The sequence below is a fragment of the Phyllobates terribilis genome, unplaced genomic scaffold (genome assembly GCF_046119375.1).
Source record: "Phyllobates terribilis strain yellow unplaced genomic scaffold, ASM4611937v1 Scaffold_1__5_contigs__length_1240528914, whole genome shotgun sequence".
In the NCBI taxonomy this organism is placed as follows: domain Eukaryota; kingdom Metazoa; phylum Chordata; class Amphibia; order Anura; family Dendrobatidae; genus Phyllobates; species Phyllobates terribilis.
In genome coordinates, this window is record NW_027362761.1 from 186,709,436 (window position 1) to 186,997,793 (window position 288,358).

Here is a 288,358-nt window from a genome sequence, read left to right on the forward strand (position 1 = left end):
TCCTGAATGGTAGGCTGCATCTATCTGTGTCAAGCACATGGCTGAATAGGAACACGTGGGTTAGGCATTTATCCAAGAGGAACACATCTCAACTGTTGCACGTAGAATGAAATGAGTGAAGAGTGAAGCTACCGCCCCCCCTGTGTGTCACATGGGTTATATACGTCCCACATAGTGTATGTTTTCTATATATGGCCTTACTTCTACCCCAAGTTAAATGTACAAGAATAGCCTGGATGTCATGTCAGCTAAAAACCCACAATGCAGCAGATGCAATCAATGCAATACAAAATTGAGATTAGAAATTAATATTTGATTATTTAACACAGTATCAAACGTGAGAAAAGGTTGAATTCTGGAGATGTTTTTAAGGTGCAGGTGACATGAGCGAGTGTGATTGTATAAGGGGAATAAAGTAAAGTTGTGCTTGGGAGTTATGGTGGCACCACCTAAGGAAATTGCAAAGTCAGGTATGGGTAGGTTAGTAGAGGGAGGAAACACAAGGAGTTTAGTTTTGGAGAGATTCAGCTTCAGATAGAGGGAGGACATGATGTTAGAGACAGCAGAAAGACAAGCACTGGTATTTTGTATTAGAGTGTGGGTGATGTCAGGTGAAGAGGAGTATAGTTGGGTGTCATTAGCATAGAGATGATGCTGGAAAACAAATATGCTGATGATTTGTCCAATAGGGGTGACGCGCCCCTGGGCCTGCTGTGTCGCGCAGCGTCTCGCGCACGGGGGCTTACCCGGAACCGGATCAGATGAGGGTTGTAGTCTCCGAGTGGCGGGGACCCGGTCCGTGCCCAGGGAGTCAAACTCAGTGTGTGGCAGTCTTGATAGATGTTATTTGAGTGTCGACTACGCCACCCGTTGATTTGCAGCTATGGAGCTGCCGCTGCAGGGCAGACCGCTGAGGCCGGTGTAGAATTGTGCAGCGTGATAGTATAACCCCCAACGGGAGGGGTATGGCCTCAGGGCAGCCGACGTGGAAGATGGGGGTAGCAGGAACCACTCAGAGACGGTGCGGTGTAATTCAGGGTCTTTACTGGTAACAACGATAGACCCTCCCGGAGAACTTGCTAGCGAACGGGGCCTGGTCAGTCCTTGAGCAGATGGGATCTCCCCTGGCCAGGCGGAGTTGTAGGCCTCCCAAACTGACTGTACTCTTCTGGCTACCTTGCTAGAAGCGGATATAAGTAGCCCACGTCCCTGAGTGTACCGTGTGGTGCTCACCCGTATGGCCGGTGACTCGGGGCCTTCTATTGGCTTCCGCTCCACGATGGTGGTGCTGGTCCCACACGTGTGACCGTGCCTTCGGGTTTCTGGGCCTGAGGACCTGAAATCCCCTGCCGGTCGGCTTCTGCTGCTGGGTAAGAGTTAGTCCCCACAGCCTCGGACGCCGGGTCCGGTAAGAAAGCTTCTCAGTCAGGGCGAGCTCTGCAGCTGCCAGCCCCTGACTCCTTGTAACACTGCTCCCACAGAGCTCCTGTTGTTTCTTCCTATGACTGTTTCTTGTCTCTACTCTCCTGGACCCTAACCCTGCTTCAGCCCCGGGTTTATATAGGGGAAGTTCTTCCCATCCCAAGACTGGGCAGGAGGTGTGGCATGCACAGGATCCCTGACCAAAGGACCTCCCACCTGCTCTCAGACATAACATTACATTACTGTGGGAAACCAGACCCCTGGGGTGCCACATTCCCCCCTAGTAGACCCCTGGGGTGCCACAGGGGCAGTATCAAAGAGAAGAGGAGGGGGCCTAGGACTGAGCCTTGATGAACCCGAATAGTAAGGGGAAGGTTAGAAGAAGAAGAGCCGGCAAAAGATACCATGGAGGAGCGGTCAGAGATAGGAGGAGATCCAGGAGAGAACGATGTCCTTGAGGCCTATAGAGCGAAGCATAGTGAGAAGGAGCTGGTGATCCACAATGTCAAATGTGGCACAGAGATCCAGGAGAAACAGCAGGGAGTAGTGATCATTGGATTTAGCTATTATTAGATCATTAGAGACTTTAGTGAATGCAGTTTCAGTAGAGTGAAGAACGGAAACCAGATTGTAAAGGGTCTAGATTATTGTTATCTGAGAGATGGCGGATGAGACGGGAGTGGACCAAGCTTTCCAGGAGTTTAGAGATGAAAGGAAGATTAGAGACCGGTCTGTAGTTAGCAGTAGTGTTGAGCCACCCCCGTAGTGTTCGAGTTCGGTTCGGTTCGTCGAACACTCGTATGTTCGCCGAACTGTTCGTCGAACACCTTCGAACACCATTAAAACCAATGGCAGGCAAACAAAAACACATAGAAGCACATAGAAAACACCTTCAAAGGTGTCCAAAAGCTGACAAACTGCTCAGAAGACACAACACACACATGGAAAAGTGACAAGTACATATAGTCATGCGAAAAGAAAAGAGGTGGAGGAGTAAAAGGAGGGGGAGACACAGATATAGGCATGTCATGCCCTTCTAAAACCAAAAAAGTGCGAAGCCGACACGGCCAGTCCGTTCCTGCCTGTGCGACCTCCGTGTCGCCGGGTTTGTGCCAGAACCGCGGTGGACCCTGACGGCCAGCCCCCTCTCCCAATACTGGTGCCTGTCCGCTGGTGGGTCGAGCGAGTCCCCCTGCGGTGGAGGCAGGTCTAATCTTTTTAATTTAAATTGTCTCTCTAATTTGAATGAGTACACTTTAAATCTTTTTACAAGGATCTATTGGAGGGCAAGTCTCATGCCAGCAGCCGCGGTAATTCAAGCTCCAGTAGCGTCCACTAAAGCTGCTGCAGTTAAAAAGCTTTTATAAGGATCGAGCTTGGCGGTCCACCGCAAGGCATCCTACCGCCAGTCCCAGCCCCTGTGCCTTGGGGTGCCTCCCCGATGCTCTTCACTGAGTGTCCTGGGGGCCCGAACCATTTCCTTTGAAAAAATTAAGTGTCCAAACTACAGGTGGTGTAGCTTGCTTAACAGCTGGGATAATCCGCTGACTAGCAGACACTGCTACTAGGCACAAAGTATTTCCTGGGCTAGATGCAGTTAGAAATTTGTGATTAGATACTCTCGTTGGATGCTGAGAAAGCATTCCATAGAGTCTCCTGGCAAGCCATATATTATTCTCTTAAAAAGCTTGGGGTAGGGGTCTAGGGGACCCTTTTATAGCCAAAATCATGGCCCTGTATCGCAATACGTCACCTAGGCTGAAGATAAATGGAACATTTTCATCACCTTTCATAATCACCAATGGGACAAGGCAGGGATGTCCTCTGTCCCCTCTCTTATACATCCTAGTGATGGAGCACCTGCTCTCATCAATTCGCCATAACCCCAATATTAGGTGGATTGAGGTGGGAGGCACCGAGTACAAGTGCTCTGCATTTGCTGATGATGTCCTAGTATATATCACTCAATCACATATATCCATCCCTGTTGTTATGGCTGAAATAGATCACTTTGTTACATGGTCAAATTTTAAAATCAATGCAGCGAAGTCTGAGGCCCTCGATGTCTCCCTCCCCAAATCCATACTGGATTCCATCCAGTCCAACTTTCCCTTTGCCTGGCCCTCACAGGGTATCAAATACTTAGGAATTCGTATTCATAGAGACTAGTGTTGAGCGAACATGCTCGACACTGCTCGGTACTCGCCCGAGCATCACGCTACTCGGGATGTTCGGCGAGCACCGAGCATTTCCGGGTTACTCTGGTGGGAACTCGGGTCTCTGCCCTGCATGTTTGGCGCTCTTTACAGAGCCAATGAACATGCAGGGATTGCCAGCCAGTCACTGTAATGCCGCAGCCATGCTGGTTGTGGGCATTACAGTGATTGGCTGGCCGCACAGCGTCACCTCGAGTATTTAAAACCGGGCGCCGCCATCTTGGACACAGTCGCTCCGGATCAGACAGTGTAGGGACAGCGCTGCTGATTTAGGGAGAGATATAAACTGCGAAATAGTTAGTGTAGGATCTGTAAAGGCTGCCAGATCAAACAAACAGTCCTTCTCAGGACTAATATCCATCCCAGATATCAGGCAGGCAGGCTGTATAGGAGATGCAGTGGTTATACCAGCAAATGCTGCATTACAGTCCTGTGTGCTGCTCCTGTTGCTGAAATTGCTGGACTTAGCTCCAGGTCTCAGGGGACAGGAAAAATCCTTTTTTTTTCATCTAAATCCTCTTTTTTTTTTCCTCCTTCACACTGTACAAATACCCGTCTTATTAACCTTTTGGTGTCCCCCCCCCCCAAAAAAAAAGCGTGTCTCTGATTTTTCAGACACAAATATATCTGTTGAAAATAGTCAGGTGTAGGCTAGAGAAACAGAAGTGTTGTTTTGCACTTCCACGGTTCAAACCTCTGTATTATCCAGTTTTGGGCCATTTGTATCTAAAAAAAAAACTGCTTGAGCGTGTCGCTCACTGTTTAGCCGCAAATATATCTATTTAAAAAAGTCTGGTATACCCCAGTAAACAATAACTGTGGTTTTGCCATCCCACAGTAAAAAATCTCTATTCTTCAGGTTTTGGTATATTTTCCGTAAAGAAAAACAGTAGTGTCTCCTGACTGTTGTGACACAAAAATATATCTGTTGAAAATAGTCTGGTGTAGGCCCGACAAATCCCAGTGTGGTTTTGCAGCTCCATGGGTCAAATCTCTGTACTATCCAGTTTGGGGCCTTTGGTATCTAAAAAAAAAACAGTTTGAGTGTGTCGCTCACTGTTCAGCCGCAAATCTATATATTTCAAAAAGTCTAGTATACCCCAGTAAACAATAACTGTGGTTTTGCCATCCCACGGTAAAAAATCTCTATTATTCAGGTTTTGGTATATTTTCCGTAAAGAAAAACAGTAGTGTCTCCTGACTGTTGTGACACAAAAATATATCTGTTGAAAATAGTCTGATGTAGGCCCGACAAATCCCAGTGTGGTTTTGCAGTTCTACGGGTCAAATCTCTGTAATATCCTGTTTTGGGCCTTTGGTATCTAAAAAAACACAGTTTGAGTGTGTCGCTCACTGTTCAGCCGCAAATCTATATATTTAAAAAAGTCTGGTATACCCCAGTAAACAATAACTGTGGTTTTGCCATCCCACAGTAAAAAATCTCTATTATTCAGGTTTTGGTATATTTTCCGTAAAGAAAAACAGTAATAGTTTCTCCCTGATTGTTCAGATTGTTTAAAAGAGTCGAGTGTAGGCCAGAGAAATAGAACTGTGGTTTTCCTCTTCCACGGTTCTAATCTACTTTTTATTACCCTTTTTCCATTGATAGTGCAAGTGTAAGCTATTTTACTTCCTTTACAATGGGCAAGGCGCGTGGCAAGGGACGTGGAAGTGGACATTCTGGTGATGGTTCGTGCAGAGGACGGGGCCGTGGCCAAGGTGAAAATGTGCCACAACCAACAGCCACATCTTCTCGCTCCCACTTCTTGACCGAATTACTAGGGAAGCACAGAACAACACCAGTATTGCGAAATGATCAGTCTGAACAGGTTATTAATTGGATAGCAGATAATACTTCCAGTTACCTGGGCACCACCACCTCCGGTCTGTCTTCCAAACGGTCAACTCTTAGTAGCCGTGAGTCTCGACTGCATACTCCTCCTCACCCTGATGCTCCTTCCTCCCACCATGCCGAGTGTCGTCAGACAGCAATTGATCCCACACTTGGACACTCTGAAGAGCTGTTCACTGGTCCATTTCCATATTTGTGCCCCTCGCCTGATACTCTTGAAGTGGTGGAAGAGGAGATCCCATGTAGCGATGCCCAAATATTTGAACAGCCATGGCCACAGGAAGTCGACGCTGGCAATTTGTCACAAGAGGTGGACGATGACGAGACACAATTGCCAGGAAGTGAGGAGGAGCATCGTGGTGCACAAGTGGAAGAGGAGGAGGTGGTGGATGATCTAGTAACTGACCCAACGTGGCAGGAGGACATGGAGAGTGAGGCCAGCAGCACACAGGGGGAGGGAGGCAGAGTACCCCAACAGGCAGGAAGAAGCAGTGTGGTGGCCGCAGACAGAAGGCGGGCAACCGTTCCCCGTAACACCAACACGAGGGACGTTGCCAGTACAAGCGGTAGGTCTTCCAGAGTCTGGAATTTTTTTAAAGACTCTGCTGATAACCCCAAAAAGGCCATATGTTCCACCTGCCATGCCAGCATCAGCAGGGGTGACAAAACTACCAGCCTGACCACCACCAGCATGATCAGGCACATGGCAGCAAAGCACCTGACTTTGTGGGGCGAAACCCAGGGTCCACGACCAGTGTCAGCGGGTGTCACCACTGTTCTTCCACTGTTGTGCGTGCAATAGAACCCCCTGTTGTGTGTGCAAGGCAAGCCCCTGTCCATACTGCATGTAAAGATGCCCCCTCCTCTCAGTCTTCACTTGTTATGACAGTTTCTCAAGAAACAGCATCAACGTCCACGTCCACGTCCCACCGCAGCGTTCAATTGTCCATATCCCAGACCTTTGAATGAAAGCGGAAATTCGCAGCTAACATCCCACAGGCCACAGTCCTAAATTCGCACATTTCACGACTGCTTGCGTTGGAAATGCTGCCTTTTAGGCTGGTGGAGACGGAATCCTTCCGCAATCTTATGGCGGTGGCCGTCCCTCAGTACTCGGTTCCCAGCCGACACTATTTTGCCCGGTGTGCCATCCCCGCACTACACAAGCACGTGTCCCAAAGCATCTGCCGTGCCCTCAACAACGCAGTTACTGGGAGAGTCCACCTGACAACGGACACGTGGACAAGTGCTTGTGGCCAGGGACGGTACATCTCTCTGATGGCACACTGGGTAAACATAGTGGAAGCCGGGACCCAGTCGGACCTTGGGGCGGAACACGTCCTCCCCACACCGAGGATTGCGGGCCCTATGTCATTCATAGTTGCCCCCACAGTGTATAGCTCCTGCACATCATCCTCCTCCTCATGTTCAGCCTCCATCTCAGATATCACCACATCAGTTACAAGCTGGAAGCACTGCAGTACTGCCTCCGCCAAGCGGCAACAGGCTGTGCTGAAACTCATAAGCTTAGGTGATAAACCTCACACTGCTTGTGAGTTGTGGACAGCTGTGAAAGAGCAGGCAGATCTGTGGCTGAGACCGCTGAACCTACATCCCGGCATGGTCGTGTGTGACAATGGCCGTAACCTGGTGGCGGCTCTGAGGCGAGGTGAGATCACACACGTACCATGCCTGGCTCATGTGCTTAACCTCGTGGTTCAGCGGTTTCTTAAATCGTACCCCGAGTTGCCAGATCTGCTCGTGAAAGTACGCCACCTGTCAGCTCATTTTCGCAAGTCTGCTACAGCTTCCGCCGCCCTTGCTGTGTTGCAGCAGCGTTTGCAGCTTCCGGCACACCGACTGGTGTGTGATGTCCCCACACGTTGGAACTCTACCCTCCACATGTTGTAAAGGATTTGTGAGCAGAAGAGAGCAGTTGTGGAGTACCAGATGCAACAAGGCCGTCGATATTCAGGTCAGACTCCACACATAAGACCTCAGGAGTGGACCTGGATGTCTGACATATGTACCATCCTGACAAACTTTGAGGAGGCCACCAAGATGGTGAGTGGTGATGACGCCATCATTAGTGTCAGCATCCCACTTGTCTGTCTTTTGCAACGCTCTCTGCAGAGAATTAAAGAGGAGGCATTGCAGCCAGAGTATGATGAGATGGATCAAGAAGCCGTAGTGGGCGATTACACACAGCCCAGCCTCATCTCATCCCAACGTGCATTGGGGGACAATGAGAGAGAGGAGGAGGAGGAGGAGGAAGAACAGGAGCTGCTATCATGCGCTGTAGACGGTAGTACCTGTACAAGTGTCATACCATCGGTTCAGCGTGGGTGGCCTGAGGACAGGGGGGAGGAGGAGGAAGAGGAGGAGGAGGAGAGCATGGTCAGTCGTCATCTTGGTGAGGACACGGAAATCTTGCCCGTTACCAGTCTGGCACGCATGGCTGACTTTATGTTACGCTGCCTTAACCGTGACCCTCGCGTTGTCAAAATGTTGGGTGACAGTCATTACTGGTTGGTGACACTTTTAGACCCCCGCTGCAAGGAGAACTTTCACTCTCTTATTCCTGAGGTGGAGAGGTCTACAAAAATGGGGCAGTCCCAGAAGGCCCTTGCTGCAGAACTCTTAAAAAAATTCCCATCTAAACACGCTAGCGGCAGAAGTCACAGTTCGTGGCCCAACCAAGGCGTACAGGCGAGAGAGATGCAACTCCAATCCAACAGAGGCAGGGGAACACTGTCAACGTTCTGGGACAGATTTCTGACACCCGCCCAGCTTACAGGCCCTGAGGCGCGGGGTACTCTCACAAGGAGTGGAAAGTTTCAAAAGATGGTGAAGGAGTACCTTGCCGACCGTACCAGCATCCTCTGTGATTCCTCTGTGCCTTTTAATTATTGGGTATCCAAGCTGGACACTTGGAATGAACTCGCTCTGTCCGTCTTGGAGGTCCTGGCCTGCCCTGCCGCTAGCGTGTTATCGGAGCGTGTTTTTTGTGCCGCTGGGGGAATTATAACTGATAAGCGCACTCGCCTGTCAACTGACAATGCTGACAAGCTGACCCTTATCAAAATGAACAAGGGCTGGATTGGGCCAGACTTCTCATCACCACCAAATGACAGCAGAGTAACATAAAGTCAAATCCACTGTGTTATTTCGGGAGGTGTATTCACATGCACCGCTTCACACCCACACATGGGTATACGCTTCCTCATTTCGGCTGTTTTATGTTCTTCTCCTTATCCTCAGCCTCCGCCACCACTATACCACCACGGTGCCAGCATTGCAAGTTCCTCAGTCCTTATTTTTGGCAGGTTTTGCTTGGAAGGCATAAGCAAAGACTGTGGGAGACCCACTCCCCAATAATGGGACTTATGTTTGTAATATGCTGTACTGCATGGCTCTTGTAAGGGGTATTGCAAGTTGCTCCGTCCTAATTTTTGGAAGCTTTTGCTTGGAAGGCATAAGCAAATCCTATGGGAGACCCACTCCCCAATAATGGGACTTATGTTTGTAATATGCTGTACTGCATGGCTCTTGTAAGGGGCATTGCAAGTTGCTCCATCCTAATTTTTGGAAGCTTTTGCTTGGAAAGCATAAGCAAATCCTATGGGAGACCCACTCCCCAATAATGGGACTTATGTTTGTAATATGCTGTACTGCATGGCTCTTGTAAGGGGCATTGCAAGTTGCTCCGTCCTAATTTTTGGAAGCTTTTGCTTGGAAGGCATAAGCAAATCCTATGGGAGACCCACTCCCCAATAGTTGGACTTATGTTTGTAATATGCTGTACTGGATGGCTCTTGTAAGGGGCATTGCAAGTTGCTCCGTCCTAATTTTCGGAAGCTTTTGCTTGCAAGGCATAAGCAAATCCTATGGGAGACCCACTCCCCAATAATGGGACTTATGTTTGTAATATGCTGTACTGCATGGTTCTTGTAAGGGGCATTGCAAGTTGCTCCGTCCTAATTTTTGGAAGTTTTTGCTTGGAAGGCATAAGCAAATCCTATGGGAGACCCACTCCCCAATAATGGGACTTATGTTTGTAATATGCTGTACTGGATGGCTCTTGTAAGGGGCATTGCAAGTTGCTCCGTCCTAATTTTTGGAAGCTTTTGTTTGGAAGGCATAAGCAAATCCTATGGGAGACCCACTCCCCAATATTGGGACTTATGTTTGTAATATGCTGTACTGCATGGCTCTTGTAAGGGGCATTGCAAGTTGCTCCGTCCTAATTTTTGGAAGCTTTTGCTTGGAAGGCATAAGCAAATCCTATGGAAGACCAACTCTCCAATAATGGGACTTATGTTTGTAATATGCTGTACTGCATGGCTCTTGTAAGGGGCATTGCAAGTTGCTCCGTCCTAATTTTCGGAAGCTTTTGCTTGGAAGGCATAAGCAAATCCTATGGGAGACCCACTCCCCAATAATGGGACTTATGTTTGTAATATGCTGTACTGCATGGTTCTTGTAAGGGGCATTGCAAGTTGCTCTGTCCTAATTTTTGGAAGCTTTTGCTTGGAAGGCATAAGCAAATCCTATGGGAGACCCACTCCCCAATAATGGGACTTATGTTTGTAATATGCTGAACTGCATGGCTCTTGTAAGGGGCATTGCAAGTTGCTCCGTCCTAATTTTCGGAAGCTTTTGCTTGGAAGGCATAAGCAAATCCTATGAGAGACCCACTCCCCAATCATGGGACTTATGTTTGTAATATGCTGTACTGCATGGCTCTTGTAAGGGGCATTGCAAGTTGCTCCGTCCTAATTTTCGGAAGCTTTTCCTTGGAAGGCATAAGCAAATCCTATGGGAGACCCACTCCCCAATCATGGGACTTATGTTTGTAATATGCTGTACTACATGGCTCTTGTAAGGGGCATTGCAAGTTGCTCCGTCCTAATTTTTGGAAGCTTTTGCTTGGAAAGCATAAGCAAATCCTATGGGAGACCCGCTCCCCAATAATGGGACTTATGTTTGTAATATGCTGTACAGCATGGCTCTTGTAAGGGGCATTGCAGTTCCTCATAATTTTTGGAAAGCCTTCCATTCACTGCTTAGGCCAACATTGCACAGGAGACCCAGTTGCTATAAATGGGAAAAAAAGGTTTAGTTAAGGCCCTCTGACCTCCATGTCATTTCCAAGGGGCATTGGAGTGCCTCGAAATTTTTGGTAGGCATTGCACTCACTGTACGCCCTATAATTGTGTAGCCGAACCGCTCCTTTTGTTACAGAAACATATCCTACAAGACATATCTGGTTGACTGGCCTGATATTGATCTGAATGGTCCCTGTTCCTCCTGCTCTTTCTCCTTTGCCACTACCTCATCCATCATTTATCACCTGAAGCTTTGTTTTAACGGGAGTCATAGAACTTGGATAGTAGCAGGAAAACATCCAGCAATCCTCGGAGGAGGTAGGATATGCGCCAAAACGCTGACCACCTCAGGCCTAGCCGCTACTACATACATGCGCTTGCATTCCAACAAAACAAAGCAGATGCTAACTTCTATCATCCTCATCATGCTCCTCACCTTGGCACTCTAAACTCCCCTGATGGAGAAGCCAGGGCCCACCGGAGGAGTCTGGTTGTCTGGTGGGCTCGGCCAATGCTGCCCTAAAGCAGGCCAGGCAAAGAAAAGTGTGGGAAAGGTTACCGGGACAAATAGGGGTGGCTGGGGACCAAGTATGGCCACCCGGCCACCCCCTGGAGGCTGGGGAGCAAGCGGGGACATCCGCCCACCGGGCGGCTGGGGACTGAGTATGGATACCAGGCTGCCGACGCAGCCATGGCGTGGTGGCCAGATTCCGCCTCCACATGCCTAAAAGGCCCAATTTAAAGTGCAAGCAAGCAGTATGGTATTGCAGCCTGGATGTGGGTGGGTGGCAGACTGCATACTTGCGCTTGCATTGCAAGGAATGGGAGAGGTACAATTGAACACTGCCCTGGGACAAGGACTTGAACGGGGATAGTTGCAAGTCTGCAACGACAGGTGCAGGGTGGGACACATCTTCGCATGTACCATGAACAGGGGTTTGGCATGCACACACTACAGCGGAATAGGCTCTCCTTCCCACTAAATGCACTGGGGAGGGCACATGTAATGTTTTGGTATACGCGCTTAATCTTATGTAAAAGGCACACCAGGACAAATACGGGCGGCTGGGGACTGAGTATGGATACCTCGCTGCCGAAGCAGCCATAAGGTAGTGACCAGCTTCTGCCTCCTCCAAACTAAAAGGCCCCATTTCAAGTGCAAGCTAGCAGTATGGCATTGCAGTCTGGGGGTGGGTGGGTGGGTGGCAGGCTGCACACTTACACTTGCATTAAAAGAAAACAAAGCAGATGCTAACTTCTGTCATCATCATCATGCTCCTCACCTTGGCACTCTAAACTCCCCTGATGTAGAAGCCAGGGCCCACCGGAGGAGTCTGGTTCTCTGGTGGGCTCGTCCAATGCTGCCCTAAAGCAGGCCGGGCTAAGAAAAGTGTGTGGGGGGATGTTCCAAGGAGAAATAGGGGCGGCTGGGGACCGTTTATGGACACCCGGCTGCCCCTAGGCGGCTGGGAACCGTGTGTGGACACCCGGCCGCGAGGCGGCTGGGGACCGAGCATGGACACCCGGCCGCCGGGCGGCTGGGGACTGAGTATGGATTCCAGGCCGCCAACGCAGCCATGACGTGGTGGCCAGATTCCGCCTCCACATGCCTAAAAGGCCCAATTTCAATTGCAGCCTGGGGGTGGGTGGGTGACAGGCTGCATACTTGCACTTGTATTGCAAGGAATGGGGGAGGTACAATTGAACACTGCCCTGGGACTAGAACTTGCACGGGGATAGTTGCAAGTCTGCATCTTCTGATGCGGCAAGGATCACTTATGATGGGCACACTTTTAGACAGTGACCTGGGTGTCAGAGATGCTTCCAGGGGTCTTTCCCATGCTGTTCCCATGTCTTTTCAGCACTTTATGCATGTGTCACACAGCGCATGGCCAGATTAGGTTGTAAAATGTTAAAATTACATTTCCCGGTGAATGCATTTGTCACGGTTGAAAGCAATACAAAAGTGCAAAAGCGCATAAAAAATGCTACTTGTGAACATAGCCCAAGGTGTGGAGGAGTATTTTTGTTTTTGGTTATTTATTTTACCTTATACACAAGTCTTTACCCTGAAAAAGAAATTCCTTAACATATTTCACAGGAAAAAAGTTTCAGTTTTGTTTTTGAACGTTTTATTGTGAGTCCGTAAAAGTGGCTTAATACCTCTGACCACGTTGTTGACAGCAGTGACCTGGGGGTCAGAAATGCTTCCTGGGGCGATCCCCATGCTGTCCCCATGTCATTTGAGCACTGTCACTATCGTTTTGGGGACTTGTTAGGGTTTTAAAAGACTGCCGGGGGTGCCACCACAAAAATGCTCGGGTCTCCCATAGACTAACATTGGGCTCGTTGCTCGGGTCGAGCACCCGAGCATCACGGCGAGCTCGGCCCGAGCTTCGAGCACCCGAGCATTTTAGTGCTCAATCAACACTAATAGAGACCTCTCCCGTCTATGTTATCTTAATTTTGGGCCCTTTATTGAACAACTCCATACAGATCACGGTTGGCAAGTTAGAACTGTAAGATTCACTACGTGAACCACTGGTGTTTTGTGGAAAAGCACATGTACACTGTGCTCCAAATTATTATGCAAAAAGTGTTTAGGAGTGATAAGGTAAGAATTTTTTTTTTTTGTCAGTTAAACTCATTGATGGTGATGTGTGTCAGGGCTCTTTATATCACTGTAAGCAATTGCAGACACCTGTGCTAATTAGTTTGGCAGGTGTGTCCAATGAAAGTCAAGACTGCTTAAGAAGGCAGTCCCACATTATTAAGCAGCCTACATTCTCTGCCCAAATGGGAAAGAAAAAGGATGTGTCGGCTGCTGAGAAGCAACAAATTGTGGAGTGTTTAGGTCAAGGCATGACTACAATCAACATTGCCAAGACACTTCATCCTGATCATCGCACAATCAAGAAGTATGTAGCTGATTCACAGTACACACGTGTGCGTGCTGATAAGGGAAAATTGAGGACTCTTTCCTACAAGCAATTGCGTCAGGTTAAAAGAGCAGCGGCAAAAAAGCCTTGTCATAGCAGCAGACAAGTTTTTGAAGCTGCTGGTGCCTCCAACGTCCCCCAAACAACAAGATGCAGGGTCCTTCAGAGGTTTGCAGCTGTGTGTAAGCCATCCTGTCAACCTCCTCTATCCACTGTACACAAGCAGAAACGGCTCCAGTGGGCCAAACAATACATGAAGACTGACTTCAAAACTGTTTTGTTCACCGATGAGTGCCGTGTAACGCTCGATGGTCCAGATGGATGGAGTGGAGGATGGCTGGTTTATGGACACCCCATGCAAACACGGCTACGGCGCCAACAAGGAGGAGGTGGAGTGATGTTTTGGGCTGGAATCATGGGGAGAGAGATTGTCGGCCCCTTTAGGATCACTGAAGGGGTAAAGATGAACTCCATAATGTATGTGGAGTTTCTCAAACAGAACTTCCTGCCATGGTTCAAGAAGAAGAACTTAACTTATGGTGTGACCCCCATGCTCCCCTGACCTCAACCCCATTGAGAACCTCTGGAGCATCATCAAAAGGAGTGTCTATGATGGCGGGAGGCAGTTCACATCTAAGCAACAGCTCTGGGAGGGTATTCTGTCCTCATGCAAAACAATTGAAGGAGAAACCATCCAAAACCTGACAAATTCAATGGACGAGACAGTTCAGAAGCTCCTTTCGAACAAGGGGTCCTATGTGCAAATGTAACATCACCTAGAATAAAGTTTTGAGTTGAAAACTGTTTGATTTCAGTTTCTAATAACCTGCTAATGCTTATAATTTCAAAAATGACCATTTTTTTGTTCTTTATTAAAATGAAAAGGTTGATCGAAGAGTGTGGGGGATCTAAGAGTGTGGCAACCCAGTAGTCAGGATTATTTTGAATTCTGACAATCTGAGGGTCTTGTTGCAGGTAGTGCAGCAAGAAGGCACTCATGTGACTTGCGCATCTAGGAGCCCCAAAATTATTTTCCGGGCTAGATGCAGCTAAAAATTATTATTAATTTGAAAGCTGGTGGAGCTTAGTATAGATGGCCTAATAGAATCAGTACTGCAAACTGCTACAAGGCCCAAATTATTTTCCAGCCAAGATACAGATAAACATGATTAGTAATTTTAAATCTGGTGGAGTTTAGTATAGATGGCCTAATAGAATCAGTACTGCACACTGCTACAAGGCCCAAATTATTTTCCAGCCAAGATACAGATAAACATGATTAGTAATTTTAAATCTGGTGGAGTTTAGTATAGATGGCCTAATAGAATCAGTACTGCACACTGCTGCAAGGCCCAAATTATTTTCCAGCCAAGATACAGATAAACATGATTAGTAATTTTAAATCTGCTGTAGTTTAGTATAGATGGCCTAATAGAATCAGCACTGCACACTGCTACAAGGCCCAAATTATTTTCCAGCCAAGATACAGATAAACATGATTAGTAATTTTAAATCTGGTGGAGTTTAGTATAGATGGCCTAATAGAATCAGTACTGCACACTGCTACAAGGCCCAAATTATTTTCCAGCCAAGATACAGATAAACATGATTAGTAATTTTAAATCTGGTGGAGTTTAGTATAGATGGCCTAATAGAATCAGCACTGCACACTGCTACAAGGCCCAAATTATTTTCCAGCCAAGATACAGATAAACATGATTAGTAATATTAAATCTGGTGGAGTTTAGTATAGATGGCCTAATAGAATCAGTACTGCACACTGCTACAAGGCCCAAATTATTTTCCAGCCAAGATACAGATAAACATGATTAGTAATTTTAAATCTGGTGGAGTTTAGTATAGATGGCCTAATAGAATCAGTACTGCAAACAGCTACAAGGCCCAAATTATTTTCCAGCCAAGATACAGATAAACATGATTAGTAATTTGAAAGCTTAAAACGGTTGGTGAGGTGATTTTAACAAATCATCAAGCTTTTACTCTCCCCAGGATGACACAGGGGTAGAAAAGTCGTTTCGGATCCATGATTTGTTCATCTTTATGAACGTGAGTCTGTTTACATTATCAGTGGAGAGCCGCGTGCGCTTATCTGTCAGCACACCACCAGCAGCGCTGAACACAAGTTCAGACAGAACGCTGGCTGCGGGGCATGACAAGATCTCCAAGGCGTAAGTGGCTAGCTCCGGCCATTTATCCAGATTGGAAGCCCAAAAAGAGCAAGGGTCCAGTGACACAGTCATGGCTTCAATGTTTACTTGGAGATACTCCTGTACCATCGTCTCTAGGCGTTGACTATGTGTCAGACTTCTTGTCTCCTGTGGCCTTGCAAAGGATGGGCTAAAAAAGTGGTGAAATGATTCCGCAAAATTGATGTTACCAGCAGATACTGTGTTTCTGTTACGTTTTGAGTGCTGAACACTCGACGGTCCCACGGTTGGCAAGTTGGAACTGTGAGATTCACTACGTGCACCACTAGTGTTTTGGGGAAAAGCACATGTAAGATTCTGCAACAGTCTCTGCTGATACTCCTGCATGCGTGCATCTCTTTCTATGGCAGGAATAATTTCTGCAAATTTACTTTTGCACCGGGGATCTAACAGTGTGGCAACCCAGTAGTCAGGATTATTTCTAATTCTCACAATTCGAGGGTCATGTTGCAGGTAGTGCAGCAAGAAGGCACTCATGTGTCTTGCGCATCCAGGAGCACCAAGTCCCTGTTGTGTTGGTGGTGAGGTAACAATCATGCTTCCTTCCTCTGTCCTCTCCCCCCAACCTCGCACAACAGAAATGTGATCAAGGTCTCCCTCATCTGATGAGTCTTCCATCAGTTCGTCCTCCACTTCTTCCTGGGCTCCTGCACCTTCCTCACTAGTTTGGCTGCTACCATGCGCCCTGGTAAAACCATCTCCCCCACCCTCACATGCCTGCCGCCTTGGTGCTGCCGACCGTCTGGACCTTGCAGATGTTAGCCCTTCCGCATACAACTCCTCCTCCTCTACTTCCTCCACCTCCTCTTGTGCCACCACCTGACTCCGAATTCTGTTTAACATGTGCTCCAGCATGTAAATCACCGGAATAGTCATGCTGATAATGGCATCGTCAGCACTAAACATCTTCGTCTCCATTTCAAAACTGTGCAGAAGGGTGCATAGGTCCCTGATCTGAGACCACAACTCCAGCGTGATTTGCCCCACCTCGGGATCTCGTTGGCCCAGGCTATACGTCAGAACGTATAAACCTATAAAAAGAGCTGACAACCAGAGGTATATATATCCAATAAAAGGAAAGAGAAGTGGAGAAGTAAGGCCAGTATCCACTAAATGGTGTGTGGAAGGCACCGCTCACACTAATAAAGAACAGAAATACCACTTAAAGTGCAAATAGTATTTATTTTTATTGTACACGATATTCCAGCAATTTAAAATAAGTGCAAATATCAAAAAGCATAATAAAGAATGGCTATGGTGAGATATACGGTGAGGGGTACGATGGAAAAAGAACCCCAACAAAGAGAAAAAAAGGAGGCTCATACCCTGCTACAGAAAGCACTCCATAGAAAATGCCTACAAGTGAATCCTAGAGCCCCAGCCTATATCCAATGATGTAGGAGGCAATGGGGGTCTAAGAAAATAAATATAAATAGAGGGTAGGTGGGCCAGCTGATAAGTACAACAATATATATAATAAAATAGCATATGAGCAGATATTCAGCATAGCCACACATTACCTTGAGTCATGGCAGATGAAGGAGATGCAAAGTCTGCAGTATGGGTAAAGAGCAGCGCGCCTCGACGAGCGTTTCACCTGAATGGCTTCTTCAGGAGGCGTGGCCAGACAGGGCAGGTGAATGTATTTATGTTGAATGGCAATAAATGCCGTCCAATGGGTGTGCCTTCAGCTGCAGCGGTCCGCCCCCTGAGACGTCCGGGCGAGCCCACCGCCGCCCGGCAAGACAGGAAGAGGAACAACGTCACCCCCTGATCACCCGGGCGACGTCAGAACGTATTGCACCAGGGCTTGTCGGTGCTGCCACAGTCGCTGCAACATGTGCAGAGTTGAATTCCACCGGGTAGGCACATCGCATTTTAGCCGGTGAAGTGGCAGGCCCAACGACTTCTGTAGAGATGTAAGTCGCTGAGCTGCGGGATGCGAACGGCGGAAGTGAGCACACAGCGACCGTGCCCTCTGCAGAAGGCCATCTAGTCTGGGATAGTGGGCTAAAAATTGCTGGACAACCAGCACGTGTGTGACATTGCCCCGGCGAAGGGCCGCACCCAGGTTTGCAACATTGTTGTACACGGCCTTCCCTGGTTTCAGGTCCAGTGGAGACAACCATTCATGAAACTGGTTCCCCAGAGCTGACCACAACTCCTCAGCTGTGTGACTCACATTTCCCAGACATTTCAAAGTAAAAACCGCTTGATGACGTTGAGCCCTGCTGCCAGCATAGTAAGGATGTGTGCAGGATCCCTTCTGCGCAGTTAGAAAGCTTGTGGCATGACCAGACAGGCTTTGGGTGCAGGTGGAGGACCGAGAGGAGGTTGAGGAGGCAGAAGCAGTGGAGGAACTTCGAGATAAAGAGGATTGACGCACAACTCGTGGGGACGGCAAGACTTGGACAGCAGCCCCTTGTCCTGCTGTCACCATAGTTACCCAGTGCCCAGTCAGCGACATGTAACGCCCCTGTCCATGCCTACTCGTCCAAGTGTCTGTGGTGAAATGCACCCTGTCACACACATAGTTTCTCAAAGAAGCGGTGATGTTGTGTGTGACATGCTGGTGGAGCGCAGGCACACCTTTCTTTGAGAAGTAGTGCCGACTGGGCATCTGGTACTGGGGCACTGCGACAGACATAAGGTCTCGAAAATCCTCTGTGTCCACCAGGCGGAAAGGCAGCATTTCTGTAGCCAAGAGCTTGCAGATGGTGAAATTCAACCTCTTAGCTTTCTCATGGCTAGGAGGAAATGGTCTTTTACTTGTCCAATCTGAGGGACCGAGGGCTGGCTGTTGTGCTTAGAAGGGGTTGAGAAGGGTGTCCCCGGCAAACTGCCAGTCTGTGAGGAAGATGCAGGCGGACATGTTAGGTTGCCTTGATCCAAAGGTGGTGCTATCGATGTCGGACAGCGCTCAACACCAGCTGGTGTTTCCACCTCCAAAGAAAATGATGACCTGCCAATCACGCTGGCTGTTGCGGGTAAAGAGGTGGCAGGTCTGCGTCCCAAAACAGGTGTGACTGCTGTCCCCCCAGTCACAGAGGATGAAGAGGCCGCGGATGCACAAGATGTGGCAGACGGTCGTTGGCCCGGCCGGCTAGGCCGCATTGTAGCACAGTGAGCTTCCCACTGCAACTTATGCTTCATATCCATGTGCCGGTTCATGCATGAAGTACTCAAGCTATGTATTTTTTGGCCTCTACTTAGCTTTTGCTGACAAATGTTACAGATAACACGAGTTGGGTCATCCTTATTGATCTGAAAAAATGCCCAGGCTATGCAAGGCTTAGCACCCATGCGACCTGAAGAGCCATCACAACTTGTGGTCAGAGGCAGAGTTGTCTTTGAGGATGCAGTTGTTGACGTGCTTCCAGTACTACGTCTCTGTCCAGGAAGGCGCAACCTGACCTCATCGTCACTAGCATCCTCCTCCACCTCCTCTGCTGACCTCATCGACTGGCTGACTGTGGGTTGACAGTAAGTGGGATCTCCAACCTCGTCATCATCACCCTGTGTGTTATCACACCTGTCGTCCTCAGAGCCAACCTCTTCCTGCCCTGACAAAAAACTCAAGTTGTCGCTCCAATCAGGTATTTGAGTCTCATCGTCGTCTTCCTCATTGTCTCCACCAACAGGAGTTACAGTTTGGGAACGAGGGTCTACATTATGGTCAGAACCTTCTGCGTCTGGTCCTGGATCCGACTCCTAAAGATTCTGGGCATCAGTGCAGATCATTTCCTCGTCTGGATTCACAGAAGCTCTGGAGCCGACCTCTGATTCCCAGGCTATAGTATGAGTAAACAGCTCTGCAGACTCAACCATCTGTTCTACCCCATACTCAGACGGGCAGCTGAAGACTTGGGAGCTGTGAGGAAGCAAGTGCGATTGGGGTGACACCTCTGAGGACTGGAGAATTTGTGATGTTGAAGTTGAGGTGGAGGAGAGCCCACTTAAAGGAGCACTTGATATCCGTTGAAGCACCTGCTGTTTTTGTGCCTCATCTGGAATTTGTAGCGATTGGCGTGGCCGTAAGAAAGGGATCTTATCGCATTGTCCGCTAAAAGAAGTAGACATCTTAGTTTGGCTGGAAGATGGTCTTTCTTCTGCAGATGCTACTGTTGCTTTAACACCTACCCCACGGACACAACCTTTTTTTCCCTTCCCAACACGCCTATTCCCCTTTCCACCAGCAGCAGGCCTTTTTCCACTCATTTTGGTGGTTAACTAATTGACAACTCTGGAGTTGTTTGCACAAAAAACAATCGATGGGAACCGAGCAGAGCTGAGTGGCCAAACTGTGGTATTAGCCCAAAAGTATTGGCTGGGTTAGATGCAGTAAAACAATTTTATTACATACACAGGTGGTGGAGGTTAGTATAGACGGACTAATAGAACAAGTCCCACACACTGCTACAAGCCCAAATATTTTTTCAGAGCTAGATGCAGATAACAATTATTTTGAATTTGCAACCTGGTGGAGGTTAGTATAGATGGACTAATAGAACAAGTCCCACACACTGCTACAAGCCGATGCCCAAATATTTTTCAGAGCTAGATGCAGATAAAAATTATATTGAATTTGCAACCTGGTGGAGGTTAGTATAGATGGACTAATAGAACAAGTCCCACACACTGCTACAATCCCAAACCCAAATATTTTTTCAGAGCTAGATTCAGATAAAAATTATTTTGATTTTGCAACCTGGTGGAGGTTAGTATAGATGGACTAATAGAACAAGTCCCATACATTGCTATAAGCCCAAGCCCAAATATTTTTTCAGAGCTACGTAGATACAGATAAAAATTATTTTGAATTTGCAACCTGGTAGAGGTTAGTATAGATGGACTAATAGAACAAGTCCCACACACTGCTACAAGCCCAAGCCCAAATATTTTTCAGAGCTAGATGCAGATAAAAATTATTTTGAATTTGCAACCTGGTGGAGGTTAGTATAGATGGACTAATAGAACAAATCCCACACACTGCTACAAGCCCAAACCCAAATATTTTTTCAGAGCTAGATGCAAATAAAAATTATTTTGAATTTGCAACCTGGTGGAGGTTAGTATAGATGGACTAATAGAACAAGTCCCACACACTGCTACAAGCCCAAGCCCAAATATTTTTTCAGAGCTAGATGCAGATAAAAATTATTTTGAATTTGCAACCTGGTGGAGGTTATTATAGATGGACTAATAGAACAAGTCCCACACACTGCTACAAGCCCAAGCCCAAATATATTTTCAGAGCTAGATGCAGATAAAAATTATTTTGAATTTGCAACCTGGTGGAGGTTATTATAGATGGACTAATAGAACAAGTCCCACACACTGCTACAAGCCCAAGCCCAAATATTTTTTCAGAGCTAGATGCAGATAAAAATTATTTTGAATTCGCAACCTAGTGGAGGTTTTTATAGATGGACTAATAGAACAAGTCCCACACACTGCTACAAGCCCAAGCCCAAATATTTTTTCAGAGCTAGATGCAGATAAAAATTATTTTGAATTTGCAACCTGGTGGAGGTTAGTATAGATGGACTAATAGAACAAGTCCCACACACTACTTCAACCCCAAGCCCAAATATTTTTTTAGAGCTAGATGCAGATAAAAATTATTTTGAATTTGTAACCTGGTAGAGGTTATTATAGATGGACTAATAGAACAAGTCCCACACACTGCTACAAGCCCAAATATTTTTTCAGAGCTAGATGCAGATAAAAATTATTTTGAATTTGCAACCTGGTGGAGGTTAGTATAGATGGACTAATAGAATGATGCTATGCCCAAAAGGTTTTGCTTCACTAGGTGCAGTAAAAAAATTGTATTCTATATACAGGTGGTGTAGCTTGCAACACAGATAGGCTACTCCACTGACTAACACACACTGCAAGAGGCCAAAAAGGATTTGCTTTGCTAGATTTAGCCAAATGCTGTTAAAAAAACTTGCACAGCACTGGCACAGACCTGCCTGGCAAAAAGTGATAGGAACTGATGTAACCTAGCCATCAAAAGGACTGCAATTACAATTAGTCTTTACTCCCAACCTATCTATTTAAGAGCACAGACCTGCCTGATAAAAGTGATAGGAACTGATGTAACCTAGCCCTCAAAAGGACTGTAATTACAATTAGTCTTTACTTCCAACCTATCTATTTAAGAGCACAGACCTGCCTGATAAAAGTGATAGGAACTGATGTAACCTAGCCCTCAAAAGGACTGCGATTACAATTAGTCTTTACTCCCAACCTATCTATTTAAGAGCACAGACCTGCCTGATAAAAGTCGTAGGAAATGATGTAACCTAGTCCTCAAAAGGACTGCAATCACAACTATTCCCTACTCCCAAGCTATCTGTAGATTTGTGCAAAAATTGGCTTGAAATTAACACTGAAAGTATAGTGCACAGAGCAACAGCGGTGCCGTCTAACACGCAGCTGCAGCAGTGAGAAAATGGTGGCGACGGGGAAAATGGCTGGGTTTAATAGGGCAAGGACATGTGACATACACTGCCATTGACACATGCCCTTGCTTGTGTGAGAAAAAGCTGTTCGCTCCGTGTGTGCGCTGCTGATAGGCTGACAAATTGCACCTCCCCACTGTAAATGCGGGAAAGAGAAAAAAAAATGGAGATCTTCATTATTTATGCAGAGATCCATCCCCTGCCCCTCCCTCCACCCCGCTGTACACTCAAACTGCGTATTAACATTAATTTTCAGCATTACTGAGAAAAAATCCAGTTATGATTTTGGTGCACGAACAGTTATCGAACATAACCTCGAACAGCCAAATTTTTTTCAAATTGTTCGTGTTCGCCGAACGGCTCGAACACCGCCCAAAACAGCTCGAATTTGAGATTGGCGAACAGTTCGAGTCGAACACCACTCATCTCTAGTTAGCAGTGCAGTTCTGGTCAAGGGATGACTTTTTAAGTAAAGGGGTTATGATTGCATGTTTTAATGAAGAGGGAAAGATACCCAAAGAAAGAGAGAGGTTAAATATTTTATTTAGGTGGATAGTGACAGCTGGGGTAAGGGACTGAAGGAGATGTGTGGGAATAGGGTCACTGTTGTAGGGTGAGAAGCGAGGAGTCTGGTTACTTCTTTTTCTGTGACAGGCTCGAAGATGGAAAGTGAACTTGAGGTGAGGGAGGGAAGGGGATCCAGACTCTGAGGGGATTGTGCAAAAATGTCTTGACAGATATGATTGATTTTTTGTAGGAAATAAGTGGCCAGATCATCAGCGCTTAGGTTGGTGATGGGGGTCTGTACTTTAGGGCTGAGGAGGGAGTGGAAGGTTTCAAAGAGACATTTAGGATTGTTGGCTAGAGATGTGATTAGGGTAGTAAATTAGACTTGTTTAGCCAGATAGAGAGTAAAGTTATAAGTTTTGAACATGAACTTATAGTGGATGAAGTCTTCTGCTGAAAGTGATTTTCTCGACAGATGCTCAGCGCACCTTGAGCAGCGCTGGAGAAAACGTGTTTGCATCGTGTGCCAGGGCTGCCATCTATGCTGGGTCATTCTGCGTGTAGCAGGTGCTGCTTCATCCAGGGCACTCTGCAATGTGTTGTTATAGTGTGACATTGCTAAGTGTGGACAGGAGAGGTAGAGGATGGGAGTAGTGATGAGCGAGCACTAAAATGCTCGGGTACTCATTGCTCGGGTTGAGCAAATTGGAATACTCGGGTGCTCGACCCGAGCAATGAGCCCAATGTAAGTCTATGGGAAACTCGAGCATTTTTCAGGCGGCTTCCCCCGGCGGTCTGCAGAGGGCCTAAATTGATGGGAACAGTGCTCAAATGACATGGGGACAGCATGGGGAAGACCCCTGGAAGCATCTCTGACTACCAGATCACTGCTGTCAACAACGTTGTCAGAGTATTACACCACTTTTACGGACTTCCAATAAAACATACAAAAACGAAACCAAAATGGATTTTCCTGGGAAATATGTTAAGGAACATCCTTTCCAGGGTTATGACTTGTATATAAAGCAAAATAAATAGCCAAAAACAAAAATACTCCTCCACACCTTGGGCTGTGTTCACACGTAGCGTTTTTGATGCATTTTTGCACTTTTGCATTGCTTTCAACAAAGACAAATGCATTCACTGTGAAAGGTCATTTTAACATTTTACAACCTTATCTGGCCATGTGGTGTGTGACACATCATCAGACACATGGATACAGTGCTGAAAAGACATGGGAACAGCATGGGGAAGACCTCTGGAAGCATTTCTGACTCCCAGGTCACTGCCTAAAAGTGTGCCCATCATAAGTGATCCTTGGCGCATGCGAAGATGCCTCCCGCCATGCACCTGTCATTGCAGACTTGCAACAATAACTGTCCATGTCCTTGTCCCAGTGCAGCGTTCAGTTGACCCTACCCCATTCCTTGGAATGCAAGCGCAAGTATGCAGCCAGCCACCCACCCACCCACCCACTGGCTGCAATACTATACTGCCAAATTTTTGACAGCAGCTTGTACTTCAAATGTGGCCTTTTAGGCTCGTGGAGGTGGAAGCTTTTCATAACGTCATGCCGGCGGCTGCCGGGTGTCCATACTCGGTCCCCAGCCGCCACTGTTTCTCCCGGTGTCGCCTCCGCCTTCCACAAGCACGGGTCCCACAACATTACCCGTGCCCTCCCCAGTGCACTTACTGGGAAAGACCACCTAACCACAAACACGTGGACAGGTGAATGTGGCCAGGGACGGTACGGAGCCAGTCCACAACTTTTTTTGCTGACAGTTGTATTTAGCTCGGTGAAAGGACTGGCATAGAGGGAAACCCTATCTACCCTGCATGTCATTTCTCACAGGAAGTCCTGTAATGCAGCTTGTTGCAGAAGCAATGGCAGCCCGTCCAACATCAACTCGCCCTTGTCGGTGGTGCTTTGACACACACACATCTTTCTTTGTGCATTTAATTTCTTGAATACAGAGTTGGACAATGGCCTGATCTGTAATGCGGTTTGAGAAATAATATGCATAAGCATGGCTGATCCACATTAAAAAAGCAGCCATAGAGTGTCCGCGAACCTTCCCCAACACTTTTCTTAGCCAGGGCTGCTTTTCGGCAGGGTTGGACGGGCCCACCAGAGAACCAGAGACTCCTCCGGCGGGCCCTGGATTCTCCTTCAGGAGAGTTCATAATGCCGAGGTGAGACCATGATGATGATAGAGGCCACCATCTGCTTAGTTTTCTGTTACTTGGAATGCAAGTGCAAGTATGCAGCCAGCCACCCGCCCACCTACAGGCCGCAACAGTAAACTGCCAGATTTCTGGGCAGCTTTTTGCACTTGCAATATGGCCTTTTAAGCTCGTGAAGGCAGAAGCTTTTCACAACCTCATGCCGGCGGCGGCCGGGTGTCCATACTCTGCCCCCAGCCGTGACTCTATTTCCCGGTATCGCCTCCGCCTTCCACAAGCACGGGTCCCACAACATTACCCGTGACCTCCCCAGTGCACTTACAGGGAAGGACCGCCTAACCACAAACACGTGGACAGGTGAATGTGGCCAGGGACTGTACGAAGCCAGTCCAATACTTTTTTTGCTGACAGTTGTATTTAGCCCGGTGAAAGGACTGGCATAGAGGGAAACCCTATCTAGCCTGCATGTCATTTCTCACAGGAAGTCCTGTAAAGCTGCTTTCACTTGAAAAGTGGCCTTTTAGGCTCGTGGAGGTGGAAGCTTTTCACAACCACATGCCTCATGCCTCGTGTCCATACTCGGTCCCCAGCCATCACTATTGTCTCTGTCTTCTACAAGCGCGGGGTCCCTGAACGTTACTGCTGGTACTTTTCTGTGGGAATTTGCTTGCCTCCTACCAGCCTGGAATATTTCCAGCAAACTATGGTGCGACGCCATGGTATTAGCACTGCCCCCAGTACCAGTAGCGAAGCAATCCCCAATTTCCTTCTCAGGAATTTTATTTGGAAGACTGAGTGGCTGCCCAAATACATTAGTTTCTCACAAAGGAGCTGAAGATAGAGTGGCAGTAGGTGCAAGTTTCTCCAGCCTGTTAGATATTAGAGGGTGAACGGCAGCACATTGACTCAGTGGTTATCACTGAAGACTTGCCAAGGCAGTGCTGCAGTGCTGTCAGCTTGTGACTGATGTGGTCATTTCGGAGATGGAGGAGGAGGTGCATGAGCTGAACAATGTGATTACATTGTTGTTAAATTGGTGACGCTGTTTTTTACGTTTTTTTTTAAGACAAATGCATTCACCGGGAAATGTAATTTTAACATTTTACAACCTTATCTGGCAATGTGGTGTGTGACACATCATCAGACACATCCTGTTTTATTTATGATGGAGGGACTCTGAAAGTCATAAAGCCTATTTTTATAGGGATATCAGACTGCCCTTACTATTCTTAAAAGGCCAGCAGTCGGCCCTAGCTATTGTTAGAGAGCCATCAGCCAACTATGCTTTGTTGTTCCCATTATTAACAAGTGGGTCTCCTATACTGTTATTGCGTATCCAGTGACTGCAAGGGCTGCCAAAAATTTGGACGCAACCCAATACCCCTTTGAAGAGACATACAGGAAGGTCTCAGTAAAAAAAATATTCCCATTATAAAGGAGCGGGTCTCCTATAGTGGTAATGCCCATGCTGTGACTGCAAGGGCTGCCAAAATTTGGGTAAAACCCCACTAAGAATTTAAAGACACATAGAGCAGGGCCACAGTAACAAGGTACGACATGTTCCCATTAGAAAGTAGAGGGTCTGCTAGACAGTTATAGGGTATGCAGTGAGTCCAACGGCTGAAAATTTTAGGAAAAACACCACTAAGAATTTAAAGACACATGGAGCAGGGCCACAATAACAAGGTACGACATGTTCCCATTAGAAAGGAGAGGGTCTGCTATACAGTTATAGGGTATGCAGTGAGTCCAACGGCTGACAATTTTAGGAAAAACCCCACTAATAATTTAAAGACACACAGAGCAGGGTCACAGTAACGACAAATTCCCATTAGAAAGGAGAGAGTCTCCCATAGTGTTGGCCTATGCAGTGAATGCAAGGGCTGCCAAAAATTTGGAGGCACTTCAATGCCCCTTGGAAGAGACGTGGAGGAGGGCCTCATAAAAAAATGTTCCCATTAGAAAGGAGCGGGCCCCCTATACTTGTAATGCCCATGCACTAAGTGTATGGGCTGAAAAACATTTACCCCTGGGGGGTATACATGAACATACTGTATAAAATTTTTTTTTACGGGCATCATAAACACCCTTTAAAAATATTAGGTGGGTGTTGCATCACAGATATGGTGGTGGAGGATGAGGAGAAGGAGGAGGACAAGAGCAAATAGCCAAAATAAGGAAGCGTATACCCATGTGTGGGTGTGAAAAGGTGCATGGGAATACACCTCCCAAGAAAAGACACTGGATTGGAGTTTATGTTACGCTGCTATCATTCGGTGGTGTTGAGAAGTCTGGCCCAATCCAGCCCTTGTTCATTTTTATAAGAGTCAGCCTGTCAGCATTTTCAGTTGACAGGTGGATGCGCTTATCAGTTAAAATTCCACCAGCGGCACTAAAACCCGCTCTGATAAAACACTGGCGGCAGGGCAGGCCAGGAACTCCAAGGCATAGAGAGCCAGTTCATTCCACGTATCCAGCTTGGATACCCAATGATTATAAGGCACAGCGGAATCACGGAGGACGTTGGTACGGTCGGCAAGGTACTCCCTCAGCATCTTCCCAAACTTTGCACTCCTTGTGAGAGTACCCCGCGCCTCAGCGCCTGTCCGATGGGAGGGTCTGAGAAAACTCTCCCAGAACTTTGACAGTGTTTCCCTGCCTCTGCTGGATTGAAGTTGTGTTTCTCTCGCCTATACTCCTTGGTTGTCCAACCAAGTGTGCCCTCTGCCGCCAGCATTTTCAGATGGGAATTTTTTTAATAGTTCCGCAACAAGGGCCTTCTGGTACAGCCCCATTTTTGTAGACCTGTCCGCCTCAGGAATAAGAGATACAAAGTTCTCCTTGTAGCGTGGGTCTAGAAGTGTAACCAGCAAGTAATGACTATCACCCAAAATTTTGAGAACGCGAGGGTCATGGGAAAGGCAGCGTAACATAAACTCAGCCATGTGTGCCAGACTACTAACAGGTAAGACTTCCGTGTCCTCACCAAGAGGATGACTGACCATGCTCTCCTCCTCCTCCTCTCTGTCTTCTGGCCATCCACGCTGAAGAGACGGTATGACAGCTGTGCAGGTAGTACCGTCTATATTGCATGAAACTAGCTCCTGTCCTTCCTCCTCCTCCTCCTCTTCCTCATTGTCACCCAATCCACATTGGGATGAGATGAGGCTTGGCTGTGTGTAATCACCCTGTATGGTTCCTTGCTCCATCTCATCGTGCTACATCTGCAATGCATCCTCTTTGATTGTGAGCAGAGAGCGTTTCAGAAGACAGAGAAGCGGGATGGTGATGCTAATTATGGCGTCATCGCTGCTCACCATCTTGGTGGAGTCCTCAAAGTTTAGGAGGATGGTACATATGTCTGACATCCATGTCCACTCCTGAGGTCTTATGTGTGGAGTCTGAAATGAATACCGACGGCCTTGTTGATGCTGGTACTCAACAACTGCACTCTTCTGCTCACAAATTCTTCCCAACATCTGCAGTGTAGAGTTCCAACGCGTGGGGACATCACACACCAGTCTGTGAGCCGGAAACTGCAAACGCTGCTGAAACACTGCAAGGGCAGCGGAAGCGGTAGCTGACTTTCTAAAATGGGCACACAGCTGGCGTACTTTAACAAGCAGATCCGGCAGCTCCGGGTAGGATTTGAGAAACCGCTGAACCACGAGGTTAAGCACATGGGCCAGGCATGGTACGTGTGTGAACTCGCCTCGCCTCAGAGCCGCCACCAGGTTCGGCCATTGTCACACTCGACCATGCCTAGCTGTAGGTTCAGCTGTGTGAGCCACAGATCTGCCTGCTCTTTCAGAGCTGTCCACAACTCTTCAGCATTGTGTGGTTTTTCACCTAAGCATATTAGCTTCAGCACAGCCTGTTTCCGCTTGGCCGAGGCAGTGCTGCAGTGCTTCCAGCTTGTGACTGATGTGGTCATTTCAGAGATGGAGGCTGAAGAGGAGGAGGAGGCTGAGGAGGATGAGGTGCAGTAGCTGTAGACCGTGGGGGAAACCCTGATTGACTTAGGGCCCGCAATCCTTGGCGTCGGGAGCACGTGTTCCGTCCCAAGGTCCGACTGGGTCCCGGCTTCCCCTATGTTAACCCAGTGTGCTGTCAGCGAGATGTACCTTCCCTGCCCACAAGCACTTGTCCACGTGTGCGTGCTTAGGTGGACTTTACCGGTAACTGTGTTGTTGAGAGCACGGCTAATGTTTTGGGACACAAGCTTGTGTAATGCGGGGACGGCACACCGGGAGAAATAGTGGCGGGTGGGGACCGAGTACCGAGGGACGTCCGCCCCCATCAGGTTGCGGAGTGCTTCCGTCTCCATGAGCCTAAAAGGCAACATTTCGAGCGCAAGCAGTCGTGAAATGTGAGAATTTAGTAGTGTGGCCTGTGGGGCGTTGGCTGCATATTTGCATTTGCGTTCCAAGGACTGGGGTATTGACAACTGAATGCTGCGCTGGGACAAGGACATGGACGTGCTTCCTGATGCTGCTACTTGAGAGTGTGGAATGACAGGTGCAGGGCAGGAGGCATCTTCGCATGCACAACAGCAGAAGAAGCAATGGTGCCACCCGCAGACACTGTTCCTGGACCCTGGGGTTCGGCCCACAAAGTCGGGTGCTTTGATGCCATATGCCTGATCATGCTGGTGGTAGTCAGGCTGGTCGTTTTGCCACCCCTGCTGATGCTGGCCTGGCAGGTGTTGCAAATGGCCATTTTGGGGTTATCGGCAGAGTCTTTAAAAAACAACCAGACTCGGGAAGACCTAATAGTTGTACTGACAACTTCATTTGTGTTGGTATTACGGGGAACGGTTGCCTGCCTTCTGTCTGCTGCCACCACACTGCTTCTTCCTGCCTGTTGGGGTGCTCTGCCTCCCTCCCCCTGTGTGCTGCTGTCCTCGCTCTGCATGTCCTCCTGCCAGGTTGGGTCAGTTACTATATCATCCACCACCTCGTCTTCCACTTCCGCACCCTGGTCCTCCTCCTGACTTTCTGGCAATTGTGTCTCATGATCGTCCACCTCTTGTGACACTTTCCCACCATCGCCTTCGTGTGACCGTGGCTGCTCAAATATTTGTGCATCGCTACACGCGATCTCCTCTTGCCCCGCTTCAAGTGGACCGGGCGAGAGGCCCGAATGTCACACTGTCACAGAATACTGGAGGTAGGGGGCCTAAGCTGACCCTAAGCTGGGGCCCTGACTAATCCCTCATCCTGGAGGTACTGTTAAAGGTACAGAGGTCCAGGCCGCCAGCGTAACCCCTACCTCCTGAGGATCCCTGCACCACAGTAATCTAGTCCTGAGAAGGACCCCGATCACAACAATAGGGAACCAGCAATAATATGCCCACACACAGTATTTAGACGAACGAGACAGTACAAGGGAAAAACCAAAACCACCTTGCATACAACTTCAACAAAACTACAACAGAGGGAACACCAACGGGAAAGGAGATAAATGATAAAGCGAGGAAAGGGAAATAACACTTTCAAATACACTTATCTCAGCAACTCCAAACACCACGATCCGCTCTGTAAGTCAGAATGAAAAGCTTTCACCGACACCTCACAAACAGACCTGCAGGAATATAAAGGAGTCTCACTAACGAAGCATTGATTGCAGCTGGGCGAGGCTGGACCTCAGCTAGCCCAGAGAGAGAGAGAATTAACTCCTTCACTGCCGAGAAAACACAAAGCACCAACAAGTCAGCTGCGAGAAGTCAGGCTGTGTACTCGTGACGATCTTCGTGGCAACACACCCGTGACAGTACCCCCCCTTCTACGAGGGGCCTCCGGACCCTCAGGGCCAGGTTTATCCGGGTGAGTCGTGTGGAAGGCCCGAACTAATCGGTCTGCGTTAATATCCGACGCAGGAACCCACATCCTCTCCTCAGGACCATACCCCTTCCAATGAACCAAGTACTGAAGGGACCGGCGATTAAAGCGTGAATCAATGACCCTCGATACCTGGAACTCCAAGTTACCATTGACAACCACAGGAGGGGGAGGTAAAGGTGACGGTACCACCGGCGCCACATACCTCTTAAGCAATGATCTGTGAAACACGTTGTGAATTTTAAACGTAGGGGGGAGGTCAAGACGGAATGCCACCGGATTAATAACAGAACTGATTCTGTACGGCCCGATGAACCTGGGACCCAGTTTCCAGGAGGGAACCTTAAGTTTAATATTCCTGGTAGACAACCATACCTGATCGTTCACACTTAGGTCCGGACCAGACACTCTCCTCCTATCAGCCATACGTTTGTATCGGTTCCCCATAGTATTCAGATTCTTCAGCACCCCTCTCCATACTGAAGCGAGAGATGAGGAAAATCATTCCTCCTCCGGAACCCCCGAAGAGCCCCCCCTACTGAAAGTACAAAACTGGGGGTGAAAACCATATGCCCCAAAAAACGGGGACTTACCCGTGGACTCGCTTCGCCTATTATTGAGAGCAAACTCTGCCAGAGGTAGGAAAGAAGCCCAGTCCTCCTGGTTCTCTGACACAAAACACCGAAGATATGTCTCCAAGCTCTGGTTCATACGTTCCGTCTGACCATTGGTCTGAGGATGAAAAGCCGACGAGAATGACAAATGCATCCCCCGCCGTGCACAAAACGCCTTCCAGAACTTGGACACAAACTGAGACCCCCGATCAGACACCACCTCGGAGGGTACCCCGTGAAGCCTCACAATCTCCCCAATGAACACCTGCGCAAGAGTTTTAGCATTAGGGAGAGCCGGAAGAGCGATAAAATGTGCCATCTTGCTGAACCTGTCCACTACAACGAGTATGACCGTTTTACCCGAAGACGGAGGGAGGTCCGTAATAAAGTCCATAGACAGATGAGTCCAAGGACGCTCCGGGATCTTCAAAGGTAAGAGGGCCCCAGACGGACGGGTATGTGAGGTCTTAGAGCGCGCACAAACCCCACAGGACGCGACAAAAGTTACCACCTCTTTATGTAAGTTAGGCCACCAAAACCGACGCGAGAGGAGATCCACAGTTGCTTTACTCCCCGGGTGTCCTGCAAAAACTGAGTTATGGTGTGCCTCGATCACCTTTTGTCGCAACTGATCTGGAACGAACAGTCTCCCCGGAGGTCCAACAGGGGCGTCCCCCTGAGCCTCCAATATCTCCTCCTCCAGCTCAGAGCATACTGCCGAAACCACCACCCCCTCCTGAAGAACAGGAATCGGGTCGTCCGTATTCCCGGCCCCAGGGAAACTACGAGATAAGGCATCCGCCTTTACATTTTTAGACCCAGGACGATATGTAACGACGAAATTAAACCTGGTAAAAAACAATGACCACCTAGCTTGTCTGGGATTCAGACGTTTAGCGGACTCCAGATATAGCAGGTTCTTGTGATCGGTGATGACGGTGACCGGATGAACTGCCCCCTCCAAAAAATGGCGCCACTCCTCAAAAGCTAACTTAATGGCCAGGAGTTCCCTATTGCCGACATCGTAATTCCTCTCAGCGGACGACAATTTTTTAGAGAAAAAGGCGCACGGATGCCACTTACCAGGGGACGAACCCTGTGACAATACTGCTCCCACCCCTACCTCGGAAGCGTCTACCTCAACAAAGAATGGCTGAGACGCATCAGGTTGAATGAGTATGGGTGCCGAGGCAAAACATTTTTTCAAGGAGGAGAATGCTTGACAAGCCTTGTCAGACCACCTAGAAAAATCCGTCCCCTTTTTAGTCATGTCTGTGAGAGGCTTAACCACGGACGAGAAATTACGAATGAACTTCCGGTAATAGTTAGCAAACCCCAGGAAACGTTGTAGTGCCTTAAGATTCTCCGGCCGATCCCACTCAAGAACTGCCCGCACTTTCCCAGGGTCCATACGAAAACCGGACGCAGAAACCAGGAAGCCTAAAAACTGGAGTTCCTGTACGGCGAACACACACTTTTCCCACTTGGCATACAGTTTATTATCCCGCAAGATCTGTAACACCTGTCTAACGTGCTCCTGATGAGACACCAGATCCGGCGAGTAAATTAAGATATCATCCAGATATATGACAACAAACTGTCCCACCAGGTGGCGAAAAATATCATTAACAAAGTGTTGAAACACCGCCGGGGCATTAGTCAGACCGAATGGCATGACAAGGTTCTCATAATGCCCCTCCGGAGTGTTAAAAGCCGTCTTCCACTCATCCCCCTCCTTCATCCTAATCAAATTGTACGCCCCCCTGAGATCCAACTTAGAGAACCATTTGGCGCCCACGATCTGATTAAAGAGATCGGGAATAAGTGGGAGCGGATACGGATCTCGGACCGTAATCCGATTAAGTTCACGGAAATCCAGGCAAGGGCGTAGGCCTCCATCTTTCTTCTTAACAAAGAAGAACCCCGCGGCCACCGGTGAAGATGAAGGTCTAATATGCCCCTTAGCCAGACTTTCAGAAATATAATCCTTCATGGCCTGCCTCTCAGGACCAGAAAGGTTATACAACCTAGCTTTAGGTAACTTGGCCTCAGGGAGCAGTTTTACAGAACAGTCATACTCGCGATGAGGAGGTAGTTCCTGACACCCATTCTCCGAGAATACATCCTCAAAGTCTGCCAGAAATGGAGGTAAGACCCAAGGAGTAACCGCACCGATGACCGTGTTCATGCAGTTTTTATTACAGAATTTACTCCATTGGCTTATCTCTCTGGTTTGCCAATTAATAACAGGGTTATGCTTAGCTAACCAAGGAAGGCCCAACACTATAGGAGTGGGAAGACCCTCCAACACATAGCAAGACAACAGTTCTTTATGTATTGCCCCCACTTGAAGTTTTACGCCATGCACAGCTTGCAAAAAACTTCCCTGACCGAGAGGCCTGGCATCGATCGAGAATATGGGGATGGGTTTAGCCAACTCACTCAATCGCATACCTTGAACCCGGGCAAACCGAGCATCAACCAGATTAGCCCCGGCCCCACTATCCAGAAGAACAGATATCCTCTCAGTTCTCGTACCCACCACCACCTCCGCCGGTACGAGAAACTGAGACGAACCTAGGGACGAAATACCTACTCCCAGATTGCCGTCCACCACACAACCTGGGATCAACAGTTTTTTCGACGACTCTTTACTCAGCAAGGGACGGGATGGACACCCCCCAATAAAATGTCCCTTTTTCCCGCAGAGGAAACACCTTCCTGTCTTATGGCGCACCACCGGTTCCCTTCCCCGAAATGATGTCCCTCCTAATTGCATAGGCTCCTCCGGACTGACCAGGGGAACCACCATATGAGGGGACCTTGTAAGAGGTGGAGACATTACAGGGGGTAGAGTTATCCCGCACCTCTCCCGAAGCCGTCTGTCAACGCGAATAGCAAGGGCCATAGCGGCTTCCAGTGACGCGGGAGAGTCATACTGTGCCAACACATCCTGTAATTTGTCGGATAAACCATGACAAAACTGGCTCCTAAGAGCCGGGTCATTCCACTGGGTGTCCGTGGCCCACCTACGGAACTCCGAACAGAATTCCTCCGCCGGACGATCTCCCTGCTGAATCCTACGTAACTTAGACTCAGCAAGGGAGATCCGATCTGGGTCATCATACACGAGTCCCAAAGCAGCGAAAAACCTATCCACTGACTGGAGAACTGGGGAGCTAGGGGGAAGAGAGAACGCCCAAGATTGTGGGTCCCCTTGTAGGAGCGAGATGACAATTCCCACCCTTTGTTCTTCACTGCCCGATGACCGAGGCCGCAGCCGAAAGTACAATTTGCATGCCTCCCGGAAAACAAAAAACTTGTCCCGCCCCCCAGTGAACCTGTCAGGGAGAGCTACTTTAGGTTCTGGTCCGGCTTGCTCCAGAGGATGCAAAACCTTGGACCTAACGTCCGCCAGCCCCATGGACAAACTCTGCAACTGCTGAGCTAGACCGGCTACTGGATCCATGGTAGCTGGAGAAAAACTAAGATGGTCGGTGAAAATGTCACACTGTCACAGAATACTGGAGGTAGGGGGCCTAAGCTGACCCTAAGCTGGGGCCCTGACTAATCCCTCATCCTGGAGGTACTGTTAAAGGTACAGAGGTCCAGGCCGCCAGCGTAACCCCTACCTCCTGAGGATCCCTGCACCACAGTAATCTAGTCCTGAGAAGGACCCCGATCACAACAATAGGGAACCAGCAATAATATGCCCACACACAGTATTTAGACGAACGAGACAGTACAAGGGAAAAACCAAAACCACCTTGCATACAACTTCAACAAAACTACAACAGAGGGAACACCAACGGGAAAGGAGATAAATGATAAAGCGAGGAAAGGGAAATAACACTTTCAAATACACTTATCTCAGCAACTCCAAACACCACGATCCGCTCTGTAAGTCAGAATGAAAAGCTTTCACCGACACCTCACAAACAGACCTGCAGGAATATAAAGGAGTCTCACTAACGAAGCATTGATTGCAGCTGGGCGAGGCTGGACCTCAGCTAGCCCAGAGAGAGAGAGAATTAACTCCTTCACTGCCGAGAAAACACAAAGCACCAACAAGTCAGCTGCGAGAAGTCAGGCTGTGTACTCGTGACGATCTTCGTGGCAACACACCCGTGACACCGAATCTATAAATGGAAAAGTCAACAGCTCTTCAGAGTGTCCAAGTGTGGGATCAGTTGTCTCTGGGTACTTGGCATGGTGGGAGGAAGGAGATTCCGGGTGAGGAATATGCGGTCCAGACTCACCGCTACTGAGACTTGACCGTGTGGAAGACAGGGTGGTGGTGGTGGCTAAGTGACTGGAAGCATTATCCACTATCCAACCAACAACCTTTTGACACTGCTCTGGGTTCAATAGTGGTGTGCTGCGGTCCCCTAGAAATTGGGACAGGAAGGTCAGGCGAGAAGATGTAGGTGTTTGTTGTGGCACAATTTCGGCTTGCCCACGGCCTTGTCGTGACCTTTGAATGCACCATTACCATCACGTCGAGTTCCCCGTCTTTTGCCACGTGCCTTGCCCATTTTAAATGGAGGACAGTATCTTCCACACTCACTACAAATGACTGAGTTTGGAGCGAATTTATATGTGATCCGTGTGACGGAGAAAACACAGTTTTAAATAGATGGATTTTTAGCGCTGTAATAAGGAAAGGACCTGGCTGTATTCTGCAGTGCCAACAAGCAAATGGTACAGAAAAAACATGTTCTCTTGGTTGCTTTTTAAGCAAATAATGAGGATTAAGATGCAGAAAAAATTATTCGTGGCCCCTGAGACCTGGGCCTATTTCCAGAAATATCTAGCAACAGCAGCTGACAGAAGTGGAATGGAGCCTCTTGTGCTATGTGCACTGCAGTCTGCTATATACACTGCCTGCTTGCCTATATACACTGCCTGCCTGATATCTCTGCAGATGGATTAATTAGTCCTCAAAAGGACTGTTTGATAAGATGGATATGTGTAATGTATGGTTTTTCTCCCTACACTACCTAATACACAAACAAATCTCTCCCTGACACAGCAGCAGCTCTCCCTACACTGTCTGATCCGGAGTGACTGTGACGAGCATGGCAGCGCCAGGTCTGATATACACCTGATGGCGCTGTGCAGCCAGCCAATCACTGTAATGCCCACAACCAACATAGCTACGGCATTACAGTGCATGGCAGGCAATCCCTGCATGTTCATTGGCTCTCTAAAGAGCGCCAAACATGCAGGGAGGGGACCCGAGTTCCCGCCCGAGCAACCCGGAAATACTCGCCGAGCACTGAGCTTGTCGAGCACCATGATGCTCGGGCGAGTACCGAGTAGTGGCGAGCACGTTCGCTCATCACTAGATGGGAGCTAAAGATGACTGTAGATTGTTCATAAGCTGCTGGGTATTGATGGCACGTAGATTTCTGTGTGTATGGTTCTAGACTCCATGCTACAAGGAGAACTTGCTATCTCTCCTTCCCGTGGCAGAGAGGTGTAATAAAATGTTGCAGCACCAGAAGGCCCTTGTTGAAAAATTATTAAAAAAATTCCCATCTGACAACTCTGGTGGCAGAGGTCACATTTCGTTGAACAACCAAGGAGTATAGGTGAGGGAGACACAAACCTGATGCGGCAGAGGCAGGATAACACTGTCAAGGATTGGGACAGTTTTCCCAGACCCTTCCAGTGCCCAGGCCCTGTTATAAGGTGTACTCTGACAAGGAGGGAAAAGATTTGGAAGATGCTGAAGGACTACCTTGGCGACCGTACCAGCATCCTCCGTGATTCCTCTGTGCCTTACAACTATTGAGTATCCAAGCTGGACATGTGGCATGAACTGTCTCTCTACACCTTGGAGGTCCTGGCCTGCCCTGCCGCTAGCGTTTTGTCAGTGGGTTTTTAGTGCTGCCGGGGGCATTATAACTGATAGGGGCATGCGCCTGTCAACTGAAAATGCTGTCAAGCTGACTCTTATCAAAATGAACAAGGGCTGGATTGGGCCAGACTTCTCAACACCACTGGATGATAGCAGAGGAACATAAAGTCAAATTCAATGTTTATTGGGGGTCTATTCCCATGCACCTCTTCACACCCAGACATGAGTATATGCTTCAGGAATTCTTCTATTATATGTCACCCTCCTCCATATCCTCCACCACCATATCACCAGGGTGACCATAATGTTTTTAAGGGTGTTTATGATGCCCATAGGAACTATTTTTAGAGGCCTACCTCTAATTTTATACTACAATATCACCTCTCTTATCTGAAATTCAATTATGGGTGAGCTGTCGCAGTATGGATAGCGTATTACACCGATCCAGCCAGGCATTATTACCTAGGTATTATTTTTTCTGCGTGCTGCAGAAAAAAGTAAAAATCTATTCTATTCCCTATTGATACCACTGTTACCTGCATTTACAATAGGGACAGGTACTAGGTGGTATCATCAGCTGTAGATGAGTGTTCATTCTGGTCGCATACATCTCTTCATCAGTTCATAACTTGATTGATTTTTTTTTTCCCATGCACTCATTGACCGATTCATAATTTTTACGGTGATCTGTAATCAGAAATTGATCAAGGTTGACAGAAATTTATCATAGTTGACAAAAATTATTTGAAGTTGGCAGACATTTTTCATATTTGCCAAACCAGAACTCACACTTTGCACTGACAAGATGCAGTACCCTGAAATACAGTTTCTGCAAATTGAGTTTTGGCTTATATCCTAAGTAGTGTTGAGCCACCCCCGTAGTGTTCGGGTTCGGTTCGTCGAACACCGGCATGTTCGAAGAACGGTTCGTCGAACACCATCGAACACCGTTAAAACCAATGGCAGGCAAACAAAAACACATAGAAAACACATAGAAAACACCTTCAAAGGTGTCCAAAAGCTGACAAACTGCTCAGAAGACACAACTAACACATGGAAAAGTGACAAGTCATGCGAAAAGAAAAGAGGTGGAGGAGTAAAAGGAGGAGGAGACACAGATATAGTCATGTCATGCCCTTCTAAAATCAAGAAAGGCTGGAGTAAAAATCTAAAATCAGCCTACCAACACCCAGACGTCGTGACAAGAAAATTAAAAAAAGAAATATCTTTAGGTCGAATGGCGGTTCCATTCAGAACCCTTTCCTTACAAGACGTAGTGGTATCCCCGTTGGGAGTCGTGCCAAAAACGGAACCCAATACATTCGGACTAATCCACCATTTGTCATATCCAAGGGGCAGGTCAGTAAACGGCAACATCGACGCGGAACCAAGTACAGTAGTATATACTGTACATGATTTGACAAGGCAATCAGGCGGGTCAAGAAGTTGGGAAGGGGTACCGTAATGGCCAAAACAGAAATTGAGGGGGCATTCCGGTTACTTACTACCCATGCCTCCGAATAGTGTCCGCTTATTGGGCTGCTTCTGGGAAGTAGCATACTATATAGATCTCTGTTTGCCCATGGGGTGCTCCATATCCTGCTCACTATTTGAGGCGTTTAGTTGCTTCCTCGAATGGGTCATCATGGACGTTTCTAAGGGGGCACATATTATCCATTACCTTGACGACTTCTTATGCCTGGGCCCAAAAGATTCACCACAGTGTGAATACACGCGGTAGTCCACCTGTGAGAAGGAGAGAGCTGGAGGGAGAGCAGACACCACAGAACCGAGGGGTTAGATGGAGAACGGAAGAAGGAAAGAGGGCGAGGGAGGTAAGGGAGTACGGTGGAAGGCGGGGAACAGCCCTGGGAAGAAAAGCCGCTTGCGCATCCCTTTGAGGTTACGGGCGCGAGCAGGCAGAGGGATTACGCTGGAGTGCGAAGCCGACACGGCCAGTCAGTTCCTGCCCGTGCGACCTCCGTGTCGCCGGGTTTGTGCCAGAGCGGCGGTGGACCCTGACGGCCAGCCCCCCTCTCACAATACTGGTGCCTGTCTGCTGGTGGGTCGAGACCCCCCGCGATGGAGGCAGGTCTAAGCTCTTTAATTTAAATTGGCTCTGTAATTTGAATGAGTACACTTTAAATCCTTTTACAAGGATCTATTGGAGGGCAAGTCTGGCGCCAGCAGCCGCGTTAATTCCAGCTCCAGTAGCGTCCACTAAAGCTGCTGCAGTTAAAAAGCTTTTATAAGGATCGAGCTTGGCGGTCCGCCTCAAGGCGTGCTACCGCCAGTCCCAGCCCCCTTGCCTTGGAGCACCTCCCCGATGCTCTTCACTGAGTGCCCCGGGGGCCCGAAGCGTTTCGTTTGAAAAAATTAAGTGTCCAAAGCACAGGTTGGGTAGCTTCCAAAGCACAGTTATGGCTTTGATGTTCACTTGGAGATACTCCTGTACCATCCTCTCTAGGCGTTGACTATGTGTCAGACTTCTGTGGCCTTGCAAAGGATGGTCTAAAAAATTGGTGAAACGATTCCACAAAATTGCTGTTACCAGCAGATACCGTGTTACTATTACGGATTGAGTGATGAAGACTCGACAGTCCCACGGTTGGCAAGTTAGAACTGTGAGATTCACTACGTGCACCACTGGTGTTTTGTTGAAAAGCAGATGTAAGATTCTGTAGCAGCCTCTGCTGATACTCCTGCATGCGTGAATCCCTTTCTGTGGCAGGAATTATTTCGGCAAATTTACTTTTGTACCAGGGATCTAAGAGTGTGGCAACCCAGTAGTCGGGATTACTTCGAATTCTGACAATCCAAGAGTCATGTTGCAGGTAGTGCAGCAAGAAGGCACTCATGTGTCTTGCACATCCAGGAGGACCAAGTCCTTGTTGTGTTGGTGGCGAGGTTAGAATCATGCTTCCTTTCTCTGCCCTCTCCCCCCAACCTCGCACAACAGATATTTGATCAAGGTCTCCCTCATCTGATGAGTCTTCCATGCCCATCGCCAGTTCATCCTCCACTTCTTCCTCGGCTCCTGCACCTTCATCAACAGCTTGGCTGCTACCATGCGCCCTCGTTAATCCCTCTCCCCCACCCTCACACGCCTGCCGCCTTGGTGCTGCCGTCTGGACCTTGGAGATGTTATCCCTTCCGCATGCGACTCTTCCTGTACTTCCTCCCCCTCCTCTTGTCCCACCACCTGACTCCGCATACTGTTTAAAGTGTGCTCCAGAATGTAAATGACCAGAATAGTCATGCTGATAATGGCATCGTCAGCACTAAACATCTTCGTCGCCATTTCAAAACTGTGCAGAAGGGTGCATAGGTCCTTGATCTGAGACCACTTCTGCAGTGTGATTTGCCCCACCTCTGGATCTCGTTGGCCCAGGCTATACGTCATAACGTATTGCACCAGGGCTCGTCGGTGCTGCCACAGTCGCTGCAACATGTGCAGAGTTGAATTCCATCGTGTCGGCACATCGCATTTCAGCCGGTGAACTGGCAGGCCCAACGACTTCTGTAGAGATGTAAGTCGTTGAGCTGTGGGATGCGAACGGCGGAAGTGAGCACACAGCGACCGTGCCCTCTGCAGAAGGCCATCTAGTCCGGGATAGTGGGCTAAAAATTGCTGGACAACCAGGTTCAACACGTGAGCCATAAAAGGCACGTGTGTGACATTGCCCCAGTGAAGGACCGCACCCAGGTTTGCAGCATTGTCACACACGGCCTTCCCTGGCTGCAGGTTCAGTGGAGACAACCATTCATGAAACTCGGTCTCCAGAGCTGACCACAACTCCTCAGCTATGTGACTCACATTTCCCAGACATTTCAAAGTAAACACCGCCTGATGTCGTTGAGCCCTGCTGCCAGCATAGTAAGGAGGATTGCAGGATTCCTTCTGTGCAGTTAGAACGCGGGTGGCATTACCAGACAGACTTTGGGACCGAGAGGAGGTTGAGGAGGCAGAAGCAGTGGAGGAACTTCTAGATAAAGACTCGTGGCGACAACAAGACTTGGACAGCAGCCCCTTGTCCTGCTGTCACCATAGTTACCCAGTGCCCAGTCAGCGACATGTAACACCCCTGTCCATGCCTACTCGTCCAAGTGTCTGTGGTGAAATGCATCCTGTTACACACAGAGTTTCTCAAGGAAGCGGTGATGTTGTGTGCGACATGCTGGTGTAGCGCAGGCACAGCTTTCTTTGAGAAGTAGTGGCGACTGGGCATCTGCTACTGGGGCACTGCAACGGACATAAGGTCTCGAAAATCCTCTGTGTCCACCAGGCGGAAAGGCAGCATTTCTGTAGCCAACAGCTTGCAGATGGTGAAATTCAACCTCTTAGCTTTGTCATGGCTAGGAGGAAATGGTCTTTTACTTGTCCACATCTGAGGGACCGAGGGCTGGCTGTTGTGCTTAGACGGGGTTGAGTAGGGTGTCCCCGGCAAACTGCCGGTCTGTGAGGAAGAAGCAGGCACACATGTTATGTTGCCTTGATCCAAAGGTGGCGCTCTCGATGTCGGAGAGCGCTCAACACCAGCAGGTGTTTCCACTTCCAAATGAACTGACGACCTGCCAATCACACTGGCTATTTCGGGTAAAGAGGTGGCAGGTCTGCATCCAAAAACATGTGTGACTGCTGTCCCCCCAATCACAGAGGATGAAGAGGCCGCGGATGCACAAGATGGGGCAGACTGTGGTTGGCCCGGCCCGCTAGGCCGCATTGTAGCACAGTGAGCTTCCCACTGCAACTTATGCTTCATATCCATGTAACGGTTCATGCATGAAGTACTCAAACTATGGATTTTTTGGCCTCTACTTAGCTTTTGGTGACAAATGTTACAGATAACATGAGTTGGGTCATCCTTTGAGATCTCAAAAAATGCCCAGGCTATGCAAGGCTTAGAGCCCATGCAACCTGAAGAGCTACCACGACTTGTGGTCAGAGGCAGAGTTGTGGTTGAGGATGCAGTTGTTGACGTGCTTCCAGTCTCTGTCCAGGAAGGCGCAACCTAACCTCGTCGTCACTAGCATCCTCCTCCACCTCCTCTGCTGACCTCATCGACTGGCTGACTGTGGTTTGACAGTAAGTGGGATCTCCAACCTCGTCATCATCACCCTGTGTGTTCCCACACCCATCGTCCTCAGAGCCAATCTCTTCCTGCCCTGACCGAAAAGTCAAGTTGTCACTCCAATCAGGTATCTGAGTCTCATCATCGTCTTCCTCATTGTCTCCACCAACAGGAGTTACAGTTTGGGAACGAGGGTCTACATTATGCTCAGAACCTTCTTCATCTGGGCCTGGATCCGACTCATAAACATTCTGGGCATCAGTGCAGATCATTTCCTCGTCTGGATTCACAGAAGCTCTGGCGTAGACCTCTGATTCCCAGGCTATAGTATGAGTAAACAGCTCTGCAGACTCAATCATCTGTGTTACCCCATACTCAGATGGGAAGCTGGAGACTTGGGAGCTGTGCGGAAGCAAGTGCGATTGGGGTGACACCTCTGAGGACTGGAGTATTTGTGATGTTGAAGTTGAGGTGGAGGAGAGCCCACTTGAAGGAGCACTTGACATCCATTGAAGTACCTGCTGTTTTTGTGCCTCATCTGGAATTTGTAGCGATGGGCGTGTCCGTAAGAAAGGGATCATATCACATTGTCCACGAAAAGAAGTAGACATTAGTGTTGAGCCACCCCCGTAGTGTTCGAGTTCGGTTCGGTTCGTCGAACACCCGTGTGTTCGCCGAACTGTTCGTCGAACTGTTCGTCGAACACCTTCGAACACCGTTAAAACCAATGGCAGGCAAACAAAAACACATAGAAACACATAGAAAACACCTTCAAAGGTGTCCAAAAGCTGACAAACTGCTCAGAAGACATAACTAACACATGGAAAAGTGACAAGTACATATAGTCATGCGAAAATAAAAGAGGTGGAGGAGTAAAAGGAGGGGGAGACACAGATATAGGCATGTCATGCCCTTCTAAAATCCAAAAAGTGAGAAGCCGACACGGCCAGTCCGCTCCTGCCCGTGCCACCTCCGTGTCGCCGGGTTTGTGCCAGAGCCGCGGTGAACCCTGATGGCCAGCCCCCCTCTCCCAATACTGGTGCCTGTCCGCTGGTGGGTCGAGCGAGCCCCCCTGTGGTGGAGGCAGCTCTAAGGTTTTTAATTTAAATTGTCTCTCTAATTTGAATGAATACACTTTAAATCCATTTACAAGGATCTATTGGAGGGCAAGTCTCATGCCAGCAGCCGCGTAAATCCAGCTCCAGTAGCGTCCACTAAAGCTGCTGCAGTTAAAAAGCTTTTATAAGGATCGAGCTCGGCTGTCCACCGCAAGGCATCCTACTGCCAGTCCCAGCCCCTATGCCTTGGGGTGCCTCCTGATGCTCTTCACTGAGTATCCCGTGGTCCCGAAGCATTTCCTTTGAAAAAATGAAGTGTCCAAACTACAGGTGGTGTAGCTTGCTTAACAGCCGGGATAATCCGCTGACTAGCAGACCCTGCTACTAGGCACAAAGTATTTCCTGGGCTAGATGCAGTTAAAAATTTGTAATTAGATACTCTCGTTGGATGCTGAGAAAGCATTCCATAGAGTCTCCTGGCACGCCATATATGATTCTCTTAAAAAGCTTGGGGTAGGGGTCTAGGGGACCCTTTTATAGCCAAAATCACGGCCCTGTATCGCAATACGTCACCTAGGCTGAAGATAAATGGAACTGTAGCACCCTGAGGGCTCGGTTGCTACAGAGGTATTGCACCTCACCCAGAGGTGTGATATCTCACTCTCAGGTAAGGATGTAGTGTGGATCAGGACCCGACACCTGCATGCATTACACCACATTGCCGTGGGGCAGGGCGACCAATATGCCCCTGAGATGGGCACGACAGTCCCTGTCCCTGGCTGGAGTGGGGGGAGGGAACACTGAGGAAGGGGAACCCTGTAGTGCAGGAGCAGGGAGGAAGCAGTTCCTGGGTGCATTGAGAAGGGAGTATAAAAGGTGGGCACCATCTTAGTTCAGTGCAGAGAAGTCTGAGCAGAAGTGGCAGGGAGCAGGGGCTCTGCATGAGCTCTGCTCCGGAGGCGGGCCTAGTAACAGAGGCCCAGGCCTGGAAGAGGGAGAAGGAAGGAAGAGGAGCGGAGAAGGCTCCAGGAACGAGGAACGAAGGGATCTCAGGGGTGCGGACGGGTAAGTCGCCACCGCACGCCAGAATCCACCTGCGTGGAGGGGTCAGGCCAAAGGGGGAGACCGGTCCCCGAAACTAGTGGAGGCAGGAAACGACCCTCAGCTAGAAACAGGAGGCTGTGACATTTTATGTGGCGCAGCCCCTCGCTACACCCGCTAGGAAGGCACCACATAGGGTCAGGGAAACTGGCGCCAAGTTTACCAAGAGGAGGCCCGAGGCAGCCGGACAGAAGGGTTGGTAAGAAAGGCCAGACAAAGGACACACAAAGGGGGTCCTGTGAAGCGCTCCAAAGTTATCTGGGAGTTGTCTGAGCCCCTCACCTGGTGAGCACAGTACGACGTGGGCAGCCGTTACCTGCAGACGTGGTCTGGATAATAAGAACTGTGAGTAAAGGCCCTGGACTGCATCACTGACTCCGTGTCATTACTGCTGCTGCCCTGCACCATCACCCCCATCCTCCGCATACACTGCCCTGAGGCTATACTCCTCCCGTGGGGAGTTATGCTACGCTCTGCTGCACCCACAACACCAGCCTCAGCGGTCTGCCCTGGAGCGGCGGTTCACTCTGACCGCAATCCACGGGTGGCGTAGTCGGACATTTAAACATCAAAACCACATAAATAGTTCCGCCACTGGTTTGACCGCCCTGAGCCACGGAACCGGGTTGCCGCCACGGAGACTACAACCACCAGAATCCACCAAAAATGGTCCGGCTCCGGGTGTCCCAAGGCCCAGGGGGCGCGTCAGAACATTTTCATCACCTTTCACAATCACCAATGGGACAAGGCAGGGATGTTCTCTGTCCCCTCTCTTATACATCCTAGTGACGGAGCACCTGCTCTCATCAATTTGCCATAACCCCAATATTAGGTGGATTGAGGTGGGAGGCACCGAGTACAAGTGCTCTCTATTTGCTGATGATGTCCTAGTATATATCACTCAATCACATATATCCATCCATGCTGTTATGGCTGAAATAGATCACTTTGTTACATGGTCAAATTTTAAAATCAATGCAGCGAAGTCTGAGGCCCTCGATGTCTCCCTCCCCAAATCTATATAGGATTCCATCCAGTCCAACTTTCCCTTTGCCTGGCCCTCACAGGGTATCAAATACTTAGGAATTCCTATTCATAGAGACCTCTCCCATCTATGTTATCTTAATTTTGGGCCCTTTATTGAACAACTCCATACAGACCACGGTTGGCAAGTTAGAACTGTAAGATTCACTACGTGAACCACTGGTGTTTTGTGGAAAAGCACATGTACACTGTGTTCCAAATTATTATGCAAAAAGTGTTTAGGAGTGATAAGGGAAGAATTTGTTTGTTTGTCAGTTAAACTCATTGATGGTGATGTGTGTCAGTGCTCTTTATATCACTGTAAGCAATTGCAGACACCAGTGCTAATTAGTTTGTCAGGTGTGTCCAATGAAAGGCAAGACTACTTAAGAAGGCTCTCTCACATTATTCAGCAGCCTACATTTTCTGCCAAAATGGGAAAGAAAAAGGATGTGTCGGCTGCTGAGAAGCAACAAATTGTGGAGTGTTTAGGTCAAGGCATGACTACAATCAACATTGTGCGATGATCAGGATGAAGTGTCTTGGCAATCAAGAAGTATGTAGCTGATTCACAGTACACACGTGTGCGTGCTGATAAGGGCAAATTAAGGACTCTTTCCTACAGGCAATTACGTCAGGTTGAAAGAGCAGCGGCAAAAAAGCCTTGTCATAGCAGCAGACAAGTTTTTGAAGCTGCTTGTGCCTCCAACGTCCCCCGAACAACAAGATGCAGGGTCCTTCAGAGGTTTGCAGCTGTGCATACGCCATCCTGTCGACCTCCTCTATCCACTTCACACAAGCAGAAACGGCTCCAGTGGGCCAAACATTACATGAAGACTGATTTCAAAACTGTTTTGTTCACGGATGAGTGCCGTGCAGCGCTCGATGGTCCAGATGGATGGAGTGGAGGATGGCTGGTTGATGGACACCCCATGCAAACACGGCTACAGCGCCAACAAGGAGGAGGTGGAGTAATGTTTTGGGCTGGAATCATGGGGAGAGAGATTGTCGGCCCCTTTAGGATCCCTGAAGGCGCTAAAGATGAACTCCATAATGTATGTGGATTTTCTCAAACAGCACTTCCTGCCATGGTTCAAGAAGAAGAACCGTGTATTTCACAGCAAGATCATTTTTCTGCATGATAATGCACCATCTCATGCTGCACATAAAACATCTGCATCTCTGGCTGATATGGGCATAAAAGGGGACAAACTTATGGTGTGACCCCCATGCTCCCCTGACCTCTACCCCATTCAGAACCTTTGGAGCATCATTAAAAGGAGTGTCTATGATGGCGGGAGGCAGTTCACATCTAAGCAACAGCTCTGGGAGGGTATTCTGTCCTCATGCAAAACAATTGAAGCAGAAACCATCCAAAACCTGACAAATTCAATGGACGAGAGAGTTCAGAAGCTCCTTTCGAACAAGGGGTCCTATGTGAAAATGTAACATCACCTAGAATAAAGTTTTGAGTTGAAAACTGTTTGATTTCAGTTTCTAACAACCTGCTAATGCTTATAATTTCAAAAATGACCATTTTTTTGGTCTTTATTAAAATGAAAAGGTTGATCGAAAAGTTTGGGGGATCTAAGAGTGTGGCAACCCAGTAGTCATGATTACTTCGAATTCTGACAATATGAGGGTCATGCTGCAGGTAGTGCAGCAAGAAGGCACTTATGTGTCTTGCGCATCTCGGAGCCCCAAAATTATTTTCCGGGCTAGATGCAGCTAAAAATTATTTTTAATTTTAAATCTGGTGGAGCTTATTATAGATGGCCTAATAGGATCAGTGCTGCACACTGCTACAAAGCCCAAATTATTTTCCAGTCAAGATACAGATAAACATGATTAGTAATTTGAAAGCTTAAAACGGTTGGTAGGGTGATTTTAAACAATCATCAAGCTTTTACTCTCCCCAGGATGACACAGGGGTAGAAAAGTCGTTTCGGATCCATGATTTGTTCATCTTTATGAACATGAGTCTGTCTACATTATCAGTGGAGAGCCGCGTGCGCTTATCTGTCAGCACACCACCAGCAGCGCTGAACACACGTTCAGACAGAACGCTGGCTGCGGGGCATGACAAGATCTCCAAGGCGTAAGTGGCTAGCTCCGGCCACTCATCCAGATTGGAAGCCCAAAAAGAGCAAGGGTCCAGTGACACAGTCGTGGCTTCAATGTTTACTTGGAGATACTCCTGTACCATCGTCTCTAGGCGTTGACTATGTGTCAGACTTCTTGTCTCCTGTGGCCTTGCAAAGGATTGGCTAAAAAAGTGGTGAAATGATTCCGCAAAATTGATGTTACCACCAGATACTGTGGTTCTGTTACGGTTTGAGTGCTGAACACTTGACGGTCCCACGGTTGGCAAGTTGGAACTGTGAGATTCACTACGTGCACCACTGGTATTTTGTGGAAAAGCACATGTAAGATTCTGCAACAGTCTCTGCTGATACTCCTGCATGCGTGCATCCCTTTCTATGGCAGGAATAATTTCTGCAAATTTACTTTTGTACCGGGGATCTAACAGTGTGGCAACCCAGTAGTCAGGATTATTTCTAATTCTCACAATTCGAGGGTCATGTTGCAGGTAGTGCAGCAAGAAGGCACTCATGTGTGTTGCGCATCCAGGAGCACCAAGTCCCTGTTGTGTTGGTGGCGAGGTAACAATCATGCTTCCTTCCTCTGTCCTCTCCCCCCAACCTCGCACAACAGAAATGTGATCAAGGTCTCCCTCATCTGATGAGTCTTCCATCAGTTCGTCCTCCACTTCTTCCTGGGCTCCTGCACCTTCCTCACTAGTTTGGCTGCTACCATGCGCCCTGGTAAAACCATCTCCCCCACCCTCACATGCCTGCCGCCTTGGTGCTGCCGACCGTCTGGACCTTGCAGATGTTAGCCCTTCCGCATACAACTCCTCCTCCTCTACTTCCTCCACCTCCTCTTGTGCCACCACCTGACTCCGAATTCTGTTTAACATGTGCTCCAGCATGTAAATCACCGGAATAGTCATGCTGATAATGGCATCGTCAGCACTAAACATCTTCGTCGCCATTTCAAAACTGTGCAGAAGGGTGCATAGGTCCCTGATCTGAGACCACTCCTCCAGCGTGATTTGCCCCACCTCTGAATCTCGTTGGCCCAGGCTATACGTCAGAACGTATTGCACCAGGGCTTGTCGGTGCTGCCACAGTCGCTGCAACATGTGCAGAGTTGAATTCCACCGGGTAGGCACATCGCATTTTAGCCGGTGAAGTGGCAGGCCCAACGACTTCTGTAGAGATGTAAGTCGCTGAGCTGCGGGATGCGAACGGCGGAAGTGAGCACACAGCGACCGTGCCCTCTGCAGAAGGCCATCTAGTCTGGGATAGTGGGCTAAAAATTGCTGGACAACCAGGTTCAACACGTGAGCCATACAAGGCACGTGTGTGACATTGCCCCGGCGAAGGGCCGCACCCAGGTTTGCAGCATTGTCGCACACGGCCTTCCCTGGTTTCAGGTCCAGTGGAGACAACCATTCATGAAATTGGTTCTCCAGAGCTGACCACAACTCCTCAGCTGTGTGACTCACATTTCCCAGACATTTCAATGTAAAAACCGCCTGATGATGTTGAGCCCTACTGCCAGCATAGTAAGGAGGTGTGCAGGATCCCTTCTGCGCAGTTAGAAAGCTTGTGGCATGACCAGACAGGCTTTGGGTGCAGGTGGAAGACCGAGAGGAGGTTGAGGAGGCAGAAGCAGTGGAGGAACTTTGACATAAAGAGGATTGACGCACAACTCGTGGGGACGGCAAGACTTGGACAGCAGCCCCTTGTCCTGCTGTCACCATAGTTACCCAGTGCCCAGTCAGCGACATGTAACGCCCCTGTCCATGCCTACTCGTCCAAGTGTCTGTGGTGAAATGCACCCTGTCACACACAGAGTTTCTCAAAGAAGCGGTGATGTTGTGTGCGACATGCTGGTGGAGCGCAGGCACACCTTTCTTTGAGAAGTAGTGCCGACTGGGCATCTGGTACTGGGGCACTGCGACGGACATAAGGTCTCGAAAATCCTCTGTGTCCACCAGGCGGAAAGGCAGCATTTCTGTAGCCAAGAGCTTGCAGATGGTGAAATTCAACCTCTTAGCTTTCTCATGGCTAGGAGGAAATGGTCTTTTACTTGTCCACATCTGAGGGACCGAGGGCTGGCTATTGTGCTTAGACGGGGTTGATAAGGGTGTCCCCGGCAAACTGCCGGTCTGTGAGGAAGATGCAGGCGGACATGTTAGGTTGCCTTGATCCAAAGGTGGTGCTATCGATGTCGGACAGCGCTCAACACCAGCTGCTGTTACCACCTCCAAAGAAAATGATGACCTGCCAATCACGCTGGCTGTTGCGGGTAAAGAGGTGGCAGGTCTGCGCCCCAAAACAGGTGTGATTGCTGTCCCCCCAGTCACAGAGGATGAAGAGGCCGCGGATGCACAAGATATGGCAGACGGTGGTTGGCCCGGCCGGCTAGACCGCATTGTAGCACACTGAGCTTCCCACTGCAACTTATGCTTCATGTCCATGTGCCGGTTCATGCATGAAGTACTCAAACTATGTATTTTTTGGCCTCTACTTAGCTTTTGCTGACAAATGTTACAGATAACACGAGTTGGGTCATCTTTATCGATCTGAAAAAATGCCCAGGCTATGCAAGGCTTAGCACCCATGCGACCTGAAGAGCCACCACGACTTGTGGTGAGAGGCAGAGTTGTGTTTGAGGATGCAGTTGTTGACGTGCTTCCAGTACTACGTCTCTGTCCAGGAAGGCGCAACCTGACCTCGTCGTCACTAGCATCTTCCTCCACCTCCTCTGCTGACCTCATCTCTTGGCTGACTGTGGGTTGACAGTAAGTGGGATCTCCAACCTCATCATCATCACCCTGTGTGTTATCACACCTGTCGTCCTCAGAGCCAACCTGTTCCTGCCCTGACAAAAAACTAAAGTTGTCGCTCCAATCAGGTATTTGAGTCTTATCATCGTCTTCCTCATTGTCTCCACCAACAGGAGTTACAGTTTGGGAATGAGGGTCTACATTATGGTCAGAACCTTCTGCGTCTGGTCCTGGATCCGACTCATAAAGATTCTGGGCATCAGTGCAGATCATTTCCTCGTCTGGATTCACAGAAGCGCTGGAGTCGACCTCTGATTCCCAGGCTATAGTATGAGTAAACAGCTCTGCAGACTCAACCATCTGTTCTACCTCATACTCAGATGGGCAGCTGGAGATTTGGGAGCTGTGAGGAAGCAAGTGCGATTTGGGTGACACCTTTGAGGACTGGAGTATTTGTGATGTTGAAGTTGATGTGGAGGAGAGCCCACTTAAAGGAGCACTTGATATCCGTTGAAGCACCTGCTGTTTTTGTGCCTCATCTGGAATTTGTAGCGATTGGCGTGGCCATAAGAAAGGGATCTTATCACATTGTCCGCTAAAAGAAGTAGACATTTTAGTTTGGCTGGAAGATGGTCTTTCTTCTGCAGATGTTACTGTTGCTTTAACACCTACCCCACGGACACAACCTTTTTTCCCCTTCCCAACACGCCTATTCCCCTTTCCACCAGCAGCAGGCCTTTTTCCACTCATTTTGGTGGTTAACTAATTCACAACTCTGGAGTTGTTTGCACAAAAAAACAATGGATGGTAACCGAGCAGAGCTGAGTGGCCAAACTGTGGTATTAGGCCAAAACTATTGGCTGGGTTAGATGCAGAAAAAAATATATTCAGTTTGCAACCTGATGGAGGTCAGTATAGATGGACTAATAGAGAAAGTCCGACACACTGCTACAAGGCCAAATATTTTTTCAGAGGTAGATGCAGAAAAAAATTATATTCAGTTTGCAACCTGATGGAGGTCTGTATAGATGGATTAATAGAACAAGACCCACACACAGCTAGAAGCCCAATATTTTTTCAGACGTAGATGCAGAAAAAAATATATTCAGTTTGCAACCTGATGGAGGTCAGTATAGATGGACTAATACAACAAGTCCCACACACAGCTAGAAGCCCAATATTTTTTCAGAGGTAGATGCAGAAAAAAATATATTCAGTTTGCAACCTGATGGAGGTCAGTATAGATGGACTAATACAACAAGTCCCACACACAGCTAGAAGCCCAAATATTTTTTCAGAGGTACTGTAGATGCAGATACAAATTATTTTTAATTTGCAACCTGATGGAGGTCAGTATAGATGGACTAATACAACAAGTCCCACACACAGCTAGAAGCCCAAATATTTTTTCAGAGGTACTGTAGATGCAGATAAAAATTATTTTTAATTTGCAACCTGATGGAGGTCAGTATAGATGGACTAATAGAGAAAGTCCCACACACTGCTAGAAGGCCAAATATTTTTTCAGAGCTAGATGAAGAAAAAAATTATATTCAGTTTGCAACCTGATGGAGGTCAGTATAGATGGATTAATAGAACAAGACCCACACACAGCTAGAAGCCCAATATTTTTTCAGAGGTAGATGCAGAAAAAAATATATTCAGTTTGCAACCTGATGGAGGTCAGTATAGATGGACTAATACAAGTCCCACACACAGCTAGAAGCCCAAATATTTTTTCAGAGGTACTGTAGATGCAGATAAAAATTATTTTTAATTTGCAACCTGATGGAGGTCAATATAGATGGACTAATACAACAAGTCCCACACACAGCTAGAAGCCCAAATATTTTTTCAGAGGTACTGTAGATGCAGATACAAATTATTTTTAATTTGCTACCTGATGGAGGTCAGTATAGATGGACTAATACAACAAGTCCCACACACAGCTAGAAGCCCAAATATTTTTTAAGAGGTAGATGCAGAAAAAAATATATTCAGTTTGCAACCTGATGGAGGTCAGTATAGATGGACTAATACAACAAGTCCCACACACAGCTAGAAGCCCTAATATTTTTTCAGAGGTACTGTAGATGCAGATACAAATTATTTTTAATTTGCAACCTGATGGAGGTCAGTATAGATGGACTAATACAACAAGTCCCACACACAGCTAGAAGCCCAAATATTTTTTCAGAGGTACTGTAGATGCAGATACAAATTATTTTTAATTTGCAACCTGATGGAGGTCAGTATAGATGGACTAATAGAGAAAGTCCGACACACTGCTAGAAGGCCAAATATTTTTTCAGAGCTAGATGTAGAAAAAAATTATATTCAGTTTGCAACCTGATGGAGGTCAGTATAGATGGATTAATAGAACAAGACCCACACACAGCTAGAAGCCCAAATATTTTTTCAGAGGTAGATGCAGAAAAAAATATATTCAGTTTGCAACCTGATGGAGGTCAGTATAGATGGACTAATACAACAAGTCCCACACACAGCTAGAAGCCCAAATATTTTTTCAGAGGTACTGTAGATGCAGATAAAAATTAGTTTTAATTTGCAACCTGATGGAGGTCAGTATAGATGGACTAATAGAATGATGCTATGCCCAAAAGATTTTACTTCACTAGGTGCAGTAAAAAAATTGGTATTCTATACACAGGTGGTATATCTTGCAACACAGATAGGCTACTCCACTGACTAACACACTCTGCAATAGGCCAAAAAGGATTAGCTTTGCTAGATTCAGCCAAATGCTGTGAAAAAAACTTGCACAGCACTGGCACAGACCTGCCTGGCAAAAACTGATAGGAACTGATGTAACCTAGTCCTGAAAAGGACTCCAATTACAATTAGTCTTTACTCCCATAACCTATCTATTTAAGAGCACAGACCTCCCTGATTAAAGTCGTAGGAAATGCTGTAACCTAGTCCTTAAAAGGACTGCAATCACAACTATTCCCTACTCCCAAGCTATCTGTATATTTGTGCGAAAATTGGCTTGAAATTAACAAGGTATAGCGCACACAGCAACAGCGGTGCCGTCTAACACGCAGCTGCAGCAGTGAGAAAATGGTGGCGACGGGGAAAATGGCTTGGTCTTATAGGGCAAGGACATGTGACATACACTGCCAATGACACATGCCCTTGCTTGTGTGAAAAAAAGCACTTCGCTCCGTGTGTGCGCTGCTGATAGGCTGACAGATTGCACCTCCCCACTGCAAATGCGGGAAAGAGAAAAAAAAATGGAGATCTTCATTGTTCCTGCAGAGATCCATCCCCTGCCCCTCCCCCCACCCCGCTGTACACTCAAACTGCGTATTAACATTAATTTTCATCATTACTGAGAAAAAATCCAGTTATGATTTTGGTGCACGAACAGTTATCGAACATAACCTCGAACAGCCGAATTTTTATCAAATTGTTCGTGTTCGCCGAACGGCTCGAACACCGCCCAAAACAGCTCGAATTTGAGATTGGCGAACAGTTCGAGTAGAACAACGCTCATCTCTAGTAGACATCTTAGTTTGGCTGGAACATGGTCTTTCTTCTGCAGATGTTACTGTTGCTTTACCACCTACCCCACGGACACAACCTTTTTTTCCCTTTCCAAAACGCCTATTCCCCTTTCCACCAGCAGCAGGCCTTTTGACACTCATTTTAGTGGTTAATTAATTGGCAACTCTGTAGTTTGCACAAAAAACGATGGATGGAAACCGAGCAGAGCCGAGTGGCCAAACTGTGGTACCAGCCCAAAAGGATTGGCTGGATTACATGCAGTAAAACAATTTTATTAGATACACAGGCGGTGTAGCTTGCTTCACAGGTGGGCTACTCCGCTGACTACGAGACACTTATATTAGGCCCAAAAGGATTTCCTGGGTTAGATGCAGTAAAAAATTAGAATTAGATACACAGGCGGTTTAGCTTCCTTCACAGGTGGGCTACTCCGCTGACTACAAAACACTGCTACTATGCCCAATAGGATTTACTGGGTTAGATGCAGTAAAAAATTGTTATTAGATAAACAGGTGGTGTAGCTTGCTTCAGATGGGCTACTCCACTGACTACCAGACACTGCTACTAGGCCCAAAAGGATTTCCTGGGTTAGATGCAGTAAAAAATTAGAATTAGATACACAGGCGATGTAGTTTCCTTCACAGGTGGGCCACTCCGCTGACTACCAGACACTGCTACTAGGCCCAAAAGGATTTACTGGGTTAAATGCAGTAAAAAATTGTTATTAGATACACAGGTGGTGCAGCTTGCTTCAGATGGGCTACTCCACTGACTACCAGACACTACTACTAGGCCCAAAAGGATTTACTGGGTTAAATGCAGTAAAAAATTGTTATTAGATACACAGGTGGTGCAGCTTGCTTCAGATGGGCTACTCCACTGACTACCAGACACTACTACTAGGCCCAAAAGGATTTACTGGGTTAGATGCAGTAAAAAAATGTTATTAGATACACAGGTGGTGTAGCTTGCTTCAGATGGGCTACTCCACTGACTACCAGCCACTGCTACTAGGCCCAAAAGGATTTACTGGGTTAGATGCAGTAAAAAATTGTTATTAGATTCACAGGTGGTGTAGCTTGCTTCAGATGGGCTACTCCACTGACTACGAGACACTTCTACTAGGCCCAAAAGGATTTACTGGGTTAGATGCAGTAAAAAATTAGAATTAGATACACAGGCCGTGTAGCTTCCTTCACAGGTGGGCTTCTCCCCTGACTGCCAAACACTACTACTAGGCCCAAAAAGATTTCCTGGATTAGATGCAATGTAAAATTAGAATTAGATACACAGGCAGTGTAGCTTCCTACACAGGTGGGCTACTCCGCTGACTACGAGACACTGCTACTATGCCCAAAAGGATTTACTGGGTTAGATGCAGTAAAAAGTTGTTATTAGATACACAGGTGGTGTAGCTTGCTTCAGATGGGCTACTCCACTGACTATCAGACACTGCCACTAGGCCCAAAAGGATTTACTGGGTTAGATGCAGTAAAAAATTAGAATTAGATACACAGGCGGTGTAGCTTCCTTCACAGGTGGACTACTCCGCTGACTACCAGACACTGCTACTAGGCCCAAAAAGATTTCCTGGGTTAGATGCAGTAAAAAATTTGAATTAGATACACTGGTGGTGTAGCTTTATTTACAGGTGGGCTACTCCGCTGACTACCAGACAATGCTACTAGGCCCAAAATGATTTCCTGGGTTAGATTCAGTAAAAAATTAGATTTAGATACACAGGCGGTGTGGCTTCCTTCACAGGTGGGCTACTCCACTGACTACCAGACACTGCTAATATGCCCAAAAGGATTTACTGGGATAGATGCAGTAAAAAATTGTTATTAGATACACAGGTGGTTAAGCTTGCTTCAGATGGGCTACTCCACTGACTACTAGACACTGCTACTAGGCCCAAAAGGATTTCCTGGGTTAGATGCAGTAAAAAATTAGAATTAGATACACAGGCGGTGTAGTTTCCTTCACAGGTGGGCCACTCCGCTGACTACCAGACACAGCTACTATGCCCAAAAGGATTTACTGGGTTAAATGCAGTAAAAAGTTTATATTAGATACACAGGTGGTGCAGCTTGCTTCAGATGGGCTACTCCACTGACTACCAGACACTGCTACTAGGCCCAAAAGGATTTCCTGGGTTAGATGCAGTAAAAAATTAGAATTAGATACACACGCGGTGTAGCTTGCTTCATAGGTGGGCTACTCCACTGACTACGAGACACTGCTACTAGGCCCAAAAAGATTTCCTGGGTTATATGCAGTAAAAAATTAGAATTAGATACACAGGCGGTGTAACTTCCTTCACAGATGGGCTACTCCGCTGACTACCAGACACTGTTACTAGGCCCAAAAAGATTTCCTGGGTTAGATGCAGTAAAAAATTGTTATTAGATACACAGGTGGTGTAGCTTGCTTCAGATGGGCTACTCCACTGACTATCAGACACTGCTACTAGGCCCAAAAGGATTTACTGGGTTAGATGCAGTAAAAAATTGTTATTAGATACACAGGTGGTGCAGCTTGCTTCAGATGGGCTACTCCACTGACTACGAGACACTGCTACTAGGACCAAAAGGATTTCCTGGGTTAGATGCAGTAAAAAATTAGAATTAGATACACAGGTGGTGTAGTTTCCTTCACAGGTGGGCCACTCCGCTGACTACCAGACACTGCTACTAGGCCCAAAAGGATTTACTGGGCTAAATGCAGTAAAAAATTGTTATTAGATACACAGATGGTGTAGCTTGCTTCAGATGGGCTACTCCACTGACTACCAGACACTGCTACTAGGCCCAAAATGATTTACTGGGTTAGATGCAGTAAAAAATTAGAATTAGATACACAGGCGGTGTAGCTTCCTTCACAGGTGCGCTACTCCGCTGACTATGAGACACTGCTACTAGGCCCAAAAGGATTTCCTGGGTTACATGCAGTAAAAAATTAGAATTAGATACACAGGCGGTGTAGCTTCCTTCACAGGTGGGCTACTCCGCCGACTACCAGACACTGCTAATATGCCCAAAAGGATTTACTGGGTTAAATGTAGTAAAAAATTGTTATTAGATACACAGGTGGTGTAGCTTGCTTCAGATGGGCTACTCCACTGACTACCAGACACTGCTACTAGGCCCAAAAGGATTGGCTGGCTTAGATGCAGTAAAAAATTGGTATTAGATATACAGTAAGTGTAGCTTGCAACACAGATAGGCTACTCCAATGACTAAAAGACACTGCTACAGGCCCAAAAGGATTGGCTAAGCTACATTTCGCCAAATGCTGTGAAAAACACTTGCACAGCACTGGTACAGACCTGCCTGGCAAAAAGTTCTAGACACTGCTGTAACCTAGCCCTCAAAAGGGCTGCAATTAGAACTAGTCCCTACTCCCTAAACCTATCTCTCTATGGAACTGGAAATTCGCTCGCAATTCACAGTTATACTGTATAGCGCCCACAGCAGCAGCGGTGCCGTCCAACACTCAGCTGCAGCAGTGAGAAAATGGTGGCGACGGGGAAAATGGCTGGGTCTTATAGGGCAAGGACATGCGACATACACAGCCAATGACACATGCCCTTGCTTGTGTGAAAAAAAAGCACTTCGCTGCGTGTGTGCGCTGCTGATAGGCTGACAGACTGCACCGCCCCACTGTAAATGCGGGAAAGAAAAAAAAATGGAGATCGGAATTATTTCTGCAGAGACCCATCCCCTGCCCCTCCCCCCGCCCACTCTACACTGAAACTGTCTATTAACATTGATTCACAGTATTACTGTGAAAAAATCCAGTTACGCTTTTGGTGCACGAACAGTTATCGAACATAACCTCGAACAGCCAAATTTTTTGCAAATCGTTCGAGTTCATCGAACGACTCGAACACCGCCCAAAACAACTTCAATTTGAGATTGGCGAACAGTTCGAGTCGAACATCGCTCATCTCTAATCCTAAGTCATATGATAAGGCTTGTTAAAGGGTCACTATTGACTTTTAAGATTGCTACTTTCTGTAGGTGGCACTAGAGTTCTGGTCCTCTTCCTCTCTGAAGAGACAATTTATATATTTCCCGGAGGAGCAATGCGGCTTTAAAAGTCTCCTCACCTTGACATGCTTAACTTGTCTCTCTCCGCAAGGAGAAATGTTACCTCTTATCACATATTTGACAGAAATTAGTCAAAGTTTAAAAAATTTACTGATTTAATGTGTCCATTCGCAGTTTCTCTGTAGCTTCTGAATGTAAGATTTAGTGGTGGGACTATTTCCATCCATTTCTGGGTGCTTCTTGTGGTATGTTTGGGGTCATTGTCCTGCTGGAAGACCCCTGACCTAGGAAGCAACCCCAACTTTATGACACTGAGCACTATATTGCAACCCAAAATCCTATGGGAATCTTAACATTTCATGATGCCTTGCACATAGTCAAGGCACCCTGTGCCAGAGGCAACAACACAACTCCTAAATATCTTTTAACCTCTACCATATTTGACTGTAAGTGCTGTGTTCTTTTATTTGTAAGCCTCATTCTAATTACAGTAAATAGTTGAATGATGTGCTTTACCATAAAGCTTTATCTTGGTCTCATCTGTTTCCAAGACGCCTGCTGGCCCTCTAAAAATAGTGGCGGCCGCCTGCTGGCATTCTATAAATTGTGAGGGCCGCCTGCTGGACATCCATAAATTGTGAGGGCTGCCTGATCGACATCCAAATTTCAAACTTTATAGAATGTATATGAAAAAGAAAATGTGACCACCTCAGATGGACACATTATATTGCAGTAGCAATATGCGGCAATGCAAAACGTAGCTGGTTGATGACCCACTAACAATAGTAAGGGCCGCATGATGGCCCTGTTAAAATAGGCTTTGTGACTTTCAGAGTCCCTCCTTCATAAATGAAACAGGATGTGTCTGATCATGTCTCACACACCACATGCCAAGATAAGGTAGTAAAATGTTAAAATTACATTTACTGGTGAATGTATTTTTCACCATTGAAAGCAATGCGATAGTGCAAAAATGCATCAAAAACCCTATGTGTGAACATAGCCCAAGGTGTGGAGGAGAATTTTTTTTTGGGGGGGTTATTTATTTGGCCTTATATACAAGTCATGACCCTGGAAAGAATGTTTCTTAACATTTCTTCCAGGAAAATCCATTTTACCTTCGTTTTTTTATGTTTTATTGTCAGTCTGTAAAAGTGGCGTAATACTCTGACAACATTGTTCACAGATATGCTATGGGTCAGCGACGAAGTGTGAATAAGTTTGAACACACAACTGGCAGACTTTAAATAGAGTATAATTGTCACGTTGCCAAAAATGTCAGGATTATTATCGCAGTAATAATTATCCACCTGACATGCTGGACAAGTTTCTCTGCTTCCACTATACAGCAATGCTATTCAAATCAACCAAATCTGGCTGTATGCCGCTAACAAGCAAATGAAGCAGTAAAAATGGCGTATTATATTGATTTTCACCAAAATTATCAGGGTTAAGCGCAAAGAGATTATTAGTAGTGATGGGGAAGCACTAAAATGCTTGTGTGCTCGTTGCTCGAGTCAAGCACATTGGAATACTCGGGTGCTCGACCCGAGCAACGAGCCCAATGTAAGTCTATGGAAATCTTGAGTATTTTTCAGGCGGCTCCCCTCGGCGGTTTGCAGAGGGCCTAAAAATTGCCCAAGTCGATGGGAACAATGCTCAAATAGCATGGGAACAGCATGGGGAAGACCCCTGGAAGCATTTCTGACTCCCAGGTCACTGCTGTCAACAATGTTGTCAGAGGTATTACGCCACTCACAATAAAACATACAAAAAAGTAACCAAAATGTATTTTCCTGGGAAATATGTTAAGGAACATTCTTTCCAGGGTAATGACTTGTATATAAGGCAAAATAAATAACCAAAACCAAAAATTCTCCTCAACGCCATAGGCTATGTTCACACGTAGCGTTTTTGATACGTTTTTGTATTGCTTTCAACCGTGACAAATGCATTCACTGGGAAATTTCATTTTAACATTTTACAACCTTATCTGGCCATGTGGTGTTTGAGACAAGATCAGACACATCCTGTTTCATTTATGAAGGAGGGACTCTGAAAGTCACAAAGCCTATTTTTATAGGGCCATCAGGTGGCCTTTACTATTCTTAAAGGGTCAGCAGTCGGCCCTCACTATTCTTAGAGAGCCATCAGCCGGCTATGCTTTGTTGTTCCCATTACTAAAGAGTGGGTCTCCTTTACAGTTATTGTGTATGCAGTGAGTGTCAGGGCTGCCCAAAATTTGGACGCACCCCAATACACCTTTGAAAATTTGGACGCACCCCAACACCTCTTTGAAGAGACTTAGAGGAGGGCCTCCTGAAAAAAAAGTTCCCATTATTAGGAAGTGGGTCTCCCATACTGTTTGCATATGCAGTGAATGCAAGGGCTGCCAAAAATTGGGAAGCACTAAAATACCGCTTGGAAGAGATGAAGAGGGCCTCATAAAAAAATGTTCCTATTACGAAGTGGGTCTCCCATATTGTTGGCCTATGGAGTGAATCCAAGGGCTGAAAAAAAAATTGGGAGGCACTCCAATGCCCCTTGGAAGAGATATGGAGGAGGGCCTCATAAAAAAATGTTCCCATTAGAAATGAGTGGGTCCCCTATACTTGTAATGCCCATGCACTAAGTGTATGGGCTGACAAACATTTACCCCTGGGGGGTATACATGAACATACTGTATAAAAAATTGTTTTTATGGCCATCATAAACACCCTTTTAAAAAATTATGTGGGTGTTGCATCACGGACCACGATCACCCTGGTGATATGGTGGTGAAGGATGAGGATGATGAGAAGGAGGAGGACAAAAGCAAATAGCCAAAATCAGGAAGCCTATACCCATGTGTGAGTGTGAAAAGGTGCATGGGAATACACTTCCCAAAAAAAGACACTGGATTTGAGTTTATGTTACGCTGGTATCATTCGGTGGTGTCGAGAATTCTGGCCCAATCCAGCTCTTGTTCATTTTTATAAGAGTCAGCCTGTCAGCATTTTCAGTTGACAGGCGGATGCGCTCAGTTATAATTCCACCAGCGGCACTAAAACCCGCTCTGATAAAACACTAGTGGCAGGTCAGGCCAGGACCTCTAAGGCATAGAGAGACAGTTCATTCCACATATCCAGCTTGGATACCCAATAATTATAAGGCATAGAGGAATCACGGAGGACGTTGGTACGGTCGGCAAGGTACTCCCTCAGCATCTTCCCAAACTTTGCACTCCTTGTGAGAGTACCCCGTGCCTCAGGGCCTGTGCATTGGGAGGGGCTGAGAAAATTCTCCCAGAACTTTGACAGTGTTCCCCTGCCTCTGCTGGATTGGAGTTGTGTCTCTCTCGCCTGTAGTCCTTGGTTGTCCAATGAACTGTGACCTCTGCCGCCAGCATTTTCAGATGGGAATTTTTTTAATAGTTCCGCAACAAGGGCCTTCTGGTACTGCCCCATTTTTGTAGACCTGTCCGCCTCAGGAATAAGAGATATAAGTTCTCCTTGTAGCGTGGGTCTATAAGTGTCACCAATCAGTAATGGCTGTCACCCAAAATTTTGAGAACACGAGGGTCATGGTAAAGGCAGCGTAAAATAAACTCAGCCATGTGTGCCAGACTGCTAACAAGCAGTCTGGCACCAAGAGGACGACTGACCATGCTCTCCTCCTCCTCCTCTCTGTCCTCAGGCCATCCACGCTGAACAAACGGTATGACAGCTGTGCAGGTAGTACTGTCTATAGACCATGAAACTAGCTTCTGTCCTTCCTCCTCCTCCTCTTCCTCATTGTCACCCAATCCACGTTGGGATGAGATGAGGCTGTGCTGTGTGGAATCACTCTGTATGGTTCCTTGCTCCATCTCATCGTGCTCCGCCTGCAATGCATCCTCTTTGATTGTGAACAGAGAGCGTTTCAGAAGACAGAGAAGCGGGATGGTGACGCTAATTATGACATCATCGCCGCTCACCATCTTGGTGGAGTCCTCAAAGTTTAGGAGGATGGTACATATGTCTGATATCCATGTCCACTCATGAGGTCTTATGTGTGGAGTCTGAACTGCATACTGATGGCCTTGTTGATGCTGGTAGTCAACAACTTCCCTCTTCTGCTCACAAATCCTTCCCAACATCTGAAGTGTAGAGTTTCAACGCATGGCGACATCACACACCAGTCTGTGAGCCGGAAGCTGCAAACGCTGCTGAAACACGGCAAGGGCGGCGGAAGCTGTAGGTGACTTTCTAAAATGGAAACACAGCTGGCGTACTTTAACAAGCAGATCCCGGCAGCTCCGGGTAGGATTTGAGAAACCGCTGAACCACGAGGTTAAGCACATGGGCCAGGCATGGTACGTGTGTGAACTTTCCTTGCCTCAGGGCCGCCACCAGGTTTCGGCCATTGTCACACACGATCATGCCTGGCTGTAGGTTCAGTGGTGTGAGCCACAGATCTGCCTGCTCTTTCAGAGCTGTCCATAACTCTTCAGCATTGTGCGGTTTGTCACCTAAGCATATTAGCTTCAGCACAGCCTGTTGCCGCTTGGCCGTGGCAGTGCTGCAGTGCTTCCAGCTTGTGACTGATGTGGTCATTTTGGAGATGCAGGCTGAAGAGGAGGAGGAGGCTGAGGAGGATGAGGTGCAGGAGCTGTAGACTGTGGTGGCTGACAAACAAAAAAATTCTTACCTTATCACTCCTAAACACTTTTTGCATAATAATTTGGAACACAGTGTACATGTGCTTTTCCACAAAACACCAGTGGTTCACGTAGTGAATCTTACAGTTCTAACTTGTCAACCATGGTCTGTATGGAGTTGTTCAATAAAGGGCCCAAAATTAAGATAACATAGACGGGAGAGGTCTCTATGAATAGGAATTCCTAAGTATTTGATACCCTGTGATGGCCAGGCAAAGGGAAAGTTGGACAGGATGGAATCCTGTATGGATTTGGGGAGGGAGACATCGAGGGCCTCAGACTTCGCTGCATTGATTTTAAAATTTGACCATGTAACAAAGTGATCTATTTCAGCCATAACAGCAGGGATGGATATATGTGATTGAGTGATATATACTAGGACATCATCAGCAAATGCAGAGCACTTGTACTTGGTGCCTCCCACCTCAATCCACCTAATATTGGGGTTATGGTGAATTGATGAGAGCAGGTGCTCCGTCACTAGGATTTATAAGAGAGGGGACAGAGGACATCCCTGCCTTGTCCCATTTGTGATTATGAAAGGTGATGAAAATGTTCTGACGTGCCCCCTGGGCCTTGGGACACCTGGAGCCGGACCCTTTTTGGTGGATGCTTGTGGCAGTAGTCTCCGTGGCGGCGACGCGGTTCCGTGGCTCAGGGTGGTCAAACCAGTGGCGGAACTATTTATGTGGTTTTGATGTTTAAATGTCCGACTACGCCACCCGTGGTTTACGGTCAAAGTGAACCGCCGCTGCAGGGCAGACCACTGAGGCTGGTGTTGTGGGTGCAGTAGAGCGTAGTATAACTCCCCACGGGAAGAGTATAGCCTCAGGGCAGTGTATGCAGAGGATGGGGGTGATGGTGCAGGGCAGCAGCAGTAATGACACGGAGTCAGTGATGCAGTCCAGGGCCTTTACTCACAGTTCTTATTATCCAGGCCACTTCTGCAGGTAACGGCTGCCCACGTCGTACTGTGCTCACCTGGTGAGGGGCTCAGACAACTCCCAGATAACTTTGGAGCGCTTCACAGGACCCCCTTTGTGTGTCCTTTGTATGGCCTTTCTTACCAACGCTTCTGTCCGGCTGCCTCGGGCCTCCTCTTGGTGAACTTGGCGCCAGTTTCCCTGACCCTATGTGGTGCCTTCCTAGCGGGTGTAGCGAGGGGCTGCGCCACATAAAATGTCACAGCCTCCGGTTTGTAGCAGAGGGTCTTTCCCGCCTCCCCTAGTTTCGGGGACTGGTCTACCCCCTTTGGCCTGACCCCTCCACGCAGGTGGATTCGGGCGTGCGGTGGCGACTCGCCCGTCCGCACCCCTGGGATCCCTTCATTCCTTGTTCCTGGAGCCTTCTCCGCTCCTCTTCCTTCCTTCTTCCTCTTCCAGGCCTGGGCCTCTGTTACTATGCCCGCCTCCGGAGCAGAGCTCATGCTGAGCCCCTGCTCCCTGTCACTTCTGCTCAGACTTCTCTGCACTGAACTAAGATGGTGCCCACCTTTTATACTCCCTTCTCAATGCACCCAGGAACTGCTTCCTCCCTGCTCCTGCACTACAGGGTTCCCCTTCCTCAGTGTTCCCTCCCCCCACTCCAGCCAGGGACAGGGACTGTCGTGCCCATCTCAGGGGCATATTGGTCGCCCTGCCCCACGGCAATGTGGTGTAATGCATGCAGGTGTCGGGGTCCTGATCCACACTCCATCCTTACCTGAGAGTGAGATATCACACCTCTGGGTGAGGTGCAATACCTCTGCAGCAAGCGAGCCCTCGGGGTGCTACAGTTCCATTTATCTTCAGCCTAGGTGACGCATTGCGATACAGGGCCGTGATTTTGGCTATAAAAGGGTCCCCTAGACCCCTACCCCAAACTTTTTAAGAGAATAATATATGTCGTGCCAGGAGACTCTATGGAATGCTTTCTCAGCATCCAACGAGAGTATCTAATTACAAATTTTTAACTGCATCTAGTCCAGGAAATACTTTGTGCCTAGTAGCAGTGTCTGCTAGTCAGCGGATTATCCCAGCTGTTAAGCAAGCTACACCACCTGTAGTTTGGACACTTAATTTTTTCAAAGGAAATGCTTCGGAATACTCAGTGAAGAGCATCAGGAGGCACCCCAAGGCATAGGGGCTGGGACTGGCGGTAGGACGCCTTGCGGTGGAACGCCGAGCTCGATCCTTATAAAAGCTTTTTAACTGCAGCAGCTTTAGTGGACGCTACTGGAGCTGGAATTACGCGGCTGCTGGCATGAGACTTGCCCTCCAATAGATCCTTGTAAAAGGATTTAAAGTGTATTCATTCAAATTAGAGAGACAATTTAAATTAAAAAGCTTAGATCTGCCTCCACCACAGGGGGGCTCGCTCGACCCACCAGCGGACAGGCACCAGTATTGGGAGAGGGGGGCTGGCCGTCACGGTCCACCGCGGCTCTGGCACAAACCCGGCGACACGGAGGTGGCACGGGCAGGAACGGACTGGCCATGTTGGCTTCTCACTTTCTGGGTTTTAGAAGGGCATGACATGCCTATATCTGTGTCTCCCCCTCCTTTTACTCCTCCACCTCTTTTCTTTTCGTATGACTATATGTACTTGTCACTTTTCCATGTGTTAGTTATGTCTTCTGAGCAGTTTGTCAGCTTTTGGACACCTTTGAAGGTGTTTTCTATGTGTTTCTATGTGTTTTTGTTTGCCTGCCATTGGTTTTAACGGTGTTCGACGAACAGTTCGACGAACAGTTCGGCGAACCGAACCGAACTCGAACACTACGGGGGTGGCTCAACACTAGTTAAAATCAAACAAAATTTGTCATAGTTCACAAATCTTAAATAAACACACAAAACAGTGGAAGAAAACATAGAGAGAACTCCAAGTATGAACACTCGCCTAAGGAAACCGTAAACTTACCTGATCTTTCGTCTCGTACCCTAACATCTGACCAAGTCAAACTTTTATCATATGGACTCCATTTTGTTCCTGCAAAGAATTTTGATTTATTTTCCACAAGTTTGGATATCAATCGCTTCATAGGTAACATCACTATCAAGAAGCATTTTGGGAATGAGGAAAATGAGAGTGACATTATCCAACAAACTAACACGCATAATTCTTTTCGGGGTTTTGATTTCCATGAAGAAATTACGGTGTTAGATTTGGAAAGATTGGACACTGAAACTAATCCTGGAAACATCAACTAAGTGACTAATTTCAAACCAAAAAGACCCTATTTCTATCCTGTTCCGAACGTTTGGACCGTTTTCAGGATCTTATTGAAAAAGACCTTAAAACTTTACGTGCCAATATTTCTACCAATCCAATCCAATTCTAACTTTACTCCTAAACTACGAAAAGCTTTGTCTGAATTAACACATATGACTGATATCATTGTCAAGATGTCGGACAAGGGTTGCATGGTGATTATTATGGATGTTGATGTATACAGAACACAAATTTTGGTCATGCTCTGCGATTCCACTACCTATTCCAAACTTCCATCCAATCCTACTGTGAACTTTTCTAAATTGGCTGCCGATTTAATTTATGAGGGTTTTTCATACAACATTTTTTCTAAAAAAAACAGGTTGACTATTTGATTGTAGAGAATCCAGTTACTCCTACATTACATGCACTTTCTAAGGTGCATAAAGGTACTTTTCCTCCACCGATGAGACCCGTTATTACTGGCATCGACTCAGCTAATAAACATCTCAGTGAATGGCTGGATTCTGTACTACAACTTTTAGTCCAATGTATTATACCTGTGGAGATAATTTGGAACAAATGTCTGAGAAAAAATGGCTGGATGGTTATACATGGATCAGCTGTGATGCTGTTTCCCTTTATACATCCATCCCTCAAAATATTGCCATAGAAGCACTTATCTTCCACTTAAAAAGAAGTTCTTACTCTGAAATTTTACAGCAATTTATTGTAAAGATAACAGTTTTTCTTATGACACACAATTTCTTTCTTTTTTTTATAGAAATTATTATTTGCAGCACAAGGGAGTTTCAATGGGAGCCAATTTCTCCCCATTAGCTATTTTGGTTATGTCTTATTAGGAATTGAGATATCTTTATTCTGAACTGAACCCTTTTTCTGTTTGTATTGTTTGGTATGGCAGATACATTGACAATATGCTTCTTATTTGGAGCGATGTATCTACCATACCTTCTTACATTGAATATATCAATTCTAATCCCTTTAACCCACAATTTACATATTTACATAATCAGATATTACTTTCCTATATCTGCAGCTGTCAGTTATTCCTAATAAATTAATATGTACGGTACTTCAATGTTTTGCAAACTCTTGTCAGGCAATAACATCCTACACACAGCAAGTTGCCATCCGAAACATGTCACCAGTGTCGTACTGGGGAGCCAAGGGCCCACCAGTAACATCAACTCCAGGGTGCCACTTTTCAGCTACATGCAAATGTGACTTTTTTCTCATTCACAAATTTCTATAGCAATAAAATGGGTTGAATGTTGAATACAAAAAGATGCTGCCTTTGTCTGTACATAGTGAATCAAGTATATTGTGCCAAGTACTGCTCATATAAGAGGGTGGTGACCACTCCTGCACACAAGCCCACCAGAAGATTCTCCTGTTCTCCTGTGGCTTAGTCCAAGCCTGCATGTCACCAAAGCAATTTTAGTAGATGAATTCATGAGAATTACTAGAAATTGTAGTGATCCTGCTGATGCAGCACATGAAATTGACAAATCATGTGGCAGGTTATGGGATTGTGGTTATCCCAAATGGATGATCAAAAGAGGTAGGGGTATTGTTAGAAAGAAAAAATAAATTGGATCTAATCAATTATAATGGGTCCCAAACTTAAAAAGATAATTCTAAATGTTCTAAACCGGTATTATCACTCCAGTATAGTTTCCAATTTTCTCTCACGAAAAATATTGTCAACAAATATTTACCCATATTACTTGAAAATTACATTTTACCCTCATTATTACAGGATGGTTGTTATATTGTAGCCAAAAAGGCTCATTCGTTGGGAAACATCATTTCACCAATTTTTTTCCAGGTGTTAATGTTCGGAATAAAACGTGGCTAGATTTCAAGGGTTTTTACAAGCGCAGGGCGCAAAAATGTAATTCATTAATTGCAATTCTGTAAATGTAATATACACAATCAGATGTTCCATATGTCAGAAAATATATATTGGTTGCATGACACAGTAATTAAAAATTGTATTAATGAACATTTCAATAATATAACCAACACGAATAATTTAAATCACAGCGATTCTTCAGCAGCTAGACATTTTATCTCTCACCACCTGCGACAGGTCACTTCTTTCCAAGCCTTCGGCATAGAGAAGGTTAATAGACTGGCACGGGGAGGTGATGTTAGAAGACTACTGAAGCATTCTGGATATTCAGTCTTTGTTCTAGGGTTCCTGATGGCTTGAACTTAATAGATAATAGATAATGTACCATTACTAAGGTATATATAACTATTCTCTACTTGGAGTTTTTTCTGTGTAGATTGTTCACAAACTTGCTGATTTTAACATTCACCTTTTCTGTTATTTTAATCAGTGTATTACCTACCACAAGTGTTTCCCTTTGTAACTTATAACCATTGGTTGTTTGAGAATATATAGGGCTGCTGGGAAATATTTCCCATTAAGCTTTGACAAAAAACGCAGGATAACGTTTGAAACATGTCACTTTTGCGCTCCATCTTCCATCCACGTCTTTCTAGCTTTTTAATAATACTTTAATAACGGAAGAAAAAAGTTTTTTAACCTGTATCTAGGAGCTGGACCAAGCCTGCCTTTCTCTCTCTTCATGTTCACATGTATAGCCCGAACGTGGTTCCATGCTCACTGGACTCCCATGATCTAGCACTGAGCTGGCTTCCTTTTTTTTGTTTTTCTCGTGATAATAATGCTTGGACTCGCTCTTGATGGTTTAATCCCTTTACACCCCAACTCTGTTTTCACGTTAATAACCAGGCTAGTTTTTACAATTCTGACCCACTGTCATTTTATGAGGTAACAGCCCTGGAACGCTTCAATGGATCCCACTGATTCTGACAGTGTTTTTTCATGACATATTGTTCTTCATGATAGTGATAACATTTCTTCGATGTGACTTGCATTTATTTGTGGAAAAAAAAAACAGAAATTTGGTGAAAATTTTCAATTTTCAAACTTTTAATTCTCATGCCCTTAAATGATAGATATATGTCACGCAAAATAGTTAATGAATAAAATTTCCCACATGTCTACTTTACATCAGCAAAGTTTTTTAAACTAAATTTTTTTTGTTAGGAAGTTATAATGGTTAAAAATTGACCATCGATTTACAACAAAATTAATAAAACCATTTTTTTAGGGACCACATCACATTTGAAGTGACTTTGAGACGTCTATATGACAGAAAATACCCAAAAGTGACACCATTTTAAAAACTGCACCCCTCAAAATGGTCAAAACCACATTCAAGCAGTTTATTAACCCTTCGGGTGCTTCACAAAAATGTTACTTTAGCCCCAATTTTTTTTATTTTTCCAAGGGTAACAGGAAAAAATGGACCACAAAAGTTGTTGTGCAATGTCTCCTGAGTATGCTGATACCCTATATGTGGGGGAAAACCATTGTTTGGACACACGACAAGGTTTGGAAATGAAGAAGCACCGTTTGACTTTTTGAACGCAAAATTGGCTGGAATTGAGAGCGGACGCCATGTTGCATTTGGAGAGCCCCTGATGGGCCTAAACAGAGGAAACAGGAAACCCTCCCCCACAAGTGACCCCATTTTGGAAACTAGACCCCTCAAAGAACTTATATAGATGTGTAGTGAGCACTTTGAACCCCCAAGTGCTTCACAGAAGTTTATAACAAAGAGCGTGAAAATAAAAAATCACATTTTTTCCACAAAAATTATCTTTTAGCCCCATATGTGGGGGAAAACCACTGTTTGGGCACACTACAAGGCTCGGAAGGGAAGGAGAAACGTTTGACTTTTTGAAAGCAAAATTGGCTGGAATTGAGAGTGGAGGCCATGTCGCGTTTGGAGAGCCCCTGATGTACCTAAACAGTGGAAACCCCCCACAAGTGAACACATTTTAGAAACTAGACCCCCAAAGAAATTTATATAGATGTTTAGTGAGCACCTTGAACCCCCAGGTGCTTCACAGAAAATTATAATGTTGACTTGTGAAAATAAAAAAAATAACATTTTTCCACAAAAATGTTATTTTAGCCCCAAAATTTTTATTTTCACAAGGGTAGCAGGAAAAAATGGACCTCAAAATCTGTTGTGCAATATCTCCTGAGTATGCTGATACCCCATATGTGGGAGAAAACTATTGTTTGGGCGCATGTCAGGGCTCGGAAGGGAAGCAGTGACATTTTGGAATGCAGACTTTGATGGAATGGTCTGCGGGCATCATGTCGCATTTACAGAGCCCCTGATGTTCCTAAAAAAGTGGAAATTTCCCACTAGTGACCCTATTTTAGAACTGATCTACTGTTTGCTGGTATGTGAATTTTTTATAGTGTAGCGGCACACGTGAGTTGTGTAGAGTGCATCAGGTTGGTATACGTGAGTTGTGTAATGTACGTCAAGTTGTCATATTTAGTTGTATAGTGTTTGTCAGGTTGGCATACGTGAGTTGTGCCAGTCAAAAATGAATTTTGTAGTCCATGGTTGTGTGGTACAGTCTGAAGCATTCTTTTATACACAGGCCCGGTTTATCAGGGCAAGTGTCGCATTGATAAGTGGTGTGCTTACTTATCCCCCTTCTGTAACACACTCGGCACCTCTTTTGTGACCTTCCTTTTTTGTGATTTGAGGGACCTTCCCCGGGAACTGTTGGCCTGGTACAATATGAGCACCTTCAGTTCCGGAAGTACTGGGACTCGCTCCTTCCTGACTGCCAAATATCAGAGTCTTGATCACTACCTCTTGGAACTGAAGGTACAACGTAGCGGTCTGGCCTGAAAATCGTGATAGCATGAAAGTGTTGTGCATTGCCATCTGTACGATGTGTATGGCCAGCTTCTTGTACCACACCTTGGCCTTTCTCAAGCCACTGTACAGCTAGAGGACTTGATCAGAGAGATCAACTCCCCCCATGTTCTTGTTGTACCCCAGTACACAGTGTAGTTTGTGGACCTGTGTAGGGGTACCTCATACAGTGCTGGGGTGCTGCCATTACCATGTATGGTGGTCAAGAAAAGGACATCCCTCTTCTCCTTGTACTTGACCACCAGCATGTTGTTGCGACATTGGGCTCTGCTCTCACCCCTTCTGAGCAGCTGCCCAATAGTACAGTAATGCAGGCTATGGTAGCTCGTGCAGAGAGGGACTTGAAGAGTGGGATGTTGGTAGAAAAGTTATCTATGTAGAGGTGATAACCTTGATCCAGCAGTGGGGGCACCAAATTCCACACAGTTTTCCCACTCACTCCCAGAATAGGGGGGTATTCAGGGGGTTTAATCCGGGATTCCTTCCTTTTATAAACCCTAAACTTGTGGGTGTACCCTGAAGTATTCTCACAGTTTGTACAGCTTAATTCTGTACCTGGCCCTCTTACTGGGCAGGTACTGCCGGAATTTGAGTCTCCCCTTAAAATGGATTAGGGACTCATCCACACAGATGTCCCTTTGAGGCACGTACACCTCAGCAAACTTGCTGAAGTGCTCAATGACCGGCCGAACTTTGAAAAGACTGTCAAAGTTGGGGTCATCTCGGGGAGGACATTGTGCATTATGATTGTAATGCAAACATTTTTGGATGGCCTCAAAACGTTTACAGGTCATACCATTCAGAACAGTGGAGTGTGGTATAAAACATGAATACTCCAGTATTGCCAAAGTTCTGGCTTCTTCTGTATCCTCAGGTGAAGGACCAGGCCCCAACATGTCATCATTTCTGCTCTGTCTGTAGGGGTCCAGTTAGAAAATCATGAAGAGTGGTTTTGTGCCAAAAATTGCTGAGCGTACAAATTTGTTTGGCGCACCATGAGGTTTACAAAATCCTCAGAGAAAAAGACTTTGAAAAAGTACATTTCTGTGAGGCCGGTGGTGTGAAATTTGATTCCTGATTGCGCCGCAAAATCAGGAATCAATGGCTCATAATCTTCAGGGGGTGAGGTCCATACGGGGTCTGTAACAATAGGCGCTGGTTATGTTTCTGTCCTGGGATGTCTGCGTGTCGGTTCAGTATTGCTTGAGGAAGAGGAGGAAAAATAAAGGAAGGTGGGATCCTCTCCCTCACTGTCAGTGTCAGAGGCAAGGAAAGCATATGCCTCCTCAGCTGAATACCGGGTTTTGGACGAGCGGGAAGACATTTTTTTTTTATGTACTGTATGTGGTGTTTGTGTGAGTACCAAATGTTATTCACTTGTGTGTGTGTGTGTGTGTGAAAGTGCTTGATGTAATTTTTTATTTTTATTTTGAAAAGAAAAAGCTAAAAGAAAAAAAGCAACAAGCGGAGTTTGATCACTGATGTGCATCAGTGATCAGCGCTCGACGGATGTAGGACGGCCTCACAGATTATTTTTTTCCGTGCTGACACTAACTCAATTCAGTAAAAATACCGTAGTAGACGACGATTACTATGGTATATTTTTACTCTTTACTAACTCGAACTCAATTCAGTAAAAAATACTGTATTAGATGACAATTACTAAGGTATATTTTAACTCTTTACTAACTAATCATTTAAGTACAAAATGCCGTAGTAGACGATTAATTACAGTATATTTTTACTGTCCCTAATCTAATCCAAATTATTTTTGGGGATTTTTTTTCCAGAAAAAACAACCGGAGACAGTGATGTTTGTCACCGAGCAGCGCTTGGCGGCTGTAGAATGCATGCACAGATGTTGTGCAAAAAGGGGATAAAAAAAAAAATAGGGGTCACTGATCAACGCTCGGCAGCTGATGGATGCATGCATGGAGGTGGTGCAAAGGGGGGGGGATGGATAGGGACAAAGAAAGTCTTGGAAAACAGCAAGCACAGACATTGATCAGTGATTTGTTTCAGTGATCAGCGCTTGACTGCTGCAGGATGCACGAAAAAAAAAAAAACTACTAAAAATCAAGCAATCAAGTAATGATCAGCGATCAAGTACTGATCAGCGCTTGGTGACAAAGGGGTGGGCAGGGGGGAGAGGGGTGAAAGGGGAGGACAGGGAGAGGGAAGGGGGATTGGGGTGGATGAGGAGAGATCTATGTCATCGTCGATCGCACCAATCAGAGATGGCTTAGGTGAGCCTGGTGTTGCCAGGCACCAGCCTGTGATTGGTGCTCTTACAACACCGATCTTAGGCTGGACATCAGTGTTTCAGGCAATCTGATTGCCTGACAATACTGAGAAATGCTGCGATTGGCTGTTCAGAAGCCAATCACAGAGATCGTAGTTGCGGGAGGGCGTCGCCACCCCCTTTGGATGCTGCCGCCATCTACCCTGAGATAAGATGGCGCCTATATGTTGGTTAGTCCCTGAAACCAATTATCCATGTTGATACTGATAAATATTTCTTGTGTAGCAGGATGTGCTGTGTTGAATTTAAGCTATTAGTATATCTCCAATTATAACACCACTCATATGAACTTTCGCTGTGAGATTAAGGATTTACTCTTGGCAATAAATTTAATGTTAGTTTAATACAAAGTTGGGTTGATACATGTAACTTTTTTTCTTGTTTTCATTCGTTATTGAATTCCAAAAGTTATAATTTTTTTTTTCAGTCATGAGCTGTAAAAGGACTTGTTTTATGTGGGATGCAAGCAGTGTCATAGCCTGAAACTTGTGTGCCCCAATGCAAAATATCCAACAGGACTCCCAATCACAAAAAGTCTTTAATCTTAATTATCTTTTCATATGGGCAAAAGGGACCTTTTGGGCTCCATTAATCTTTAGGGTCCGGATGTGATTATGTGACACCCCTGGGGTCTGGTTGCCACAGTAATAGAAATATTATGTCTGAGAGCAAGTGGGAGGTTTCTCTGGTCAGGAGCCCTAAGCATGCAACACGGCCCACCCAGACCTGGGAGGGGAGGAATCTGCCCTTATAAACTGGGTCTGGGGCGGGATTAAGAGTGAAGTCCCAGACAGAGACGCAGTCAGGTCTGGAGGACAGCAGACACAGGGAAAGGAAGACCTAGGAGCTCTGTAGGAACAGTAGCTGAATACCAGGGGCTGGAGCTGAGCAGAGTTCGCCCTGGTTGAAGACACTAAACCCGGACACGGAGTCCGAGGCTGTGGAGACATCCAGGTCCAGCAGCAGAATCCAACCGGCAGGGGATTCCATGTCCTCTGGCCTTAGAAACCCGAAGGCACGGTCACAAGCAAGGGACCAGCACCGCCATCGTGAAGCGGAGGCTAACGGAAGGCCCCAAGTCACCGGCCATACGGGTGAGCACCACACGGTATACTCAGGGACGTGGGCTACTTCTACCCGCATAGAGCAAGGTAGCCAGGAAAGAGTGCAGATAGTCGGGGAGGCCTACAACTCCACCTGGCCAGGGGAGATCCTGCTTGCTCACGGACTGACCAGGCCCCTACTGCTAACCAGTACTCCCGGGAGGGTCTGCTTTATACCATCAGTAAAGACCCTGAATTGCACCACACGTCTCTGTGTTTCATCGCCGCACCAGCACCATTACTTCTGGGACGCTCACACCATCACTTCCATCATTCACTCTAGCTGCCCTGAGGCAATACTTCTCCCGTGGGGAGTCATCCCATTCTTGGCTGCGCATGTAACATCAGCCTCAGCGGTCTGCAGCGCAGCGGTGGTCCCCACTGACCGCAATCCACGGGTGGCGTAGTCGGACAATTACAGTACCAATAGACTGCCACTGGTTTGACCGCCCTGGGCACGGACCGGGTCGCCGCCACACGGAGACTACAACCCCCAGCATCTTACAGAAGGCCCGGCTCCGGGTATCCCCCTGCACAGCACAGGCCCAGGGGGTGCGTCAATTACAACTCCTGCACCTTATATAGGTATGCCCCTGGATGCAAGTTTTTAATGGTAATTTTTTTCTATTCTATTTTCTTTATTCTAATTTAGTTGTATTATTTTTAAACAATTTACATACAATATTATTATATGTCATAGTGATTGTACAGATACAGGAAATGTGCACATATCATAATTAATAGGCGATGGGTGTAATATATAACTGACATCCTGTTCTAACACTTAGGATTTGAGTTAAAGGGGTATTCCCATCTCCAAGAGCCTATTTCAATATGAAGTAGGTGTAATAGTAATATTAGCACATACGTACAATTAGAAATGTAGTATAGTTCTTCTGATTCGCTATGTCGCTTACCCCACTTGCAGGGCATTGCAGTAGCTTAGGTATCCATGGTTACGACCACTAACTGCTAACTAACTGTCACTATATCAGTGGTCATAACCATGGATACCTAAGCTACTGCAATGCCCTGCACATGGGGTAAGCGAAATAGCAAATCAAGAGAAGTATACTACATGCCTGATTGGAGGCATTTGGTAATGTTTGCATTATTATTAGACCTACTACAGATTGGGATAACATCTAGGAGATGGAAATACCCTTTTAACTCCTATTATATCTGTGTAGTCCCTTGGATGCTACAGTCAATAGCAACCTGAGCACCTACCATATTTTAAAGAGGACCTTTCATGTCCTGACACACATCAGGAGGTAAAAGGAGTCCAAAAAATGCAGTATAATTCTTTTGCTTCGATATATCGCTTACCCAATGTGCAGGGCATTGCAGTAGCTTAGATATCCATGGTTACAATCACTAACAGCTAACTAACTGTCACTATATAAGTGTTGGCATCCTTAGTAAAGATTGAAAATAATTTGACCACAAGGATATGTTAACTTAAGTTCAGATAGGGGCAAGACCGGATACATGAATTCATTGGAATCCTGGTGGTACCGTTATTCCGGACGACCATAGGCTCCAGCTTCTCTCAGGCTCAGGACAGATTCAATTGCTGACCAGACACATTTGACAAGAGTCCTCATAAACGGTAGAACAGTAACATTTAATGAGGCACGGCCAGTGCAATGTAAATGTCTCTTTGAGCAACAGGCTCCAGTAATAACAGTACAATCTCCTTTGCAGCACAGCAGTACACAGTCTATTATCCTGTAGCACAGTACAGCACAGTTTTAATGCACACAACCACAGGCTTTTCCTTCACAAGAACTCAATTGTACACAGCATTCTTTATCCTGCATGGAGATGGAGAGGGGGAAGGTTTGATGAGGGAGATGATCCCTATGACAGGATTCATTACAGTCCTTATCTTCCTGGCCGACAATACTCCACACTGTTAGCTCAGGGAGTCTAACTGATCTTTGTTTAGCTTCCCTCCTGACCTGAATTCTGTTCCCTTGCCCTCTGTGATATACAGATCATAAGCCACCTTTCTCTTCGGCTCCAGCCAGACAGTAAACAGCTTCCCCACAATCCCCCTGGATCTCTGTTAAACCCTCCCTGTCTCCTGTGACTGTGTTAACCCCTCTAGTTGCTGGAGGCTTCTGAAGTACAACACTTCCTGTCTCTTCTGACTGTGTTAACTCTTGCAGTTGCTGGATGCTTTTGAAGCAACACAACTACTTTTGCCAGTTTCAAGTTACTTCAGTGACCAGTCTGAATTTTTCTTACTTTAACAGAAAGGTAATAAAAATTTTGTCCATGTGTGTAAACTAGAGATGAGTGGATTGATCATCGGAGGATCGAGTTTGCGTTGAATTTTCTGAAATTTGTGGTTTCTTGAGAATTCAAACATTTTGAGATTCGAATCGCGGTTTGCAAAAAATAAACAAATATATACTTGCCTGGCACCATTTCCTACACTGCTAAAGCTTCAGAGAATCGGTGTCATTTTGTGTGGCCCCACAAGCTTCCCCATAATACCTGCAGCTATAACTTCTAGCGAATTATCATACCTTGCACAGTGGTGCTACAACCTATACACAAAAATTGATGCAAACCAACACAGTAATTAAAAATATATATTTTTTATTGTTACATGATAAAATCATCACAATATATAAAAGTAGGGGAGGTCAGATACAGAGAAATTGGCCATAGTACAGAGGGTAAGTGGCAATGTGAGTATGCAGTTTAAACAATATTAATAATATATTGAAGGATGCAATAAAAAGCTGCATTAAAAGATAAATTATTGCATCTTATGCACTTTATATAAATCAGTTGAGTTTGCATAAGATATATTATCTATAGTAGATAGTTCCAATATACTAACCCACATACTAATGAATATAAAGTGTTGTGTGCAACAAAGATGTAGTACATTAAGTTAAAGCAGCATAATAAATTTCACAAATCCCAATAGTATTTTCAGAGAATATTGCAAATGTTAAACAGACAAAAAGTAAGCACATTATAAAATACACACATGGTCAAAATTGTTGGTACCCCTCGTTTAATGAAAGAAAAACCCACAATGGTCACAGAAATAACTTGAATCTGACAAAAGTAATAATAAATTAAAAATCTATGAAAATGAACAAATGAAAATCAGTCATTGCTTTTCAACCCTGCTTCCACAGAATTAAAAAAAAAATTCAACTCATGAAATAGGCCTGGACAGAAATGATGGTATCCCTGAAAATAATGTGACAAAAGGGACATGTTAAATCAAGTTGTGTCCACTAATTAGCATCACAGGTGTCTACAATCTTGTAATCAGTCAGTGGGCCTGTATATAAGGCTACATATACTCATTGTGCTGTTTGGTGACATAGTGTGTACCACACTCAACATGGACCAGAGGAAGCAAAGGAATGAGTTGTCTCAGGAGATTAGAAAGAAAATTATAGACAAGCATGTTAAAGGTAAAGGTTATAAGACCATCTCCAAGCAGCTTGATGTTCCTGTGACTACAGTTGCACATATTATTCAGAAATTTAAGATCCATGGGACTGTAGCCAACCTAAAAAAAAATCACTGACTGAGGTGGAATAGCAATAATTAAAAAATGATACTTTATTATAACTATTAAAATATGATGAGCAAAACCACCGTACTAAATGCAGTCTATCCTGTATGTCCCCTCTTTTATCACACGGGTCATACTCAGGATATTAATATTCCCTAAAACCAATCACCCAATGTGTAATAACACATGCAGAGGGCAAAGTGCAATAATAATTCTATGCTCCCCCTGTGGAAATAATTTAAACCTCTCCTTTTTCATATAACCCCGACTATATACAAGATAAGAAGGGGTCTATAGTCTGATATTCTGCAGAGGGCAAAGTGCAATAATAATCCAATGTTCCCCCTGTGGAAATAACTTATATTCATCTAAGGGTTGGCAATTTAGGATAGAGATATATTGAGAGTAGTCTAGACATCAGTTATTACACATTGGGTGATTGGTTTTAGGGAATATTAATATCCTGAGTATGACCCGTGTGATAAAAGAGGGGACATACAGGATAGGCTGCATTTAGTACGGTGGTTTTGTTCATCATATTTTAATATTTATAATAAAGTATCATTTTTTAATTATTTCTATTCCACCTCAGTCCGTGATTTTTTTGTGTATGTTGGTGGTTATAATATATTTTGAGTTATTGGTCCTCAGTCAGTGAACCCGACTGTAGCCAACCTCCCTGGACGTGGTCGCAGGAGGAAAATTGATGACAAATCAAAGAGACGGATAATACGAATGGTAACAAAAGAGCCCATGATAACTTCTAAAGAAATTAAAAATGAACTTCAAGCTCAAGGAACATTAGTGTCAGATCGCACCATCCGTCGTTGTTTGATCCAAAGTGGACTTCATGGAAGGAGACCAAGGAGAACTCCATTGTTGAAAAAAATCATAAAAAAGCCTGACTGGAATTTGTCAAACTACATGTTGACAAGCCACAAAGCTTCTGGGAGAATGTCCTATGGACAGATGAGACAACAATGGAAGTTTTTGGCAAGGCACATCAGCTCTATGTTCACAGACGGAAAAATGAAGCATATCAAGAAAAGAACACTGTCCCTAGTGTGAAAAAAGGAGGGGGCTCTGTTATGTTTTGGGGCTGCTTTGCTGCATCTGGCACAGGGTGTCTTGAATCTGTGCAGGGTACAATGAAATCTCAAGACTATCAAGGGATTCTAGAGAGAAATGTACTGCCCAGTGTCAGAAAGCTTGGTCTCAGTCGCAGGTCATGGGTCTTGCAACAGGATAATGACCCAAAACACACAGCTGGAAACACCCAAGAATGGCTAAGAGGAAAACATTGGACTATTCTGAAGTGGCCTTCTATGAGCCCTGACCTAAATCCTATTGAGCATCTTTGGAAAGAGCTGAAACATGCCGTCTGGAAAAGGCAACCTTCAAACACGAGACAACTGGAGCAGTTTGCTCATGAGGAGTGGGCCAAAATACCCGTCGAGAGGTGCAGAAGTCTCATTGACAGTTACAGGAATCGTTTGATTGCAGTGATTGCCTCAAAAGGTTGTTCAACAAAATATTAAGTTAAGAAGAACCATCATTTCTGTCCAGGCCTATTTCATGAGTTTAATTTTTTTAAAAATTCTGTGGAAGCAGGGTTGAAAGCAATGTCTGACTTTCATTTGTTCATTTTCATAGATTTTTAATTTATTACATTTGTCAGATTCAAGTTATTTCTGTGACCATTGTGGGTTTTTCTTTCATTAAACGAGGGGTACCAACAATTTTGACCATGTGTGTACATGTACTGTACATATACATACTTTGACCCAGAGAACCATCTATGTCCAACACGCATTTTGCTCTACACTATATCAAGGAAGTGATTATACTAAACAAAGGTCAGCTTTTTATTTCAGTGACCAATAGATAAAATTACACATTTGTGACTTGAATAAATGAATAATTAGAAACCTAGTTGCAGTCTGGTGCTTGTGTATGTGCTGTTCACCCCTGCCAGAAATCGGAAGTACATCAATGTAAGGTGCCCCAGCGAGGTAGTCGTGGGCTAGTTGTGGCCCCTGCTCGCTTTGGCACCTTACAGAAAATTTGTGTCCTCCCTCTGATGTGTGGCTGTGCATGTGACATTCTTCACTTACTTCACACCATCCGGTCGCGGCTGTCTCCAGACATTTCTCTTCTGGGACCAGGGCAGTAATAATTTCAGAGGACACAAAGTTATTAACCATAACTGGGGTTTTACTTGGGGGGGAAGGAGTAATTACAATATTTACAGTCTGGTAGATTGGATAATGCCCAACAGGTTCTTGTCTCCCATACAGGTGCTAAAATCATCTTCAGCCCTGGTGCCCTCTTTAGGTGAAGCATCTCTCTGTTTCTATTCCTTAGCCTAAGAAAGTTCCTCACCAGCGACAGTGTGCCCAGATCCTTTATCTCCCTCATGGCTTATCCTGGAGTCCTATTTTCCTCTGCTACCTGCAGACTAGAAGTGCCCCGGATCCTCAATACCTCCATTGAGTTTTTCTGGCCGACTAATGGGACTCCTAAGTGAGGAGATATTCACACTACGGATTCACTGTCTGAGGGTAGAGAATTCCCGTCTACCCTAGCAGCCAATTTCCCTGGATGTCCACACGTAAGTGTTCCTGTCACGTCCCTGAAAGGGCTTCAATTGACTCAAAAATAATGGCTGCAGCTATTTTTAGCACACCCAGAGGCTCCACCCACTAAGCCATCTGCTTAGCAACTGCCTTACCTCTCACTGACAACTGTGCTCAGCAGTGGCATCTTGTGGCTTGTAAAAAGTACTGCAGCCCCACAAGGAATTATATCTAACCTCTAGACATGCCCAATGTCTATCCCTGTCACTACGTTTCCCCCTTACTCCACTGACTGCGCCACTGAAATTAACCCCGTAATGTGACCTAATAGCAGTTCAGAGAGTGCCTAACTATGGGGATATGTAATTCTAACTACTTCAGTCCCAGGGGAAGGTTACACCCTTCCTCCCTATTACATCAATCTCAGCATCTCACAATGGGACGCATCGCAGGTTTATATACAGATGAAATTGATGTGTTCCACAGTGGAACACACAGCCCATGGGTAGAAGAGTTTAGAGCGCTCCAAAGTAGAGAATTGTGGGACGAGTTATAACAATAAGGATGACATATGATTTGAAATAGCAAGACAAACACATAAACAAAAGAACAAAACATAGACAACATTCCAGTGTGAAAAAGCACATATAACATATATTTGTGTACATGTAGAAGATTATATCAAATAATTATAATTATTTATACTGCACATTTAATATATTCACATTATTAAGTATAAATGTGAATGTATACAGTACATACACATATTGCATATAATTGTGTACATACATGTGATAACCTTAGCACCAACGTAAATGAACTTGCTGCAAATATGTTTTATTTAGATCTGGCAGCAAATGAGAGAAACAGATATTGCCCAATGTTTCGACTTATATTAGATCTTTCTCAAGGACATCTGTGTGAGTAGTGGCCGGATGTGGAAGGTAATGTTGAGCCCATGTTTATATTTTGCTAATTTGCAGCAATTTGGGATGCATCCGTGAAATAGTTTAGGTGAGGAAATCTGGAAAATGACAATTATGTTACTGTGACATTTTAAAGGTGTTGTCCACAACTTGGGCAACCCCTTTTTAAAGGGAATCTTTCAGCAGATTTTTGCTATGTAAATGAGAACAAAATGAGGTTGGGGCTGAGACACTTATTTCAGTGATGTGTCAATTATCGGGCTGTCTGCTGTAGTTTCAATACTATCAGAGTATTATTAGCAGGAGATTATCACTGCCAGACTTGCCTTCCTTTTGGTCCAACCACACCCCCAGCCATGATTAGCACCTGACTATCAATATACAATGTATATTGAAAACCTAGGATAAAAACAAAATGAGCAAATACTCCATGTGAGCTCTGCAGTCAATCAGCATACACTAATAGGCTGCAGTTCTTGCAGACTTTTTTTTAGAAGTCCAAGGTTCACTTGAAGGAAGTGTGAGCTAAAAAGCCCATCAGTGACCACTGATTGGCTATAGTGCTTACATGGCATAACAGTGCCATGCAAGCCCTGGGAGACCTGGTACCAACACTGCTGTAACAGCAATGATGCAGGTGGTGAGTATGTTATTATATTTTTACAATGAGGCTGTATAATTCCTTTAAGTGTGGTTCAGTCAGGTAAGCTCATACTCCATTATACTTCCCATCATTATTGAAGATGGACATGAATGTGCCTTTATACTTTTCTTGCACAAGGCACCCATTGTTGTCAGGTGACTTTTTGGTAATGATACTTAAAGGGAATCTGTCAACAGGTTTTTGTTTTGTAATCTGACAGCAGTATGAGGTAAGGACAGAGATCCGGATTCCAATGATGTGTCACTTAGTTTACTTAATGCAACAGTTGTGATAAAATTAGTTTTCTTTGTTGCAGATTTAGCAGAGCTGAGATGATGAACTCTGTATAATCCTGCCCACACCACTGATTGGCAGCTTTATGTGTACATTGTATAATCACAGATAGCTGCTAATCAGTGCTGAGGACGTTGTATGGACTACAAGGCACGAGGCAGCTTGTCCTGTAATGATAAACACTGATTGTATTGAAACACTAAACTTCCGCCAATAAGTGACACATCGCTAGAATCAGGGTCTCTTTCCCTACAGCATTCTACTCTCAGATTACAAAGCAAAAACCTGCTGACAGATTCCCTTGAAGAGGATCTGTAGAAAAAAACATTGTATTATTTATGGATTTCTGTGACATGATAGTTATTGTTATGAAAAATGTAGTTAAAAAAAACCTTCATAAGAGAAGTAAGCATTTTAAATGTTCCACCACCCTCTTAATTTATTCTTACTTTCATCATTGTTCTATTTTGCTTTCTTATGTTCCCATTGAACTTTTTGCCCCAGTGCATTTAATTGACATCTATCATACTTGCCCCCTAGTGAGAGCTAGATGATTCGTGTTACATGGATTGGTAAAATAGAAAATAGGCTCTACTTAACATAATCTATCCAAAGTTAAATGAACCAGAGATTGTATTCAAGCCGAATATGATAATACTGTTTCACAATTATTCCCTATTAATGAATATCAAATAAATATATTATTGCTGAGGTCAGTGACAGCCTAATGAAAAAATTAAACGTTACTTCATTGCAAATGCAAAACTTATCTCATCTCAGTGAGGCTGCATGAACCTGACATTAAAGGAATGTGATAGAGTCTTTTTACCCTGTTTTTGGCACCAATAATTACCATGTGTAACTATGTGTCGCCTTCCAATTATGGTATATTGCTAGTCATCAATATGTGATTCATATAACTCTAAGGCCATGTTCACACGTTCAGTATTTGGTCATTATTTTACATCAGTATTTGTAAACCAAAACCAGGAGTGGGTGATAAATACAGAAGTGGTGACGTGTTTCTATTATACTTTTCCTCTGATTGTTCCACTCCTGATTTTGTCTTACAAATACTGATGTAAAATACTGACCAAATACTGATTATATGAACGTGGCCTAATAGCTAGTGTTCCAATTTCAAGAAGTTAAGAAGGAACCAAAGCGCTTGGTCTTTTGGGGTTTTATAAGGTGCATTGTCATGTTCATCCATGATCTGTGTCTGGTAATGCCAATATACAATATTTCAATGAAGCTGATCTAAAATACCAAACATAGAGCATGGAGAAAAATAAAAGTTTGTATCACTAAAAAGCCAAAGGGGCAGCATTACTTGATCGATGATAGCAGACCATATAATCAGATTTTGTACAAATTGTTTCTCTTGATAGATCCTTTAAAAAAATCCATCATGTCGGACATATCAGTATATGTTCCTTTCGTGGTCTCAATGCCCCCTTGGTGCCCATTTTTTATTTACTGTCTATTTAGTAGCTTTCTATCACAGAAAAATAATAAAGTGGCACTGAATGACAACTGGGGCAAAAGGAAGCAGTCAAGAGGAGGGGCAAAATATAGATATTGGGCAGAATGGGGACATTAAACAGATGGACACTAAATGAGCATTTAATATAGGTACCACAACCTCAGTGCCCAGGTGTACTGCACCCATTTAGTTAGCCACTTACTTTCTGCTGGCACCTTCAATAAAAAAAATGCCATTGTGCTGCCAGTAAGAATCTCCTGAGTCCTTGCTCAACTACAGCAGAGGATTGCAGAGGAAGAAGGTAGAAAAAAGCCTCTCTCAATGCCACTGCCCCTTCCTGTATTCTGACTGGAGGGATGACATTGATACCTGTCAACTTAGGAAGAACTAATCAGTGGTGTCTCATTGTTTCTGCATGATACATTGCCTTTACTGGTGCTTCTGTATTGTGTCGTAGACTCAGGACATTGATGAAGTGCCGTATGTTTGTTTTTTGTTTTTTTTTAACTTTGCATTTCAAATATTTTTGTGGCTCCCAGTTATATTTTGGCACTTTTTTTTTTAGATATTTTTGAATGACATAGTGAAGTTGAAGTCTACACCTTACATATTACATGTACTGTATAATTCACGGAGCTGCTGTGTTCACATGTCCATTTTTTGGCAAACTGTGTGTCCACATACCATCACAGAGACTTGTCCATTTTTGATCTGAGTGAATTATCAAAATCACCCATGCAAATTTATAAGTCTGTAAAAATCATGGACAGCACACAGATGCCATCGGTGTACAATCCATGTGCATGTTTCTATTTTTTTGCATGCAAGGAGATCACCGATAAAACACTGATGATAAAACCTAACCCATTGACATTGACAGGTCTCCATTACATTTATGTAGATCACCAGACAGCAAAAAAAAACTGACATATAAATAACCCCATAGAATAAAATGTAAATTCACTGACCGCGCACTTACGTTTGAATGAGCCCCTATTTATTTCCTTCACACATAGTATCAGAAGGTTATGTGACAAATGTCACGGCATAATCCTTAAGAACTTTACTAGTCATTTAGTTATGGACTTTTCAGGATAGTTACAGGTTATTTGTAGATTAGCTCCAAGTACAACCGCTTAGGAATAAATACTTCAACTGCTAACAATGATGCTGTCAGTCGAAGTATAACTCCCAGTACTCCTCATTAACATCTAACGGGCCTCAATGCAAATGTATGCAGCTAAACACTCAGGGATTATCCTTAAACGCAAAGGAAACTGTGACACTGACTTTTTCACTCCAATTCTTATATCTGACAGAAATAGCTCTCAACTGAATCATCTGAAACCAAGAACTAAACAGTGAATGTAATTTCAGAGGTCAGTATGTTCCCAGATTTATATCAAGTAAAAAAACTTCTTTTTTGACTTTCAAACTTAAATAGCTCTATAGTATTTGTAATAACGGAGTTCACAGTCTCTTTTACTTTTAGAAAAAAAAAACAGAGTTTTCAGTATTGAAAGTTCATACTGTGTGGTTCTTCGAGAAATGGCAAAGCTTTTGTAACTAAAAAAACATTCAGTATCACCTTCACTACTTTATTACCTTTAGTACTTCCAGAAAAAAAGTGTCAATGTACTCGATTGAAGCCAGTCAGTCACTGCTAGTGAAGACTGTATGTCCTCTTGCATTAATAGCATTTTGCTATATATAATCTTTAAATTATGCAGAGCTGTGGTATAACAACCAAAGAAATTTATGGTCATTGCTGCACCTCCAGATGCCCTGAACGTAATTGTGGCATGCACCATCAGATGCTGTATTTGTCCATACTCTCATTTTACAAGATAATATCTGTAATACAGCCCCACATGGATCCACCAAACACTGACACATACTATTCCTGTTGCCTATTAATACAGAGGTAGAGATTAGAGTTGAGCGAATTTGTTCGGCATTTCAAATTCGTGTTCGTGTGCGATGTCATCTGTGTGGCAGCGTGGCAAATCAGGAACGTTCATGGGCGGAGCCAATTTTTTGGGCGCGAACAAGTCGGAACCCGGCACACGAACACAAACTTGAAATGCCGAACAAATTCGCTCAACACTAGTAGAGATGATTAAATCTTTTGAAATTCACCAACTTTGACAAATTTTTCCCCAAAATATTATTTGCAGCGAATCGACTTGCTGTGAATTTGCTATCCTACCAAGCCTCTAAATGTCCAAAAAAGACACGTGTAACACTCTGTGGTATCCTAGGACTGTATTGAACCCCTTTCAAGGTATTTAATGCATATACTTTATTGGAAATGTCTAAGTGATCGCCACGTAACTGGCTAGGGAAAACTGGATAACAACTAACAGGAACTAACACACTGCACTAACAGTCTTTTTAAGCTTCTTAAATTTTAAAAATGGTCAAAAAATTATCCCTTTTTGGGGGTAAATGCCTGCCTTTTTATTTCTATACTCAGGTAGTGCATACGGAAAAAACTGGTGCGCTGCTGTTTAAGTGAAGAAGCAATGGCTTCTCAACTAGGAGTGAAAAAAAATTACCCCTTTTGGGATTGACAACAGACTGAAAATGAATTAACAGCTTCAAAAGCCTTTCTATCACGCTATCATTTTATCCTTTTATTTGGGGAGCAGAAAAAAAGTTATTTGTTTTCAAAGGGAAGAAGCAATGGCTTGTCAAAAAACTTAAAAAAAATGTTCCCAATTTTGGGAATAGTTTCATATTTGAGTGCCCTGAAGATGGTACGCTTCCGAGCAGTAGCACAGTTTAGTTATACAAAACACTGGACAAACTTGTGTGCGTGTCTAGGCAGACAAGAATAGCACTATAGCACTATAAAACACATCAGGCAAAATGTGCCTCTCTTCAGCTGCCAATGGTGAATCTCAAAGTAACCCATGCTCCAGTTTGACTGCTGCAGTATATAGCCCATCATCACTTTATGCTGCATGTACGCATGATCTAACTTATGCAGCATCGAATTCCAACAGTTTGCAATGTTGCAAATCAGGAGGTAATTTAGCAGACCAGTCTATTATTGCTTTGACACAGAAGAATGGTTGAAATGAACAGCCAATTTCTTGGCTATGGCCAACACCATCCTCAAGCTTGAATATTCCTTTAAGAAATTTTTCATTATTGAGGGTCCGTGCCCACGATGCGTTTTTCAAGCGTTACGCTGCGAAATTTTTGCAGCATAAACGCTTGGGAAACGCTTGGTAATCCTTCCCCCATGGTTCCCAATGCAATCCCGCACTTTCAATGCCCATGCTGCGGAATTTTCCGCAGCGTTTTTGATATGCGGAAAAATCTGCAGCATGTCCATTATTTGTGCGCTTACGCATGCGGAATTGTCATCTACAATGCATTAGAAAACGCAAGGCAATTCCGCATGTGCAAAACGCTTGAAAAACGCGCAAAAAACGTGTGTCAAATTCCGCACGCGTTTTTCTGGGCAAGGAGATGCAGAAATGAAGCGGAAATTTTCTGCTTCATTTCTGCATCGTGGGCACATAGCCTGAATGTTGCATTTTTAAATTCAGCATATGTGCCATGCAGGGAGCATAACTTATGTTTCCCTATTGTAAGGCAACCAGAATGTTCAAGGCATTGTAGCTTATGACAGTGCCCAGCTGCAGTTGACAGGGAGCCATGCAACATGAGATTTGCTGCTGCTGTATGGCTTTTGTTTCGCATGGTTTTATGGTTTTGAGCTGTAAAACTGCTTGGCAGTGCTTTACCTTGCATAAACAAAAAGAATGTGGACAGTGTGTTTAATCAACGCTGTGTCCTGTGGCTGCTGAGGATGGAGTCTTGTCTGTTGAGAATGCAGAGGAGGTATAGGAGAAAATAGATAACCACCACTTGGCGGTGCAAAAAGTTGTAGCTAGTCTTCTATACTTGTTACGATTGAAATGGTACATTGCTACTGCTCAAACCATTCATCCATTGGTTGCTGCTCCAGAGGAATGGACAATTCAAAAGAGCAGGCCACATTCTCCTACGTGTGAGAGCACAGAGCGGGCACCCCTTTGTGTGTGAAATAATGGAAATTGGGTGCATGACATCATTTCTGATGACTAGGACCATACACCTGTTTTCTTGGCACACAATCGGGGATCGATATCTAGAGAAAGAAGGGGAGGCGTTCTCCGAGTACAACAAGCAGTAGTGGTGCATTATGTTGAAGGTGGTGATGATACAGACCAGGTAATACTTGATGATGTTACCTGAGTGACAGAAAGATGAGTGTTACGAGAAGGGGTAGGATGACAACTTGAGGCTTACTCTGATTGCTGGCTGGCATGCTTTTCCCAAATAGGACTAGCAGAAGTTCCTCTCTTGTCCCTCCCTAACTCACTCCTCACCATGTCCGTTCCCACCTGTCATGCCACTTCACAGTTGTGTCATGCGAGCTCAGGGACCCTTAATATTTGTTTTTTATTCCTAAGTTATGTATTTTAAATCATACTCTCTTGGTATCCGGTGTGGATGACCTCCCTGGTTTCTCTGTTTTTTCTGTTTTTCTCATTTTTATGGTCCCTAACATTGGATGTCTATCTACCGTGTCCAGGCACTGACCTCTTTCCTGTCGCATATGATCATTATAACAGGCCCATATGGGCGGATATGATCATCTATATACGCATTACTACTGCCCTATAAGGTTGTTTGTCCTTATGCGGTCTATGTATATGGTTGGAGCTGTTTCCATGGCTAACACTCGGAGATATAGTCGCTTCTATGGGATTCGTGCTCGCGCAAGCGCAGAACCATGCGTTCCACTGTGCGGTACAAGTGCGACACAGGTACTTTAGATGCAGTGACACAGAAACACAGAGCAGCCAGTACAGGGATAATAAACAGGGGGCATTTATTGTAACAGGGTCAATCTCCACGCAGGGAGTAACAGGCGAAATATGGGGACAACAAGGGAAGTAGCAGGTAACAGGCTATAACCGACAATCCACAGTTTGGCTAGATGTAGCAGAGTCGAAACAGTTGTAATCGGCAGTTTTACACTTAGCTGACTCTTGTTCCCCACAAGGCAGTTGGCGGCTGATGCCGGTGTTGTTGTCTTCTGGCTTCCCTGCCTAAACAGTGCTCTGTCTTCTGGTGGCAGCGGGCGGTCTCCGGTTTGACCCGCTGAGCCCATAGTTCATAACACTGCATCTCACTTGCTTGGCTCCACGGACCCTGCGTCTCTTCTTCCTCTAGTCGGGCTTGACTCCAACTGTCAACTGCCTGCTTTCCCACACAAACCTCCTTTTTCTCCCTCTTCCTAGACACACCCCCAGCTCCCCAGTCACCTGACTCCTGAGCTCTCGCTCTGGACATGCCCCCAGCTTCCCGGTCACCTGACTCTTGTGCTCGCAGTCTGTCTTCCCCCTACAACCAGAGGCACGGCCCCGGCAGTTCCGGATCCCTTGTTCTGAAAGTACTTACACCCCGGCCTATCCCCTTACACTCCCGCTCTCCTCCTTTAACTCGCCATTCCACAGACGAGAGATCCTTCACCAAACGATCACATGCTTGGACTTCATGGACGATATTTTGCCATAGAAATTGATCTTGTTCGTAACGGTGAGGAGACACTCCTGCTGTTGTCCGTTCTGACCGGCGTAACTCAGTTTGACCGATGGGGGGTGCAGGGTCACTCGGATTCCCAATCTCCGCCTGCCCGGTGGCTTCAACCGATGGTGTTCCCTCGCTGCCTGCACTGGGGACTGCAGGTAATCGAGTGCTGGGGCTCGGAGGTAGAATCAACAATTCTTCTTCATCCACATCGTGGCTTGGGGCATCTGTGACAGGACCCTCTCTAGAAGCAGGTGATCCTTCTTCATCCTCGTCATCTTTAGACAGGGCTTTAGCATACTACGATGAACCACTCTGGTAGGGGCTCCTTCAGCCCCCTCGGGTTGAACTTCATACACAGGTCCTTCAGCGCCAACCCTGTGCTTCACTCGGTGCGGGGTCCGTTCCCACTGCCTACTCAATTTGCCCCAGGGCCACCTGTCTCTAACCAACACCCGCTCCCTGGGCCTCAGAGCTGTCCCTTGAAGAGGCAATGTCTCATGATTAGTATTGAGCATTCCGATACTGAAATATCGGGTATCGATGGTTATTCGTGGTATCGGAGTTCCGATACTGAGTTCCGATACTTTTAGAATATCGAATACCGGAATCGGAAGTTCCCATAATGCCTGCGCTCTGCAGTGTCTCTGAAGGATGACAAGCTGGATGGCAGCGCTCAGCTTACTGTACTTGTCATTTAGTGTTAAAGGATTTATTAAAAAAAATAATAGTGTTTTCATGCACCGTCTCTTTAAAAAAGCCAGCCGGCAATTCATCAGCGGTATACATCGGTACCCGACAATTTAGAACAGAAAGAATAGAGCATCACACATAGATTAGATAGATAGAAACATGTCAGTCACATATATAAGAAGTACAATGATAGTGTTGATTACTGTACTTGTCATTTAGTGTTAAAATAAAGAATTTATTAAAAAAAAAAATTGGCGTGGGGTTCCCCGTAATTTTAGTCTCTAGAGGAGGTTAAGCAGATGGCTGGGGCAGATGTTTGAAGCCTGGGAAGGGGGTAATACCCACGGAGCTTTCCAGGCTACTAATATCAGCCCCCAGCTGAATACCTAGCTTTTAATAGCTATTAAAATGGGGGACCGCAAAAAAATGACGTGGGGTCCCCCTATTTTAATAGCTAGCAAAGGCTAGGCAGACAGCTGGGGCTGATATTAATAGCCCAGGAAGGGTGCCATGAATATTGGCCCTCTCCCAGGCTAGAAACACCAGGAGAATTCTCCCACGCTGTCAGTGACGTGCATGAGGTGAGCTGAGTTCATTGGACATGAACTCGGCTCATCTGGATGCCGTCACAGCCAGACACTGAGGAGCGCAAGTATGCCTGCGCTTCTCAGTGTCTGCGGCATGGCAAGCTGGATGGCAGCTTTCGGCTGCGATCCAGCCTGTCATGTGAATGTAGCAGAGCTGAAGCCGTCCTGGGAACCATGGAAAGGTAAGGATGAGGTTGCTTTATTATTTTACTTTTATTGCAGAAGACATTGGCTTCAGCTGGAATGGGCGTGATGGTGAGTATGGTTTAATTTAGAACATTAAAAAATTGTGTGTTTATTTCAATTAAAGGACTTTATTCTGGGTGTTTTGTTTTTTTAAATACTTTACTAGAAATTCATGGCGGTCATGTCTAATATTGGCATGACCCCATGAATTTCGGGCTTAGGGCCAGTTGATAATGCCAAGCTGGCCCTAACCCCTTTATTACCCAGTGAGCTACCGCACCAGGGCCCTGAATGAGTTGGGTACAGCGCCAGAAGATGGCACTTCTATGAACGCGCCATTTTCTGTTTTCTGGGGTCGCTGCGGACTACAATTTGCAGCGGGGGGGCAGAAAGCTTGGGCCTTCCTGCACTGTGGATTCCAGCCCCCAGCTGCCTAGTTGTACCTGGCTGGACACAAAAATAGGGCGAAGCCCCAGGTATTTTTTTTTAAAAATTATTTCATGAAATTCATGAAATAATTAATAAAAAAAGGGCTTCCCTATATTGTTGTGTCCGGCCAGGTACAAATAGGCAGCTGGTTGTTGGGGGTAGCCCGTTCCTGCCTGCTGTACCTGGCTGGACACAAAAATAGGGCGAAGCCCCACGACAATTTTTTTTAAATTATTTCATGAAATTCATGAAATAATTAAAAAAAGGGCTTCCCTGTATTTTTGTTTCCAGCCAGGTACAAATAGGCATCCGGGTGTTGGGGGCAGCCCGTTCCTGCCTGCTGTACCTGGCTGGACACAAAAATATGGTGAAGGCCACGTCAAATTTTTGGTGAAAAATTCAATAAATTAAAAAAAAAAAAAAAACACATTTAGGGACTGCATCTTTATTAACCCCTCCACGTGAGGGGTTAATAAAGATGCAGTCCATAAATTATTATTTTTTTTATTATTTTTTAATTAATTTTTCCCAAAAATTTTGATGTGGGCTTCGCCATATTTTTGTATGCCAGCCAGGTAAAGCATCCAGGAACGGGCTGCCCCCAACCACCAGATGCCTATTTGTACCTGGCCGGACACAACAATATAGGGAAGCCCTTTTTTTTTATTATTATTAGTTCATGAATTTCATGAAATAATAAAAAAAAAAATAAAATATGTGCGGCTTCGCCCTATTTTTGTGTCCTGCCAGGTACAGCAGGCAGGAACAGGCTGCCCCCAACCACCAGCTGCCTATTTGTACCTGGCCAGACACAACAATATAGGGAAGCCCTTTTTTTTTTTTTATTATTTCATGAATTTCATGAAATAATTGAAAAAAAAATACGTGGGGCTTCGCCCTATTTTTGTGTCTAGCCAGGTGCAGCTAGGCAGCTGGGGGCTGGAATCCGCAGCGCAGGGAGGCCCAAGCTTTCAGGCCCCCCCGCTACAAATTGCAGTCCGCAGCCACCCCAGAAAATGGCGCGTTCATAGAAGCGCCATCTTCTGGCGCTGTAACCAACTCATCCAGGGCCCTGGTGCGGTGGCTCACTGGGTAATAAAGGGGTTGGGGCCAGTTTGGTATTATAAGCTGGCCCTAAGCCCGAAATTCATGGGGTCATGCCAATATTAGACATGACCGCCACGAATTTCTAGTAAAGTATTTAAAAAAAACACAACACCCAGAATAAAGTCCTTTAATTGAAATAAACACACAATTTTTTAATGTTCTAAATTAAACCATACTTACCATCACGCCCATTCCAACTGAAGCCAATGTCTTCTGCAATAAAAGTAAAATAATAAACCAACATCATCCTTACCTTTCCATGGTTTCCAGGACAGCTTCAGCTCTGCAGCATTCACATGACAGGCTGGATCGCAGCCGAAAGCTGCTGTCCAGCTTGCCATGCCGCAGGCACTGAGAAGCGCAGGCATGCTTGCGCTCCTCAGTGTCTGGCTGTGACGGCATCCAGATGAGCCGAGGTCATGTCCAATGAACTCAGCTCACCTCATGCACGTCACTGACAGCGTGGGAGAATTCTCCTGCGCTCAGCGCTTCAGCAGGAGAATTCTCCCACGCTATGGATGCGCCATTTCTGGGGCGGCTGACGGCTGGTGTTTCTAGCCTGGGAGGGGCCAATATTCATGGCACCCTTCCTGGGCTATTAATATCAGCCCCCAGCTGTCTGCCTAGCCTTTGCTAGCTATTAAAATAAGGGGGACCCCACATCATTTTTTTGGGGGTCCCCCATTTTAATAGCTAGTAAAGGCTAGGTATTCAGCTGGGGGCTGATATTAGTAGCCTGGGAAGCTCCGTGGGTATTACCCCCTTCCCAGGCTTCAAACATCTGCCCCAGCAATCTGCTTAACCTCCGCTAGAGACTAAAATTACGGGGAACCCCACGCCAATTTTTTTTTTAATAAATCCTTTATTTTAACACTAAATGACAAGTACAGTAATCAACACTATCACTGTACTTCTTATATATGTGACTGACATGTTTCTATCTATCTAATCTATGTGTGATGCTCTATTCTTTCTATTCTAAATTGTCGGGTACTGATGCTGAATTGCCGGCCGGCTTTTTTAAAGAGACGGTGCATGAAAACACTATTATTTTTTTTAATAAATCCTTTAACACTAAATGACAAGTACAGTAAGCAACACTGTCACTGTACTTCTTATATATGTGACTGACATGTTTCTATCTATCTAATCTATGTGTGATGCTCTATTCTTTCTGTTCTAAATTGTCGGGTACCGTTGTATGCCGCTGCTGAATTGTCGGCTTTTCATGTAATACATTCTACATTATTCTTAGCTGTTTTCCTTCATGTAGAATTAACCTACAAGGAAAGAAAGGGTTTATTTTCATTCCGATATTTGTGTCCCATTGACGTGCATTGGTTTCCGGTATCGGAATCAGCGATATCCGATATTTTTTGGGTATCGGTCCGATCCAATCTGATCCGATATTTCCCGATATCGGAAGGTATCGCTCAACACTACTCATGATGTTTGAGCTCCCGAAACTTTTGTTGTACCAACCGTCGGAGGGTCTGCAGTCGATGCCGGTGTTCCCAGACCCAGGAAGACATCCCCGTCCGTGGGTAGTCCTCCTCGGGGTCCAGCTCTAACTCGGTAATCTCTCGCCCCTTTCGCCCGAACAGTAAGGTATAAGGAGTGAACCCCGTCGTACTATTCACTCGGTTGTTGTAGACCTACACCAGCTCGGCCACAAACTCAGGCCATTGTACCTTCCAATCTTCCTCCAACATGCGGAGCATTTGGATCAGTGTCTGATTAAAGTGTTCACAGGCCCCATTTCCTTGAGGGTGGTAAGGAGTAGTCCGTGACTTCTCAATCCTGTACAACTGGTGCCGCTCTTCCATCACCTGGCCTTGGAAGCAGGCGCCTTGATCGGAATGGATCCTCTTTAGGCAGCCGTACACCCGAATGAAGTCTCGGCAGATGGCCTGCGCAGCTTATTCGGCGGTCTGGTCTCTGGTCGGGGTCACCACCGCAAACTTTGTGAAGTGGTCTGTCATTACCAGGCAATGTTCATACCCAAGATGCGCCGGTCCAACAGTCAAATAGTCGATCATCAGCACCTCCAAGGGGGCAGAAGTCACAATGGTTTGTATGGGGACCCGCTGCTCCGGGGGTTTAACCAGCTCACAGCTCCGACATCTTCGACAAGTGTCTTCTATTGTTGCTCGCAGTCGGGGGTGATACACCAGCCTCTGCAACCACTGAAATGTCTTTTCTGGTCCGAAGTTAGCCCCTCGTTCATGAGCCTCCTTAGCCACTACTCCGACCAACTTCTCTGGGATCACCACTTGCCAGGTGATCCCGAACTCTCGCAGTAGCTGTACCCGTCCGTACAGCAGCCCGTCTCGCAAACAAAGTCTCTCCCATTGTCCCAGCATTTTCACTGCCCCCGGGGACAGGGTACTCCTCTCCTCTCGACTGGGGACCTGTCTCAAAGCCACCCATTGACGTAATTAGGCAACTTCTCTGTCAGTCTGTTGAAGCCGGACCCAGTCATCTCTTGGCTGCCCTAGCACTTGTTCTTCCGACGTCTCTCCGATCTGTCCCTGCACCGCGACCAGCGGTCCCACGAAACGTCGGAAGCTAGGGACCTCATCCGCCTCCAAATATTCATCGCGGTCGTGATCAGGCCATTCATATGTCACTCTGGAGAGGGCGTCGGCGTGAATAATCTCTGCCTTAGACCGGTAGGCGATCTTATACCGATACCTGGCCATGCGGGCCACCCACCGCTGCCCAATGGCCCCCAATTTCGCATGAGCCAGCGGGCTGCTATCTGTTCTCACCAGTACTTCGGACCCGGACAAATACTCTGCGAACTTTTCGGTCATTGCCCAAACCAGAGCCAGCAACTCTAATTTGAAAGAGCTATAATTATCTGGGTCCCGCTCAGAGTTGTGAAGGGAGTGGCTGGCGTACGCAATCACGCGCTCTTTCTCCTCCTGTACTTGGGATAACACGGCTCCCAGACCATGTAGGCTCCCATCAGTGTGGAGTATGAATGGTTGGGAGAAATTTGCATAGGCAAGTATTGGGGCCATTTTTAGGGCACAGAAGGCCTCTTCCTGGCTGTTTCCCCACCGAATCGCCCGATTCTTGGAGCCTGCCGGCACTCCCTTAAGTAGCTCCAGCAATGGGTTGGCTATGCGGGTGAAGTTCTTCACGAATCTTCGGTAGTACCTGGCAAGTCCCAGGAAGGCCCGAACGTCCTTCACTGTCTTCCTGGGTGGGCCACCTTTTCCTGGGTGGGCCTGACTCCTTCACCGGACACAGTATGACCGAGATGTTCGAACTGTTTGCGGAACAGGTGGCACTTCTGGGGCTTCACCTTTAGGTCATGACTCTGTAGGTGACTCAGTACTTGCTCCAGTCGCTGGAGGTGCTCCTCGAAGGTGGCGGCACAGACAATTATGTCGTCAAGATAAATCAGTGTCGCCTCGAAGTTCAAATCGCCCAGGCACCTCTCCATCAGATGCTGGAACGTCCCGGGGGCGTTAGTCAGGCCGAAGGGCATCCGATTGAACTCGAACAGTCCCATGGGTAATATGAACGCCGTCTTCGCATGTTCATGTTCGGCCATGGGCACTTGCCAATACCCGCTGGCTAGATCCAAGGAGGAGAAGTATCTTGCCTTCCCTAAGACCGACAGGGACTCTTTGATTCGGGGTAGTGGGTAAGAGTCTCGTACTGTACAGGCATTCAGTCGTCTATAGTCCACACAGAACCGCAGGGTCCCATCTTTCTTCTGGACCAGGACAATCGGGGATGCCCACGGACTCTGACTCTCCCGTATCGCACCATTCTGTAACATATGGGATAGCATCTCCTTAACCTCTTTATACATCTGGGGAGGTATCTTCCAGTATCTCTCCCGCACTGGGGCAGCGCCCCCCGTGGAACTCTGGTGGGTAATGGCTTCGGTGCAACCAAAATCATTCTCATGGCGAGCAAAGACTTCCTGGTACCACTCCAGTACCTCCTAAACCTGCTGCACCTGTCGAGGTGAAAGTCCCGTCACTTCAGCCCGCATTTGTTCTAGGATTCTTCGTCCCCCCTTCGCACTAGCACGATGGGATTCCGGCGGCACAGTGACCGCTAGAGTCCAGGGGTCTCCTCGTACAGCGGACAGCTGTACCACATTAGATTGCAGCAATTTCTCTGGCATTCCCAGAATCTGGGCTATTTCTGCCCTGGGAGGGAGTGTGAGATCATCTTCGCCCAGATTAGCGCACCACACTATAACATTGCCACCCTGGACGGTGGCCAGTGTCTGAGCCACCGGGAGTCCGGGGGGTACTTTGTCCATCGATGTTGGTTCCATCTGAACTTCGACCCCCTGAAGAGGTGTGCAGGCCCATGCGTGTAACGTGCGTACGGTTTGTCCTGGCGCTAAGGTGAGCGCCATAGCTGCTGGTACTATTATTTTCCCCAGGACCTTCCCTTCACTCCACGTCTCCTGAGCCTGGGCGGCTCTGATTAATTGTTGAAAAGCCCTCCTTTTGGGGGCTCATGGGTCCCACCGGTCTAGAGGAATCTCCTTCGGCTCACTAATCAGGATTTGCCCGATCTCTTTCAGCACATTCATTCCGAGGGTCACCGGGGGTCCACTTCCAGTTCCCCCTGCGACCAAGATGACTCCTTTTTTTCTCACATCTTTTCCACACACTCGGATCTTCATCCATACCACCCCTGCGACCGGGATGGGTAATTGATTAGCTGCCGTGAGTCTAATTACTGGTCCCCATTCAGGCCGCGCTATCTCTGGAAATCGCTGTTGAAAGTAGGCTTCTGTCATCGTAGTCAGCTGGGATCCCTTGTCAATCAGACAGTGAACAGCCCGACCACTTATTTCGGTCCAGACAGGCAGGCTGGTGGAAACTAGGTCCTTGGGACTTCTTCTTTTTCTTTCCCCTTCCTTAGGCTCAGGGCTGTGTCCCCCAGACACGGAGCCTGTTAGTTTAATGGCTGCCGTAACAGGGGCCACCCTCGGGTAGCACAGCCCCTGGCATAATGTCCTGCACCTCCGCACTTCCAGCAGGTCGTGTCTCTGTCTGTGTAGGGCTGCCTCACTCCTCTGCGGAACTTTCCTGAAGGGCGGGGCCTGAATTCAATTCTTTCCCTAACTGGGGCAATCGATCCGGGTATCTCTGGTGTTGGTGCAGGGGTCTTCTTGAGACTGGACCATTCACCCCGCATTTCCTGTATGTCTTTTCGCATCTATCGAGCCCATTCCGGTTCAGCTGCAGGCGGGGTGGGTACCTCGTTACTCCGGACAATGCTTGCCAGGGCTGTCACCCCCATCTCCTGCTCTCTCACACGTGTCTCCGCCCCGACTTCTAGAAAAGTCATACGTGGGTTAGATCACAGGTGCTCCCGCAAGGCCTGCTTCAGCTGCACATCCCTGAGGCCTGTCACAAATTGGTCCCTTAAGATCAAGTCAGGGGGGCCCATTCCCAAATTCCCCATGTCGTCTTTTCTAGTGATATAGGCATGCACCCTCTGTAATGCATTAACATACTGGGTCACAGTCTCCCCTTCCTGCTGCACTTGGTGAAACAGCCGTATCCTCAGCTCTCCTCCAATATCCGCACCACTTTTTCTACAGTACCCCGGTCATGGGGAGAGCGGTACATCACGGAGTGCCGGGCCTCGCCGTCCAGGGCCAGTAAGGCTATTTCGGCTCCCATAGCTGGGGTCATCGGATGCATACGTAACATACTCCTAACTCTCTCAACCCAATCCCACAACATCATATTGTCCCCGGTGAACTTTGGGAGATTGCTGAGCATGGCCCCCAATGGCAAGCTAGATCTAGGGGCTCCCAGGATGGACTGATCTGTAGTGTCTGTGCCTAAAGACTGCATCGTGCTGACTACGCCAAATGTGACACAGGTACTTTAGATGCAGTGACACAGAAACACAGAGCAGCCAGTACAGGGTTAATAATTAGGGGGGATTTATTGTAACAGGGTCAATCTCCATGCACAGAGTAACAGGGGAAATATGGGGACAACAAGGGAAGTAGTAGGTAACAGGTTATAACCGACAATCCACAGTTTGGCTAGATGTAGCAGAGCCGAAACGGTTGTAGTCGGTAGTTTTACCCTTAGCTGACTCTTGTTCCCCACAAGGCAGTTGCCAGCTAATGCTTGTGGTGTTTTCTTCTGGGTTCCCCGCCTAAACAATGCTCAATCTTCTGGCGGCAGCGGGCGGTCTCCGGTTTGACCCGCTGAGCCCCTAGTCCATAACACTGCACCTCACTTGCTCGGCTCCACGGACCCAGCGTCTCTTCTCCCTCTAGTTGGGCTTGACTCCAACTGTCAACTGCCTGCTTTCCCACGCAAACCTTCTTTTTCTCCCTCTTCCTAGACACGCCCCCAGCTCCCCGGCCACCTGACTCCTGAGCTCTCGCTTTGGACACGCCCCCAACTTCCCGGTCACCTGACTCCTGTGCTCGCAGTCTGTCTTCCCCCTGCAACCAGAGGCATGGCCCCGGCAGTTCTGGATCCCTTGTTCTGAAAGTACTTATACACTGGTCTTCCCCCTTACACAAGGACCGGATGTTATTACACATCCGGCAGGATGTGCGTCACCCAGCTGACACATGACAACCCGGAAGCATGCAGCGCGCCGGTGGTTAGCGTGCGGCACCTATAAAAGACACAGGCATAATGTTTATCAGCATATGTACCTATGTGATGACGTAGAACTTTGGGCTATGAATGGGCTATGCACTCCCCTGAAGATAAAAGGAGAAACGCGTCGGGAGCCCGCGTTTGAAGCTGCAGTACTGCTAACAATATAGGGAAGATAAGTAGATATTTCTTTCCACTAAGCTATGGGTGTCTCCTGTCTATTTTTTGCAATTCTAGTAGTTATGTGGATGTACAGCATATTATAAGACGTGGCTGCACCCACTAACATAGATATATTGTTGCTATTCAGTGACCAGGTGGCCTTCAATGTGCACTGGTTTGTTCTTGGTAAAATTGGATATAATTTTGTATGGTTCTAGTGGCATATGATATTGCCTAACCACTATCCAACATCATACTCTGATTATCGTTTGGTTTTCGACCGGTGGAAGTATATAGTGCGTCGGTCTGTGTGTTCTGTGTCTTTAAATTTATGATGGTTACATGTCACATGACTTCCATATTATTAATGTCTTTCATGACCACCGTTGAGACCCATTTTTGTTTGGAGGGCCTCATTTTGCTGGGGGCTCCATTATATGCAATAAATACCACTCATGCTAGTTAGGTCAGTCCCATCTAGGCTTACCTAGCATTTGTGTTTTTTAGTGATGAGCGAGCATACTCGCAAGTACTCGGTACTCGCCCGAGCATCTCAGTACTTGAGATGCTTGGAGAGCGCTGAGTACTTGGGAGATGCTTGGGCGGATGCTCGGGTCCCTTCCCTGCATGTTTGGCGCTCTTTAGAGCGCCAATCAACATGCAGGGATTGCCTGCCACTCATTGTAATGCCGCAACCATGGTGATTCTGGCATTACAGTGATTGGTTGGCCGCACAGAGTCATCAGGTCTATATCAGACTTGGCGCCGCCATGCTCGTCACAGTCACTCCGGAATCAGGCTGTGTAGGGAGAGGTGCTGCTGAGCTAGGGAGAGATTTGCTTGTTTCTACTTAGTGTAGGTGTACCAAACTATATTAGCAACACATATCCATCTCAACAAACAGTCCTTCTGAGGACTAATCCATCTGCAGAGATATCAGGCAGGCAGTGTATATAGGCAGGCAGTGTATATAGCAGACTGCAGTGCATATAGCACAAGAGGCTCCATTCCAGTTCTGCCTTATGCTGCTGTTAGATATTTCTAGACAAAGGCCCAGGTCTCAGGGGCCAGGAATAATTTTTTTGGATCTTAATCCTCATTATTTGCTTAATAAGCAATCCAGAAAACACCGTTTTTCAGCGCCATTTGCTTGTTGGCACTGCAGAATACAGCCAGGTCCTTTCCATTTTACATTGCTAAAAATTCAGCTATTTAAAACTGTGTTTTCTCCGTCACATGGATCACATATACGTTTTCAGAAAATACTGCCACTTTTGGCCTCCATTCAAATTTTTTTTCACTGTGTCAGCGAAGTTTTTTACACCGGTTTGCTGTTCAAAATAGTTACCTACAGGTCAGGTATTTAAAACTGTGTTTTCTCCGTCACACGGATCACATATACGTTTTCAGACAATACTGCAATTTCTGACCTCCATTACAAATTTGTTTCAGTGTGTCAGTGAAGCAATTGACACCAGATTGCTGTTCAAAATAGTTACCTACAGACCAGGTATTTAAAACGGTGTTTTCTCCGTCACATGGATCACATATACGTTTTCAGAAAATACTGCCATTTTTGGCCTCCATTCAAATTTTTTTTCACTGTGTCAGCGAAGTTTTTGACACCGGTTTGCTGTTCAAAATAGTTACCTACAGGCCAGGTATTTTAAACTGTGCTTTTGTCCGTCACACGGATCACATATACAGTACTGACCAAAAGTTTTGACATACCTTCTCATTTAAAGATTTTTCTGTATTTTCATGACTATGAAAATTGTACATTCACACTGAAGGCATCAAAACTATGAATTAACACATGTGGAATTATATACTTAACAAAAAAGTGTGAAACAACCTAAAATATGTCTTATATTCTAGGTTCTTCAAAGTAGCCACCTTTTGCTTTGATGACTGCTTTGCACACTCTTGGCATTCTCTTGATGAGCTTCAAGAGGTAGTCACCGGAAATGGTTTTCACTTCACAGGTGTGCCCTGTCAGGATTAATAAATGTGATTTCTTGCCTTATAAATGGGGTTGGGACCATCAGTTGTGTTGTGCAGAAGTCAGGTGGATTCACAGCTGATAGTCCTACTGAATAGACTGTTAGCTGCTTTTTTCTTGCCATAATACAAATTCCAATCATGGCTTGAAAGGTGCACAGTATATATTGACAATCCCAAACTGTACTTAGCACATATAAATCTTTTATCCTAATTGCCATCTCTAACTATAGTATTCAAATATATAAAGTCTTTATCTTGACTGCCATCTCTAATTTTATTCTCAGCTGCGTTTATTTCATTTTCTCTCCTTACCTCCTATTACTTTTTTCCCTTGTATCCATCTATATATGCACATTAAATACATGGAGCATCCTCTGTACTTTTCTCCGTTATTCTCGATGGGTGCGCATGCGTGGCTATCGGCGCTCATGGACTTCCGGTGGGTTGCACGGAGGAACGTCAAGCGTTCCACGCTTGCGTTCCAAGCGCCTGAACCGGAAGTCCGCTTTTTCAATTATGAGAAGCCGCACGTCGCGCATGCGCCCGCTACGTCGAGCATCACATGGGTGCTCCAGCGTTAAATCATTGGTAGCAATTAGTATTTAAGGTCCCAGCTGTTTCATAGTAGTCACCGCCCCCAGGAAGAAGCGTGGCGAAACGGCCGTCGGGGTGCAGCGCCAGGATCACGGGGATACTACTCTCTCCTGTAAGTTTACGACACGATTTAGAAAGGATTTAGATTGCAACCTTTTGCTTGACTGCAATTTTGTCATGGTTAGAACCATATATCTGGGCATTTTGAGATATGTGAACCATCTAGTTCTTGCTACAACTGAGAGTGTGATACCATTGGCCTATATATAGCTTTGTCTATCAATTGCTACATGTGAGTTGTATTGTATAGGTCTGTTACAGCTCACATGAGGAAAAATCACCATAGCTGCTAGCACTAGACACCTTTTCTATCAGTTGTACTTTATAAATATGACTTGGGATAAATTATTGATTATACTTTGAAATTTGAAGGTCTAATATAGCTAATGGCACTAGACACTTTATAAGCTGCAAAATTCTGAATCTAGAAAGTTTATTTCAGCTAATGGCACTAGATACTTTATCAGTAGTTGCACTTTATGAGTAAAAAAACTAGACTCAATCATTTATTGAATACATCCTTTACATCAGTAATAACATAAATCTATTCATGTCAATTTATTCTATAGGATTGAGACCTATATTTGAACCCTGGTGCTGAATAATTTTCCTCCTGCTTAATTTTAAATGTATTTTTCTTTTTAATGGATTTAATAAAAGATTTCTTTTAATACAATACTGTCTATACTCTATTTTCCCTCTACCTATATGCGTAGTGGGTGACGTGTGATATATGTAATGTCAAGAGTGACATATCCTCTGTGGTTATTTTGAGATAACTTCATGGTAAAATAGTTGCTAGGAAACCACTGCTAAGGACAGGCAACAAGCAGAAGAGACTTGTTTGGGCTAAAGAACACAAGGAATGGACATTAGACCAGTGGAAATCTGTGCTTTGGTCTGATGAGTCCAAATTTGAGATCTTTGGTTCCAACCACCATGTCTTTGTGCGATGCAGAAAAGGTGAGCGGATGGACTCTACATGCCTGGTTCCCACCATGAAGCATGGAGGAGGAGGTGTGATGGTGTGGGGGTGCTTTGCTGGTGACACTGTTGGGAATTTATTCAAAATTGAAGGCATACTGAACCAGCATGGCTACCACAACATCTTGCAGCGGCATGCTATTCCATCCGGTTTGCGTTTAGTTGGACCATCATTTATTTTTCAACAGGACAATGACCCCAAACACACCTCCAGGCTGTGTAAGGGCTATTTGACTAAAAGGGAGAGTGATGGGGTGCTACGCCAGATGACCTGGCCTCCACAGTCACCAGACCTGAACCCAATCGAGATGGTTTGAGCTGGACCGCATAGTGAAGGCAAAAGTGCCAACAATAGCTAAGCATCTCTGGGAACTCCTTCAACATTGTTGGAAGACCATTTCCGGCTACTTTGAAGAACCTAGAAAATAAGACATATTTTCAGTTGTTTCACACTTTTTTGTTAAGTATATAATTCCACATGTGTTAATTCATAGTTTTGATGCCTTCAGTGTGAATGTACAATTTTCATAGTCATGAAAATACAGAAAAATGTTTAAATGAGAAGGTGTATCCAAACTTTTGGTCTGTACTGTAAGTTCGCTCCAAATTCAGTCATTTGTAGTGAGCGTGGAAGATATTGTCCTCCATTTAAAATGGGCAAGGCACATGGCAAGGGACGGGGAACTGGACGTGATGGTGCATGCAGAGGCCGAGGCCACGGCCGTGGGCAAACTGAAATTGTGCCACAACACACCCACAATCTTCTCACCTGACCTTCCTGTCCAGATTCCTAGGGGACCACAGCACACCACTATTGAACCCAGAGCAGTGTCAAAAGGTTGTTGGTTGGATGGCGGATAATGCTTCCAGTCACTTAGCCACCACCACCACCCTGTCTTCCACACGGTCAAGTCTCAGTAGCCATGAGTCTGGACCGCATATTCCTCACCCTGATCCTCCTTCCTCCCACTGTGCCGAGTGCCCGGAGACAAATGATCACACTTGGACACTCTGAAGAGCTGTTCACTTTTCCATTTATAGATGTGGGCCTCTCGCCCGGTCCACTTGAAGCGAGGCAAGAGAAGATCGCATGTAGCGATGCCCAAATATTTGAGCAGCCACGGTCACACGAAGGTGACGGTGGGAAAGTGTCACAAGAGGTGGACGTTAATGAGACACAATTGCCAGAAAATCAGGAGGAGGACCAGGGTGTGGAATTGGAAGACGAGGTGGTGGATGATATAGTAACTGACCCAACCTGGCAGGAGGACATGCAAAGCGAGGAGAGCAGCACACAGGAGGAGGGAGGCAGAGCACCCCAACAGGCAGGAAGAAGCAGTGTGGTAGCCGCAGACAGAAGGCAGGCAACCGTTCCCCGTAACACCAACACAAAGGAAGTTGCCAGTACAACTGTTTTCCCGAGTCTGGTTGTTTTTTAAAGACTCTGCCGATAACCCCAAAAAGGCCATTTGCACCACCTGCCAGGCCAGCATCAGCAGGGGTGCCAAAACTAGCAGCCTGACCACCACCAGCATGATCAGGCACATGGCAGCAAAGCACCCGACTTTGTGGGCCGAACCCCAGGGTCCAGGAACAGTGTCTGCGGGTGGCACCATTGCTTCTTCCACTGTTGTGCATGCAAGCCAATCCCCTGTCCATGGTGCATGCGAAGATGCCTCCTGCCCTGCACCTGTCGTTGGACACTCTCAAGTAGCAGCATCAGGAAGCACGTCCACGTCATTGTCCCAGCGCAGACATTTCACGACTGCTTGTGCTCGAAATGCTGCCTTTTAGGCTCGTGGAGACGGAAGCATTCCGCAAACTGATGGCGGCGGCCATCCCTCGGTACTCAATCCCCAGCCGCCACTATTTCTCCTGGTGTGCCGTCCCCGCATTACACAAGCACGTGTCCCAAAATATTAGCCGTGCCCTCAACAACACAGTTACCGGGAAAGTCCACCTAACCAAGGACACGTGGACAATTGCTTGTGGGCAAGGACGGTACATCTCGCTGACGGCACACTGGGTTAACATAGTGGAAGCCGGGACCCAGTCGACCTTGGGACGGAAGACGTCCTCCCGACGCCAAGGATTGCGGGCCCTAGGTCAATCAGGGTTGCCCCAAAGGTCTACAGCTCCTGCATCTCATCCTCCTCAGCCTTCTCTTCCTATTCAGCCTCCATCCCTGAAATGACCACATCAGTCACAAGCTGGAAGCACTGCAGCACTGCCTCGGCCAAGCGGCAACAGGCTGTGCTGAAGCTGATATGCTTAGGTGACAAACCGCACAATGCTGAAGAGTTGTGGACAGCTCTGAAAGAGCAGGTAGATCTGTGGCTCACACCACTGAACCTACAGCCAGGCACGGTTGTGTGTGACAATGGCCGGAACCTGGTGGCGGCTCTGAAGCGAGGCGAGCTCACACACGTACCATGCCTGGTCCATGTGCTTAACCTTGTGGTTCAGCGGTTTCTCAAATCCTTCCCGGAGCTGCCGGATCTGCTTGTTAAAGTATGCCGCCTGTGTGCCCATTTTAGAAAGTCACCTTACAGCTTTGACCGCCCTTGCCGTGTTTCAGCAGCATTTGCAGCTTCCGGCTCACTGACTGGTGTGTGATGTCCCCACGTGCTGGAACTCTATACTGCAGATGTTGGGAAGGATTTGTGAGCAGAAGAGGGCAGTTGTTGAGTGCCAGCATATTCAGTTCAGACTCCACACATAAGACTTCAGGAGTGCACATGGATGTCAGACATATGTATCATCCTCCAAAACTTTGAGGACTCCACCAAGATGGTGAGCGGCGATGATGCCATAATTAGTGTCACCATCCCACTTCTCTGTCTTCTGAAACGCTCTCTGCTCACAATCAAAGAGGATGCATTGCAGGCGGAGCACGATGAGATGGAGCAATGAAACATACAGGGTGATTACACACAGCCCAGCCTCATCTCATCCCAACGTGGATTGGGGGACAATGAGGAAGAGGAGGAGGACAAAGAACTGGAGCTAGTTTCATGCGCTATAGATGGTGCTACCTGAAAAGCTGTCATACCGTCTGTTCAGCGTGGATAGCCAGAGGACAGAGAGGAGGAGGAGGAGAGCATGGTCAGTCATCCTCTTGGTGAGGACATGGAAGTCTTTCTTGTTAGTAGTCTTGCACGCAGTGGCTGAGTTTGTTACGCTGCCTTTCCCATGATCCTCGAGTTCTCAAAATTTTGGGTGATAGCCATTACTGGTTGGTGACCCTTCTAGACCTACGCTACAAGGAGAACTTTATATCTCTTATTCCTGAGGTGGACAGTAGTGTTGAGCCACCCCCGTAGTGTTCGAGTTCGGTTCGGTTCGTCAAACACCCGTGTGTTCGCCGAACTGTTCGTCGAACTGTTCGTCGAACACCTTCGAACACCGTTAAAACCAATGGCAGGCAAACAAAAACACATAGAAACACATAGAAAACACCTTCAAAGGTGTCCAAAAGCTGACAAACTGCTCAGAAGACACAACTAACACATGGAAAAGTGACAAGTACATATAGTCATGCGAAAAGAAAAGAGGTGGAGGAGTAAAAGGAGGGGGAGACACAGATATAGGCATGTCATGCCCTTCTAAAATCCAAAAAGTGAGAAGCCGAGACGGCCAGTCCGCTCCTGCCCGTGCCACCTCCGTGTCGCCGGGTTTGTGCCAGAGCCGCGGTGAACCCTGACGGCCAGCCCCCCTCTCCCAATACTGGTGCCTGTCCGCTGGTGGGTCGAGAGAGCCCCCCTGTGGTGGAGGCAGCTCTAAGCTTTTTAATTTAAATTGTCCCTCTAATTTGAATGAATACACTTTAAATCCATTTACAAGGATCTATTGGAGGGCAAGTCTCATGCCAGCAGCCGCGTAATTCCAGCTCCAGTAGCGTCCACTAAAGCTGCTGCAGTTAAAAAGCTTTTATAAGGATCGAGCTCGGCTGTCCACCGCAAGGCATCCTAGTGCCAGTCCCAGCCCCTATGCCTTGGGGTGCCTCCTGATGCTCTTCACTAAGTATCCCGTGGTCCCGAAGCATTTCCTTTGAAAAAATTAAGTGTCCAAACTACAGGTGGTGTAGCTTGCTTAACAGCCGGGATAATCCGCTGACTAGCAGACACTGCTACTAGGCACAAAGTATTTCCTGGGCTAGATGCAGTTAAAAATTTGTAAGTAGATACTCTCGTTGGATGCTGAGAAAGCATTCCATAGAGTCTCCTGGCACGCCATATATGATTCTCTTAAAAAGCTTGGGGTAGGGGTCTAGGGGACCCTTTTATAGCCAAAATCACGGCCCTGTATCACAATACGTCACCTAGGCTGAAGATAAATGGAACTGTAGCACCGAGGGCTCGGTTGCTACAGACGTATTGCACCTCACCCAGAGGTGTGATATCTCACTCTCAGATAAGGATGGAGTGTGGATCAGGACCCGACACCTGCATGCATTACACCACATTGCCGTGGGGCAGGGCGACCAATATGCCCCTGAGATGGGCACGACAGTCCCTGTCCCTGGCTGGAGTGGGGGGAGGGAACACTGAGGAAGGGGAACCCTGCAGTGCAGGAGCAGGGAGGAAGCAGTTCCTGGGTGCATTGAGAAGGGAGTATAAAAGGTGGGCACCATCTTAGTTCAGTGCAGAGAAGTCTGAGCAGAAGTGGCAGGGAGCAGGGGCTCTGCATGAGCTCTGCTCCGGAGGCGGGCCTAGTAACAGAGGCCCAGGCCTGCAAGAGGGAGAAGGAAGGAAGAGGAGCGGAGAAGGCTCCAGGAACGAGGAATGAAGGGATCCCAGGGGTGCGGACGGGCGAGTCGCCACCGCACGCCCGAATCCACCTGCGTGGAGGGGTCAGGCCAAAGGGGGAGACCGGTCCCCGAACTAGTGGAGGCAGGAAACGACCCTCAGCTAGAAACCGGAGGCTCTGACATTTTATGTGGCGCAGCCCCTTGCTCCACCCGCTAGGAAGGCACCACATAGGGTCAGGGAAACTGGCGCCAAGTTTACCAAGAGGAGGCCCGAGGCAGCCGGACAGAAGTGTTGGTAAGAAAGGCCAGACAAAGGACACACAAAGGGGGTCCTGTGAAGCGCTCCAAAGTTATCTGGGAGTTGTCTGAGCCCCTCACCTGGTGAGCACAGTACGACGTGGGCAGCCGTTACCTGCAGACGTGGTCTGGATAATAAGAACTGTGAGTAAAGGCCCTGAACTGCATCACTGACTCCGTGTCGTTACTGCTGCTGCCCTGCACCATCACCCCCATCCTCCGCATACACTGCCCTGAGGCTATACTCCTCCCGTGGGGAGTTATGCTACGCTCTGCTGCACCCACAACACCAGCCTTAGCGGTCTGCCCTGTAGCGGCGGTTCACTCTGACCGCAATCCACGGGTGGCGTAGTCGGACATTTAAACATCAAAACCACATAAATAGTTCCGCCACTGGTTTGACCGCCCTGAGCCACGGAACCGGATCGCCGCCACGAAGACTACAACCACCAGCATCCACCAAAAAGGGTCCGGCTCCGGGTGTCCCAAGGCCCAGGGGGTGCGTCAGAACATTTTCATCACCTTTCACAATCACCAATGGGACAAGGCAGGGATGTCCTCTGTCCCCTCTCTTATACATCCTAGTGACGGAGCACCTGCTCTCATCAATTCGCCATAACCCCAATATTAGGTGGATTGAGGTGGGAGGCACCGAGTACAAGTGCTCTCTATTTGCTGATGATGTCCTAGTATATATCACTCAATCACATATATCCATCCCTGCTGTTATGGCTGAAATAGATCACTTTGTTACATGGTAAAATTTTAAAATCAATGCAGCGAAGTCTGAGGCCCTCGATGTCTCCCTCCCTAAATCCATATAGGATTCCATCCAGTCCAACTTTCCCTTTGCCTGGCCCTCACAGGGTATCAAATACTTAGGAATTCCTATTCATAGAGACCTCTCCCATCTATGTTATCTTAATTTTGGGCCCTTTATTGAACAATTCCATACAGACCACGGTTGGCAAGTTAGAACTGTAAGATTCACTAAGTGAACCACTGGTGTTTTGTGGAAAAGCACATGTACACTGCGTTCCAAATTATTATGCAAAAAGTGTTTAGGAGTGATAAGGGAAGAATTTGTTTGTTTGTCAGTTAAACTCATTGATGGTGATGTGTGTCAGGGCTCTTTATATCACTGTAAGCAATTGCAGACACCTGTGCTAATTAGTTTGGCAGGTGTGTCCAATGAAAGGCAAGACTACTTAAGAAGGCTCTCTCACATTATTAAGCAGCCTACATTTTCTGCCAAAATGGGAAAGAAAAAGGATGTGTCGGCTGCTGAGAAGCAACAAATTGTGGAGTGTTTAGGTCAAGGCATGACTACAATCAACATTGTGCGATGATCAGGATGAAGTGTCTTGGCAATCAAGAAGTATGTAGCTGATTCACAGTACACACGTGTGCGTGCTGATAAGGGCAAATTGAGGACTCTTTCCTACAGGCAATTACGTCAGGTTGAAACAGCAGCAGCAAAAAAGCCTTGTCATAGCAGCAGACAAGTTTTTGAAGCTGCTTGTGCCTCCAACGTCCCCCAAACAACAAGATGCAGGGTCCTTCAGAGGTTTGCAGCTGTGCATGCGCCATCCTGTCGACCTCCTCTATCCACTTCACACAAGCAGAAACGGCTCCAGTGGGCCAAACATTACATGAAGACTGATTTCAAAACTGTTTTGTTCACGGATGAGTGCCGTGCAGCGCTCGATGGTCCAGATGGATGGAGTGGAGGATGGCTGGTTGATGGACACCCCACGCAAACACGGCTACAGCGCCAACAAGGAGGAGGTGGAGTAATGTTTTGGGCTGGAATCATGGGGAGAGAGATTGTCGGCCCCTTTAGGATCCCTGAAGGCGCTAAAGATGAACTCCATAATGTATGTGGATTTTCTCAAACAGCACTTCCTGCCATGGTTCAAGAAGAAGAACCGTGTATTTCACAGCAAGATCATTTTTCTGCATGATAATGCACCATCTCATGCTGCACATAAAACATCTGCATCTCTGGCTGATATGGGCATAAAAGGGGACAAACTTATGGTGTGACCCCCATGCTCCCCTGACCTCTACCCCATTCAGAACCTTTGGAGCATCATTAAAAGGAGTGTCTATGATGGCGGGAGGCAGTTCACATCTAAGCAACAGCTCTGGGAGGGTATTCTGTCCTCATGCAAAACAATTGAAGCAGAAACCATCCAAAACCTGACAAATTCAATGGACGAGAGAGTTCAGAAGCTCCTTTCGAACAAGGGGTCCTATGTGAAAATGTAACATCACCTAGAATAAAGTTTTGAGTTGAAAACTGTTTGATTTCAGTTTCTAACAACCTGCTAATGCTTATAATTTCAAAAATGACCATTTTTTTGGTCTTTATTAAAATGAAAAGGTTGATCGAAAAGTTTGGGGGATCTAAGAGTGTGGCAACCCAGTAGTCATGATTACTTCGAATTCTGACAATATGAGGGTCATGCTGCAGGTAGTGCAGCAAGAAGGCACTTATGTGTCTTGCGCATCTCGGAGCCCCAAAATTATTTTCCGGGCTAGATGCAGCTAAAAATTATTTTTAATTTTAAATCTGGTGAAGCTTATTATAGATGGCCTAATAGGATCAGTGCTGCACACTGCTACAAAGCCCAAATTATTTTCCAGTCAAGATACAGATAAACATGATTAGTAATTTGAAAGCTTAAAACGGTTGGTAGGGTGATTTTAACCAATCATCAAGCTTTTACTCTCCCCAGGATGACACAGGGGTAGAAAAGTCGTTTCGGATCCATGATTTGTTCATCTTTATGAACGTGAGTCTGTCTACATTATCAGTGGAGAGCCGCGTGCGCTTATCTGTCAGCACACCACCAGCAGCGCTGAACACACGTTCAGACAGAACGCTGGCTGCGGGGCATGACAAGATCTCCAAGGCGTAAGTGGCTAGCTCCGGCCATTTATCCAGATTGGAAGCCCAAAAAGAGCAAGGGTCCAGTGACACAGTCGTGGCTTCAATGTTTACTTGGAGATACTCCTGTACCATCGTCTCTAGGCGTTGACTATGTGTCAGACTTCTTGTCTCCTGTGGCCTTGCAAAGGATGGGCTAAAAAAGTGGTGAAATGATTCCGCAAAATTGATGTTACCAGCAGATACTGTGGTTCTGTTACGGTTTGAGTGCTGAACACTTGACGGTCCCACGGTTGGCAAGTTGGAACTGTGAGATTCACTACGTGCACCACTGGTATTTTGTGGAAAAGCACATGTAAGATTCTGCAACAGTCTCTGCTGATACTCCTGCATGCGTGCATCCCTTTCTATGGCAGGAATAATTTCTGCAAATTTACTTTTGTACCGGGGATCTAACAGTGTGGCAACCCAGTAGTCAGGATTATTTCTAATTCTCACAATTCGAGGGTCATGTTGCAGGTAGTGCAGCAAGAAGGCACTCATGTGTGTTGCGCATCCAGGAGCACCAAGTCCCTGTTGTGTTGGTGGCGAGGTAGCAATCATGCTTCCTTCCTCTGTCCTCTCCCCCCAACCTCGCACAACAGAAATGTGATCAAGGTCTCCCTCATCTGATGAGTCTTCCATCAGTTCGTCCTCCACTTCTTCCTGGGCTCCTGCACCTTCCTCACTAGTTTGGCTGCTACCATGCGCCCTGGTAAAATCATCTCCCCCACCCTCACATGCCTGCCGCCTTGGTGCTGCCGACCGTCTGGACCTTGCAGATGTTAGCCCTTCCGCATACAACTCCTCCTCCTCTACTTCCTCCACCTCCTCTTGTGCCACCACCTGACTCCGAATTCTGTTTAACATGTGCTCCAGCATGTAAATCACCGGAATAGTCATGCTGATAATGGCATCGTCAGCACTAAACATCTTCGTCGCCATTTCAAAACTGTGCAGAAGGGTGCATAGGTCCCTGATCTGAGACCACTCCTCCAGCGTGATTTGCCCCACCTCTGAATCTCGTTGGCCCAGGCTATACGTCAGAACGTATTGCACCAGGGCTTGTCGGTGCTGCCACAGTCGCTGCAACATGTGCAGAGTTGAATTCCACCGGGTAGGCACATCGCATTTTAGCCGGTGAAGTGGCAGGCCCAACGACTTCTGTAGAGATGTAAGTCGCTGAGCTGCGGGATGCGAACGGCGGAAGTGAGCACACAGCGACCGTGCCCTCTGCAGAAGGCCATCTAGTCTGGGATAGTGGGCTAAAAATTGCTGGACAACCAGGTTCAACACGTGAGCCATACAAGGCACGTGTGTGACATTGCCCCGGCGAAGGGCCGCACCCAGGTTTGCAGCATTGTCGCACACGGCCTTCCCTGGTTTCAGGTCCAGTGGAGACAACCATTCATGAAATTGGTTCTCCAGAGCTGACCACAACTCCTCAGCTGTGTGACTCACATTTCCCAGACATTTCAATGTAAAAACCGCCTGATGACGTTGAGCCCTACTGCCAGCATAGTAAGGAGGTGTGCAGGATCCCTTCTGCGCAGTTAGAAAGCTTGTGGCATGACCAGACAGCCTTTGGGTGCAGGTGGAAGACCGAGAGGAGGTTGAGGAGGCAGAAGCAGTGGAGGAAAAATGACATAAAGAGGATTGACGCACAACTCGTGGGGACGGCAAGACTTGGACAGCAGCCCCTTGTCCTGCTGTCACCATAGTTACCCAGTGCCCAGTCAGCGACATGTAACGCCCCTGTCCATGCCTACTCGTCCAAGTGTCTGTGGTGAAATGCACCCTGTCACACACAGAGTTTCTCAAAGAAGCGGTGATGTTGTGTGCGACATGCTGGTGGAGCGCAGGCACACCTTTCTTTGAGAAGTAGTGCCGACTGGGCATCTGGTACTGGGGCACTGCGACGGACATAAGGTCTCGAAAATCCTCTGTGTCCACCAGGCGGAAAGGCAGCATTTCTGTAGCCAAGAGCTTGCAGATGGTGAAATTCAACCTCTTAGCTTTCTCATGGCTAGGAGGAAATGGTCTTTTACTTGTCCACATCTGAGGGACCGAGGGCTGGCTATTGTGCTTAGACGGGGTTGATAAGGGTGTCCCCGGCAAACTGCCGGTCTGTGAGGAAGATGCAGGCGGACATGTTAGGTTGCCTTGATCCAAAGGTGGTGCTATCGATGTCGGACAGCGCTCAAGACCAGCTGGTGTTACCACCTCCAAAGAAAATGATGACCTGCCAATCACGCTGGCTGTTGCGGGTAAAGAGGTGGCAGGTCTGCGCCCCAAAACAGGTGTGACTGCTGTCCCCCCAGTCACAGAGGATGAAGAGGCCGCGGATGCACAAGATATGGCAGACGGTGGTTGGCCCGGCCGGCTAGACCGCATTGTAGCACACTGAGCTTCCCACTGCAACTTATGCTTCATGTCCATGTGCCGGTTCATGCATGAAGTACTCAAACTATGTATTTTTTGGCCTCTACTTAGCTTTTGCTGACAAATGTTACAGATAACACGAGTTGGGTCATCTTTATCGATCTGAAAAAATGCCCAGGCTATGCAAGGCTTAGCACCCATGCGACCTGAAGAGCCACCACGACTTGTGGTGAGAGGCAGAGTTGTGTTTGAGGATGCAGTTGTTGACGTGCTTCCAGTACTACGTCTCTGTCCAGGAAGGCGCAACCTGACCTCATCGTCACTAGCATCTTCCTCCACCTCCTCTGCTGACCTCATCTCTTGGCTGACTGTGGGTTGACAGTAAGTGGGATCTCCGACCTCATCATCATCACCCTGTGCGTTATCACACCCGTCGTCCTCAGAGCCAACCTGTTCCTGCCCTGACAAAAAACTAAAGTTGTCGCTCCAATCAGGTATTTGAGTCTTATCATCGTCTTCCTCATTGTCTCCACCAACAGGAGTTACAGTTTGGGAATGAGGGTCTACATTATGGTCAGAACCTTCTGCGTCTGGTCCTGGATCCGACTCATAAAGATTCTGGGCATCAGTGCAGATCATTTCCTCGTCTGGATTCACAGAAGCGCTGGAGTCGACCTCTGATTCCCAGGCTATAGTATGAGTAAACAGCTCTGCAGACTCAACCATCTGTTCTACCTCATACTCAGACGGGCAGCTGGAGATTTGGGAGCTGTGAGGAAGCAAGTGCGATTTGGGTGACACCTTTGAGGACTGGAGTATTTGTGATGTTGAAGTTGATGTGGAGGAGAGCCCACTTAAAGGAGCACTTGATATCCGTTGAAGCACCTGCTGTTTTTGTGCCTCATCTGGAATTTGTAGCGATTGGCGTGGCCGTAAGAAAGGGATCTTATCACATTGTCCGCTAAAAGAAGTAGACATTTTAGTTTGGCTGGAAGATGGTCTTTCTTCTGCACCTACCCCACGGACACAACCTTTTTTCCCCTTCCCAACACGCCTATTCCCCTTTCCACCAGCAGCAGGCCTTTTTCCACTCATTTTGGTGGTTAACTAATTCACAACTCTGGAGTTGTTTGCACAAAAAAACAATGGATGGTAACCGAGCAGAGCTGAGTGGCCAAACTGTGGTATTAGGCCAAAACTATTGGCTGGGTTAGATGCAGAAAAAAATTATTTTTAATTTGCAACCTGATGGAGGTCAGTATAGATGGACTAATAGACCAAGTCCCACACACCGCTAGAAGCCCAAATATTTTTTCAGAGCTAGATGCAGAAAATTTTTTTATTCAATTTGCAACCTGATGGAGGTCAGTATAGATGGACTAATAGACCAAGTCCCACACACTGCTAGAAGCCCAAATATTTTTTCAGAGCTAGATGCAGAAAAAAATTATTTTTAATTTGCAACCTGATGGAGGTCAGTATAGATGGACTAATAGACCAAGTCCCACACACCGCTAGAAGCCCAAATAGTTTTTCAGAGCTAGATGCAGAAAAAAAATATTTTTAATTTGCAACCTGATGGAGGTCAGTATAGATGGACTAATAGACCAAGTCCCACACACCGCTAGAAGCCCAAATATTTTTTCAGAGCTAGATGCAGAAAAAAATTATATTCAATTTGCAACCTGCTGGAGGTCAGTATAGAAGGACTAATAGAACAAGTCCCACACACTGCTAGAAGCCCAAATATTTTTTCAGAGCTAAATGAAGAAAAAAATTATTTTTAATTTGCAACCTGATGGAGGTCAGTATAGATGGACTAATAGACCAAGTCCCACACACTGCTAGAAGCCCAAATATTTTTTCAGAGCTAGATGCAGAAAAAAATTATTTTTAATTTGCAACCTGATGGAGGTCAGTATAGATGGACTAATAGACCAAGTCCCACACACTGCTAGAAGCCCAAATATTTTTTCAGAGCTAGATGCAGAAAAAAATTATTTTTAATTTGCAACCTGATGGAGGTCAGTATAGATGGACTAATAGACCAAGTCCCACACACCGCTAGAAGCCCAAATATTTTTTCAGAGCTAGATGCAGAAAAAAATTATATTCAATTTGCAACCTGCTGGACGTCAGTATAGAAGGACTAATAGAACAAGTCCGACACACTGCTAGAAGCCCAAATATTTTTCAGAGCTAAATGAAGAAAAAAATTATTTTTAATTTGCAACCTGATGGAGGTCAGTATAGATGGACTAATAGACCAAGTCCCACACACCGCTAGAAGCCCAAATATTTTTTCAGAGCTAGATGCAGAAATTTTTTTTATTCAATTTGCAACCTGATGGAGGTCAGTATAGATGGACTAATAGACCAAGTCCCACACACTGCTAGAAGCCCAAATATTTTTTCAGAGCTAGATGCAGAAAAATATTATTTTTAATTTGCAACCTGATGGAGGTCAGTATAGATGGACTAATAGACCAAGTCCCACACACTGCTAGAAGCCCAAATATTTTTTCAGAGCTAGATGCAGAAAAAAATTATTTTTAATTTGCAACCTGATGGAGGTCAGTATAGATGGACTAATAGACCAAGTCCCACACACTGCTAGAAGCCCAAATATTTTTTCAGAGCTAGATGCAGAAAAAAATTATATTCAGTTTGCAACCTGATGGAGGTCAGTATAGATGGACTAATAGAATGATGCTATGCCCAAAAGATTTTACTTCACTAGGTGCAGTAAAAAAATTGGTATTCTATACACAGGTGGTATATCTTGCAACACAGATAGGCTACTCCACTGACTAACACACTCTGCAATAGGCCAAAAAGGATTAGCTTTGCTAGATTCAGCCAAATGCTGTGAAAAAAACTTGCACAGCACTGGCACAGACCTGCCTGGCAAAAACTGATAGGAACTGATGTAACCTAGTCCTGAAAAGGACTCCAATTACAATTAGTCTTTACTCCCACAATCTATCTATTTAAGAGCACAGACCTGCCTGATAAAAGTCGTAGGAAATGCTGTAACCTAGTCCTTAAAAGGACTGCAATCACAACTATTCCCTACTCCCAAGCTATCTGTATATTTGTGCGAAAATTGGCTTGAAATTAACAAGGTATAGCGCACACAGCAACAGCGGTGCCGTCTAACACGCAGCTGCAGCAGTGAGAAAATGGTGGCGACGGGGAAAATGGCTTGGTCTTATAGGGCAAGGACATGTGACATACACTGCCAATCACACATGCCCTTGCTTGTGTGAAAAAAAGCACTTCGCTCCGTGTGTGCGCTGCTGATAGGCTGACAGATTGCACCTCCCCACTGCAAATGCGGGAAAGAGAAAAAAAAATGGAGATCTTCATTGTTCCTGCAGAGATCCATCCCCTGCCCCTCCCCCCGCCCCGCTGTACACTCAAACTGCGCATTAACATTAATTTTCATCATTACTGAGAAAAAATCCAGTTATGATTTTGGTGCACGAACAGTTATCGAACATAACCTCGAACAGCCGAATTTTTCTCAAATTGTTCGTGTTCGCCGACCGGCTCGAACACCGCCCAAAACAGCTCGAATTTGAGATTGGCGAACAGTTCGAGTAGAACAACGCTCATCTCTAGTGGACAGGTCTATAAAAATGGGGCTGCAGCAGAAGGCCTTTGTTGCGGAACTATTAAATAAATTCCCATCTGAAGGCGCTGGTGGCAAAGATCACACTTCGTTGGACAACCAAGGAGTACAGGCAAGAGAGACACAACTTGAATCCAGCAGAGGCAGGGGAACACTGTCAAAGTTATGGGAGAATTTTCTCAGTCCCTCCCATCGCACAAGCCCTGAGGCGCGGGGTACTCTCACAAGGAGTGCAAATTTTGGGAAGATGCTGAGGGAGTACCTTGCCGACAGTACCAACGTCCTCCGTGATTCCTCTGTGCCTTATAATTATTGGGTATCCAAGCTGGATACGTGGAATGAACTGGCTCTCTATGCCTTGGAGGCCCTGGCCTGCCCTGCCGCCATGGGTATACGCTTCCTGATTTTGGCTATTTGCTCTTGTCCTTCTCCTCTTCCTCCACCACCATATCACCAGGGTGACCGTGGTCTGTGATGCAACACCCAGATAATTATTTTAAAGGGTGTTAATTAAGCCCGTAAAAATTTTTTTTTATACAATATGTTCATGTATACCCTCCAGGGGTAAATGTTTGTCAGCCCATACACTTGCATGGGCATTACAAGTATAGGAGGCCGGCTCCTTTTTAATGGGAACATTTTTTTATGAGGCCCTCTGACCTCCACGTCTCTTCCAAGGGGCATTAGAGTGCCTCCAAATTTTTGGCAACCCTTGCATTCACTGCATAGGCAAACACAATGGGAGACCCACGTCCTAAAAATGGGAACATTGTTTTCAGGAGGCCCTCTTCTAAGTCTCTTCAAAGGGGTATTGGGGTGCGTCCAAATTTTGGCCAGCCCTGCCACTCACTGCATACGCAATAACAGTAAAGGAGACCCACTCTTTAATAATGGGAACAATAAAACATAGCCGGTTGATGGCTCTCTAAGAATAGTGAGGGCCGACTGCTGGCCCTATAAAAATAGGATTTGTGACTTTCAGAGTCCCTCCTTCATAAATGAAACACGATGTGTCTGATGATATCTCACACACCACATGGCCAGATAAGGTTGTAAAATGTTAAAATGACATTTCCTGGTGAATGCATCTGTCACAGTTGAAAGCAATGCAAAAGTGAAAAAACACATCAAAAACGCTACTTGTGAACATAGCCCAAGGTGTGGAGGAGTATTTTTGTTTTTGGTTATTTATTTTGCTTTATATACAAGTCATTACCCTGGAAAGGATGTTCCTTAATATATTTCCCAGGAAAATTCATTTTGGTTTCGTTTTGGTATGTTTTATTGTGAGTCCGTAAAAGTGGCGTAATACCTGTGACAACGTTCTTGACAGCAGTGACCTGGGAGTCATAAATGCTTCCTTGGTTCTTCCCCATGCTGTCCCCATGTCATTTGAGCACTGTTCCCATCGATTTGGGCAATCTTTAGGCCCTCTGCAGACAGACGGGGGGAGCCGCCTGAAACATGCTCGAGTTTCCCATAGACTTACATTGGGCTCGTTGCTCGGGTCGAGCACCTGAGTATTCCAATGTGCTCGACACGAGCATCGAGCACCCGAGCATTTTAATGCTCACTCATCACTAGTATTTTTCCACTTAGTACACCATGTGTGTCTTTTATGTGCTTTGTGTAAAGTATTGTCCAGCACTAAGCTGTTTTAATTAAGGTTAAAATAAAGAGACATTGTTTTACCCTCTGCTAATTACTTGCTTTTCCCAAATAGGTAGATGATATCAAGTCATGTTCTGATGGGAGATGTAGGTCCTAGTCAATATGAGTTGGGATGTCCATATCTAATCTTCCCCCTGCAGAGTCTGCAGACTACCAAAGAGTCACTTCGCGGCAATGTTTAAAAGAACTCCCTCATCTAAAATGCCCAAATGTAGGACTCATCTCCATGATGACCAGAGATTTCAGGAATGGTTGAGCCTCCTCCATCCACTACATGTGCAGCATTACCTGCTCCATAGCTGACCGATGAGATGGCAGCAGATTTTGTACCCAGTGATCTTTTAGCTGCCTGGCGCCTCCGATGTGTATCGCCAAGGCTAACACCTATCTGGTTCTCAGGTCTTGTCCACCACAGAATCATCATTAAGGTCATTTCTGACTTAGGTGACAATTGCCTCTGTATGTCCTGTGCTCCTCGCCCCAAGTTCACCCTGCCTCATTCCCACCTTTAGATTTGCCCTGGCTCAGAGTGCTACTAGTACTGCAAGTGCCCCTACCACCAAGGCTCACAGATCCAGCAACATACTTAAATGTTTGAATCAGGTTCTCCATCTCTTATGGCCCCATGTCATCTGTGTACAAAGGCTAATTATTTATCTCTTCTAATAAATCAACTGGAAGAAGTTGTTCTGGTGAATTATCTTACTTAGTCCCAGGGTGCTGCGTGAGTCCACAGCTGTGACCGGCGGTAAAAAGCTTATCACTGGTCAGAGGCATCGTCTGATGAGAGAGTACTACTCTCATCAGCCTACACCTGCTGTCGCCTGCTGTCAGCTCTCCATGACAGCTGGCTCACACTGAGACAGGAACGTGAGAACACTCCTGCAGGGTGTAGCGGTGCCGTGAGAAAGGTCACCAGAGTTCATAGCTGATGAAACCGGTCACCTCACTTAAGGCACCACTAACTGCATGAGAAAGTTCTCACGCAGCCAGCGGTGCCATAATTGAGGTCACTGGGGTTCATCAGCTTTGAACTCCGGTGAACTTTCTCATGGCAGCTCAGCGCTACACACTGAAGGAGCGATTATGCTCTTTTGTCAGTGTGAGCCAGCTCTCATGGAGAGCAGTCACATCAGTGACTGCTGATGTGACTGCTGTCCAAGTCATCCAGATCGTTGTGGGACAGTATGGATTATTTTCATGATGGACAGGTGAGTTTTATGGTGGTTTATTATTTTTTGTCTTTTACAGGTGACAAGGGCATCGGGGATTAGGCGTTACAGTGAGTATTATGGTGTTTTTTTAATTTGACCTCTTTTACAGGGGCCAAGGGCTTTGGTGGATTAGGCGTTAAGGTGAGTATAATGCTTTTTTATTTTTATTTCAATATTTGTTTATTTCAATTTTTTATTTCTCTATTTGGAGCACAGGTGACCAGTGGTAAGCTTTTAGCACCAGATTTTTTTTTGTTAGATGTTCGGACAAACCCACCGGACGCGAACATTTATGGGTTTGCCCATCACTACCCACAATTTAAATGTTTTGTTCACCAAGCCTCTTAGCTATCACTTTTGCCTTATGACATGGTACTTAGTAGTGATGAGCGAGCATGCTCGCCACTGCTCGGTACTCGCCCGAGCATCTCAGTACTCGAGATGCTCGGAGCTAGCCGAGTACTTTCGAGATGCTCGGGCTTGAGCTCAAGTCCCCGTCCTGCATGTTTGGCGCTATTTAGAGCATCAATCATGCAGGGATTGTCTGCCACTCACTGTAATGTCACAGCCATGGTGGTTGTGGCATTACAGTGATTGCCCAAATCGATGGGAACAGTGCTCACAGTGAAACATGAAAAGCCGGGAATTCATCAGCGGCATACACCGGTACCCGACAATTTAGAACAGAAAGAATAGAGCATCACACATAGATTAGATAGATAGAAACATGTCAGTCACATATATAATAAGTACAGTGACAGTGTTGGTTACTGTATTTGTTATTTAGTGTTAAAATAAAGGATTTATTAAAAAAAAACTAATAGTGTTTTCATGCACCCGTCTCTTTAAAAAAGCCGGCCGGCAATTCTTCAGCGGCATACATCGGTACCTGACAATTTAGAACAGAAAGAGTAGAGCATCACACATAGATTAGATAGAAACATGTCAGTCACATATATAATAAGTAGAGTGACAGTGTTGGTTACTGTACTTGTCATTTAGTGTTAAAATAAAGGATTTATTAAAAAAAAAATTGGCGTAGGGTTCCCCGTAATTTTAGTCTCTAGCGGAGGTTAAGCAGATGGCTGGGGCAGATGTTTGAAGCCTGGGAAGGGGGTAATACCCACGGAGCTTCCCAGGCTACTAATATCAGCCCCCAGCTGAATACCTAGCCTTTACCAGCTATTAAAATGGGGGACCCCCCAAAAAAATGACGTGGGGTCCCCCCTATTTTAATAGCTATCAAAGGCTAGGCAGATAGCTGGGGGCTAATATTAATAGCCCAGGAAGGGTGCCATGAATATTGGCCCCCTCCCAGGCTAGAAACACCAGCCGTCAGCCGCCCCAGAAATGGCGCATCCATAGGATGCGCCAATTCTGGCACTTAGCCTCGCTCTTCCCACTGCCCTGTAGCGGTGGCAGTAGGGTAATAGGGCTGGGGTTGATGTCAGCTTATAATGCCAGCTGATATCAAGCCCAGGTTAGTAATGGAGAGGCGTCTATAAGACACCCCCATTACTAACCCCATAGTCAAAGTTAAAAAAAACACAAACACCCAGAATAAAGTCCTTTAATTGAAATAAACACACAATTCTTTAATGTTCTAAATTAAACCATACTTGCCATCACGCCCAGTTCAGCTGAAGCCAATGTCTTCTGCAATAAAAGTAAAATAATAAACCAACATCATCCTTACCTTTCCATGGTTCCCAGGACGGCTCCAGCTCTGCTACATTCACATGACAGGCTGGATCGCAGCCAAAAGCTGCCATCCAGCTTGCCAAGCCGCAGACACTGAGAAGCGCAGGCATGCTTGCGCTCCTCAGTGTCTGGCTGTGACGGCATCCAGATGAGCCGAGGTCATGTCCAATGAACTCCGCTCACCTCATGCACGTCACTGACAGCGTGGGAGAATTCTCCTGCGCATGCAGTGAGCATGAGAGAATTCTCCTGCGCTGTCAGTGACGTGCATGAGGTGAGCTGAGTTGAATATGAACTTGGCTCATGTGGATGCCGTCACAGCCAGACACTGAGGAGCGCAAGCATGCCTGCGCTTCTCAGTGTCTGCGGCATGGCAAGCTGAATGGCAGCTTTCGGCTGCGATCCAGTCTGTCATGTGAATGTAGCAGAGCTGAAGCCGTCCTGGGAACCATGGAAAGGTAAGGATGAGGTTGGTTTATTATTTTACTTTTATTGCAGAAGACATTGGCTTCAGCTGGAATGGGCGTGATGGTAAGTATGGTTTAATTTAGAATATTAAAAAATTGTGTGTTTATTTCAATTAAAGGACTTTATTCTGGGCGTTGCGTGTTTTTTAAATACTTTACTAGAAATTCATGGCGGTCATGTCTAATATTGGCGTGACCCCTTGAATTTCGGGCTTAGGGCCAGTTGATAATACCAAGCTGGCCCTAACCCCTTTATTACCCAGTGAGCCACCGCACCAGGGCCCTGGATGAGTTGGGTACAGCGCCAGAAGATGGCGCTTCTATGAACGCGCCATTTTCTGGGATGGCTGCGGACTGCAATTTGCAGTGGGGGGGGCCAGAAAGCTTGGGCCTCCCTGTGCTGCGGATTCCTGCCTCCAGCTGCCTAGTTGTACCTGGCTGGACACAAAAATAGGGCGAAGCCCCACGTATTTTTTTTTTTAATTATTTCATGAAATTCATGAAATAATAAAAAAAAAGGGCTTCCCTATATTGTTGTGTCCGGCCAGGTACAAATAGGCAGCTGGTGGTTGGGGGCAGCCCATTCCTAGATGCTGTACCTAGCTGGACCCAAAAATAGGGCGAAGCCCCACGTCAATTTTTTGAAAATTATTTCATGAAATTAACACTAAATGACAAGTACAGTAACCAACACTGTCACTCTACTTATTATATATGTGACTGACATGTTTCTAGCTATCTAATCTATGTGTGATGCTCTATTCTTTCTGTTCTAAATTGTTGGGTACCAGTGTATGCCGCTGATGAATTCCCGGCTTTTCATGTTTCACTGTGAGCACTGTTCCCATTGATTTGGGCAATCACTGTAATGCCACAACCACCATGGCTGTGACATTACAGTGAGTGGCAGACAATCCCTGCATGATTGATGCTCTAAATAGCGCCAAACATGCAGGACGGGGACCCGAGCTCCCGCCCGAGTATCTCGAAAGTACTCGGCGAGCTCCGAGCATCTCAAGTACTGAGATGCTCGGGCGAGTACCGAGCAGTGGCGAGCATGCTCGCTCATCACTAATGGTACTCCATCATGGTGGAAAAAGCATTATTCATCACTAAATTGCTTTTAGATCATTGGGATATTTGTTCCTGGAAGAAGTTTAGATCTCATTGTGTATTCATGGCAGTGTATTTAGGCAAAATTGAGACTTAACTCACTCCCTTGGGTGAAAAGCAACCCCACCCATGAATAGTCTCAGGATGTTTTACTGTCGGCATGAAACAGGACTCATGGTAACATTCACAGCTTGTCAGTCAATTCATACTGCCTAAACCATGGATAGCGTGAATAAAAGACTGGCTGCATGATTGCAGCCAGGTATGTTTTTCTTCAGAATGATCCAGTTCTTCAGAGAATACTTATTTTATAGAGCCGGACGGGAACTTGTCTGACCTTTCCCCGCACTACCAAGTTGATTGACAGGTCTCTCCCAATGTACACACATGGGATTCACATGTCAGTCAACTAGAGTGCTACAAAAGAGAAGCTGGCTGAAATGTTCCCCGCTGGAGCATTTCAGAGTAAAACATAACTGGCTGAAATCATGCATCGAGGCTCTGATTCATGCTGCCCCTAGTTTGACAGGTTCAGTTTAAATTGCTCTTCTTGTTTGTAGTGCCTCAAGAATGAAATAAATGGTGTTATTAAGGTGCTATGCCACATTATATCACGGATCAATCAATTTAGCCACACAGACTGTGCCGGTCCTGTACCTCCTTATCACTCCTTATGAGTATGCATTACTATTCACAGACTGAGACTACCACTCTCATTATCTATATGCTTCAGCACTGCAGTAGTCAACAAACTCTTTTTTAAGCTGTGCTCTCTGACCTCCTCTCCCTAAGCTGTAATATCCTACAATGCACACTGCTTTTTGGTTTTCATCTTTTACATTGGCTGATATTCCCCACTGATTGGCTGTGCTAGATCATGGTATGTAATAGCTGCAAAGTATTCTTGGGAAGCCCTCATGGCTGCGTCTGATGTCATCTGAGCTTGCTCTGTGGATGATGTAATCTTCAGCAGTATGTGAAATTGAGCTGGGCATTTTTTTCAGAACGCTGTTTGAATTCAAGTGCAAATTGTTTGAATTTGCCAGTCACGCTGGGCTGGGACTTCCAGCTTTGACTAGGATTGGGAGTATTCTGCGCAAGTGTGATAAAGGACACGGCATAATAACGTCAATGCACATATGCAGAATCTTCCCTGGGGATTTCAACGTGAGAAACGGTGATCTGAGGACTGGATGGGTGACAGTGAGGGGCAGAAGGGTTGGAGAAATGAAGTGTGTGGTTAGTAAAAGGATTTTTATTTTTTTATTTTTACCTTTATTATGCTCTGGGATCTGGATAGATAATAAGGGACATTAAATTCGTAGAGAATAACTTCTCCGTGAATCGAATTTCATAACAATCCAATTCGAATTTAGCCTAATCCACTCATCTCTAGTTCTAATGCGTGAGATTAGGAATCACTGTTAGCTTTAGAATTGTGAGATTACATATAGGTAAAAAAAAGTGCAAACATCACACTACCCCTGGTGTATCAAAGGTAAAAAAATGCATAATGTCTCTACTAGACTATAAAATCTGAAAATATTGGGCCTTTACTTTTCCTTCTGAACAATATTAAAGAAAAAAGAGATGTTTTGAAATGAATCAAAAGTTAAGTGGGGCAATTTACATATAAGCTTTCCGGCCCCTACTGAGTCTTGGCTAAAAAAGAATTTTATTCTGAACAGTAGAAATAACTATATTATGTATATGGGATTAAAACTACCTGCTGACCCAGCTAGGTAGCAGCAAATAGAATTACATTCCATTACTCTGTAAAGTAAAAGCTAATCTTTCTAAGTAGGATTCCAAAATTTCATCCAGTGAAATTAACATTTTTATACCATATTCATTAACTGTGTCTTATTTTCTAAAATAAAATCTTTGTACAATAAAAGTTTTGTGATTCTTAGATACAACAAATTCATCTTGAATATTTTACTAAACGTGCTAAAAGTCTGGTGCAATTTGCGCAAAAGTAACTGCTTTGTATCACATTTATTATACGTTTTAGGACAGGATCGGACACTGCTACAAGAGGTGCAAAAATAATACATGTGCTCTTTGCAGTCCAATAGCTCATTATACTGCATAATTCCACCTGTTTCGGAAGTGGTAGCGGTGGGTCTCCTTACCTCTTGCGCTCCTGTGTGGGTATACACGTTGCACCAATGATATGTCTGGCTCTGTTTTAGGACCTTGGGGTATGTGCACACTGCATCATTTAGATGTTTTTTCCAGATGTAGCTGCTTCACTAAAACTCCTTCGGTTGTCAAAGAATGAGCATGTCGCTTTGTCTCCAAACCTCGAAACAGTTAGAAGAAGTGACATCATGAGGAACATGTACACAGCAATGTTGTTTTGATATTGCTGTGCATCATCTACAGTTTATGTGGCTGCTTTTGCAGCACTTTTTCAGACCAGTCCCATTCGGAATCAGCCTGAAAAAGACGTTTGCACATACCCTTTCTCTGTCTCGTCTGACAAGAGGGGGCCTGGCTTAATGAGAAAGAAATTTGGTGAAATAGTGTCGCCATACACCAAAAATGCATCAAAACATTGGCGCAAATTTCTGAAACAAGCTACTCAAACTTATTGACTGTGTAAACTTAGGCTACAAAGTATACAAATGATTTATCTGATTTACCTTTCGGTACGAGCCACTTTGATAAATTTGGTGCATTTTAAATATCTTTAGTCTAGGCTAACATGGTCTAAAAATTAGACAGCTTTAGTAAAACTGCCCATGTGTTAAGCAGTTAACACATTAATAGTCTTATTCTTTGATGAGCCAAAACATCAACATTAAAACTGTAATTAAGGATGTTAGATGTTTGTGGAGCTTTTTTTGCCAGAGTCAATGTCATTCTTCTGCTCACATTATCTTGCACAAAGAGTGACCTCCTAAATACACTAACTTACAGTGTGTCATCTAATCAGTGGCTCTCAGTCAGTTTTCGGACTCTGCTTTTGGATTTTTGCCTGCCCTGACCGGTATCTGTCTTTTCATGTTCAATCAACTCTGGCAGCCCTGGACTTGGATTTGTATGACCATGGTCTGTTCATCGATTCTTGTGTCTTACTTGACTGGTCATTAGTCGCTGCCATGATGTTACCTGATTTTGTTGCACAGATACCACATTTTTAAGAAAAACTCTTATTTTGTGATATAACAATTATAGTGCCTGAAAAAGCAGTGCATGATCTCTATTCCTGAAGGTCTCAGTTGTGCATCTTCCACTTAAGCTTAAAAGGGAATCTGTTACCAGATTTTTATATGTAATCTGAGAGCAGCATGATGTAGGAGCTGAGACCCTGATTCCAGCTATGTATCACTTACTGGTCTGCATGCTCTCATTTTGATAAAATCACAGATTTTTCTGCTGCAGATCTGTAAGGGTGTGTGAACACCTGGGCACGCTCTGCATCTCTCCATGATAAAACAGGTACATGTGTAATATGTAATATTGTGTATCATTGTGAAATATTGAGAATGTGTGTTAACCCCTTACTGACATTGTCCGTAATAGAACGTCCCTGTGCCCTGGGCCTATTGGACCAGGTACATACTATTACGCACAATGTGATCGCGCCTGCAGCTTCTGTGGGGGGCGATCGCTGCTGGGTGTCAGCTGATTCTCACAGCCGACACCCGATGCTATGTGCCAGGAGCGGTGCCGCACCACTCCTGGCACATTAACCCCTGAAATGCTGCAATCAATGTCGATTGCAGCATTCCTGCAGCAAGGGAAGGTAAGACCAAGCCTCTTACCTTGAATCGGGACCTCGCGCTGTGAGCACGGGGTCCCTATCGTTGCCATGTTGACCCAATGTCATCATGACGACATCCGGGTCACCAGAAAGTTACTTTGATCATGCGAAGTGCGTGATCAAAGTAACTTGTGCCTAAATAAATATTATTATGAAAAAAATAATAATTAAAAGTACACATATTTGGTATTGCCGCGTCCGGCGTGACCTGACCTATAAAATTGAACTACTAGTTAACCCCTTTAGTAACCTGACCTGACCTATAAAATTGAACTACTAGTTAACCCCTTTAGTAAACACGGTAAAAAAAAAAAAAAAAAAGAAGCAAAAAAACGATGCTTTGTCATCATACCGCCAAACAAAAAATGGAATAAAACACGATAAAAAAGACGAATGTAAATAAAAATAGTACTGCTGAAAATATCATCTTGTCGTGCAAAAAACAAGCCGCCATACAGCTCCATCAGCTGAAAAATAAAGTTATAGCTCTCAGAATAAAGCGATACAAACAAGAACACTTTTTTCTATAAAATAGTTTTTATTGTATAAAAGCGCCAAAACATAAAAAAACGATATAAATGTAGTACCGGTATAAATGTACTGATCCGAAGAATAAACTTGCCTTACCAATTTTACCACACGTGGAACGGCATAAAAAAAAAAAAAAAACAATTCCTGAATTGCTGGTTTTTGTTTACTCTGCCTCACAAAAATTGGAATAGAAAGTGATCAAAAAATGTAATTTGCCCAAAAATGGTACCAATAAAAACGTCAACTCGTCCCTCAAAAAACAAGCTCTTACATGACTCTGTCGGCCAAAATATGGAAAAATTATTGCAAAAACTAGTCTTTGCAAAAAAGCGTCTTTTAGTGTGTGACGGCTGCCAAACATTAAAAACCCCATATGAATCTTGTATCGCTGTAATTGCACCGACCCGAAGAATAAAGTAGCCTAATCACTTATACTGCACGAGCAACAGCGTAAAAAATAAACGCTAGGGTTGTGGTTGTTTTAGGGTTAGGTTTGTATTAGGGTTGGGATTTTTTCAAAAGTAAAGAAGAAAAAAATGATGATGATATGGCGACTAGTGTTGAGCGCAAGTGCTCACTACTTGAGTTTGCATCGGGTGTTTGGGTATGCACCGAGTATCGCGAGTGCTCGTGTGACATGCTCGAGTCTCCGCCCTATATATTTCGTGGCTGTTATACAGCCAAAAAAAACTCGCAGGGATTGCCTGCCATGCACGAGCGATCCCCGCATGTTTTTATTTGGGTGTCTAACAACCATAAAACATGCGGGCGGGGACTCGAGCATGTCACTCGAGTACCCGCGATACTTGGTGCATACCCGAGTACCCGATGCAAATTTAAGTAGAGAGCACTTGCACTCAAGACTAATGACAACTTATTCAATATGATGACCTAATGTTATCAAATTCAGTGTCATACCTCTGGGATCAAAATGTTCACTATACCCCTTGATAAAATCCTTGAGGGGTCTAGTTTCCAAAATGGGGTCACTTATGGGGGGTTTCCACTGTTTAGGGGCATCAGGGGCTCTCCAAACGCGACATGGCGTCCGCTCTCGATTCCAGCCAAAAAGTCACACAGTGCTCCTTCTCTTCTGAACCCTGCAGTATGCCCAAACAGCACAACAGTATTTGGGGTCCATTTTCTCCTCGTACCCTTGTGAAAATAAAAAATTTGGGGCTAAAAGATCATTTTTGTGGAAAAAATTGGATTTTTTTATTTTCACGGCTCAATGTTATAAACTTCTGTGAAGCACCTGGGGGTTCAAGGTGCTCACCACACATCTAGGGAAGTTCCCTGAGGCGGCCAGTTTCCAAAATGTGGTTACTTGTGGGGGGTTTCCACTGTTTAGGTACATCAGGGGCTCCCCAAACACAATATGGCATCCGCTAATTATTCAGGCAAATTTTACATTCAAAAAGTCAAATGGTGCTCCTTCCCTTCTGAGCCCTGCCGTGTACCCAAACAGTGGTTTTCCCCCACATATGGGGTATTGGCGTGCTCAGGAGAAATTGCACAACAAATTTTGGGGTTAATTTTTTCCTAACGTTAGAAAAAGGAAGATTTCCAGCTTCTTAAATACAGTCATGGCCAAAAGTATTGAGAATGAGACAAATAGTAATGTTTCCAAAGTTTACTGCTTCATTTTTTGTAATGGCAATTTGCATATACTCCTGAATGTCAAAGAGTGATCAGCTTAACAGCAATTACTGTACTTGCAAAGTCAATATTTGCCCAGAAAATGAACTTTAACCCCCAAAACACATTTCAACATCATTGCAGTCCTGCCTTAAAAGGAGCAGCTAACATCGTTTTAGTGATTGATCCATTAACACAGGTGTAGGTGTTGATGAGGACAGGGCTGGCGATCAATCAGTCATGATTAAGTAAGAATGACATCACTGGACACTTTAAAAGGAGGCTGGTTCTTGGTATCATTGTTTCTCTTCAGTTAACCATGGTTATCTCTAAAGAAACACGTGCAGCCATCATTGCACTGCACAAAAATGGCCTAACAGGGAAGAGTATCGCAGCTACAAAGATTGCACCTCAGTGAACAATCTATCGCATCATCAAGAACTTCAAGGAGAGAGCTTCCATTGTTGTCAAAAAGGCTCCAGGGTGCCCAAGAAAGACCAGCAAGCGCCAGGACCGTATCTTAAAACTGTTTCAGCTGTGGGATCGGACTACCAGCAGTGCCGAGCTTGCTCAGGAATGGCAGCAGGCTGGTGTGAGTGCTTCTGCACGCACTGTGAGGCGGAGACTCTTTGAGCAAGGGCTGGTTTCAAGGAGGGCAGCAAAGAAGCCACTTCTCTCCAGAAAAAACATCAGGGACCGACTGATATTCTGCAAAAGGTACAGGGAGTGGACTGCTGAGGACTGGGGCAAAGTCATTTTCTCTGATGAATCCCCTTTTCGATTGTTTGGGACATCTGGAAAACAGCTTATTCGGAGAAGAAGAGGTGAGCGCTACCACCAGTCTTGTCTCATGCCAACTGTAAAGCATCCTGAAACCATTCATGTGTGGGGTTGCTTCTCAGCCAAGGGAATCGGCTCACTCACAGTCTTGCCTAAAAACACAGCCATGAATAAAGAATGGTACCAGAATGTCCTCCAAGAGCAACATCTCCCAACCGCCCAAGAGCAGTTTGGCGCCCAACAATGCCTTTTCCAGCATGATGGAGCACCTTGCCATAAAGCAAAGGTGATAACTAAATGGCTCATGGAACAAAACATAGAGATTTTGGGTCCATGGCCTGGAAACTCCCCAGATCTTAATCTTAATTAGAGATGAGCGGTGTTCGACTAGAACTGTTCGCCAATCTCAAATTCGAGCTGTTTAGGGCGGTGTTCGAGTTGTTCGACGAACCCGAACGATTTGCAAAAAATTCGGCTGTTCGAGGTTATGTTCGATAACTGTTCGTGCACCAAAAGCGTGTCCTGCATGTCTGGCGCTATTTAGAGCACCAATCATGCAGGGATTGTCTGCCACTCACTGTAATGCCACAGCCATGGTGGTTGTGGCATTACAGTGATTGCCCAAATCGATGGGAACAGTGCTCACAGTGAAACATGAAAAGCCGGCAATTCAGCAGCGGCATACACCGGTACCCGACAATTTAGAACCGAAAGAATAGAGCTTCACACATAGATTAGATAGATAGAAACATGTCAGTCACACATATAAGAAGCACAGTGACAGTGTTGCTTACTGTACTTGTCATTTAATGTAAAGGATTTATCAAAAAAAATAAGTGTTTTCATGCACCGTCTCTTTAAAAAAGCCGGCCCGCAATTCAGCATCTGTACTGTACCCGACAATTTATAACAGACAGAATAGAGCTTCACACATAGATTAGATAGATAGAAACATGTCAGTCACATATATAATAAGTACAGTGACAGTGTTGCTTACTGTACTTGTCATTTAGTGTAAAGGATTTATTAAAAAATATAATAGTGTTTTCGTGCACCGTCTCTTTAAAAAAGCCGGCCGGCAATTCAGCAGCGGTACCCGACAATTTATAACAGACAGAATAGAGCTTCACACATAGATTAGATACATAGAAACATGTCAGTCACATATATATGAAGTACAGTGACAGTGTTGCTTACTGTACTTGTCATTTACTGCAAAGGATTTATTAAAAAAAATAATAGTGTTTTCATGCACCGTCTCTTTAAAAAAGCCGGCCGGCAATTCAGCATCTGTACCCGACAATTTATAACAGACAGAATAGAGCTTCACACATAGATTAGATAGATAGAAACATGTCAGTCACATATATATGAAGTACAGTGATAGTGTTGGTTACTGTACTTGTCATTTAGTATTAAAATAAAGGATTTATTATTAAAAAAAATTGGCGTGGGGTTCCCCGTAATTTTAGTCTCTAGCGGAGGTTAAGCAGACAGCTGGGGCAGATGTTTGAAGCCTGGGAAGGGGGTAATACCCACGGAGCTTCCCAGGCTACTAATATCAGCCCCCAGCTGAATACCTAGCCTTTACTAGCTATTAAAATGGAGGACCCCCCCCAAAAAAATGACGTGGGGTCCCCCCTAATTTAATAGCTAGCAAAGGCTAGGCAGACAGCTGGGGGCTGATATTAATAGCCCAGGAAGGGAGCCATGAATATTGGCCCCCTCCCAGTCTAGAAACACCAGCCGTCAGCCGCCCCAGAAATGGCGCATCCATAGGATGCGCCAATTCTGGCACTTAGCCTCGCTCTTCCACACTGCCCTGGTGCGGTGGCAGGGGGTAATAGGGCTGGGGTTGATGTCAGCTTATAATGCCAGCTGACATCAAGCCCAGGTTAGTAATGGAGAGGCGTCTATAAGACACCCCCATTACTAACCCCATAGTCAAAGTTAAAAGAAAACACAAACACCCAGAATAAAGTCCTTTAATTGAAATAAAGACACAATCCTTTATTGTTCTAAATTAAACCATACTTACCGTCACGCCCATTCCAGCTGAAGCCAACGATCTCCTGCAATAAAAGAAAAATAATAAAGCAACCTCATCCTTACCTTTCCATGGTTCCCACGACAGCTTCAGCTCTGCTACATCGAGATAACAGGCTGGACCGCAGCAGAACGCTGCCATCCAGCCTGTCAACCCGCAGACACTGAGAAGCGCAGGCATGCTTGCGCTCTGCAGTGTCTGGCTGTGACGGCATAAAGATGAGACGAGTTCATGTCCAATGAACTCGGCGCACCTCATGCACGTCACTGACAGCGTGGGAGAATTCTCCTGCACTCAGCACTTCAGCGTGAGAATTCTCCCACGCTGTCAGTGACGTGCATGAGGTCAGCTGAGTTCATTGGACATGAATGAGCTCACCTCATGCACGTCACTGACAGCGTGGGAGAATTCTCACGGTGTAGCGCTGAGTGCAGGAGAATTTTCCCACGCTGTCAGTGACGTGCATGAGGTGAGCTGAGATCATTGGACATGAATGAGCTCACCTCATGCACGTCACTGACAGCGTGGGAAAATTCTCCTGCACTCAGCGCTTCAGCGTGAGAATTTTCCCACGCTGTCAGTGACGTGCATGAGGTGAGCGCATTCATGTCCAATGAACTCAGCTGACCTCATGTACGTCACTGACAGCGTGGGAGAATTTTCACGCTGAAGTGCTGAGTGCAGGAGAATTCTCCCACGCTGTCAGTGACGTGCATGAGGTGTGCCGAGTTCATTGGACATGAGCTTGTCTCATCTTTATGCCGTCACAGCGAGACACTGAGGAGCGCAAGCATGCCTGCGCTTCTCAGTGTCTGCGGGATGACAGGCTGGATGGCAGCGTTCTGCTGCGGTCCAGCCTGTCATCTCGATGTAGCAGAGCTGAAGCTGTCGTGGGAACCATGGAAAGGTAAGGATGAGGTTGCTTAATTATTTTACTTTTATTGCAGAAGACATTGGCTTCAGCTGGAATGGGCGTGACGGTAAGTATGGTTTAATTTAGAACAATAAAGAATTGTGTGTTTATTTCAATTAAAGGACTTTTTTCTGGGTGTTTGTGTTTTTTTAAATACTTTACTAGAAATTCATGGTGGTCATGTCTAATATTGGCGTGACCCCATGAATTTCGGGCTTAGGGCCAGCTGATAATGCCAAGCTGGCCTTAACCCCTTTATTACCCAGTGAGCCACCGCACCAGGGCCCTGGATGAGTTGGGTACAGCGCCAGAAGATGGCGCTTCTATGAACGCGCCATTTTCTGGGGCGGCTGCGGACTGCAATTTGCAGCGGGTGGGGCCCAGAAAGCTTGGGCCTCCCTGCGCTGCGGATTCCAGCTCCCAGCTGCCTAGTTGTACCTGGCTGGGCACAAAAATAGAGCGAAGCTCCACGCATTTTTTTTTTTAATTATTTCATGAAATTCATGGAATAATTAAGAAAAAAAGGGCTTCCCTATATTGTTGTGTCCAACCAGGTACAAATAGGCAGCTGGTGGTTGGGGGCAGCCCGTCCCTGCCTGCTGTACCTGGCTGGACACAAATATAGTGCGAAGCCCCACGTCAATTTTTTTAATTATTTCATGAAATAATTTTTTTAAAAAAGGGCTTCCCTATATTGTTGTGTCTGGCCAGGTACAAATAGGCAGCTGGTGGTTGGGGGCAGCCCGTTCCTGCCTGCTGTACCTGACTGGACACAAATATAGGGCGAAGCCCCACGTCAATTTTTTTTAAATTATTTCAGGAAATTCATGAAATAATGAAAAAAAAATTGATGTTGGGCTTCGCCCTATATTTGTGTCCAGTCAGGTACAGCAGGCAGGAACGGGCTGCTCCCAACCACCAGCTGCCTATTTGTACCTAGCCGGACACAACAATATAGGGAAGCCCTTTTTTTCTTAATTATTCCATGAATTTCATGAATTTAAAAAAAAAATGCGTGGAGCTTCGCCCTATTTTTGTGTCCAGCCAGGTACAACTAGGCAGCTGGGGGCTGGAATCTGCAGCGCAGGGAGGCCCAAGCTTTCTGGGCCCCACCCGCTGCAAATTGCAGTCCGCAGCCACCCCGGAAAATGGCGCGTTCATAGAAGCGCCATCTTCTGGCACTGTACCCAACTCATCCAGGGCCCTGGTGCGGTGGCTCACTGGGTAATAAAGGGGTTAAGGCCAGCTTGGCATTATCAGCTGGCCCTAAGCCCGAAATTCATGGGGTCACGCCAATATTAGACATGACAGCCATGAATTTCTAGTAAAGTATTTAAAAAAAACACAACACCCAGAAAAAAGTCCTTTAATTGAAATAAACACACAATTCTTTATTGTTCTAAATTAAACCATACTTACCATCACGCCCATTCCAGCTGAAGCCAATGATCTCCTGCAATAAAAGTAAAATAATAAAGCAACATCATCCTTACCTTTCCATGGTTCCCAGGACAGCTTCAGCTCTGCTACATCGAGATGACAGGCTGGACCGCAGCAGAACGCTGCCATCCAGCCTGTCATCCCGCAGACACTGAGAAGCGCAGGCATGCTTGCGCTACTCAGTGTCTGGCTGTGACGGCATCCAGATGAGCCGACAATGAACTCGGCTCACCTCATGCACGTGGGAAAATTCTCACGCTGAAGCGCTGAGTGCAGGAGAATTTTCCCACGCTGTCAGTGACGTACATGAGGTGAGCCGAGTTCATTGTCGGCTCATCTGGATGCCGTCACAGTCAGACACTGAGGAGCGCAAGCATGCCTGCGCTTCTCAGTGTCTGCGGGATGACAGGCTGGATGGCAGCGTTCTGCTGCGGTCCAGCCTGTCATCTCGATGTAGCAGAGCTGAAGCTGTCCTGGGAACCATGGAAAGGTAAGGATGAGGTTGCTTTATTATTTTTCTTTTATTGCAGGAGATCGTTGGCTTCAGCTGGAATGGGTGTGATGGTAAGTATGGTTTAATTTAGAACAATAAAGAATTGTGTCTTTATTTCAATTAAAGGACTTTATTCTGGGTGCTTGTGTTTTTTTTTTAACTTTGACTATGGGGTTAGTAATGGGGGTGTCTTATAGACGCCTCTCCATTACTAACCTGGGCTTGATGTCAGCTGGCATTATAAGCTGACATCAACCCCAACCCTATTACCCCCTGCCACCGCTACAGGGCAGTGTGGAAGAGCGAGGCTAAGTGCCAGAATTGGCGCATCCTATGGATGCGCCATTTCTGGGGCGGCTGACGGCTGGTGTTTCTAGACTGGGAGGGGGCCAATATTCATGGCTCCCTTCCTGGGCTATTAATATCAGCCCCCAGCTGTCTGCCTAGCCTTTGCTAGCTATTAAATTAGGGGGGACCCCACGTCATTTTTTTTGGGGGGGTCCTCCATTTTAATAGCTAGTAAAGGCTAGGTATTCAGCTGGGGGCTGATATTAGTAGTCTGGGAAGCTCCGTGGGTATTACCCCCTTCCCAGGCTTCAAACATCTGCCCCAGCTGTCTGCTTAACCTCCGCTAGAGACTAAAATTATGGGGAACCCCACGCCAATTTTTTTTAATAATAAATCCTTTATTTTAATACTAAATGACAAGTACAGTAACCAACACTGTCACTGTACTTCATATATATGTGACTGACATGTTTCTATCTATCTAATCTATGTGTGAAGCTCTATTCTGTCTGTTATAAATTGTCGGGTACAGATGCTGAATTGCCGGCCGGCTTTTTTAAAGAGACGGTGCATGAAAACACTATTATTTTTTTTTAATAAATCCTTTGCAGTAAATGACAAGTACAGTAAGCAACACTGTCACTGTACTTCATATATATGTGACTGACATGTTTCTATCTATCTAATCTATGTGTGAAGCTCTATTCTGTCTGTTATAAATTGTCGGGTACCGCTGCTGAATTGCCGGCCGGCTTTTTTAAAGAGACGGTGCACGAAAACACTATTATATTTTTTAATAAATCCTTTACACTAAATGACAAGTACAGTAAGCAACACTGTCACTGTACTTCATATATATGTGACTGACATGTTTCTATCTATCTAATCTATGTGTGATGCTCTATTCCTTCATGTCTAAATTGTCGGGTACCGGTTTATGCCGCTGCTGAATTGCCGGCCGGCTTTTTTAAAGAAAGCGTCTTCTGAGCAGTTTGTCAGCTTTTGGACACCTTTGAAGGTGTTTTCTATGTGTTCCTATGTGTTTTTGTTTGCCTGCCATTGGTTTTAACGGTGTTCGACGGTGTTCTAAGGTGTTCGACGAACAGTTCGACGAACAGTTCCTCGAACATCCCGGTGTTCCACGAACCGAACCGAACCCGAACACTACGGGGGTGGCTCAACACTAATCTTAATCCCATCAATGCACCTTTGGAAGTGCATTGAGGTGAAGGGTACATTGCTGGAAAAGGAAAAAAAAAAAAAAAAAAAAAAAAACTCTTTAAATCTCTTAGTTTGCGAGTGTAAACGAGCTGCGTGTGTCCGGAGCGTAAGTGCGAACGAAAGTAAGTGTGTGACTTGTTTTTCAGTGAAGAGGTATTGGGAATCCTGCAGAAAATACCTGTGTGAATTGCGGTGAGTGCTGCATTGTGACCTGCTGAGTGCTTTTCTACCTGTTTAGATTTATTGGGCTTTTTAAAACCTATTTTCTCACTACAGTTTTAGTTTCTTAGTTTACTACCTGTGTATTTAAGGGTTAACTACATTGCACTAAAATCCTGAGGTGTAGATTTACTCACAAGGGGTTAATTAAGGGGAAGGGGTCATAATTAAGGGTTTATAAGGGGCAGCTGGTTGGGCATCAAGTCCTTTGGAAGTGCATTGAGGTGAAGGGTACATTGCTGGAAAAGGAAAAAAAAACAAAAAACAAAAAAAAAAAACTCTTTAAATCTCTTAGTTTGCGAGTGTGAATGAGCTGCGTGTGTCCGTAGCGTAAGTGCGAACGACAGTAAGTGTGTGACTTGTTTTTCAGTGACTTTGGATTCAGGGAGTTTGGAAGAGAGGACTTAGGACTGAATCGCTGACTGTATTTCATTCTTTCTTTACTTTACTTTTTACTTAATTAATCCACCTGACCTACTTAGCTGATTCCCCCGTCCATACTTGATACTTAATTGATCCCCCGTCCATACTTAACTGATCCCCCGCCGATATCTAATTGATACACTTGCACATCCCTAATTGATCCCCGTCCATACACCTATATATAAATAATTGTGTTTTGTACTTGTATATATATACTGACTGTATCCCCATATTTAGAATGATGTCCATGTTGGCCGGAGCCGTGCAGTGTACATCTTGTGCAATGTATGCATTCCGTGAGCAACCGCTCGAGGATCCATACTGCTGCGAGAGATGTGAGCATATCGTGCACTTGGAAGCCCAAATTCTGGATCTAAGTGCTCAGATAGCGATACTGAGGAGCATCGACAACATGGAACGGAGTTTGCTGCTCACCGAGCAGACACTCAATGGGTCAATACTGGGGGTGGAGCATAGAGGGGAAGTGCAGGCTGAACAGGCAGGGAGCTGGATAACAGTTAGGAGGGATAGAGGGAAGAAGCAGAGGAAGGCTGGTTCAGAACCGGCATTATTGGAGCACGACAGATCCTCTGACCGCCGGGGGAGTATATGCTCCAGTAATGAGGGGGAGGGGGGAAGTGTAGGGCAGGCAAGACAGGTTCTGGTAGTGGGTGACTCTATTATTAGGGGGACAGACAGGGCAATCTGTCACAAAGACCGGGATCGCCGAACGGTGTGCTGCCTCCCTGGCGCTCGAGTCCGGCACATCGCGGATCGGGTTGACAAGTTACTGGGTGGGGCTGGCGAAGACCCAGCGGTCATGGTCCACATCGGCACCAATGACAAAGTGAGTGGTAGATGGAGGGTCCTTAAAAATGATTTCAGGGACCTAGGTAGGAAGCTTAGGGCAAGGACCTCCAAGGTAGTTTTCTCAGAAATACTACCAATCCCGCGAGCCACACAGGAGCGCCAGCGGGAAGTTAGGGAAGTGAATAAGTGGCTAAAGAGTTGGTGCAAGGCAGAAGGGTTTGGGTTCATGGAGAACTGGGCCGACTTCGCGGTCGGCTACAGGCTCTACCGTAGGGACGGGCTGCACCTCAATGGGGAGGGTGCAGCGGTGCTGGGGAAGAAGATGGCTAATAGGTTGGAGGAGTTTTTAAACTAGAGACGGGGGAACCAAGGAAATAGGTGGGATGTGAGGGAAGCAAGGGGGAAGGAGAGAAGTGAATATAATGATGGTGGAGAGGGGAGTGGGGATAGTACAGTTAGATCGTTAGAGAAGAATAGGATGCTAAATAACCCCAAAGTTTTATCTTGCATGCTGACCAACGCAAGAAGCCTGACCAATAAGGCGGATGAGCTGCGGGCGCTTATATCGGAGGAGAGGTATGACATCGTAGGTATAACAGAGACTTGGCTAGACGATAGCTACGACTGGGCGGTAAATTTATTAGATTATAGTTTATTTAGAAGGGACCGGAAACAGGGGAAAGGCGGAGGAGTCTGCTTATATGTAAAGTCATGTCTAAAACCCAGACTAAGGGAAGATATAGGAGAGGGAGAAGAGGGGGTCGAGTCCATGTGGGTAGAGATAGAGGGGGCAAAAAATAATAATAAAATATTACTGGGGGTCTGCTATAAGCCACCAAATATAACAGAGGAGAATGAGAATCTGCTATTAGGACAAATAGACAAAGTAGCAAAACATAATGAAGTGATTATAATGGGGGATTTCAACTACCCGGATATTGACTGGGAAACAGAAACCTGTAGATCTCAGAAAGGAAAAAGGTTCTTGACAAATATTAAGGATAATTAACTCTCCCAACTAGTGCAGGAACCAACGAGAGGTAAGGCCGTGTTGGACTTAATATTGACTAATAGGCCTGATAGAATAACTGAGGTACAGATAGGGGGGCACCTAGGTAATAGCGATCATAATATTATCGACTTCAAAATGCCCTTCAGTAGGGTTATCAATAAGGGAACAACAAAAACATTAAACTTTAAGAGGGCGAAGTTTGATCAGCTGATAGAAAACCTTCAACTTATTGACTGGGACAAAGTACTTAATCAATGGAATACGAATAGTAAATGGGAAACCTTCAAAAGAATTCTGAATACTCAGTGCGAGAGGTATATACCGTATGGGAATAAAAGGGCCCGAAATAAGAGGAAACCAATATGGTTGAACAAGAACATAAAAGGGGCATTAAATGGCAAAAAAGAGGCATTCAAGAGATTAAAACAGGAAAACAGTAAGGAGGCACTAATGTGTTACAAGGAAAAAACGAGAACCTGTAAAAAACAAATAAAAATAGCGAAGGAGGAAACAGAGAAACGTATTGCTAGGGAAAGTAGATCAAATCCCAAACTGTTCTTTACGTATATAAATAGCAAAAGGATTAAATCGGATAATATTGGACCGATAAAAAGTGAGGAAGGCAAAATCATAGAGAAAGATGAGGATAAAGCTAATCTATTAAATATTTTTTTTTCGACAACTTTCACAAAGGAAATAGAACTAACAGGAGAAATGAGAAGTGACAAGCTTAATCCTCCACTAAGTATGACAAATCTAACCCAAGTTGAGGTACAGAAACGCCTCAGTAACATTAAAATAAACAAATCACCAGGACCTGATGTCATACACCCACGGGTACTAAGGGAACTAAGTAATGTGATAGACAGACCGTTATATCTTATATTTAAGGACTCTGTTGAGACTGGGTCTGTGCCACTTGATTGGCGACAGGCGAATGTAGTGCCAATATTCAAAAAGGGAGCGAAAAGTGACGCCGGAAACCATCGGCCGGTGAGTCTGACGTCCGTTGTGGGCAAAATTTTTGAAAGCTTCATTAAAGAGGCAATTACGGAGCATCTTGATGCTAATAATCTTTTAATCCCGAACCAACATGGATTCATGAGGAATCGCTCCTGCCAAACAAACCTGATTGACTTCTACGAGGAGGTTAGCCCTCGAGTAGATCAGGGGGAACCAGTGGATGTCGTGTATCTCGACTTCTCAAAAGCGTTTGATAGCGTGCCACATAATAGGTTGGTATACAAAATGAGAATGATGGGGCTGGGGGAAAATGTCTGCAAGTGGGTAGCTAACTGGCTAAAGGATAGAAGGCAGAGGGTGGTTATAAATGGAATATACTCAGATTGGGTAAGCGTCACTAGTGGGGTACCACAGGGGTCTGTACTAGGCCCAATGTTATTTAATATCTTTATTAACGACATAGTCAACGGGATAAATAGTAAAATATCAATATTTGCAGATGACACAAAGTTATGTAAAACAATTAATACAAAAGAGGACAGTGCAGACCTACAGAGGGATTTGAATAAGCTGGGTAGGTGGAGCATTAAATGGCAAATGAGGTTTAACGAGGAGAAATGTAAGGTCATACATATGGGAAGGAAAAATGGAAGTCACCAGTACTCACTGAATGGGAAATCATTGGGGAATTCAGAGATGGAGAAGGACTTGGGCATCTTGATTGATAGCAAACTAAATTGGAGTGCCCAAAGTCAGGCCGCTGCTGTAAGGGCAAACAGGGTAATGGGATGTATCAGAAGAGGTATAGCTGCAAAGGATGAGAACATTGTTCTTCCACTGTACAAAGCACTGGTCAGACCACACTTGGAATACTGTGCTCAGTTATGGGCCCCAATATATAGAAAGGATATAAATGAGCTTGAAAAGGTACAAAGGAGGGCAACAAAATTAATAAAGGGAATGGAGGGACTGCAATACCCAGAGAGGTTGGCAAAACTAGGACTATTCAGCCTGGAAAAGAGAAGGTTGAGGGGGGACATAATAAATGTGTACAAATATGTTAGGGGACAGTATAGAGATCTTGCCCGGGATTTGTTCAAAAGGAGGGATATTACGGTAACAAGAGGGCATTCACTAAGACTGGAAGAGAAAAGGTTTCAGCACCAGCATAGGAAGGGGTTCTTTACGGTAAGAGCAGTGAGAATATGGAATTCACTGAGTGAGGAGACGGTAATGTCGGATTCACTACACCAGTTCAAGCGGGGACTGGATGCATTTCTAGATACCAGGCAGATTTCAACATATACTTAAAAATAAAATAAAATAGTAGGTTGATACAGGGATTTATTCTGACTGCTGGTTTCAGAGTCGGGAGGGAATTTTTCCTCAGGTGAAGATTGGCTAAATCATTTGGGGTTTTTGCCCTCCTCTGGATCAAGTTTAGCAATTACAGAACTAACAGGTCGAACTTGATAGATGCAAGTCTGTATTCGGCTTTACAAACTATGTTACTATGTTACTATGTTAACTTGTGGTCAATCATCAAGAGACGGGTGGACAAACAAAAAACAACAAATTCTGGCAAAATGCAAGCATTGATTATGCAAGAATGGACTGCTATCAGGCAGGATTTGGTCCAAAAGTTGATTGAGAGCATGCCAGGGAGAATTACAGAGGTCTTGAAGAAGAAGGGGCAACACTGCAAATATTGACTTGCTGCATTAACTCATTCTAACTGTCAATATAACCTATTGGTACTCATAATATGATTGCAATTATATTTCTGTATGTGATATAAACATCAGACAAACACTAATAAAAACCAGAGGCCAGCAGATCATGTGAAAATATAATTTTGGTGTCATTCTCAAAACTTTTGGCCATGACTGTAGTCCAAAAATCTTTTTATTGTAGAAAAAACTTTATAAAATCAGATTCCATAGTCATGTTATATAGCCAGGGCAACGCGTTTCGAATGCAAGGCTTGCGTTCTTTGTCAAGACTGGCATACAAATAGTATATATACAATTGTTCACCAATTAGCATACAGAGTGAAAGTCACATGATACATGGATCCCCATATAAATGTTAAAATAGATTTACAAAATATGCACACAAATTTGCATAAAAAAATATGACAAAGAAGATGACGCATATACAAATAATTTGCTCGCTATAATGGAACAATAATTCTCTCCGCAAATTCAAGCCATTTGGATGGCAAGTGTTCAGGTAATACATCCAAAATGCTTCTCGATCAATTAAACGTCTCCTGTTGTCTCCACCCCGAGGATTGGAGGTGAGTTTTTCAATTCCAAAGACCTGAAATGAAGATGTCTCTCTATTGTGCTGTTCAATAAAATGTCTGGACGCACAAGAGATATTATGATTAGTGACATTATAAATATCACTCAAATGTTCTGCCACTCGTTGTTTTAATTTTCTTATAGTGCATCCGACACTACTATAACTGCTGTTGCAGTTCAAATTTCATTTTGATTGGTGTTTGTAAAAGTTTTGGTATAGCGACAAATACCGCATCTATTGAAACCGCATCTATAGAACCCTTTACAATTAAGCCATGTAGGCGTTTTTGCATGTTATTAGGATAACTTGATGATAATAATCCTCCTAATGTTTGTGCTTTTTTTGCAACCACCAAAAACTCCAGGATTTTGATAGTATAACATCTTCATATAAAATAGGAAGATGTTTTAATATTATATTTTTAATTTGATGAAATTGTGCACTATATTTTAAAGAGATTACTGTCCGTTTTTTTTGGTTTGCATCTGACAAATTGTCATTTTTATCGGTTTCGATATTTGGCATATCAATTAAATACAATCTGTCTTTTTTTTTTGCACTATTTTTTCTGCTCTTTTTAACACCCCTAGATTTTAATTTATTTTTACACCTGGTAAATTCTTCATCCAATTTGTCTCTATTACTACAATTACGTTTAATTCTTGTTAATTCACCTACAGGTATTGCTTTTATAGTATGTTGTGGGTGTCCACCTTTAGCATGTAAAATGGTATTCCCTCATATGAGCTTGGAAAATGTAGCAGTAACAATGGAATTATCAGAAATTTCTAATTTTAGATCTAAAAATGATATACAATTGCGATTATTAATTTTTTCCTGTTACCTTTGCGAAAATAAAAAAAATTTAGTCTAAAGTAACATTTTTGTGAAAAAAGTTAAATGTTCATTTTTCTCTTCCACATTCCAAAAATTCCTGTGAAGCACCTGAAGGGTTAATAAACGTCTTAAATGTGGTTTTGAGCACCTTGGGGGCGGTGCAGTTTTTCCAATGGCATCACTTTTCGGGTATTTTCTGTCAAAGTCACTTCAACAGTGATGTGGTCCCTAAAAAAATGGTTGTAAATTTTGTTGGAAAAATGAGAAGTCGCTGGTCAACTTTTAACCCTTATAACTTCCTAACTAAAAAAAAAATTTGGTTCCAAAATTGTGCTGATGTAAATTTGACATATGGGAAATGTTATTTATTAACTATTTTGTGTGACATATCTCTCCAATTTAAGGGCATGAAAATTCTAATTTTGAAAATTGCAAAATTTTCAAAATTTTCACCAAATTTCCAATTTTTTTTTCTCATAGCGAATAAATTTTACCACTATCATGAAGTACAATATGTCACGAAAAATCATTATCAGAATCAGTGGGATCCACTGAAGCGTTACAGAGTTCTTACTTTATTAAGTGACAGTTGTCAGAATTGTAAAAATTGGCCTGGTCATTAATGTGCAAACCACCTTTGGGGGTGAAGGGGTTAATATACTGTGACAAGATGATATAGGGTGGTAAGGTATAGATGTAGGAATAAAATAAGGTTAGCTAGTAACCAGGGGTTCAGGATAGGGGGCACTGTAGTGCGAAGAATAGATATAAATTATAGTTATTGGGTCTAGGAACTTTCCTAACTAGGAGCAGTAGAAGGTTATAAATAGTAGAAGCACTTCTTGTTTGGGGTAGATAGGGGAATAGAGCTGAAGAAGTTGTAATGTTCAAGCTGGTTCAGGAGGTATAATTGAGGTAGAGGAGAAGTTCAGGGCCTTAGGGCTGAAGGTCAGCAGCCATGCAGCGAGAGGTAGAGAAACAGGGGAGCAGCATAATAGAAGAAGGGGACAACTTCAAGGAAACTTCTCTAAATGTCCGAGGCCTGCGGCCTGGAGAAGGCATGGATGAGCCAGTCTTACTTTCCAAGAAGGGGAAATGGGCCAGTATGTACCTATAGATAGCAGGACCGTGTTCTGGAAAGCTGCGGTAACGGGTGGGCTATACCTGGTGGACAAAGTCAGAAGAGAGAGGGACAGATAAGGAGGCTGAAACTGTGATGGGTGTATCATAAAATGCTGTGTCTGCGACCAAAACTGAACTGAAAAAGTTAAGTAAAGTTGTTCTGATGAAAAAGGAAAAAGAGTCTGAGCTTGACTGTTGGCCTGCAGCTGAGACTGGAATCCTGAAGCTGATAAGATCCTCCAGGAAAACCGTGAGTGGTGTTGTTCAGTACACACAGACCACTAGACAGACTGAACATTATTTGCTCTTTGTGGGGAGTCAGGATGTGGGAGCACAGCAGCAGCCCCTCACCACAACTACCATCCTGCACCCTTCACAAATCTAGCAGTTCTCTAAATGCTGAGCTCTGTGTAACACTGCCCACACCACTCATTGGCAGCTTTCTGTGTAAACTGTAAATTGACAGAAATCTGCTAATCAGTGATTGGGGCTTGGTTACACAAAGCAGTTAACTAGGAGGCAAGAGGCATGAGGCAGCTAGTCCTGTAGAGATAATCTGCTGATAAAACACTGATTTTATTGAAACAACAACACACAGTCTATCAAGTGACACATCACTGGAATCGGGTTTTCTGCACCTACTCTCTCCACATAGTAAAAACCTACTGACAGAATCCCTTTAACACCATGAGGAAGATTTACTATGGCTATAGTGCCAAAATTCTGGCCTAAAAGGCACCTGATTTCTTAATTTTGAAAAGTGTTTAAAAATAGGAGTTTCGGTGAGTGGACACGTAGAATTTAGCAAATGTAATATTGAAATTTACAACAATATTAGCATAAAATTCTGGTGTGAAGTAAAATAGTCAAAAATTGTCTAATATGTCTTAATTTAAAATATCAAATCGAGTTACATCAACTTTGATAGATTCGGCATAACTTCTGCCTGGACCCTGTACATTTAATGCTGTCTTATAATTAATAATTCTGCACAAGTGTACCCATATTTCATCCATAGTTCTTTACCTGCAGTTTGTAGGCACCCTCTGTTTAAAGTGATCTTGTCCCATACATGCACTTCTATTGGGTGATGCATCTAGCTGATATATGAATTGGAAAGCAAAATAGTTGCAGACATATAATAAGTATAGAGTGTGAAGCGTCAAATGGATTCAGAACTACCTTGTATATAGTGCTAAGTTCAGTGTTCTTTAGTTGGAGTAATGGTGTCTGACCTTTACCATATAGTAATTGTGAGCTAGTTATATCAACCTGGTTTCTATTCTTTGTTTTAAAAGTAAATTGCAGTAAATGTTAGCATGTAATGGAGATCACAATGTTAAAATATTGAACATTTCTTCAAAGTGCATAAAAACATTTGCTTTACTAATAGCTAATGTACGACATTTAAATACTATGCTATGAGTTTTAGGTATAGTAAATCAGAAAATTATGAAATAAAAAAAAATGCTTCAAGGAGGAATGTGGAAATAGAGCTTCCAACAGATATTTATAACAGTAGTTCTACAGAACGTAAGCATATATTTGTACACTGCTCAAAAAAATAAAGGGAACACTCAAATAACACATCCTGGATCTGAATGAATGAAATATTCTCATTGAATACTTTGTTCTGTACAAAGTTGAATGTGCTGACAACAAAATCACACAAAAATCATCAATGGAAATCAAATGTATTAACCAATGGAGGCCTGGATTTGGAGTCACCCTCAAAATTAAAGTGGAAAAACACACTATAGGCTGATCCAACTTTGATGTAATGTCCTTAAAACAAGTCAAAATGAGGCTCAGTATTGTGTGTGGCCTCCACGTGCCTGTATGACCTCCCTACAACGCCTGGCCATGCTCCTGATGAGGTTGCGCATGGTCTCCTGTGGGATCTCCTACCAGACCTGGACTAAAGCATCCGCCAACTCCTGGACAGTCTGTGTTGCAACGTGACGTTGGTGGATGGAGCGAGACATGATGTCCCAGATGTGCTCAATCGGATTCAGGTCTGGGGAACGGGCGGGCCAGTCCATAGCTTCAATGCCTTCATCTTGCAGGAACTGCTGACATACTCCAGCCACGTGAGGTCTGGCATTGTCCTGCATTAGGAGGAACCCAGGGCCAACCGCACCAGCATATGGTCTCACAAGGGCTCTGAGAATCTCATCTCTGTACCTAATGGCAGTCAGGCTACCTGTGGCGAGCACATGGAGGGCTGTGTGACCCTCCAAAGAAATGCCACCCCACACCATTACTGACCCACTGCCAAACCGGTCATGCTGAAGGATGTTGCAGGCAGCAGATCGCTCTCCACAGCGTCTCCAGACTCTGTCACATCTTTCACATGTGCTCAGTGTGACCCTGCTTTCATCTGTGAAGAGCACAGGGCGCCAGTGGCGACTTTGCCAATCCTGGTGTTCTGTGGCAAATGCCAAGCGTCCTGCACGGTGTTGGGCTGTGAGCACAACCCCCATCTGTGGATGTCGGGCCCTCATACCACCCTCATGGAGTCAGTTTCTAACCGTTTGTGCAGACACAAGCACATTTGTGGCCTGCTGGATGACATTTTGCAGGGCTCTGGCAGTGCTCCAACCGGTTCCTCCTTGCACAAAGGAGGAGGTAACGGTCGTGCTGCTGGGTTGTTGCCCTCCTATGGCTCCCTCCACATCTCCTGGTATCTGCTCCATGCTCTGGACACTGTGCTGACAGACACAGCTACCCTTCTTGCCACAGCTCGCACTGATGTGCCATCCTGGATGAATTGCACTACCTGAGCAACTTCTGTGGATTGTACTGTAGACACCGCCTCATGCTACTGTACCTCTAGGGGTGAGAGCAATGGCAAAATGAAAAAGTGACCAAAACAACAGCCAAAAAGGATGAGAACAGAGAAATGGTCTGTGGTCACCACCTGCAGAACCACTGCTTTGTAGGGGGTATCTTGCTAATTGCCTATCATTTCTACCAGTTGTCTGTTACATTTGCACAACAGCAGGAGAAATTGATTCACAATCAGTGTTGCTTCATAACTGGACAGGTAGATTTCACAGAAGTGTTATTGACTTGGAGTTACATTGTGTTGTTTAAGTGTTCCCTTTATTTTTTTGAGCAGTGTATATTAGGTTGTACCTTAGCAATTTTTGCATTCAACAGATGTTAATTCACTGAAGACATACATCTGAGTCTGTATCCTGCTAATATTAATTACATTTTTGCAAAGACAAAACCTGGCAAAGGTTTCTTGACACACTAAGATTACGGTGTCAGATTATGTACTAGGAAAATAGCTTACAAGTTACAAACAGCTGTCAAGGCTCAGTTTGCCAGCTTTCGCCTGCACTAAAGTTGAAAACCCCTGGAGAAATTGTCCTACACTTTAAATTTGCTCCTCAACCTAATTATTATGCAGCAGATAACAGAGTTGTGCCCTTGTTTACTTCTTGCCAGGAAGGAACATACTTGTACTGTATATGTTAATGTCATTGAAATTATTTCTTACGAAAATCATGCTCTTGTGACTACCTTAGATAAAGAACAAATAAAAGTGTATATATACAGACAGTCATGTAAAAAGCAAGTATACTCCAGCAAGAAATGTTGTTGTTTTGTGGATATGTGAATATTTCATTCTTACCATGTGTGATGACATAGCATTTATTCTTAATTATGCCAGGCATATTATTCGACAGGTCAAGAGACATAAGCCATTGTTGAAATGAGCCTGAATGTTTACTCTTGTTGTAGGTTGAATTGATGTTTGTTGATATGTTGAATGCTTGCTGACTACCTATTGTATCCATCCATTCAGCTTATTGTTATGCTATCCTTGAGGGACAAAGGCACAGGTTAATTGAGCAATTTATGTTTGTTGTTAATTTGGTTAATGCCTGCTGACTACCTATTGTATCAGTCCATGCAGCTTGTTGTTCTGCAAACAATGAAGGACAAAATATGCAGGTTAATTGAACACTGTAACATCCCTGGCGGCGTGCTGGCATGGCTTACCATCTCCCACCATGCAAGACCGCCAACTTACCTATCAGTCCAGGCTGTGCACTGTACTCCTCTGCTTGCTGTGTGCGTGTCTCTTGTCTGCTGGCTTAGGGCAGCGGCGCTGTTACTTCCTGATTCTTAAAGCTGCAGTATGCGCAGTCCTAATGCGTCCCCAGCCTATTGCTGTGAGTCACTGGATACTTAAACCTCCCCCACCCTGTGGGAGGTGCCTGAGCAACACTTTCTTTCAGTGTGTTCTGTGCAACTGAGTTGCAGGCTTAGTACCCAGGCCCGTTACCTATATCTGTGACTTCTTGTCTATTTCCACCACCCTGGGGACTGAATGCCCAGGCTCGTTCCTGAGTCAGTTCCTGTCTGAACTGTGTCCTAGCCCGTTACCTGTTTGTCTCTATGTCCGATCCTTTAATTTTCCTCCAGTTCCTAACTCCTACTTGTTGTCTCTGTACTTCTGTTTGTGAGTTTTGTATCCACTCGCTACTTCATAGCAAGTACCTTGTGTGTATCTGGTTCTGCTTGTCCCGTTTCCCTGCCTCTGTATCTACCTCCTGTGTTCTAGCTATCTTCCTGTGTTTCCCAGTCTGTTCCATGTGAACAGAGCCCTGTCCTGTCTGCCCGTACCTGCGGCTCTTCTCCGCTCTGCTCCGCTTGCCCTCTGCACCTGGGGCTTTGCTCTGCTCTGCCCTGCTCCGCTTTCCCTCTGCAACTGCGGCTTTGCTCTGCTCTGCCCCGCTCTGCTTGCCCTCCGTACCTGCGGCTTTGCTCTGCTCTGCCCCGCTCCGCTTGCCCTCCGCACCTGCTGCTTTGCTCTGCTCTGCCCCACTCCGCTTGCCCTCCGCACCTGCGGCTTTGCTCTACTCTGTCCCGCTCCGCTTGCCCTCCGCACCTGCGGCTTTGCTCTGCTCTGCCCCGCTCCGCTTGCCCTCCGCACCTGCGGCTTTGCTCTGCTCTGCCCCGCTCCACTTGCCCTCCGCACCTGCGGCTTTGCTCTGCCCCGCTCCGCTTGCCCTCCGCACCTGCGACTTTGCTCTGCTCTGCCCCGCTCCGCTTGCCCTCCGCACCTGCGGCTTTGCTCTGCTCTGCCCCGCTCCGCTTGCCCTCCGCACCTGCGGCTTTGCTCTGCCCCGCTTGCCCTCCGCACCTGCGGCTTTGCTCTGCTCTGCCCCGCTTGCCCTCCGCACCTGCGGCTTTGCTCTGCTCTTCCCCACTTGCCCTCTACACCTGCGGCTTTGCTCTGCTCTGCCCCGCTCCGCTTGCTCTCCACACCTGCGGCTCTGTTCCTTTATCCCAGTCTGTACTCGTCCCTATCCAACCTGTTTTCCTACCTGCCAGTACCGTCCAGTCTGCATACTAGCCGTACCTGTCCGTCCCCACCAGTCTGCATACCAGCCGTGCCTGCCAGTACCCGCCTGTCTGTATACCAGCCAAACCTGCCCGTTCCTGCATTCCCTGGTGTGGGTCAACAGCTGTGACCGGGGTCTGACCTGGAGTAGCACCTGGGCCACCTCCCACGTCCCTCCTTGGACCACGGAGTCGATTAAGCCACCGTGTGTTCATGGTTGGATCTGGCCAGGCCCCTAGTCACGCCCCTCCAGGCACAGCCTGAACACATGGAGGGATTGCTTGTTTGTAATGTGAGGATTCCCTGTGTTGAGGCTGCTTACAGCTGTAAATCATGCAGACGCAGGGACACAAACATAATATATGAGCACACCAAATCTACTCAGTAAGCACCTGAGCATGCTCGGTGAAAGGGTTAAACGAGCATGCTTGCTCATCACTAGAAGGGATCATCAGGGTCATCGTGTCCAACCCCCCTGCTCAATGCAGGATTCACTAAATCATCTCAGACAGATGTCTGTCCAGTCTCTCTTTGAAGACTTCCATTGAAGGAGAACTCCCCCCTCTCATGGTAGCGTGTTCCACTCATTGATAACCCTCACTGTCAAAATTTTTCTTCTAATCTGTATCTTCTCCCTTTCAGTTTCATCCAATTGCTTCTCGTGTTTCCATGTGCAAATGAGAATAATGCTGATCCCTCTACAGAGTGACAGCTCTTGAGATATTTATAGACCGCTATTAAGTCTCCTCTCAGTCTTCTCTTTTGCAAGCTAAACATTCCCAAATCCTCTAACCGTTCCTTATAGGACAATGTTTGCAGACCAGTCACCATCCTGGTAGCTCTTCTCTGACCTTCCTCCAGTTTTCAATGTCTTTTTTAAAACGTGGTGCCCAGAACTGGACACAGTATTCCAGATGAGGTCTGACCAAAGAGGAATAGCGGGGCATAATTACTTCACGTGATCTAGTCTGTATGCTTCTGTTAATGTAACCCAGAATTGTGTTTGCCTTCTTTGCTGCCGCATCACACTGTTGACTCATTTTCAGTCTGTGATATATTAGTATACCCAAATCTTTTTCACACGTGCTGTTGCTCTGCCCTTTCCCTCCCATTCTGTATATGCTTTTTTTCATTTTCTTGCCCAGATGTAGGACTTTGCATTTCTCCCTGTTAAAAACCATTCTGTTAGTTGCTGCCCACAGTTCCAGTTTGTTTTAGATCTTTTTGAATCCTCTCTCTCTCTTCTCTAGTATTAGCTATCCCTCCTAGCTTTGTGTCATCATCAGCAAATGTAATCAGTTTACCCTCAATTCCTTCATCTAAATCATTGATAAAGATGTTGAGCAACACAAGGCCCAGGACAGAGCCTTGTGGTACCCCACTTAAGACATTCTTCCAACTGGATTTGCAACCATTTATGACCACTCTTTGGGTCCAATCACTAAGCCAATTGTGAATCCACCTAACAGTTGCTTTGTCCATTCCATAGTTGGTCATTTTTTCAATAAGAATGGTATGAAATACTTTGTCAAATGCCTTGCTGAAGTCAAGATATACTATATCTACCAAATTTCCCTGATCCACCCAGTCAGCGATTCTGTCAAAGAAGGAAATTAAGCTAGTCTGACATGACTTGACTTATTAGTTACAAACCCATGCTGGCTCTTGTTAATCACTTCATTCTCATAAAGGTACTTGCATACATGTTGTTTAATAATTTGTTCAAAGATCTTTCCTGGTATAAAAGTAAGGCTCACAGGCCTATAGTTCCCTGGGTCCACCTTCTTCCCCTTTTTGAAGAAAGGGACAATATTCGCTCTTTTCCAGTCTTCTGGGACTTCTCCTGTCCTCCAAAAATTTTCAATAATTTCCTCTGCCATCTCCTTCAGTACCCTAAGATGTAATTCATCTGGACCTGCAGACTTGACTTCATTTATGTTAGCTAAGTCTTCCCTCACTATCTCTCTGTTTATAGATAGTGTGAATTCTTCTATTCCTTCAATAGTACAGTGAAGATCAGTTGACGTCACATTTACTTTCTGAGAGAAAACAGATGCAAAATAAGAATTTAAAAGTTCGGTCTTCTGAGCATAATTTTTTACCACTTTATCATTTTCATCCTGTAAAAATCCTAGAGCATCTTTGACTTTTCTTTTACTTTTGACATAACCCCCAAATCCTCTCTTATTGCTTTTGGCATCTCTAGCAAGCCTTAATCCATTATCAGCTTTAGCTAGTCTGATGTGTGCCCTGCAGGTTCTGCAACCACCATTGTATTCTTCTTTAGATATGTCTTCCTCTTTCCATTTGATAAACATTTCTTTCTTCCTTTTTAACATGTGTTTAAGTCCATCCATCCTGGTTTCCTTAAATGCTTCACATTCTTCAGTATTTTAGGGATTGTTAACGATTTTGCTTTGAGAATCAAATTTTTCTAAATTTCCCATGTTTCCTGGACATTTCTGTCCTTGAGGACATCCAGCCATTGGATCCCTCATATCCTATTTCCGAGTCCCTTAACATCTGCCTTTATGAAATCCAACCTTGAAGTCTGACTCTAGACAGGTCTTCCTCCTCTAGTTATCCAAAATTCTATGATAGAATGATTGCTGCCTCCAAGGGTCCCAGCCACCCTTACCTCCTTGTTTATGAGGATTAGATCCAAGGTAGTAGATACCCTTGTACTCTCTTCTACCTTTTGGAAAATAAAGTTGTCAGCAAGAGAGGATAAGAATTTCCTGTTACTTTTACCTGAGAGAGATTCCTAACAAATGTCTGGATAGTTGAAATCTCCCATGATGTCATATTTTTTAGATAACTTGGCCATCTTATGCATAAAGAGTTTATCCATATCTTTAGCTTGCCCAGGTGGCCTATAGTAAAGACCTACAATGGTGTCCTTTCCATTGTTCTCTTGTTGTATTCTTACCCAGTTTCCACAGAACTCCCAGTCTCTGAAACTTCAGTCTTTGTGGAGATATACACTTTTCTAACATACAATGCGACACTTCCTCCCCATTTAAATAAGTTGTTCTTGCAAATAAGTTGTATTCTTCTAGCCTTGTATTCCAATCATGTGTATCGTCCCACCAAGTTTCAGTTAAGCCAATTACATCATATTTCTTTTCCTGCGTTAGTAGCTCCAATTCTATTTTGTTGCCCATGCTCTATGCATTTGTATAGAAACATCTTAGTTTGTGATAGGTTTCTCTTTCTCCAATATTTTTATTATTCTGATTTTTTTGTCTTTGTTCTTTCTTTCCACTTCTAATAGCAAAACTCTCAATAATATTTGTCTGCTGTATGGCTTTCCCTGGCCTTTTGTTTCCCTTCCCACATTGTTCTAGTTTGAAGCTCTCCTGATGAGTGAAGCAAGGCGACTTCCAAATATGTGTTTTCCAGTCTTGGTAAGGTGCAGCCCATCTCTAGCAAGGAGTCCATCATATAGGCAATTTACTCCGTGATCCAGAACTCCAAATCCTTGCTGACGGCACCATCGACATAGCCAGTTGTTTACCTGTAGAACCCAGGTTGGGATAATCAAGTCACCTGGCCACGTACCACAACGAACTGTCAGCTTCCTAAGCTTGCCACTACCCCCTCTCTGTCGGTGCCCACCAAAAGCGGGGTGGTACTAGTTGGAGTATTTGGCCCTGGAAGCCCCGAAGTTGCAGATGTTCTAATTGCCTGCAAGCCAGCGGAAGGGTGAGACTGCCATTTGCACCATCTTATGTACTTGCTGGGACTGTACTATGCAGTTTGTTATTCACTGATGGTGATTCAATAAAGTGTCACCCCATTGTGTTACCCTCACCCTGTGTTGTTTGAGTAGTATTTTGCCCATGGGCAAGGAGAGCGGGCATTCAGTGGGATGAGCCCTGGTCCATGCAATCTTACTAAAAGCAGCCAGGCCAGTGGACGAGAGCACCCACTGACCCTCGTGTCTCTACACCATGTATAACTGTGATGTAATGGAAAATGGAGACTGACAAAAATTGATTTTCTAATGTGAACACTGTGACTGACACTGATTGGTTTTATCCCATAGTAAACTATGTAAATGGAAAAAAGTGAACCTCCACCTCACACACTTCTATACCTCCTAATGAAGCAATTTATAATAATTAATATTATAATAATTTTTATTTCTAGACCCAAAATATTCCGCAGCACTTTACAATACAGAGGATGCTTGTACAAACAGGATATGACACTACAGAGTAGCACATAGCTCAACACCTATCAAGAGGAGTAAGGGCCCTACTCGCAAGTTTACAATCTATGAAGAAGTAGGGGTGACACAAAAGGTAAAAATAAAGTGCTTGTCATGTAAAGTCCACCATCAATATAATAAATAGGGGCATTCAAATAACACTGCATGAACCAGTCTCCAGCCAGTATTTGTACAAGTACAGATAGATACAAAGTACTATGGAGTGCATGGAAGAGAGAACAGGGAATAGGTAGTTAGATTAGTGAGGTGACATAATATACCAGTATAAAGAAATGTGTTTTTAAGGCGCGCCTAAAACTGTGGATACTGGGAATTGTCTGGGGTAGTGCATTCCACAGAACTGGGGCAGCACAAGACAAGTCATAGAGATAGAAGTGGGAGGTTCGGATTATAGAGAATGTTAGTCTTAGGTCATTAGCAAAATGGAGAGGACCGGTAGGCTTTTAAAAAAGAAATGAGGAAAAAGCTGTACGGCGGTGCAGAACTGTGGAGAGCTCTGTGGGTAAGAGTGATAAGTTTATAGTGGACTGATGGGCAACCAGTGCAATGACTGGCACAGAGTGGCATTACATCAGTGTAATGGCTGGATAGAAATATGATCCTGGCAGCTGCATTCAGGATAGATAGGAGAGGGGAGAATTTAGCAAGAGGAAGACCAATTAGTAAATAGTTGAAAGAAAGCAAAAAGTGGGAGTGATACCCACCACTCAGAAACAAGTTTCTCACATTGTACTTAAAAATAGACAGCAGGGGATGTGAAAATCTTAAAACATAACTTTTAATGTTATTATAATGATAAAAATATGCCACTCATAAAAAAGAGTCAAGTCTCTAAACCAGATTGATAATTGCCAGTAACATAGTAAAGAGACCATCCCTATGTGAATACATTTAAAATTTTCAAACAACCCTACAGTATGGAGATAAAAAAAAATGTTTTTTTTTTTGTTTTTTTTTTAGATAGATTCTATAACAGAGAGTTAAGGATCAGTGGTCTATGAATACATGTTTAAAGATCATTTTTAGCGCTTGTATCTATTAAGGAAAATCTATATATCAGAGGGCTTTGGTTTGATATAGGGTTATTGTATTGATCCCTGACTTTCTTCTTTCTCTCTGTTATAGAGAGTTCATGTAAAGAACATGTCTACAACTGTGAACATTTGTTTTTCTTTTTACTGTGAAGCAAACAACAAATAGGACAAAATAACTGAAAACTTCAGTGTGCATAACTATTCACCTCCCTAAAGTCAGTAATTTGTAGAGCCTCTTTTTGCAGAAATTACAGCTGCAAGTCGCTTTGGATAAGTCTCTATTTCTCTATGAGCTTTCCACATCTTGCCACTGGGATTTTTGCCAGTTCATCAAGGCAAAACTGTTCCAGCAGTTTGACCACAGATTCCCAATTGGATTAAGGTCTGGGCTTTGACTAGGCCACTTCAAAACATTTACATGTTTCCCCGTAAACCACTCGAGTGTTGCTTTAGCAGTATTCTTTGGGTCATTGTCTTGTTGGAAGGTGAAACTCCGTTCCAGTCTCAAATCACTGACAGACTGAAACAGGTTTTCCTCAAGAATATCCCTGTATTTCACACCATCAAACTTCTCCTCGACTCGGACCATTTTCCCTGTCCTTGCTGCTGAAAAACATCCCCACGGCATGATGCTGCTACCACTATGTTTAACTGGGGGGATGGTGTTCTTGGGGTGATGAGCTGTGTTGGTTTGGCGCCAGCCAGCGTTTACCTTGGTGGCCAAAAAAGTTCAATTTTGGTCTCATCTGACCACAGCACCTTCCTCCACATTTGGGGAGTCTCTCACATATCTTTTGGCAAGCTCAAAACAAGCCTTATATTTTTTGTGTGTAAGTAAAGGCTTTTTTTCTGCCCACTCTTCTATAAAGGCCAACTCTATGGAATGTATGGCTTATTATGGTCATATGGACAGATACTCCAGTCTCTCCTGGGGAACTCTGCAGCTCCTTCAGGGTTACTTTTGGTCTCAGGCTGCCTCTCTGATTAATGTCCTCCTTGCCTGGGCTGAGAGTTTTGGTGGGTGGCCCTCTCTCGGCAGGTTTATTGTGATACCATATTCTCTCCATTTGATGGTAATGGATTTGACGGTGCAAAAATATTAAAACACATGTTGTAATGTAACAAAATAGGTAAAAAGCCAAGAGGGTGTATACTTTCACAAGCCACTGTAGGTCTAATTTAACTTAACAATTAATCAACTGACTTAAGACAGGAGGAGGCAATAAGATGCAAAGACAAACAAGTTTGTAGGCCAATATAGACCATAAAGTCTTTGAGCAAGTGAGATAACCTTACAACATTTGGGAACAGGCACAGAAGCATTAAAATGAACATTAATTGGGGGTTGCAAAGATGGACGTGAAGATGAAGGCTTTATAAGGGTTAACACAAAAGATTAAATAACCATATACCTTTGTGAAGAGAAAGGAGATGAGTGTTAGATTCATGCATGTTTAACTACCATTTGAAATAGTAAACCATGTAGTCCTTATACACCAAACTTCAAAGTGAATCTGTAATGGTGAACTGCACATGGAAACATGATAACTCTTAATAGGGCTTCCATGGACAGAGTTTATACAAGCCACATGGCTAGAGTTCCTTTGGGACTTGCTAAACACTCACCCTTTAAACCTGGGATGTGGACTTACAACAGGGTTCCCTGGGTTATGTCCATGGAATAGCTGCCAGCTGATGGAATGATCTAGCAGAGGAATGTTGACTAGCCAGGATTACACCAGAGAGGGCATATACAAGTAAAAATCAGATGCAAAGTAAGGAGATAGCCAAGGGCAGAACCAGGAGGACAGAGTTAGAGGCAGAAGTGTTAGGCAAATGGAAGGTTGTTATTCCAGCAACAGGTATCAAGCAAGTGAGCTGTGAGAATTTAAGCTTGGTGTGATACTGTCCCGTTGGCCACAGGAGCAAGCTGATTAGACCTGATGAGCTGCTAGACAGCACACTCACGTTCTGCCGGACTGGGTAACATCACAGGTCGCTGCCACTCCAGTATCTCTGGCTGGATAATGTCTGTTTCACCTAAAGCTAGTTGCTAAGATGTCTCCTCCATCACCAGTGCAGCCTGCATAATCAATATGGCAGCACCAGGTGACAGAAGATGATGTCGCAGGTTCAGGTAGATGTCATCCCATCAGATCCCAATCAAACACTAAGTGTGGAACTTTGCTTCACTTTGCTTTTAATGGGCAGTGCTAAGTTACAAAAATATGGGTAGCTGAATGTAGATTGCTGGGCATAGTTGAGTGTCCTAACAAATTCTCACAAGTGGTGTCCTTTGCGAGGCAAAAAATAAGAAAAAAATTGTTTTGGTGGGCACTGTCATAATGAAGACAAGGGTGAGAAGGTATATAAAAAAAAAACTATGAACATTCATTAAAAGACAGTAACGCATTTCAAAATCGATTTGATTTCTTCCTGAGGCTATCATACAAAACAGTATATAAAACAACTTATAAAGGAAGCCGTGATTCAAGGCAATTACATGTCCCACCTACTGGTGAGTATCAAAACTCGGTCACACAATAGAACACCATATGAATAGTTTATAATCACAGTACAAATAAAGAATAAAAGATTATATATGCAATCTCCAGATGAAAAGGTAAAAAATTGTGAAGGAAAAAAGAAAAAAAATTCCCCCTAAAATTAAAAGATTGTGGCGTCCTTGGAATTTTAAAATTTTTTGACTAGTTCATAATGGTTACTTGTGGTATTCCAGATTTCTTTAAATGTGTAATTCACCTGTACACAAGACTGTACCAACTCATAGTGGATACATGTGAAAAATAGGTAGCCCTCAATTCCACAGGTTCAGGCCGAGAAGAATAAAGCACTCACAGCATCCATGATCATCTTCTTTGATTTACTAGCTCGCTATCAAAATACAGAACATAAAGTCCAAGTTCACTTGTCACAGCTGGGTCTTTTTCAAGCACTGTTTCAAGGTGAGCCAATAAATTGAAGATGATCATGGTTTCTGAGAATGCTTTATTTAACTTGCTTTCAAAATCAAGGATTCAAACATTGTTTTTAAAACATTTTCGAAATATCCATAAACTGGATTACCTATAAATCTATGACATTATTGCTAGTGAATTAGTAATGAAACTTTGTGTGGGCAATGGGGCACATTGAATTAGATACTTTAATTTGGAAGGGGAATTGGGTTGCTTAGAAGTCACTTGCAAGTATCTGAAATCTCATCTCATAAAATACACGTGGAACTGATTTGTTTTCTATTCCTAATTAAACTAAAAGTCTTTTTTGCATTTTCTTTTCTTTTGATACAAGTGAAGTTGGTTGATGTCAGAAGTATTACTCTAAAATATTCTTTAAAAGGATGAAGTTGGTGCCGAGAATAAAATCCGCGCTCCTCCGTGGTGAAGAAATTTGACGAGAGATTGTATATATTTAACAATCTTGTAATTTATTACTAAAAGCTACGATTACTACGCGTTTCGTGGACGTCCCGTCCACTTCCTCAGGTACATAGCTGATGTAGACCGACGGTACAATCTCTCGTCAAATTTCTTCACCACAGACGAGCGCGGATTTTATTCCCGGCACCAACTTCATCCTTTTAAAGACTACCTTACAAGATCCCTAGGGATTCTGTGCTGGCTGCAGCCCTTCGCTACAAATTCTTATGAGTTGTGCATTACACATCTCACAAAGGTGAGCACATTTTCTTTTTACCCACTTGGTTGTTGTTGGATAACAGCGCATTGTGCCCCTATCTCTCTACTTATTCTAAAATATTCTTAGTATAATTTTACTATTTTAAATTAAAATATTTGTTTTGATTTTATAGTTTGTTTTGGTGTATGGATTTAACACAAAACAGAATTTAGATTATTGTGAAGGCATAAAAATGTATTTTATGAGTATTTCCAAATAACATTGAATATCATTCTCACTGCACATACATTTTCCCTTGCATTTTCTATTTGGATATGAATCCATCCATTGTTTTATACAGCCATGAAATTTGCATTGTTTATGTAGCCAATAAATATTTATCTGTGAACATTTGAATTAATTTCTCTTTTACTTGACATATCCCTTTAGTTTCTATATGGGCTCTTGTACCATGAAGCTAAAGGTTGGAGAAAATGTAGCAATCAATTGAATATTATTAATTATATTTTTATTTATGACATTATAATTTTATTTATGACATACACACTAGACCCAGAGAACCAATCAGCATGTTTTTGAAATGTTGGAGAAAGATGAATTACTGAGAGGAAAGCCACACAAACACACAAACATGCGGAGAGAATGCAAGCTCCATAAAGATGTTGTCCCCAAACTAATGCGGAAAGGCAACAGTACAGGACAGTGAGCCAATACTTAATTTTTTTTAAGGGTTTATCCCGGATTTTTTTCCATATAGGGCCAAGAACTTATTGCCAGATAATTACTAACTACCTGCCTGTTCTACCTTGCGACGATCTCTTCCAGGTCAGAGCAGTCACAGACCACTCCTGTTGATGATTCTTCTGCTCCTGCTGAAAGCAAGTCGACAGAGCAATTCCTTCTCTTCCACTCTGCTCCGTTGATGGGGCATCACTACTAATGTAATGATGATTGACAGCCAGCTCACTGCTGCCTAACTTTGGGGAGACCATTGTTAATCAGCATGATGTCGGCAGTGATGAAGAGAAAGAGATGCTGTGTCAATAAGCGGTGAAAGGAAGCAGAAATGCCTCCTGAGCTGGGAGAGATTGTCACAGGGCAGAACAGGCAGGTAGTTAGCAACTATTTGATGGCAAGCCCAATATGAGAAAAAACAAAGCAAAATAAAACCAAAAAGTCCCAGATGACCCCGATAATTTGAGTTTATGCCTGAGAAATTTAAGTATTAAATGTGTTTTCCCGCTTTTGCTTTATATCCCTTTAACCCATTAATGACCATGCAAGTTTTCATACTTGTGCTTTAATTTTTTTCCTAGCCTTCTTCCAAGAGTCATAACTTTTGTATTCTTCTGTAGAGATGAGCGGTGTTCAACTCGAACTGTTCGCCAATCTCAAATTCGAGCTGTTTTGGGCGGTGTTCAAGCCGTTGGGCGAACACGAACAATTTGAAAAAAATTCGGCTGTTCGAGGTTATGTTCGATAACTGTTCGTGCACCAAAATCATAACTGGATTTTTTCTCAGTAATGCTAAAAATTAATGTTAATACGCAGTTTGAGTGTACAGCGGGGCGGGGGGAGGGGCAGGGGATGGATCTCTGCATAAATAATGAAGATCTCCATTTTTTTTTCTCTTTCCCGCATTTACAGTGGGGAGGTGCAATCTGTCAGCCTATCAGCAGCGCACACACAGAGCGAACTGCTTTTTTTCACACAAGCAAGGGCATGTGTCATTGGCAGTGTATGTCACATGTCCTTGCCCTATAAGACCCAGCCATTTTCCACGTAGCCACCATTTTCTCACTGCTGCAGCTGCGTGTTAGACGGCACCGCTGTTGCTGTGTGCGCTATACTTTGAGTGTTAATTTCAAGCCAATTTTCGCACAAATCTACAGATAGCTTGGGAGTAGGGAATAGTTGTGATTGCAGTCCTTTTGAGTACTAGGTTACATCATTTCCTACGACTTTTATCAGGCAGGTCTGTGCTCTTAAATAGATAGGTTGGGAGTAAAGACTAATTGTAATTGCAGTCCTTTTGAAGGCTAGGTTACATCAGTTCCTATCACTTTTTGCCAGGCAGGTCTGTGCCAGTGCTGTGCAAGTTTTTTTCACAGCATTTGGCTAAATCTAGCTAAGCAAATCCTTCTTGGCCTCTTGCAGTGTGTGTTAGTCAGTGGAGTAGCCTATCTGTGTTGCAAGCTACACCACCTGTGTATAGAATACAATTTTTTTTACTGCACCTAGCCAAGTAAAACCTTTTGGGCATAGCATCATTCTATTAGTCCATCTATACTAACCTCCACCAGGTTTCAAATTCAAAATAATTTTTATCTGCATCTAGCTCTGAAAAAATATTTGGGCTTGTAGCAGTGTGTGGGACTTGTTCTATTAGTCCATCTATACTAACCTCCACCAGGTTGCAAATTCAAAATAATTTTTATCTGCATCTAGCTCTGAAAAAATATTTGGGCTTGTAGCAGAGTGTGGGACTTGTTCTATTAGTCCATCTATACTAACTTCCACCAGGTTTCAAATTCAAAATAATTTTTATCTGCATCTAGGTCTGAAAAAATATTTAGGCTTATAGCAGTGTATGGGACTTGTTCTATTAGTCCATCTATACTAACCTCCACCAGGTTGCAAATTCAAAATAATTTTTATCTGCATCTGGCTCTGAAAAAATATTTGGGCTTGTAGCAGTGTGTGGGACTTGTTCTATTAGTCCATCTATACTAACCTCCACCAGGTTGCAAATTCAAAATAATTTTTATCTGCATCTAGCTCTGAAAAAATATTTGGGCTTGTAGCAGTGTGTGGGACTTGTTCTATTAGTCCATCTATACTAACCTCCACCAGGTTGCAAATTCAAAATAATTTTTATCTGCATCTAGCTCTGAAAAAATATTTGGGCTTGTAGCAGTGTGTGGGATTTGTTCTATTAGTACATCTATACAAACCTCCACCAGGTTGCAAATTCAAAATAATTTTTATCTGCATCTAGCTCTGAAAAAATGTTTGGGCTTGTAGCAGTGTGTGGGACTTGTTCTATTAGTCCATCTATACTAACCTCCACCAGGTTGCAAATTCAAAATAATTTTTATCTGCATCTAGCTCTGAAAAAATATTTGGGCTTGTAGCAATGTGTGGGACTTGTTCTATTAGTCCACCTATACTAACCCTTACCAGGTTGCAAATTCAAAATAATTTTTATCTGCATCTAGCTCTGGAAAAATATTTGGGCTTGTATGAGTGTGTGGGACTTGTTCTATTAGTCCATCTATACTAACCTCCACCAGGTTGCAAATTCAAAATAATTTTTATCTGCATCTAGCTCTGAAAAAATATTTGGGTTTGTAGCAGTGTGTGGGACTTGTTCTATTAGTCCATCTATACTAACCTCCACCAGGTTGCAAATTCAAAATAATTTTTATCTGCATCTAGCTCTGAAAAAATATTTGGGCTTGTAGCAGTGTGTGGGACTTGTTCTATTAGTCCATCTATACTAACCCCCACCAGGTTGCAAATTCAAAATAATTTTTATCTACATCTAGCTCTGAAAAAATATTTCGGCTTGTAGCAGTGTGTGGGACTTGTTCTATTAGTCCATCTATACTAACCTCCACCAGGTTGCAAATTCAAAATAATTTTTATCTGCATCTAGCTCTGAAAAAATATTTGGGCTTGTAGCAGTGTGTGGGACTTGTTCTATTAGTCCATCTATACTAACCTACACCAGGTTGCAAATTCAAAATAACTTATCTGCATCTAGCTCTGAAAAAATATTTGGGCTTGTAGCAGTGTGTGGGACTTGTTCTATTAGTCCATCGATACTAACCTCCACCAGGTTGCAAATTCAAAATAATTTTTATCTGCATCTAGCTCTGAAAAAATATTTGGGCTTGTAGCAGTGTGTGGGACTTGTTTTATCAGTCCATCTATACTAACCTCCACCCCCTGTGTAATAAAATTGTTTTACTGCATCTAACCCAGCCAATACTTTTAGGCTAATACCACAGTTTGGCCACTCAGCTCTGCTCGGTTCCCATCCATTGTTTTTTGTGCAAACAACTCCAGAGTAGTGTTGAGCCACCCCCGTAGTGTTCGAGCTCGGTTCGGTTCGTCGAACTGTTCGTTGAACATCGTTAAAACCAATCGCAGGCAAACAAAAACACATAGAAACACATAGAAAACACCTTCAAAGGTGTCCAAAAGCTGACAAACTGCTCAGATGGCACAACTGACACATGAAAAAGTGACAAGTACATATAGTCATGCGAAAAGAAAGAGGTGGAGGAGTAAAAGGAGGGGGAGACACAGATATAGGCATGTCATGCCCTTCTAAAACCGAAAAAGTGCGAATCCGACATGGCCAGTCCGTTCCTGCCCGTGCGACCTCCGTGTCGCCGGGTTTGTGCCAGAGCTGCGGTGGACCCTGACGGCCAGCCCCCCTCTCTCAATACTGGTGCCTGTCCGCTGGTGGGTGAAGCCCCCCCTCGGTGGGGGGGAGTAACATCTGCAGAAGAAAGACGATCTTCCAGCCAACCTAAGATGTCTACTTCTTTTCGTGGACAATGTGATACGATCCCTTTCTTACGGACATGCCTATCGCTACAAATTCCAGATGAGGCACAAAAGCAGCAGGTGCTTCAACGTATATCAAGTGCTCCTTCAAGTGGGCTCTCCTCCACCTCAACTTCAACATCACAAATACTCCAGTCCTCAGAGGTGTCACCCCAATTGCACTTGCTTCCTCACAGCTCCCAAGTCTCCAGCTGCCCGTCTGAGTATGGGGTAACACAGATGGTTGAGTCTGCACACCTGTTTACTCATACTATAGCCTGGGAAACGGAGGTCTGCTCCAGAGCGTCTGTTAATCCAGATGAGGAAATGATCTGCACTGATGCCCAGAATCTTTATGAGTCGGATCCAGGACCAGATGAAGAAGGTTCTGAGCATAATGTAGACCCTCGTTCCCAAACTGTAACTCCTGTTGGTGGAGACAATGATGAAGACAATGATGAGACTCAAATACCTGATTGAAGCGACAACTTGACTTTTCGGTCAGGGCAGGAAGAGGTTGGCTCTGAGGACGACGGGTGTGAGAACACACAGGGTGATGATGACGAGGTTGGAGATCCCACTTACTGTCAACCCACAGTCAGCCAGTCGATGAGGTCAGCAGAGGAGGTGGAGGAGGATGTGACAAGCCCAGGGGATGGGGATAAGTCGGTACCCGAGCCTTTGCCTGGCCTTTGGGATGTCGCGGTGGTCGGCTCCCGGGCCCGTACCCTGGGGTCAGTCTTTAAAAGGGTGGATAATTGTTAATTTTTTAAGAGTTCGTGACACCACCTGTGGTATCTGGTGAGAAGCACCAGCGCTGCAGTAGTCCACTGAGGCCGGTGATAAGGCAGCTCGATGGTATAGCTCCCCACAGGTGGAGCTAGGCCTCAGGGCAGCGTATGCAGGGGGAATGCAGGACAGGCGATACCCAGCTGGGTCAGAACAAGAACGGGAACGGACACGGTAGTCACTTCAGTACCTTTTACTGGTGGAAATTCAGGCACATCCCGGAGCACTGTAGGGTGAAGGGTGCATATCAGGATCCTCCCCAATGAGCGGGTGTAGGGCCTCCTGTTTCTTGCCTCTGCGTAGTAAGTTTCTGACCTGCCTGGAGCTAGGCCTAACTTTGTCTCTGTCCTGCGCTGGCTGACCTTGTGGTAGGGCCTTGTCTTGGAGTTCACGCTCCCAGTATGCGGGGCCTAAGCGTCTCCTGGCTCTGTTACGTATCAGCACCTTAGCGATCCTGGGACTTGTAGTTCTCCAGGGATTCCGGTTATGCCTTACTGGGTCATAGAGATCCCGGTAAACTCGGATCCGGTGTCCGGTAAATGCTTCGGGGTGATCTGGTTAAGCTCCTCTGCCCCCTATGTACTAACTCTCCACTAGCCTTCGGCCTACTCGGGCCCTCACTAGGCTATACACACTAACGGCAACTTGCCGCGCTTCACCGATCTTATGGCGCCGGCACACCTTAAGCTCTAACTGGGCTCCCTTAATCTAGCTAACAGGAGCCTCGTGCTCCACTGCTGAACTATTAACTCAGTTCTCTAGACTAGACTGATCAGACTGACCTCTCTTAGGCTTCTCTACTGCAGGAACTCTTCAGAGGAACTGAACTGCCTAGCTCCACCTTCCCTATTTATGTCCCTAACGGGCTCCCTCTGCTCTTCTGAGGTGGAAGGTGGAGATGTGTGAATGTTTATGGGGGCCTCTTGTGGAGGATTCCATCAATGCACTCTTCTAGGATCTGTGATACCAAGCGCAGCTGGGTGTCACAGATGCTATTGACAACGAGGTTAGGTTACGCCTTCCTGGACAGAGACGGAGTACTGGAAGCACGTCAACAACTGCATCCTCAATCACAACTCTGCCTCTGTCCACAAGTCGTAGTGGCTCTTCAGGTCGCATGGGCTCTAAGCCTTGCATAGCCTGGGTATTTTTTCAGATCGATAAGGATGACCCAACTCGTGTTATCTGTAATATTTGTCACCAAAAGCTAAGTAGAGGCCAAAAAATACATAGTTTGAGTACTTCATGCATGAACCGTCACATGGATATGAAGCATAAGTTGCAGTGGGAAGCTCACTGTGCTACAATGCGGCCTAGCGGGCCGTGCCAACCACCGTCTGCCCCTTCTTGTGCATCCGCGGCCTCTTCATCCTCTGTGACTGGGGGGACAGCAGTCCCACATGTTTTTGGACACTGACCTGCCACCTCTTTACCCGCAACAGCCAGTGTGATTGGCAGGTCATCATTTCATTTGGAAGTGGAAACACGAGCTGGTGTTGAGCGCTCTCTGACATCGAGAGCACCACCTTTGGATCAAGGCAACCTAACTCTTCCGCCTGCATCTTCCTCAAAGACCGGCAAGTTTTTCCGGGGACACCCTACTCAACCCCGTCTAAGCACAACAGCCAGCCCTCGGTCCCTCAGATGTGGACAAGTAAAAGACCATTTCCTCCTAGCCATGAGAAAGCTAAGAGGTTGAATTTCACCATCTGCAAGCTGTTGGATACAGAAATGCTGCCTTTCCGCCTGGTGGACACAGAGGATTTTTGAGACCTTATGTCCATCGCAGTGCCCCAGTACCAGATGCCCATTCGGCACTACTTCATAAAGAAAGGTGTGCCTGCGCTCCACCAGCATGTCGCACACAACATCACCGCTTCTTTGAGAAACTCTGTGTGTGACAGGGTGCATTTCACCACAGTCACTTGGGCGAGTAGGCATGGACAGGGGCGTTACATGTCGCTGACTGGGCACTGGGTAACTATGGTGACAGCAGGACAAGGGGCTGCTGTCCAAGTCTTGCCATCCCCACGAGTTGTACGTCAATCCTCTTTATCTAGAAGTTCCTCCACTGTTTCTGCCTCCTCAACCTCCTCTCGATCCTCCACCTGCACCCAAAGCCTGTCTGGTAATGCCACCCGCTTTCTAACTGCGCAGAAGGAATCCTGCACACCTCCTTACTATGCTAGCAGCAGGGCTCAACGGCATCAGGCGGTGTTTACTTTGAAATGTCTGGGAAATGTGAGTCACACAGCTGAGAAGTTGTGGTCAGCTCTGGAGACCCAGTTTCATGAATGGTTGTCTCCACTGGACCTGCAACCAGGGAAGGCCGTGTGCGACAATGCTGCAAACCTGGGTGCGGCCCTTCACCAGGGCAATGTCACACACGTGCCTTGTATGGCTCACGTGTTGAACCTGGTTGTCCAGCAATTTTTAGCCCACTATCCCGGACTAGATGGCCTTCTGCAGAGGGCACGGTCGCTGTGTGCTCACTTCCGCCGTTCGCATCCCGCAGCTCAACGACTTACATCTCTACAGAAGTCGTTGGGCCTGCCAGTTCATCAGCTGAAATGCGATGTGCCGACACGGTGGAATTCAACTCTGCACATGTTGCAGCGGCTGTAGCAGCACCGACAAGCCCTGGTGCAATACGTTCTGACGTATAGCCTGGGCCAACGAGATCCAGAGGTGGGGCAAATCACGCTGCAGGAGTGGTCTCAGATCAGGGACCTATGAAGATGACGTGCCCCCTGGGCCGTGGGGTACCCGGAGCCGGGCCGGTAGGCGCTGTGGGTTGTAGTCACTGTGGCGTCGACCCGGTCCGTGACCCAGGGCGGTCAATCCAAGGGTAATTTGTATATATGAGTTTTATAATGTCCGACTACGCCACCTGTGGAGTGCGGCCAAAGGGGCTACCATTGCGGAACAGTTCTCTGAAGCTGGTGGTTTTTCAGCAATGGTATTATTACTCCCCACAGGAAGAGTGTAGCTTCAGGGCAGTTTGGGTGGATGATGGTGGTTGTAGTGCAGGGAGTCAGTAATGAACACAGAGTCTGTGTGATGCAGTCCCAAGATCTTTACTCACAGTTGTTGCAGTCCAGATTACAGGTACCAGAGAAATCTCCCCCGTCGAGCTGTGCGTACTCAGTGAGGGGCTCAGTACACCCCCAGATATCTCCGGAGTACTTAGCAGGACCCCCTTCTGAGTGTCCTTTCTCTGGCCTTCTCCCTGCACCTCACACCCAGTGACACTTCTATCCGGTATCCTCGGGCCTTGGTGGGCGACGTGTGTTCCGTCCCCTGGGTCCTATGTGGCTACCTTCTTAGTGAGACTGGTGTGGACTTTGGCCTGCAGTAAATGAAATTCTGCAGCCTCCGGTTTCTAGTTGAGCCCTGCTGTTTCTCCGCTAGTTGAGGAACCGGTTCCCCTTATCTGGCCTGACCCCTCTACCTCCTGGTAGCAGGGGGCGTACGGGTGGCCTTCTGCATGCCCCGTACCCCTAGGGTCCCTTTGGTTCCTGGAGCCTTCCTGCTCCCACTCCTCTCTTCTCTCCTTCAGTCCAGGGCCTCCCAGGCTAGGCCCGCCTCCGGAGCAGAGCTCATGCAGAGCCTCTGCTCCTGTCACTTCTCCTCTGACTGGCTTTCTCTTTCTAAGATGGCTTCCTATTTATACTCTCCCTGTCATGTGCTCCCCTAAGCTGCTTTCTCCACCTACACCCACTACATAGGACCCTCCCACCAGCTAGGGACCTGGGACTGCGCTCTCCCTTAGGAGCAATCTCGCCCTACCCCCACTGCGGGTATGTGTTGGATGCAGGTGTTAGAGTCCCGAGCCATACTCCTTCCTTACCTGAAGGTGAGATACCACACCTCTGGGTGAGATGCAGTACCTCTGTGGCGACTGAACCCTCAGGGGCGCCACACACCCTTCTGCACAGTTTTGAAATGGCGACGAAGATGTTTAGTGCTGACGACGATGCCATTATCAGCATGACTATTCTGGTGATGTACATGCTGGAGCACACGTTAAACAGAATTCAGAGTCAGGTGGTGGGACAAGAGGAGGTGGAGGAAGTAAAGGAGGAGTCGTATGCGGAAGGGATAACATCTCCAAGGTCCAGACGGTCGGCAGCACCAAGGCGGCAGGCATGGGAGGGTGGGGGAGAGGGATTAACCAGGGCACATAATAGTAGCCAAACTGTTGAGGGAGGTGCAGGAGCCGAGGAAGAAGTGGAGGACGAACTGGCGATGGGCATGTAAGACTCATCAGATGAGGGAGACCTTGATCACATTTCTGTTGTGCGAGGTTGGGGGGAGAGGGCAGAGGAAGGAAGCATGATTCTTACCTCGCTACCAACACAACAAGGACTTGGTCCTCCTGGATACGCAAGACACATGAGTGCCTTCTTGCTGCACTACCTGCAACATGACCCTAAGATTGTCAGAATTCGAAGTAATCCCGACTACTGGGTTGCCACACTCTTAGATCCCCGGTACAAAAGTAAATTTGCCGAAATAATTCCTGCAATAGAAAGGGATTCACGCATGCAGGAGTATCAGCAGAGGCTGTTGCAGAATCTTACATGTGCTTTTCCACAAAACACCAGTGGTGCACGTAGTGAATCTCACAGTTCTAACTTGCCAACAGTGGGACTGTCGAGTCTTCATCACTCAAACCGTTACAGTAACACAGTATCTGCTGGTAACAGCAATTTTGTGGAATCGTTTCACCACTTTTTAGACCATCCTTTGCAAGGCCACAGGAGACAGGAAGTCTGACACATAGTCAACGCCTAGAGAGGATGGTAAAGGAGTATCTCCAAGTGAACATCGAAGCTATGACTGTGTCACTGGACCCTTGCTCATTTTGGGCTTCCAATCAGGAAAAATGGCCGGAGTTCGCCACTCACGCCTTGGAGATCTTGTCATGCCCTGCAGCCAGCGTTCTCTCTGAACGTGTGTTCAGCGCTGCTGGTGGTGTGCTGACAGATAAGCGCACGCGGCTGTCCACTGAGAAAGTAGAGTAAAGATGAACAAATCATGGATCTGCAAGGACTTTTCTACCCCTGTGTCATTCTGGGGAGACTAAAAGCTTGAGGATTTGGTAAACTCACCTCACCAACCGTTTTAAGCAACTCTGGGGCAATTGATGCCACTTAAGTGGTGTCTGTGCCACAATTTTTGGAAAAAATGGAGACTCTTTTTGGAGTCCCCTTGCTGTGTTTTACGTGACGTTGGCATCGTCAATTCCAGGTGGGTTGGGTCGCTCCCAACCCCCTTTTAACTGTAAGAAACTACATACACTATGGCTTGGGGTAACACAGATGGTTGAGTCTGAAGAGCTGTTTACTCAGAGGTCTGCTCCAAAGCTTCAGTGTCTGCTAGTCAGCGTAGAATTTTTAACTGCATCTAGCCTAGGCAATACTTTGGGCGTAGTAGCCCTGCTGCGAAGCAAGCTGCACCGCCTGTGTATCTAATAAGAATTTTTAAATGCATCTAGCCTAGGCAGACTGTGGGAAGCCCCAACCAAACCCAGACGCTCAGCCCCCCTACCGCCCCCCTTTCCTTGACAATACAATAATGTAACTCTTACAACTGGATGGGTGAGGATCGGTCACAGCTTTATTAACTCTTTATACTCATTCCATTAGAAAGGCATTTTATTTCTAAAATAATTCAGCTTGTTGCAGCATGCCCTGGGTCTCCACACCGGCAAGTTGGCCAACAAGTGTAACTCCCCAACATGTCCTTTCTATTTCCAGGCCACGGAGGATCCTGCGTACTCGTATGCAGGACTCTGACCCCCATCCATCACTCTTAACGCTTGTTCCACTCCGTCCTGGAGTCCTGACAGGAATATGTCCCGTCCAATATCCATTAAGTGAACACCATCGGGCCGTATGAGGCCTGCTTTATCTCCTTCCAGTTGTCGGTGTTGTATCACTACACCGCCTTTGTGTCTTCTAAATTTTGCCATCCGAATATTTATTACCCGCCTTGTCCGTTCAATGGCCGTGATGTCTCGCACACCTTGCCATACCGCTATCGGCACAATCTCTGACCATACTATAGTTAGTTTTGTGAAAAATTCTCTGAAGCGCTCAGTGTCTAGTTTCATTATTGCCATTAGTTATGCGCTCTTGTGATGACCTAGGTCGTTTCCCCGGGCCTGTATAACTAAGATGACCGGACCTCTTGCCTCTCTCCATACCTTGATTACCTCCATTAGTACCTGTGGCCATAGCAGGCCTCTAATACCTCTCCAGTTGAAATATGTGTTATGAAACTCTAATTTCCTCCCGCCTGGGCAGACTTTCGCCCTTTTTTCTGCCCAATATATATACGAGTGGCCTATCACCCACACTGTTGGCTTAGCGTCACCAGTGAAAGAAACAAACCACATTAGGATAACAAGTCCGGTCTTATGTATCTCGCCAAACACGTGGATCACCATCTCCCTATCCTCTGAACTTCCGTTTCTGACAGTTCTGCTCTTGCTGCTTCCGTGGCCGCGCCTTTGCGGAATGAGTGTGTCCCGTAATCTTTGGGGTGGTTCCCTGCCGATGTTATGCATTTATTAAATATAACTTGGAACTGGTATCTTGATAATGGCGTTCCATCAATGTGTGATAGGAAGAAATTACTTTGTGATCTGACGGTTATATATTTTTTTACTATTGTTACCCGACTCAGTGTACCGTTTGTGGGTTGTAGAAGTACCCAAGTGCCCCTGCCCACTGGAACCGTTTTCGATTGGCGTATGCGTAGACGTATTGCATTATTGGCTATGACTACGTCCTGGTGTAATAAGCCTCCACTGGTGGTAATTTTGGATTGAGGGACTAATTCGCTTATGCATAGCTCCCCGAAGAAGGCGATCGCAAATGCAGTAGACAGTAGTGTTGCTTCAAATTGTGAGTGTCATGTTAATGGTGTTAGGGATATCATGTGAGAAATCAGTTTTAGTGACACGGGACGGGACGTCTACACTCCTGACTTGGCTGACCCCTTTTCCACCCTTTTATGGATTGTCTGATGATGAATCTCTTTGTCACATCTCCCCAATTCAGTAGTTGGAAGTGAAATGCTACTCCGGTCAGACACCGCTGCGCTGACGCCCCTGATATGCCCCTCATCATTAGCTGGTGGAGAAATTCTATGGTGACTTGTAATCTGGCTTGTTTACATTGGTCAACCCGTCTGCCTGCTACTAGTCGTGTCCACTCTTCCCATGCCTTACCGTATGCTTGCCACGTCGACGGGGCAACTGACGCTCTGATTAATGGCATCAACTATTCGCCACTAGATCCCATAGGGAGGGTGGGCAACTGTTGTCCGATGGGTGGGCGTTGGGGAGGAGCTCTGTGAAAATCTGCCAATTGAATTGTGATAAAGCGTTAGCAGCAGCTTTAGACACCTCAGCTTCGTGGCTAGAGCGGACCCATGCATTGTGTTTTAGGCACAGGAATGCTAGACGGCGTAGACGGGAAAGACGATGATGACATCTTATTAATGCAGAGCGCTAGGCTGGTGTTTTTTGTTATGAAGCGTATATTTTTGTTAGCCAGGAGCGCGCCCCATATTTCTATTGCTACCACTATTGGGAAGAAAAAAAATTTTCCGGGCTAGATGCAGCTAAAAATTATTATTAATTTAAAAGCTGGTGGAGCTTGGTATAGATGGCCTAATACAATGAGTACCACACACTGCTGCTATGCCCAAAATTATTTTCCAGTCAAGATGCAGCTAAAAATTATTAGTAATTTGAAAGCTGGTGGAGCTTAGTATAGATGGCCTAATAGAATGAGCACCACTGCTAATATGCCCAAAATTAGTTTACAGGCTAGATGCAGATAAAAATTATTTTGAATTTGCAACCTGGTGGAGGTTAGTATAGATGGACTAATAGAACAAGTCCCACACACTGCTACAAGCCCAAGCCCAAATATTTTTTCAGAGCTAGATGCAGATAAAAATTATTTTGAATTTGCAACCTGGTGGAGGTTAGTATAGATGGACTAATAGAACAAGTCCCATATACTGCTACAAGCCAAAATATTTTTTCAGAGCTAGATGCAGATAAAAATAATTTTGAATTTGCAACCTGGTGGAGGTTAGTATAGATGGACTAATAGAACAAGTCCCAAACACTGCTACAAGCCCAAGCCCAAATATTTTTTCAGAGCTAGATGCAGATAAAAATTATTTTGAATTTGCAACCTGGTGGAGGTTAGTATAGATGGACTAATAGAACAAGTCCCACACACTGCTACAAGCCGAAATATTTTTTCAGAGCTAGATGCAGAAAAAATTTATATTGAATTTGCAACCTGGTGGAGGTTAGTATAGATGGACTAATAGAACAAGTTCCACACACTGCTACAAGCCAAAATATTTTTTCAGAGCTAGATGCAGAAAAAAATTATATTGAATCTGCAATCTGGTGGAGGTTAGTAAAGATGGACTAATAGAACAAGTCCCACACACTGTTACAAGCCCAAATATTTATTCAGAGCTAGATGCAGAAAAAAATTATTTTGAATTTGCAACCTGGTGGAGGTTAGTATAGATGGACTAATAGAACAAGTCCCACACACTGCTACAAGCCAAAATAATTTTTCAGAGCAAGATGCAGAAAAAAATTATATTGAATCTGCAACCTGGTGGAGGCTAGTATAGATGGACTAATAGAACAAGTCCCACACACTGCTACAAGCCGAAATATTTATTCAGAGCTAGATGCAGAAAAAAATATTTTGAATTTGCAACCTGGTGGAGGTTAGTATAGATGGACTAATAGAACAAGTCCCACACACTGCTACAAGCCGAAACATTTTTTCAGAGCTAGATGCAGAAAAAAATTATATTGAATTTGCAATCTGGTGGAGGTTAGTATAGATGGACTAATAGAACAAGTCCCACACACTGCTACAAGACGAAATATTTTTTCAGAGCTAGATGCAGATAAAAATTATTTTGAATTTGCAACCTGGTGGAGGTTAGTATAGATGGACTGATAGAACAAGCCCCACACACTGCTACAAGCCGAAATATTTTTTCAGAGCTAGATGCAGAAAAAAATTATTTTGAATTTGCAACCTGGTGGAGGTTAGTATAGATGGACTAATAGAACAAGTCCCACACACTGCTACAAGCCGAAATATTTTTTCAGAGCTAGATGCAGAAAAAAATTATATTGAATTTGCAACCTGGTGGAGGTTAGTATAGATGGACTAATAGAACAAGTCCCACACACTGCTATAAGCCAAAATATTTTTTCAGAGCTAGATGAAGAAAAAAATTATATTGAATCTGCAACCTGGTGGAGGTTAGAATAGATAGACTAATAGAACAAGTCCCACACACTGCTACAAGCCAAAATATTTATTCAGAGCTAGATGCAGAAAAAAATTATTTTGAATTTGCAACCTGGTGGAGGTTAGTATAGATGGACTAATAGAACAAGTCCCACACACTGCTTCAAGCCGAAATATTTTTTCAGAGCTAGAGGCAGAAAAAAATTATATTGAATTTGCAACCTGGTGGAGGTTAGTATAGATGGACTAATAGAACAAGTCCCACACACTGCTACAAGCCGAAATATTTTTTCAGAGCTAGATGCAGAAAAAAATTATATGGAATTTGCAACCTCGTGGAGGTTAGTATAGATGGACTAATAGAACAAGTCCCACACACTGCTACAAGCCGAAATATTTATTCAGAGCTAGACGCAGAAAAAAATTATTTTGAATTTGCAACCTGGTGGAGGTTAGTATAGATGGACTAATAGAACAAGTCCCACACACTGCTAGAAGCCAAAATATTTTTTCAGAGCTAGATGCAGAAAAAAATTATATTGAATCTGCAACCTGGTGGAGGTTAGTATAGATGGACTGATAGAACAAGTCCCACACACTGCTACAAGCCGAAATATTTTTTCAGAGCTAGATGCAGAAAAAAATTATATTGAATTTGCAACCTGGTGGAGGTTAGTATAGATGTACTAATAGAACAAGTCCCACACACTGCTACAAGCCGAAATATTTTTTCAGAGCTAGATGCAGAAAAAAATTATATGGAATTTGCAACCTGGTGGAGGTTAGTATAGATGGACTAATAGAACAAGTCCCACACACTGCTACAAGCCGAAATATTTATTCAGAGCTAGACGCAGAAAAAAATTATTTTGAATTTGCAACCTGGTGGAGGTTAGTATAGATGGACTAATAGAACAAGTCCCACACACTGTTACAAGCCAAAATATTTTTTCAGAGCTAGATGCAGAAAAAAATTATATTGAAACTGCAACCTGGTGGAGGTTAGTATAGATGGACTGATAGAACAAGTCCCACACACTGCTACAAGCCGAAATATTTTTTCAGAACTAGATGCAGAAAAATATTATATTGAATTTGCAACCTGGTGGAGGTTAGTATAGATGGACTAATAGAACAAGTCCCACACACTGCTACAAGCCAAAATATTTTTTCAGAGCTAGATGCAGAAAAAAATTATATTGAATTTGCAACCTGGTGGAGGTTAGTATAGATGGACTAATAGAACAAGTCCCACACACTGCTACAAGCCGAAATATTTTTTCAGAGCTAGATGCAGAAAAAAATTATATGGAATTTGCAACCTGGTGGAGGTTAGTATAGATGGACTAATAGAACAAGTCCCACACACTGCTAAAATCCGAAATATTTTTTCAGAGCTAGATGCAGATAAAAATTATTTTGAATTTGCAAGCTGGTGGAGGTTAGTATAGATGGACTAATAGAACAAGTCCCACACACTGCTACAAGCTGAAATATTTTTTCAGAGCTAGATGCAGATAAAAATTATTTTGAATTTGCAACCTGGTGGAGGTTAGTATAGATGAACTAATAGAATGATGCTATGCCCAAAATGTTTTACTTCACTAGGTGCAGTAAAAAAATTTGTATTCTATACACAGGTGGTGTAGCTTGCAACATAGATAGGCTACTCCACTGACTAACACACACTGCAAGAGGCCAAAAAGGATTTGCTTTGCTAGATTTAGCCAAATGCTGTGAAAAAAACTTGCACAGCACTGGCACAGACCTGCCTGGCAAAAAGTGATAGGAACTGATGTAACCTAGCCCTCAAAAGGACTGCAACTACAGTTGGTCTTTACTCCCAACCTATCTATTTAAGAGCACAGACCTGCCTGATAAAAGTGATAGGAACTGATGTAACCTAGCCCTGAAAAGGACTGCAATTACAATTAGTCTTTACTCCCAATCTATCTATTTAAGAGCACAGACCTGCCTGATAAATGTCGTAGGAAATGATGTAACCTAGACGTTAAAAGGACTGCAATCACAACTATTCCCTACTCCCAAGCTATCTGTAGATTTGTGCGAAAATTGGCTTGAAATTAACAAAGTATAGCGCACACAGCAACAGCGGTGCCGTCTAACACGCAGCTGCAGCAGTAAGAAAATGGTGGCGACGGGGAAAATGGCTGGGTCTTATAGGGCAAGGACATGTGACATACACTGCCAATGACACATGCCCTTGCTTGTGTGAAAAAAAGCAGTTCGCTCTGTGTGTGCGCTGCTGATAGGCTGACAGATTGCACCTCCCCACTGTAAATGCGGGAAAGAGAAAAAAAAATGGAGATCTTCATTATTTCTGCAGAGATCCATCCCCTGCCCCTCCCCCCGCCCCGCTGTACACTCAAACTGCGTATTAACATTAATTTTCAGCATTACTGAGAAAAAACCCAGTTATGATTTTGGTGCACGAACAGTTATCGAACATAACCTCGAACAGCCGAATTTTTTTCAAATTGTTCGTGTTCGCCGAAAGGCTCGAACACCGCCCAAAACAGCTCGAATTTGAGATTGGCGAACAGTTCGAGTCGAACACCGCTCATCTCTACTCCAGAGATATCAATTAGTTAACCACAAAAATGAGTGGAAAAAGGCCTGCTGCTCGTGGAAAGGGGAATAGGCGTGTTGGGAAGGGAAAAAAAGGTTGTGTCCTTGGGGTAGGTGTTAAAGCAACAGTAACATCTGCAGAAGAAAGACCATCTTCCAGCCAAACTAAGATGTCTACTTCTTTTAGCGGACAATGTGATAAGATCCCTTTCTTACGGCCACACCAATCGCTACAAATTCCAGATGAGGCACAAAAACAGCAGGTGCTTCAACGGATATCAAGTGCTCCTTTAAGTGGGCACTCCTCCACCTCAACTTCAACATCACAAATACTCCAGTCCTCAGAAGTGTCACCCCAATCGCACTTGCTTCCTCACAGCTCCCAAGTCTCCAGCTGCCCGTCTGAGTATGGGGTAGAACAGATGGTTGAGTCTGCAGAGCTGTTTACTCATACTATAGCCTGGGAATCAGAGGTCGGCTCCAGAGCTTCTGTGAATCCAGACGAGGAAATGATCTGCACTGATGCCCAGAATCTTTATGAGTCGGATACAGGAACAGACGCAGAACGTTCTGACCATAATGTAGACCCTCGTTCCCAAACTGTAACTCCTGTTGGTGGAGACAATGAGGAAGACGATGATGAGACTCAAATACCTGATTGGAGCGACAACTTGAGTTTTTTGTCAGGGCAGGAAGAGGTTTGCTCTGAGGACGACGGGTGTGATAACACACAGGGTGATGATGACGAGGTTGGAGAACCCACTTACTGTCAACCCACAGTCAGCCAGTCGATGAGGTCAGCAGAGGAGGTGGAGGAGGATGCTAGTGACGACGAGGTCAGGTTGCGCCTTCCTGAACAGAGACGTAGTACTGGAAGCACGTCAACAACTGCATCCTCAAACACAACTCTGCCTCTGACCAGAAGTCGTGGTGGCTCTTCAGGTCACATGGGTGCTAAGCCTTGCATAGCCTTGGCAATTTTTCAGATCGATAAGGATGACCCAACTCATGTTATCTGTAACATTTGTCAGCAAAAGCTAAGTAGAGGCCAAAAAATACATAGTTTGAGTACTTCATGCATGAACCGGCACATGGATATTAAGCATAAGTTGCAGTGGGAAGCTCACTGTGCTACAATGCGGCCTAGCCGGCCGGGCCAACCACCGTCTGCCACATCTTGTGCATCCGTGGCCTCTTCATCCTCTGTGACTGGGGGGACAGCAGTCACACCTGTTTTGGGACGCAGACCTGCCACCTCTTTACCCGCAACAGCCAGCGTGATTGGCAGGTCATCATCATTTTCTTTGGAGGTGGAAACAGCGACATCGATAGCACCACCTTTGGATCAAGGCAACCTAACATGTCCGCCTGCATCTTCCTCACAGACCGGCAGTTTGCTGGGGACACCCTTCTCATCCCCGTCTAAGCACAACAGCCAGACCTCGGTCCCTCAGATGTGGACAAGTAAAAGACCATTTCCTCCAGCCATGAGAAAGCTAAGAGGTTGAATTTCACCATCTGCAAGCTTTTGGCTACAGAAATGCTGCCTTTCCGCCTGGTGGACACAGAGGATTTTCGAGACCTTATGTCCGTCGCAGTGCCCCAGTACCAGATGCCCAGTCGGCACTACTTCTCAAAGAAAGGTGTGCCTGCGCTCCACCAGCATGTCGCACACAACATCACCGCTTCTTTGAGAAAATCTGTGTGTGACAGGGTGCATTTCACCACAGACACTTGGACGAGTAGGCATGGACAGGGGCGTTACATGTCGCTGACTGGGCACTGGGTAACTATGGTGACAGCAGGACAAGGGGCTGCTGTCCAAGTCTTGCCGTCCCCACGAGTTGTGCATCAATCCTCTTTATCTCGAAGTTCCTCCACTGCTTCTGCCTCCTCAACCTCCTCTCGGTCCTCCACCTGAACCCAAAGCCTGTCTGGTCATGCCACAAGCTTTCTAACTGCACAGAAGGGATCCTGCACACCTCCTTACTATGCTGGCAGCTGGGCTCAACGTCATCAGGCGGTTTTTACTTTGAAATGTCTGGGAAATGTGAGTCACACAGCTGAGGAGTTGTGGTCAGCTCAGGAGAACCAGTTTAATGAATGGCTGTCTCCACTGGACCTGCAACCACGGAAGGCCGTGTGCGACAATGCTGCAAACCTGGGTGCGGCCCTTCGCCGGGGCAATGTCACACACGTGCCTTGTATGGCTCACGTGTTGAACCTGGTTGTCCAGCAATTTTTAGCCCACTATCCCGGACTAGATGGCCTTCTGCAGAGGGCACGGTCACTGTGTGCTCACTTCCGCCGTTCACATCCCGCAGCTCAGCGACTTACATCTCTACAGAAGTCGTTGGGAATGCCACTTCACCGCCTAAATGCGATGTGCCTACCCGGTGGAATTCAACTCTGCACATGTTGCAGCGACTGTGGCAGCACCGACAAGCCCTGGTGCAATATGTTCTGACGTATAGCCTGGGCCAACGAGATCCAGAGGTGGGGCAAATCACGCTGGAGGAGTGGTCTCAGATCAGGGACCTATGCACCCTTCTGCACAGTTTTGAAATGGCGACGAAGATGTTTAGTGCTGACGATGCCATTATCAGCATGACTATTCCGGTGACTTACATGCTGGAGCACATGTTAAACAGAATTCGGAGTCAGGTGGTGGCACAAGAGGAGGTGGAGGAAGTAGAGGAGGAGGAGTTGTATGCGGAAGGGTTAACATCTGCAAGGTCCAGATGGTCGGCAGCACCAAGGCGGCAGGCATGTTAGGGTAGGGGAGATGGTTTTACCAGGGCACATGGTAGCAGCCAAACTAGTGAGGAAGGTGCAGGAGCCCAGGAAGAAGTGGAGGACGAACTGATGGAAGACTCGTCAGATGAGGGAGACCTTGATCACATTTCTGTTGTGCGAGGTTGGGGGGAGAGGACAGAGGAAGGAAGCATGATTGTTACCTCGCCACCAACACAACAGGGACTTGGTGCTCCTGGATGCGCAAGACACTTGCGCACCTTCTTGCTGCACTACCTGCAACATGACCCTCGAATTGTGAGAATTAGAAATAATCCTGACGACTGGGTTGCCACACTGTTAGATCCCCGGTACAAAAGTAAATTTGCAGAAATTATTCCTGCAATAGAAAGGGATGCACGCATGCAGGAGTATCAGCAGAGACTGTTGCAGAATCTTACATGTGCTTTTCCACAAACCACCAGTGGTGAACGTAGTGAATCTCACAGTTCCAACTTGCCAACCGTGGGACCGTCGAGTGTTCAGCACTCAAAACATAACAGAAACACAGTATCTGCTGGTAACATCAATTTTGCGGAATCATTTCACCACTTTTTTAGCCCATCCTTTGCAAGGCCACAGGAGACAAGAAGTCTGACACATAGTCAACGCCTAGAGACGATGGTACAGTAGTATCTCCAAGTAAACATTGAAGCCATGACTGTGTCACAGGAGCCTTGCTGTTTTTGGGCTTCCAATCTGGATAAATGGCTGGAGCTCGCCACTTACGCCTTGGAGATCTTGTCATGCCCAGCAGCCAGCGTTCTGTCTGAACGTGTATTCAGCGCTGCTGGTGGTGTGCTGACAGATAAGCGCACGCGGCTCTCCACTGATAATGTACACAGACTCCCGTTCATAAAGATGAACAAATCATGGATCAGAAAGGACTTTTCTACCCCTGTGTCATCCTGGGGAGAGTAAAAGCTTGATGATTTGGTAAAATCACCTCACCAACCGTTTTATGCTTTCAAATTACTAATCATGTTTATCTGTATCTTGGCTGAAAAATAATTTGGGCCTTGTAGCAGTGTGCAGTACTGATTCTATTAGGCCATCTATACTAAAATCCACCAGATTTAAAATTACTAATCATGTTTATCTGTATCTTGGCTGGAAAATAATTTGGGCCTTGTAGCAGTGTGCAGTACTGATTCTATTAGGCCATCTATACTAAACTCCACCAGATTTAAAATTACTAATCATGTTTATCTGTATCTTGGCTGGAAAATAATTTGGGCCTTGTAGCAGTGTACAGTGCTGATTCTATTAGGCCATCTATACTAAACTCCACCAGATTTAAAATTACTAATCATGTTTATCGGTATCTTGGCTGGAAAATAATTTGGGCCTTGTAGCAGTGTGCAGTACTGATTCTATTAGGCCATCTATACTAAACTCAACCAGATTTAAAATTACTAATCATGTTTATCTGTATCTTGGCTGGAAAATAATTTGGGCCTTGTAGCAGTTTGCAGTACTGATTCTATTAGGCCATCTATACTAAGCTCCACCAGCTTTCAAATTAATAATAATTTTTAGCTGCATCTAGCCCGGAAAATAATTTTGGGGCTCCTAGATGCGCAAGACACATGAATGCCTTCTTGCTGCACTACCTGCAACATGACCCTCAGATTGTCAGAATTCGAAATAATCCTGACTACTGGGTTGCCACACTCTTAGATCCCCCACACTCTTTGATCAACCTTTTCATTTTAATAAAGAACAAAAAAATGGTCATTTTTGAAATTATAAGCATTAGCACGTTATTAGAAACTGAAATCAAACACTTTTCAACTGAAAACTTTATTCTAGGTGATGTTACATTTGCACATAGGACCCCTTGTTCGAAAGGAGCTTCTGAACTCTCTCGTCCATTGAATTTGTCAGGTTTTGGATGATTTCTGCTTCAATTGTTTTGCATGAGGACAGAATACCCTCCCAGAGCTGTTGCTTAGATGTGAACTGCCTCCCGCCATCATAGACACTCCTTTTGATGATGCTCCAGAGGTTCTCAATGGGGTTGAGGTCAGGGGAGCATGGGGGTCACACCATAAGATTGTCCCCTTTTATGCCCATATCAGCCAGAGATGCAGATGTGTTATGTGCAGTATGAAACGGTGGATTATCATGCATGAAAATTATCTTGCTGTGGAATACACGGTTCTTCTTCTTGAACCATGGCAGGAAGTGCTGTTTGAGAAACTCCACATACATTATGGAGTTCATCTTTACCCCTTCAGGGATCCTAAAGGGGCCGACAATCTCTCTCCCCATGATTCCAGCCCAAAACATTACTCCACCTCCTCCTTGTTGGCGCCGTAGCCGTGTTTGCAAGGGGTGTCCATCAAACAGCCATCCTCCACTCCATCCATCTGGACCATCGAGATTTGCATGGCACTCATCGGTGAACAAAACAGTTTTGACGTCAGTCTTCATGTATTGTTTGGCCCACTGGAGCCGTTTCTGCTTGTGTACAGTGGATAGAGGAGGTTGACAGGATGGCTTACGCATAGCTGCAAACCTCTGAAGGACCATGCATCTTGTTGTTCGGGGGACGTTGAAGGCACCAGCAGCTTCAAAAACTTGTCTGCTGCTATGACAAGGCTTTTTTGCCGCTGCTCTTTTAACCTGACGTAATTGCCTGTAGGAAAGAGTCCTCAATTTTCCCTTATCAGCACGCACACGTGTGTACTGTGAATCAGTTACATACTTCTTGATTGTGCGATGATCAGGATGAAGTGTCTTGGCAATGTTGATTGTAGTCATGCCTTGACCTAAACACTCCACAATTTGTTGCTTCTCAGCAGCCGACACATCCTTTTTCTTTCCCATTTTGGCAGAAAATGTAGGCTGCTTAATAATGTGGGACAGCCTTCTTAAGTAGTCTTGCCTTTCATTGGACACACCTGCCAAACTAATTAGCACAGGTGTCTGCAATTGCTTACAGTGATATAAAGAGCCCTGACACACATCACCATCAATGAGTTTAACTGACAAACCAAAAAATTCTTACCTTATCACTCCTAAACACTTTTTGCTTAATAATTTGGAACACAGTGTACATGTGCTTTTCCACAAAACACCAGTGGTTCACGTAGTGAATCTTACAGTTCTAACTTGCCAACCGTGGTCTGTATGGAGTTGTTCAATAAAGGGCCCAAAATTAAGATAACATAGATGGGAGAGGTCTCTATGAATAGGAATTCCTAAGTATTTGATACCCTGTGAGGGCCAAGCAAAGGGAAAGTTGGACTGGATGGAATCCTGTATGGATTTGGGGAGGGAGACATCGAGGGCCTCAGACTTCGCTGCATTGATTTTAAAATTTGACCATGTAACAAAGTGATCTATTTCAGCCATAACAGCAGGAATGGATATATGTGATTGAGTGATATATACTAGGACATCAGCAGCAAATGCAGAGCACTTGTACTCGGTGCCTCCCACCTCAATCCACCTAATATTAGGGTTATGGCGAATTGATGAGAGCAGGTGCTCCGTCACTAGGATATATAAGAGAGGGGACAGAGGACATCCCTGCCTTGTCCCATTGGTGATTATGAAAGGTGATGAAAATGTTCCATCTATCTTCAGCCTAGGTGACGTATTGTGATACAGGGCCGTGATTTTGCCTATAAAAGGGTCCCCTAGACCCCTAACCCAAGCTTTTTAAGAGAATAATATATGGCGTGCCAGGAGACTCTATGGAATGCTTTCTCGGCATCCAACGAGAGTATCTAATTATAAATTTTTAACTGCATCTAGCCCAGGAAATACTTTGTGCCTAGTAGCAGTGTCTGCTAGTCAGCGGATTATCCCAGCTGTTAAGCAAGCTACACCACCTGTAGTTTGGACACTTAATTTTTTCAAAGGAAATGCTTCGGGCCCCCGGGACACTCAGTGAAGATTTTTCCAGTACACTATGTGGTAAAATCAATGGTGTCATTCAAAAGTACAACTTGTCCCTCAAAAAACAAGCCCTCATATGGCTGTATTGAAAGAAAAATAAAAAAGTTATGGCTCTTGGAAGAAGGTGAGGAAAAAAAAAAGAAGAAAAATCGCCATGGGGTGAAGGGATTAATCATCTGAATCAATTAATTAGAAATTTTCCTGGATCAAACTATTACAGATGTGGCAATACTAAATACATTTTGTTGTTTTTCTTAACTTCTTTAAAATTTAAATGGAAAAAGGTAGAAAAAAGGTAGAGTGGTTTTTAAAAAAAAATAAGAAAAAACAAAACAAAAAAAAAACAATTTTATTTTCATTTTTTAGTCAACTTGCAAGTTTGAACCACTTATCGCTTGTTCAATTCACTGATATGCAGCAATTTTATTTATTATATATGTTCTTATATGTGTGTTGTAAAACTCTAGGGGTGTTGCCGGGCGGCATGGCCAGCAAACTGAGCCAGCATGTTTACCTTCAGATGATGGCTGTTATTTTTCTGTCATCATTTGCCTCTAACAGCCACGAGCGGAGCTCCGCCTGCAGCTGCTAATCTGTTACATGCCGCTTTCAATCTGTGACAGCAGCATTAACACCCAAATGATTGTGGGATGCCGATGGGTTGCAGTGTTGGCTGGGTATCTGCTGAAGACCCCTATGTCTGACATGACACAGCATTATTGACTGAAAATTTAAAATGTTACAGGCCTCAGAAAATGGAGACACAAGAGAAATATTTTTTTAAGAATTTACTAATTTTATTTTCACCACTTAAACAAAAAAACCTATACATGTATGGTATCAGCATAATCGTACTGACCTGGAGAATCACATGGCCAGGACATTTTTACACTATAACAAAACTCATAAAACAGTGGTAGAATTGCACATTTTTTGCAATTTTGCTGCACTTGGAATTTTTTTCCTTACTTTTCAGTCCATCATATGATAAAATGGATGGAGTCATTTTGGTCCTCCACAAACAAGCCCTTATAAGTCTATATTGAAAGTAAAATATAAATGTTATGGCTCTCCCAAGAAGGGATGGAAAAATTAAAGCTCAAAAACAGAAAATCACTCAGTTGGGAATGGGATAATATAATACAATAGAGAAGAAATGACAATCTCTTATGAACCCCACCTATGTCATGGAAGTACTAAGATTATGGTGACAGAGGCCTTAAAGCGGTATTCCCATCTCCAAAATCCTATCTCAATATGTACTAGGTGTAATAATGAATAAAATTAGCAAATACCTCCAATTAGCAATTTAGTATAGTTTTTCTTATTCGCTATGTCTCTTTCCTCATGTGCAGCCATTGCCGGACCTTAGGTATCCATGGTTACGACCACTGATATAGTGACAGTTAGCTAGTTGCTAGTAGTCGTAACTATGGATACCTAAGGTCCTGCAATGCCTGCACATGAGGAAAGAGACATAGCAAATAAGAAAAGCTATACTAAATTGCTAATTGGAGGTATTTGGTAATATTATTATCACACCTACTACATATTGGGATAGGATCTTGAAGATGGGCATACCCCTTTAAGTTAGTGCTTTGCTGCCATGGCAACCCATCGACTCATCTCATTTTGATAGCAAGAAACCAATGGGCTTCAGAGTGGTTGCCTGATACAATTGGTCCACTTAAATGCCGCTGTCAGAGATTGCTGTTTAACCACTTAAATGATAATGTCAATGACTGGAGCTAGCAGTGATTGCTGCTGGTAGAGTCAGATACTGGCTGTATAACACAGCTGACACCTGCTCTGTATTTTAGCTCCTGAGACTGGTCCATACACCTTCACCTGATACAGGATGCACCAGTAGGTCCTAAACTGCCAGGTTTTCACAATACAAAATTAAATAATAATAGTATAACTTGTATTTAATGCAATTCTTCTATCTAGATTCATTAAGAAATTAAGTACAATAATTCACAATCGTGACCGCAATAACCAAACTGCAGAGTTAGTGCAATTATACCCATTATCATGAAGACATACCTTTGTTGTATCTGTGCATACATCATTGTGTGGTTTTAGTATCAACAGAAAATCAAATACACAATTCTGTATTTCCTATAGTGTATTTTTGCTACTTTCCTACTCATAGAAGAGCTGGTTTCGGTACTTGTATCTGTTTCATGCCCACAATATAAAACAGCATGGCAATGATGTATTTCATCCCTAGTGATATTTTGTAAATCAAGACAGGTTGACAGTTCTGGAGATGAGAAGCATAATGTATTCTTGTAGTGTTTTATTGCCCATAACTCCACTTGTACATGAGCAAAGGTATTGAACTGTAAGAGGTTGAACTGTAGTACTCAAGTTTCACAAGTCTTTTGTACAAGAAAACTATCACAATATGTTTCCCTGGCTATACCTTTACAAGTTTAAGGCCATTCATCATACATATTACTGCAGCTGTAGAAGTTCATCACAAAAGTCACAAACTTGCAATAAACTGAGCATAAAATAGGAACTGTCCCTTTTATTCTGTTCCTGAGATGTTGGCTTGCTTTATATCCGTGTAATAAAGAATAATATTTGCTGATGACATTTGTTGTTCAAGCGGTTTTGGCATTACTGAGTACAATTTGTCATTTTTTAGTACTGATATAAAACATTATGGAGCGTTCTCATTTTAATCCCATAGGTTTCTCAATAATTCGAATGGTCCATTGTTAGTAGGACGAAATATTAAGATTTTAATTCAGTTTGTGGTTTAGTTTTCTTGTTCACTAATATGAAAAACTTCCATTCATACATTCCTATTAGCAGTGTATACTTTAATTTGATTTGTAAATACAACATTAAAAGGGAAAACTCTATAAAATATACAGTATAATATTTAGGTATGTATTTAAATTGGGCCATAAAGATGAATGACATTGAGATGAGGCATTAGTTGCATGTCGGCAATTAGAACAGTGGTGCAGTACAAAGACCATACATTTTACAGTGATTAATCATCCTTTGTTTGTGGAGGAAGGAGTTGTAGGAAATTTTACAAAGACTGCTTTAAGTGATAAATCTTAGTATTAAAACCTCAGATCAGTTGTGACATCATCGATTGCAGGGGTCTCAAACTCAGCTGGGTATATGGGCTGCACACGGAAAAACATTTAATTTGGGGGGGCCACATTATTTGCAGGACAAAGTGACATTTTTAGTGATACCATTTTTTTTTCTATACACCTTTTGAACTGGTCCTCATCTTGTAGTAATGCCCCATGCTGGTCCCTATCTTGTAGTAATGTGCCCCATCCAGGTCCCCATATTGTATGTATATCCCCATCCAGGTCCCCATATTGCAGGTATATCCTCATCCTGTCTCCCATATTGTAGATATGTCCCCATCCACGTCCTCATCTTGTAGTAATGGCCCCATCTTGAAGTAACATCCCCATCCTGGTCCCATTCCTGTCGTAATGTACCCCATCCAGGTCCCCATATTGCAGACATGTCCCCCATCCAGGTCCCCATATTGCAGACATGTCCCCCATCCAGGTCCCCATATTGCAGACATGTCCCCCATCCAGGTCCCCATATTGCAGACATGTCCCCCATCCAGGTCCCCATATTGCAGACATGTCCCCATCCTGCGCACATGTCCCCATCCAGGTCCACCCCCCAATACTGCGCACAGGTCACCCCCCCATACTGCACACAGGTCACAGGTTTCCCCCCCATATACTGTGCACAGGTTCCCTCCCCCCCATATACTGTGCACAGGTGTTCCCCCCCATACTGTGCACAGGTGTTCCCCCCCATACTGCTCACAGGTGTCCCCCCCCATGCTGCGCACAGGTGTTTCCTGCCCCCATACTGCGCACAGGTCACCCCCCCCATATACTGCGAACAGGTTCCCCCTCCCCCCCATATACTGCGCACAAGTTCCCCCCCCATATTGTGCACAGGTGTTCCCCCCATACTGTGCACAGGTGTTCCCCCCCCCCATACTGCGCACAGGTGTTCCCCCCCCCATACTGCGCACAGGTCACCCCCCCATATACTGTGAACAGGTTCCCCCCCCATACTGTGCACAGGTTCCCTCCCCCCTATACTGCACACAGGTGTCGTCCCCCCATACTTTGCATCCAACACCACACTTCTCCACAAGAGGGGGCTAGAATGCACTAGTTGCTGCCCTCCTGGTTACAGGGAGACTGGGGAACCAACAGTTAGGGGGAACCAGTTAGTGGGTGAGGGTGGAGGACTCACAATTTAGTGACACTTTACAATTGATATTTAATAAAAAGCCATCTTGGTTCTTGGTCCTTGTAGTCTAGTCTTTCGCTGGTCCTGGTAGTTGAGTTCTTGACGGTCCAGGGTAGTCATCTTGCCTGGCTGCCATGTACTGTGATCTCCTACCCTGAAAGTGGATCCTGTGTGGACCTACAGCTGATGGGGACACAGCCCTCGTACCCCGGACGTGTGACGAGGGGCAGGTTGGAGACAAGGAATGTCTCAACCCGGTCAAGGACCACGACCAAGAAGGACCGGAGCTTAAGAGTGTAGCTCCACAGCAAATGGATCCCAGGGAGGATGCAGACGGAGCGGTGTAAGCCACCTGTCCTTGCCAGCCTGATATATTCAGAGGGAGTCCGGCTGCAAGAGGGGTACCGGCCCCCGACACCGGACCTTGTTACTCTATGTCCTGATCGGGAAAGCCCGGTAGGCCCTGAGGATCCCAACGGGTACCGGACGGAGCGGAGCTGCCACCCGTGCCCTTGTTCTGAGAGGAGCTCAGAGGGAGACCCGGCCTATCTACACACACGGACAGGAAAGGATACGGTCTGTAGTTCAGGAACACTCTGGTGCGGGGTCCTGATTGAATGCTGGACTTGCTCGGAGGTAGCCGGACCCCCGTCCCTGGTGACCGCAGGACTCCGCGAGGAGCAGGGAGTCGCCTTCCTTCTGCCATCTCGAATGTGAGTAAAGCCTTGGAAGTTCACCCCCATGGCCTCCGGACTGTTTATTCTGCGCTACACCGTACGACTTGGCGCCCGTACTCCTCTACTACTACCCCCTTCATCCTGTCTCTCTGCCCTGAGGCCCTGCTCCGCCTGTGGGGAGTAGTAACAACGTTGGCCGCTATACCACCATGCCTCAGCGGACTGCAGCGGCGCTGGTGGCCTTCACCAGGTGCCACAGGTGACGTAGTCGGAATCAGCCACTCTACCCGGATAAGCCCACACCATCCTTTTAATTTTGACAGCCCTGAGCACGGGTTGGGTCCGGGCCACGGCTGCACCCCATCTCTTCATCATAGGACTCGACTCCGAGTCCCCCATCTCCCAGGGTAAAGAAAAGGGCTTTCGAGTAGAGGCGTCACACTGCGCACAGGTTCCTCCCCCCCATACTGCGCACAGGTTCCCCCCCATACTGCGTACAGGTCCCCCCCCCCATACTGCGCACAGGTGTTCCTCCCCCACACTGCGCACAGGTTCCCTCACCCCCATACTGTGCACAGGTTCCCCCCCTCCATACTGCGCATAGGTGTTTCCCACCCCATACTGCGCACAGGTGTTTTCCTCCCCCCATACTGTGCACAGGTTATCCCCCCTCCCATACTGCGCAAAGGTTCCCCCTCCCATACTGCGCACAGGTCCCCCCCCAATACTGCGCACAGGTACCCCACCCCATACTGCGCACTGTGCTGTATTTCACATACACATGACAGAAAAAAAAAAAAGATTCTTCTCACCTGTCCTCCGTTCCCTCGGCGTCCTTTCTGCACCTGTGGCCCCGTCCAGCAGCCGCCGACATCAGCGCTGTAGTGCAGTGTATTGCCGCGCAGAGACCGACTCTCTGCACAGCAATACCAGTGTCAGCCGCCGGCCTATCATAGGCCAGCAGCTGACATCTGCATCCCAGCGCAGCAGCGTATGATGTCACTGCCACGTGCAGACGTCAGCTGCTGGCCTCTGACACTGGTATTGCTGTGCAGAGAGCCAGTCTCTGCGCGGCAATACACTGCATTACAGCACTGATGTCGGCGGCTGCTGGAGCGAGCCGCAATTGTTACAGGGTCTATGTGCCTGCGGGCCGCATGAAGCAGCCGGAGGGGGCGCATGCGGCCCGCGCGCCGCGTGTTTGAGACCCCTGATCTATTGCGACTGGTGGTTCCTTTGTTGTGAACTGTGTATAGAGGTGTTACCTGTCATTGTAATCCAGCCTCTGATAATAATGAGCCTGCTGAAAACTTTTCCTGAAATATCAGGAAAATTGAGTCCTAGTGGCCAGGGTGAAAATTGCAAGATAACTAACTGCTTTTTAATAAAAATAAAAAACTGGAATTTTTTTTTATACACGTAAATCAAAAGCCTGATTTAAACAGGCCATTTAATGATGGCACATTAACTTTAATACAGTTTTGCATAAGCCTGTGTGAAGAGGCCTTTAATCCCTTAACGACTAATGATGACGAGTATAGCACTTCCTGAGCAAGTCTCAGTTCCTGCATCATGATGTGCTATACCTGCCATGGAATTAAACTGTCACTGTGTGAAAACACACAGTGACAGCTCAGTGCCGGCAGCAGTCACTGACAAATGACCAGCACAGCAAGAGAAACAGGGACCCATTTCAGCGGTCCCCGCTCTTTGATCGCTGTAATTGGACAGTCAATCTGACTGACCGATCTCAGCATGCGATCGCCGGGAAGTGCAGAAATATCAACACTTCCCTGCACAATCAACACCAGGAGTTTGGCTTAGCTGATAGCCAAGCTCCTGCGTAAACAACCAGGGCCGGTGCAAGCAGCGCCCCTGGCTGATTATCCCTCGAGGTGCTGCGATTGATAGCAATAACAGCACTTAAAAGGTTGTGAGAGGGAGGGGCTCCCTCTCTCACCCCAATTGGCACCCCCACAACATAATCACGGGGAGCCGATGGTTGTCATGGCATCCAGAGGTCAAACAATGACCTCCTGGTGTTCCAGGTAGGGTGGCCTGTTAGACACAGCCTTCGGCCACTTTCACAAGTTCAATATTTGGTCAGTATTTTACATCAGTATTTGTAAACCAAAACCAGGAGTGGGTGATAAATACAGAAGTGGTGACGTGTTTCTATTATACTTTTCTTCTGATTGTTCCTCTCCTGGTTTTGACTTACAAACACTGATGTAAAATACTGACCAAATATTGAACGTGTGAACGTGGCCTTAGGCAGAGTCTAACAGGTGCGTTCTGCCAGTGTAGTCTCACAGGTCTCATGCATTGCAGTACATCTGTATTGCAATGCATGAGACAAGTGATCAGCCAAATAAAAGTTAAATTCCCATAGAGAGACTAAGTAAAAAGGTAAAAAAAAAGTTAAGAAAATAATTGCAAAAAAAATTATTAAAAAACCCCACTACAGAATAAAGAACAAAAAATATTACACCAATAAATACACATATTTATGTAAAAACAAAAATACATGATTAAAGTACACATATTTGGTATCCCTATGTCCAGAACATCTCGATCTATAAAACTGTCACACTATTTAAGCCCTACAGTGAATACCGTGAAAGAAAAGTAAATAAAAAGCGTGGAAAAAAGCTATGCTTTTTCATAATACTGCTGAAAAAAATTAAATAAAACACGATAAAAAAAACAAATGTAAATAAAAATGGTATGGCTGAAAACAACATCTTGTCCCACAAAAATCAAGCTTACATATAGCTTCGTCAGTGGAAAAATAAAGTTATAGCTCTCAGTACATAGTGATGCAAAAATAATATTTGTTCTATAAAATTGAATCCATTGTGTAAAAGTGGCAAAACATAAAAAAATGATATAATGTGGTATCACTGTAAACACACGGACTCAAAGAATAAAACGGTCATCACTTTTACCCTCCTCCCCACAAAAAAAACTCTATTTCTGAATTGCTGGCTTTTGTTCATTCTGCCTCCCAAAAATCGGAATAGAAAGTGATAAAAAAAATATGTGCCCGTAAATGGTACCAATAAAAACTGCAACTCATCCTGCAAAAAACAAGCCTTCACATGACTGTGGTAGCAGAAATATAGAAAAATTATAGCTCTCAAAATATGGCGATGCAAAAACTTTTTTATAAAAAAGGGTTTTTTAGTGTGTGCTAGTATCCAAACATAAAAAAACGCTATAAATCTAGTATCGCTGTAATCGTACCGACCCGAAGAATAAAGTAGTCTAATCACTTATACCACAGAAGAAACGGCGTAAAAAATAAATAAAAACAATTCCTGACCTATTGATTTGTTTATTCTGCCTCCCAAAGATTGTAGTAAGCCTCAGCTCACTTTTATTCTGCACTCTGCACTGAGCCCTTACATCGGGGTTTCCATGTAAATCTCTGAAATACGTGATTCAGTCAGAACCACTGACAGAAGATTCCCTGTAATGGGGCAGAGGGAAGCACTTTGGACTCTGTCTAGCCTATGATCTGGTCACGCCTGGTTTTTTGGTGTGTTTAAAAGCATGGTTGACCACAGTTTTGTGCACCTCTTAAAAGGATACCGCCGAACAGAAGCCGCACAGAGTCCAGAGTATCTCTGCTGCCTCATTAGTGAATTGATCCCTTGGGGGTTTCATTTGAATCACATATTTTGTACATTTAGATGGAAACCCTGATGTAAGTGCTCAGCGTACCGCACAGGATGAATGTGAACTGATCCAAAATGTTCTGTACCCCAAAATGCCACCAATAAAACTTCTACTCAACACACAAAAAACAAGTCCTCATTCAGGTCAGTCATCAGAAATATAGGGGGTGTCCACATTAGTAGTAGCACAAAGGCTCTGGAAAAGTGCCATGGCTCCCACCAAAAGAAATCCAGTGAAATCTGCACTCCCAACTCCAAATGCCCCCTTTTCCTGAGCCCTGCAGTGTGCCTAAACTGCAGTTAGCATCCACATGTTTGGCATTACTGTAGTGAGGAGAGCCCACTTAATGTATGGGGTGTGTATTTCCATAAGCACGAGCTGGGCACAATATACGGGCTCTACAATGTATTGAGCTCTACAATGTACGGGCTCTACAATGGCAGATTTGCATTTTCACTCTGCAACATCAATTACCACTTGTTTCTGGAAATCACCCATGGAGTCAAAATTATCCCTACATGCATATATGATTTCCCAAAGGGGTGTAATTTCCAAATTGGGGTCAGTTAAGGGAGGTTTCTGCTTTTCTGGCACTTAAGGCTCTGCAAATAGAGTCTGAAAACTATTCTAGGAAAATCTGTGCTCCAAAAGTCAAATAGCGCGCCTCCCAAATCTCGTTGTGTAGCTAAACAGTACTGTACAGCCACATGTGTATTTCCATATTCATGAGAAATTGTGTATTGAATTATGCGGTAATTTTAACCTTTTTCCCCTTGCGAAAATGTAAAATCTGAGACTAAAACAACATTTTAGTGATAAAAATGTAATTATCTTTTCTTCACCACCCAATGGTATAAAAATTTGTGAAACACATGTGGTGTCAATATGCTCACTGCACCACTAGATGACTTAATTATGATGTTTAGTTTGTAAAATGCGGTTACTTATGGGGGATCCTACTGTCCTAACACCTCAGAAGCTCTGCCAATGTGACATGGCACCTGCAAACCATTCCAGGCAAATCTGGACTCCAATATGGCCCTCCATCCCATCTTAGCTTTGCACTGTGCCTGAAAAGTAGTTCCCGACCACATATGGGGTATTACCGAACTCAGGAGAAATTGCGTAACAAATTTTTTGACCATTTTCTCCTACTAGCCCCTTTGAAAATTAAAAACATTTTAGTGGAAAAAATGTAATTTTCATTTTCACAGCCCAATGTTATACAATTCTGTGAAATACTTGTGGGCTTTAAAATGCTCACTACACCCCTAGAGAAATTCTGCTGTCTTGGCATCTCAGGGGCTCTGCCAATGTGACATGGCGTCTACAATCTATTCTAGCAAAAATTTGTGCTCCAAAAGTCAAATGGTGCTTTTTCCCCCTCGAGTCCTACTTTGTGCTCAAATAGGAGTTGGGAAAATGAAAAATTTGGGGCTAAAACAACTTTTTTATGGGAAAAATATATTTTTCCATTTTCTCAAAGTTGTCTCGCTGGTGGGTGTGGACCCACTGTACCATGGGCCCGGCTTACACTTGAGGGGCATAACTAAGCGACTACCTGGTTGTTCACTAGAGCCTCTAATGGTGAAGTTAGGTTTGTGCTGCAGGTAGCCACCAGGTACCACTCCAGGGCAGTTCCCGGTACTGCAGCAGTTGACCTCAGTGGTCAGGGACGCAGGTATGGACTCGGAATACCTGGCAGGACAGGATCAGGATCACTGGCAGTATGGATACTGGACAGAACGTGTCTAGGTTCAGACAGAATGACTGGATCAGACAGGACGGGCTCAGTATCACTTGACATGTGCTGGTACAGAATCGAAGAATAGGTACAGGAAAAGGGACCTGACAACGGAATAGCAGCTTAGAAACACACTAGGTACTGAAGTTGCTCAAGAGAGTGCCTTAAATACCTAATGCTTCTCAGCGAAAGGCTGGGGACACTTCCAGAGTGCACGTGCTGCCCATTTAAGAAGCAGGGAGCGTGCGCATGCTGAGCGCGGTGCCAGGGGACCTGCACATTGTGTGTGAGCACTGGGAGCTGCGGTGGGAGACGGAGCAGGAGATGCCACTTAACAGCCGTGGCAGTGAGCATGCTGGTGTCCCTGCCGGAGGAATGGAGAGGATCCATGCAGGGATGTCGGCGTTACAGTACCCCCCTCCTTACACCCTCACCTCTCCAAACCCAAAAGGAATCTCTTCATGAGAATTGTGGCATGAATATTCTCCATGGGCTCCCACGATTTCTCTTTGGGACCAAATCCTTTTTAATCCACCAGGAAAAAAGTTTTACCCCTTACGTTCTTCAAGATGGCCAAGGCCAAGATGCTCTTCACCTCAAAGACTGGTGCAGGCTTGAAGCCAGAATCCTTGAAGTGGCTCAGGATGACTGACTTGAGGAGAGATAAGTGTAAAGAGTTAGGTCCTCTTAATAAAGCTGGAACCTTCAATTTGTAGGACGAGGCCTTGATTTGCTTGACAACCTCATAGGGACCAATAAAAGTGAGGACCCAACTTGTAAGATGGAACCTTGAGATGGATGTACAGGTGCATCTCACTAAATTAGAATATCATCAAAAAGTTAATTTATTTCAGTTCTTCAATACAAAAAGTAAAACTCATACATTATATAGAGTCATTACAAACAGAGTGATCTATTTCAAGTGTTTATTTCTGTTAATGTTGATGATTATGGCTTACAGCCAATGAAAACACAGAAGTCATTATCTCAGTGAATTGGAATACTTTATAACACCAGCTTGAAAAATGTTTTTAAAATCCAAAATGTTGGCCTACAGAAATGTATGTTCAGTAAATGCACTCAATACTTGGTAAGGGCTCCTTTTGCATCAATTACTGCATCAATGTGGCATGGCATGGAGGTGATCAGCCTGTGGCACTGATGAGGTGTTATGGAAGCCCAGGTTGCTTTGTTGGGTCTGGTGTCTCTCTATGGGGTTAAGGTCAGGCGAGTTTGCTGGCCAATCAAGTACAGTGATACTGTTGCTTTTAAACCAGGTATTGGTACTTTTCGCAGTGTGGACAGGTGCCAAGTCCTGGAGAATGAAATTTCCATCTCCAAAAAGCTTGTCAGCAGAGGGACGCATGAAGTGTTCTAAAATTTCCTGGTAGACAGCAGGGCTGACTTTGGTCTTGATAGAACACAGTGGACCTACACCAGTGGATGACATGGCTCCCCAAACCATCACTGATTGTGGAAACTTCACACTAGACCTCAAGCAGATTGGATTGCGTGCCTCTCCACTCTTCCTCCAGACTCTGGGACCTTGATTTCCAAATGAAAATTGGAACTCTGGGACCTTGTGGAGTGTGTCAATGACTGCCTTCTGGACATCTGTCAAGTCAGCAGTCTTCCCCATGATTGTGGAGCCTACTGAAACAGACTAAGGGACCTTTTTAAACACTTAGGAAGCCTTTTCAAGTATTTTTTGTTAATTATTTTAATTTACTGAAATAATGACTTTTGTGTTTTCATTGGCTGTAGTCATAATCATCAACATTAACAGAAATAAATACTTGAAATAGATAACTCTGTTTGTAATGACTCTATATAATATATGAGTTTCACTTTTTGTATTGAAGAACTGAAATAAATTAACTTTTTGATGATATTCTAATTTAGTGAGATTCACCTGTATTTCAAGGAGAGCCACACCTTATTCCCTGGAGAAAAACATGGTGGATCCATGCATCTTTTGTCAGCATGCCTTTTCATCTGTTCGGACAACCTCTCAAGAGTGGCTTTGGTGTTCTCCCAGATCTTGGAGAAATCTTTAGGGAGAGCATCGGCTGCAGGGATGCTAGAAGTGGCCGACACTGGAAGAGGAACGCCAGGTTGTTGACCATAGACAATGAAAAACGGTGACTTCACAGAGGTCTCCCTTAAATGATTATTATAGGAGATCTCTTCCAGAAATTAGACAGAATCTGGTTGACCCTCTCCAGCTGACCATTGGATTAAGGATTCTATGCAGAATAGAAGTCTAAGATCTTGTTAAAACATTTACAAATGGCTCTCCAGAATCTGGATGTGAACTGGACGCCCCTGTCAGATACAATGTCAAGAGGGAACCCGTGAAGGCGGAAGATGTACTGAATAAACTTTTCCGTAAGCACAGGAGCAGACGACAGACCAGGCAATGGGGTAAAGTGAGCCATCTTCGAGAAGCAGTCCACCACCACCCAGATGATGGAGCATCCAGAGGACACAGGGAGATCTGTAAAAAAGTCCATAGTGATGTGCTGACAGGGAGCTGAAGGCACAGGAAATGGTAAAAGTCGCCCAGACGGAAGTTGCCTGGGAGTCTTGTCACAAGCACAGGAAGGGCAGGCTGAAGTGAATTCCACAATATCCTTTCGCATGGTTGGCCACCAATAATGACGCAAGATAAGTTGCAAAGTCTTTTTGTGACCGGCATGACCAGCCAACTTTGAACAGTGCACCCACAGCAAAACTTGCCTCCTGTCCGATTGTAACACTAAAGTCTTCCTTGGAGGAATCTGAGACAAGTTTACCAGAGCCACAGTAACCATCTTGGAAGCCTTGATGGTAAGTTGGGGTACCTCCTCTCCTCTTGGTTGGTGGATAGAAGGGACCTAAAAAGCGCATCCGCCTTGACATCTTTCTAGGTCGGCCGAAAATGTAGGACAAAGTTAAAGCGAGCAAGAACAGTGACCACTTAGCTTGGTGCGTATTTAGCCTTTGTGCAGACTGCAGATAAGCCAAGTTCTTACGGTTAGTATATATGACAACCAGATGAACTGCCCCTTCGAGAAGGTAACGCCACTCCTTTTAAAGCTGTCTTAATCACCGACAATTCATGATCTCCAAACGAATAGTTACGTCCAAGGGCAGAGAAATCCTTGCAGTAAAAACTGCAATGTGACCAACAAGACTTCTGTGAGAACTGCCCCTGAGCCAAAGGATGAAGCATCCACTTCCAAGAAGAATTGTTTGCTGATCTCAGGCCTATGTAGTACAGGAGCAGAGAAGAAGGCTTGTTATAGGGAGAGAAGAAATGCGTTCTCAGCCTCCTGAGTCCAAACTCTTGGATTGGCGCCACCACAGATCATCGCTGAGATGAAGGCAGTCTGAGACAAGAAGTGAGGAATAAACTGGTGGTAATAGTTAGTAAATGTAAAGGGAAGTTTCCTAGGTTGTACATGTATATATGTATCTGCATGCTAGCCATGCTTGCAGATAAGTATACATGTATATATTGGCCCCCATCTCCTTATGTGTTTCAGTCTGTTTGCTGCTGTTGGGGAGAGGATCAACAAAATGTCCAGCCATGTACTAAAACAGGTTTTGCGAGTATGGTTGGACATGAACAAAGACCTTAGCCAGTGGGCGGGGAATAATACATCATTTCCTGTGCTGGACTTAAAACCCCAGAGCCCCTTTTGGACTGTTGGAGAGATGGACATAACAACACATGGCTGAGTATCTCTCTTCCCCTGTAACTCTTTACTTACTAGCCCTACATACCCTGTACTAACCCTCCTAGATATATATATATATATAGGGAAAGTTAGTATAGTTGGGTGGGCTGATATTGCATGAGTGATTAGGAAACGTGGGTGGAAAATATATTAGGTAATTGGGAATTGTATATCCATTTTGTGTACTGTGTTAGTGTGATAAATAGTAGTATATTAACTGTAGACTTTTGTGTAATAAATATCTTTTATTAGCACACGGTTTTGTCTCAGTTGGTGTATAGTATAAGGCACAGATAACGTTAGTGGATATTAATTATTAATAGTCAAGTTTGATGTTAATAGTTAATATTGGACCTCAATAGAGGTGTAGGAGAGTTCCCCATTAATAACTGATATTTTTGGAGGGAATCTCGTCCTTTAACAGTAAATCTCAAAAATCACTGAATTGCCTTAACGCCATTTGAAAATTGAAGACAACTTCTCAGGATTCATCTTCAAACACGTGGCTGAGATGATATATCCTAGGAAAGGCAGAAAGGACTGTTCAAAGACGCATTTCTCAAATCTACCAAACAGGCGATTCTCCCTAAAACCTGACGAACGCCCCTCCTATGAGAAGACAGATCTGGATAGAAGACCAAGATATCATCCAGATAAACCACCATTCAAGAGTAAAGGAGATCTCAGAAGATGTCATTCATTAACTCTTGGAAGACAGCTGGGCCATTACTGAGCCCAAATGGCGTAACACAATACTCATAGTGACCATCCCGTGTGTTGAAAGCAGTCTTCCGCTCATCTCCTTTGCGTATGCGGATCAAGTTTTAGGCTCCTCTCAGATCGAGCTTGGTGAAGATCCTTGCACCTACTAGAAGATCAAACAACTCCGGGATTAGTGGCAATGGATATTTGTTTTGAATCATAATCTCATCGAGACTTCTATAATCTATACAAGGCCGGAGAGTTCCATCCTTCTTTTTAACAAAGAAGAACCCAGCTCCTGTCAGTGAGGAAGACTTCTGGATGAATCCCCTTGTTAGATTCTCCTAAATGTAATCGGACGACATGGCTAGGGTCTACGCCTGAGGCAGAGGGTAGATACGGCCTCGAGGGGGCGAGGATCCCGGGAGCATATCTATGGGACAATCGTATGGCCTATGTGGAGGTAACATCTCCGCTTCCATCTTACTAAAGACATCAGCGTATGACCAGTAAGAAGAGTAGATGGTGTCACCGGCAGCCAAAATGCACCTATAGGAACAAGACACCTCTTGTGGCAAGATTATCCCAAACGAAGCACTTCACCGGATCTGTCTAGGATGAGCTCATGAATATGTACCCATGGCAGGAGAAGTGGATGTGGCAGACAAGGCAGGACATAGAAGGCGATCTTCTCCATTTGCAGAATCCTACCCGGAGCTCCACCTGCTCAGTAGCAAAATGAATGACTTTGGATAGGGCCCTTCCTTTGACAGACAACACCATCAAAGGACTTTGAAGATGTTGGATGGGAATCTTGTACTGTTCTACCATGGCTTCCTGCATGAAGATCCTGCTGAACCAGAATCTAGGTAGGCCATCTCAATGAAACAACAAGTGACAGGAGTTCCTTTTGTAGACTCGGTCGTTGCTGTAATCCTCGTTATCGCGTTGGAATTTTTGTCTCTTGCATTCCTGAAGTGTATTTTCGCCCAGGGTAGCCTCTCCTACAGACCTTAAGCTTTGGAGTTTCTCAACTTTTCAGGAAAATAGCAGGTAAGATGTTCCGTGCTACCATAGTAGTAGCACAACCCCTTGGCATGACGGTGTTTCTGCTGTTGCTCAGCTAGTTTAACGCGATTGACCTGCATAGGTTCAGGAGAGTCAGCTGCCGCAGAAAGCCGGGTAATGAGCGGTCTCTGGAAGGACGGAGCCAGATGCCTTGATGTCCTCTCTGTACAAGTTAAATCATCGCACTCTCAGATGATGAAATGCAAAATTCATTTATTAGCACAACAAACCCAGAAAGAAAATAATTTTATCAAACCAATAGTTAGTGGCGACACAAGAGAAGACATTTCGGCTTTTTACATGGCCTTATTCATTTCTGTTGCTATTGATATTTGGTTTGTGCATAACCTAAGGTTTAGGTTGTAGTAAGTGGTGGGGCCACAGAGGTGGAGGACTTGTATGAGACTCTTTAAAGAGAGCGCGGCTGCCAAACCAGAAGCAAGGTCACCCGATGGGGGCGCCACTGGATGTGACGCCGCGCTAGTATGCCGCTGTTAGGAGAAGCTGTCGGCATGTAGGTAGTCATGGTAACAGGTGTATACACGGCGCTCGTGGGTAGGCACATGCGCAGTGCGTGGGAAATCTGGTTAATTAGAACCAGTGTAGCTGCAGTGTGTATAAAACGGGCCAAGGGGTAGTCATAGTAACTGGTGTACACACGTCGCCGAGAGGTGGGCGCATGGGCAATATGTGGGATGCCAGGTATAGTAGAACCAATGCGGTAGTGATAGCTGTTATATAGACTCTATGGGAGTGTGGTCTGTGTATCCAGATGGGGGCTACTTAAATAGATAGGTTCATATGGCCACATTACTAGTCTTACCAAGAACGTAATAGGAGGCTTGGGAAGGGGTGACTCATATAGGTACAGCATTAAGGTTATGTATTATGGGGGGGGGGGGAGGTGTACTTACCCCTGTGGATGGAGTGGAGTCATTGTGTCTGTCAAGAGAAAAAGGATGTTTAGTAAATCCAGTCAATTTCCCTATTGAGTCCTCTAGGGGATAATGTTTGCAAGGTGTAAATCCAAAATGACTCGCGTTCTTTTAGCTTTCTTACATGATCACCACCCCTTCTCGGTCTCGAGACGTGTTCTATGACTTGAAAACGGAGTTGGGCTACTGTGTGTTTTGAATTTAGAGAAGTGGTCTGAAAGTGGGAGCCAAGTTTTGCCACAGCGGATGGTGGACTTATGGCTGGCGATGCGGTCTTTAATGTGTTGTGTTGTCTCGCCTACGTAAAGAAGGCCACATGGGCACTTGATTACGTAAATGACAAAATTAGAGTCACATGTAAAGAACCCTTTGATGGGATAACTTTTACCTGTTCTGGGATGCGTGATGGAGTCTGATTTGGTGATGTTTGAACAGGCCGCGCAGCTGAGGCAGGGAAAGGTTCCATGCCTCCGAGCTCTGAGTAAGCGTTGTGTTGGGGTTACATAAGAGCTGCCTAGATCTGCCTTAATAATTTTGTCCTTAATGTTGGGGGCCCATCTGCTGCACATGAGAGCTCGATTTGAAAAGGCGGAAATTTCAGGATAGGCCCTGGAGCGGAGTGGCCAATGCTTTTTAATTGTAGTGTGTATCTTGGTCATCAGAGGGTGGTATGTGTGTACGAATGGGACCCATTCCCTCTCAGAGGAGGGGAGGTGTTCATGTCTGGGTTCTAATGCTCTTGTTTTTTCATTCTCAAGTAGTTTGATGGGATAGTGTCTTTCCTGGAACTTATGTGACATAGCCTGTAGGTGTTCTGGGTGAAGGTCGGGGTTACTGACAATGCAGGTGACCCGGTGGAATTGAGAACGGGGAAAGCTGTTTTTAGTGGTTCTGGGATGACAACTGGAAAAGTGTAGAAAGCTATTGCAATCCGTGGTTTAGAAAATAAGTCCGTCATGAGGTTGCCATCGGTATCCTTAATCACCATAGTGTCTAAAAAGGAGATCTGAGACGGGTCATGGTTCAATGTGAATTGTAGTTCCGGTCTGTTGGAATTGAGGGTGGTGATAAAGATAGTTAGTGTATCCATTGGTCCCTTTCATATACCGAAGATATCATCTATGTAGCGAGGGTAAGTAATATTGTGTTGCTTGAATAGCTCATTGGTGTAGATGTGTTCCTCCTCAAACTTATGCATGTATGCATTTGAATAGGCCAGTGCTATGTTAGAGCCAATTGCAGTGCCTCGTTTCGGTATGTAAAAATCCTCTCTAAACATGAAATAGTTCTCATGCAGGACTAGTGACAGTAACTCGAGGCACAGTTGTATAGAGTTTGGTGATAAGTTGGACTGCGCAAGTAGGTGCGAGGATGCTTCCAATCCTAGAGTATGGGAGATAGAGGTATAAAGACTATTGACATCCAGTGTAACTAATGTGCTATCCGATGGAATATTGGAAATGTTTCTGATGATGTTTAGGAATTGACTGGTGTCCAGTAAAAAGGCCGTCGTTTTTTGAACTAACGGCGTGAGGATTTTCTCAATATATTTGGCTAGTGGTGAGAGGACAGTCTGTGGAGGCTACTATAGGGCAGCCAAGTGGATTAGTCAGAGATTTGTGAATTTTCAGTATGATGTAGAATACAGGCTTTATCGGGTATGGGTTCATCAAGAATGTAACTGTCTTGGTGTCAATGGTATTCAAGCTGAGATGTTTCTTCAGTACCTCTTGGATTCTGGAGCGAAAACTACTAGTGGGGTCATGGCTGATCCTAGCATACGTGTTCGTGTCTGCTAGTTGACACTCTATTTCATTAATATAGTAGGATCGATCCATGATGACTGTTGCTCCCCCCTTGTCTGCTGGTTTAATCATTGTGTGTCTCTTGTTTTGTAAAGCCTTAAGGGCTTTTTTCTCGTCGTTAGACAGGTTTTGGTGTGTGGGGTAGAATCCCAGGCGTTATTCGTGAAGTAAATTCTTGATGTCCCTGTCGATTAGCGCTATTGTAGTTTCTGCTGCGTGGTTAGTATGTGGTGGGTTAAAAGAGCTAGGATTATGCAAACTTAGAGATACAATAGAGAGTTATGGGACAGAAGCACCCCCGGTTGGGGGGGCCCTGTTCACGGATGTCTCCTTAGACAGTCCAAAATTAGTTTTCAGGCGTATCGAACAGTAAAACCGTTGAAGGTCCTTTTCCAGCTGGAATGAGTCCCAGTTGGGTGTAGGACAGAAAGATAAGCCTTTCTATAATACTTGTAGTTCTGTTGGAGACAGAGTGTAGCTGGAAATGTTTTTCACCAGGTTGGTCGTCTTACCTGGGATCGAGTGGTCATTCTTTGTCCTCCTCGATCTTCTGGTGGGTCTATGCGTTGACGTCCTTCTCATCTGTTTTTCCATAAAAAATGTCCCACCCCCGACTGGTGGAAGAGTCGCATCCCAAGCTGAAGGATCATTGATTGCGCTGTGGGTATTGTCGTTGTGGATAGTAGCCGGAAGAGGAGTTCCTTTTGTAGACTCGGTTGTTGCTGTAATCCTCGTTATCGCGTTGGAATTTTTGTCTCTTGCGTTCCTGAAGTGTATTTTCACCCAGGGTAGCCTCTCCTACAGACCTTAAGCTTTGCAAAAAGCTATTCCAAAGATATAAATAATATATACTGGCTAGAGATAAGCAAATCATATCTCCCCATTAGATTAACATAGACAAAAACTACAGTCATGGCCAAAAGTATTGAGAATGACACCAAAATTATATTTTCACATGATCTGCTGGCCTCTGGTTTTTATTAGTGTTTGTCTGATGTTTATATCACATACAGAAATATAATTGCAATCATATTATGAGTACCAATAGGTTATATTGACAGTTAGAATGAGTTAATGCAGCAAGTCAATATTTGCAGTGTTGCCCCTTCTTCTTCAAGACCTCTGTAATTCTCCCTGGCATGCTCTCAATCAACTTTTGGACCAAATCCTGACGGATAGCAGTCCATTCTTGCATAATCAATGCTTGCATTTTGCCAGAATTTGTTGGTTTTTGTTTGTCCACCCGTCTCTTGATGATTGACCACAAGTTCTCAATGGGATTAAGATCTGGGGAGTTTCCAGGCCATGGACCCAAAATCTCTATGTTTTGTTCCATGAGCCATTTAGTTATCACCTTTGCTTTATGGCAAGGTGCTCCATCATGCTGGAAAAGGCATTGTTGGGCGCCAAACTGCTCTTGGACGGTTGGGAGAAGTTGCTCTTGGAGGACATTCTGGTACCATTCTTTATTCATGGCTGTGTTTTTAGGCAAGACTGTGAGTGAGCCGATTCCCTTGGCTGAGAAGCAACCCCACACATGAATGGTTTCAGGATGCTTTACAGTTGGCATGAGATAAGACTGGTGGTAGCGCTCACCTCTTCTTCTCCGAATAAGCTGTTTTCCAGATGTCCCAAACAATCGAAAAGGGGATTCATCAGAGAAAATGACTTTTCCCCAGTCCTCAGCAGTCCACTCCCTGTACCTTTTGCAGAATATCAGTCGGTCCCTGATGTTTTTTCTGGAGAGAAGTGGCTTCTTTGCTGCCCTCCTTGAATCCAGCCCTTGCTCAAAGAGGCTCCGCCTCACAGTGCGTGCAGAAGCACTCACACCAGCCTGCTGCCATTCCTGAGCAAGCTCGGCACTGCTGGTAGTCCAATCCCGCAGTTTTAAGATACGGTCCTGGCGCTTGCTGGTTTTTCTTGGGCGCCCTGGAGCCTTTTTGACAACAATGGAAGCTCTCTCCTTGAAGTTCTTGATGATGCGATAGATTGTTGACTGAGGTGCAATCTTTGTAGCTGCGATACTCTTCCCTGTTAGGCCATTTTTGTGCAGTGCAATGATGGCTGCACGTGTTTCTTTAGAGATAACCATGGTTAACTGAAGAGAAACAATGATACCAAGAACCAGCCTCCGTTTAAAGTGTCCAGTGATGCCATTCTTACTTAATCATGACTGATTGATCGCCAGCCCTGTCCTCATCAACACCCACACCTGTGTTAATGGATCAATCGCTAAAACGATGTTAGCTGCTCCTTTTAAGGCAGGACTGCAATGATGTTGAAATGTGTTTTGGGGGTTAAAGTTCATTTTCTGGGCAAATATTGACTTTGCAAGTACAGTAATTGCTGTTAAGCTGGTCACTCTTTGACATTCAGGAGTATATGCAAATTGCCATTACAAAAAATGAAGCAGTAAACTTTGGAAAAATTACTATTTGTCTCATTCTCAATACTTTTGGCCATGACTGTATGTAGTGGATCTCCACTCACAAAACCCAAACTTGGAAAAATTCCAAAATCCACTAACAAATGCAAAAGTAACAATCTTTATTGATAAATAGTATTAAAAATACATCGTCAAATAATCACAGAAATCCTCAGGATCATTTGAAAGAGGGAAAGGATGAAACAGACAAAAAAATCAGCACAAAGGGACACATGTAGTAGTTCTATATAAGAATTATTATCAGTTCCCATTGGTAAGATTACCTATAATAAGGAGATGAATGATGTCATGAACATTATAGTTCAAATGTGATCTAGTGACAATGGTCACATGGATCAGTAACGTATTAGGGCAGAGCATCTAAATGATGAAAATCTTCAAGCCCTCAAAAAGGGCAGTAACCAGAAGTTGCTCCTATCGAGATGAAAAAAACTTACCCATAGGGATTATCACTGAGTATGGTCTCGTGTCGAATATAACGCCCCGACGCGCGTTTCGCACACTAGATGCTTTCTCAAGGGGAGTGTGATCAAAGGTGTATGTGCCTCACCTGATAAATATCTATCTGTGTCCGGAAACCACCAATCGAAAGACCGTACGCCAGCGCTGCGACAGAGAAACCGGAAGTGCGGGGTCCCGCTCTCCTTTTCGGCACGCACTAGGGAAATCCCCGTTTGACGTCATATGTGCGTGCCGGAATTGACGGAGACCTTAGCCCGACAAAGGATAATCTGTCGCAGTGCGCATGCGCCTACTGGTGCTATCTTTTGGAAGTCCGTGCTCACATTTAATAACATAGGGTGTAAAGCGCTTGTCTCTCCTAGGAATCACCAAGAAGAGATTTGGAGTTGCGTCAGCCCCTATAGGGTGAGAAGTGTAGAACCTTCAAATTAGGAGGTCCGCAAAACCCCCATGTCACAAAGGGCCCTCCCCCAATTATATAGTGTAATGAGATAACAATATGGGGAAATAAGAGAATAGAAAGTAGAAAAAATGGGAAAATAATAATAATAATAATGAAATCAAAAATGAAAAAATGAAAAAATGGCAGAGATAACAAATACAACAGGAAGTGCACCGTTATGCATCTTTATAAATGCAGCAGTATCCAAAGATTGCAAAGGCAATCAATGTATGTGATTGCAATAAATAAATATCTGTTGATACAAAAAAGTTGATATGTACAATTATAAGTACAACAGCAGATAAATAGATTTGTACAACTGCAAATGGGTAAATGTTCATAGATGCATCCAAGTGCACAATTGATATACAAGAATATATATGTGCAATATTAGGAAACACAGGAAAAAAAAAAAAATACTGGATATCATATGTGCAGTGGATGCAATTCAAAAATGTCCAGTGATGTAGAGGGAAAAATGGTTTCCAGAGTCCTCATTTCCTTGCTGAGATTTGGTGGCTAAGGAATTCGGACGGAGATGGGTCCAAAGCGCATTAGAGTTGAATGCTTCCATATTGACACAAGATAGGAGTGATAGCAGATCATTCATGCTAAATTGCGGAGGCATAAAGAAAAGAAAGTTAAAACCACACAAAAAAAGAAGAGTAATGTTAAAATTAAAATTAAAAATGTAGAGATTAAAGGAAGGGTGAGAAACTAAGTTTCTCATTTAACCCGATAGGTGACATAGTCCCCAAGCTGGTGATCCACTTAAGCTCTAATTGAGCTAGGGCTTTTTTGACATCCCCTACCCGAATACCGCAATGGATTCGATCAATCCCCCTGATTATAAAACCCCGGGGGTCTGAATTGTGGCAGGTCTTAAAATGTTTTGGGATGGTCTTCATGGTCGTCAAGTCCTCCACCTCCCTAGCCGCAACAATATCCCTAACATGCTCCCGAGTCCGGATACGTAATTCCCTGGATGTTAATCCCACGTAGATTTTTCCACATGGGCACACCCCGTAGTATACAACATAGGGTGTACTACAGAATATGTAGCTAGTGACCGCAAAGGTCCGAGTCCCATCTGCCGTATCAAAGGAGGTGGCTCTAATAATGTTGCCCTTTGTACAGGCAAGGCAATCACCGCAGGGGAAGCATCCCCATTTTTGTTTACCAGTCCCAAAATAATTTTTGGTTTTCGCCACATAGTGGCTTTTAACTAGATGGTCCCGAAGGTTTTTACTGTGTCTTGCCGTCATGAGTGGAAACTCAGGGATCTCCTTTTTCAAGACTGGATCGGTAAGTAAAATAGGCCAATGTTTCACGAGAATATCTTTTATAGAATTCCACTCACAATTAAAAGTGGAAATAAATCTTATTTTCGGGATATCAGATTTTTTCTTAGTAGTTCTAAGGAGTCTTTCCCGCGGAATTGTCTTTACCCTGTTTTTCCATTAAAAATGTCCCACCCCCGACCGGTGGAAGAGTCGCATCCCGAGCTGAAGGATCATTGATTGCGCTGTGGGTATTGTCATTGTGGATAGTAGCCGGAAGAGGAGTTCCTTTTGTAGACTCGGTCGTTGCTGTAATCCTTGTTATCGCGTTGGAATTTTTGTCTCTTGCGTTCCTGAAGTGTATTTTTGCCCAGGGTAGCCTGTCCTACAGAACTTAAGCTTTGGAGTTTCCCAACTTTTCAGGAAAATAGCAGGTAAGATGTGGTCTGTGCTACCATAGTAGTAGCACAACCCCTTGGCATGTTGGTGTTTCTGCTGTTGCTCAGCTAGTTTAACGCGATTGACCTGCATAGGTTCAGGAGAGTCAGCTGCCGCAGAAAGCCGGGATATGAGCTGTCTCTGGAAGGACGGAGCCAGATGCCTCGATCTCCACTCACGCATTGCTTCTCTGGAATGTTTCCGGAACCTGAGATTGATCCGGATAGCCAGGAAAATTAGGTCATCAAGAGTAGTGGGGATGTATCAACCTGACAGTTTGTCCTTAATCTCTCCAGACAAACTCTCTCAGAAGGCGGCTACTAGTGCCTCATTTTTCTAGCCAAGTTCAGAAGTCAGGGTGCAGAAACAGAAGGCATATTGGCCTACAGTCAGACCTCCCTGATGCAGTCTGAGGAGGGAGGATGCATTTGAGGTGACACGATCCGGCTCGTCGAAGACCTTAAGGAACACCCTCAGGAAGACCTGCAGATCTGAGGTCACAGGATTCCTTCTCTCTCATTAGGCATTAAGCCATGTGAGGGCTTCTCCTCCAAGGTGGGACATCAAAAATGCCACTTTAGCCTATTCAGAGGGGAACTGGTGGGCCAACAGTTCATAGTGCAGCGTGCATTCCTGCTTGGAATCTCCATGGAAACGTGGTGGAGCAGACAGACGAGGGTCAGCACCAGGTGTGTAAGTTGCAGACTGGGTAGTAACTGCCAAGGTTGCTGCCACTTGGATTGGTGAGGGTGAAGGAGCCGACGTCAGAGCGTCTAATCGGGCATTTACTGACCGTAAGTAGGACAGGATTTGATCCTGCTGATTTTGTTGGCTGGTCATCTCCTGAAACAACTCCGAGAATGGAGGGGTATTGGGTCAGCGGCATTCATGGCCTGAGCAAACTGTGACGTTGGTGGGTGTGGACCCACTGTGCCACTGGCCGGGCTTACCCTGGAGGGGCTTAACTAAGTGACTACCTGGTTCTTCACTGGAGCCTGCAATGGTGAGGTTAGGCTTGTGTTGCACATAGCCACCAGGAACCACTCCAGGGCAGTCCCCCGATACTACAGCAGCTGACCCCTGGGGTCAGGGATGCAGGTTTGCACTTCGAGTGTCTGGCAGTACAGGATTGGGATCACTGGCAGTATGGCTACTGGTGCCGATTCAGACAGAATGGGTTCAGGTTCGGACAGAATGACTGGTTTAGACAGGAAGGGCTCAGGATCACTGGACAGGTGCTGGTACAGGATAGCAGAACGAGTACAGAAATAGGGACCTGACAGAGGCACACTAGGTACTGAAGTTGCTCATGCACCTCCCTACAGGGGAGGATGCATTAAATACCTAATGCCTCCCAGCTATGGGCTGGGGACACTTCCAGAGTGCACGCGCTGCGCCTCTAAGAAGCAGGGAGCAAGTGTGGCTTATGTGCAATGCCGGGAGACATGCACGATGTGCGGGAGCCCTGGAACCTGGGAGCTGCAGTGGGAGCCGGAGCAGGAGATGCCGCTGACTGCCTGTGGCGGTGAGCATTTTTGTCCCTGCCAGGGGGATGGAGAGGAATCATGCAGGGATGCCGGTGTTACAAACATTATACAGTTCTGTGAAGCACCTAGGGGTTCAAGGTGCTCACCACACCTCAAAATATACACTGGCGACTAGTGTTGAGCCACCCCCGTAGTGTTCGAGTTCGGTTCGGTTCGTCGAACACCCATGTGTTCGCCGAACTGTTCGTCGAACTGTTCGTCGAACACCTTCGAACACCGTTAAAACCAATGGCAGGCAAACAAAAACACATAGAAACACATAGAAAACACCTTCAAAGGTGTCCAAAAGCTGACAAACTGCTCAGAAGACACAACTAACACATGGAAAAGTGACAAGTACATATAGTCATGCGAAAAGAAAAGAGGTGGAGGAGTAAAAGGAGGGGGAGACACAGATATAGGCATGTCATGCCCTTCTAAAATCCAAAAAGTGAGAAGCCGAGACGGCCAGTCCGCTCCTGCCCGTGCCACCTCCGTGTCGCCGGGTTTGTGCCAGAGCCGCGGTGAACCCTGACGGCCAGCCCCCCTCTCCCAATACTGGTGCCTGTCCGCTGGTGGGTCGAGAGAGCCCCCCTGTGGTGGAGGCAGCTCTAAGCTTTTTAATTTAAATTGTCCCTCTAATTTGAATGAATACACTTTAAATCCATTTACAAGGATCTATTGGAGGGCAAGTCTCATGCCAGCAGCCGCGTAATTCCAGCTCCAGTAGCGTCCACTAAAGCTGCTGCAGTTAAAAAGCTTTTATAAGGATCGAGCTCGGCTGTCCACCGCAAGGCATCCTAGTGCCAGTCCCAGCCCCTATGCCTTGGGGTGCCTCCTGATGCTCTTCACTAAGTATCCCGTGGTCCCGAAGCATTTCCTTTGAAAAAATTAAGTGTCCAAACTACAGGTGGTGTAGCTTGCTTAACAGCCGGGATAATCCGCTGACTAGCAGACACTGCTACTAGGCACAAAGTATTTCCTGGGCTAGATGCAGTTAAAAATTTGTAAGTAGATACTCTCGTTGGATGCTGAGAAAGCATTCCATAGAGTCTCCTGGCACGCCATATATGATTCTCTTAAAAAGCTTGGGGTAGGGGTCTAGGGGACCCTTTTATAGCCAAAATCACGGCCCTGTATCACAATACGTCACCTAGGCTGAAGATAAATGGAACTGTAGCACCGAGGGCTCGGTTGCTACAGACGTATTGCACCTCACCCAGAGGTGTGATATCTCACTCTCAGATAAGGATGGAGTGTGGATCAGGACTCGACACCTGCATGCATTACACCACATTGCCGTGGGGCAGGGCGACCAATATGCCCCTGAGATGGGCACGACAGTCCCTGTCCCTGGCTGGAGTGGGGGGAGGGAACACTGAGGAAGGGGAACCCTGCAGTGCAGGAGCAGGGAGGAAGCAGTTCCTGGGTGCATTGAGAAGGGAGTATAAAAGGTGGGCACCATCTTAGTTCAGTGCAGAGAAGTCTGAGCAGAAGTGGCAGGGAGCAGGGGCTCTGCATGAGCTCTGCTCCGGAGGCGGGCCTAGTAACAGAGGCCCAGGTCTGCAAGAGGGAGAAGGAAGGAAGAGGAGCGGAGAAGGCTCCAGGAACGAGGAATGAAGGGATCCCAGGGGTGCGGACGGGCGAGTCGCCACCGCACGCCCGAATCCACCTGCGTGGAGGGGTCAGGCCAAAGGGGGAGACCGGTCCCCGAACTAGTGGAGGCAGGAAACGACCCTCAGCTAGAAACCGGAGGCTCTGACATTTTATGTGGCGCAGCCCCTTGCTCCACCCGCTAGGAAGGCACCACATAGGGTCAGGGAAACTGGCGCCAAGTTTACCAAGAGGAGGCCCGAGGCAGCCGGACAGAAGTGTTGGTAAGAAAGGCCAGACAAAGGACACACAAAGGGGGTCCTGTGAAGCGCTCCAAAGTTATCTGGGAGTTGTCTGAGCCCCTCACCTGGTGAGCACAGTACGACGTGGGCAGCCGTTACCTGCAGACGTGGTCTGGATAATAAGAACTGTGAGTAAAGGCCCTGAACTGCATCACTGACTCCGTGTCGTTACTGCTGCTGCCCTGCACCATCACCCCCATCCTCCGCATACACTGCCCTGAGGCTATACTCCTCCCGTGGGGAGTTATGCTACGCTCTGCTGCACCCACAACACCAGCCTTAGCGGTCTGCCCTGTAGCGGCGGTTCACTCTGACCGCAATCCACGGGTGGCGTAGTCGGACATTTAAACATCAAAACCACATAAATAGTTCCGCCACTGGTTTGACCGCCCTGAGCCACGGAACCGGATCGCCGCCACGAAGACTACAACCCCCAGCATCCACCAAAAAGTGTCCGGCTCCGGGTGTCCCAAGGCCCAGGGGGTGCGTCAGAACATTTTCATCACCTTTCACAATCACCAATGGGACAAGGCAGGGATGTCCTCTGTCCCCTCTCTTATACATCCTAGTGACGGAGCACCTGCTCTCATCAATTCGCCATAACCCCAATATTAGGTGGATTGAGGTGGGAGGCACCGAGTACAAGTGCTCTCTATTTGCTGATGATGTCCTAGTATATATCACTCAATCACATATATCCATCCCTGCTGTTATGGCTGAAATAGATCACTTTGTTACATGGTAAAATTTTAAAATCAATGCAGCGAAGTCTGAGGCCCTCGATGTCTCCCTCCCTAAATCCATATAGGATTCCATCCAGTCCAACTTTCCCTTTGCCTGGCCCTCACAGGGTATCAAATACTTAGGAATTCCTATTCATAGAGACCTCTCCCATCTATGTTATCTTAATTTTGGGCCCTTTATTGAACAATTCCATGCAGACCACGGTTGGCAAGTTAGAACTGTAAGATTCACTACGTGAACCACTGGTGTTTTGTGGAAAAGCACATGTACACCGCGTTCCAAATTATTATGCAAAAAGTGTTTAGGAGTGATAAGGGAAGAATTTGTTTGTTTGTCAGTTAAACTCATTGATGGTGATGTGTGTCAGGGCTCTTTATATCACTGTAAGCAATTGCAGACACCTGTGCTAATTAGTTTGGCAGGTGTGTCCAATGAAAGGCAAGACTACTTAAGAAGGCTCTCTCACATTATTAAGCAGCCTACATTTTCTGCCAAAATGGGAAAGAAAAAGGATGTGTCGGCTGCTGAGAAGCAACAAATTGTGGAGTGTTTAGGTCAAGGCATGACTACAATCAACATTGTGCGATGATCAGGATGAAGTGTCTTGGCAATCAAGAAGTAAGTAGCTGATTCACAGTACACACGTGTGCGTGCTGATAAGGGCAAATTGAGGACTCTTTCCTACAGGCAATTACGTCAGGTTGAAACAGCAGCGGCAAAAAAGCCTTGTCATAGCAGCAGACAAGTTTTTGAAGCTGCTTGTGCCTCCAACGTCCCCCGAACAACAAGATGCAGGGTCCTTCAGAGGTTTGCAGCTGTGCATATGCCATCCTGTCGACCTCCTCTATCCACTTCACACAAGCAGAAACGGCTCCAGTGGGCCAAACATTACATGAAGACTGATTTCAAAACTGTTTTGTTCACGGATGAGTGCCATGCAGCGCTCGATGGTCCAGATGAATGGAGTGGAGGATGGCTGGTTGATGGACACCCCACGCAAACACGGCTACAGTGCCAACAAGGAGGAGGTGGAGTAATGTTTTGGGCTGGAATCATGGGGAGAGAGATTGTCGGCCCCTTTAGGATCCCTGAAGGCGCTAAAGATGAACTCCATAATGTATGTGGATTTTCTCAAACAGCACTTCCTGCCATGGTTCAAGAAGAAGAACCGTGTATTTCACAGCAAGATCATTTTTCTGCATGATAATGCACCATCTCATGCTGCACATAAAACATCTGCATCTCTGGCTGATATGGGCATAAAAGGGGACAAACTTATGGTGTGACCCCCATGCTCCCCTGACCTCTACCCCATTCAGAACCTTTGGAGCATCATTAAAAGGAGTGTCTATGATGGCGGGAGGCAGTTCACATCTAAGCAACAGCTCTGGGAGGGTATTCTGTCCTCATGCAAAACAATTGAAGCAGAAACCATCCAAAACCTGACAAATTCAATGGACGAGAGAGTTCAGAACCTCCTTTCGAACAAGGGGTCCTATGTGAAAATGTAACATCACCTAGAATAAAGTTTTGAGTTGAAAACTGTTTGATTTCAGTTTCTAACAACCTGCTAATGCTTATAATTTCAAAAATGACCATTTTTTTGGTCTTTATTAAAATGAAAAGGTTGATCGAAAAGTTTGGGGGATCTAAGAGTGTGGCAACCCAGTAGTCATGATTACTTCGAATTCTGACAATATGAGGGTCATGCTGCAGGTAGTGCAGCAAGAAGGCACTTATGTGTCTCGCGCATCTCGGAGCCCCAAAATTATTTTCCGGGCTAGATGCAGCTAAAAATTATTTTTAATTTTAAATCTGGTGAAGCTTATTATAGATGGCCAAATAGGATCAGTGCTGCACACTGCTACAAAGCCCAAATTATTTTCCAGTCAAGATACAGATAAACATGATTAGTAATTTGAAAGCTTAAAACGGTTGGTAGGGTGATTTTAACCAATCATCAAGCTTTTACTCTCCCCAGGATGACACAGGGGTAGAAAAGTCGTTTCGGATCCATGATTTGTTCATCTTTATGAACGTGAGTCTGTCTACATTATCAGTGGAGAGCCGCGTGCGCTTATCTGTCAGCACACCACCAGCAGCGCTGAACACACGTTCAGACAGAACGCTGGCCGCGGGGCATGACAAGATCTCCAAGGCGTAAGTGGCTAGCTCCGGCCATTTATCCAGATTGGAAGCCCAAAAAGAGCAAGGGTCCAGTGACACAGTCGTGGCTTCAATGTTTACTTGGAGATACTCCTGTACCATCGTCTCTAGGCGTTGACTATGTGTCAGACTTCTTGTCTCCTGTGGCCTTGCAAAGGATGGGCTAAAAAAGTGGTGAAATGATTCCGCAAAATTGATGTTACCAGCAGATACTGTGGTTCTGTTACGGTTTGAGTGCTGAACACTTGACGGTCCCACGGTTGGCAAGTTGGAACTGTGAGATTCACTACGTGCACCACTGGTATTTTGTGGAAAAGCACATGTAAGATTCTGCAACAGTCTCTGCTGATACTCCTGCATGCGTGCATCCCTTTCTATGGCAGGAATAATTTCTGCAAATTTACTTTTGTACCGGGGATCTAACAGTGTGGCAACCCAGTAGTCAGGATTATTTCTAATTCTCACAATTCGAGGGTCATGTTGCAGGTAGTGCAGCAAGAAGGCACTCATGTGTGTTGCGCATCCAGGAGCACCAAGTCCCTGTTGTGTTGGTGGCGAGGTAACAATCATGCTTCCTTCCTCTGTCCTCTCCCCCCAACCTCGCACAACAGAAATGTGATCAAGGTCTCCCTCATCTGATGAGTCTTCCATCAGTTCGTCCTCCACTTCTTCCTGGGCTCCTGCACCTTCCTCACTAGTTTGGCTGCTACCATGCGCCCTGGTAAAACCATCTCCCCCACCCTCACATGCCTGCCGCCTTGGTGCTGCCGACCGTCTGGACCTTGCAGATGTTAGCCCTTCCGCATACAACTCCTCCTCCTCTACTTCCTCCACCACCTGACTCCGAATTCTGTTTAACATGTGCTCCAGCATGTAAATCACCGGAATAGTCATGCTGATAATGGCATCGTCAGCACTAAACATCTTCGTCGCCATTTCAAAACTGTGCAGAAGGGTGCATAGGTCCCTGATCTGAGACCACTCCTCCAGCGTGATTTGCCCCACCTCTGAATCTCGTTGGCCCAGGCTATACGTCAGAACGTATTGCACCAGGGCTTGTCGGTGCTGCCACAGTCGCTGCAACATGTGCAGAGTTGAATTCCACCGGGTAGGCACATCGCATTTTAGCCGGTGAAGTGGCAGGCCCAACGACTTCTGTAGAGATGTAAGTCGTTGAGCTGCGGGATGCGAACGGCGGAAGTGAGCACACAGCGACCGTGCCCTCTGCAGAAGGCCATCTAGTCTGGGATAGTGGGCTAAAAATTGCTGGACAACCAGGTTCAACACGTGAGCCATACAAGTCACGTGTGTGACATTGCCCCGGCGAAGGGCCGCACCCAGGTTTGCAGCATTGTCGCACACGGCCTTCCCTGGTTTCAGGTCCAGTGGAGACAACCATTCATGAAATTGGTTCTCCAGAGCTGACCACAACTCCTCAGCTGTGTGACTCACATTTCCCAGACATTTCAATGTAAAAACCGCCTGATGACGTTGAGCCCTACTGCCAGCATAGTAAGGAGGTGTGCAGGATCCCTTCTGCGCAGTTAGAAAGCTTGTGGCATGACCAGACAGGCTTTGGGTGCAGGTGGAAGACCGAGAGGAGGTTGAGGAGGCAGAAGCAGTGGAGGAACTTTGACATAAAGAGGATTGACGCACAACTCGTGGGGACGGCAAGACTTGGACAGCAGCCCCTTGTCCTGCTGTCACCATAGTTACCCAGTGCCCAGTCAGCGACATGTAACGCCCCTGTCCATGCCTACTCGTCCAAGTGTCTGTGGTGAAATGCACCCTGTCACACACAGAGTTTCTCAAAGAAGCGGTGATGTTGTGTGCGACATGCTGGTGGAGCGCAGGCACACCTTTCTTTGAGAAGTAGTGCCGACTGGGCATCTGGTACTGGGGCACTGCGACGGACATAAGGTCTCGAAAATCCTCTGTGTCCACCAGGCGGAAAGGCAGCATTTCTGTAGCCAAGAGCTTGCAGATGGTGAAATTCAACCTCTTAGCTTTCTCATGGCTAGGAGGAAATGGTCTTTTACTTGTCCACATCTGAGGGACCAAGGGCTGGCTATTGTGCTTAGACGGGGTTGATAAGGGTGTCCCCGGCAAACTGCCGGTCTGTGAGGAAGATGCAGGCGGACATGTTAGGTTGCCTTGATCCAAAGGTGGTGCTATCGATGTCGGACAGCGCTCAACACCAGCTGGTGTTACCACCTCCAAAGAAAATGATGACCTGCCAATCACGCTGGCTGTTGCGGGTAAAGAGGTGGCAGGTCTGCGCCCCAAAACAGGTGTGACTGCTGTCCCCCCAGTCACAGAGGATGAAGAGGCCGCGGATGCACAAGATATGGCAGACGGTGATTGGCCCGGCCGGCTAGGCCACATTGTAGCACACTGAGCTTCCCACTGCAACTTATGCTTCATGTCCATGTGCCGGTTCATGCATGAAGTACTCAAACTATGTATTTTTTGGCCTCTACTTAGCTTTTGCTGACAAATGTTACAGATAACACGAGTTGGGTCATCTTTATCGATCTGAAAAAATGCCCAGGCTATGCAAGGCTTAGCACCCATGCGACCTGAAGAGCCACCACGACTTGTGGTGAGAGGCAGAGTTGTGTTTGAGGATGCAGTTGTTGACGTGCTTCCAGTACTACGTCTCTGTCCAGGAAGGCGCAACCTGACCTCGTCGTCACTAGCATCTTCCTCCACCTCCTCTGCTGACCTCATCTCTTGGCTGACTGTGGGTTGACAGTAAGTGGGATCTCCGACCTCATCATCATCACCCTGTGCGTTATCACACCCGTCGTCCTCAGAGCCAACCTGTTCCTGCCCTGACAAAAAACTAAAGTTGTCGCTCCAATCAGGTATTTGAGTCTTATCATCGTCTTCCTCATTGTCTCCACCAACAGGAGTTACAGTTTGGGAATGAGGGTCTACATTATGGTCAGAACCTTCTGCGTCTGGTCCTGGATCCGACTCATAAAGATTCTGGGCATCAGTGCAGATCATTTCCTCGTCTGGATTCACAGAAGCGCTGGAGTCGACCTCTGATTCCCAGGCTATAGTATGAGTAAACAGCTCTGCAGACTCAACCATCTGTTCTACCTCATACTCAGACGGGCAGCTGGAGATTTGGGAGCTGTGAGGAAGCAAGTGCGATTTGGGTGACACCTTTGAGGACTGGAGTATTTGTGATGTTGAAGTTGATGTGGAGGAGAGCCCACTTAAAGGAGCACTTGATATCCGTTGAAGCACCTGCTGTTTTTGTGCCTCATCTGGAATTTGTAGCGATTGGCGTGGCCGTAAGAAAGGGATCTTATCACATTGTCCGCTAAAAGAAGTAGACATTTTAGTTTGGCTGGAAGATGGTCTTTCTTCTGCACCTACCCCACGGACACAACCTTTTTTCCCCTTCCCAACACGCCTATTCCCCTTTCCACCAGCAGCAGGCCTTTTTCCACTCATTTTGGTGGTTAACTAATTCACAACTCTGGAGTTGTTTGCACAAAAAAACAATGGATGGTAACCGAGCAGAGCTGAGTGGCCAAACTGTGGTATTAGGCCAAAACTATTGGCTGGGCTAGATGCAGAAAAAAAATATTTTTAATTTGCAACCTGATGGAGGTCAGTATAGATGGACTAATAGAACAAGTCCCACACGCTGCTAGAAGCCCAAATATTTTTTCAGAGATAAATGAAGAAAAAAATTATTTTTAATTTGCAACCTGATGGAGGTCAGTATAGATGGACTAATAGACCAAGTCCCACACACTGCTAGAAGCCCAAATATTTTTTCAGAGCTAGATGCAGAAAAAAATTATTTTTAATTTGCAACCTGATGGAGGTCAGTATAGATGGACTAATAGACCAAGTCCCACACACTGCTAGAAGCCCAAATATTTTTTCAGAGCTAGATGCAGAAAAAAATTATTTTTAATTTGCAACCTGATGGAGGTCAGTATAGATGGACTAATAGACCAAGTCCCACACACCGCTAGAAGCCCAAATATTTTTTCAGAGCTAGATGCAGAAAAAAATTATATTCAGTTTGCAACCTGATGGAGGTCAGTATAGATGGACTAATAGACCAAGTCCCACACACTGCTAGAAGCCCAAATATTTTTTCAGAGCTAGATGCAGAAAAAAATTATTTTTAATTTGCAACCTGATGGAGGTCAGTATAGATGGACTAATAGACCAAGTCCCACACACTGCTAGAAGCCCAAATATTTTTTCAGAGCTAGATGCAGAAAAAAATTATATTCAGTTTGCAACCTGATGGAGGTCAGTATAGATGGACTAATAGAATGATGCTATGCCCAAAAGATTTTACTTCACTAGGTGCAGTAAAAAAATTGGTATTCTATACACAGGTGGTATATCTTGCAACACAGATAGGCTACTCCACTGACTAACACACTCTGCAATAGGCCAAAAAGGATTAGCTTTGCTAGATTCAGCCAAATGCTGTGAAAAAAACTTGCACAGCACTGGCACAGACCTGCCTGGCAAAAACTGATAGGAACTGATGTAACCTAGTCCTGAAAAGGACTCCAATTACAATTAGTCTTTACTCCCACAATCTATCTATTTAAGAGCACAGACCTGCCTGATAAAAGTCGTAGGAAATGCTGTAACCTAGTCCTTAAAAGGACTGCAATCACAACTATTCCCTACTCCCAAGCTATCTGTATATTTGTGCGAAAATTGGCTTGAAATTAACAAGGTATAGCGCACACAGCAACAGCGGTGCCGTCTAACACGCAGCTGCAGCAGTGAGAAAATGGTGGCGACGGGGAAAATGGCTTGGTCTTATAGGGCAAGGACATGTGACATACACTGCCAATCACACATGCCCTTGCTTGTGTGAAAAAAAGCACTTCGCTCCGTGTGTGCGCTGCTGATAGGCTGACAGATTGCACCTCCCCACTGCAAATGCGGGAAAGAGAAAAAAAAATGGAGATCTTCATTGTTCCTGCAGAGATCCATCCCCTGCCCCTCCCCCCGCCCCGCTGTACACTCAAACTGCGCATTAACATTAATTTTCATCATTACTGAGAAAAAATCCAGTTATGATTTTGGTGCACGAACAGTTATCGAACATAACCTCGAACAGCCGAATTTTTCTCAAATTGTTCGTGTTCGCCGACCGGCTCGAACACCGCCCAAAACAGCTCGAATTTGAGATTGGCGAACAGTTCGAGTAGAACAACGCTCATCTCTACTGGCGACCAAAGGTTTTGCATTTTATTTAAAAGTGTTATTTATTCTGTCTGGCTTTTGTGATACCATTTTCCTAGTGATTTTAGTAAACTGGACGCAAATGGTTGTCAGCTATAAGGTCAAAACTAGTGTTTGACATTGTTTGATCCCTTTATGTGTTCGTTTTCAACATTTGCTGGGCCAAATGCTTTGCATATTGTGTCATGGGTAGTCGAATTTTGCCTAATTTATTTTTTATTTTTTTATGTGTGTTTTTAGGTTAAAACATGGCAAAGATAAAGTCAAATTTATCACCAGATGTCAGGAAGCTTATTATTCTGAGAGTGAAGTCAGGCAAAAGCCAAAAAGAGGTAGGTATGGTATTCAACTGTTCAACTGTTCTCACAGTCAAGTGTCACGTATATTAAAGAAAGAAAGAGAAGGTTATGGAACAGCTGACAAACCTAAAAGTGGATGGCCAGGGAAAACTTCCTCCAGAGTTGATCACATTATTAAGAAAAAGTCAATATCTGATGTTCTTAAAAGTGCTGTGCTGATTTAGCACAAAATTAACGAAGAATATGGGGTCAAAGTGAGTCACCAAACTGCAGTGCGACGGCTAAGTGCAGTAGAGTTGAATGCACGATTTCCAGTCAAGAAGACTTTCATCTCTGCAAAGAACCGGAAGGACCGACTTGATTTTACCAAAGAACACAGCCAATGGTAAGAGACAGATTGGTCTAAGGTGTTGCGGTCGGATGAATCCAAGTTCAATCTATTTGGCAGTGATGGCAAGCACTATATATAACACCCAATTGGAAAACATAATGATGTATGGTACCAAACACCTACAGTGAAACATGGTGGTGGCAATGTCATAGTTTGGGACTGCTTTTCTGCATCTGCCATTGGCCCTCTGTATAGAATTGATGGAAATATGAATTCTACAATGTACAAGGATATACTTGAGAATGTAATGCTGCTACATGGTAAAACCAAAGTAGGCATGGGATGAAAATTCTAGCAAGACAATGATCCAAGCACACATAAATTTAGTCAAAAATTGGTTAGCAAAGAAAAATGTTGGCCTGTTGCAATGGCCAAGCCAGATAGGTATACAGCACTCAGTGTAAGAATGGTGCACGAGTAAAGATTCCACCCTATGACATGGCAATGGCCAAGCCAATCATCTGATTTTAAACCCTATAGAGCACCTTTGGGATGAGCTAGAGTGACAAGTTGGGGCCCATACCCATAGCAATAAAGATGAATTGTTTGCAGATTTGCAAATGGAATGGATCAAGATCCCTCAAGATGTCTTGAATAGCCTCGTTGATTCAATGCCCCGTCAGTGTGGTGCAGTAATTATAGGAAAATAAATACTAAGTTATGGCATTATAAACAATGAATTACTCTCTATGTTGTGATCAATAAATAGTATATGCAAAACTTTTGGCAGTCAATTTTCTTTAATTAAATGACCATACCTATATTCAAAAGCATTTTGGTTAAAATTAGGTCTTGCATGATGACAACTTTAGGCACTTTCAATTCATCACCAGGGAAATTACATCACAACAACCAGACAGAAGTAATCACACTTTCAAAAAAAAATACAAAAGTTTTGGTAGCCACTATATTCCAAAATTGGGTCACTTGTGGGGGGTTTCCATTGTTTAGACACATCAGGGGCTCTGCAAACGTAACATGGCGTCCACTATCTATTCCAGCCAATTTTGTGCTCCAGAAGTCAAATGGTGCTCTTTCCCTTCCGAGTCCTGTACACAAACAGTAGTTTTCCATCACATATGGAGTTTCCGTATACTTAGTAGAAATTGCACAGCATATTGTATGATCCATTTCTCCTGTTATCCTTGTGAAAATTAAAAATTTGGGCCTAAGGCAACTATTTTTGTGGGAAAGATTAAAATGTTTAAGGAAATACTACTAGAATCCTGTAGAAAATTTATATCCTCTGATAATAAAATGTCCAGGAATAAAAAGAAACCATTATGGATAAATAAGACAGTACAAAGTTTAATAAGACAAAAACAAAGGGCATTCAAAATCTTGAAGGCCAAGAATACAGAAATAGCATTTCAGGAGTATAAAGACCTAAATAAGAAATGTAAAAAAAGAAATCAAGCTAGCAAAATTATCTACAGAACAACAAATCGCCAGGGACATTAAAATAAATCCCAGAAAATGTTATACATACATCAATGCCAAAAATAGAAAATCAGATGGTATCGGCCCCTTAAAAGACGATAATAACATAATTATAGAGGACAAAGAAAAGGCTGAGATATTAAACAGACACTTTTCATCCATGTTCACCAACAAACAGTCTGTTGCAGGGATCTTTCAACAGGGCAAAAATCAAAGTTCACCACCTGATATAACTAGTTTAACACAAAAAGAAGTACATATACACAGAAGGGCCTTCATGTTTTAAATAATCGTGGCAAAGCGCCAGTTTAAAGAATACATGGCTAATAATTACCACAAGCCTACTCAACATTAAATATAATAATAGGAGAAACAGAGTACGTATAGGCGTAAAAACAGTATAACTTTATTAAATGCCAAATATAAAAGCGGCCACTAAAGGTGGCGGCATAAAATAGACAATAGATTACAAAATGCAGCACATAGTAATGTGTATACAGGGTATATATACTTGGGGAAAAGCTTCCTCAAGGAGAAGGAGGAAGGAAAAGGCAAGCACAAAAAGATATAGTACACATCATACAAATGCCCAACTCCATACAAGCCTCCATATAGAGGCTCTATTGGGGCCACCTGGTATACTTTTGTTTCTCCTGGTCCTTGGCCTGTCTCTTACCTCTATTTATAATTGTGTTTGGTAAGCGATATTGGTACTTATATTGACATTGTATATTCATCTGTACACTTGTATGGAGTTGGGCATTTGTATGATGTGTACTATATCTTTTTGTGCTTGCCTTTTCCTTCCTCCTTCTCCTTGAGGAAGCTTTTCCCCAAGTATATATACCCTGTATACACATTACTATGTGCTGCATTTTGTAATCTATTGTCTATTTTATGCCGCCACCTTTAGTGGCCGCTTTTATATTTGGCATTTAATAAAGTTATACTGTTTTTACGCCTATACGTACTCTGTTTCTCCTATTATTATATTTATACAAAAAGAAGTACGCCTGCGTCTGAGCAAATTAAACATTGACAAATCCCCTGGCCCAGATGGTATTCATCCACGGATACTGAGGGAGTTGAGCTCCGTAATGGACAAACCGCTGTATTTCATATTCTTAGACTCTCTTGTAACAGGGGTAGTGCCACAGGATTGGAGGATAGCCATTGTGGTTACGATATTTAAGAAAGGTAAGAAGGTGGATCGAGGTAACTGCCGTCCAGTAAGTCTGACATCAGTAGTGTGCAAAGTTTTTGAGGGCATCATAAGAGATGACCTGCAGAGTTATATCACAGAGAATAATATAATAAATGATAATCAGCACGGATTCATGAAAAATAGGTTGAGTCTAACCAACACGTTGGGGTTCTCTGAGGAGGTAAGTGCAAATCTGGATGTAGGTAATGCGGCTGATGTGATTTATCTGGACTTTGCAAAGGCATTTGATACTGTACCACATAGCAGCCTTATACTGAAGCTACAGAAGCAAGGACTTGGGGGAACTGTATGTAGATGGGTAATGAATTGGCTAAATGATAGGAAGCAAAGAGTCATCATAAATGGTACATTATCTAAATGGGACATGGTCAGCAGTGGGGTGCCATAGGGATCTGTGCTAGGACCGATTCTTTTTAATGACCTTGGGGATGGGATTGAGAGTAAAGTGTCAGTTTTTGCTGACAATAGCAAACTATGTAGAATATTAAAATCTGAACTTGACATTATGATATTGCAGAACGATCTGGATAAGATGACTGAATGGGCAAACACTTGGCAGATGACACTTGGCAGATGAGATTTAATGTAGATAAATGTGGAGTAATGCACCTAGGACGGAGTAATGCTATTGCTACATATACATTAAATGGGAGTATACTCAGGACTACAGAACAGGAGAAGGACTTGGGTATTCTGGTTATAAGTAAGCTGAGCAGCAGTACTCAATGTCAAGCAGCAGCCACAAAAGCAAACAATATTTTAGGATGTATAAAAAGAGAAATAAAATCCTGCAATCCTGCAATCCCAAGATATTGTTACCCCGTTATAAATCACTGGTGAGGCCAGTGATAATTAACTCTCCCAACTAGTGCAGGAACCAACGAGAAGGAAGGCCGTGTTGGACTTAATATTGACTAATAGGCCTGATAGAATAACTGAGGTACAGATAGGGGGGCACCTAGGTAATAGCGATCATAATATTATCGACTTCAAAATGCCCTTCAGTAGGGTTATCAATAAGGGAACAACAAAAACATTAAACTTTAGGAGGGCGAAGTTTGATCAGTTGATAGAAAACCTTCAACTTATTGACTGGGACAAAGTACTTAATCAATGGAATACGAATAGTAAATGGGAAACCTTCAAAAGAATTCTGAATACTCAGTCCGAGAGGTATATACCGTATGGGAATAAAAGGGCCAGAAATAAGAGGAAACCAATATGGTTGAACAAGAACGTAAAAGGGGCGTTAAATAGCAAAAAAGAGGCATTCAAGAGATTAAAACAGGAAAACAGTAAGGAGGCACTAATGTGTTACAAGGAAAAAACGAGAACCTGCAAAAAACAAATAAAAATAGCGAAGGAGGAAATAGAGAAACGTATTGCTAGGGAAAGTAGATCAAATCCCAAACTGTTCTTTACGTATATAAATAGTAAAAGGATTAAATCGGATAATATTGGACCGATAAAAAGTGAGGAAGGCAAAATCATAGAGAAAGATGAGGATAAAGCTAATCTATTAAATAATTTTTTTTCGACAACTTTCACAAAGGAAATAGAACTAACAGGAGAAATGAGAAGTGACAAGCTTAATCCTCCACTAAGTATGACAAATCTAACCCAAGTTGAGGTACAGAAATGCCTCAGTAACATTAAAATAAACAAATCACCAGGACCTGATGGCATACACCCACGGGTACTAAGGGAACTAAGTAATGTGATAGACAGACCGTTATATCTTATATTTAAGGACTCTGTTGAGACTGGGTCTGTACCACTTGATTGGCGACAGGCGAATGTAGTGCCAATATTCAAAAAGAGAGCGAAAAGTGACGCCGGAAACTATCGGCCGGTGAGTCTGACGTCCGTTGTGGGCAAAATTTTTGAAAGCTTCATTAAAGAGGCGATTACGGAGCATCTTGATGCTAATAATCTTTTAATCCCGAACCAACATGGATTCATGAGGAATCACTCCTGCCAAACAAACCTGATTGACTTCTACGAGGAGGTTAGCTCTCGAGTAGATCAGGGGGAACCAGTGGATGTCGTGTATCTCGACTTCTCAAAAGCGTTCGATAGCGTGCCACATAATAGGTTGGTATACAAAATGAGAATGATGGGGCTGGGGGAAAATGTCTGCAAGTGGGTAGCTAACTGGCTAAAGGATAGAAGGCAGAGGGTGGTTATAAATGGAATATTCTCAGATTGGGTAAGCGTCACTAGTGGGGTACCACAGGGGTCTGTACTAGGCCCAATGTTATTTAATATCTTTATTAACGACATAGACAACGGGATAAATAGTAAAATATCAATATTTGCAGATGACACAAAGTTATGTAAAACAATTAATACAAAAGAGGACAGTGCAGACCTACAGAGGGATTTGGATAAGATGGGTAGGTGGAGCATTAAATGGCAAATGAGGTTTAACGAGGAGAAATGTAAGGTCATACATATGGGAAGGAAAAATGGAAGTCACCAGTACTCACTGAATGGGAAATCATTGGGGAATTCAGAGATGGAGAAGGACTTGGGCATCTTGATTGATAGCAAACTAAATTGGAGTGCCCAAAGTCAGGCCGCTGCTGTAAGGGCAAACAGGGTAATGGGATGTATCAGAAGAGGTATAGCTGCAAAGGATGAGAACATTGTTCTTCCACTGTACAAAGCACTGGTCAGACCACACTTGGAATACTGTGCTCAGTTATGGGCCCCAATATATAGAAAGGATATAAATGAGCTTGAAAAGGTACAAAGGAGGGCAACAAAATTAATAAAGGGAATGGAGGGACTGCAATACCCAGAGAGGTTGGCAAAACTAGGACTATTCAGCCTGGAAAAGAGAAGGTTGAGGGGGGACATAATAAATGTGTACAAATATGTTAGGGGACAGTATAGAGATCTTGCCCGGGATTTGTTCAAAAGGAGGGATATTACGGTAACAAGAGGGCATTCACTAAGACTGGAAGAGAAAAGGTTCCAGCACCAGCATAGGAAGGGGTTCTTTACGATAAGAGCAGTGAGAATATGGAATTCACTGAGTGAGGAGACGGTAATGTCGGATTCACTAAACCAGTTCAAGCGGGGACTGGATGCATTTCTAGATACCAGGCAGATTTCAGCGTATACTTAAAAATAAAATAAAATAGTAGGTTGATACAGGGATTTATTCTGACTGTTGGTTTCAGAGTCGGGAGGGAATTTTTCCTCAGGTGAAGATTGGCTAAATCATTTGGGGTTTTTGCCCTCCTCTGGATCAACTTTAGCAATTACAGAACTAACAGGTCGAACTTGATGGACGCAAGTCTTTATTCGGCTTTACAAACTATGCTACTATGTTACTATGTGTAATATGGGATCCTGTTTTGTGCACCACATTTTAAAAAGGATATTCAGAAGTTAGAGTCAGTTCAAAGGCGGGCAACTAGACTATTACAAGGGATGGAGGCCTGTCATATGATGAGAGGTTGAAAAAGTTGAGCTTGTTTAGCTTAAAAAAATGATGCCTCAGAGGGAATCTCATTTACATGTATACATATATGTGTGGTCAGTGCAAAGGACTAGCACATGACTTATTCCTTCCAAAGACCATACTAAGGACCAGGGGGCACTCATTACGGGTGGAAGAAAGGTGATTCCGGCACCTAAACAGGAAAGAGTTCATGACAGTCAGAACAGTTGGACTGTGGAATGCTCTACCACAAGAGGTGGTAATGGCAGACATCATAACAGCATTCAAAAAGGACTGGATGATTTCCTCGATACACATAACATTGGTAATAATACATTTGTGAGGCCTAGTCCCAGTAAGTTAGTGTAGTGTTAGTGTAGGTAGTACAATTGAGGAAGAGAGGTTGAACTTGATGGACCTAGGTCTTTATTCAACCTACGTTACTATGTTACTATGTTCCTTCACTACAAAACAATTGCAAATGTAGGAAAAGTTGTGTGAATTACGACACCATCTTGTAGACATTTCTATCCTGTTGTTAGAAACAGAAGCTTAATCAACCACAACCACTAAATACTGAAAGGGATTGTGATAAGCACACCACCACACTCTTATGAACTCTGTCTAGAAAAAAAATTACCTTTGCTCCCCAAAGCAATCAATCACATTGCAGCTTTCAATTCTAACACCACTGAGGTAAAATGAAAGCTGTGCTCTGATAGGTTGCTATGGACACCACCACACTGCTATGAACTGTGACTAAAAAAAATGCACCTTTCATTGCTTATACTGCTTAGGTAAAATGAAAGATATGCTATGATTGGATGCTATGGACACCACCACACTCTTTGGAAGCTGGGTTAAGAAAATCTTCTCTGCCCACAGTAGCCAGTCACAGCACAACGTCGATTAATTTCTAACCAATTTAATGACACTAAAATCATCCACCAAAGGTCAAGCAAAGGGGTCAAAGTATGATGCAAGAAAAAGCTTATGGAGTCCGTGTTTGTGAAAAAACTATGTGATGGAATTTTTTTAGATATTTTTACTGAGTTCAGGGATCGAAAGCATATAAAAATCACCGCTTATTTTTCAAACAATTTTCCCCTCGCAGACCTGTGTAATTCTTGGTTTTCTTCATACAAATCACCTAAAATAGCTTCTGCCATGTTACAGATAGCATAAGACAGAGAAGTAGGATTACATAACCTCAGGTAGGGCCAGCTGGCCTCATCATAATGCCTAGCATTTACCCTACCCTATAGCACATCCAAACCTGAGGGACTATAGGTCAGAGGTCACAGAATGCACTAAAAAAGCATAAGCAGAAGAGGCAGCTGCCATTTTGCTTGGAATGTGGACCTCAGAGCTGGATTGAATTCATTTCAATAAATTGAGAGAGAGAGAGAGAAGTCACGGACACTGTGTTTCAGAAGGGAGTTTCTGTTGTGAGTGCTGCCATTTACACAATCAGTCTGTTTTTGCTGCACCCAATTTTGCAGAATTTTCTGCATGAGTCTACTAGAATTTATCAAACAATGCAATAAGGCGGGCAACATACACAAAAAAGCCTGAAGTGCTCTTATGAGCAGTGTAACAGTGTAAAATAAAAGCAAACACCATATCACTATTTATTCCAGTTCAGTCTGTGACAATTTAGGCACATCACTAAATAACTAGCTCAGGCACAGTGGTGCCGCATTTAAAAATGTATAGTAAAAGAATGAGCTTCAATGGATGGGGTAATGTAAAATGAAAACATCTATGCCACATCATCTGCCAGTAAGGATGTGGGAGGTTGTAACGGAAGTAGCAGCAGCTCTGTTAGCACCTGCCTTCCACCCAGGACAATATTTTCCAGTGTTCCCACTACTTGTATTATTTAATTAAAAAATTATATTTTTAATTTTAAAAAACATAAAAAGTCACAGTACAGTGTGTTATTAAGCAGGCTGTTATCACTGGTTAGCATCTATTTTCCCATAGCCATATATGCTATGGTCACTTTGACATTACTAAGACTCTCTTTGTGTTACAGAGCTTCAAATGAGTTGGATACAGTCCTAGGAGACCTCAGAGTGTTATACGCGTCTTTTCAGGGCACACTTTCTATGCTCATTCCTTGGATGTCTTCCGCCGGGAAGCCTCCCCCTCTCTATACTTCACAGTATAGAGTAACAGACACCAGTGGCGGGGCTTCTACAAGAACAACGGCGAAACCACTGTTGAAGCCGCTTCAAGAAAATTACCACCACCATTTTCCTGAAGTGCCTTTACTTTGGAAAACTTGACAGTTGTGCTTGCTCCTAAAAGACACTGTGTGGACATTGCAATAGAGTGATTTGGAAAAACTGCACTATAATCGTTTTCTTGTAAAATTTAAATGCGCTTTAAAATAAAAATGTACTAATAGATAACTTTATAACAATAGATTCCCATTATTACATAAAATATGGTTTGTCTACATTGTTACTACTTATTTTCAATTGTTTTCTACATTGTGTAAAACATTTCCCTTTATACCCAATCGAAGGAGCTTGTAAGTTTAGATATCTTAAACACTTTAGTTCCTTCTTTCTGAGCAGCTTTACTGCTACAAATCTTTACAGGTACTCTAGCCTTTTCACCTTGTTTGATCTTCATCGGTTGTGTTCTCTCCCTTATCGGCAGAATAACTCCCTCTTATATTGTACATCACCTTTTATGATCTGCTGATTCCTTTATGTATGGTTAATCTGTTGGTTTAGAATTGTAGGCTTGCGTATTTTCAAACTAAAAGATTTAAGAATTCTTCACATTTCCTAGAAAAACTGAATTTAAGGCTGAAATCAACTTAAGAAACCAAATTATTAGAAGCAATATTAATTTGATGTATGATGGCTATTCTCCAGTAAATGTGGACACCATTGGGCCCAAATCATTTTCTCAATTCAAATGTTAGAAATATATGCTTAATGTTGTGCACAGACAACTGTAAAATGCCGGTCTTCAGAGTTGATATTTAACAGTATAATTACATTGACTTAGGAAAATTAAATTTTTAAGCATTTAATAGACTTTTCAGCTTAAACAGAAATGCTTCCTTATTGCTGTACTAGCACAATTACGTTATGATAAATAAGACATTGATATGATGCCTAAAATGTTCAAGATTTGTAATTATTACTTAATTAACTCACATGCAAAGAAGGTCAATCAAAGATCATTGTGAAGTCTAGCTACCCAGGTCATTTTCTCTAATAGTACATTTCGCACTTGTACGTTGTATGAATATAAGTTTTAGAACTTTCTAATGTGCTTTGGGCTGGAATCATCAAGGTGTTTTCACCAGAATTCTTGCATAAAATACCTTGAAATGTGCCAGAATTTTTTTGCAATTTGAAGTTGCACAAAAATGTTGTCACTTTAGGCATTTTTATGCCACTCCCAACTAGAACTACACCAAGGTTGAAATAGCTTGGGTAGGATGGGACTTGACTAAACATGCCCGACTAATTCATGATAATTTACACCACTAAATTGCATCAGAAATGTCCTCTAGTCTCTGACTGGAGTAACATTTTGGCAGTAGCACATTGCAGTTGAAGGATACTCCAAATTCCTTTGGAGGCGCACACCTCTTAATGAATTTTGCTTATCATACTGGGGTGCACAGTTAAGCAAGACCGGCATACAAAATCCTAGTCTTGATGAATCGGTGTTTTGATTGCTCACCATTTATAAGAGTGCTATGCATGCTGGTAGTAAATTTGAACTCTTGCTTGCAGATTCTAGATGATAAAAACTGTACAACTGTATTTAACTCACAATAGAGATGAGTGATTTGATTTGCAGGCCACTGGTCCAGTGGTCAAGTCAGTGGTCTGTGATCATCAGACAGGAGCCCTGCAACCCACTTTCAACCTGCCACTATCCCCAGCATATTTTCTGATTTTTAGCCTACGTACCCATAGCATTACTCTACTCTGATCCTAATAATCAAAAGAGGCTCCTGGGCTCCCAGCAGTTAGGATCCAGTTCACGAGGCTCCCGTCCAGTGCTCACAGACCAGTGACTTGACTTCTAGATCAGGGGCCTGTTAATTGATTCACTCATGGCCGAAAGGGTTGGCACCCTTGAAATTGTTCCAGGAAATGAAGTATTTTTCCCAGAAAATTATAGCAATTACACATGTTTTGTTATACACATTTATTTCCTTTATGTGTATTGGAACAACTTAAAAAAACTGAGAAAAAAAGGCAAATTGGATATAATTTCACACAAAACCCCAAAAATTAGCTGGACAAAAATGTTGGTACCCTCAACTTAATATTTAGTTTCACATCCATTGGAATAAGTAATTGCAATCAATCGCTTACTATAACTATCAACAAAAAAATATATGTTTAGGAAAAGATGGCACTTCATACCCGTCAATAAAATTCCAAAGTGCTTGTTTATTAATCCATGATTAAATGATGGAATACAGCCACATGTTACAAACAACTGACATTTCTGGCGCTGCTGTGCCCTTAATCATAACTATTTTTATTGACTGGTATGCAGTGCCGTCTTTTTCAATTCATATATTTTTTCTGGATGGTCGGCTGGCAAGACATGAAGGACGGGCACCTACCAGGACATTTAAGCAGGAGCTTTTGAAATCATCTGCAGTGTGTGGAGCTTTTCTCCTTTTTTTTTTTCTTCTAACCATCAACAAGCTTCTTACACCTCTCAACTGGAATTTTGGACCATTTTTCTTTTGCAAACTGTAAAGACTCCAGGTCTCTCATATTTGAAGGGAGCCTTCTCCCAACAGCAATTTTAAAATCTCTCTACAGGTGATCAATGGGATTTAGGTCCGGACTCATTGCTGGCCACTTCAGAACTCTCCAGCACTTTTTACATCCATTTATGGGTGCTTCTTGAAGTATGTTTAGGATCATTGTCCTTCTGGAAGACCCATGACTTAGGACGCAAATCCATCTTTCTGACACTGGGCACTACATTACAACCCAAAATGGCGATCTAAATTCCTTTGGTGATTGTCAGATCTCATGATGCCTTGCACACAGTCAAGGCACCCAGTGCCAGAGGCAGCAAAACAACCCCAAAACATCTTTGAACCTCCACCATATTTGTACTGTGCTCTTTTCTTAGTAGGCCTCATTCAGTTTTCGGTAAACAGTAGAATGATGTGCTTTACTAAAAAGCTCTATCTTGGTCTCATCTGTCCACAAGATGCTTTCACAGAGGGATTTTGGCTAACTCACATACATTTTGGAAAACTGCAGTCTAGATTTTTTATGTTTCTGTGTCAGCAGTGAGGTCCTCCTGGGTCTCCTGCCATAGCATTTTATTTCATTCAAATGTGGACAGATAGGAAATAAACATGTGTATAACAAAAGATGTGTAGTTGCAGTAATTTTCTGGGAGAAATAATTCATTTTTTGGAAATATTTCAAAGGTGCCAACACTTTCAGCTATGACTCTATAATTTACTCACTCATAAAATACACCACGTTTTGAAGGAGAAGATGCAATGTGTAGCAAGAAATACATTTAAAGAGTAATTGCATCTTAATGGTCCTTAGTTGCAGGTGTTATGCCCTGCTAGAACTTCCTGGCTGCTTCTTAAAGGGGTTGTCCAGTCCAAAGCGACAAGTCTGCAATCACTCTGTGTGACTGCAGACTTATGAATCCCCCCAGTGCACGCATTGAGCGCTGCGGCGATTCACCGGTTTCAGACTTAGGAAAGGAGGGTATGTATGAGTTATTCATACTCCCAGTCAGTGGGCACGGCCTCGCTCTCCATACACAATACAAGGGTATGGAAGCGAGGCCGCACCCACTGGCCAGGAGTATGTATAACTCATACATACCCTTTGTTCCCGGGTCTGAAACCGTTGAATCTCTGCAGTGCACAGTTCATGCTCTGGGGGGATTCATAAGTCTGCAGTCACACAGACTGATTGCAGACTTGTCAGTTTGGACCGGACAACTCCTCTAATGGTCAAGCTGAGAGCTCATTATAACCCATTATGTGCTGACTGATCTGGATGATCTTGGGACCACACGGTGTGGATACAGACTCGGTCCAATGTTGAATGTAACTGTCAGTTCAGCAGGTGAGCCTACTATCATTTCTGTAAAACTGCAGCAACAGCTCTCGCCACTCACATGAAGCGCATTTTTCTTCCTCCACCTGCACCACCAGTGTGTTTCTCCATCTTTGCCTCAGTCTGCAGCTTCAGTTGCTTAAATACACTTTCCTATCTTTTCAACTGAGAACTGGCAGCGACATAACCCTCAGGCAATTACCCATAGCCTACAGTGTACCTTACAGTGTCAATCTCCTTTTTGTCACCGCACACTACTCTGCTAACATTATCAGCGCACAAAGCCTGGCATCTAGTCTTTGATGACTCTTGTAATACAGATGTCACAGCTTCATTGTGTAGTAGTATATATGATTCATTTGCTGGTGTATTAGTGTGATAACATACTATGCAGAATTTGCTGCATACATCCAACAGTAGTTTGCATTTGATTCCACTCACTGTGATGTCAAATGACCATATGATTTGGTATTAAAATCTTTCAGCCATTAGGCATCACAGTGGGTGCAATTAAAAGCGAACTACTAATGTAGTAAATTACTGTGCAAGCCTAAGGTACAGTGTCCATTTTAGGACATGAACAGATATCAAAGTTAAACATCAGAATGATGTCAGTTTGAGGCTGAATACCCTGTCTGAGAACTGATTTTGATAATTGACTTTGATATATGATTTTGATAAGTGATTTTCACATGTGACTTTGATAAGTGACTTTGACACCTGAATTTGTCAAGTGACTTTGACATCTGACTTTAATAAGTGACTTTGATAAGTGACTTTGACATCTGACTTTGCTATGTGACTTTGATAAGTGACTCTGATATACAGTACAGACCAAAAGTTTGGACACACCTTCTCATTTAAAGATTTTTCTGTATTTTCTTGACTATGGAAAAGCAGTCATCAAAGCAAAAGGTGGCTACTTTGAAGAACCTAGAATATAAGACATATTTTCAGTTGTTTCACACTTTTTTGTTAAGTATATAATTCCACATGTGTTAATTCATAGTTTTGATGCCTTCAGTGTGAATGTACAATTTTCATAGTCATGAAAATACAGAAAAATCTTTAAATGAGAAGGTGTGTCCAAACTTTTGGTCTGTACTGTATGACTTTGACAAGTGACTTTTACAACTGGTAATAATAATAATAAAAAAGTCACTGTTCGCTGATGGGACTTGAACCCAAAACTCTATGTCTAGAAGCCAGTGCACTTACCATTAAGGGTTTTGGGTTCAAGTCCCAATAACTGAAGAAAATGTTGTTGTTTTTTAATTCTTCTGGCTAGCACCACACAGACTACAATAATGTTTTATTCTAAAAAAAACAAAAAACTCCACTCTATGGGTATGAAACTTTACCATTCAGCCATAGCTTCTAGTGATACTGGCTGTTGGTTTTTCTTTGCTTATGAAATGAACCATGAAAATACTCAGGGTGTCTAAAAGTAATTGTGATTCTTATTCTGATGTGTGAGAAAAGTCAGATATCAAAGCCAAGCATCACTGAAGTTTTCGTGCTAGCCAGCATAATTAAAAGAAAAAAAAAGTTTAAATTGAACTCAGAACCTCCACTCCATGATGCAAGAGAGCTACCGTTCTGCCATAAGCTCAAATGTTGCTGGCTGAGAGTTTTTCCTGGTTTATGAGATTAACTATGCAAATACTCATGGTGTCTGGAAGTCTTTCTGATTTTGATTTTGATGTGTGAAGAAAGTGAGGTATCAAAGTCATTGAACAAACTCATACATCATTTGAATTTGGATTGCAGAATGTCTGCGTGAAAGTCCTGATTGCACTGGAAATAACATAACCAAGTAGAATGCTCACTTGACTTTGATAAATGACTTTTACAGCATAATTTAAAAAAGAAAAAAAATTCTTCTGCTCCTGGGATTTGAACCCGAAAGCTCCACTCTGTGAGCCTGAAACTTTGCCATTCAGCCATAGGATCAAGTGACAGTGATGGGTAGCTTTTCTTGTCTTATGGGATCAACAATTAAAATACTCAGGTTGACTAAAAGTCATTGTGATTCTAATTCTGATGTTTGAAGAACCTTAGGTATCCATGGTTATAACCTCTGATATAGTGACAGTTAGTTAGCTAGTTGCTATTGGTCGTAACCATGGATACCTAAGGTCCTGCAATGCCTGCACATGAGAAAAGAGACATAGCGAATCAGAAAAACTATACTACATTTCCACACTCCAAAGACATACTGAAAGGGAATTTAGATTGTGAGCCCCAATTGGAACAGTGTCGATATTGTCTGTGAAGCGCTGTGGAATTCATGGAGCTATATAAGTGAGTAAAATAAATAAACCAAATAAATAAATAATTGGAGGTATTTGCTAGTTACCTATATTGTTATTAATACACCTACTACATATTGGGATAGTATCTTGGAGAAGGGAATACCCCTTTAATTTATTAATCTTCTCCATTACCTGTGTACGCGATGACATCCGAGTGCAGTCCGATATTTCACACGCACTCATAGACTTGTATGGGTGCATGCTATCCAATTCTCGGATGTACTCATAGCATCCTGCGATTGTATTCTCATGCCGAATAGGCATAAGTAAAAAATCGCAGATCTGCACTGCCCCATAGTATAACATTCGATAGAGTCCTATCCAATAAAACATTGCATAGCACTCGGCCATGTTATACATTCGTGTGATTGAGGCCTTATCAGAACAATGTCCTGTAGGAACTTATCCCCAGAGTTACCAAGATTAGCCATTGCTCCTGTCACATTGATGTATGGCTGGTCCAATGCGCAGTACTGTCTCCTTACACTCCAGTAAGATAACTAATGGCTATGATGTGTGTCACTAAGCAGGTGTCATACACCCTGTATAATTTAATAGGAGCATTGGATTTGCTTCCATAAGCACGCTGTTCTCAAAATGTCCCCCCAGTGTTACATATGTATACATACATCTAGCTATACATATGGCCGCACGGCAATTTGACAGGAGCGTTGGCTGAGCTCAGTAACTTTGTGGACAAGTTACGGCAATGGATTGTTTTGATAAGCAGAACGTTCAGAGGATCCAGCCATCTGATGGTTTAAGTAATGGTTTTGTAATTATTTTATTTCTTTTTATCTGAGCTCCTCTCACCTGATTTGTGACCACAAACCACAAAGTTGTATGTGCAGGGAAACAAGGAGCCTGTAAAATTCAAATCTTGCAAAATTATTTAATGAAACCCAATTACAAAAATGATTTTTAGCCCAAATACATATAAGTGAAATTTAAAAAAATGTCCCTGAAGACGAACAACTCCTTTAATCCTTTGCTCTTACTTCACTCAGCAGTTTTGTGGGTTATCTGAGTTCTAATCAGTGATAGTCAACCTTTCCAGTATGTCTAGGTATACAGAGATCATTTTTAATCACTAATGTATGTAGGACTGCCCACTGAAATTTTAAGAGTAGAACGAGCAAAGGATAGAGATGGGCAAACCCAGACAGTAAAGTTCGGGGTCCGTACCAAACATCTAGTATTCTGGCATGGATCCCGAACACGGACTTCCTCAGGAAGTCATGCAGATGATGGGAAACCATGGATGTTCGGGCCCCCCATTCATATGAATTAGGTCCAGGTTCGGGTTCGAGTTCCGGTATCGTTCTGGTACCCGAACCAAACTTTTTATAGATGTTCAACTGAACACGCCGATCACAAACATCCACAGGTTCGCCCATCACTAGCAGAGGATTATCAGGTATAATTCAAGCACCTTACATTTATAGCACTTGGTCCTGGGCTTTATCACCCAGCAATTGTAAACTTATGGTGCGGGATTAAAACTCTTTTTACGGGGGAGAAAAAAGGAGCAATTTATTACTGCGTCTGTCTTCCTCTTTGCACCCACTCAGTTAGGCACTGCTGATGCTTTTGTAGGACCTGATCACCGGATCTCCGCCATAATAGCAAAGCAGTTGGGCTCTAGTAGACCCAAACCAGTTTTGCCAGTAACACCTGGCAGAGCAGTGGGCTGTTTACCCCTGTAACTGGGACTCCTATGGATTTTCCAGTAACAGTGGGAAAAAATTAACAATAAAAGAAAAAAATGTTCCCGAGAGATCTTTTTTGATCTCTTGGGGGCTAAACTATGTAAATATATCTAAATATTTTATTATATATAAAAATCTATATATTTTTAAATGTAATCCATAGTCCTCATGACAAAAATGCATTTTTTCATATATATAGTATATTTATTACATACATATAACAAAAAGCAAAACCTACACATATTAGGTGTCCACACAACTGTAAAACCTAGGAGAATTCATTATTCAGGTTATTTCATGGAAAATGTGAAAAGTAAAATTATAAACAAAAAATAGCTTTTTTCTATATTTGCTTCACAAAGAAAAATGATATATGTTCCTCAAAACATATATAAAAGCCATTCAAACCTAGTCATTGAGCGATTAAAGGAATAATGTAGAAATAATACTGAATCTTTTCACACAATACCATATAATAAACCGTTCAAGAGCAGCTCTTCCTGCTCCAGACTGCATTAATAATATGACCACTTCCTATATGAATCTCTCCTGTGTGGCAATATGCAATCACTTTCCTGTACAGTTTTTCTTACTTGTGTGAATGACTTCCTCGATATGTTGACTGTACAACAGCTCGTGTTCTTGTTTAAATGAAACAACTGAAATCTGCTCTGTTTTTTGATTTCATAATGTTTGCTTGCTTGGTAGCAGAAAACTAAATAAGAACAAACAAAACTGTATGTGGATGAAAAATAAAAGTAAGTTGATTTTAGCAGACTTTGTTGTCTAAAGTCCCAAAGGAGACAGAGCCCTTTCCAGGGCATTAATGGAGATGCAATTTGTTGACTTGTATGCTAAATGTAAGGCCACTTGACCAGTCAGATACAGTCACTTGGACTGTGATTTAAAAAAAAACAATGTTGACCCCAACACTGAATTCACACATTTGTATGTCATGGTCTTTGGACCGGCAGCAAGTTTCCAGACCCAAACGCAACAGCTTCATAGGTACACATTAGGCTGTCAACTTTTGGGTCAGGAGACTTACAGCCAGCCTATGCATTGTGGTCCATCTCTGGCCACGACACAGAGATATGTGAATATAACCTAAAATTGCAACTTGAGCACTACAAAACAAAAACATGAAAAATGCTACAAAAACTTTTTTTTATTCTTCCAGATGAAGGGGGCTTCGTCAGAGAAAAATAACTTTACTCCAATCCTCTGCAAATCAATTCCTGGTAAGTTATTTTCTCCAATGAAACCCTCTTCAGACTGTTTTGGAAATCTGGAAGAATTATTGTCCGGAGAAGAAAGTCTTGGAAAATAAGGTACAACACTATAAATATTGAGCATTTGCATAAACTTGATATCGTTGTCAATAAAAGTGTGAAAACTTTTGAAATGCTTATGCTTGTATTTCACCAACCATAGAAATATCTGACTACAAGATCTAAAGCAATGAAGCAGCAAAGTTTGTGAAAAACAAAATTTAAGTCAGTCTCAAAACTTTAGGCCATGACTGAACAACCCTTGGGTTCACTCCTGGCTTCAATGTCCACCAACCTATCCGTGCACCTTCCCAGAACTCTCTAAGCCGTTGGAACAAGAGAATGATTGTGACTGGGTCATATTTTTTACCTTTATTATAGAATCAGCTGTACATATATTCCGTATGTAAACAATACTTTTTACCTGTTTGCTCAAAAAAGACACCCCAAAATATTTGACATGTCAAATCAAATAATTAAAGCTAATCTGTTGATTTTTGAACCTAAGTATAACAAAAAACAAGGACAGGCTGCCTCATTGAAGACATCTATATCTTACTTTGAAATGCTATGGAAAAAAAACCCCATAGTTTAAAGGGGTTGTCTGTTCTAAATCGATAAGTCTGCAGTCACTCTGCGGGCCCTGGCCTGGAGCATGTATAACGCATACATATCCTCTGGTCCCGGCTCAGAGACCGGTGAATCCTCACAGCGCACAGTGCATGTGCTGGGGGGATTCATAAGTCAGCAGTCACACAGAGTGACTGCAGACTTATCAATTTGGACCGGACAACCCTTTAAAAGATGAGCCTATAATAGGCAGAATAGTTATATGGGCAGCATCTGCCTTCTCCCTTAATTGACAGGTCTCTTCTTAAGCATAAATATGTCTTAACCTGTCAATCAATCCAATCAAGCTACTTTTATTTTGTGTGTGATATCATTGTATCTTTTAACTGGATTACTTTAGTTAAGAAAAACATATTGTCCAATGTTTTTTGTGTCTTTGGATTAGTTAATTTTATTTTGAGCTTCGTTTCTATACCTGCATTTATTTTCTACAACCTCACCTAAATTGCCTGCTGAAATCCAGAATATGAAAATACTGTTTAAAATGCAAGGGACTGTTGAGAGACATAAGCTGGCAGGTAAATTGTGTGCAAATGTTCCAACATTCCTATTAAATATAATCTTGTATTGTCAGTCGGTTTGTTGCCAAAATGAAGCTGTTCCAATAGAAAGGAGTATCTGCTGTGGGTGTCACAGTGTATAAGAGAAAGATAAAATGTTCTTAGGAGAGAGAATGCAATGGTGCCAGCAGTTCTTTCTGTCCAACTCCTTAACAGTTGCCCAGGTACCATCCTTTTCCCTTCCAGATGGTCCCATTTGATTTGATTGTATTCCACATAATACATTTATAAATTCAGTCACCAGTCCAAGAAAAGAAATTTGCCAAGTAATATTAAAGACATAATACAGAACAATTATCCTCTACAAGTAACGTTCCACAATTTCTTCCTTTGCTGCAAATTTACATAACACCTGAGAAAGATTCGTTATTTATTCCCTCTTCAGGTTTCGTTTTTCCATCTTCTTATATTTTGAATGCATATTTACTAATTAGAATTGTAGATTTTTTATTTGCCGATACCAATAAAATACCTTTAGCATAACACTGCATATAACAAAAGAAATAAATGCATATCCACAAATAATGCAGTTTTTGGTAAATCCAGAATTCTGATATTGACAGTTCAGTGCACATGTTAATTCTATATTGCTATATAAGGTTCTAGCATTGTTACACACCTGCAGCACAATCCATCTGAGTCTGCAACATTACATAGGAGCATATGCTACCATGAATTCTGGTCACACTTGCTGTAGTTGCAATTTACCCTTTTACTGAACTTCCAAGTCATAGGTTAGTTTTCCTATTCTACATTAGGCATTGTTCACGCTTGCCACTTTGAGTTCACTTTCTCTGTTTCATTCAAGGAACAGAGATACAGAATTCATGTTGAACAGGGATAAATTAATTTTTTTTAGATTTTGAGAAGAAATATTTCAATATTTGGAGTGAAGTTCTAAAATATTAAAGCTAAACAGACCATAAAAATTTCATGTAGTCATGTAGTGTTAAACAGCAATTATAGTTTTCACATAAACTACTGTGATGTATTTCCTGTGGAAGAATATGTAGGAAGATTTGCTGAGAATAGCTTCATTAAAGGGATTGTTCACTACTTGGATAACCCCTTCTCAACCACCATAATTCCCCCATGCAAAATAATAACAGCAATACTCACCTCTGGTGTGAGCGCTGTTCCAGCAATGTTGATGCCTGCTCTCCAGGGGCTTGTGTGACAGTATTATGTCATGTGAGCCTGCAGCCAATCAACAGCCGCTTCCCTCTCACCTCTTTTGGATATAACTGATGTCTGGCAGAGGTCAGAGAGCAGTAGCACACTCTTACTTCTTCTGGGTGTCAATTACGTCCAAAGGAAGTGAGAAGGAAGCGGCCACTATTTGGATGCAGGGCTCACATGACACATGAACCCCGTGAGAGCAGGCACTGACATCCCTGTAATGGAGGTGAGTATAGCTGCAGTTATTTTACATGGGGCAACTATAGCGATCCTTATAGTCAACAGCATGAATGATGATGGATGGTAGTATTCTTGTTTGTGAGGCACCAGTTAATAGCATGCCTTTACCATTGTTAAAGTCAAACTGGGAGGTTTAGTTTTCCACTGTATAAAATTGCATGGCAGGGGCTAACCCGACAGTTGATCTCTGTACTACTAGTTTCTGTCACCGTTTTTATTTTATGAGCTATGTTCTGGTTCTGTATTTATATATAAACTTTGTTCTGTGGCTGTATAGATGTTATGAACTTGGTTCTGGTGCTATATTTATATAATTTGCTTGGATCTAGTGCTGTATTTCTTTTATGAGATTTACTCTGTCCTGTATTTATGTAATATGCTAAGTTCTGGTGCAATATTTTTCTATGAGCTTGGTTGTGATGCTACATTTATGTCATGAACCTTATTTTGATATTGTACATGTTGAATAAGCTCTGTTCTGGCACTGTCTTTTACTATGAGCTTAGTTCTGCTGTTGTCATTATGTTATTAGCTTGTTTATGGTGCAGTATTGCAGTATGCAGTATATAGGAGCTTGGTTATGCTACTCTTTGTTATAAACTCGCTTCTGCTAAAGTATACATTGAATAGGCTTAATTCTGGTCTTTTATTTTTGTTATGAGTTTGGTTCTTGTGCTGTATGCATGTAACTAGTTTGGTTATGGTGCTGTATTTATGTAGTTAGCTTGCTTCTGGTGCTATGTTTATGTTATGACCTTAGCAGTGGTACAATGTTTTTAAAATGAGTTCAGTTTTAGTATTGTGTTTATTTGTAAGCTATTTTGTAGAGGTGTGTTTAAATTATGAGTTTGGTTTGGTTGCTGTATTTATTTGTGAGCTTGGCTCTGTTCCTGGCTTTATATATGAGCTTGGGTTCGGTGCTCTATTTCTGTATGAGCTTGGTTCTGGGTTGTATTTATGTATGAGCTTAGATGTGGTGTATTAACCTTGATGTTAATACTATATTTAAACTTTACTATTTAGAATTTGTGAAATGGCATAAAGCTGAGAGATTTGGTACCTTTGTGTAATGCACAGCTAAATACAGTGCATTGTGAAAGTATTTGGCCCCCTTGAACTTTTCTACCTTTTGCCACATTTCTGGCTTCAAACATAAAGATATAAAATTCAAATTTTTTTGGGAAGAATCAACAACAAGTGGGACACAATCGTGAAGTGGAATGAAATTTATTGGATATTTTAAACTTTTTTAACAAATTAAAAACTGAAAAGTGGGGCGTGCAATATTATTCGGCCGCCTTGAGTTAATACTTTGTAGCGCCACCTTTTGCTGCGATTACAGCTGCAAGTCGCTTGAGGTATGTCTCTATCAGTTTTTCACATCGAGAGGCTGAAATTCTTGCCCATTCTTCCTTGCAAAACAGCTCGAGCTCATTGAGGCTGGATGGAGGGCAGTTTTCAGCTCTTTCCACAGATTCTCGATTGGATTCAGGTCTGGACTTTGACTTGGCCATTCTAACACCTGGATACGTTTATTTTTGAACCATTCCATTGTAGATTTTGCTTTATGTTTGGGATCATTGTCTTGTTGGAAGATAAATCTCCGTCCCAGTCTCACGTCTTTTGCAGACTCCAACAGGTTTTCTTCCAGAATGGTCCTGTATTTGGCTCCGTCCATCTTCCCATCAATTTTAACCATCTTCCCTGTCCCTACTGAAGAAAAGCAGGCCCAAACCATGATGCTGCCATCACCATGTTTGACAGTGGGGATGGTGTTTTGAGGGTTATGAGCTGTTTTGCTTTTATGCCAAACATATAGTTTTGCATTGTGGCCAAAAAGTTTGATTTTGGTTTCATCTGACCAGAGCACCTTATTTCACATGTTTGGTGTGTCTCCCAGGGGCTTGTGGCAAACTTCAAACGAGACTTTTTATGGATATCTTTGAGAAATGGCTTTCTTCTTCCCACTATTCCATAAAGGCCAGATTTGTGCAGTGTACGACTGATTGTTGTCCTATGGATAGACTCTCCCACCTCAGCTGTAGATCTCTGCAGTTCATCCAGAGAAATCATGGACCTTTTGGCTGCATCTCTGATCAGTCTTCTCCTTGTTCGAGATGAAAGTTTAGAGGGACGGCTGGGTCTTGGTAGATTTACAGTGGTCTGATACTCCTTCCATTTCAATATGATCGCTTGCACAGTGCTCCTTGAGATGTTTAAAACTTGGGAAATCTTTTTGTATCCAAATCCCGCTTTAAACTTCGCCACAACAGTATCTCGGACCTGCCTGGTGTGTTCCTTGGTCTTTATGATGCTCTCTGCACTTGAAACAGAACCCTGAGACTATCACAGAGCAGGTGCATTTATACGGATACTTGATTACACACAGGTGGATTCTATTTATCATTACCAGTCATTTAGGACAACATTGGATCATTCAGAGATCTTCACTGAACTTCTGGAGTGAGTTTGCTGCACTGAAAGTAAAGGGGCCGAATAATATTGCACGCCCCACTTTTCAGTTTTTAATTTGTTAAAAAAGTTTAAATTATCCAATAAATTTTGTTCCACTTCACGATTGTGTCCCACTTGTTGTTGATTCTTCCCAAAAAAATAAAATTTTATATCTTTATGTTCGAAGCCAGAAATGTGGCAAAAGGTAGAAAAGTTCAAGGGGGCCAAATACTTTCACAATGCACTGTAAAATGCACAAGTCAATAGTACTCAATGTGGTCCTAGTCATCCAGGAGGAAAGAATGAGTGGCTTGAAGTGTATGTTGGGTTATTCATTAATTACCAAAATGCCCTAAAAAAGTGTAAAGGGGACCCAAAAGGGTAACACTTCAGGATGATTATAAGTAAACCCAGCCCGAGAGAATGTGGCTCTGAGGACTAAGGAAGTGAGAACAACAAGAAAATAAAATATATATCTTTTCATTGAATAATAAATAGCAATAAAATAGGGTTAAAATTCAGAAACGGTGCCTATAAGACTGGAGACGCAGTAAGGTGCCTGATATACATGTAAACAATTGTGACCATAAACTACCACAGAGGTATCGCTTCAATATGGCATCAGAATATCTCAATCATGATGACCACTGTAATAATGCATGACCTATTCTAAAAGTAGTATCACACTAAGAATAGCAGCTAACATAATAATAAGATTATAAATAGAGTATTACCTGGTGGTATAGGGAATAGTAACAACAGGATGAATGACACTGCGTACCTCCACGTCGATCATCGTTTCACCATGCTTCCTTGGGGACATGACAGGGTGGGGGGTGTCACTAGGTTATATGTGGCAAGGAGCTAATGGCAGAACAGCTAAAAGTGATATCATCCACTTTAGGTGATTGTGGCGCATGCGATCTTGGCATGAACATAAGAGAAAAGTGACTTCCGCTCTGCGAGTGGGGGAGCATGCGCCATCAGGTCCTGCTGGTAACGTCAGCTCACAATGCCGCTGAAGCGGAAGTCATGATGGCCAGCCAGTAGCACATGCACCCTCCTAGTGTGTGAAGCCGAACAGAGAAATGGCAATGTTTATTAATGGGGCAGCATGGTGGCTCAGTGGTTAGCACTGTAGCCTTGCAGCGCTGGGGTCCTGGGTTCAAATCCCACCAAGGACAACATCTGCAAGGAGTTTGTATGTTCTCCTGTGTTTGTGTGGGTTTCCTCCGGGTTCTCCGGTTTCCTCCCACACTCCAAAGACATACTGATAGGGAATCTACATTGTGAGCCCCAATGGGGACAGTGCCCATAATGTCTGTAAAGCACTGTGGATTTAATGGCGCTATATAAGTGAGTAAAATAAATAAACTCCTTAATGCTCAGGACTTATGCAGTGAAGACTAAGTAGGGGATAACATACTTGAACATAGACTAATGAATACTATTGCTAAGGATATCTGAAAACGAATAATAATAGCCATAAATGAACAAATAAAGTGGTAATGAGTATCATAGACGTGAGAAATTACATAAAATAAATAGTCCCTTTGTGGGTATTAAAATTTGATGGGCATAATAGATGAAAATATGTAAAAGTAAATGTAAAAAATAACAACTAAAAACTAAATTGCAAAAGAAGGAAATATGCCAAAACTGTGTGTGAACCTCATCAAACTTAGTGTGTTGTATGAAAGGTAATGAATAAAGTGTATAAATATACTGTGAGCGCAAAGGAAAGTGTACTAGATGTGGATATCACAGTGATGTGTAAACCATATGTGAAAGTTGCAAATTAAATCTATAATAATCCTGCCTGCCTTTGATCTTTGAATGAACTACTTCCTCTGCAGTCTCAGCAGTGACCTGTCATTCACAGACCAAAGGCAGGCACAGGGGCTGGGGAATCACAGGGAGGAGAAGACCAAGTGTACAGTCTGGCCCCTGTGCACCAAAATCTAATTAGCAGAAAACTTCAAATGATCCTTAAAGAAGAACAACAAAGCGGATTTCTTCACCAAAGGTATCAATCTAATCTGTATTAGGCTATGTGCACACAAAGCGTTTTTAATGCGTTTCCGTGGCGTTTTTTCTGCCGTGGAAATGCTGCAAAAACAATTCTTAATAGATCTGCCAGCTATAGCAATGGTAATCCTGATGTGCTGTGCACATGATGCGGAAATTTTTGCTCAGGATTGCCATTGCGGAAAAAAAATGCAGCATGACCATTGTTTGCGCAATTCCGGCCCGAAATCACGCCCATTGCCTTGAATTGAACCACTGCAAATCCGCAGGTATAGTATTTATTCCTGCGGATTTGCTGCGTTTAAATTAAAGCCAATAGCCGCAAATTTGTGGCAGAAACGTGGTGCGGATGGTACCCGGGTCGGGAGAGGAGAACTACTACTCCTCTCATCTGACCGCTGCTCCCGCTGATAACAGCGAGATCGGGTTGGCTGGGGGGAGCAGTAGTCTGCTCTGCCAAGCCGGCGTGCCCGCCGTGTAAAAAGAAAGAAAAAGTAAAAAATAAAAAAAAACACTACACTCACCTATCCGGCGCCCCCCGGTGTCCTCCTGGTCCTGGTCCCTGGCTATTCTCTCCTCCCGGCAGACAGCAGTACACTGCGGGGAGCACGTGTAGTGTACTGCTCTGCCAGGATCTGCGGTCACGTGAGCGGTCAGCTGATCGCTCACATGACCTCACAGTGGGAAAATTCAGAATAATGTTCCCATGGTGGTGAGCTCACCGGGGCTGATCAGCTGATCTTCAGCTGATGAACCCCAGTGACCTCCTGCAGCATGTATACTGATAGGAGTGATTTTACACTCCTGTTAGTATATAGTGCTGTCTTCTACAGTTGTGACATCAGTGATTGCTGATGTCACTGCTGTTGAAGTGACCCGGAACGCCAAGGGACAATCTTTGGCGTAATCGTGGACTGCATCGTTGATGGTGGACAGGTGAGGGAAATGGTTGTTTGTTTTTTTACTTTTTTTTAGAAGATCGATGGCTTCGCGAACAGCGTACAATAAAAAAAAAAATTAAAACCATGTGTTTATATTTCATTAAAATACTTTATTCTAGCCGTGTCTTTTATTGAAAAAAGCAGGGACCACTTTACTACGTGGTTAGTAATGGGGGCGTCTTATAGACTTGGGCTTCACGTCAGCCGCCAATGCAAGGCTGATGTGAACCCCAACCCCATTTCCCCACTCGCCACCGATACAGGGCAGTGGGAAGAGCAGAGGCTAAGCATCAGATTTGGCACATCTTATGGATGTGTCGATTCTGGGATTGCTGAGGGGTGATATTGTTAGCTGTGGAGGGGGATAGTATTCATGGCCCCTTCCCTGGCTATTAATATCAACCCGCAGCTGTCTGTTTAGCCTTTTCTGGTTAGATTTTATAGGGGGACCCCAGGTAAAAAATTTTCTGGGGTCCCCTTGTAATCTAGCAAGTAAAGGCTAAACAAACAACTGTAGGCTGATATTATTAATAGCCAGGGAACATTGTTTGCTAATGGCCCTTCCCCAGCTACTAATATCAGCCCCCAGCAGTCGGCTTTCCCTCTGCTGGTTATAAAAAGGACGCGGGAGCCCATGCCATTTTTTTTTTAAATTTTAGGCTCTGTGCCCACAATCCGGACGTAGCAGAGCTTTGGACGCATATTTTCTGCTGCGTCCAAAACGTTGCATTCTATTGAATGCAGATAAATCCACATGTGTTCACTGAACCATGCGTATTTACCGCATTCAATACATTCTAGCGGTCAAATTTATGTTGCGGACACTAGCGACTCCACAAGAGAATTTGACATGCTGAAAGACACGCCGCATGACAGTGTCCACGGGTGATCCGCAGCCTCAGATGCATGCATAGTGGACATGGGATTTCTAGAGATCCCATCCACGATGCTGTAACATCTGGATGCTGCAGGTTTGATGCAGCGTCAAACCTGCAGCGGCTCTTGATCGTGACGACGCACCCAAACTGACCCGCAGCATGTCAATTTCAGTAGCAGAGACTAGGACCGCAGCATGTCAAATTCTCTTGCGGAGTCGCCAGTCTCCGCAACATAAATTTGACCACTAGAATGTACTGAATGCGGTAAATCTGCATGGTTCAGTGAACACATGTAGATTTACCTGCGTAAAATTCATAAGTCTCCCATCCAGTGGTCAGAGACTACTAACCTGGCAAATGGACCGGAGTCACACAAATCAATCTGCCCCACTCTAATGACCATTATTGATAGTTGAAAAGAAATATCCATACACTGAAATGACCAGTTTCACATTATAAAAACCTGCCCCATTAGTAGAATGTTTATTATACATGCTTTATTTCTTTTTTGTTACTATTTTCCTGCTTACATTGGAGAAAAACAAATTTGAGTAAATGTGCATTTGCTACAATTGGATTTATTCCTCATTAAAAAAATTTTTTGCATTGCATTGTTGTAAAGATGTTTGCACGTAAACCACTTTTCCAACAATTTTGCTATTTTATTAACAAAAAATCATTTGCCAGATCAGTGGAGAGTTTTCATGTCTGAGGATAGTTTATGGGATAGAGAATAGAGATATTTTCACTAAGTTCTTTCCTTTCTCTGAAAGAAACTGTGCAGTTTTACAAAACTTACAAACTTGACCCAAGGTAATATAGGGGGCAGCAAAAATAATTGGCTTAAGATTTCTCTAGGGTTTACATTTCAGCAGAATGCCCCAGGTGCCAAAGATATAAATATTAAGAACCTGGATGATACAGTGCAGCATGCTGAATATTGTGGAAAGTTCAGCCCTCCGAAGGGGTGACATTATACCATATGGAAATGACAAAAAGATTGGCAGAAATAATTTCTAACTGCATTTAATGGGGATAAATTAGCTCGTAAATAAGAGTAAGATATCTATTTGTTTATTTCAAATGATTAAAATTAAAGAAGTTCTAAAATATTTTCTTCTTATCAAAAAACATGTTTAAACAATGGCATATATGATACATGCCAGCCCAAAATAGGGATTAGTGATCCTCATTTGTAAATAAAACAATTAGTATAATTTTTCTAACTATTCCTTGTGGCAATATCTGCTGATGTTTGGGGTGTACATACTACACTGCACAGCTTCTGTTTCGAAATATCAGCTTGTGGACCTCGACAGTAACGTAAATGACCAGATTTATTATTATTTCGTATTTAATATCAGTTTTAGGGAATTCATCCTTTCATGGTGAAAAGTACCGTATTTTTCGGACTATAAGACACACTTTTTTCCTCCAAAATTTTGGAGGAAAGTGGAGGGTGCGTCTTATAGTCCGAATACTATCTCCCTGTATATACTGTGGCTCTGCGTGATAGGAGGTCTGGGGAAGAAGCAGCGGGGGATCAGTGGGGCACAGGAGGCAGCAGCCGACTGCTGCAGCTTGCGCTGTGACTGCTACTAAAGAAAATGAATATTCCCTGCAGGGAATATTCATTTTCCTTAATAGGCAGCACACTGTACCGCAGTGCGGCTCCTGCTGCGCTCTGCGGTCTGTTAGCCTGCTATTAAAGCTCATGAATATTCCCTACAACCCACTCCCATGGGTTGTAGTGAATATCCATGGTCTTTAAAAAGCAGGCACACTGACCGCAGAGCGGCAGCAGGAGCCGTGCTGTGGTACAGTGTGTGCACTCTCACACTGTGTGAGGGCGCATGGCAGGGCCACCATGTGCACCCTGCCATGCGCAGCTCACACAGTGAGAGTGTCAGCAGCAGAGCGGGACAGCGCTGGAGGAGAGAGGAGGTGAGTATGAGTGTTTATTTTTTTTTGTGGGCAGCAGGATGGGGACCCATACCAGCATGGGGGCTCAAGGGGTGCCATGCATGCCAGGATGGGGGCTCAAGGGGTGCCAAGCATACCAGGATGGGGGCTCAAGGGGTGCCATATATACCAGGATGGGGGATCAAGGGGTGCCATGCATACCAGGATGGGAGCTCAAGGGGTGCCATGCATACCAGGATGGGTGATCAAGGGGTGCCATACAAACCCGGATGGGGATCAGGGGGGTGCCATGCATACCATGATGGGTTATAAAGGGGTGCCATGCATACCAGGATGGGGGAATCAAGCGGTGCCATGCATAACAGGATGGGGATGAGGGGGGCCATACATACCTGGATGGGGGCTCAAGGGGTGCCATGCATACCTGGATAGGGGCTCAAGGGGTGCCATACATACCAAAATGGGGGATCGAGGGGTGCCATGCATACCAGGATGGCGGATCAAGGGGTGCCATGCATACCAGGATGGGTGATCAAGGGGTGCCATGAAAACTAGGATGGGGATCAGGTGGTGCCATGCATACCAGGATGAGGGCCACGTAGAGATGGTATGGGGGCCACGTATACCAGGAAGGAGGGGCCATACATACCAGGATGGAGGATATTAACAGAATTGGGGGACATTACCCCAATACCAGCGTCAGCAGCAGACTCCCTCCCCAATAACGGGGCATCATGACCACATTTTTTGCTTTAAATATTTTTTTTTCCTATTTTCCTCCTCTAAAACCTAGGTGCGTCTTATGGTCCGGTGCATCTTATAGTCTGAAAAATACAGTAATTGTCACCCTGAAAAATGGCCCTGAACTATTATCACTATTATTATTATTATTTATTTTTAGAGCACCATTGATTCCATGGTGATGTACAATAGAAGGGGGTTATATACAAAATATAAATTACAGGGAACAAACTAACAATGACAGACAGGATTTACAGTCTACAGGACAATGGGGAAGAAGACAGTAGGTTGGGGGGGGTTGGGGCAGCTCGGTTGTGGTGAAGTGGCAGCGGGATCACTGCAGACTGTAAGCTTGCTTGAAGAGATGTGTTATCAAGTACCGTCTGAAAGTTCCGAAACTGGCAGACAATCTGACATGTTGTGGCACAGAATTCCACAGGATAGTGTATGTTCAGGAGAAATCAAGGAGGCGATTGGGTGAAGAACGTAAAAATGTGGAGGAGAGAAGAAGGTAATGGGAGATTAATTCGGAGATATATGAAGGAGACAGATTATGGATGGCTTTGTAGGTGTATATTGTGTGGGTAGCTGAAAAGACACAGATTCCAAGGATGTACTTACTTTCATTTTTCTGTAGTAAATGTTCAAACATTTTATGCCCTGTATGCTAATGACGGATTTAGATTTCCCTACACTTTTTCTCAGAGCGGGGCACAGACTGCATGTGATTTAGTGCTGGAGAGTGAAAGTGAGTTTATTTTATTTATTTTACTCGCTTATATACAGTAGCACCATAATTCCATAGCACTTTACAGACATCATCATCACTGTCCCCATTGAAGCTCACAATCTAAGTTCCCTATTTGTATATCTTTGGAGTGTGGGAGGAGATCAGAAGAAACCAACGCAGAGCAGATCTGTGTCTGTTAAAACACAGAAGCTCCTGCTCCCTTCCGAAACCGGGTTGTCACAGTGTAAAACCACAACCACATTTAAAAGGGAAAGAGCTTCTTTATTTTACTTACAGGAAGAGTAATTTCAAACAAGTAAATTGTTTAGTAAAAACATGCAATTCAAGTTTTCCTTTTGGTTTCTCCTGGGACATAAAAGTTGCCATCAATTTACTAATCAATTCCATTCAAAGCACAGACAGGAAATTTCTGTACTCTGTGCTTTGAATGGACTGTTGCAAGAAAGAGCTAAAGGTCACATAACAACATGTCAGAGCTCAAGAACAAAGCAGAATTTTAACAGCAAGTTAATTATGAACATTCTTTATTTCTGACAAGCTTTGCAAAGCTTTAACCCCTTAGTGACAGAGCTAATTTTGACTTTAATGACCAGGCCAAATTTTTTATATCTGACCAGTGTCACCTTATGTGGTAATAACTCTAGAATGTTGCAACGTATCCCAGTGATTCTGTGATTGTTTAGTCATAACACATTGTACTTCACGTTAGTGATAAAATTTGGTCGATAGGATTTGCATACAGTGGGTACGGAAAGTATTCAGACCCCTTTAAATTTTTCACTCTTTGGTTCATTGCAGCCATTTGGTAAATTCTAAAAAGTTCTTTTTTTTCTCATTAAAGTACACTCTGCACCCCATCTTGACTGAAAAAAGCAGAAATGTAGAAATTTTTGCAAATTTATTAAAAAAGAAAAACTGAAATATCACATGGTCATAAGTATTCAGACCCTTTGCTCAGTATTGAGTAGAAGCATCCTTTTGAGCTAGTACAGCCATGAGTCTTCTTGGGTATGATGCAACAAGTTTTTCACACCTGCATTTGGGGAACCTCTGCCAATCTTCCTTGCAGATCCTCTCCAGTTCTGTCAGGTTGGATGGTGAACATTAGTGGACAGCCATTTTCAGGTCTCTCCAGAGATGCTCAATTGGGTTTAGGTCAGGGCTCTGGCTGGGCCAGTTAAGAATGGTCACAGAGTTGTTCTGAAGCCACTCCTTTGTTATTTTAGCTGTGTGCTTAGGGTAATTGTGTTGTTGGAAGGTGAACCTTCGGCCAAGTCTGAGGTCCAGAGCACTCTGGAAGAGGTTTTCATCCAGGATATCTCTGTACTTGGCCGCATTCATGTTTCCTTCAATTGCAACCAGTCGTTCTGTCCCTGCAGCTGAAAAACACCCCCATAGCATGATGGAGCCACCACCATGTTTCACTGTTGAGATTGTATTGGGCAGGTGATGAGCGGTGCCTGGGTTTCTCCACACATGCCACTTAGAATTATCACCAAAAAGTTCTATCTTTGTCTCATCAGACCAGAGAATCTTATTTCTCATAGTCTGGGAGTCTTTCATGTGTTTTTGAGCAAACTCTATGCGGGCTTTCATATGTCTTGCACTGAGGAGAGGCTTGCATCGGGCCACTCTGCCATAAAGGCCCAACTGGTGGAGGGCTGCACTGATAGTTGACTTTGTGGAACTTTCTCCCATCTCCCTACTGCATCTCTGGAGCTCAGCCACAGTGATCTTGGGGTTCTTCTTTACCTCTCTCACCAAGGCTCTTCTCCCACGATTGCTCAGTTTGGCTGGATGGACAGGTCTAGGAAGACTTCTGGTGGTCCCAAACTTCTTCCATTTAAGGATTATGGAGGCCACTGTGCTCTTAGGAACCTTGAGTAATGCAGACATTCTTTTGTAACCTTGGCCAGATCTGTGCCTTGCCACAATTCTGTCTCTAAGCTCCTTGGGCAGTTCCTTTGAGCTCATGATTCTCATTTGGTCTGACATGCACTGTGAGCTGTGAGGTCTTATATAGACAGGTGTGTGCCTTTCCAAATCAAGTCCTATCAGTTTAATTAAACACAGCTGGACTCCAATGAAGGAGTAGAACCATCTCGAGGAGGATCGCAAGGAAATGGACAGCATGTGACTTAAGCATGAGTGTCTGAGCAAAGGGTCTGAATACTTATGACCATGTGATATTTCAGTTTTTCTTTTTTAATAAATTTGCAAAAATTTCTACATTTCTGTTTCTTTTCAGTCAAGATGGGGTGCAGAGTGTACTTTAATGAGAAAAAAATGAACTTTTTAGAATTTACCAAATGGCTGCAATGAACCAAAGAGTGAAAAATTTAAAGGGGTCTGAATACTTTCTGTACCCACTGTATATTTAAGAAAATATCGAAAATTTGACAAAAATTGTTACATTTTTGTCAATTTTCAAACTTTTATTTTTATGCCCTTAAATTAGATAGTTATACCACACAAAATAATTAATAAACAACATTTCCAATATGTCTACCTTACATCTGCATCATTTTTGAAACATCATTTTTTTTGTTAGGAAGTTAGAAGGGTTCAAAGTTAATCATCAATTTCTGGTTTTTCCAATAATATTTACAAAACCATTTTTTAAGGGACTGCATCCCATTTAAAGGGAACCTGTCATGTCTTATCTACACTGCCCCCATAGCGTTGTTAGTGATGCAATGTGCATCACTAACAAGCTTTTTTCATTAAAATTGGTGGTAATATAATGAGCCTATAACATTTTATACACTTATATCCTACCTGCTACTTTTTAGTCATAAGGGTGTGATCCTGGTATTCAGTCTACACTTCCCCCAACGCAATGGGGGCAGTGTAGATAGTAGGTAGGGCATGACAGGTTTCCTTTAAAGTGACTTTTGGGGCCTATATGACAGAAAATACCCAAAAGTGACACCATAAAAACAGCACCCCTCAAAGTCCTCAAAATCACATTCAAGAAGTTTATTAACCCTTCAGGTGCTTCACAGGAATTATTGGATTGTGGAAGGAAAAAATTAACATTTTACTTTTTTCACAAAAATTTTACTTTAGCCCCAATTTTTTTACTTTAACAAGGGTAACAGGAGAAACGAAAATCCAAAATTTGTTGTGCAATTTCTTCTGAGTATGCCAATACACTATATGTGGGGGAAAACCACTGTTTGGGCACAGGGCTTGGAAGAGAAGCAACACAGTTTGGCTTTTTAAACGCAAAAATAACTAAAATCGAGAGCGGACGCCATGTCGCATTTGGAGAGCCCCTGATGACACTCGTCATCAGTGTTGAGCGCAAGCGCTTGCTACTCTATTTAGCATCAAGTGCTCGGGTATGCACTAAATATTGCTGGTGCTCGAGTGACATGCTTGAGTCTCTGCCCCTCATGTTTTGCAGTTGTTAGACACCCAAAAAAACATGCGGGGATTGCCCATGTATGGAAGGCAATCCCTGCATGTTTTTTTGGCTGTCCAACAGCTGCGAAACATGTGGGGTGGGAGCACGAGCATGTCACTTGAGCACCCACGATACTCGATACTGCATGCCCAAGCACTCAATGGAAACTTGAGTAGCGAACACCGCCCATCCACCACCAATGATGGGCATGCCAATGTCAGCTGCCGGTCTCTGATTGGCCTATGGTGTGTATTGCACTTCAAGGATCTGCTGGATCTTTGTGCTGCAATACATTCAGGCTGAATGTACATTCTCGGATGCACATCCAGCTTAAGTAGTCGCTGGTGTCGGCGGACCTCCCTCCATCTCTTGGCCCCGGTGCAGCTGCACCAGCCCAGCAATATGTCAGCCCCTGCTTTTAGCTATTATTTAGGAGTAGATAGCGCAAGGTTTGTTTAATTTAATTCTCCAATATCAACAGGTGCAGGAAATAACGAGACAATCAAGTGCATAGAGAGACACACTATAAAGACATTCACTGGTTTTTATCTCAGATCTGTAGGAATGGATTTACTGAACGAGAAACAATTTTTTTTTCAATTAATTTTTCAATTAACGTCTTTGAAATATTTTCTAGGTTCTTTCTGTGCTGTTGATGTGAACCTGCTGTTGTATCTCCCAGAGACTGATTACAGTAAACACTTTACTAAGTAAATAAAGCAAAAATGGAATGTTAAGAGATCATAGGTTTAGAAAAGATAAGATTCTCTCACTCCTTAGCCAGGTACACAATTATCTGATATAGCACTTTCCACACGGTCTGTCTGTACAAATATTGCAAATGTATTAAATACTTTCTATGTACATTCCTTTTATCATGCTTTTTCATACCTTACCTACATCTGTAGTGGGTGAAATAAGTAACTGAACATGTCATCAATTTATTTTCTATTCTGCTATTTTTTCAAGTCTTCAATACTTTTTCCCTGTGCCATTTCTCATTGTCAAAGATAACACACAGATCCCCTCACTGCCACCAATTTGTCAAGGGAAACACCAGAGAGATCCCACAGATCCCACCACTGTTACCAGTATGTCAGGGAACAACACTTCGCTGCCTCCAATCGTCAGGACAATGATGCAACTGACTGGCGAGTGATGGACGAAGCTGCGGCTGGTTTCCCTACTAGGCACCTTCCTTATGAAAAGTAAATGCAAAGTGACAAAGTAGCAGAACTGCAAACCGTATGCTGAAACAGCAGCATTTGGGAAATCCTGGAGAACCTGAATAATGTGCTTTATATGAGCTCTGCAAGAGAAATGAATACAGGGAATCTTCGCAGATGATGGCGAGTAAAACATGTCAAATATTTTACAACCTTTCATGCTTTATTTCCTGAATAAACTCTCCGAGAGATCTCTAAAAGCCACCTGGTAGTGGAATTTATATCCTGAAAGCAATCACAAGGCATATTGAGAAATATACTGCAGTCCTTGTAAGTACACTTGAAATAAATTACTACTGAACGCATGAGCAGGTAAAGCACTGCACCCAAATAGTCAAAATATATTTTTCCTAGAGCATAACAAATCATCAAATTCTAGGAGCTTTCTTAATGTTGCTTGCTCTACCTCAGGCAGCCTAAGGGTTTTGTTCTGCTTAGAAATGTATGGAGAATACATACAGATTGACTTGCCATTTCCTATTCTTGAGATGCATCATTTGTATGACCCACCTGAGGGCATTATTTCCCCATCCCAAGAAATATCAGTGTATAACAAGACTGCAAATCCATTGAGTGTTTATCAATTGAAACTTGTGACTGTCATGTTCTTCCCTGGTGGCTTCTTGCTATCTAACCTCAGCACACATTTCCTATCGGCTGCAAATGTAGTCAGCATTATAGCTTGCATGTATGTATTCCCCCAACTATCAAAATAGAAAAAAAGGACAAATCATGCATCGCAGAGTGCAATTTTTAGCCACACTCCTAAGCACACACCCCAGCCACACTCATTTACCATTTCATTTGCAAATTCTCCCCTGGCCACATAAAGAAAATGTTAGAAAGTGATAGAAAACCCCTTTAAGGCTGTGTTCACACTACTGCTAAAACCGTCCGTTGAGGTGTTCTATTATAGAAACAGAGTAAAAGAGAAAGCAGCTGGGGTCGAATTCATCATTAGTCGCAGCAGTGAAGCCTGACTGTCCCCAAACACAAAATAAACCCCATCAACTTTCTGTCAAGAGTCCCATCATATTTCAAACCTAAGTTCCTGTTCTTACTGAGGCCATCTCTTCAGTGTTCCTTTTTGGCCTCAATCCAATGCAAGTTGCAACTTTGAATGTCACAATGTGGTGTAAACCAAGGGCATAGAGGTGCATCTTAAAAAGGGTTGGATTTATGTGTATAAAGTACACATAAATCCAGTGACTTAAAAGTGACGTCTCCAATTAAATTAATTTATTTTCTTTGGAAGCACAAGGTGTAGAGAGGGTCGTGTATTCTTGGAGGGTCCAAAATTCTCTCCAATATCTCGTTCACTGGAGGGGATACGGACCCAAGGAGAGATCCTGGGTTCTGGCTCGATCTGTGAAGGCTGATCTTCTGGTCAGTGACTTCCATTGTAGGCTTCCATGGAAACCTGGGGGTCCAGTGGTCCCCTGAGAACAGTGGGTACTGTCATAATTCCTCCTATCATTGTGCCTGGACGCAGTGAATTACAGTTCTGCCGTTCAATCTAGGACAGGGGTGAGCTGATCTGTCAGTATGGTGATAGACAGCTCAGCCATCCAATCAGATGCTGGCGTATGCTGAGCTGTCAGTGTCTTGAGTGACAGTTAAGCCATTCAATCATGAACAGGGCATGCCGGGGCTTCACCCATGTGTCTCCTGTTCGGAGTAATTACCTGGCTCACTGTCTTATATTATTGCCATTTGTAGTTTTGCTCAAGAGGTGTGTGTGTGCTCTGTGCTCCTTGTTTTGTATTCCGATCTTTGTTGCTCAACTTTGGATTTGCCTTTGACCTTGTGTTTGCCTAGCTCTTTTGTTGTGATCCACTACCTTCTTGGAATTCTGACTCTGTAATGTGGTCTCCGCAATCTCTCACAGCAGCATTTAACGCATGCTGGCAAGGGGGCGTGTCGTTCCATCAGCGTGCTCGTGACGTGATCGTGGGGCACTGATGGGTTGTCATGATAGCCGGGGGTCAGCTGATGACCCCCCACCCCGACCCCGTGCCTGTCCTTACAATCCTCCTCCTCCACATTAAAAATGAAACAATTAAAAAATACAATAAAAAAAACACATATTTGGTATCATTGCATTCGTAAAAGTCTGATTTATCAAAATATGGAATAAATGAATCCTATCGGTAAACGATGTAATGAGAAAAAAAATCAAAACTCCAAAATTAAGTTTTTTTAGGCCGCTGCAACATTGCAATAAAATGCAATAAGAGGAGATCAAAACATTGTATCTACCCCAAAATGGTATCAGTGAAAATGTCACCTCATGTTGCAAAGAATAAGACTGTGTGTCCACGATGCGTTTTTTAAGCTTTTCCGCAGCGGCAAAAACGCTGCAGAAATGCTTAAAAACGCATGGTAGAAGGCCTGCCATGTTCCCCAATGATAATCAGCATGTGCTGTGCACATGCTGCGGAAATTTCCGCTGCGGATTATCATTGCGGAAAAAAACGCAGCACTACCAATTATTTTGCGGAAGTGATGCGTTTTCGCCGCCATTGACTTGCATTAGAACGCATGCATTCCGCTTCTCTAGATAAGGACATGCGGAATGCACACGCTCCAATGTGCGGATGGTACCCAGGTCTAGAGGAGAGGAGACTCTCCTCCGGACCCGGGTACCATAGAAAATGTGAAAAAAAGAATAAAATAAAAAATAAAGATTATATTTACCTTCTGACGGCCTCCGCTGCACTCGTCCTTTCATGCCGGCAGCTAACGATGGACTGAAGGACCTGCGCTGATGTCATAGTCATGTGACGGGTCACACGACGCTGACGTCGGCAGGTCCTTCAGTGTACCGCTGCCGGCAAGGGAGAACGGAGGGAAGCAGGACACCGGGGGCCATCAGAAGGTAAGTATATATTTATTTTTACCATTCTTTTACGGTCACACTATATAAATCCATGCCGTTTGCATGGATTTATATAGTGTGACCAAGTTGTCAAGCACTTTCCAAGTGATGCTAAAATCGCTTGGAAAGCGCTGGTCAACCTGCATGCGGAAATGCAAGTGAAGAACGTTTCACATCCGCATGTCCCTGGCAGGATAAACGCATGTACAATCCGCATGTACAATCCGCATGTACAATCCGCATGCGTTTTTTTCTGCCAGGGAGATGCAGAAACGCTCAGGAAAAAATCCTGAGCATTTCTGCATCGTGGGCACATACAGTAGCCTAAGCCATCACATAGCACCATATCCCGAAAAATGAACATTTTACAGGTCACAGAAAATGGCGACACAATACATTTTTTTCTCTTTTTTATGAATTTCTGAATTTTTTTCACCACTTAAATAAAAAAAAATACATGTTTAGTATCTGTGTACTTGTACTGACCTGGAGAATCATATTGCCAGATCAGTTTTACCGTATAGTGAACATGGTAAATATAAATTGCACTTTTATTTTTTTTTCCTGCATGGTATCATTCAAAAGTACAACTTGTCCCTCAAATAAAAGCCCTCAAACTGCTATATTGACGGAAAAATAAAAAAGTTATGGCTGTTGGAAGAAGGGGAGGAAAAAAATGGAAACAAAAAAGGAAAATGGCTCAGGGGACAAAAGGGTTAAATAAGGATACGCAGCAGAATAATAAAGAAAACTCTAGTGCTATGTTTTGGGGCAGCACTGTGAGACACAATAATGCTTTTGGACCTTGTTGGTCCATGTTCATATACAGTATATAAAGTGAACAACTTGTATTGCTTAACTTTCCGTTCTAGAGTTTTCCTATTAGTCACTTAGAAAGACAAACTGCATTCAATTCTAATCATAATATTTTTTCTACTTTCTTGATTTGACAAATATTCCCACCAGGTAAATAAACAGGAATCAGTATACACATTTATAGCTGTTATGGGTGATATGATGTTGAATGTCACGTTATCTTTAAATCTGTCTTAAAGCAAGACACATGTGCCACTCCATAAAAAAATATTAGACTTTTCTCTTTCTTAAATTTAGAACTGACTTTGAAGTGACCTCATATTTCTTCTTTAGACTGAAAGGCACAGTACTTATATATATTGCCAGTGGACAGATTACATTACACCAGTGGGAGATTTCATGATCAGCAGATGAATAGCAGAAACAAAGGCATTCTAATATAAGGCAGAAATAAGGGAAAGATAGATTGGCTCAGTGTTAGTAGCAGACTATTTCTTGACATGAAGCTTTGCTATGTCTCTTGAGTAATTTGAAGACTCATGCATTTTGTACTAGAATTAAATATTACAGAATCCCCATAAAAAGGCAGATTAAATTAAAATTAGTTAAAATAAATCTGTTCTAATGTAATCATATTTTTCCCTTCTACATATTAATCTGGAATTGCCATATTTTTTTCCTAGAAGCTATCAAAATGGTCCAATTATTTAAGATGGATGTTAATTAGAAGTTCAAGTTTGGTAACAATTTATTTGTGCATACAGATTTATAAAATTTCCTTCTTTGTAAAAAAAAAACATTTGCAGCTTTCACACAGTTTTAATCTAGTCTTATTTTCAGTATGGTCATAACACCCAGACCTCCCGTGTCAACTGTTCTGCTATGATTTATGTTCAGTTTAGCTAATCTGTGGGAGGTCTGAGCAGTTCAGCCATAATAGGGTCTTATTTATTGTATGTATTTAACGGGAAATTGTTAGAAATAAAATGGGATTTACCTTCATCCATTGTGGTAATCTACAGGTAAATACTAGTGATGAGCGAGCATGCTCGCTACTGCTCCGGTGCTTGCCCGAGCATCTTACTGCTCGAGATGCTCGGCTCTCGCAGAGTATTTCCGGAGTTGCTCGGCGGGGGCTCGGGTCTGCTGGTGCTTTTACAGATATTTCTAGAAATATCCCCAGGTATCAGGGGCCAGGAATAATTTTTTGGGGATCTTAATCCTGATTAGTTGCTTAAAAAGCAATCCAGAGAACACTGTTTTTCTGCTCCATTTGCTTGTTGGCACTGCAGAATAAAGCCAGGTCCTTTCCATACTACAGCGCTAAAAATCCATCTATTTAAAACTATGGTTTGTCCGTCACACGGATCACATATAAGTGCGCTGAAAATTCTGCCATTTCTGGCCTCCATTGAAATTTTGTTGCAATGTGTCAGAGAAGTTATTGACATGAGATCGCTGTGAAAAATAGTAGCCTACAGGCCAGCTATTTAAAACTGTGGTTTTCCATCACATGTATCACATATCACTGCGGTTCAAATCCATCCATTTGTAGTGAACGTGGAAAATATTGTCCTCCATTTAAAATGGGCAAGGCGCATGGCAAGGGATGGGGAAGTGGACGTGATGTGATGATGGTGCATGCAGAGGGCGAGGCCGAGGCCGTGGGCTAGCTGAAATTGTGCCACAACAAACACCCACATCTTTTTGCTCGACCTTCCTGTCCCAATTAATGGGGGACAGAAGAACACCACTATTGAACACAGAGCAGTGTGAAAAGGTTATTGGTTGGATAGCAGATAATGCTTCCAGTCACTTAGCCACCACCACCACCACCCTGTCTTCCACACGGTCAAGTCTCAGTAGCTGTGAGTCTGGACCGCATATTCCTCAACCTGATACTCTTTCCTCCCACTATGCCGAGTGCCTGGAGACAACTGATCCCACACTTGGACACTCCCAAGAGCTGTTCACTTGTCCATTTATAGATTTGGGCCTCTCGCCCGGTCCACTTGAAGCGGGGCAAGAGGAGATCGCATGTAGCGATGCCCAAATATTTGAGCAGCCACGGTTACACGAAAGCGATGGTGGGAAACTGTCACAAGAGGTGGACGATGATGAGACACAATTGCCAGAAAGTCAGGAGGAGGATCGGGGTGCGGAAGTGGAAGACGAGGTGCTGAATGATATAGTAACTGACCCAACATGGCAGGGGTCATACAGAGCGAGGACAGCAGCACACAGGGGGAGCAGTGTGGTGGCCGCAGACAGAAGGGGGGCAACCATTCCCCATAACATCAACACGACGGAAGTTGCCAGTACAACTGTTAGGTCTTCCCGAGTCTGGTTGTTTTTTAAAGACTCTGCCGATAACCACAAAAAGGTCATTTGCACCACCTGTCAGGCCAGCATCAGCAGGGGTAGCAAAACTACCAGCCTGACCACCAGCAGCATGATCAGGCACATGGCAGCAAAGCACCCGACTAAGTGGGCCGAACCCCAGAGTCCAGGAACAGTGTCTGCGGGTGACACCACTGCTTCTTCCGCTGTTGTGCGTGCAAGCCAATCCTTGTCCATGGCGCATGCAAAGATGCCTCCTACCCTGCACCTGTCATTGCACACTCTCAACTAGCACCACCAGCAAGCACGTCCACGTCCTTGTCCCAGCGCAGCATTCAGTTGTCCCTACCCCAGTCCTTGGAACGCAAGCACAAATACGCAGCCAACGCCCCACAGGTCACACTACTAAATTCACACATTTCGCGACTGCTTGCGCTCAAAATGTTGCCTTTTAGGCTCATGGAGACGGAAGCTTTCCGCAACCTGATGGCAGCAGCCGTTCCTCAGTACTGGGTCCCCAGCCGCCACTATTTCTCCCGGTGTGTCGTCCCTGCAGTACATCAGCACGTGTCCCACAACATTAGCCGTGCCCTCAACAACGCAGTTACTGGGAAAGGCCACTTAACCACGGACACGTGGACAAGTGCTTGTGGGCAGGAACATAGTGGAAGCCAGGACCCAGTCGGACCTTGGGACGGAACACGTCCTCCAGACGCCGAGGATTGTGGGCCCTGGGTCAATCAGGGTTGCCCCCACATTCTACAGCTCTTGCACCTCCTCCTATTCCTCCTCTTCAGCATCCATCTCCGAAATGACCACATCAGTTGCAAGCTGGAAGCACTGCAGCACTGCCTCGGCCAAGCGGCGACAGGCTGTGCTGAAGCTAATATGCTTAGGTGACAAACCACACAACGCTGAAGAGTTGTGGACAGCTGTGAAAGAGCAGGCAGATCTGTGACTGACACCGCTGAATTTACAGCCAGGCATGGTCATGTGAGAAGCGAGGCGAGCTCACACATGTACCATGCCTGGCCCAGGTGCTTAACCTCGTGGTTCAGCGGTTTCTCAAAACTTACCCGGAGCTGCCGGATCTGCTTGTCAAAGTGTGCCGACTGTTTGCCCATTTTAGAAAGTCACCTAAAGCTTCCACCGCCCTTGCCGTGTTTCAGCAGCGTTTGCAACTTCCAGCTCACCGACTGGTGTGTGATGTCCCCACGAGTTGGAACTCTACATTTCAGATGTTGGGAAGGATTTGTGAGCAGAAGAGGACAGTTGTTGACTACCAGCATCAACAAGGCCGTCGGTATTCAGTTCAGACTCCACACAAAAGACTTCAGGAGTGGACAGGGATGTCAGATATCTGTACCATCCTCCAAAACTTTGAGGACTCCACCAAGATGATGAGCGGCGATGACGCCAAAATTAGCATCACCATCCCGCTTTTCTGTCTTCTGAAATGCTCTCTGCTCACAATCAAAGAGGATGCATTGCAGGCGGAGCACGATGAGATGGAGCAAGGAACCATACAGGGGATTACACACAGCCCAGCCTCATCTCATCCCAACGTGGATTGGGTGACAATGAGGAAGAGGAGGAGCTAGTTTCATGCGCTATAGACAGTACTGCCTGCACAACTGTCATACTGTCTGTTCAGCGTGGATGGCCTGAGGACAGGGAGGAAGAGGAGGAGAGCATGGTCAGTTGTCCTCTTGGTGAGGACACGGAAGTCTTGCCTGTTAGCAGTCTGGCACGCATGGCTGAGTTTATGTTACGCTGCCTTTCCCTTGACCCTCATGTTCTCCAAATTTTGGGTGACAGTCATTACTGGTTGTCTAGACCCACGCTACAAGGAGAACTTTCTATCTCTTATTCCCGAGGCGGACAGGTCTACTAAAATGGGGCAGTACCAGAAGGCCCTTGTTGCGGAATTATTAAAAAAATTCCCATCTGAAAACGCTATCGGCAGAGGCCACAGTTCGTTGGACAACCAAGGAATACAGGCGAGAGAGACACAACTCCAAACCAGCAGAGGCAGGGGAACACTGTCAAAGTTCTGGGTCAGCTTTCTCAGAGCCTCCCATCTTACAGGCCCTGAGGCGTGAGGCACTCTCACAAGGAGTGCAACGTTTGGGAAGATGGTGAGGGAGTACCTTGCCGACCGTACCAACGTCCTCCATGATTCCTCTGTGCCTTATAATTACTGGGTATCCAAGCTGGACACGTGGAATGAACTGGCTCTCTACGCCTTGGAGGTCCTGGCCTGCCCTGCCGCTAGCGTTTTATCAGAGCAGGTAGAATTATAACCGATAAGCGCATCCGCCTGTCAACTGAAAATGCTGACAGGCTGACTCTTACAAAAATGAACAAGGGCTGGATTGGGCCAGACTTCTCAACACCACCGAATGATAGCAGTGTAACTTAAACTCAAAAACAGTGTCTTTTTTTGGGAGGTCTAATTCTATTCCCATGCACCTCTGTCTTCATACCCAGACATGGGTATATGCTTCCTGATTTTGTCTATTTTCTCTTGTCCTCCTCCTTCTCCTCATCCTCCATCAGCATATCATTCACCACCATATCCATCTACCATATCACGTCCTCTACGCGTCTTGCAAGGGGCATTGGAGTGCCTCCAAATTTTTGGTAGCTTTTCCATTCACTGCATAGGCAAACACTATGGGAGAGCCATTTCCTAATAATGGGAACATTGTTTTTAGCAAGGTCTCCGACCTCTACGTTTCTCCCAAGGGGCATTAGAGTGCCTCCAAATTTTTGGCAGCTTTTGCATTCACTGCATAGGCAAACACTATGGGAGACCCACTTCCTAAAAATGGGAACATTGTTTTTAGGAGGCTCTCCGACCTCTACATGTATTGCAAGGGGCATTGGAGTGCTTCCAAATTTTTGGCAGCTTCTGCATTCACTGCATAGGCAAACACTATGGAAGACCCACTTCCTAATAATGGGAACCTTTTTTTAGGAGGCTCTCCGACCTCTACGTCTCTTCCAAGGCGCCTTGGAGTGCCACCAAATTTTTTGGCAGCCCTTGCAGTCATTGCATACGCAATAACAGTATAGGAGACCCACTCGTTAATAATGGGAACAACAAAGCATAGCCGGCTGATGGCTCTCTAATTGCTGGCCCTTTAAGAATAGTAAGGGCCGCCTGATGGCCCTATAAAAATAGGCTTTGTGACTTTCAGAGTCCCTCCATCATAAATTAAACAGGATGTGTCTGATGATGTGTCACACACCACATGGCCAGATAAGGTTGTAAAATGTTAAAATGACATTTACGAGTGAATGCATTTGTCTTGGTTGAAATCAATGCAAAAGTGCAAAAACGCATCAAAAACACTACGTATGAACATAGCCCAAGGTGTGGAGGAGCATTTTTGTTTTTGTATATTTATTTTGTCTTATATACAAGTCATTACCCTGGATATTTCCCAGGAAAATCCATTTTGGTTTCGTTTTTGTATGTTTTATTGTGAGTCCGTAAAAGTGGCGTAATACCTCTGACAACGTTGTTGACAGCAGTGACCTGGGAGTCAGAAATGCTTCCAGGGGTCTTCCCCATGCTGTTCTCATGTAATTTGAGCACTGTTTGTATCGATTTGGGCAATTTTTAGGCCCTCTGCAGACCACCAGGGGGAGCCGCCTGAAAAATGCTCGAGTTTCCTATAGACTTACATTGAACTCGTAGCTCGGGTCGAGCACCCGAACATTCCAATTTGCTCGACCCAAGCATCGAGCACCCGAGCATTTTAGTGCTCTCCCATCACTAGTAAATACCATTTTAACCCCTTAGTGACAGTGCCAATTTTGACCTTAATGACCAGGCCAAATTTTACAATTCTGACCAGTGTTGGTTCATGTGGTAATAACTCTGGAATGCTTCAATGGATCCCACTGATTCTGAGAATGTTTTTTGTGACATATTGTATTTTATGATTATGGTAAATGTGTTCTATATGACTTGCGTTTATTTGTAAAAAAAAAAACAGAAATTTGGTGAAAATTTGGAAAATGTTACAATTTTCAAACTTTGAATTTTATGCCCTTAAAACCAGAGAGCTATAATACACAAAATAGTTAAATAACATTTCCCACATGTCTATTTTACATCAGCGCAATTTTTGAAAGTTGATCAGCGATTTCTCATTTTTTTCAACAAAATTTTTTTTCAACAAAATTTACAAAAACTATTTTTTTAGGGACCACATCACATTTGAAGTGACTTTGAGGTATTTATATGACAGAAAATACCCAAAAGTGAGACCATTCTAAAAACTGCATCCCTCAAAGTGCTCAAAATCACATTCAAGAAGTTTATTAACTTCACAAAAATTTAACTTCATACTCAATTTTTTTTTATTTTCACAAAGATAACAATAGAAAATGGACCACAAAATTTATTGTGCAATTTCTCCTGAGAATGTTGGTACACCAAATGTGGGGAAAAAACACTGTTTGGGCACACGGCATGGCTTGGCAGGCACCATTTGACTTTTTGAAAATTGGCTAGAATCTAGAGCGGACGCCATGTCGCATTTGGAGAGCCCCTGAAGTGCCTAAGCAGTGCAAACCCCACACAAGTGACCCCATTTTGGAAACTGCATGCCTCAAGGATCTTATCTAGATGTGTGGTGAGCACCTTGAAACCCCAGGTGCTTCACAGAAGTTTTTAACATAGAGCTGTGAAAATAAAAAATAAAATATTTTCCACAATAATGATCTTTTAGCCCCCAATTTTTTATTTTCACAAGGGTAAGAGGAGAAAATGGAACCAAAAATTGTTCTCCTGAGTACGCTGATTCCCCATCTGTGGGGAAAAACCGCTGTTTGGGCTCACGGCAGGGCTCGAAAGGGAAGGAGCAACGTTTGACTTTTTGAATGCAAAATTGTCTGGAATCGAGAGCAGACACCATATCGCGTTTGGAGAACCCCTGATGTGCCTAAACAGTGGAAACCCCCCACAAGGGACCCATTTTGGAAACTACACCCCTCAAGGATTTTATCCAGGGGTATAATGAGCATTTTGAACCCAGATATAAGACACAAAATATGATAATATTAGGTCTTCATGTTAAATAAGACATCATTAGTGTTGCGCGCAAGTGCTCGCTACTTGAATTTACATCGGGTGCTCGGGTATGCATCGAGTGTCGTGGATGTTCGAGTGACATGCTCGAGTCCCCACCCCACATGTTCTGTGGCTGTTAGACACACCCAAAAAAACATGCGGGATTGCAGGCAATCCCTGCGTGTTTTTTTTAGCTGTATAACAGCCTCAAAACATGTGGGGTTGGTGCATGTACCTGCCATTATTTTACAGGAAAATGATGCGGAGGGCCACGGGAAATGCAGGAGGGACCGGGGGATGCTATAGGTACTGGGGGGAGGGCTTAGGGGGAAATAATTTCTCTCTCCTCTAACATATACTGTATATCATGTCAGAAGAGAGAGAAATCTTTTTTTTTTTCAACTCTGGGGGGCGATACAGCCTTATTCCCGATTGCCGTTTTAAAACAGCCACCGTTTTAATGCATATCGGCGGTCGTTAAGGGGTAAAAGGGAATCTGCCATGTCCCCAAACACTATTAACCTGTTGATATGGGGTTCATCTGCAGGGTAATAATGTTCTTAACCTGAGAAGCTGTTGCACTGAAAGTGTGGCTTCTGGGAGGAAATTAAGTTTATTCCTCCCAGCAGCCTTTGGCTTTCAGTCAAAGAGGTACAGTGGGCACAGCTTCAGTCACTGCTCAGTATACAGTGAGCAGCATATCTAATAGAGCCCTAGCACTTTGACTGATAAGCATCTTTGCAGAGTATCAGTGCAGAGCAGGCTGTCAGTCAATGTGCCAGGGCGTGATTAGAGCCATCGCTCACTATGTACTGAGTGTACTAGAGTCGTACTGGCGCAGGCATGTAACGATTGTGGTTGCAGAGGGTGCAAACACGATTATGCCACTGCAGAAGTGGGGCCTGCACATGCCAGTGCCATTTTAAGCTAAATGTACATCTTCACACGCACACTTAGCTAAAATGTATTGCAATACAGAACCACCGGATCCTTGTGCTGTAATCACTATACAGGCCACCGGCCAATCATAGGCAGGCAGCTGACATCAGGCTGCCCATCGTGTGTGACGCGTGAAGTCACTGCCATGCACTACCCACCCATATGTACTGGCTATGGAAGATGAAGAGGATGCTGCACGATGCGAATGACAGTCTAGCCGCCAATCACAACAGAGGCATGCTGTGTTTCTTCCAGGTGTCTCACATTCTGGGTGATTACCTGGCTATTTAGCTGGTTATCATTTTCTGATTATTGCCAGTTTTAGCTTCAGCTCATTGGTGTGTGTGCACCTTGCTTTCCAGTGCTCTTTTTCTTATTGTTCGCTGCCCGACCTTGGACCTTCCTTTGACCATCCGTTTGCCTAGTTCCTTTGTCTTGATCCGTTACCTCCCTGGTATTCTAACCTTGGACTATGACCTGACTACATCTTTGTCTTACCCCCCTGTTTATGACAAGCTCTCTTGGTTTCTGATCTCGGACCTCTTGACTACCCTGTCTCATGGCTTGTCTGTGAGTAGTGACCCAGTGTCACAATTGTGACTTAGCGTCACATTATGACTGAGATTATGCTTTTTTTTTTTCCCACCAGTATGGATCTCATTCGTACACTTTGTGATGAGGTGGTGAATCTGACCAAGATGATTCAGGATCTGGCCAAAGAGCACCAGAATCTATTATTGTCACAGTTCCAGCTGCAGGGTCAGTTTTCTAGCGTGATGAGTAATTCCCAGAGCTCTCTGCTACCGGCAGTAGCTATGACTAGAGATTAGTGTTGAGCGAGCGTGCTCAATGAACCCTTTCACTGAGCATGCTCGGTTGCTGCCCGAGTATTTTTACCGTGCTCGACAACTATGTTCGAGCCACAGCGGCTGCATGTGTCGCATGTGACACCCCTCCCACTGCAGGAAACACACCAGATGGAGACCTAACCTGGAGTCTCCACATTTCAAAAAATAGAAGCAGACTCCACCAAAGTGGCATCAATTTCACTAGAGTAGAAATCGTATAATGGGGACTGACACACCTTCCACTACAGCCAACTCACCAGATGGAGACCCAATCAGGAGTCTCCACACTTCAAAAAATTATTGGTAACATCAGCAGCAGCAGCAACAGCAGGCACAGAAGCCACGACAAAGATGTCACAGACTGCAATAATGCGAAATCAATGCAGCACACTAAAAACAACACCATCTCCTAGTCTGCCCAGTCTGTAATTGGGGTGCAAAAGTCCTTGGAGATCCATGACTTGTTCATCTTTATGAAAGTTAGTCAATCTACACTTTCAGGGGACAGCCGGATGCACTTATCCATCAGGACACCACCAGCATCACTGAAGACACGTTCTGAGAGAAAGCTGGCTGCCGGGCTTGATAAAACCTCCAAGGCATGACAGGCAAGCTCAGATCACCCTTCCATTTTTGAAGACCAAAATGTAAAAGGGTCCAAACTCTTTCTGATGGTATTGACATTGAGCTTGAGATACTCCTGCACCATCCTCTCCAGTCATTCACTATGTGTCAGACTTGTACTCTGTTGTGCTGGTGCATGAGTTAGTCTAAAAAATGTGTGAAACAACTCACAGAAATTGCTTCTGCCACTTACACTGCTGCTGCTGCTAATGTTTTTCCGTTTACGAATTGACGTTCCTGGGGTTGGAAGTCTAGAATGTACTGTGTGCCTCACTGATGTCTTGGGGAAAACCTCTCTTAAGGTTGTCTAAAAGCGTGTTTCGATACTCCAACATGCGTGGGTCCCTTTCCAGAGCGGGAAGCATCTGGCAAAATTTACTCTTGTACCATGAATCTAAGAGAGTGGCAAAACAGTAGTCAGCACTATTTACAATACTAACAATACGAGGATCATGTTGCAGATAGTGCAGCAAGAAGGTGCTCATGTGTCGGGCTCTTCCATCGTGCCTGGGTAACACTGATGCTTGCTTCCTCCATTCTCTCCCACCAACCACGGACAACAGAGAGAGGATCATTGTCCTCTTCTTCTCCTGACTGTTGCTCGTTCATCACCTCTTCCTCCTCGATTTGTTTTGTTCCTCAGCTCCTGCACCTACACTAACAGTTTCTCTGGTACCACGAGCCCCCCTCGATCATTGTAATTCACCCTCCCTTGGCACCCGCCTGTGTGACGACAGTGTGGAACTTAGAGACATTGTTATCCCTCCTGCATCCTTCTCTGCTTCCTCCTCTTTCTCTGGGACCACCACCTCCTCCCACAGACTATTCAAAGTATGATCCAGCATGTAGATGACCAGAAAATTGATGCTGATGACAGCATCATCAGCGCTAACCATCTTAGAAGCCATTTCAAAACTGTGCAGAAGGGTGCAGAGGTCCTTAATCTGTGCCCACTCTGCAAATATTATTTGCACCACATCTGTACTGCATTGGCCCAAGCTATACGACATGAAATACTGCATCAGGGCTTGTCGCTGCTGCCACAGTTACAGTAACATGTGCAGAGTGGAATTCCACCGTGTCGGCACATTGCATATCAACCAGTTAACTGGCATGGCCAAAGATCTCTGTATTGATGCAAGTCGATGACCCGCGGGGTACGAACGTTGGAAGTGAGCACACAGTGACCATGCATTCTGCAGCAGTGCATCCAGGCCGGGATAGTGGCGGAAAAATTACTCTACCATCATGTTGAGGACGTGAGCCATGCAAGGCACATGTGTGAGGTTGCCCCGGCGTAGGGCCGCCAACAGGTTGGCACCGTTATCGCACACAGCTTTTCTTGGCTCCAGGTTCAGTGGAGACATTCATTGCTCCAACTCGGCCTGGATAGCTGTCCACAACTCTTGAGATGGGTGACTGAAATCTCCAAGGCATATAAATTTTAACATTGCCTGATTGCAGTGAGCCCTGGCTGCGTAGTACAGAGGTGGGTTGGATTCTCTCTGCACTGTTGGAACGCGTGCCTCATTAAAGCAAAACTTGAGGGTGAGGGTGGAGGCCCTAGAGGAGGTGGAGGAGACAGAAGCAGTGGTGGAAGTGTGAAATACAGAGGTTTTGTTCTGTAAGCCTTGGGGATTCCAAGACTTGTGGAGCTGCCCCTTCCCCGCCTGCCCCCACATACACCAGAGTCACCCAGTGCCCTGTCAGTGAGATGTAATTAGTGTTGAGCCACCCCCGTAGTGTTCGAGTTCGGTTCGGTTCGTCGAACACCCGTGTGTTCGCCGAACTGTTCGTCGAACTGTTCGTCGAACACCTTCGAACACCGTTAAAACCAATGGCAGGCAAACAAAAACACATAGAAACACATAGAAAACACCTTCAAAGGTGTCCAAAAGCTGACAAACTGCTCAGAAGACACAACTAACACATGGAAAAGTGACAAGTACATATAGTCATGCGAAAAGAAAAGAGGTGGAGGAGTAAAAGGAGGGGGAGACACAGATATAGGCATGTCATGCCCTTCTAAAATCCAAAAAGTGAGAAGCCGAGACGGCCAGTCCGCTCCTGCCCGTGCCACCTCCGTGTCGCCGGGTTTGTGCCAGAGCCGCGGTGAACCCTGACGGCCAGCCCCCCTCTCCCAATACTGGTGCCTGTCCGCTGGTGGGTCGAGAGAGCCCCCCTGTGGTGGAGGCAGCTCTAAGCTTTTTAATTTAAATTGTCCCTCTAATTTGAATGAATACACTTTAAATCCATTTACAAGGATCTATTGGAGGGCAAGTCTCATGCCAGCAGCCGCGTAATTCCAGCTCCAGTAGCGTCCACTAAAGCTGCTGCAGTTAAAAAGCTTTTATAAGGATCGAGCTCGGCTGTCCACCGCAAGGCATCCTAGTGCCAGTCCCAGCCCCTATGCCTTGGGGTGCCTCCTGATGCTCTTCACTAAGTATCCCGTGGTCCCGAAGCATTTCCTTTGAAAAAATTAAGTGTCCAAACTACAGGTGGTGTAGCTTGCTTAACAGCCGGGATAATCCACTGACTAGCAGACACTGCTACTAGGCACAAAGTATTTCCTGGGCTAGATGCAGTTAAAAATTTGTAAGTAGATACTCTCGTTGGATGCTGAGAAAGCATTCCATAGAGTCTCCTGGCACGCCATATATGATTCTCTTAAAAAGCTTGGGGTAGGGGTCTAGGGGACCCTTTTATAGCCCAAATCACGGCCCTGTATCACAATACGTCACCTAGGCTGAAGATAAATGGAACTGTAGCACCGAGGGCTCGGTTGCTACAGACGTATTGCACCTCACCCAGAGGTGTGATATCTCACTCTCAGATAAGGATGGAGTGTGGATCAGGACCCGACACCTGCATGCATTACACCACATTGCCGTGGGGCAGGGCGACCAATATGCCCCTGAGATGGGCACGACAGTCCCTGTCCCTGGCTGGAGTGGGGGGAGGGAACACTGAGGAAGGGGAACCCTGCAGTGCAGGAGCAGGGAGGAAGCAGTTCCTGGGTGCATTGAGAAGGGAGTATAAAAGGTGGGCACCATCTTAGTTCAGTGCAGAGAAGTCTGAGCAGAAGTGGCAGGGAGCAGGGGCTCTGCATGAGCTCTGCTCCGGAGGCGGGCCTAGTAACAGAGGCCCAGGCCTGCAAGAGGGAGAAGGAAGGAAGAGGAGCGGAGAAGGCTCCAGGAACGAGGAATGAAGGGATCCCAGGGGTGCGGACGGGCGAGTCGCCACCGCACGCCCGAATCCACCTGCGTGGAGGGGTCAGGCCAAAGGGGGAGACCGGTCCCCGAACTAGTGGAGGCAGGAAACGACCCTCAGCTAGAAACCGGAGGCTCTGACATTTTATGTGGCGCAGCCCCTTGCTCCACCCGCTAGGAAGGCACCACATAGGGTCAGGGAAACTGGCGCCAAGTTTACCAAGAGGAGGCCCGAGGCAGCCGGACAGAAGTGTTGGTAAGAAAGGCCAGACAAAGGACACACAAAGGGGGTCCTGTGAAGCGCTCCAAAGTTATCTGGGAGTTGTCTGAGCCCCTCACCTGGTGAGCACAGTACGACGTGGGCAGCCGTTACCTGCAGACGTGGTCTGGATAATAAGAACTGTGAGTAAAGGCCCTGAACTGCATCACTGACTCCGTGTCGTTACTGCTGCTGCCCTGCACCATCACCCCCATCCTCCGCATACACTGCCCTGAGGCTATACTTCTCCCGTGGGGAGTTATGCTACGCTCTGCTGCACCCACAACACCAGCCTTAGCGGTCTGCCCTGTAGCGGCGGTTCACTCTGACCGCAATCCACGGGTGGCGTAGTCGGACATTTAAACATCAAAACCACATAAATAGTTCCGCCACTGGTTTGACCGCCCTGAGCCACGGAACCGGATCGCCGCCACGAAGACTACAACCACCAGCGTCCACCAAAAAGGGTCCGGCTCCGGGTGTCCCAAGGCCCAGGGGGTGCGTCAGAACATTTTCATCACCTCTCACAATCACCAATGGGACAAGGCAGGGATGTCCTCTGTCCCCTCTCTTATACATCCTAGTGACGGAGCACCTGCTCTCATCAATTCGCCATAACCCCAATATTAGGTGGATTGAGGTGGGAGGCACCGAGTACAAGTGCTCTCTATTTGCTGATGATGTCCTAGTATATATCACTCAATCACATATATCCATCCCTGCTGTTATGGCTGAAATAGATCACTTTGTTACATGGTAAAATTTTAAAATCAATGCAGCGAAGTCTGAGGCCCTCGATGTCTCCCTCCCTAAATCCATATAGGATTCCATCCAGTCCAACTTTCCCTTTGCCTGGCCCTCACAGGGTATCAAATACTTAGGAATTCCTATTCATAGAGACCTCTCCCATCTATGTTATCTTAATTTTTGGCCCTTTATTGAACAATTCCATACAGACCACGGTTGGCAAGTTGGAACTGTGAGATTCACTACGTGCACCACTGGTATTTTGTGGAAAAGCACATGTAAGATTCTGCAACAGTCTCTGCTGATACTCCTGCATGCGTGCATCCCTTTCTATGGCAGGAATAATTTCTGCAAATTTACTTTTGTACCGGGGATCTAACAGTGTGGCAACCCAGTAGTCAGGATTATTTCTAATTCTCACAATTCGAGGGTCATGTTGCAGGTAGTGCAGCAAGAAGGCACTCATGTGTGTTGCGCATCCAGGAGCACCAAGTCCCTGTTGTGTTGGTGGCGAGGTAACAATCATGCTTCCTTCCTCTGTCCTCTCCCCCCAACCTCACACAACAGAAATGTGATCAAGGTCTCCATCATCTGATGAGTCTTCCATCAGTTCGTCCTCCACTTCTTCCTGGGCTCCTGCACCTTCCTCACTAGTTTGGCTGCTACCATGCGCCCTGGTAAAATCATCTCCCCCACCCTCACATGCCTGCCGCCCTGGTGCTGCCGACCGTCTGGACCTTGCAGATGTTAGCCCTTCCGCATACAACTCCTCCTCCTCTACTTCCTCCACCTCCTCTTGTGCCACCACCTGACTCCGAATTCTGTTTAACATGTGCTCCAGCATGTAAATCACCGGAATAGTCATGCTGATAATGGCATCGTCAGCACTAAACATCTTCGTCGCCATTTCAAAACTGTGCAGAAGGGTGCATAGGTCCCTGATCTGAGACCACTCCTCCAGCGTGATTTGCCCCACCTCTGAATCTCGTTGGCCCAGGCTATACGTCAGAACGTATTGCACCAGGGCTTGTCGGTGCTGCCACAGTCGCTGCAACATGTGCAGAGTTGAATTCCACCGGGTAGGCACATCGCATTTTAGCCGGTGAAGTGGCAGGCCCAACGACTTCTGTAGAGATGTAAGTCGCTGAGCTGCGGGATGCGAACGGCGGAAGTGAGCACACAGCGACCGTGCCCTCTGCAGAAGGCCATCTAGTCTGGGATAGTGGGCTAAAAATTGCTGGACAACCAGGTTCAACACGTGAGCCATACAAGGCACGTGTGTGACATTGCCCCGGCGAAGGGCCGCACCCAGGTTTGCAGCATTGTCGCACACGGCCTTCCCTGGTTTCAGGTCCAGTGGAGACAACCATTCATGAAATTGGTTCTCCAGAGCTGACCACAACTCCTCAGCTGTGTGACTCACATTTCCCAGACATTTCAATGTAAAAACCGCCTGATGACGTTGAGCCCTACTGCCAGCATAGTAAGGAGGTGTGCAGGATCCCTTCTGCGCAGTTAGAAAGCTTGTGGCATGACCAGACAGGCTTTGGGTGCAGGTGGAAGACCGAGAGGAGGTTGAGGAGGCAGAAGCAGTGGAGGAAAAATGACATAAAGAGGATTGACGCACAACTCGTGGGGACGGCAAGACTTGGACAGCAGCCCCTTGTCCTGCTTTCACCATAGTTACCCAGTGCCCAGTCAGCGACATGTAACGCCCCTGTCCATGCCTACTCATCCAAGTGTCTGTGGTGAAATGCACCCTGTCACACACAGAGTTTCTCAAAGAAGCGGTGATGTTGTGTGCGACATGCTGGTGGAGCGCAGGCACACCTTTCTTTGAGAAGTAGTGCCGACTGGGCATCTGGTACTGGGGCACTGCGACGGACATAAGGTCTCGAAAATCCTCTGTGTCCACCAGGCGGAAAGGCAGCATTTCTGTAGCCAAGAGCTTGCAGATGGTGAAATTCAACCTCTTAGCTTTCTCATGGCTAGGAGGAAATGGTCTTTTACTTGTCCACATCTGAGGGACCGAGGGCTGGCTATTGTGCTTAGACGGGGTTGATAAGGGTGTCCCCGGCAAACTGCCGGTCTGTGAGGAAGATGCAGGCGGACATGTTAGGTTGCCTTGATCCAAAGGTGGTGCTATCGATGTCGGACAGCGCTCAAGACCAGCTGGTGTTACCACCTCCAAAGAAAATGATGACCTGCCAATCACGCTGGCTGTTGCGGGTAAAGAGGTGGCAGGTCTGCGCCCCAAAACAGGTGTGACTGCTGTCCCCCCAGTCACAGAGGATGAAGAGGCCGCGGATGCACAAGATATGGCAGACGGTGGTTGGCCCGGCCGGCTAGACCGCATTGTAGCACACTGAGCTTCCCACTGCAACTTATGCTTCATGTCCATGTGCCGGTTCATGCATGAAGTACTCAAACTATGTATTTTTTGGCCTCTACTTAGCTTTTGCTGACAAATGTTACAGATAACACGAGTTGGGTCATCTTTATCGATCTGAAAAAATGCCCAGGCTATGCAAGGCTTAGCACCCATGCGACCTGAAGAGCCACCACGACTTGTGGTGAGAGGCAGAGTTGTGTTTGAGGATGCAGTTGTTGACGTGCTTCCAGTACTACGTCTCTGTCCAGGAAGGCGCAACCTGACCTCGTCGTCACTAGCATCTTCCTCCACCTCCTCTGCTGACCTCATCTCTTGGCTGACTGTGGGTTGACAGTAAGTGGGATCTCCGACCTCATCATCATCACCCTGTGCGTTATCACACCCGTCGTCCTCAGAGCCAACCTGTTCCTGCCCTGACAAAAAACTAAAGTTGTCGCTCCAATCAGGTATTTGAGTCTTATCATTGTCTTCCTCATTGTCTCCACCAACAGGAGTTACAGTTTGGGAATGAGGGTCTACATTATGGTCAGAACCTTCTGCGTCTGGTCCTGGATCCGACTCATAAAGATTCTGGGCATCAGTGCAGATCATTTCCTCGTCTGGATTCACAGAAGCGCTGGAGTCGACCTCTGATTCCCAGGCTATAGTATGAGTAAACAGCTCTGCAGACTCAACCATCTGTTCTACCTCATACTCAGACGGGCAGCTGGAGATTTGGGAGCTGTGAGGAAGCAAGTGCGATTTGGGTGACACCTTTGAGGACTGGAGTATTTGTGATGTTGAAGTTGATGTGGAGGAGAGCCCACTTAAAGGAGCACTTGATATCCGTTGAAGCACCTGCTGTTTTTGTGCCTCATCTGGAATTTGTAGCGATTGGCGTGGCCGTAAGAAAGGGATCTTATCACATTGTCCGCTAAAAGAAGTAGACATTTTAGTTTGGCTGGAAGATGGTCTTTCTTCTGCACCTACCCCACGGACACAACCTTTTTTCCCCTTCCCAACACGCCTATTCCCCTTTCCACCAGCAGCAGGCCTTTTTCCACTCATTTTGGTGGTTAACTAATTCACAACTCTGGAGTTGTTGGCACAAAAAAACAATGGATGGTAACCGAGCAGAGCTGAGTGGCCAAACTGTGGTATTAGGCCAAAACTATTGGCTGGGTTAGATGCAGAAAAAAATTATTTTTAATTTGCAACCTGATGGAGGTCAGTATAGATGGACTAATAGACCAAGTCCCACACACCGCTAGAAGCCCAAATATTTTTTCAGAGCTAGATGCAGAAAAAAATTATATTCAATTTGCAACCTGCTGGACGTCAGTATAGAAGGACTAATAGAACAAGTCCCACACACTGCTAGAAGCCCAAATATTTTTTCAGAGCTAAATGAAGAAAAAAATTATTTTTAATTTGCAACCTGATGGAGGTCAGTATAGATGGACTAATAGACCAAGTCCCACACACTGCTAGAAGCCCAAATATTTTTTCAGCGCTAGATGCAGAAAAAAATTATTTTTAATTTGCAACCTGATGGAGGTCAGTATAGATGGACTAATAGACCAAGTCCCACACACCGCTAGAAGCCCAAATATTTTTTCAGAGCTAGATGCAGAAAATTTTTTTATTCAATTTGCAACCTGATGGAGGTCAGTATAGATGGACTAATAGACCAAGTCCCACACACTGCTAGAAGCCCAAATATTTTTTCAGAGCTAGATGCAGAAAAAAATTATTTTTAATTTGCAACCTGATGGAGGTCAGTATAGATGGACTAATAGACCAAGTCCCACACACTGCTAGAAGCCCAAATATTTTTTCAGAGCTAGATGCAGAAAAAAATTATTTTTAATTTGCAACCTGATGGAGGTCAGTATAGATGGACTAATAGAACAAGTCCCACACGCTGCTAGAAGCCCAAATATTTTTTCAGAGATAAATGAAGAAAAAAATTATTTTTAATTTGCAACCTGATGGAGGTCAGTATAGATGGACTAATAGACCAAGTCCCACACACTGCTAGAAGCCCAAATATTTTTTCAGAGCTAGATGCAGAAAAAAATTATTTTTAATTTGCAACCTGATGGAGGTCAGTATAGATGGACTAATAGACCAAGTCCCACACACCGCTAGAAGCCCAAATATTTTTTCAGAGCTAGATGCAGAAAAAAATTATTTTTAATTTGCAACCTGATGGAGGTCAGTATAGATGGACTAATAGACCAAGTCCCACACACTGCTAGAAGCCCAAATATTTTTTCAGAGCTAGATGCAGAAAAAAATTATATTCAGTTTGCAACCTGATGGAGGTCAGTATAGATGGACTAATAGAATGATGCTATGCCCAAAAGATTTTACTTCACTAGGTGCAGTAAAAAAATTGGTATTCTATACACAGGTGGTATATCTTGCAACACAGATAGGCTACTCCACTGACTAACACACTCTGCAATAGGCCAAAAAGGATTAGCTTTGCTAGATTCAGCCAAATGCTGTGAAAAAAACTTGCACAGCACTGGCACAGACCTGCCTGGCAAAAACTGATAGGAACTGATGTAACCTAGTCCTGAAAAGGACTCCAATTACAATTAGTCTTTACTCCCACAATCTATCTATTTAAGAGCACAGACCTGCCTGATAAAAGTCGTAGGAAATGCTGTAACCTAGTCCTTAAAAGGACTGCAATCACAACTATTCCCTACTCCCAAGCTATCTGTATATTTGTGCGAAAATTGGCTTGAAATTAACAAGGTATAGCGCACACAGCAACAGCGGTGCCGTCTAACACGCAGCTGCAGCAGTGAGAAAATGGTGGCGACGGGGAAAATGGCTTGGTCTTATAGGGCAAGGACATGTGACATACACTGCCAATCACACATGCCCTTGCTTGTGTGAAAAAAAGCACTTCGCTCCGTGTGTGCGCTGCTGATAGGCTGACAGATTGCACCTCCCCACTGCAAATGCGGGAAAGAGAAAAAAAAATGGAGATCTTCATTGTTCCTGCAGAGATCCATCCCCTGCCCCTCCCCCCGCCCCGCTGTACACTCAAACTGCGTATTAACATTAATTTTCATCATTACTGAGAAAAAATCCAGTTATGATTTTGGTGCACGAACAGTTATCGAACATAACCTCGAACAGCCGAATTTTTCTCAAATTGTTCGTGTTCGCCGACCGGCTCGAACACCGCCCAAAACAGCTCGAATTTGAGATTGGCGAACAGTTCGAGTAGAACAACGCTCATCTCTAGATATAATGCCCTTGGCCATGCTTACTCGTCCAGGTGTCTGTGGTGAAATGCACCCTGGCAGACATACACTGTGTGCAGAATTATTAGGCAAGTTGTATTTTAGAGGATTATTTTTATTATTGATCAACAACTATGTTCTCAATCAACCCAAAAGACTCATAAATATCCAAGCTTAATATTTTTGGAAGTTGGAGTGTTTTTTTTTCAGATTTGGCTATCTTAGGACGATATCTGTTTGTGCAGGTAACTATTACTGTGCAGAATTATTAGGCAACTTAATAAAAACCAAATATAATCCCATCTCACTTGTTTATTTTCACAATTTAAACCAATATCAGTGCACAAAATTTAGAAATAAACATTTCTGAAATGCAAAAACAAAAAACAAAAAAATTAGTGATCAATATAGCCACCTTTCTTTATGATGACACTCAACAGCCTTCCATCCATAGATTCTGTCAGTTGCTTGATCTGTTTTCGACCAACATTGCGTGCAGCAGCCACCACAGCCTGCCAGACACTGTTCCGAGAGGTGTACTGTATTCCCTCCCTGTAGATCTCACATTTTATGATGGACCACAGGTTCTCTATGGGGTTCAGATCAGGTGAACAAGGGGGCCATGTCATTATTTTTTCTTCTTTTAGACCTTTTCTGGCCAGCCACGCTGTGGAGTAGGTGGATGCATGTGATGGAGCATTGTCCTGCATGAAAATCATGTTTTTCTTGAACGATACCGACTTCTTCCTGTACCACTGCTTGAAGAAGTTGTCTTCCAGAAACTGGCAGGTCTGGGAGTTGAGCTTCACTCCATCCTCAACCCGAAAAGGTCCCACAAGTTCATCTTTGATGATACCAGCCCATACCAGTACCCCACCTCCACCTTGCTGGTGTCTGAGTCGGAGTGGAGCTCTCTGCCCTTTATTGATCCAGCCTCTGGCCCATCCATCTGGCCCATCAAGAGTCACTCTCATTTCATCAGTCCATAAAACCTTTGAAAAATCAGTCTTAAGATATTTCTTGGCCCATTCTTGACATTTTATCTTATGTTTCTTGTTCAAAGGTGGTCGTTTTTCAGCCTTCCTTACCTTGGCCATGTCCCTGAGTATCGCACACCTTGTGCTTTTTGATACTCCAGTAACGTTGCAGAGCTGATATATGGCAAAACTGGTGGCGAATGGCATCTTGGCAGCTTCACGCTTGATTTTCTTCAATTCATGGGCAGTTATTTTGCTCCTTTTTTGGCCAACACGCTTCTTGCGACCCTGTTGGCTATTTGCTATGAAATGCTTGATTGTTCGGTGATCACGCTTCAAAAGTTTTGAAATTTCAAGACTGCTGCATCCCTCTGCAAGACATCTCACAATTTTGGACTTTTCAGAGCCCGTCAAATTTCTCTTCTGACCCATTTTGCCAAATGAAAGGAAGTTGCCTAATAATTAAGCACACCTTATATAGGGTGTTGATGTCATTAGTCAACACCCCTCCTCATTACAGAGATGCACATCACCAGATTTACTTAATTGGTAGTTGGCTCTCAAGCCTATGCAGCTTGGAGTAGGACAACATGTATAAAAAGTATCGAAGTGATCAAAATACACATTTGCCTAATAATTCTGCATGCGGTGTAGATTTAGTCAAGGTACGGGTGATTTTTTCTGCGACATGCTGGTGTAATGCAGGCACAGCTTTCTTAGAGAAGTAATGGCGACTGGGCAAAAGGTACTGGGGGACTGCTATGGCAGCTTTCGGAAACTGACTGTTTCTACCAGGCGGAAAGGAAGCATTTCCGTGGCCAACAGATTGGAGAAGGTAGAGTTCAACCTCTTAGCTTTGTCATGTGTAGGATGAAACAATCTTTTACGTGACCACAACTGCGGGACCGAGGACTGGCTGCAGTGCAGAGAGAGGGCGGAGTACGGTGAACCGGACAAACTGCTGGACTGTGAGTGAGGTCAGGCGGAGATGTTACGGTGGATTGAGAAACATGTGGTGTGCTCGATGAAACAAACACAGCAGGCATGTCCGCTTCTGTTACAGCTGACGGACTCTTATTCAGCCTGACTGGAGCAGGTAAAGAAGCGGAGCTTCTCTGGTGGGAGACCTGCGTGACAATACTTGGCATGGTAGCAGAGGAGGAAGAAACAGCAGATGCGGTTGATGGGGCGGCTGATGGTTGTTGAGGTCTGCTGGTCCGCATTTGATCGCAGTGAGATTTCCAGAGAAAAGCATGTTGATTGCGCATGTGAAGGTTCATTCATCTAGTAGTCAAATTATTGCACTTTTTCCCTCTACTAAGTTTTTTCTTGCAAAGTGTACAGATAACGTGAGTTGGCTCATCCTTTGTGTCAAAAACTTCCCAAGCTAGGCTACTTTTGCAGCCTCTGTGAGCTGCAGACCCGCGACTGCTGCTAGCCACAGTTGTGGCTAAGGATGCAGTGCTCCTCGTGCTTGCATCTCTCCGTGTCTGCGCCCTAGGGCGCAACATAACCTCCTAGTCTTCCTCCTCCTCCACCTCCTCAGATGAGCTACTCAGCTGCATGCCTCTGGGTTCACACCAAGTGGGATCTACAACCTCATCATCATCTAAAGTGTTATCCCATTCCTCGCCCTGAGAGTCACCCTTCTCCTCTTCTTGCCCTGAGAGCACAGTACAGTCTGCATGAGCCTCAGGTATCTGAATCTCATCAGGATCACCTCCCCCCGGGAGTTAACCTCTGGTGACGAGGGTCAGGAAGCTGCTCAGATCCTACTTCATCATGCTCCGAATGCAGCCTAAAAATATTTTGGGCATTGGTGCAGATGATTTCCTCCTCTTGACTCTGTGAATCTTTGGAGTACACTTCTGATGCCCATGGCATAGAATGTGTGAACAGTTCCGCAGACTTACCCTTCTGTGATTCCCTACAGTCAGCTGGGCAATTAGACAGTTGTGATGCGGGGGGAAGCAAAGGTAATTGGGGTGCCACCTTTGTGGACTGTACTGTATGTGATGGTGAGGTGGAGGAAGAGGAGGAGAGGTCACTTGAAGCAGCACTTGCCATCCACTGGAGCAGCTGCTTTTCTGATCCTCATCAATAAGGTGTATCGCTGTGCGGCTACCAAAGAAAGGGGGTGGAGTAGCCCATCCAGTAACAAAAATTGTCAGTTGTCTTTGGAAAGAACGTGACGGTGTTGGTTCACTAGTGCTTTCACTAACATTACCACCTTCCCCACGTATACCTTGAACACCAAGCCTATTTCCCCTTCCACCACGACCTCTCTTTTTCCCACTCATGTTGCTCAGATAATGTGGTAGGAGCACGCTATTAGCAACAAAAAATTTGATTTTTTTACTCTGCATGAGCACTGCATACAGCTGAATTTCACCGCCACAAAATGACAAGGTGAAAAATGGCTTGCCGTATCACGTTAGCAACTGAAAAAAATAGTTTTTTTACTCTGCAACAGCTCTGCACACAGCTGAATTTCAGCGGCACTAAATGACAAGGTAAGATATGGCTTGCTGTATCACGTTGGTAGCAGAATAAAATATTTTTTTAGTGTGGTTGAGGCCTGTTTAACATACAACATATGTTCCAAACAATTTCAAACTGAGATCTCCCCTACTGTATCACATTAGTAACAGAAGAAAGTATTTTTTAGTGTGGATGAGGCCTGTATAACAGAGAACATATGCTCCAAACAATTTCAAACTCAGATCCTCCCTACTGTATCATGTTAGTCGCAGAAGAAAGTATTTTTTAGTGTGAATGAGGCCTGTATAACATACAAGGTATGCTCCAAACAATTTCAAACTGAGATCTCCCCTACTGTATCACATTAGCAACAGAAGAAAGTATTTTTTAGTGTAGATGAGGCCTGTATAACAGAGAACATATGCTCCAAACAATTTCAAACTCAGATCTCCCCTACTGTATCACGTTAGTCACAGAAAAAAGTATTTTTTTAGTGTGGATGAGGCCTGTATAACAGAGAAGATATTGTCACACCAGGTGTGGGGGAACACTTAGTGCAATACAGAGGGAAAAGGGAAGGGAGCCAAGACACTAGGGAAAGGGGGGAAGTGGAGACCTCCTAGTCTGGTCTAGCATCACCCTGTCTCCCCTAATGTCCCTATATTGCCACCTCAGCAATCGCCGCACGCGTGCCTCACCCTACTCTCCCTTGCGTATGGCTATGGCTAGGGATGGAAGGAGATGAGCACTAGTCAACCTCCACTAAACTCTATAGACAACAAGGGTGGACAAAACAGGGGAAATGGCTTAGCTCTAGATGAACTCCAAATAAGCACACGGCCTCAAGCTCCAGAGAGGACGAAGTACTACTCCTGCTAAGCTTCACAAGTAGAAATAGATATAGCCGGCAACTCCCTCTCAGACACACCAGGTATATATACACCCAGGCCAGAGAGCTAATTAGCAAGAGCGAGGTAGCCGCTCTGTCCTAAAGACAGCCTCTTATCTAAGAGACTATCTGCAATGCCAAACGTAGAGATCTCCTGCAACCAACTGCAGGGTGACCCATGACAGTACCCCCCCCCCATCTGAGTGACCTCCGGACACTCAGGACCAGGTTTCTCAGGAAAAGAGGTGTGGAATGAGCGAACCAATCTGGGAGCATTCACCTCTGACGCTGAAACCCACATACCCTCCTCTGGACCATAGCCTTTCCGGCTTAGCTCTAGATCAACTCCAAATAAGCACACGGCCTCAAGGTCCAGAGAGGACGAAGTACTGCTCCTGCTAAGCTTCACAAGTAGAAATGGATATAGCCGGCGACTCCCTCTCAGACACAACAGGTATATATACACCCAGGCCAGAGAGCTAATTAGCAAGAGAAAGGTAGCCGCTCGGTCCTAAAGACAGCCTCTTATCTAAAAAACTGTCTGCAATGCCAAATGTAGAAATCTCCTGCAACCCACTGCAGGGCAACTGTCTGTCACCTCTGACACACCCGTGACACATATGCTCATAGTAATTTCAAAGTGAGATCTCCCCTACTGTATCACTTTAGTCACAGAATAAAGAATTTTTTTAGTGTGAATGAGGCCTGTATAACATGCAAGATATGCTCCAAGCAATTTCAAAACTGAGATCTCACCTACTGTATTACGTTAGTAACAGAAGAAAGTATTTTTTAGTGTGGATGAGGCCTGTATAACATACAAAATTTGCACCAAACAATTTCAAACTGAGATCTCCCCTACTGTATCACGTTAGTAACAAAAGAAAGTATTTTTTTAGTGTGGATAAGGCCTATATAACAGAGAATATATGCTTCAAACTTTTTTAAACTCAGATCTCCCCTACTGTATCACGTTAGTCACAGAAAAAAGTATTTTTATTGTGGATGAGGCTTGTATAACACAAGATATGCTCCAAACAATTTCAAACTGAAATCTCCCCAACTGTATCACATTAGCAACAGAATAAAATATTTTTCTAGTGTGGATGAGGCCTGTGTAACAGAGAAGAAATGCTCCAAAAAATTTCAAACTGATATCTCCCCTACTGTATCACGTTAGTAACAGAAGAAAATATTTTTTTTAGTGTGAATGAGGCCTGTATAACAGAGAAGAAATGCTCCAAACAATTTCAAACTGCGATCTCCCCTACTGTATCATGTTAATTACTGAAGAAAATATATTTTTAGTGTGGATGAGGCCTATATAACAGAGAACATATGCTCCAAACAATTTCAAACTCAGATCTCCCCTACTGTATCACTTTCGTCACAGAATAAAGTATTTTTTTTAGTGTGGATGAGGCCTGTATAACATGCAAGATATGCTCCAAACAATTTCAAACTGAGATCTCACCTACTGTTTCACGTTAGTAATAGAAGAAAGTATTTTTTTCTGTGTGGATGAGGCCAGTATAACATACAAGATATGCTCCAAACAATTTCAAACTGAGATCTCAGCTACTGTATCACGTTAGTCAGAGAAGAAAGTATTTTTTTTAGTGTGGATGAGGCCTGTATAACATACAAGATATGCTCCAAACAATTTCAAACTGAGATCTCCCCTACTGTATCACGTTAGTCACAAAAGAAAGTATTTTTTTAGTATGGATGAGGCCTATATAACAGAGAACATATGCTTCAAACATTTTTAAACTCAGATCTCCTCTACTGTATCACATTAGTCACAGAAAAAAGTATTTTTATTGCGGATGAGTCCTATATAACACAAGATATGCTCCAAACAATTTCAAAATAGATTTTTTTTACTCTGCATGAACAGTGCATACAGCTGAATTTCACCGCCACAAAATGACAAGGTGAGATATGACTTGCTGTATCACTTAAGCAACTGAAAAAAAATATATTTTTTTTACTCTGCAACAGCTCTGCACACAGCTGAATTTCAGCGTCACTATATGAAAAGGTGAGATATTGTCATGGGTCAGAGGTGACAGACAGTCACCCTGCAGTTGGTTGCAGGAGATCTCTACTTTTGGCATTACAGACAGCTTCTTAGATGCTGGCTGTCTCTAGGACCCAGTGGCTACCTCCCTCTTGCTAATTAGCTCCCTGGCCTGAGTGTATAAATACCTGTTGTGTCTGAGAGGGAGGTGCCGGCGATATTCATTACTACTTGAAAGGCTTTTAGCAAGAGAAGTATTTCGTCCTCTCTGGAGCTTGAGGCCATGTGCGCATTTGGCTGGAGTCATCTAAAGCTAAGCAATCCCCCCCTTTTTGTCTACCCTTGTTGTCTATAGAGTTTAATGGAGATCGACTAGTGCTCATCTCCTCCCTTCCCTAGTCTTAGCCATACGCCAGGGAAAGTAAGGGCGAAGTACACGTTTGGCGATTGGTGAAGAGCCAATATAGGGACGGTAGTTGAGACAGGATGACACTAGACCAGACTAGGAGGTCTTCACTCTCCCCTTTCCCTAGTGTCTTGGCTCCCTTTCCCTCTTCCCTCTGTGTTGCACTAAGTCTTTCCCACACCCTGCGTGACATTATTGCCGGCCGAGCATGTTTTGAAAAGGAAAAAGAAAAAAAAAACTGACTTTTTTTTTCTCTGTGTGTTTTTTGGCATTGACCTTTTATTTTCCTTTGTCCGTTGGTATGGGTTCAGTTGCAGAGCTTGCAGGGCGGCTGCACAAGCTATCTCTGGAGGTGAATGACCTCCGCGGTGAGGTACAGTAGCAGCATCAGCAGCTGCAGGTCGCCAATGTAGGGGTCTCTGCATGTAGGCCTGTCCAGCCTGAACCCAAAGTTGCCCTCTCGGACAGGTTTTCTGGAGGTAAGGACACATTTTTTGTATTCAAGGAGGCCTGCAAACTGTAATTTAAACTTTGCCCCTATTCCTCCGGAAATGAGGAGCAATGGGTTGGTATTGTGGTCCCTCTATAACAGGGAGATCCTCAGTCATGGGAATTTTTGTTACCGCAGGACTCTGTTTGTCTCCAGTCTGTGGAGGGGTTTTTCGGGGCTCTGGCCCTCATCTATGATGACCCTGACTGAGTCGCCTTGGCTGAGTCTAGGCTACGTCGCGTTCAGCAGAGGAATCGGTAAGTGAAAATGTACAATTCGGAATTCCGTAGATGGGCAGCTCGCCCTTAGAAGTCAATTTTGTGAGGTGCTTACTGAAAGGTTGAAAGATGCCTTGGCAGTATATGAAACCCCTCAGTCCATGGAGGCTGCCATGTCATTGGCAATACGTCTTGATAGATGCCTTTGGGATAAACGGGTGAGAAACCCTTCTTGTTGGGGTTGTGTACCTCTGCTGGGGGAGCAGTCTGGGGTTGAGCCTGTACTGGAGGAGGTGGAGGAACCCATGCAGATAGGGGGTGTCTCTACATCATACATCTTCCCAGAGATTCGCAGGAGAAAAGGCGTATGTTTATTGTATGTGAAAAAGGGACATTTTGTTGGAACCTGTCCTTCAATTCCTAAACAAAAGGAGACTTGATTAACTCTTGGTAGTCTGGAGTTGGATAAACAAGGGGTGCATTTGTGGCCAAACTGCAGTTCCCGCTTTGTCCTGACAGCAGAGGTGATGCTAGAGAGCAAAACCGAGAAAATTTCTGTCTTTGCTGACAGTGTAGTCGGAGTCAGCATGGTTGATGCTGAGTTTGTGAAAACTCATGGTCTTGCTTGCTGTGATTTAGCTGAACCTATTTCCATCTTTGCCATTGACTGGGCGCCACTTGCACAGAAAGCATTTGCTCAGATTGTACAAAATAAAAAACTGAGGGTGGGGTCAGTTCATTGTGAAATAATCCCTTGCTATGTTCTGGACAATCTTCCCACACCGATTGTCTTGGGTATTCCTTGGCTTGTTAAACATAATCCGTTTGTGGATTGGCAAACCGGGGAGATTATTGAATGGGGAGATTACTGTCATGAGAACTGTTTAGAGATTTCCCTTGCTACTGTCTCTACAGAAATATTACCTGCTTTTCTGTCTGGTTTTGAGGACAATTTTTTTCTGAGAGGGGATGTCAGGATTTGCCTCCTCATCATGCTTATGACTGTCCTATTAACCTGACCCCCGGAGCTAAGCTACCAAAGTCCAGACTGTATAATTTTTCTGGCCCTGAGAGACAAGCCATGAAGGATTTCCTTGCGGAAAGCCTGGAGAAGGGACATATCAGACCCTCATCTTCGCCCATGGTGGCAGGGTTCTTCTTTGTGAAGAAAAGATGGCGGTCTACTTCCCTCTTTAGATTTCCGGGAATTAAATCAATTTACCATCCATGATCCATAAACTCTTCCTCTGATTTATGATTTGTTTAGCCAGGTTATGGGAGCTAAAGTATTCTCCTAGTTGGATTGAAGGGGAGCCTACAACCTGGTTAGAATCAGAGAAGGGAACGATATGGAAAACAACGTTCAATACCCTGGAAGGACATTTGGAGAGTCTGGTAATGCCTTTTGGTTTGACCAATGCACTTACGGTATTCCAGCATAAATTATATTTTCCATCATTTGGTGGGGAGTAGTGATGAGCGAGCATTAAAATGCTCGGGTATTCGTTGTTTGGGCCGAGCAAATTGGAATGCTCGAGTGCTCGGTCCGAGCAACGAGCCCTATGTAAGTCTATGGGAAACTCGAGCATTTTCCAGTGACTCCCCGCAGCGGTCTGTAGAGGCCCTAAAAATTGCCCAAATCGATGGGAACAGTGCTCAAATGACATGGGAAAAGCATGAGGAAGACCGCTGGAAGCATTTCTAACTCCAAGGTCACTGCTGTCAACAACGTTGTCAGAGGTATTACGCTACATTTACGGACTCACAATAAAACATACAAAAACGAAACCAAAATGGATTTTCCTGGGAAATATGTTGAGGAACATCCTTTCCAGGATAATGACTTGTATATAAGGCAAAATAAATAACCAAAAGCAAAAATGCTCCTTCACACCTTGGGCTATGTTAACTCGTAGCGTTTTTGATGCGTTTTTGCACTTTTGCATTGCTTTCAACCAAGACAAATGCATTCACTGGAAAATGTCATTTTAACATTTTACAACCTTATCTGGCCATGTAGTGTGTGAAACATCATCAGACACATCCTGTTTCATTTATGAAGGAGGGATTTTTAAAGTCACAAACACTATTTTTACAGCCTTACTATTCTTAAAGGGCCAGCAGTCGGATATGCTTTGTTGTTCCCATTATTAAAGAGTGGGTCTCCTATACTGTTATTGCGTATGCAGTGACTGCAAGGGATGGCAAAAATTTGGACGCAACCCAATACCCCTTTGAAGAGACATAGAAGAGAGTCTCAGTAAAGAAAAATTTTCCCATTATAAAGGAGTGGGTCTCCTATAGTGGTAATGCCCATGCTGTGACTGCAAGGGCTGACAAAATTTTGAAAAAAAACCACTAACAATTTAAAGACACATAGAGCTGGGCCACTGTAATGACATGTTCCCATTAGAAAGGAGAGGGTACGCTATCCAGTTATAGGGTATGCAGTGATTCCAACGGCTGCCAAAATTTAGGAAAAACCCCACTAACAATTTAAAGACACATAAAGCTGAGCCACAGTAATGACATGTTCCCATAAGAAAGGAGCGAGTCTGCTATCCAGTTATAGGGTATGCAGTGAGTCCATTGGCTGCCAAATTTTAGGAAAAACCCCACTAACAATTTAAAGACACATAGAGCTGGGCCACAGTAACAACATGTTCCCATTAGAAAGGAGAGGGTCTGCTATCCAGTTATAGGGTATGCAGTGAGTCCAACGGCTGCCAAAATTTAGGAACAACCCCACTAACAATTTAAACACACATAGAGGTAGGCCACAGTAACAAGTACAACATGTTCCCATTATACAGAAGAGGGTCTGCTATTCAGTTATGGGGTATGCATTGAGTCCAATGGCTGCCAAAATTTAGGAAAAACCCTACTAACAATTTAAAGACACATGTGGCTGGGCTACAGTAACGAGTATGACATGTTCCATTAAAAAGGAGTGGGTCTCCCATACTGTTTGCCTATAGAGTGAATGCAATGACTGCCAAAAATGTGGAGGAACTTCAGTGTCCCTTGCAAGAGACGTAGAGGTCGGAGGACCTCCTGAAAACAATGTTCCCATTATTAGGAAGTGGGTCTCCCATACTGTTTGCCTATGCAGTGAATGCAACGGCTGCCAAAAGTTTGCAGGAACTCCAATGCCCCTTGCAAGAGCCATAGAGGTCGGAGGGCCTCCTGAAAACAATGTTCCCATTATTATGAAGTGGGTTTCCCATACTGTTTGCCTATGCAGTGAATGCAACGGCTGCCAAAAATTTGGAGAAACCCCAGTGAGTGCCCCTTGCAAGAGATATGGTGGTGATATGGAGGAGGATGTGGAAGATGAGGATGAGGAGAAGGAGGAGGGCAAGAGCAAATAGACAAAATCAGGAAGCCTATACCCATGTCTGTGTGTGAAGACAGAGGTGCATGGGAATAGAGTTAGACCTCGCCAAAAAAGACACTGTATTTGAGTTTGTTACGCTGCTATCATTCGGTGGTGTTGAGAAGTCTGGCCCAATCAAGCCCTTGTTCATTTTTATAAGAATCAACCTGTCAGCATTTTCAGTTGACAGACGGATGCGCCTATTGGTTATAATTAGTGTTGAGCGAACATGCTCGACACTGCTCGCCCGAGCATCACGCTACTCGGGATGTTCGGCGAGCACCGAGCATTTCCGGGTTACTCGGGCGGGAGCTCGGGTCTCCTCCCTGCATGTTTGGCGCTCTTTACAGAGCCAATGAACATGCATGGATTGCCAGCCAGTCACTGTAATGCTGCAGTCATGTTGGTTGTGGGCATTACAGTGATTGGCTGGCCGCACAGCGTCACCTCGAGTATTTAAAACGGGGCGCTGCCATCTTGGACACAGTCGCCCCGGATTAGACAGTGTAGGGACAGCGCTGCTGATTTAGGGAGAGATATAAACTGCGAAATAGTTAGTGTAGGGTCTGTAAAGGCTGCCAGAACAAACAAACAGTCCTTTTCAGGACTAATATCCATCCCAGATACCAGGCAGGCAGGCTGTATAGGAGACACAGTGGTTATACCAGCAAACGCTGCATTACAGTCCTGTGTGCTCCTGTTGCTGAAATTGCTGGACTTAGCACAAGGTGTCGGGGGCCAGGAAAAATCCTTTTTTTTTCATCTAAATCCTCCTTTTTTTTTCCTCCTTCACACTGTACAAATACCCGTCTTATTAACCTTTTGGTGTGTGTCCCCCCCCCCCCCAAAAAAATAAAAGCATGTCTCTGATTTTTCAGACACAAATATAACTGTTGAAAATAGTCTGGTGTAGGCTAGAGAAACAGAAGTGTTGTTTTGCACTTCCACGGTTCAAACCTCTGTATTATCCATTTTGGGCCATTTGTATCTAAAAAAAAAAACAGTTTGAGTGTGTCGCTCACTGTTCAGCCGCAAATGTCTCTATTTAAAAAAGTGTGGTATACCCCAGTAAACAATAACTGTGGTTTTGCCATCCCACGGTAAAAAATCTCTATTATTCAGGTTTTGGTAGTTTTTCCGTAAAGAAAAACAGTAGCGTCTCCTGACTGTTGTGACACAAAAATATATCTGTTGAAAATAGTCTTGTGTAGGCCCGACATCCCAGTGTAGTTTCGCAGTTCCACAGGTCAAATCACTGTACTATCCAGTTTTGGGCCTTTGGTATCTAAAAAAAAAGCAGTTTGAGTGTGTCGCTCACTGTTCAGCCGCAAATATCTCTATTTAAAAAAGTGTGGTATACCCCAGTAAACAATAACTGTGGTTTTGCCATCCCACGGTTAAAAATCTCTATTATTCAGGTTTTGGTAGTTTTTTCCGTAAAGAAAAACAGTAGTGTCTCCTGACTGTTGTGACACAAAAATATATCTGTTGAAAATAGTCTTGTGTAGGCCCGACATCCCAGTGTGGTTTCGCAGTTCCACGGGTCAAATCGCTGTACTATCCAGTTTTGGGCCTTTGGTATCTAAAAAAATAGCAGTTTGAGTGTGTCGCTCACTGTTCAGCCGCAAATATCTCTATTTAAAAAAGTGTGGTATACCCCAGTAAACAATAACTGTGGTTTTGCCATCCCACGGTAAAAAATCTCTATTATTCAGGTTTCGGTAGTTTTTTCCGTAAAGAAAAACAGTAGTGTCTCCTGACTGTTGTGACACAAAAATATATCTGTTGAAAATAGTCTTGTGTAGGCCCGACATCCCAGTGTGGTTTTGCAGTTCCAAGGGTTAAATCGCTGTACTATCCAGTTTTGGGCCTTTGGTATCTAAAAAAAAAGCAGTTTGAGTGTGTCGCTCACTGTTCAGCCACAAATATCTCTATTTAAAAAAGTGTGGTATACCCCAGTAAGCAATAACTGTGGTTTTGC